The 288,358-nt window shown below is 44.0% G+C and overlaps 1 protein-coding gene across 3 annotated transcripts; it reads right to left on the minus strand.

Annotated features, from left to right (window-relative positions):
• Positions 1-37,599: 37,599 nt before the first annotated feature.
• LOC137375961 (long-chain-fatty-acid--CoA ligase 6-like) lies at positions 37,600-155,751 on the minus strand. 3 transcript variants are annotated; one of them, XM_068043761.1, is made up of 21 exons: positions 155,505-155,751; positions 143,495-143,715; positions 132,660-132,774; positions 123,408-123,472; positions 120,222-120,323; positions 119,986-120,085; positions 117,425-117,603; positions 114,397-114,429; positions 114,149-114,200; positions 102,891-102,964; positions 88,603-88,680; positions 85,732-85,866; positions 83,027-83,161; positions 81,899-81,994; positions 63,571-63,643; positions 56,339-56,427; positions 50,267-50,383; positions 47,524-47,667; positions 46,507-46,608; positions 45,397-45,468; positions 37,602-41,101 (listed from the first exon to the last, which is right to left on the minus strand). In XM_068043761.1, exons 2-21 carry the CDS (start codon positions 143,687-143,689, stop codon positions 40,961-40,963), a joined length of 2,097 nt encoding a protein of 698 aa, XP_067899862.1. In that variant the 5' UTR covers positions 143,690-143,715; positions 155,505-155,751; the 3' UTR covers positions 37,602-40,960. The 3 variants fall into 3 exon arrangements, with proteins under 3 accessions (XP_067899864.1, XP_067899863.1, XP_067899862.1); XM_068043763.1 differs by lacking the exons at positions 88,603-88,680; positions 155,505-155,751 and adding an exon at positions 88,728-88,805 and having other exon boundaries at positions 37,600-41,101; positions 143,495-143,711; XM_068043762.1 differs by lacking the exon at positions 143,495-143,715 and having other exon boundaries at positions 37,601-41,101.
• Between the last annotated feature and the right edge of the window lie 132,607 nt (positions 155,752-288,358).

Raw genomic sequence — 288,358 nt, forward strand, 5'->3', positions numbered from 1 at the left:
GCAGATTACCTGCCTAACCAATCTATTCCTTTAGTGAAACATTGTCCACACACAGCAGTGGTGGATTAATTTTAATCTCCAAATCCTGTCTTGGTCTCTCTACCTACTCCTTCAGCACACTCAACAATTTCAAGAATCTTAACCTCTTCCTTAATTCCCACTACACCTCATCAGGCACTGTCTTCCTGAGGCACATGCCTGTTTCCTCAGCAAGGTCTTGCCCCTTTAGTCTCTGCATTCCTCATCCTCAGGGACTTCTAACTACATCTAAAATCCCCTAGGCCCTGCTCTGTCTTCCTGCTCTCATTCAATCTTCCTTTCACATAAATTCCCCCATCCACATCTATAACATCCCAAAACTTGACTATTCCACATGGCCTCTCACTTCCAAGAACTCATTCATGACAAAGCTATTATGACCACTCCCTCATTTTCCTAATTTTCATCAAACCCACTCCATCCTTACTATCTATTCCCGAAATGCCACCCCTCCCCCAGTTCTATCGCTAATTTACTTTCAAATTCCCAACTCTTTATATTCAGGGCTCCCTCTTCAATTCACCGTATGTTCACCACTCTCACTCCCTTGAGCCAAAACATTGCAAAGCTAAGTACCTGGTCTAGTCATGGGTAAGCCATGTTAAGCATGGTCAGAAAGAGAAGTTGGGTCGTCAGTAGTTTCATGGGTATGGAGTCAAGGAAGTAGGAAGTGGCACTCATGGACAAGCTGAGTACAGAGAGAGCATGAGGGGAGATAACAGAGATACTAGAAAAATATGTGTATTCAGAGCTAGGAGATGGATTGGCTGCTGCCAGACCTGCTAAGTGATTCCAGCATTTCTTGTTTTTGTTTCAGATGGATTGGCTTGATGGGCAAGGGGAAGGTAGAGAAAGTAAGGGGAAGCTGAATGATGGTCTGAATATTAGTGACAAAAATGATGCTGAGCTCCTCACACTTGGAGGTGGGGGTAGAGGGGACAGGAAACAAGGAAGAATTTGGGAGTAGAGAAAAGAAACCAGGAGTTCTTGTTGCTTTCCAGGAATGATCCTGGAGTAATAGGCAGTTTTGGCAGAGGAGAGTGAGGCCCAATTTCTGGGTGGGATGATAAAAGAAAGAGGAGGGTTAGATAGGTAGCAGAGTTTATATGGGGGAGAGGTTTATGGAGAACAGAAGGTTAGTGAAATCAGAGGAAAGGGCAAGGTGAGTTGAAAGGTGATTGAAATCACTGAGAATGAAGAGCTTTTGGCTCAGAGGCTGAGTGAGGCTATCTCGAGGAGATACTCAACCCACGTTTTGAGGTGGGGGAGGTTGCGATCAGTTGAGAGCAGTAATTTTTTTTATTTGTTCATGGGATGTAGGCATCGCTGGCTAGGCCAGCATTTATTGCCTTGCTAGGACATTTCAGAGTCAACCACATTGCTGTGGGTCAGGAGTCACATGTAGGCCAGACTAGGTAAGGATATTAGTGAACCAGATGGGTTCAAAGTCATCATTAGACTAGCTTTTTTAAATTCTAGATTTATTAATTGAATTCAAATTTCACCATCTGCCGTGGTGGGATTTGAGCCCATGTTCCCAGAGCACTAGCTGGGCCTCTGGATTACTAATCCAGTGACATTACTATTACAGCACTGCCTCCCCACTAAATTTAGAGGAGGTAAAAGGGGCAGACCAAAGTACGGTGCTTAAAGGGAGGAGAAGGCAGCAGAGGAAGAGGTGGAGAGACAAGGTCTGCTTTGGTAATCAGGGCCATACCACTACCATGGTGGTTAGAGTGGGGCTGGTGGTGTATTGTCTAGCCAAGTGGGGAGTCTCCCGGGTTTGATTCTGGGTACTGCCTGTGTGGAGTTTGCAAGTTCTCCCTGTGACCGCGTGGGTTTTTGCCGGGTGCTCCGGTTTCCTCCCACAGTCAAAGACTTGCAGGTGATAGGTAAATTGGCCATTGTAAATTGCCCCGAGTGTAAATAGGTGGTAGGGAATATGGGATTACTGTCGGGTTAGTATAAATGGGTGGTTGTTGGTCAGCACAGACTCGGTGGGCCAAAGGGCCTGTTTCAGTGCTGTATTTCTAAATAAAAAATAAAATAAATAAAATTTAAAAAAGTGGCAAGGTGCTGCCACTTGTGGGCCAAGCTTCAGTCAAAATCAGGATATCGATTCAGTCATCTCCAATAAGGTTGTGGATGGCAAGGGCTTTGTTTGAGAGTAAACAGACTTTCTGGAGCAAAATATAGAGGGGGTAGTGTTTGTTGATTCATACGGGATTGAGCGGGGGAGTGGGAATGACTGGAATACTCCGCGGAGAGCTGGCATGGACTCTGTAGACCGAATGGCCTCCTATAAAAGCAAAGTACTGCGGATGCTGGAAATCTGAAATAAAAATTTATTTTTAATTTTTTTAATGTTTATTTTATTTTATCTTAGTTTGTTCAGTTTGCCTACCCACTGTTTTTTTCATGTTTGTACTTGCGGCTGTTCAGTTTTCAGTCCGTTAACACCCTATCTGTACTAATGCTTTGTCTTTCGACACACCATTAACATTTTGTTTTCCTTTGCTCCATGACCTGGTTGGTTATTCTCTGTGACCTTGTCCTATCTACATCTCCTTTGTTATCTCTTGCCCCACCCCCGCTTTACTTGCTTAAAACCTTTCACATTTCTAATATCTGCTAGTTCTGAAAAAGGGTCACTGACCTGAAATGTTAATTCTGCTTCTCTCTCCACAGATGCTGCCAGACCTGCTGAGTATTTCCAGCATTTCTTGTTTTTATTTCTGGCCTCATTCTATGCTGTTTTTGACTCTATGACTAGCAGAATAGAAGGTAGATATTTTGATCAAGGCAAGAAATAGGTTGGTGAGATTACCTCCCAGCTGCCATGCTGGGTGGAATGTTTGGCGAGAGAGGTGGATGGAGAGTTAGAATTAGAATTAGAACATTACAGCGCAGTACAGGCCCTTCGGCCCTCGATGTTGCGCCGACCTGTGAAACCATCTGACCTACACTATTCCATTTTCATCCATATGTCTATCCAATGACCACTTAAATGCCCTTAAAGTTGGCGAGTCTACTACTGTTGCAGGCAGGGCGTTCCACGCCCCTACTACTCTCTGCTTGTAAGGTGCCAGTGATGGGTACCTCAATGGGCACTTCAGAAAATGCCGAGCGATACACAGCAGTAGTTTGGGTTGGTAGCAGGAGAGTAGTGATGATTTACGATAAAGTTTGAAGGTATAAAGGGAAGGTAGCATGACTGGGTGATAGGAATCTAAGAGAAGAAATAGATAAAATGGTGGGCTTAGGTTAAGAGCTAGAGCAAAATTACACATGCGAATGGACACTGAGTGAATTCAGGTTACATAAGCATTGTAAATGTTAGGAGAAATATGTCCTGCATGTAAACAAGAGACAGGAAGAAAGTATAAATCTAAGTTGGACTTCCTGTGGTGCACTGAAGTTGACTTGTAGGCAGTTGGAGTTAACTTGAAGCATCAGCAAACTGATATGCAAGTTTGAAGGCAGTTGTGGAGGACTAAATTCAGTAGCTGTTTGAGGGGTAGAGTACCAGTGGGTGTACTGCTGTAAGTTGCCCAGGGAAGTAGAGGGCCGAAGAGGGGTGGACAATCAAGCAGCAGGGTTTGATCCAGGTGTCCAGCAAAGGTACATAGTGACCTTAGGTGTTAGCAGTGCACTCCAGTGGATTCAGTATACCAGCAGAGGAGTCGAGCCCTGCGAATGAAAGGACCAAATACCTTGGAGGGAAGTTTCCCAAAGACTCGGAGGTGCATTTGGAGGCAGTGGGGGCCAGAAATATCAAGGAGAAAGAGATCATGCCGGTTCGTCGACGTGTTTCCGCCTCCTTTCACTTTTCCCAGAGGCAGCTTTGGTGCGGTGATTGGCAACCTGCCCGGCAGCATCAGGAAGCTAATTTAGGCTCACCAACAAATTAGCAGAAATTTTCCAATGTAAATGAGATTTTACCGATGTTACTTGGGACCTCCATTATGTCTGCAGCCTGTCAGGTAATGGAAGGCACATGCAGACTGGGATGACAAATAAATTGAATCTACCACCTTAAGATGCTTAAGATACAAGCCTGAGGTCCTGCACAGGCAGAGGCTGGCAATTTCCATCCAGTCTCGTGGACACTGCAGTAAGGAATGGTACTGGTGGTGAGGAAGTGAGAAGTAAAAGTTTCCACAAGTGTATTAGAAGGAAAAGAGTAGCTAAAGTAAGCATTGGTCCCTTAGAGGATGAGAGTGGGGAATTAATAATGGGAAACAAGAAAATGGCAGAAACTTTAAACAAGTAATTTGTATCTGTTTTCAAAGTAGAAGACACAAAAAAGCATCCCAAGAATAGTAGAAAATCAGAGGGTATTAGGGAGTGAGGGACTTGAAACAATCATTACCATTAGTGAAAAATACTAGGAAAATTAATGAGGCTAAAGGCTGACAAGTCTTCTGGACCTGATGACCTGCAACCGAGTGTGACAAGAAAACCCCACATGTCAAATGAAAATATTACTTTCATCGGTTGGAAACTTACATTTGACTTTTAATAGAAAAACTCCGACAGTAACTTTTAAAAAAATAGCAGCCAAACTGGCCACTGCAATTTGCATCTGAAATACCTGGAGATTGAACTGCAGACAGAAGTCTGAGATGCCCTGGATCCAGAACAATGGCTTGCTCTAAGTAATTGAATGACCTGGGATTGCTTCATTAGTACAGCAGTCAAGGCCATCCTGACATTAGAACATTACAGCGCAGTACAGGCCCTACGGCCCTCGATGTTGCGCCGACCTGTGAAACCATCTGACCTACACTATTCCATTTTCATCCATATGTCTATCCAATGACCACTTAAATGCCCTTAAAGTTGGCGAGTCTACTACTGTTGCAGGCAGGGCGTTCCACGCCCCTACTACTCTCTGAGTAAAGAAACTACCTCTGACATCTGTCCTATATCTATCACCCCTCAACTTAAGCTATGTCCCCTCGTGTTTGCCATCACCATCCGAGGAAAAAGACTCTCACTATCCACCCTATCCAACCCTCTGATTATCTTATATGTCTCTATTAAGTCACCTCTCCTCCTCCTTCTCTCCAACGAAAACAACCTCAAGTCCCTCAGCCTTTCCTTGTAAGACCTTCCCTCCATACCAGGCAACATCCTAGTAAATCTCCTCTGCACCCTTTCCAAAGCTTCCACATCCTTCCTATAATGCGGTGACCAGAACTGCACGCAATACTCCAGGTGCGGTCTCACCAGAGTTCTGTACAGCTGCAGCATGACCTCGTGGCTCCGAAACCCGATCCCCCTACTAATAAAAGCTAACACACCATATGCCTTCTTAACAGCCCTATTAACCTGGGTAGCAACCTTCAGGGATTTATGCACCTGGACACCAAGATCTCTCTGTTCATCTACATTACCAAGAATCTTCCCATTAGCCCAGTACTCTGCATTCCTGTTACTCCTTCCAAAGTGAATCACCTCGCACTTTTCCGCATTAAACTCCATTTGCCATCTCTCAGCCCAGCTCTGCAGCCTATCTATGTCCCTCTGTACCCTACAACATCCTTCGGCACTATCCACAACTCCACCGACCTTAGTGTCATCTGCAAATTTACTAACCCACCCTTCTACACCCTCTCCCAGGTCATTTATAAAAATGACAAACAGCAGTGGCCCCAAAACAGATCCTTGCGGTACACCACTAGTAACTAAACTCCAGGATGAACATTTGCCATCAACCACCACCCTCTGTCTTTTTTCAGCTAGCCAATTTCTGATCCAAAGCTCTAAATCACCTTCAACCCCATACTTCCGTATTTTCTGCAATAGCCTACCGTGGGGAACCTTATCAAACGCCTTACTGAAATCCATATACACCACATCCACTGCTTTACCCTCATCCACCTGTTTGGTCACCTTCTCGAAAAACTCAATAAGGTTTGTGAGGCACGACCTACCCGTCACAAAACCGTGCTGACTATCTCTAATGAACTTATTCTTTTCAAGATGATTATAAATCCTGTCTCTTATAACCTTTTCCAACATTTTACCCACAACCGAAGTAAGGCTCACAGGTCTATAATTACCAGGGCTGTCTCTACTCCCCTTCTTGAACAAGGGGACAACATTTGCTATCCTCCAGTCTTCCGGCACTATTCCTGTCGACAATGACGACATAAAGATCAAGGACAAAGGCTCTGCAATCTCCTCCCTAGCTTCCCAGAGAATCCTAGGATAAATCCCATCTGGCCCAGGGGACTTATCTATTTTCACACTTTCCAAAATTGATAACACCTCCTCCTTGTGAACCTCAATCCCATCTAGCCTAGTAGCCTGAATCTCAGTATTCTCCTCGACAACATTTTCTTTCTCTACTGTAAATACTGACGAAAAATATTCATTTAACGCTTCCCCTACCTCCTCTGATTCCACACACAACTTCCCACTACTATCATTGATTGGCCCTAACCTATCTCTAGTTATTCTTTTATTCCTGATATACCTATAGAAAGCCTTAAGGTTTTCCCTGATCCTATCCGCCAATGACTTCTCGTGTCCTCTCCTTGCTCTTCTTAGCTCTCCCTTTAGATCCTTCCTGGCTAGCTTGTAACTCTCAAGCGCCCTAACTGAGCCTTCACGTCTCATCCTAACATAAGCCTTCTTCTTTCTCTTGACAAGCGCTTCAACTTCTTTAGTAAACCACGGCTCCCTCGCTCGACAACTTCCTCCCTGCCTGACAGGTACATACTTATCAAGGACACGCAGTAGCTGCTCCTTGAATAAGCTCCACATATTGGCTTTGAAAGAGCAAACCCCTCCGTGTGTAAATATTGGCGTCCTGGAACATGTGGAGCCAATTCTGAACCTTGTAGCTCATTAAAAACAAAGGGGATTGTGACGAAAACCACACCTGTCAAAAATGAAACATATTAATTTTGTTTTTTTATTTATTTCGAGATACCGCACTGAAACAGGCCCTTCAGCCCACTAGGTCTGTGCCAACCAACAACCACCCATTTATACTAATCCTACATTGACCACATATTCTCTACCACATCCCCACCATTCTCCTGCCACCTACCTACACTAGGGGCAATTTACAATGGCAGAAACCGGCAGATGCCCACGCAGACACAGGGAGAACTTGCAAACACCACACAGGCAGTACCCAGAACTGAACCTGGGTCACTGGAGCTGTGAGGCTCTGTGTTATATGGAACATTATTTTGAACTGTTACTGGACTTGAAATAACATGTTTAAAAAGACCACTTTTGGCTGAAAACATGACTGCACATTTGCATTCTAGAAGACCGTTGCATGAAGAAGACAATGGAAGTATTCCCTGATTCAAATAGCTAGATGGATTTTTTGTCAATAGTGTTGATCAAGAGACATTGAGAGTCATTGAGGCAGCATCCCACCCACCACTGAGAGTGTCCGCCAAGCTTGGGGGAAAATCCACAAACCTCGTCAGGCAGGATGTTCCAAATAAGGAGCTAGTCATGACTAACCTGCTGGCCAACTTGGAGTTTTTTGAATTGTGATACACAGTTGGAGAACAGACTGCAACTGAACTTGAAGAAGAGGGCACCTATCTATCTCTCTCTCTCTCATGCGAAGTTCCAGGTACCTACAGAAGTAATTTCAGCCTCAAGAGAGAAGACTCCTGCAGCGTTCTGGTACCAGCTAAATAAATGAAAGTGTGCACTGGGCCCCAACGAAAACTGCAAGACAACTGCAATCAAAGGTTTTACATCGAATCCCAAATGAGTAACTGAACTCCATATTACTTCAAACCTCTCCTCTTTAATTCTTTCTCCTCCTCTGTCTCTGTTTGAACATAAGAACTAGGAGCAGGAGTAGGCAATTCAGCCCCTCGACCCCGCTCTGCCATTCAATACGAACATGGCTGATCTCATCTCGGCCTCAACTCCACTTTCCTGCCCGTTCTCCATAACCCTTCAACTCTTTACTAATTCAAAATCTGTCTATCTCCTCCTTAAACTTACTCACTGTCCCGGCATCCACCGCACTCTGGGGTAATGAATTCCACAGACTCACAACCCTTTGAGAAAAGTAATTTCTCCTCATCTCTGTTTTAAATCTGCTACTCCTTATCCTAAAACTATGACCTCTTGTTCTAGATTGCCCCACCAGAGGAGCATCCTGTCTACGTCTACTTTGTCAATCCCCTTAATCATCTTATATACCTCAGTTAGATCTCCTCTCATTCTTCTAAACCCTCGAGAGTAGAGGCCTAAACTGCTCAATCTCTCTTCATAAGACAAACCCCTCTGGAATCACTCTAGTGAACCTCCTCTGAACTGCCTCCAATGCATCCCTCCTCAAGTAAGGGGACCAAAACTGTACGTAATACCCCAGGTGCGGTCTCACTAATGCCTTGTACAGTTGCAGCCACACTTCCCTACTTTTATATTCTATTCCTTTAGCAATAAATGCCAAAATTCCATTTGCCTTCCTTATTAGCTGCTGCACCTGCATATTAGTTTTCTGCGATTCATGCACGAGGACACCCAGATCCCGCTGCACCGACGCACTCTGAAGTTTCTCTCCATTTAGATAATAATTTGCCTTTCTATTCTTCCGACCAAAATGGATAACCTCACACTTATCCACATTAAACTCCATTTGCCAAATTTTGGCCCATTTGCGTGTGTGTGTTATCATGTATGCATGCCAGTGTGGTGTCGCGTATTTTTAGTAGTTTTAACTGAATTAGAGTTTAAGATTAATAAACTTATACCTGTCTTGTTTAAATCTAAGAAAACCTGTCTGGTTGATTCTTTTGCCATTACAATTAGCACGCAGTGAGCAAGGATTCACTGAGGGGAAGTTAAAAACACGGTGTTTAAAAAATTAAACCCTGTTGAGGCCAAACCAGGAAAAAGCTGAGAGGGGAGCCCTATACCCCGTCCTCACCTGGTTGTAACAGCAATTTGGGGGCTTGTCCGGGATTGGACCCACAGACAAATGAGAAATTAAAAGTGGGAAGTCAAATTGATCCCAATCAAAAAGAGAAAAGATTTCAAAACAGGTTTTCTTGTGATTGTGTGTGCTAGAATACTAACATGCCTGCGACTGAGCCAGTAACTTACAAGCCAGGGTGAAGTAACTTGGGATAAGTTAAAAGCACTCTATGGAGGAGTTGAGAAATATGGCTGAGCAGTGTGGGATCACTTTCCGGGCTAAAGCTAGGAAATTGGAACTCCTAAGACTAGTGACCAACCATATTTCCCTTGAATCTGAAGAAGCAGAGACAGGGGTAGAAATAGACTCCGACAGGGTATTGCTAGCAAAAATACACTTGGAGCATAGAATCATAGAAAGTTTAAGGCACAGAAAGAGGCCACTTGGCCCATTGAGTCTGTGCCTGTCGAAAAATGATCCACCTATTTTAATCCCACCTTCCAGCATTTGGTCCGTAGATAGAATCAGATAGACAGAGGAAATTTGAATTCGAAGACAGGAAAAGAGAGAAAGGGAGAGACAGGGGAAAGAAAAAGAGAGAGAGGAGAGAGATAAAGAAAGAACTTTCCAGAAGGAACGTAAGGAAAGAGAACTGAGGCGGCTTGAGTTAACTAGGGGGCGACAGAGTAACCCCAGTGAAAGCATGGCCAATATGGAGACTAGTAATTCGGGGCTGTGTATTGAATTGTTTAAGTTTTCCCAACTGATTCCAAAATTCAATGAGGGAGATGTGGAAGAATTTTTTGTATCTTTTGAAAAATTTGCAAGGCAGTTCAAATGGCCAGCTGAAGCTTGGACTCTCCTGCTGCAAAGCAAGTTAACAGGAAAAGCTCATGAGGTTTATTTCCTGTTGCCAGATGGGAGTTCATCAAATTATGAACTGAGAAAAAATGCTATCCTTGGGGCATATGAGCTAATACTGGAAGCCTACCACCAGAAGTTCAAACCCTCAAGAAGCAAGCTGATCAAACTTACTTGGAGTTTGAGAGAAGTAGGCAGCTGGCTTTTGACCAGTGGTTGAGGGCTCTTAAAGTGCAGTCCAGCTATGAAAACCTCAGAGGGGTAACTCTGCTGCCCATAAAGACTCGTGTGGAAGAACAAAAAGTTCATTAAGCAGGCAAGCCGCAGTTTTGGCTGATGAGTTTGCTCTAATAAACAAGTCGGTTCCCCAGGGAAAAACCTTTCCTAGTCACCCCCACAAATCCAAAAAGGACAAAGGGTAGGAAGGCGATAGAAACCCAAACAGTCCTGGGAGAGAAAGAAAAGCTGCAGACACAGGGGGCCCTCCTCCAGCTAAAAAGGAAGGTGCTGTAACTCGGAGTGAGGCCCGGAGACCTGTGTTCTTTGTAATAAAGCAGGTCATCTAAGAGCTGACTGCTGGAAACTATGGGGAAAACCTGCAGGGTTAATCAGGGCACACCCACTCAGTGAAGGAGAAACGACCCTGATGGAAAGCACAGCAGAACAAGCTGTGGCTTTAAATGCAGCAGTAGTCAGGCCCAGAAAAATTTATAAGGATTCCTGAAGGTTATCAAGATTTTGTGTCTGCAGGGAGAGTAAATCCATACCCCTCGAGTGAGGCAAGTAAGCCGATAGTAGTCCACAGGGGCCACAAGATCCCTTTTACTGGGTAAAGGCCTGCTCTTTCCCCCAGAAAATGCAGTAAATACCAGAATGTTGGTAAATGGTATTGGAGGGCAGTGTACACCTGTATCTTTACACTGGGTGCACTTGGAGTGCGACCTAGTTTTGGGACTGGTGACCGTGGGGATTGTCTCTAGTTTGCCTGTGGATGGGTTGACCTGTTCCTAGGTAATGATCTGGCGGGGGCGAAGGTGGTAACTTCCTCAGTAGTGATAGACCGTAGGTGGTCAGAGAGACAGGGCAGTGGCAGGAGACGGTCCCCTATAGTTCCCCTGCATGTGTAGTGAATCAGCCCATGATCAAACCAGCTCCCCCAGATGTAAGAGGTTCCGTTCCCGTACCCCCTTACTACAGTTATTGGACTTCAGGAATTACAAGAACAAAATTGCACATGACACAGGGTTTGGCTTAACCATGAATTGTTGTTTTATTGAATCCAATAATATCCCGAATAGAGACACCTCTATGGTTAGTTGAAACAGAACTAAAACAAAACTGTCCTCAGTACAAAGCCCCCTGCAGTAACTTAAAATTGACTTCCCAATTCCCAGCTGAACCCTTTAGCGATTTGACCACTTTTCCCAGTTACCCAAAACTATTCGACTTGGCTCTTCACTTCCCAGTTAACCAAAACAAAGTTACTATGACTTGACTCAAACTTACAAATATCAGGAAAAAACGCTACACTTTTGCTCTAGAACCCTCAGACCAATATCACTACGAATTGGCTAAACCACAAATACGGGCAAAACACTACGCTTTTGTCCCAATCCCTCAGACCAAGATCACTACGCTTTGGCTGAAAATGCTTACAATCACCCACACATCCGGATGGTCCGGGTGTTGATTGTTGGTCCTGAGACAAGGTGACCAACTTTGACCCTTCTTCCGACTGCAGCCCCCACAGTACAAACCCTTTCAAGATTTGACTGAAAAACTTACAATCACCCACATGGCTGGTCATTACCAATGTTGTTTGTAGGTCTGGACCTGAGATTTTTATTTTTATTTCCAAAATATACTTTATTCATAGAAATCTGTAAAAAATACATTACTAAACAGTTTCAAACAGCACCAAGTCAAAAAATACAAACAGTGCAAGGGTGATCAGCTTCCTTCAATACAATCATGAGTTGCCTCACAACCCTTCCATTTCATTTATTATGCCATATACATTTTTACATTTTACAGCACACAAAATTTTCCCAATACAGTTCGAGGGGTTTCCCATGGATCCAGCCCCTCTGTTCAGCTTGGTGGGGGGACCTTACACAGTGGTCTTTCTCCAGTGAGCTTTTGCTGCGGCTGCCCCAAGCTTTAGTGCTTCCCTCAGCACATAGTCCTGGACCTTGGAATGTGCCAGTCTGCAACATTTGGCCGTGGACAACTCTTTGTGCTGGAAGACCAGCAAGTTTCGGGCAGACCAAAGGGCGTCTTTCACCGAATTGATAGTCCTCCAGCAGCAGTTGATGTTTGTCTTGGTGTGCGTCCCTGGGAACAGCCCGTAGAGCACAGACTCCTGTGTTACCGAGCTGCTTGGGATGAACCTCTACAAAAACCACTGCATCTCTTTCCACAGCTGCTTTGCAAAGACACATTCCAGAAGGAGGTGGGCAACGGTCTCTTCCCCCCCCACAGCAACCGCGGGGGCATTGTGTGGAGAGGGTGAGACTTCAGGCGTGCAGGAAGGATCTGACGGGGAGGGCTCTTCTCACCACCAGCCAAGCTACATCTTGGTGCTTGGCCTGGACCTGAGATGACCAATACCTGTCCTTCTTCACATAACTGCAGTGCCAAACTCTTCGATCTTGTCCTTTTTATGATGATCCTTATCGAAATATCATGAACACATCTCCTGAAGCTATCCTGCTGGATGGTCAGCACTTAGCACCTTTTAATCTCTTTCCTCTGTTACCTGCCTGGTCCAGACAGATCCATTTAGTGCTCGTGTTATTTCCATGACTGAGAACAATGAACTCCAACAAGGTGAGGTAGCCCAAGCTCCAGAGCTGATATACACAACAAAGGTTTCTCTCCTGTCTTGACAGGAGTGAATGCTGTGATCTGGGTCCTGTTGTAACAATGTCCTCCCCAATTACTTAACATGATGGCAGTTATCCTGTGTCACTGTTATGATAATGTCCCAAATTCCAGTCCTTTAACAGTATCAGTTCTGTTGTAATGTCGGAATGTTTGAAATTGACCCACCGGGTATGCAGCCTGTTCCTGTGTTCTTTGTGTTGAGGTTTGGCTCTCATTCACAGTACTATTGTCCGTGGGGTTGGGGTTCCTACCCCATACTCCACAAAGTCCCATTTTAAAGTCCAATTTGGGGAGGGGGAAGGAATGCCAATCCTACATCTCCCCCCTTTAGTATCTTTTATACCAGAGATATTACTTCCAATGAATCTTCTGCCGTGATGAGTGTATTGTAGGTTTCAGCCAACTCTTACTCTATTGTAGGTTCCAGCCAAATCTTACATTTCTTTAAAGTCTTTCTTTAAACAGTCTATATATTTGCATCCATCATCCCAAATCCTTTCCTACACAATCTTCCTGATTTTTCTCTTTTTACTTTTTGTTTTAACTTACATGATAAGTTTAACACATACATATTACAATCAATTGTGCAATTACTAGTACATGTGAAGCAGTTCGAATCCAGGAAGGGATTTCAATATTAAACCCAATATCCCACCAAGGTGGGATAGTTATTCTGTTGATCTCATCACTTGTGCCCTGCTTTTCTGTTTGAGAGTATAATAATGTTTTTGGGAGAGCTCCACTTCCTCTACCAGTTTTGCCAAATGCTCGGGTAATGATGGGATATCATACCCAAAATGGGCTATGTATTCGTGAAGGTTTGGTAAAGCATCGTTCACTGTTAGATTTACTGAGGTATGGAAGGACTGAGATAGGGATAATCCTTTCCTGTGAAATTGTATCTCAACAGGGGTTTAGAACAAAAGAGTGAGTCGTAAACTGGGCACCATGTGTCATTGTGTATCCTATACTGGTAGTGGCACAGTAGGTTCCGTTACCCTCATATGTAACCTGGGGAGGGACATGGTTCTGAGCCTTCACCTCCATAGTACAGTTGATGGGCTGTGCACTTTCAGACTCAACCCCACATACTGGTCTGTCGAACTCATTTAGGTGATACGGACACAGCATTTCATGTGCGGCCCTTCCTTGACACCCCTTCAGATCAGTGCCAATCATAGAGTTTCCCCACTTAGCACATAAACCCCTTGCCCTTCCTTCCACCACTTGTTCCATCACAATTTCACACCCCCCTTTACCCCGTAATCCATCTGTGTGTGTTGTTCCCCAATCTTTCCCAATCCCCGAATTCATCACCCTTTGCCTTGTCTGTCTTATGTAACCACCACCACCATCCCACAGGGATGCTTCCCTGACATTCTGGGGCCATGCGCCTTCCCTCTGTCACCTGTACCTTGGTGGCTGTGATATATAATTCTGAGCAGGGCACTGATGCTTCAATGAGTGTGCATCCAGTGTGATTGGAATACTTGGTTGAATTTGACCCCAACCAACCCGGCCACCTTCCCTCATGGAAGTGTGTAGCTATCCCATCAGTGCCCTGTGTCTTACCCCCCCTATGTTACAGTGGGCCTGGCTCCTCCCATACACTCGTAAGTGAAAGACATTTTGATGCGCCTTCGATCCATCTGTCCTGCTCCAATCAGGATTATCATCACACTCAGCCACAGGGTACGTCACATCTTGTGTTCCTGGCTCGTCTTTGCTTCTGCAGAAAAGGAAAAGAAAACAAAATAGCACTGCTCTGTGAGGGGTTTTCCCTCCACAGGTCAGACTTAGGTTATGTACAAATTTACACTACCTGAGAGATCTTCTCTCCACAGGTCAGACTTCCTTTTATGTTACTTTTCACTGTGGGCTGCAATCACCACGTCCCCTTTTTGTTTTACCCAGATTGGGACTTTTTGCAGTTTGGGGTTGGTGTGTTAGGAGGCGTCCAGGACACCCTGGGTCGGGGTGTCCGACTGCTCCTCCTTACTGCCCTGCTCACTGGGTCTTGCCTTTAAACAAAGGAAACTCCCTTTGCCAAAATTAAAACCCTTTTATTTAAAAAACATTTTCCCAAATTGTCTTATTTCACCTTTTAAATTCCTTTTGGCAAACGATCCTTTGTTCTCCCCGCAGTCTGAGCTTAAAACACACAGTTTGAGCGTTTTTTTCCCCCAATCTCAAACACACATGTGTGAATTTCCGTCCGGACTAAAATCCCCACATGTTTAACGAAACAAAATTCCCTACAAATTGAAATTTTGATCAGAAATTCCAACTCGAATTTATGACTTCGAATATATGCTTATTTCCATTACTGTCCCACTTTACCAAGGTCATAATTCCCATAGTGAAATCCCCTTTAACCCAAAAGTAGTAAAATGTAACACTACAAAATCACATTTCCAGAAAACAAACTTAAAACATTCATCCTTCACACAAAACCTTTATTACATGCACACACATTCTCTCGCTGGAAGCTTACCACTTGCATTCTCCATGCACACACCTTAAACTTTATCAAATTAAATCAATTAACAGCACATGTTTTACAAAGAAACAAAAGAAAATAACTTAAGTTCTGGGTTCTAAGGTCTTAATTCTTCAAATCTCCTTTGAAGCAACTGTAAGTAGGAACTCAAGACAAAGGTGAATTTTCAAAGTACAACTTCAGACAAAATTTAAACCTAACAGCGGCCTCACACAGCATGGGAGAGAACCCCCTATATCTCTTGGTTGAGGGAAGGGCAGGATTGGCAGCTAAATGTTCCAGGCTTTAGAAGCTTCAGGCGGGATAGAGGGGGATGTAAAAGGGGTGGGGGAGTTGCATTACTGGTTAAGGAAAATATCACAGCTGTACTGAGGGAGGACACCTCAGAGGGGTCATGCAGCGAGGCAATATGGGTGGAGCTCAGGAATAGGAAGGGTGCAGTCACGATGTTGGGGGTTACGACAGGCCTCCCAACAGCCAGCTGGAGGTAGAGGAACAGATATGTAGACAGATTTTGGAAAGATGTAAAGGTAACAGGGTTGTGGTGGTGGGTGATTTTAACTTCCCCTATATTGACTGGGACTCACTTAGTGCTCGGGGCTTGGATGGGGCAGAATTTGTGAGGAGCATCCAGGAGGGCTTCTTGAAACAGTATGTAGATAGTCCAACTAGGGATGGGGCCATTCTGGACCTGGTATTGGGGAATGAGCCCGGCCAGATGGTCGAAGTTTCAGTGGGGGAGCATTTCGGGAGCAGTGACCATAATTCCATAAGTTATAAGGTACTTGTGGATAAGGATAAGAGTAGTCCTCGGGTGAAGGTGCTAAATTGGGGGAAGGCTAATTATAACAATATTAGGCAGGAGCTAAAGAATTTAGATTGGGGGCGGCTGTTTGAGGGTAAATCAACATCTGACATGTGGGAGTCTTTCAAACGTCAGCTGATTAGAATCCAGGACCAGCATGTTCCTGTGAGGAAGAAAGACAAGTTTGGCAAGTTTTGGGAACCTTGGATAATGCGGGATATTGTGAGCCTAGTCAAAAAGAAAAAGGAAGCATTTGTAAGGGCTGGAAGGCTAGGAACAGACGAAGCACTTGAGGAATATAAAGACAGTAGGAAGGAACTTAAGCAAGGAGTTAGGAGGGCTAAAAGGGGTCATGAAAAGTCATTGGCAAACAGGATTAAGGAAAATCCCAAGGCTTTTTATACGTATATAAAGAGCAAGAGGGTAACCAGGGAAAGGGTTGGCCCACTCAAGGACAGAGATGGGAATCTATGTGTGGAGCCAGAGGAAATGGGCGAGGTACTAAATGAGTACTTTGCATCAGTATTCACCAAAGAGACGGACTTGATGGGTGATGAGCCTAGGGAAGGGAGTGCAGATAGTCTCAGTCATCTCATTATCAAAAAGGAGGAGGTGTTGGGTGTCTTGCAAAGTATTAAGGTAGATAAGTCCCCAGGGCCTGATGGTATCTACCCCAGAATACTGAGGGAGGTAAGGGAGGAAATTGCTGGGGCCTTGACAGAAATCTTTGCATCCACATTGGCTACCGGTGAGGTCCCAGAGGACTGGAGAATAGCCAATGTTGTTCCTTTGTTTAAGAAGGGTGGCAAAGATAATCCAGGAAATTATAGGCCGGTGAGCCTTACGTCAGTGGTAGGGAAACTATTAGAGAGGATTATTCGGGACAGGATTTACTCCCATTTGGAAACAAATGAATTTATTAGCGAGAGACAGCATGGTTTTGTGAAGGGGAGGCCGTGTCTTACTAATTTGATTGAGTTTTTTGAGGAAGTGATGAAGATGATTGATGAAGGAAGGGCAGTGGATGTTATCTATATGGACTTTAGTAAAGCTTTTGACAAGGTCCCGCATGGCAGACTGGTACAAAAGGTGAAGTCACATGGGATCAGAGGTGAGCTGGCAAGATGGATACAGAACTGGCTCAGTCATAGAAGATAGAGGGTATCGGTGGATGGGTGTTTTTCTGAATGGAGGGATGTGACTAGTGGTGTTCCGCAGGGATCAGTGCTGGGACCTTTGCTGTTTGTAGTATATATAAATGATTTGGAGGAAAATGTAGCTGGTCTGATTAGTATGTTTGCGGACGACACAAAGGTTGGTGGAGTTGCGGATAATGATGAGGATTGACAGAGGATACAGCAGGATATAGATCGGTTGGAGACTTGGGCGGAGAAATGGCAGATGGAGTTTAATCTGGACAAATGTGAGGTAATGCATTTTGGAAGGTCTAATGCAGGTGGGAGGTATACAGTAAATGGCAGAACCTTTAGGAGTATTGACAGGCAGAGAGATCTGGGCGTACAGGTCCACAGGTCACTGAAAGTGGCAACGCAGGTGGATAAGGTAGTCAAGAAGGGATACGGCATGCTTGCCTTCATCGGTCGGGGCATAGAGTATAAAAATTGGCAAGTCATGTTGCAGCTGTACAGAACCTTAGTTAGGCCACACTTAGAATATTGCAATTCTGGTCTCCACACTACCAGAAGGACGTGGAGGCTTTGGAGAGGAGGTTTACAAGAATTTTCCATGGTCTGGAGGGCATTAGCTATGAGGAGAGGTTGGAAAAACTCGGATTGTTTTCACTGGAACGACGGAGGTGGAGGGGCGACATGATAGAGGTTTACAAAGTTATGAGCGGCATGGACAGAGTGGATAGTCAGAAGCTTTTTCCCAGGGTGGAAGAGTCAGTTACTAGGGGACATAGGTTTAAGGTGCGAGGGGCAAAGTTTAGAGAGGATGTGCGAGGCAAGTTTTTTACACAGAGGGTGGTGAGTGCCTGGAACTTGCTGCCAGGGGAGGTGGTGGAAGCATATACGATAGCGACGTTTAAGAGACATCTTGACAAATACATGAATAGGAAGGGAATAGAGGGATATGGGCCCCGGAAGTGCAGAAGGTGTTAGTTTAGGCAGGCATCAAGATCGGCGCAGGCTTGGAGGGCCGAATGGCCTGTTCATGTGCTGTACTGTTCTTTGTTCTTTGTTCTATCTCCTAGAACAATGAAACAATCATTTTTTTTTTACAGTTCAATATCCATGTTATCATAACTTCTTTCTCACTTACATCCATTAAAAGAACTTTTGAAACACATTAAACAACCAACTGTTTTAAAATCACATACAGAAACAGACCACAAAGGGTTAAACAACTTTTAAATAACACAGACACTGGCTTGCAAACTCAGAAATTCGAGACACGAGTCACTCTCTCTCATCGCACAAGAGCACAGCACAATTAGATTTTAACACTTCCAACATCCACTTAGTGACAAGACACCGAACACTGGAGTACAGACACACAAAATCAAGCAGGACAGTAATAAAACATACAAACAGAAAACTGAACCAATGTGAATCTTCTGATTAACATCTTCTAACCATTATCTTTCGATCCGAGCACCTTTCCCTGTCCCTTGCCCATAACCTGCTGTAACGCGGCCACCAGAAGTTTCATGGATCTTAGATTAGATTAGATTAGATTAGATTAGAGATACAGCACTGAAACAGGCCCTTCAGCCCACCGAGTCTGTGCCGAACATCAACCACCCATTTATACTAATTCTACACTAATCCCATATTCCTACCAAACATCCCCACCTGTCCCTATATTTCCCTACCACCTACCTATACTAGTGACAATTTATAATGGCCAATTTACCTATCAACCTGCAAGTCTTTTGGCTTGTGGGAGGAAACCGGAGCACCCGGAGAAAACCCACGCAGACACAGGGAGAACTTGCAAACTCCACACAGGCAGTACCCGGAATCGAACCCGGGTCCCTGCAGCTGTGAGGCTGCGGTGCTAACCACTGCGCCACTGTGCCGCCCAAACTCACTCTTCTACTCACTCATTCTCTGTCTCTACTGCCCGTGTTTTCGACTCTGAGGGACTCCCGCTTCCTGGTTTCCCCCTTTTGGAGACTTACACTCCCTACCCCAGTGTCCCATTTTCCCACAATTGAAACATGCCTGTGATCTGTCCACATTACCCTCTTCTTGCTTCCACTCCTTTCTACCACTCATGCTTCCCTTTATTTCACATACCTTTCCCTTTTGTTTATTCTCCTCCCCCCGGTCAGATTTTAAAGCCAGAGTCAGTTTCCGCAACACACCTGCCTCGGTATTTGTCTCATCCTCAGGGTCAAACCATGATTCTGCCCTTGCCCTGATCCTTGGCAAGCTGTTAGCTACCAGGGCCCTCAACCAATGATTCCTGGGAGGCCTTATCAGCTGCGCTCGGGCTAGATTTCCCCCAGTAGCTTTCATATATATGGGCCATAATCTATCCGCAAACACCTCCGGTGCCTCGCCTGCGAGCTGTCTGGTCTGCGCAACCTGCAAGAATGGACTGCCCTGATTGTGCCCCGGTGCCACTAAGATTTCATCCTTCAAACCGTCCGTGCTTCCCCCTCCCAACTTAGTAGCTGTTGACAGACTCTGATACAGCTTCCCATCTGGGGAGAACAGGATCAGTTTCTTCATTTCCTCCTTAACACAGTTATTCAGTCCCCCTATCTGCTGTATGCTAGCAAAATGGACAGAGGCATCCCCTCCACAATTCAGTTTCGGCATACAGGCCAGCATTTCCTGCAACTGAAGGGTCATATTAGGGGAGCACATACTCGCTCTGCAACGGCGCCAGACCACTGCCTGCTGGGACTGGACCGACGTCTTGCTATCACAGGGGACACATCGGTCTCGTATGTCCCGGTGCCTCAGGTGCTGGCTGACACGCTTTATACTGGGTCCCATCATCGGACACCCTTCTCTCCACATCCCAGTCTACCCCAACTTCCCCTGGTGCCATAAGACAAGCCATGCCCCTGGCACCGGATAATGCTAGGGTCAGCTTATAAATTTTCTCGTTACATGGCCCGTCATCAGCCTCTTCATCTATCCGACTCTGAACTACCCTGTATGCCACCTTGATATCCTTCAGTTGCCCCTCAATCTTGTCAGCTTTCTCCAAGTGCCTGGCACTTTCCTCGCACTGAACCTGACACTCCCTTTTACTCTTTGTGACCTGGCACTGAAGGTACTCTATTGTATTCCTGGACATTTCTTCCTGTGTCTTCCTCTCCTGCCTTTCCTTACTTAGATCTTCCATTAGCCGATTCGCTACAGCCTCTCTGTCACTCGCCCTGTTCTCTGATTCCCTTTTCTCCTGTTCAAACTGTTTAACCCTTTCTGTGAGAACCTGAATTTGTTTCTGCATACACAGCAACTAAATTGCTTTTCCTTTTGATTTCTTGTACTTGCTACTACCCATCCCTCTGCTGCCGTCTCCTGTGGACTGCCAGAATGCATCATTTCCAGCACCCATGGCTCAGAAAGGTTTAACATGCCACACACATACTGAGATACCCTATCCTCCATTGAGGGGTTCTTGCCTATGACCCTGTCCATAATTTTAATTTTGTTCTTAACCTAAAGACCTGCCATGGTCGCGAATTCTGTAAGAGGTTCTGTTCTCGTACCCACATACTACAGTTCTTGGACTTTAGGAATTACAAGAACAAAATTGCACATGACACAGGGTTTGACTTAACCATGAATTGTTGTTTTATTGAATCCAATAATATCCCTAATACAGATACCTCTATGATTAGTTGAAACAGAAATAAAACAAAACTGTCCTCAGTACAAAGCCTCCTGAAGTAACTTAAAATTGACTCCCCAATTCCCAGCTGAACCCTTCAGCGATTTGACCACTGTTCCCAGTTACCCAAAACAAAGTCAGTTCGACTTGGCTCTTCACTTCCCAGTTACCCAAAACAAAGTTACTACGACTTGACTCAAGATCACTACAATTTGGCTGAACCACAAATACAGGCAAAACACTACGCTTTGTTCCAAACCCTCAGACCAATATCACTACGAATTGGCTGAACCACAAATACGGGCAAAACACTACGCTTTTGTCCCAATCCCTCAGACCAAGATCACTACAATTAGGCTGAAAACGCTTACAATCACCCACATGGCCGGTCGGCCCCGGTGTTGATTGTAGGTCCTGAGTCAAGATGACCAACTTTGACCCTTCTTCCGACTGCAGCCCCCACAGTACAAACCCTTTCAAGATTTGACTGAAAAACTTACAATCACCCACACGGCTGGTCATTACCAATGTTGATTGTAGGCCTGGATCTGAGATGACCAGTCCCCGTCCTTCTTCACATAACTGCAGTGCTAAACTCTGCGATCTTGTCCTTTTTACGATGATCCTTATCGAAGTATCATGAACACATCTCCTGAAGCCATCCTGCTGGATGGTCAGCACTTAGTACCTTTTTATCTCTTTCCTCTGTTACCTGCCTGGTCCAGACAGATCCATTTAGTTCTGATGTTATTTCCATGACTGAGAACAATGAACTCCAGCAAGGTGAGGTAGCCCAAGCTCCAGAGCTGATATACACAACAAAGGTTTCTCTCCTGTCTTGACAGGAATGAATGCTGTGTTCTGGGGCTTGTTAGTTTAATAATGTGCTCCCCAATTACTTAACACGATGGCAATTATCCTGTGTCACTGTTATGATAATGTCCCAAATTCCAGTCCTTTAACGGTATCAGTTCTGTTGTAATGTCGGAATGTTTGAAATTGACCCATCGGAATGCAGCCTGCTTCTGTGTGCTTTGTGTTGAGGTTTGGCTCCCAGTCACAGTACTATTGTCTATGGGGGTTGGGGTTCCTTCCCCGTATTCCACAAAGTTGACTTTTAAAGTCCAGTTTAGGGGGTGGGGGTAGAGGGGGGAGGATTTCCGATCCTACACAGAGGAGACTGTATTGGCACTGCAGGCGGATGACCATGAGATTTGTCTATCTGAGACTTTCTGTGGAAAGTTAGAAGACCCAGGGAACTAATTAAATGGATCTTCCCTTGCTGAGGCTCAGTGAGCCGAACCAGTACTGAGAGAGTGAGCACAGGCTGCCCAATCTGAAATTGAAGCATGAGGAGTCCCTGACTCCCTGACTCCTGATGAGATACTAATAAGGAAGTGGAGTTCTCCCCACAGACCTGAGGGCAAAGAGTGAACATTGGTTCACCAGTTAGTGGTGCCACAGAGGTACCGGAGAGAAATATTAAGAATGGCCCATGAGATTACAGTGGCTGTACATGTCAGTATACAAAAAACCAAAGCCCACATAAGACAGTAGTTTGACTGGCCAAAACTCCACAAAGATGTGGTGGAGTACTGTAGGAGTTGCCACATGTGCCAGGTTGAGGGGAAACCCCAACCTATAGTGAAATCTTCACCCCTAAGTCCTGTATTGGCATTTGGAGGACCCTCCAGCAGAGGGCTGGTGAATTGTAAGAGACCCCCGCCGAGAACAAAAGGGGACAGACAGGCACAGGGCTGACAAAAAGTTAGGGAGGAAAAGGGAAAAACGGACAAGGAGGATAGGTTAAAGGAAATCCGAGAGGATTCCCAAATGGAAACCCCTACTGCTCAGTCATCCAACCCCGAAATGTTGGAAAAATTAGACCCCACATCCTCCTATGTGAATGCAGACACTAGAAGCACCCCACCAGAGTTGCTAACAGCATTTACAAAAACCTGCAAGGACAAAGAAAGTCTTCAAGAGGGCAGAGAAACTGTGAGGGTGTTGCCTCACCTAGTTGAAGTGCCACAGAGGAGTGCAGTGGAATCTGGACAAATACCTGCAAGCAGTAGTGTCCCAGAGGACAAAGGGAAGATTAGCAAGGAACCCTCCCCCACAGTCAGGAGAAAAGGGAACCAACCATACTCTAAAGTGAAAGCAAAATACTGCGGATGCTGGAAATCTGAAACAAAAACAAAAAATGCTGGAATCACTCAGCAGGTCTGGCAGCATCTGTGGAAAGAGAAGCAGAGTTAACGTTTCGGGTCAATGACCCTTCTTCGGAACTCTAAAGTGAAAAGCCCTTGCATGACTCATCAAAGCACTGAAAGGGAGATCAGAGTAGATCCACCCACTGCTGACTCTCATGTGCAGAACTCCAAACCAGGGCTAAGTAAACCTAACCCTCCCCCTGCAGACCTCAATGGGAACAAAGGCAGTCATGGAAATGTGCAACCTGCAAACCTCCCCAAAAATCACATGTTTTTTGGGATGCCCATTCCCAACATATTGCAGGCTGATAGTGAAGAAACTTCAAACCCCTTTGGGCAACACATAGCTATCTCAGACCCACCTCAAGGGAAAAGGGGAAGTTTAAAGCAGCACTGCTACAAAGGAAAGACAGGCTGTAACAATTTTTAGGATTTCTGAATGAATGAGAGAAATGCATGTGTGTTTTCCTGTACTTTCTCTTCTTTCTATTTTTATAATGAAATGCTCTTCTAATATCGCATTTCATTCTGCCGGATGTGGAGGTGTGACGGAAACCACACCTGCCAAAATGAAACCTATTAATTTCGTTATATGGAACATTATTTTGAACTGTTCCTGGACTTCAAATAACTTGTTTAAAAAGACCACAACAGTGGCTGAAAACATGGCGGCACATTTGCATTCCAAAAGAAAGTTGCATGAAGAAGACAATGGGAGTATTCCCTGATTCAGTTCGCTAGATGGATTTTTGTCAATAGTGATGATCAAGAGTCATTGAGCCAACATCCCATCCCCCCACTGAGAGTGTCTGGTGAGCTTGAAGGAATCCACAAATCTCGTAGGCGAGGCTGCTCTAAACAAGGAGCTAGTCATATGTCTAACCTGCTGGCCAACCTGGGTTTTTTTTAAATTATGCCTGACACTGAACAGTTTTGGAAGAGACTGCAAGTGAACTTCAAGAAGAGAGCACCACACTCTCTGTCTCTCTCTCTCACGCAAAGTTCTAGGGACCCACGGAAGTAACTGAAGCCTTAAGACAGAAGACCTGTGAAACCATCTTCAGCTGCTTCATCAATGACCTTCCTTCAATCATAAGGTCAGAATTAGGGATGTTCGCTGATGATTGCACAATGTTCAGCACCATTCGTGACTCCTAAGATACTGAAGCAGTCCGTGTAGAAATGCAGCAAGACCTGGACAATATCCAGGCTTGGGCTGATAGGTGGCAAGTAACATTCGCGCCACACAAGTGCCAGGCAATGACCATCTCCAACAAGAGAGAATCTAACCATCTCCCCTTGACATTCAACGACATTATCATCGCTGAATCCCCCACTATCAACATCCTAGGGGCTACCATTGACCAGAAACTGAACTGGAGTAGCCAAATAAATACTGTGGCTACAAGAGCAGGTCAGAGGCTAGGAATCCTGCAGCGAATAACTCACCTCCTGACTCCCCAAAGTCTGTGTACCATCTACAAAGCACAAGTCAGGAGTGTGATGGAATACTCTCCACTTGCCTGGAGGGGTGCAGCTCCAACAACACTCAAGAAGCTCGACACCATCCAGGACAAAGCAGCCCACTTGATTGGCACCCCATCTACAAACATTCACTCCCACCACCACCAACGCACAGTGGCAGCAGTGTGTACCATCTACAAGATGCACTGCAGCAATGCACCAAGTCCCCTTAGCACCTTCCAAACCCGCGACTTCTACCAACTAGAAGGACAAGGGCAGCAAATACATGGGAACACCACCACCTGCAAGTTCCCCTCCAAGTCACACACCATTCTCACTTGGAACTATATCGCCATTCCTTCACTGTCGCTGGGTCAAAATCCTGGAACTCCCTAACAGCACTGTGGGTGTACCAACCCCACATGGACTGCAGCGGTTCAAGAAGGCAGCTCACCACCACCTTCTCAAGGGCAATTAGGGATTGGCAATAAATGCTGGCCTAGCCAGTGACGCCCACATCCCATGAATGAATTAAAAAAAACAAGTTTGAAAGTGTGCACTGGATGGCAACGAGAACTGCAAGACTTAACTTCAATCAAAGACTTTACATCCAATCCAAAACCAGTAACTGAACTCCAGCTATTACTTCAAACCTTTCCGCTTCTTTCTCCTCTTCTGTCTCTATTTGCGTGTGTGTTTATCGCGTATGCATGCAAGCTTGGTCATATCGTGTATTTTTAGTAGTTTTAACTGAATTAGAGTTAAGGTTAATAAACTTACGCCTTTGTTGTTTAAATCTGAGAAAACCTGTCTGGTTGTTTTCTTTGCCATTACAATTAGAGAGCAATGAGCAAGGATTCACTGAGGGGAAGCTGAAACATGGTGTTTTAAAAATTAAACCCTGTTATGGCCAAACCAGGAAAAGGCTGACAGCGGAGCCCTAGACCCCTGCCTCACCAGGTCGTAACAGGATTGAGAGAAACATGTGATTATCTATCCATCTCCGAAAAACAGATGTTTTGTTACACTCACAGAAGACAAGCAGTAACTCAGAGTGTGTAGCAGCAGAAAGCTGCATGCTTCCCTTTCTCTCTCTTCCTCTCCCCAGAAAACATCAAGTTTGAAAACCATCTGTGACTGTGGACCCTCTAAGCCTACAAAATGCTACAACCAGCGACCAGGGGAAGAGAGCTAACTACAATACTGCCTTCAAGAAAGCCCTGAGCAAAGCAGGCCAACCACAAAGTGCACTTCGACCAGTGAGGACTTCAAGAATACAGCTTCAGTCGAGGACTACCAGATAATCGACTTCACAGAATGTGTATTCGATTTCCGTTTATCCTGGACTTCAATCCAACCACCAAATCTATTTTTCCCTCTGTAATCTATTTGTCTGTGTGATTGTCATGTGAATATGTGCGTGAATGTGTTGCATATTTTTTAGTATTATTTTAAAACGGAGTTAGAATGTTAAGTATGATAAAATTACCTCTTTCTTGTTTAAACTCAAGAAAACCTGTCCAGTTGGTTCTTTCAAGATCACAGTAAAGGTAAAAGGTAAAACATTCATTGAGGTGGTATGCACAACCACTGTTCAAAAGGAGTAAACCCTGTTGCGGTCAAATAAGAGGAAGGGCAAGAGGGGAGCCTGAGATCCCCTCCTCTGCTGGCTGTAACAGAAATTTGGGGGCTAGAGTCCGGGATCATAACCCAACGACAAACAAGAAATTGGAAGTGAGAAACCAAATTGATCCCTATCAATTTAAAAAAAAAACTTCAATACAGGTTTTCTTGCGTTTCACTGCTCAAATACTAACATGTCTATACTCGAGGCCAGTATCTTCCCAAGACAGAGTGAAGTAACTTGGGATAGGTTAAAGGCCTTATCCATTAAAGACTTGAGGAATATAGCTGGGCAGTTAGGGATTACATTCAGTGCAAAAGCTAAGAAATTCGAAATCCCAAGACTTGTGGCCAGCCATTTCTCCTGAACCTGAAGATTCAGAAACAGGATTAGAGTCAGAAACAGACAGGGTAATGTTATCTAAAATACCAATTAAAACAGAGAGACTGGAGTTATGATTCCAGAGAGACAAAGAGCAGAGAGAGTGTGAAGAAAAGGAAAAAGAGAGAACTTTCCAGAAGGAGAAGGAGGAAAGAGAGCTATGGCTGCTTGAATTAACTAGGAGGCAATCCAGTACGGCCGGTGAAGGCATGGCCAATGAGGAAGCTACCTTTAGCTCAGGGCCATGTGCTCAGCTCTTAAAGTTCTCCCAGTTGATTCCAAAGTTGAATGAGGGGGATGTAGAAGCATTTTTTGTCACTTTTGAAAAGCTTGCAAGACAGCAGAAATGGCCAGCTGAGAGCTGGATGCTATTGTTACAACGCAAGCTAACATGAAAAGCCCATGAGGTTTATTCACTGTTGCTAGATGAAAGTTAATCAGATTATGAGATGACTAAAAATGCTATCCTGGGGGCATATGAGCTAGTACCGGAAGCGTGCCGCCAGAAATTCTGAACACTCCTGAAGCAGCCTGACTAAACTTACCTTGAATTTGAAAGAGTTAAGCAGCTTGCTTTTGACCAATAGATAAGAGCACTTAAGGTACAGCCCACATATGAAAACTTCAGAGAGGTGATCCTTCTTGAGGAATTTAAAAACTCACTTCCCCTTTCTGTTAAAACCCACGTTGAGGAACAAAAGTTTCAAAGAGCCAGGCAAGGGACAATCATGGCTGATGAATTTACCCTTGTACACAAGTCCTTACCACAAGGGAAACCCTTCTCTAGTCACCCCCACAAACCCAAAAAGGATAAAAGGTGGAAGAGTGATAGGAGCCTGAACAGCTATGGGCAAGAATAGAAAGCTGGACAAACAGGGGATCCTCCTCAAACCAAAAAAGATGGTGCTGAGATCAGGAGTGAGCCCTGAAGACCTGTGTGTTTCCACTCTAACAAGGCAGGTCATCTTCGAGCTGACTGTTGGAAATTACAGGGAAAATCTATAGGATTAATCGGGGCATACCAGACCAGTGCAGGAGAAGGGGCCCTGATGGAAAGCATAGCAGAGCAGGCTGTGGCCTCAATTACAGCAGTAGGACCCAGTAAACCTACTGTTGTGAGCATGGGAAAACTTAACAAAAATCTCTGAAAGTTACCAGGATTTTGTATCCCAAGAAAAAGTGACCCCATACTCCTCAAGTGGGGCAAGCAAGCCCATAGTCATACTCAGGGACACATGGCCACCAAATTCCTTCTGCTGGGAAAAGGCATGACATTTCCCCCAGAGTGCAGTGAATGCTAGGGTGTTAGTGAATGTTATCGGAGGGCATTGTATGCCCATACCTTTATATTGGGTGCACCTGGAGTGTGACCTAGTTTCAAGACTGGTAACTGTGGGGATTGTCCCTTGTTTACCTGTGGATGGGTCAACCTGCTCTTGGGTAATGATCTGGCGAGGGCAAAGGTTGTTGCCTCCCTGTGGTTTTGGAGAGACCGAAAGAGGTCAGGGAGACAGAATGGTTACAGGAGACGGTCCCCAGCATTTTCCCTGACTGTGTGATGACTCAGTCCATGGCCAAACAAGCTCCATCAGACGAAACTGAACTGACACTGCAGACAGATGACCCTACTGTCTGGTTGTCTGAAACCTTCTTTGGGAAGTTAGAGGACCCAAAGGATGTGTTAGACAGATCCTCCCTAGTTGAGGCTCAGCAAGCTGACCCAGTATTAAAGAAGTTAGCACAGACTGCCCAAACCAAAACTGAAGCAGTGGGAGTCCCAGAGTGCCACTATTTAAAGAATGAAGTGCTGATGAGAAAGTGGAGACCTCCTCACAAACCTGCGGATGGAGAGTGGACAGTGGTTCACCAGATAGTGGTGCTACAGAGGTACCATAAAGAAATATTAAAAATGGCCCACAAGCGTCCAATGGCTGGCCATGTTGGTGTATGAAAAACCAAAGCCTGCATAAGACAGCATTTTGACTGGCCAAAACTCCACAAAGATGTTGTGGAGCTCGGTAAAATTTGCCACACGTGCCACGTTGTGGGGAAGCTCCAACCTGCAATAAATCCTACACTCCTAATTCCCATACCAGCTTTTGGGGAACCCTTCAGCAGAGTGCTGGTGGATTGTGTGGAGCCCCTGCCGAAAACAAAAGGACAAGCACAGGTCTGTCAGACAGTTAGGGAGGAAGGGGACAAAAAGGACAGTGAGGACAGGTTAGAGGAGGGCCGGGAGGATTCCCAAATAGAACCCCCTACTCTGGTTAGCCAACCTTGAAATGTTAGAAAAATTAGACCCCACACTCTCCTACGTAAATGCAGGCCAAAGAAACACCCTATCAAGGCTGCTAACAGCATTTACAGAAACCTGCAAAGACAAGGAAAGTTCCAAAAATGCAAATCAACACTGAGGGTGATGCCAAAATGCCGCAGGAGAGTGCAGTGAAAGCTGGACAGACAGCTGTGAGCAGGAATGTCCCAGAGAACTGGGGCAGATTAGCAAAGAGACCCTCCACACAGTTAAGGGAAAAGGGAAACAAAAATGCCTAAATGTAAAATCACTTGACTCACCAGAAAATGAAAAGTGAGATCAGAGTGGATCTACCCACTGAAGAACCCAGTAGCCCGGGCCCAAACCCAAAGCTAATCAAACCTAACAATTTCAATTCCGAATTCAGCGAGAACAAGGGCCCAGGGGAAATCTCGGACACCTCACAGGGGCTTAAAACCAATTTATTACCCACTACTACTATAGGGAGAGAAATTATCTAGGTACTGGAACCTGAATGCTTAAAGCCATGGTGTGCAAAAACAGCAATTCAGGGGTTAAATCTTGTACATACAGAAGAACTTGCCTTAAACAATAATGGAAATTCGCAGACCACAAGCCTCACCAACAACCATATGTTTATTGAGATGCACCACCCCAAGGTATTACAAATTGATACTAGAGAAACTTTCACCCCATTTGACAACACGTGACCATCTCAGACAAGACTCCAAAAAAATTATTAAATGAGCATTGCTGTAGCAGAAAAAGCCAGCTGCAGAAATTCTAGGATTAATGAGTGAATTTGGGGAGTGAGTGAGAATGAATATGTGTTTTCCTCTTTTTCTTTTCCAACTCCTTTAATGAAATGTTGTTCTAGTCACATTTCATTCCGCGTGGTACGGTGGTGCCAAGAAAACCCCATATGCCAAATGAGAAATATTAATTTAATGGATTAGAAAGTTACATTTGACTTTTAATGGAAAAAAATCCTACAGTAACTGTAAAAAGCTAGCAGCCAAGATGGCCACTGCAATTTGCATCTGTAATACCAGGAGATTGAACTGTAGACAGAAGTCTGAGAAGCCCTGGACCAAGAACAATGGCATGCTCTAAGTAATTGAATTACCTAGGATTGCTTCATTAGCACAGCAGTCAAGGCCATCCTGACACATTGACTTTGAAAGAGCCAACCCCTCTGAGTGTAAATATTGGCATCCTGGAAGCTGTGGAGCAATTCTGAACCTTTTATCTCATTAAAAACAAAGGGGATTGAAAGAACCATGTGACCGTCTGTCCATCTCCGAAAACAGAAGTTTTGTTATACTCACAGAAGGCAAGCAGTAACTCAGAGTGTGCAGCAGCAGAAAGCTGCATGCTTCCCTTTCTCTCTTTCTCCCAGGAAACATCAAGTTTGAAAACTGTCTGCAACTGTGGACCCTCCAAGCCGACAAACTGCTACAACCAGGGGAAGAGAGCAAACTACAATACTGCCTTCAAGAAAACCCTGAGCAAAGCAGGCCAACCACAAAGTGCACTTTGACCAACGAGGACTTCAAGAATACAGCTTTAGCTGAGGACTACTGGATCATCCACTTCACAGACTGTGTATTTAATTTTCATTTATTCTGGACTTTAATCCAACCACCAAATCTGTTTTTCCCTCTGTAATCGATTTGTGTGTGATTCTCCTGTGAATGCGTGAATGAATGTGCAGTGTTTTTTTAGTATTTTAAATCGGGGTTAGAGTGTTAAGTATAATAAAATTACCTCTTGTTTAAACTCAAGAAAACCTGGCCGATTAGTTCTTTCAAGACCACAGTAAAGGAAAAAGGTAAAACACTCATTGAGGTGGTAAGCATAACCACTGTTCAAAAGAAATAAACCTTATTGCGGTCAAATAAAAGGAAGGGCAAGAGGGGAGCCTGAGATCCCTCCTCCCCTGACCACAACATAGTATCTTAAATGAAGTGGCTGCACAGATAGTGGCTGCATTGGTTGTAATATTCCAAAATACCCTATATTCTGGAAAGGTCCCAGCGGATTGGAAAAGAGCAAATATAACATCTCTATTCAAGAGAGGAGGGAGACAGAAAGCAGGAAACTATAGACCATAGTGGGAGCAGGAAGAGAAGCCATTGTAAGTGATTCACTGGCAATGAGTAGATTGATATGACTGATTGGTGATAGCAGTCCCACCCAGTTGGATGACAGTGGAGAGGCCTTGGAGGATGATGATGCGGTCAACATATTTTCTCATAGGATGTGGGTAATACTGGCTAGGCCAGCATTTATTGCCTATCCCTTATTGCCCTTGAGAAGGTGGTGGTGAACCTCCTTCTTGCACCGCTGCAGCCCTTGGGGTGTAGGTACATCCACAGTGCTGTTAGGAAGGGAGTTCCAGGATTTTGACCCAGTCACAGTGAAGAAATTACGATATAGTTCTAAGTCAGGATGGTATGTGGCTTGGAGGGGAACTTGCACGTGGTGGTGTTCTCATGCATCTGCTGCCCTTGTCCTTCTAGATGGTAGAGGTCGCAGGTTTGGAAGGTGCTGTTGAAGCCTTGGTGAGTTGCTGCAGTGCATTTTGTAGATGGTACCCACTGCTGTCACTGTGTGTCGGTGGTGAAGGGAGTGAATGTTTAAGGTGGTGGATGGGTTGCCAACCAAGCGGGTTGCTTTGTCCTGGATGGTGTTGAGCTTCTTGAGTGTTGTTGGATCTGCACTCACCCAGGCAAGTAGAGAGTATTCTATCACACTCCTGACTTGTGCCTTGTAGATAGTGGACAGGAATTGGGGAGGCAGGAGGTGAGTTACTCGCCACAGAATTCCCAGCTTCTGACCTGCTCTTGTAGCCACAGTATTTATGTGGTTGGTCCAGTTCAGTTTCTGGTCAATGGTAACACCAAAATGTTTATAGTACGTGATTCAGCAATGGTAATGCCATTGAACGTTAAGGGGAGATGGTTAGATTCTCTCTTGTTTGAGATGGTCATTGCCTGGCACTTATGTGGCACGAATGTTACTTGCAAGTTATGACACGGGCAGCAGAGTTTTGGATGACCTCAAGTTCACAGAGAGTAGAATGTGGGGGATAGCCAGGAGTGTGTTGGAATAGAGGTAATGAAGCTATGAATGAGGGTTGCAGCAGCAGATAAGCTGAGACAGGAGAAAAGTCGGGCAATGTTATGGAGTGGAAAAAGGTGGTCATAGTGATGGCAAGAATATGAGGTTGGAAGCTTATCTCAAGGTCAAATGTAACACCAAAGTTATGAACAGACTGGTTTAATCTCAGATGGTTGCCACGGAGAGGAATGGAGTCAGTAGCCAGGGAATGGACTTTGGAACTTATCAGCCTAAGCCTGAATATAGTCCAGGCCTTGCTGCATTTCTACATGGACTGCTTCAGTATCTGAGGAGTCACAAATGGTGCTGAACATTGTGCAATCATTAGCGAACATCCCCACTTCTGACTTTATGATTGAAGGAAGGTCATTCATGAAGCAGCTGAAGATGGTTGCACCTGGGACACTACCCTGAGAAACTCCTGCAGTGATGTCCTGGAACTGAGATAATTGACCTCCAACAACCACAACCATCTTCCTTTCTGCTAGTTATGACTCTAACGAGTGGAGAGTTTTCCCGATTCCCATTGACTCCAGTCTTGCTAGGGTTCCTTGATGCCATACTCGGTCAAATGCTGCCTTGTTGTCAAGGGTAGTCACTCTTACCTCATCTTGAGCTCAGATCTTTTGACCTTGTTTGGACCAAGGCTGTAATGAGGTCAGGAGCTGAGTGGCCCTGGCAGAACCCAAACTTAACGTCAGTGAGTAGGTTATTGCTGAGCAAGTGCTGCTTGATAGCACTGTTGACAACCCCTTCCATCACTTTGCTGATGATCAAGAGTAGACTGATAGGTCGGTAGTTGGCTGGGTTGAATTTGTCCTGTCTTTTGTGTACAGGACATACTTGGGCAATTTCCCATATTGCCGGGTAGTGTAGCTGTACTGGAACAGCTTGGCTAGGGGCGCAGCGAGTATCAAAAGCTGCAGACAGATGAGAAGGATAAAAAGTTTACCTTTGGTGCAGTCATGTCGGATGTAATTTGTGACTTTGATAAGAGCTGTTTCGGTGGCGGGGCGGAAACCCAATTGGAGGAATTCAAACATGGAGTTTCGGGAAAGGTGGGAACTGATTTGGGAGGTGACAACATGTTCAAGGACTTTGGAGAGGAACGAGAGGTTGAAGATGAGACTGTAGTTTGCAAGGATGGTGGGGTCAAAGGTTTTTTTTTTGAGGAGAGGAGTGATTACGGCAGATTTAAAGGAGCGAGGGACAACACGTTGTTGTTGTATGTAACAAGCAGGTGGATAAAGGGGAACCAGCACATGTAGTGTATTTGGATTTCCAAAAGGTAGTCGATAAGGTGCCATGTAAAAGGTTACTACACAAGATAAGAGCTCATGGTGTTGGGGGTAATATATTAGCATGGATAGAGGACTGGCTAACTAACAGACACAGAGAGTTGGGATAAATGGAGCATTTTCAGGTTGGCAAACTACCTAGTGGAGTGCCACAGGGATCAGTGCTGGGGTCTTAACTATTTAGGATCTATATTAATGACTTGGATAAAGGGACCAAGTGTATTGTAGCCAAATTTGTTGATACAAAGTTAGGTATGAAAGCAAGTTGTGAGGAGGATACAAAGATTCTACAAAAGAATACAGATCGGTTACGTTAGTGGGCAAAAATTTGGCAGGTAGAGTGTAATGTGGGAAAGTGTGAGGTTGTCCACTTCAGCAGGAAGAATAGAAAAGCAAATTATTTAATTGGAGAGCGACTGCAGAATTCTGCGGTACAGAGGGATCTGAGTGTCCTTGTACATGAATCACAAAAGGTTAGCATACAGGTACAGCAAGTAATTAGGAAAGGAAATAGAATGTTGGCCTTTATTGCAAGGATGATGGAGTATAAAAGTAAGGAAGTCTTGCTACAACTTTACAGGGCATTGGCGAGATGGGTACTATGTACAGTTTTGGTCTCGATACTTAGGGAGGGATGTACTTGCATTGGAGGCAGATCAGAGAAGGTTCACTAGGCTGATTTCCAGGCTGAAGGTGCTATCTTATGAGGAAAGGTTGTGCAGTTTGGGCCTATATTCATTGGAGTTTAGATGAATGAGAGGTGATCTTATTGAAACATAAGATTCTGAGGGGGCTTGAAAGGTAGATGCAGAAAGGATGGTTCCCTTTGTGGGGGTATCGAGAACTAGGAGGCACAGTTTAAAAATAAGGGGTCTCCCTTTTAAGACGGAGACGAGGATGAATTTCTTCTCTGAGGGTTGTTAATCTTTGGAATTCTCTTCCCTAGACAGCAGCAGAAGCTAGGTCATTGAATATAGTCAAGGCTGAGTTAGACAAATTTTTGTTCTACAAGGGGGTTAAGGATTATGGGGGCCAGCAGGAAATGGAGTTAAGATCAACTATGATCTTATTGAATGGCGGAGCAGGCTCGAGGGACTGAATGGCCTACTCCTGTTCCTATTTCTTATGATAAGTGGCGGCTGAGGCCTCTAGCTGTTTCACTTCTTCATTTTGTCCAGCGATTTCGTGTCGCATGCACACCAGCAGTACTCACTGCATATACAGTGAAGGCTGCCCGCCAACCTTGCAGTTCATGTGCTGACTTGCCCTCCCGCCTCCACAACCTGCTCACTGTCCCTAATTGGGAAGCGATCCTGGCCTCTTAATTGGGCACCTTCTGTACAATTAGCCTGGGAAGCGCGCTGCTGCTGCTGCAAGTGGGGTCGGGACCCGAAAATGGTCCCAATTGCCAAATGTCTTCAAAATCCAGGGTATCAGCTCCTCGTGTAACACATCTCCAGCAATAGTTTCTCTTCCCACTTTGCTTAGTCATCTCTGGAAATTGTCAAGGATATGTCCTTGGTGTCCTCTTCATCCACATGCTGTCCCTCAGTGATGACATGTACAGGCATGGCAATAGCTGATGACATTTCGCTCTGGCTCACCTCCCCCCCTCCCCCACCACTGCGCTATCAGACTATTTGTCTGATATGAAGTCATGGATGAATCAAAACTTCCTCAGACTGAACATTGAGAAGTCTACAGTCAGCATTTTCATTGCCCCACATAAACTTCACCTCTTGTCAGTAACTCCATTCCCTTCCCAACCTATAGAGGTGTTCAAAGTTACTGGGAGAGAAGCCAAGCAGCTGCTATTTAGAGAACTTACCAACAATGATAATTTGCCTGTCACAGACCTTGGATTTTTTCAGACGACTTCCTCATAAAGAGTACTTGAGCAGTAACCTTAAATAGACATGCTAAATTAGCAACAAAATATTACAGAAATCAGACTCCCCCTGAACAATACTATGAGAGATCACCTTATAAAAAACAAAAAAAAAGAGCTGAATATAAATTCAGTCATTACATTAAACTGTAAAACCAGAAGGGACACCTGTGGTATGTCATGAAGATTATTTTCCTCTTTTTCATTGAAATGAACTACAAAATTATATTATTCCATCAAAAAGACCAAAAAAGGCATATTGTTTGGTTGCCAGTTTTACATAACTTTATGAAGGGCATGAAATTTATTCTTAGAGGTAATTGTCCACATTTTCTTTAACCAAATAAGATCAAGAATTTCCATGTTATCTTGCATTCCTGCATTTTTACATTCAAATAATGTAATTCGACATAAAATCACCTCTTTGTAGTTATGATCTTATTTGATTAATGATATTCAGATAATTTTTACACAAATGATCATAGAGTGCATTTACTTAATTTACAAGTCAATTAGTGTGAAATATTACTCGATTGTTTTAAATAGTTAATCAGCTGTGAAGTATGTATTTTTCTTGTAACTATATTTTTCTTTATTTGAATTGGAAATATTCTTTGCAATATAAGACTACATTACAGAAATATACATATGAATATGTTGGTTGACTTGCTATCATGCAAAAATACCTTTTTTCATTCTCTGCAGTCTATAGTAGCATTACAATATCCTGTGCAATATTTTTTGTGCTTTGTCTGATTTCTTTTAAAGCTGCAATATATTTGAGAAATAAAAACAATGCTGCTTTAATATCAGATTTTGACTGAAATGTTTAAGAACTACACACCGCACCACTTATCTAAAGGAATATAACCTTTATCTGAGGTAGGGAGTATAGTCATGTATCTTCTTCATTGTGGTGATATCATGCACAAGTGATACAATGACATTTTCACACCTCAAAAGTTTGTGTTATTACATTGCAAGATCAAAAGGTCTACAAAGTATTCATTAATAAAGACATTTCTCTTTAAAATATACAAAGTACATGGAAATGCTTTGAAATATTTAAACTTTGTATTAGATACATTGCAGATTCTTAAGCTTCAGACCCAATTGAAACTCTTGAGCTCAGTTCTGCTTGGGTTTAGATCACTCAAGCTTAATTGAAATCTTGAAGCAGAATGCAAACCTTTGCTGAATTCAGAATATGTTCCACTAAACTGTATTTATGAAGGATTTATGCATACTATGAATTCTCTTCAAAGCTGACCACTGAACCAGACCCTTGTGAACTAAAATGTAGGCAAAAACAGTTATATTCACTATTGTGACTAACAATTTTCGAAATAAAATTTCAGTGTTCCAAGCTGATTTTACATATGACGCTGAAGGGCATTAGATTGAATCTTACATCCCTTCAATCCATGCTGAGCTCAAGCCTAGGTTCATAGATGAAAAAAGCGTACTGGTCAACTGTGCCACCCAGATCCACCCCAAGGACATGTTTCAATAGCACTTTGATTAGATTAGATTAGAGATACAGCACTGAAACAGGCCCTTCGGCCCACCGAGTCTGTGCCGAACATCAACCACCCATTTATACTAATCCTACACTAATCCCATATTCATATTCCTACCAAACATCCCCACCTGTCCCTATATTTCCCTACCACCTACCTATACTAGTGACAATTTATGATGGCCAATTTACCTATCAACCTGCAAGTCTTTTGGCTTGTGGGAGGAAACCGGAGCACCCGGAGAAAACCCACGCAGACACAGGGAGAACTTGCAAACTCCACACAGGCAGTACCCAGAATCGAACCCGGGTCCCTGGAGCTGTGAGGCTGCGGTGCTAACCACTGCGCCACGTTCTCAAGGTGACAAATCAGTGTTGGTAAATGAAATTCTGTTCCATGCTTGACTCAGTATTTGTTCTATACTAATAAATATATCCCTCTATGCTTTATAAAATATTGATACAAAATTTTAATTCATCCTCACATTTAAAACAGTGGGGCGGCGCAGTAGTTAGCACCGCAGCCTCACAGCTCCAGGGACCCGGGTTCGATTCTGGGTACTGCCTGTGTGGAGTTTGCAAGTTCTCCCTGTGTCTGCGTGGGTTTTCTCCGGGTTCTGCGGTTTCCTCCCACAAGCCAAAAGACTTGCAGGTTGGTAGGTAAATTGGCCATTATAAATTGTCACTAGTATAGGTAGGTGGTAGGGAAATATAGGGACAGGTGGGGATGTTTGGTAGGAATATGGGATTAGTGTAGGATTAGTATAAATGGGTGGTTGATGGTCGGTACAGACTCGGTGGGCCGAAGGGCCTGTTTCAGTGCTGTATCTCTAATCTAATCTTCACATTTAAAACAGTGGGGCGGCACAGCGGTTAGCACCGCAGCCTCACAGCTCCGGGTTCGATTCTGGGTACTGCCTGTGCGGAATTTGCAAGTTCTCCCTGTGACCGCGTGGGTTTTCGCCGGGTGCTCCGGTTTCCTCCCACAGCCAAAGACTTGCAGGTTGATGGGTAAATTGGCCATTGCAAATTGCCCCTAGTGTAGGTAGGTGGTAGGGAATATGGGATTACTGCAGGGTTAGTATAAATGGGTGGTTGTTGGTCGGCACAGACTCGGTGGGCCGAAGGGCCTGTTTCAGTACTGTATCTCTAAATAAAAAAATCAGTGTAAACACTTTCCAATGTAATTCTATCAATGCTGCTGTAAACATGGCTACCATTGTTGAATTTTCATGGATAGTACAGTCATTCAACTTTTCATGATATCTGAACACTATCTATCTCCTCCCTAGGCTCTTCGAAGACTGCTTTAATTGGCAATTATGAGGTTTGTGAGTGCAATCTTCTGTTGACTCTCCACCCAATCTTAGATTGTTGGGGGGAATGCTTGGTATTCACCTTCATTGTTGTGGATAAGATTGGGAACCTAATGGAGGATGAACTTGCAAATGTAAATTCATATACCATCAATTCATGGCACTAGATGTTGATGCTGCAGTGACAATTTCCACTTCAAAGTATTTATATACAAATTATAATTTCACAAGCCAGATTCCTTCAGATGCAAAATTTTGGTCTTCACCACCCGAGTGGTAATCTGGCAGGGTAGATCGTACATCCTTTGCATAAATTGGATAATTGTAATTTAATTGAAGTTAAGAATCTAACCCAATGTGTGTGAAATAACAATGGACAAAGAGCTATAGTGTTGCATAATTGGTTAACCCACTCACTGCATAGACCTGCACTTGCATATGGATAAATTGCTCCAGTTGGCATTTGTAGATTTCTATTTGCACTATGGTAATTAAGAATTAACAGACAGTAAAAGTCAGAAAGAGTTTCATAATGAACTCTGCTCCCCATCTTTCTGAAAGCTTCTGCATGCTGGATGGTTATAAATATTTTGTGAGCTCAGTTAATTACATCTCAGGATCAACAATGCAAATACATATTTAAAAATGTGTAACAGCACTTTAAACTGTGCATTCTACAGCAAATGCAGGATGATTTTCATTACATTAGCTTGTAATAGGGCTAGTCAAGAAAGGAAAAGTTAAGAAAGAGTTACTGCGATTGTTCCTATGTGTACAGGAAAATGTAGCTGTACACAAATACAGGATGGAAAATAAATAAACTGTTAAACTATAAGCTGAGAAAGAGAGAGAGAGAGAGAGAGAGAGAAAAAGGAGAGAGAGAGGTGTATCCAGACATCCCATCAACAGGTTGTGATAATTGTAACAATGCCATAGTATAATATTTGAACTGTACAGATATGAAATGCTTCTTAGGAGTGTAACAGACTATATGATGCAGTGGTACAGGTGCCACTCTGGTGTTTGTTATTTAAATGAATATCAGAACAATTTCATCACTTCCACATTTTTTCTGGGTGTTGTGATTTGTAGGAACAAACAGAAAATATGTGACCTACGTGGAAAGGGGTTCCTGAAAACAACTGGCTCTTCTATTTACTCAGCTAGAGGTAGTATATGCTCCAAAAGGTTTTCCAAATGTTTGGTTGGCCTTCAAAGGCAAATCAAGTCTAATTCTTGAATAACCGTCTAACCTTGATCAGCTGCCTTAATAAGCCTTTTCAAGGTTCCAACAACTTAGAAATATTTGATCACCTCTATCTGTACTTAACTCTCAATCCCATTTCTAACCAGAAATTCATCCATCTGTTCCGAAGAAGGGTCACTGACCCGAAACGTTAACTCTGCTTCTCTCTCCACAGATGCTGCCAGACCTGCTGAGTATCTCCAGCATTTCTTGTTTTTATTTCAGATTTCCAGCATCCGCACTATTTTGCTTTAATTCATCCATCTTGTTTTGATAGAGACAATCCAGAGAGAATTAATTATTTTAGCTTTATCTTGGATTTATTCTTGTAATTCAGATTTCTGTATCAATTATGATGACATTTTTACATTCCAATTCTTAAAAAATAGTTGCAAGGTGACTAGTGACTTAGCATAGTCAAACTCGACTCAAGTATTACAACTTTTTCCACAACCAAGACTGGCAATGAGGCATGCTGCAATATATAGGCATCAATCTTAAATCAGTGATAGCACTCACCTCAGATACAAGATTGTCGCTTCAAGCCCTACTGCAGAGTTTGAGCTAATAGTCAAAGTTGACACCCTATCTTCCAACATTTAAAGTGGATGCAAAAACTCCCACAGCAATTTTCATAGAACATGGAGATTCTCCCAGTGGCCTGGCCAACATTTATCTCAAACCAATACTACCTAGCAGATCAATTAATTATTTATCCATTTGTAAGAAAATTGGCTGCTGTCTGCACCCAAAAATTAACAGTGATGACACTACAAATGTAGTTACTTGGCTGTAAAGCACTTTGGGATAGTCTGAAGCATGAAAGGCACTATATAAATGCAAGTATTTTTTCACACCTCATCTACTTGCTTATTTCAGATTAAGTAGCCTATCATTTTCCCATCCGTCTTCTAAAACATATTGGTATAAAGATTGCGGTCCTGTAGCTGGATGCAATGTAAGCCCAGTTCTTGCTTTCACTTTTTACCTCCTTCAGCATTATAAACAACAAAAAAAGATTCCCATCTTCTCCAGAATGTGGTGTTGATCATGACAAGCGAAGAAGAAAATTGAACCAAGTGCCTGACTAAAGTAACAAACTAATTTCTAACTACACCCCCTCAAGCCAAATGGTGTGAATTTTCCATATGCTGCATTCACTCTACTTGCATTCACTTGCAAATTTTCTGAAAATTTCTAATGCTGAATTCTCATGAATATATGGTATTCACAAAGTTCTCTGAATATAATAATAAATTATTATACTTTTGGTTTTGGTGCAAAATGCTACTGTGGTCCGAAAAAGGCTAATGCTCGTCAATAGGAAAAATAAACATACAATATCTGGTTCATGCACTGATGAATGCATCCAGGTTAAGGTAATTACATGTTTAGATAACAGACAGATTTATGTACACATTTACATGTACAAATATTAAAGGATGACATTTCGAGGTGCTTAACCCTTAACCCAACTTTTATTTTCCATTTTTACAAAATATGTACATTTCAATTTTAAGCTATCAGTCATACCCTCATATAAACAAAGCAAATCTTACTGCTGTAGAACATATAAAATTGTCTCTAGCATACTGCAGCTTTAAAAAAAGGCAAATCTTTATTATACACAGTTCTTAAAGTTAAGCAAGACATTTTCCAGTTGACTGAAGAAAATTAACAGGTTTCTGAATGTAGCCAAAGAATATATTTTATATTTATAGGTCATGATTTCTTGACATAAAATTACCAGCACATGAATAGGAATGTTCTTCATGAGACATTTCCAAATATTTTCATATAGAAGAATTTGCATAAAGTTCTTCAATTTGTTTCCGGAAGTAATTTCTCATCTCTGGCCTCTTAGCCTTTAGAGTTGGGGTCAACAGGCCATTTTGGACAGAGAACATTTCATAGTGGAGATAGATGCCTTTAACCTATAGATCAAGAAATCACAATGTTCAAACAGACCATAACTTCAAAAATGAGTGACTACATGAATTATTCTTTTTCCCCTTTCAGGTCTCCCAACTCTGTACACTTTTCTCCTAGCTTGAGTGGGTTTGAACACCTTCTGTTGGACCTCCATCTAGGTTATTACTACTCCATAGTGCACCACAGTCCATTTTTATTTATTTTTTCTTTTCTTAGCCATCTGATCTCCATATATTTTTTCTCACAAAGGACAAGAAATGCACATGGATATCTCTTCAGCTGACAGAAGGTACATGTCTGGATGGCAGAATGAGTTAAAGGAAATTACAACTTCTGATTCGGGGTCAATGTCATGCCCAATAAGATTACATATATAGCACAGAAAGACCATTTGGCCCAACCAATCCATACAGGTGTTTATGCTACACTCGAGCCTCCTCTCATTCTTCCTCATCTCGCTCTAACAACATAACCCACTATTCCCTTCTCCCTCATATTAATATACCCCTTTAAATGCATTTATACTGTTCACCTCAACAACTCTCTGTGGTAGCAAGTTCCACATTCTCACCACTTTTCAGATAAAGAAGTTTCTTTTGAACACCCAGGGCTGGATTTTTAGGCCCCACCAGGGACGGGCACATAGGTGAGTGGGCGCTAAAAAGAGCACCGGGCTATTTTCCCGGAGATGGGATGGGGAGGGTGGCGGGGAGCGGGGTGGCGGCAAGGCTACCTGTTAATGGCCACTTCAGGTCAATTGTCCAAGGCTGACTGGGATTTTCCAGTCAGACTCCAGGTTCCCGCAGGCGGTGAGGGACACTGCAGCTCCCTGGAAGCGGCCTCCTGGTGGCACTGTGGCGGCTCAGTGCTCCAGGCAGGCTTAGAGGCCCCCCACTGCCTGCCTGGGTTCAGCTGCTGCCGCAAGCCACCTCGTGGAGGGGTTCCCCCCCACCAATAATGATGGCCTGGCTGCTGGATCTATTTTTTAATCTTGCATTCCAAAAAGTTGGAGCGTGGATGCCTCCATTTTGGTGCTCTTTTCCTCACTTCCTACCATGTTATCATACTACTGCCAAGCTGGAGGGCCTCCTTTTGGCATGCTAGCTTCAAGAGCCAGCCTGCCTGCCATCCTTAGTTGGATGGCGAGCCCACCCTCTGGCCAATATTTGACCAATTCGGGGAAAATCACAGGTGAGTGACTGTTTTCCCACATAGTGCAAACTTCTGACCCCCATTTGAGACTGACAGCAGGGTTCTAAAGCCCACAGGGAAACTCCTGCTTCCTATTAGATTTCTTAGTGACTATCTTATATTGATGGCCTCCATTCTTGCCTTCCCTACAAGTGGAAGCATTCCATCCATGTCCTGTCTATCAAAAATCCCATAATTTTAAAGACTCCGATTAGGTCACCGTGCCCCCATTCCGCACTACCCCCCACACCTTTCTCTTTCCAAGAGAAAAGAGACCCAGCCTGTTCATCCTTTCCTGATGGGTATAACTTTGCAGTTCAGGTTTCATCCTTGTAAAATTTTTTTGCACCCGCTTCAGTGCCTCTAAATCCTTTTTATAAAATAGCGGCCAGAACCTACTCAGTACTTCATGTGTAGTCTAACCAAGTTTTACTACAAGCTTAGCATGACTCCTCCACTTTTCAATTCTATCCTGCTAAGAATAAACCCCAGTGCCTGGTTTAATTTTGTCATGGCCTGATTGATCTATGATACAACTTTTAGTGATCATCCCATTTCGTTTTTTATTTTCCAAGTAATGTGTGACCTCCTTATTTTTATTACCAAAGTGTAATACCTCACACTTAATCCACATTGAAATTCATTTGCCTATTATATGCCCATTCTGCAAATTTATTAATATCTTCTTGTAATTTGCTGCAGACCTATCCCTCTCAATTTGAGGTCATCTTGCAAATTCTAATTATTAATTAGTGTATTGGTGGTACCTTATCAAAGTGCATTTGGAAAGCTCAGATTCCTCAATTGGAAGGGCTTCCAGTCTCTCAACACTCAGCTGTTCTGTGACCACATCAAGATCTTCCTCCAGCACTTTCTTCCCTAGCCATGACTCCTTCATTTTCCGGCAGTCTAGACTGCCGCCACTCTTCTCTCGAACCCCCAAAGTCCGTGGATGGATTCTGGACAACGGATATCCCTTGAAGAGGTGGCTACCCACCCATCTACGAGAGCCCCAGAGGCATACAACCAAAGCCATCTGCTCACCAGGACCACGATTGAGCAGGCCATCAGGTTTCTGAAGATGCGGTTCTGATGCCTGGACCTGTGCCACACTGCAGTACACTCCTGCAAGGGTCTACCTCATTGTCATGGTCTGCTGCACTCTCCATAACATGGCCCTCCAGAGAGGTGTTGACCTTGAGGACGGTGAGGCCCTGGAAGGAGACAGCTCATTGGAGGAAGAGGAGGAGGAAGATGTAGAAGAGGAGGAGGAATAGGAGGCAGAGGGGGAGGATGCAGAACACCGAGGTGCTCCAGCTGCACAGGGAGATGGCTGGGTGCGGCTGGGGTGCGAAGTTCTCATCAGGATACTGGAATGTCAGGGATCATCTGATCTAGGAATGTTTCATCTGAGCCCCTCTGACCCAGGATGAATGGCATAGCATGTAACTCACTCCGAGATGCCTATGCTAACATTTCAATTGAGGACACAGCCTGGAACATGTAAACTCTTAATTGCCAATGAAGGATGCGCATCTGCCCAGAGGTTTTGCCATTACTGTAGAGGAACCCTTGATCTCTTTCACAAGCTCATACCTCTTGTCCCGCCATCAATAAAAGGAGTCTCACACGTCTGACTTCAAGTGACATTATTGACATGGTGCTCATAAAGGAAAACAGAGCACAGATACAGATTGATGACAGCCTAATGGCCCACTCAGTCCTCCAAGCAATGCAGTGGCCTCAGCACTCAGCCACTTCTACACGGTGCTCCCCTTATGGCCTCAGATAAGGTGGAGGCAGCCTGCTCACTTGTCTCGGCTTGCAGCTGAGACGAACATGGCGATCATCCTAGTCATGGAGGTGCCTGTGGGGGCATCTCCAGAGGCTACTGCACCTGAATCATTGCAGGGACAGCCTCCATCACTGGGCCCTACTTCACTGACGCTCCCTCTGTCAGAGGGGCCATGGAGGCCAAAGATTATGATGGTGTCCTGTGAAAGGTGGCACCCTCATCCTCCTCAGCTCCTGGCTGGCACTGCGGATGGCTGGAGGGGAGCACTGGCTACAGTGCAAATGGAATCCCCTTCAAACATCTGTGCCGCACCACCGACCAGTCCAGGCTACATGGTGTGGCGTGCATCCTGTGTATGTCCGTGCGCACTTCCTGCATGCACTTCAAGTGCTGCTGCATATGGCTCTCTATGAGGTTGACCACTCACTCAATGGAAGAGCTCATGCACTGAAAGCCCTGAGCCATTGTGGCACACGTGAGCTGGATAGACACCTCCATTCCCTGCCCATGACCTCACATTGCATCAGGGAGCTTCTAAACATGGGAGCATACCTGCTGCTGTTGGTCTAGGCAAAGCCTCCTTTCCAGTGACTCCTGAGGTCCTGCATTTTTTAAAAATTTGTTTTTGGGGGATGTGGGCGTCACTGGCTAGGCTGCATTTATTGCCCATCCCAAATTGCCTTTGAACAGAGAGGCTTGCTAGGCATTTCACAGTGCATTTTAAGAGTCAACCACATTGTTGTGGGTCTGGAGTCACATGTAGGCCAGACCAGGTAAGGATGGCAGATTTCCTTCCCTGACGGACATTAGTGAATCAGATGGGTTTTTACAATAATTGACAATGGTTTCATGGTCATTAGACTAGCTTTTTAATTCCAGATTTATTAATTGAAATTAAAAAGCTAGTCTAATGATGACCATGAAACCATTGTCGATTGCTGTAAAACCCATCTGAAACAGGTGAAAATTTACTTTACTGAGCCTTAATTTTAAGCGATCAAAATGCCTCTACTCTTGCTGCCACTTCTCTTTTTTTTTTGTTTCTTTCATTGTCTTTGTTTCCAGCTATCACTGAGATTTAGAGTTCCGTATGAGAAAATTGTTTGCCTTTACCCAAGGTATACTGTAACTCACAGTAGTTTACAGAAGCTATTTTAAAAAGATACTATCAAAATAAATTCTAACAACTGTGAAGCAAAATTTTAAAGAACAAAATATTCCAAACTCAAAATTATCTTTGCATATAATTTTAGCTAAAATGTTCCCCTGTCATAATCAATAAGGGAAGAATTTCAACCTCTATTGTCTTACCTGTTCAAATGAAGAAAGGCCAGCCTGCTGCCCCAGCTTCACCATGTCCTCCATGATAGCTTTTTTAAAACCCTAAATTTAATCAATGCATTCCATTAAATAATACACAACACAAAACTGAATGATCAATTTACTTGATTGAAGAAATAGTAACTCTGGCATCGAAAATAAATTAACAGCTTTTCCAATTTCTTATTGTAAAAACATCACAAAATATTTTTCTCCGAATATATAAAATATAAAAGATTAACAGTAATTTAGATATTAGTGTAGGATCTATTTTGTTTGGTTCAAACCATTTCAAAAATATAACACAACAAATCAGTTGGTCTAGTTTCTCTGGTTACCAATTTCACTGCAGATTTAGGGCGGGCAGGGATAGGAATCGCTTGGGAAAACACACTGTTGTGTTCTCACCTCCTTACAGCTCCTTGGGGCGGCACAGTGGTTAGCACCGCAGCCTCACAGCTCCAGCGACCCAGGTTCAATTCTGGGTACTGCCTGTGTGGAGTTTGCAAGTTCTCCCTGTGTCTGCGTGGGTTTCCCCCGGGTGCTCCGGTTTCCTCCCACATGCCAAAGACTTGCAGGTTGATAGGTTAATTGGCCATTATAAAAAAATTGCCCCTAGTATAGGTAGGTGGTAGGGAAATATAGGGACAGGTGGGGATGTGGTAGGAATATGGGATTAGTATAGGATTAGTATAAATGGGTGGTTGATGGTCGGCACAGACTCGGTGGGCCGAAGGGCCTGTTTCAGTGCTGTATCTCTAAACTAAACTACTGCTCCCCACCATTTCCCACAGCCTGGATGTCTGCATTTCTGTGCTGTAACAGGCACCCAAGGCAGGCAGAAGCAGAAGCTGAAAAATGCACCACAAATGGGAATGTAAATTGTCTGGGATATTGATTGAGCAAGTTGAAATAGTGTAGTACTTTTTGGCTACCAACAGAGGTCCCTATTAACACAGTGCACCAAGAGTTTCTGTAGAAAATCCCAGTAGAACAGCTTTAATTAGACTCCTGTAAATTTGTGTTGACTGCAAAGTTTTAGCTCTGTCATATCCAAGTCAAATGCAATATATATCGTTCAGATGTATAATTTTAACATACCTCGGATTTACATAGTTTTCTATATGATCCCTGAAATCCCCTTTTCCTTGCCCAGGCTTCTGTGGCTTCTGGATCTGGTACAACAATACCTACCAAGAAGGACTGTACCAAAACAGTGAAAGCACATTTACACATTACACAGAATACAAAAATGCAATTAAGTTCTAAATATTAAAGTTCAAATATTCATCAACTTTCCTGGGGTTAAATGAGAAGAAAAGTTACAATAAAAACGCAAAACTGACATTTGTAGTCATACAATAAAAAAATACAAAATGAGTGCATCAAAAAAATCCCTTTGAACTACAACATACCATGTGATTCATTCTTGATTTTGCTTTATGCAAGTACACTTTTTGCACAAAAGGTGTTTGGGAGAATATTTTAAATAAGAACATAACTTCTTGGGCAGTTTTCTGTTTACAGTCAGCTTGTCTGAAGCAATGGTTAAAATAGGGCAGTCCAGTATACTTTACTGGGTGAAAATGAAAAGAATATTTCATTCTCGAGAATACTAATCTTCACCTCATGAAGCACAAAGATCACCATATATGCTGCATTGTAACCTATTTTTCTCTAATTCTCTATTTCTAAACATAAACATCACTCCAAAAGCTTCAAGGAATCTGCTAAAGTTACTCTAACTTCCAGAAAGTGGGTGAGGTTGTTGTAGGTCACGTTCGTTTCTCATTTTCCCCTTTCTTCCTCTCTGTTGTGAAGGCCATTGTCTCCACTAGGTGTCTCAGAGTACAATGCAGCCTCAACATTGTGACATATTTAATGTCTCCCAACACATTAGTGGTAGTGATAAACCACAGTAAAATACAGTACACCAGAAAAGAAGGAATCAGAGAAAGAAAACAAGAGAAAATTAAAGCAAATAACCAAAGAAAAAAAGTGGTAAAAATATAATTTTAAATGAAGTCACACATTGAACAGATAACGTATCTTACAAATGTTCAGGTACAATTGTTATAGTTCATATTCTTATGGAAAATTTTTAACATCCATATTTACCTGCAGACTATCCCCATGGACATACACTTGGGCCACAGGCTCACTCCGAACGTAGATATTCTCAATTTTTTCTGGTGCGATGTACTCTCCCTGAGCAAGTTTGAATATATGTTTCTTTCTGTCTATGATTTTTAAAGTGCCATTCTGTGCATAATAAAACAAAGCAATGACCCCACATTATAAATCACATTACTCCCAGAAAATAAGGAATAATGGACCAGTATGTATAAAATCAGACTCCAAACTATGTGGCCATGTCTGAGCACACAACCTTCATAAACAACAGAAGTGTATATCTTATAATGCATAATGTATTCTTATACAATATAGTTGGTCTCCCATAGCATTACTCTTGGAATTAAAAGCATCTCTTTTCCTTTGGTGCTGACTTTCTAGTGCAGTACTGAGGGAATGCTGCAATGTTGGAGGTGCTGCTTTTTGGATATGTTGCACCAAGGCCCTCTCTTCTGAGGTGGATGTAAAAGATCCCATGGCATTATTTCAAAGAAAAGCAAGGAGGTTTTCGCTGGTGTTCTGACAGATAATTCTCCCTCAACCAAATCACTAAAACAGCTTAACTAGTCATTACAACGTTGCTTTTGTGGGACCTTGCTTTGTGGAAATTGTCTGCCATGTTTCCTACATTGCAACAGTGATTACATTTCAAAAGTACTTAAATACTTCATTAGCTGTAAAGTGACATCTTGAGGATGTGAAAGGCAAGATATAAAAATACAGTTCTTTTACTCCATTGTGAGAGCTGCCATCCTTTGGGCGAGATTTTAAACCAACATATTATTTGTCTGGTCTACTGATTCAGGTGGATGTTCAAATGCCATGGAACAATTGGAAGAGCATGGAATTCTCTTGATTTCTTGACCAAAGATTTCTCTCTCAATTAAAACCACCAAAAAGTAACAGATTAACTGGCCTATTAACGACAGTTGTTTATTTTTTGTGGGTTTCTTATTTTAAAAATGTTACCAATGAATTCTTAGCTGTGAGGTCCAAGGCAGCAGTCCAACCCAATTTCTTTTTAGAGCAATCAACATTTTATTGGTTGCTTCCACCTACTTACCAATTGTTTGCTTCAAAAAAGATCAGTAATTTGACTGCAGAGTTTTCTCTTGAATACCTGTACCTCTGTGATACTTACCAACTGAATGGACTATTTTTAAAAAAAAAAAAAGAGATACAGCACTAAAACAGGCCCTTCGGCCCAACGAGTCTGTGCCGACCAACAACCACCCATTTATACTAATCCTACATTAATCCCATATTCCCTACCACATCCCCACCGTTCTCCTACCACCTACCTACACTAGGGGCAATTTACAATGGCCAATTTACCTATCAACTTGCAAGTCTTTGGCTGTGGGAGGAAACCGGAGCACCCGGCAGAAACCCACGCGGTCACAGGGAGAACTTGCAAACTCTGCACAGGCAGCGCCCAGAACTGAACCCGGGTCGCTGGAGCTGTGAGGCTGCGGTGCTAACCACTGTGCCGCCCCGTTTCCACATTTAATCAATTGTATATTGAATTGGTAATTTAACATACAAGATTTCACTGTAGCCAACCAATAATTTTTGCCCAAAATGCCCTAAACTGGATGTCCTGAAATTCACAGTTCTCCTCAAATGGCAACTGTGAAGGTTAAGATAGCTCTTCTCAAAAGTGTATTACTTCCCAAAAATAATAAATTCCTTCACTTAAGCTAACTTTGGAACCACTTGAATATCATAACAAATACACTATGGCTTATTCAGTCCAGTTGTGTACTGATCGACTCCAGGGGGCCAAATTTTACCAGCCCCTCGATGCCATAGGTCGCAGTCGGGGTGGGGGGTGGGGGTGGGGAGGCTGGTAAAATTCTGCAGAGAGAGGCCCGCCTCCACCTGCGACATCCATATGGAGTCCCAAGGTGAGAACCTGGTGGGGAGGGGGGAGGAATAAAGTTTTCAGGGCGGGAGGGGAAATCACATTTTATTGGATGTGAGGATGGTGGGAAGGGGTTGAAGGGCAAAAAAGTTAGAAGGCTGGGGGGTGGGGAAGATTCAGATAGGGAAAAAGGGAAGTGTTGATAATTTCAGGCATTGAAATCATTGGGGGGGGGGGGGCGGTTGGGGAAGGGCCTCTACATCTTTATTATTTGTTAATAAAAAATTCAGAATAATGTACCTTTAAAAATTAAAAGTAATTCGAAGGGCTTAAAACCCTTTAAAAATGGCACCTGCATGGTGGTGCCAGATGCTGTTGCTGGGGACGCAGTAGCCGCCCCCTCTATGTCATCGGGGGCGGCCGCTCTGCCCCCTCCATTTAAAATCAGCCCCTGCGCGTAATATCATGGGAGCTCAGGGACGGTGCATCCACGCGGGATGCACACTGCCATCAGAGTGCGCAGCCCCGAACTGCGGCACACTCTTAAAATTCAGCCCAATATGTTCTCATTCATGTTCACTATATGGAATACTAGTGCAATAAACACTATTATCTCTGGATAGAATTCCGATGCCCCAAACAATTTTGTAACTATCTGTTAGCTATCTATCATTCTATAAACAGATATGTATTACACTCATGTTCACATATATTTTAATATGAATTAATAATTATGTTCAGGGTTGCCTACTGTGTTTTATAAAGGCAACTTTTTCAAACATATTACTTCTAAAATATAGAACTTAAAAAAAATCATAATTGCTCAGTGTATTACACAATGATAGTTAAACAGTAAATACATACAGGTAACCATTTTCCAATGTCCCCAGTATGCAGCCAACCGTCCTTGTCTAGCGCTTCAGCTGTTTTCTCAGTGTCTTTGAGGTAGCCTTTGAACACATTTGGTCCTTTCACACAGATCTACAACGTAATGATGGTTTCCAAAGATGAGTCAAAAAATCTCTATTTCAACTGTATTTTTCGCATTGCTTCCACATTCCGTTTCCTCCTTTCAGGTTAGGCCCTCACGCCTTGGCATTTGCTTTCCCTGAAATTGCTGCAAGAGCTGCTCACGGGGACCTGTCTACCTCATCGCAGTGAAGAGGCAGAGTGAGGTCACAACAGCATGGGCAAGATAAATAATTTACTGTATGAGGACTCAAGAGGATAAACTGGAATGACAAGAAGCTGGCCATTCCATTCCTCGGGAGGTGGGAAAAATTGGATCCTGATCTAGTAGGATCCGGGGTCTAGAAATGCAATGGCGCCATGCCCGTTTTTTGAGCAATGAACAGGTGCCGATGTCTCCAATGTGGTGGGCAGGAAAAAAATGTTCATTATGACCTGGAATTGAGCTGCCCACAATATTGGTATAGGCAAACTATAGGCTTCCAGGGCATATGCAAATAAGTGGCTGCTTGAAGCCTCCCCTGCAATACTGGATTGCCCTAATGCTGCCAGTGTGACAGCGTTCAGGAAAACCAGACCCTCTTATGACTTGACAGGCAGTCCTCAAAGATATCACTGCAGGCCAAAAAGATTTTAAAATAGACTTCCCCCATAATGTGGAGCTGGGAAGAACAGCTATCTTCACACTCAGTCAGCATGCGAATGACGATTGCTCTTACCCCCAATTATATACAGATATGGAAAACACGGAAAACCCCATGAAATGTATCAGGAAAATTTTCATTTGCTGTAAAATGTATATGGCATGAGAAATGAAATGGAAGGGTTGTGAGGCAACTCATGATTGTATTGAAGGAAACTGACCTCCTTTGCACGGTTTGTATTTTTTTGACTTGGTGCTGTTTGGAACTGTTTTGTCATGTATTTTTTACAGATTTTTATGAATAAAGTATATTTTGGAAATTAAAAAAAATATGGAAAGCACTAAAACACTAACCGTTATCTGCTAAGAAGTATCTGTTCTTATCAAGACTTACTTGTTAGAGGAGAAACCATGATCCTGGGTAGGCGTGGAGTAAAATGGCTATAACCAACCAATCTTCAAACTTCAGGCCAGGGAGTGCGGAACACCATTCGGATGGTTGTGAAGGACAAGGAAGGAGATGCACCGGTTGATCGCACCTTCTTCATCAAGAAAATCCTCATCGATTGCTGTGGATTCCAAGCTACGGACATCTTCTGCCTGCAGGATTTCCCCAGCAGTGGATATTTCGACGTGACGTTCAAGAATGTGGCGGGATACATCAAGTTCCTGAAGGTGATCCTCACAGTGGAGCCACTCTTCACACTGCCATCACAACGTGACCGGGTGGTGACAATTCACCTCTACAACCCCCATGTTCCTGTCGTGGATGTACTCACCTTTCTCGCCAGGTACGTCGAGGTGGCCGGCAGCAGCACTGATGTCAAGGACCCTTTTGGGATTTGGACCAGCAAGCGGCAGGTCAAGGTGACCTTGAAGGTTGATGCCAACGGAGCCATCATCCACCCTCCCTCCAGCTTCGCTATTGGGCGAAGTCGAGGCTTCTTGGTCTACGCTGGGCAGCCCAGAGTTTGTCGCACCTGTGGCAAATCTGGTCACGTGGCAGCTAACTGCAGCACGTTTGTCTGCAAGAACTGCAAGAAGGAAGACCAAGGACTGTAAGCAGAGTAAGTGTTGCAACTTGTGCGGTGCGGCAGGCCACATCTACAAAACCTGCCCCAAACACTGCCACAGGTATGCTCAGGTGGCAAGGTCCAAGGAAAGGCCGGGAGAAGGAGCGCGAAGGCGTCAGGTGCTGGAAAGGAGATAAGCAACCTTCTCCGCAGTGAGGAAAGTCTACCTGAGAAGGAGAAGAAAGGGGAGGCAGCTGAAACCAGCGACCCAGTGCCTACCCTGTGCCCGGAAACCCCTCCTCCACAGACAGAATCAATGGAGGAGGAGGCAACAGATGGACAAACAGGCCAGTGGCAAGTGGTACAAAGGAAAACCACAAACAAAAAACCTCCAAAAGCGGAACAGGCCGCCACCCAAACAAGTGGCAAGAGGAGGCTACCTACTGAGAAAGACTACAGCAGCTTCTCTTCACTGGACGGGGAAGTGCCAGAACGACGGCACCTTCCAAAGAAGCGGCAGAACTCAAAGGAGCTGTAAGATAAAGCCTCCCAGCCCCCGGGCACGGGAAGCTGTGATGGGCCTGGTGTGCCCCAAACCCAAAGCGCCACACCTAGCGACATCCCAGCTCCGGGACACCGAGAGCAAAGACACGTCTGGCGCACCTCAGCTCCTGGAAGCCGGGAGCAGTGATGCTTTCGAAGAGGAACAGGGGGCAACAGCAGAGGACAGCCCAATCCTTGCTGCCTACAAGACCCCCCCCCGATGTCACTCCAGCGGAACAAACCCTGCATGAAAAACCAGGAGGGGTTTCTGAGCCGAACGAACGTGAAACAGCTTGCGTACACTATGGGTATGCAGGAACATCCTGAAGGACTGGGACTAGCAAGGACAAATGGTATGGGAAGCAACAACTAACTTTAAAAAAAAAAAAATGGGTATAAGGATTTCTTCAATTAATGTGCGTAGCATTAAATCCACTACGCAATGTGTTTCAACCTTGGGTTACCTCACTAAGGTCAAAGCCGACCTACTGTTTCTGCAGGAGTGTAGAATACCACACCTCAGCACCTTCAGGCAGTGGTTGCGATGGTGGTCCCACGGGCCATCGATCTGGTCAGGAGGTAATGATTGCTGTTCCTCCGGCCTGTGTATTCTGCTGCGGGGAGGTAACTTCACCATCTCCGAAGTTAAGGAGGTGGTGGGCGGTCGCCTCCTCGTAGCAGATGTAATGTACAACAACGCTCTGCTCCGGTTGATCAATGTGTACGCCCCAGTTCAATGTAGCGAGCAGCTGACCGTCTTCCAGCAGCTCCCACTGCTGCTGGCGACGTCCAGGCTGGTCATCCTAGGCGGTGACTTCAACTGCATCATTGATGCAGCTGGACGATCCGGCAGATACGACAGCAAACTGGACACTACGTCCAGATTCCTAATAGAAACAGTAAAAGATGCCAAACTGCAAGACATCTTCAGCAAACCTGCAGACAGAGCACAGCGTAGATACACCTGGTCAAGATCGGACGGGTCTGCCTGTTCCAGGATTGACTTCCTTTTTGTGTCCCGTGCTGTCACGGTCAGGTCCACCGACGTCAAGCCGGTGTTCTTCTCCGACCATTGCCTCTTACTAGCCGACTGTCACTTACAGGATGACCAGCGGGTAGGCAGGGGGACATGGAAGCTCAATGCTACACTGCTAATCCCAGAGAACGTTGCGGAACTCAAAAGGGATTACAAAAGATTGGAGAACCGTAAAACCCCTCCGAGTCTCCAGTTCACTGGTGGGAGGTGATCAAGAAGCTCTTTATCTTCAAAGGTGTTCAGAGGGCGACAGAGAGACAGAGGGAAATGCTCAGACTCCAGAAAAGAATGCAAAATCTGGTCCGGCTGCAGTCGATGGGGGTCGAGGTCAAGGAGGACCTCGATGAGGTGAAGAGCCAGCAGGCCTCGCTCTTTGCTATGGAAGCCTCCAAGGTCATCTTCCGGTCCAGAGTCCGCTCCATTGAGCGGGATGAGACGTGCTCACGTTACTTCTTCCAAAAGGTACACACAGAGAGCTCTGTGATCAGCAGCCTGAAGGAAGAGGATGGCTCGGTAACGTCTTTGCAGTCCGACACACTAAGGATCAGCAAATCCTTTTATGCTGGGCTGTACGATGCAAAGCCCACAGGCAGCACAGCCTCCCAACCCTTCCTGTCATCTATCACAGAGGTCTTAGATGACAGCATGAGGGAGACTGGACAAGCCACTAACTCTGGACAAGCTGACAAAGGCCATCAAGTCCTTCGAGAAGAGTAAAACTCCCGGAAGTGATGGCTTACCGGTTGCGTTGTATTTGGCCCTGTGGAACTGGGTCGGCCCAGACCTGCTGGAAGTATACGAGAGTATGCTCCTGGCCAGCAGCATGTCAGAATCCAGGAGGAAAGGCATCAGCACCCTCATCTAGAAGCGGAAAGGGGAGAGGGCAGAAATCAGAAATTGGTAGCCCATCTCACTGCTTAATGCCGACTACAAGATTCTGTCCAAGGTCATCGCCAATCGAGTCAAGTCTGCTCTGGAGTTGGTGATTCACCCTGACCAGACCTGTACTATACCCAGCAGGAAGATCTCAGATAGTCTCGCGCTACTCAAGGATACGCTCGCCTACGTACGGGCTAGGAGGGTGGACACCTGCCTCATCAGTCTGGACCAGGAGAAGGCTTGTGACAGGATATCGCACACCTACATGATGGATGTGCTTTCCAAAATGGGGTTTGGGGAGGGCATCTGCAATTGGATCAAACTGCTCTACACAAACATCAGTAGCGCAGTCTCAATCAATGGGTGGGAATCAGAAAGTTTCCCAATCCAATCTGGAGTCAGACAGGGTTATCCTCTCTCCCCTGTCTTGTTTATTTGCTGTATTGAACCTTTTGCTGAGTCCATTAGGAAGGATGCGGGCACAAGAGGGGTGACAATCGCAGGCAGTGTAGGCACTGAGGTCAAAGCCTCCTTGCACATGGATGACGTCACCATCTTCTACAGACTGACACATTCCAAGGTCCAGGACCTCGTGCTGAGGAACACACTAAAGCTTGGGGCAGTCGCTGCAAAGGCTCAATGGGGTAAGACCACTGTGTAAGGTCCTCCCGCCATAGTGAACTGAGGGGCTGGACACATGGGAAACCCCTCGGCTGTATACACCAAATATGGGTTTGCTGTAAAATGTACATGGTATACAAAATGGAATAGAAAGGTTGTAAGGCAACTCACTCCTGTATTGAAGAAAACGGATTTCCTTTGCACTTTTTGGAATGTCAACTTGGTGCTGTTTTGAACTGTTTTGTAATGTATTTTTTTTTTAAAGAACAGATTCTTATGAATAAAGTATATTTTTGGGAAAAAAAACTAACTCCTTGCCACCCAACACAATTACCACAACCACTGCTTTCCCCAATAGCTGGCACAATCCTCCACATTCGCAACCACCACCTGCCCTGATTGTGGCCACTGCTCCCTGGTTGTCCCCAACTTTCCACTCCCCTTCATGGAATCACCAGAGGGCTGCTCTCAATAATGCACTGCCCCAATCTTCAAGGCCTTATCTTTGAGATTTTAGATTTATTTTTAGATTTAGATTTAGAGATACAGCACTGAAACAGGCCCTTCGGCCCACCGAGTCTGTGCCGACCATTAACCACCCATTTATACTAATCCTACACTAATCCCATATTCCTACCACATCCTCACCTGTCCCTATATTCCCCTACCACCTTCCTATACTAGGGGCAACTTATAATGGCCAATTTACCTATCAACCTGCAAGTCTTTTGGCTGTGGGAGGAAACCGGAGCACCCGGAGGAAACCCACGCAGACACAGGGAGAACTTGCAAACTCCACACAGGCAGTACCCAGAATTGAACCCGGGTCGCTGGAGCTGTGAGGCTGTGGTGCTAACCACTGCGCCACCCTCTCCCTGGATGTCCACCTGGTAATGAGGCCAGAGGCCCAATATTAGGTGCGCCTTGGACCGAGCCATCTAGGTGATGGTATTGCTCCCTGCACACCAGTTTGCTGCACTGTGATGGAAAGTTTGCCCTTCCAAGAATCACAGAGTCTTAACATCACAGAAGGAGGCCATTCTGCTCATCTTGACTGTGCCAGCTTTTTGAAAGAGCTATCCAATTAGTTCTACTCCAGTGCTTGTTCCCCATAGTCCTGAAAAGTTTTCCTTCTCCTTGTAACCTATCTCTCGAATTGAATAATGAATAGTATTGAAGATGGAATACCTAAAAATGGGGATGAATATGAAGAAAAATAACTATTTACCTACCTCTCCTTCTCCTTTTGCAGAAAAATACTTCATTTCATCTACATCAATAAGTTTGAGAAAATTACATGGTAGTGGAGCCCCAACATGACCTACAGAACAAAAATGATGAAGTTTATTAATCAAATAATGTTTGAATCTTATATTTTTGGAAGAAAATGCAATCTGATTGCATGTTTACTTGACGATTAGGTTTATGGACTGTGAGCACAGAACTGAAGGACATATTCAAAACTAATACAATTTTACAAAAAAGCAGCAGGAACTTGGTGTCCAGATACACAGCAACATATAACTGGAGTACTGTGTGCAGTTCTGGTCACCTCATGACAGAAAAGGTTGTAATTGCACTAGAGAGAGGACAGAGGAGATTTACGACGATGAGGATGTTGTCACGACTGGAAAAATGCAGCTGTGAGGAAAGATTGGATAGGCTAGGGTTTTTCTCCATGGAACAGAGAAGACGGAGGGGAGATCTGATTGAAACGTACAAAATTTTGAGGGGCCTGGATAGAGTGGAGGTGAAGGGTCTATTCACCTTAGCCGCGAGGTCAGTGACGAGGGGGCATAGATTTAAAGTGATTGGTAGAAAAATTAGAGGGGAGATGAGGAAAAACTTTTTTCACCCAGAGGGTGGTGAGGTTCTGGAACTCACTGCCTCAAAGGGTAGTTGAGGCAGAAACCCTCAACTCATTCAAAAGGATTCCGGATATGCACCTCAAGAGCCGTAATCTGCAGGACTACGGACCAAATGCTGGAAGATGGGATTAGAATAGGTGGGTCGGTTTTCGGCTGGCACAGACACAATGGAACAAGTGGCCTCTTTCTGTGCCTTACACTTTCTATGATTCCATTCTATTCTATGTAGATAAGACTTTCAAAAGGGCCTCCAGAATGCTTGGTTTTCTATCTATAGTCATTGAATACAAGAACACAAGAAATAGGAGCGGAAGTAGACCATATGGCCCATTGAGCCTGCTCTGCCATTCAATACGATCGTGGCTGAACTTGAGCTTCAATTCCACTTTCCTGCCCGCTCCCCATATCCCTCGATTCTCTGCGAGACCAAAATTCTATCTATTCCAGCCTTAAATGTTTTCAATGATGGAGCATCCACAAGCCTCTGGAGTAGAGCATTACGAAGATCCACAACCCTTTGAGTGCAGTAATTTCTCCTCATCCCAGTCCTGAATGATTGACCGCTTATCCATAGACTGTGTCCCTGTGTTCTGGATTCCCTAACCAGCGCAAACAATCTCTCAGCTTCTACCCTTTCAAGCCCTTTCAGAATCTTGCATGTCTAAATTAGATTGCCTCTCATTCTTCTAAACTCCAGAGAATATAGGCCCAATTTACTCAGCCTCTCATCATAGGACAACCCCCTCATCCCAGGGACCACCTTGGTATATCTTCGCTGCACTGCCTCCAGTGCAAGTCTATCCTTTCTTAAATGTGGAGACCAAAACTGCACACAGTGGGCTGAATTTTATTCAGGCTCCATGCTGCATGGTGGCGCCCTTTAAACTCAGTGGGGTGCCCGCATTCAGCTGCCACCAAGGAGCCCCTGCGATATTTTGCACGGGGGCTCATTTAAATAGTGGGAGCAGAGTGACTGCCCCCGATGACGTGTGGTGGTGGCTGCCGCGTCCCTGGCAATGGTGTTCGGCGCCACTGCGCAGGCGCCATTTTTAAAGGGCTTTAATCTTACAAATAATTATAATTTTTTTTAAAAAGGGAAAATATAATTTATTTTTATTAAATATAAAAATGTGATGGAGGCTCTTCCCCAACCCCCACAATGGTCATTTCATTGCCTGAAATGACCATCAACTGATTTTTCAAATACCCAAACTTTCCCCCGCAACATTCAATCTTTTGCCCTTCTACCCCTTCCCACCATCCCCACGTCCAACAAAAATTGATTTTCCCGCTCCTCCACCCCTCCCACTCTGAAAATTTTATTCCTCCCCCCTCCCCACAGGTTCTCGCCTTGGAACTCTGAAAGGAGGCCGTAAAATCAGTGTGGGACGGCAGGTAAGTTATTTTGCATACATTTATTGGCAATCTGCATATGGAGATGAACAGCGCCACCAGGTGGCTGGGGGGAGGTGGGGTGGGCCGCACCAAAGTCTCCTTGCCGCTGGTATTATGCAGCAGGAACTTCCTGACGTCACAGGTCGAGGCGGGCCTCTCCCCGCAGAACTTTACCAGCCCCCGCGCCACAACTGACGGCGTCGATGGGCCAGTAAAATTCAGCCCAGCATTCCAGGTGCAGTCTCACCAAAGCCCTGTACAATGTTAGTATGACTTCTTGATTCCTGTACGCCAATCCCCTTGCAGTAAAGACTAACATGCCATTTGTCTTCCTAATAGCCTGCTGCACCTGCATGTTAACTTTGTGTGTTCCTTGTACGAGTACCCCCTAGTCTCTCTATCTACACTTACCAGTTTCACACCTTGTAAAAAATATTCTGCTTTTCTATTTTTATGACCAAAGTGAACAACTTCACACTTCCCTACATTATACTCCATTTGCTATCTTGTTGCCCACTCACTTAACCGATCTATATCTCTTTGCAGCCTCTCTACATCCTCACCACAGCTTGCCTTTCCACCAAGCTTTGTATCATCAGCAAACTTATTACTCTCTGTCACTTCATCCAAGTCATTAATAGAGTGTAAATAGTTGAGGCCCCGGCACTGATCCTTGTGGCACCCCACTATTCACTGCATGCCAACATGAAAATGCCCCATTTATATGCCCACCTTTTGCTCCCTGTCTGTTAACCAATCCTCTATCCATGCTAATATATTACCCTATTAATCTTTTATGTGGTACTTTATCGACTGCCTTTTGGAAATCCAAGTATGCTACATCTACTGCTTCCCCTTTATCTACCCTACATCCTCAAAAAATTCAAATAAATTTGTCAAACAGGTTCTTTCTTTAGTAAAGCCACGCTGACTTGTTCTAATCATACTATGCTTTTCCAAGTGCAATGTTAAGACTTCTTTAATAATAGTTTCCAGTATCTTCCCAATGGCTGATGTTAGGCTAACTGGCTTGTAGTTCCCTGTTTTTTTCTCTACCTTATTTCTTGAAAAGCGGTGTAACATTTACCAACTTCCAATCTGATGGGACCATTCCTGAATCTAAGGAATTCTGGAAAATCATAGCCAGCACATCCACTATCTCTGCAGCTATCTATTTTAGAACCCGAGGATGTAGGCCATCTGGTCCCGGGGATTTGTCAGATTTTAGTCACTCAAGTTTCTCCAATACTTTTTCTCGGCTGATACCAATATCCTAAATTTCCTCACTCTTTTTAGCCCCTAGGTTACTGCCTATTTCTGGAATGGAACTTGTGCCTTCTGTGAAGACAGACACAAAATATTTGTTCATTGCCTCCGCCCTTTCCTCATTCCCCAAGACGATTTTTATTTTTATTTTATTTTACAGATACAGCACTGAAACAGGCCCTTCGGCCCACCGAGTCTGTGCCGACCATCAACTACCCATTTATACTAATCCTACACTAATTCCATATTCCTTCCACATCCCCACCTGTCCCCCTATATTTCCCTACCACCTACCTATACGAGGGGCAATTTATAATGGCCAATTTACCTATCAACCTGCAAGTCTTTGGCATGTGGGAGGAAACCGGAGCACCCGGAGGAAACCCACGCAGACACGGAGAACTTGCAAACTCCACACAGGCAGTGCCCAGAATTGAACCCGGGTCGCTGGAGCTGTGAGGCTGTGGTGCTAACCACTGCGCCACTGTGCCGCCCGATTTCTTCTGTCTCTGCCTCGAAGGGACCTATGTCTACTTTAGCTACTCTCTTCCTTTTCATGTACTTATAAAAATACAAAAGCAGGGAAATAATATTGAACTTGTTAGACCACAGTTGGAGTACTATGTATTGGAGATGAGGCGAATAGGGGAGAAAGAGGGGGAAGGGGTTAAGTGGGAGCAAGAAAGGAAGGCGTTTTAAAGAGAAAAAAAAACTGCAAAATGGGATAAACGTAATAGTGACTGACAAAGAGACAGACACCAGTGTGAATTGACAGAGCAGGCAAGTGACTGGCAAATTAAAGTTCAGCTATCAAACTTCAAATTTCCTTCCTGATCTTCCCTTAATTTCCTGTATCACCACTTGCCTCTTTTCTAATCTGCCCTTCTCTCTTCTCCCTCTACCCCCACCCCTCTCCTTGTCCTTTCTTTTCCCCCCTCATGCTTTGCCTCCTCAGCTCATCGTTTCCTGTACCCTCTCTCATCCTTGCTACCTCTCCCCTCTTTTTCTTCCTCCACTCCTTTCTCCTCGCTCTCCACCCTGTCGTTCCCTCTTCTGCTGCTTTTCTTCCCTTCCCATCCCTGTCCTTTCCATCTTCCTTCTACCCTTCAACCTATTCCCTTCTTCCTCAATGCTCCTACTCTCCCCATTTTTCCTCTCCCTTCGGTCTCCCTCCGCTCCCTTTATCCTCATGATCCCTCCTCATTCCGCACTTTTCTCCTCTTCCTCCAACATTCTTCCATTCCTCCTCTCTCCTATAAGCTTTTTACCACTTCACTACTTCCCTTCCAATTTTTTTTAGCTCTTCCCTCATCCCTTCATTTCCCTTCTTATATCCCTCCTTCCCTTTTTCCCCCATGCCTCTGCACTTCCCTCCCCTCTCCATAACCATTATCCACTCCCATCTCTGTACTTCCCCTCTTCATCCCATCCCCAGTCTTCTTACTCCACCCTTCCTCCCTCCTTTCATACTAGTTTCTCGATCCCCTCCCCTTTCCCCTCATCTCTCCCATTTTCCCCCCACCACATTCTCAGTCCACTTCCACTATCCTCATCCTCACTCCACTCCCCCTGATTCTTTCCTTCTCTCCTCTCACCCTCTGTTCGTCCACCTCATACCTCTCCATCCTCTTCCTCCTCTCTTGCCTTCCCCTCCCACCTCCTCCCCCTCACCCATCTTCCTGCCATCTATCCCTGTTTGATCTGAATGTACCCCTAGTCTTGATGCGCTGGGGGTAATTTTGACATTGGGCGATAGTGTAAAATGTGAGATAATGGTTTGGCCAGCCATTAAATACCTCTCCTGATTTTCCTTTCAATTAGGTGACCAAACTGATATTGAGGGCTGGATTTTCTTCTCTCGACATGGGCGAAAAAAATGGCAGCCTGCATATGTGGGTTACATGCTGCCATGCTGGCGCGATCTACTTCGCGGCAGCCCAGGATAATGCGCTGGTGGGGCTGCCCCCCCCCAATCACGAGGAGGGGGCGAGCTCTGCGATGCCAGCAACGGTATTGTGGAAGTGAGCAGAAAGGCATGGCACTATGCTTAATGGGAAATATAGCCAAGTTAGGAATAGTAGCTTTGCTGAGCTTTGATTTTAAGTGGCAGAAACCACAATGAAATAGTTAAAAGTAAAGGCAGAGCGTGTGAGACTGTAAAGGCTAGCCGACACTGGTAATTGCAAGGACATCTGTTCTTTATGGCCTGATTGTATGACTCCCTGTGGTTTGGAACAAATGGACTCCTGTTAATCAAATGATGTCCATCCCTGTGTGAGTGATAAGGAGTGCTAGGCCCCTCTTATCTTCGTGAACTGCCACTACTTGATGTAGCTGCAGACGGCACGAAACACTCAGGAATGTACACCTAATAGAGATAGCAGGATGCTCTGCAATTACTTGTCACAAGGTAGAGACAGACTCATGATCCATGTAGGGAGTGAGACCAGCATGGTTATTGATGATTCCTATGCTCTTGCTAATTAGCTTGCTTGTCCGCTTTGTTTTATCTTGCTGGTACAAAACAATATTTTATTAGTAACAAGTATGTATTGAGAATGGAGTGTATTGTAACCTCAGTAACAGATGTACTGCATGTCACCACGTGGGTGGAGTTGAATTGTACCGCACTGATTGGTTAAACAAGGAGGTGTAGCATGAATCTTAATGTATAAACAGTAGTACCTGTATCAAAAACTTCACTTACTCTGGGGGGGGACCCGACAGACTCTGGTGGAGTCAGTGCCGCAGTTCTCAGAGTAAGTCCGCTGGCGATTGCGCAAATAAAGTAATTGATTTTACCTACACATCCGACTCAGTATATTTACTGAACCAGACTGAATGCAAAAAGAACTCAGATTTACAGTATCAGTTGCCTGTGCACAGGCGCTGGTGCCATTTTTAAAGGGCAGCCAGTCCTGCCAGCTCATTTAAATTTTTAAAGGACTACCCCCCTCAACATACCGCTAAAAAACACTCACCCCTTCCCCTCCCAATAACAATTACATCCAGTATATGCCCTCTCCCCTTTACCCAAAATACTTACCTACAATACCTGACCTTTCACACCCCACCAAATTGATCAAAGTGCAGAGGTCACCCCTTCACACCCTCCCCTACACTATTAATGGCGATCGGAACCCATTCCCCACCCCCCGCACTAATAGTCCTAAATTCCCCCCTTCCCCCACCTTGGTGGCGCCTGCTTTCTCTGGACGGGAAAGCAAAAGCACGTGTGTGTCATCTGCCGCTCGGAAGATCCCAGGAAGAAAGGTAAGATAGCAGCGAATTTTATTTAAATGTATTCATTCATTTCATCTAAATATGTAAAGGCAGGTCCCGTCACCCAGCGGCAGGGGTGCTGCCTTGCGGCCGCCGGAAAGATCGGGCCCAGCACGCCCAGCATCAGGCTCCATGGCAGGCTGCTGCCAGTACGATCTTCCAGCGCCCCCTACCACAGAGTCTAACGTCAGGAGCGTGGTAAAATCCCGGCCTACACCACTGTCAAAATGACCCTCCCAATGTACAACACCATGGGAGATTAACTAATTTTTTAATCTAATATAAATAAAATCCAAAACTATAAGTAATTTTCATGATTTTACCTGTCTTTGGTCTTTCCATGTCACCAAGCATTCCTGACTGAGATAGAGGACAGGTGAGCAAGCAGTTATCGGGCCTATGCTAGTTCTGCTCTGAAGCCAACCAGAGAAGCCCTTCCCCCTTCCTTAAACATCATCTGGTTGATGCTTCTTAAAAGGACAGCAGCTAACATTCAGAACTCAACAGAGATAGGGCATTTTGCTGTGACTCTAGAGCACACCATACTTTACTGCACCAGAAACTGGAGCATATTTTAAGAAGCTTATGTAAATCTCTGAGATATAATAGTGCACTCATATGTTAGAAGTAATAATAGAGGCAACAGATAGTACCTGAAGTCCAGTCTCCAGGTGTGGTAAAGGTACATCCCGCTGTGCACTCAGTCTGTCCATAACCTTCATAGACCTACCACATCACACATTGGTTATAGATATGTGGAAAGTGAAGCATGCCACAAAAATAATATTCTCATTCACATAATTTATTAAGAGTGCTACTCTGTTGAGTTTCATATATAAGCCTAAACACAAAGGGAGATAGCTGTACAACTACTATTATCTCTCAATCTCACTTGTTATTGTTTAAACTTTTAAAATTATTGGTTAAAAACAGCAATGAGGTAGACATATCTATAAAATGTCATGGTTTTTAAACAGAAAAATTGAATAAATATAATAGTGACTGACAAAGGGGCAGGAAAAACTAATTGACAGAGCAGCCGTTTTGTCGAGAATTCACTATAACTGACAAATTAGTGTTTAGGTTTCAAATCTGAGATTTATAAATTGGAGTACCAGCCAGCTCAGTTGGTTGATTGCTGAACTGTGGACTAAAGGGTCTTGATTTGAATCCTGGTAAACAAATACAGCCTTTCATTCTTCTAAGGTGGATAAAACAAGCACCCATACCTTAGAATGCCAGGGGGTGGGGGAAAAGAGAGCTGTAAGCTGCAGGAATGGCCCACAGTGCTTGCTACATTGTCACAATTACTGTCTTCAAATACCTCTAGTTGCTAACAATAGGAGCAGATATCAACACAGTTCTGATGAAAGGTCACAGACCTGAAGTGTTAATGGTTTCTCGCTCCACAGATGCTGCCAGACCTGCTGAGTATTTCCAGCACTTCCTGTTTTTATTTCATATATCAACACATCACTCATTTGCCTGTTGGTCATGAGATAAATGCCATGCTGTACGTATGATTTGATTAGCAAAGGGAATTATAGACCAGTTAGCTTAACACCTGTTGAGAAATTACTAGTCTATAATTAAGGACAGGGTGACTGATCCCCTTGAAAATGTTCAGCTGATCAAAAAGAGGCAGCATGGATTTGTAACGGCTAGGTAATGCGTGACAGACCTGATTGAATGTTTTAAAGAGGTGACCAAAGTATTGGACAAGGGAATGTTTATGGATGTTATTTTTAGGAATTTCCAGAAGGCATTTGATAAAGTCCCTCCTAACGAACAGTTAGCTAAAGGTGAAGCTAATGGAATTGAGGGCAAATTAATTACCTGGTTAGGAAATTGACAGAGTGGCAGGAGACATTGTACGAATAACAGACAAATACTCTAATTGGCATGATGAGACTAGTTGATTCCCACAGGGATGTGTGTTGGGGCCTCAATTATTCACTGCATTTATTATTTTTTTTAAATTCATTTATGGGATGTGGGCGTCACTGGCCAGGCCAGCATTTACTGCCCATCCCTAATTGCCCTTGAGAAGGTGGTGGTGAGCTGCCTTCTTGAACTGCTGAAATCCATGTGAGGTAGGTACACCCACAGTGCTGTTAGGAAGGGAGTTCCAGGATTTTGACCCAGCGACAGTGAAGGAACAGCAATATAGTTCCAAGTCAGGATGGTGTGTGACTTGGACGGGAACTTGCAAGTGGTGATGTTCCCATGCATCTGCTGCTCGTCCTTCGAGGTGGTAGAGGTCGTGGGTTCGGAAGGTGGTGTCTAAGGAGCCTTGGTGCGTTGCTGCAGTGCATCTTGTAGATGGTACACACTGCTGCCACTGTGCGTCGGTGGTGGTGGAGGTGAATGTTTGTAGGTGGGGTGCCAATCAAGCGGGCTGCTTTGTCCTGGATGGTGTCGAGCTTCTTGAGTGTTGTTGGAGCTGCACCCATCCAGGCAAGTGGACAGAGTATTCCATCACACTCCTGACTTGTGCCTTGTAGATGGTGGACAGGCTTTGGGGAGTCAGGAGGTGAGTTACTCACTGCAGGATTCCTACCCTCTGACCTGCTCTTGTAGCCATGGTATTTATATGGCTACTCCAGTTCAGTTTCTAGTCAATGGTAGACCCCAGGATGTTGATAGTGGGGGATTCAGCGATGGTAATGCCATTGAATGTAAAGGGGAGATGGTTAGATTCTCTCTTGTTGGAGATAGTCATTGCCTGGCACTTGTGGGGCACGAATGTTACTTGTCACATTTCAGCCCAAGCCTGGATATTGTCCAGGTCTTGCTGCATTTCTACACGGACTGCTTCAGTATCTGAGGAGTCGAGAATGGTGCTGAAGATTGTGCAATCAGTGAACATCCCCACTTCTAACTTTATGATTGAAGGAAGGTCATTGATGAAGCAGCTGAAGATGGTTGGGCCTAGGACACTACCCTGAGGAACTCCTACAGTGATGTTCTGGAGCTCAGATGACTGACCTCCAACAACCACAGCCGTCTTCCTTTGTACTAGGTATGACTCTAACCAGCAGAGAGTTTTCCTCTGATTCCCATTGACTCCAGTTTTGCTAGGGCTCCTTGATGCCATACACGGTCAAATGCTGCCTTGATGTCAAGGGCAGTCACTCTCACCTCACCTCGAGTTCAGCTCTTTTCTTCATGTTTGAACCAAGGCTTTAATGAGGTCAAGTGCTGAGTGGCCCTGTCGGAACCCAAACTGGGAATCACGGAGAGGTTATTGCTAAGCAAGTGCTGCTTGATGGCACTGTTGATGACACCATCCATCACTTTACTGATGATTGAGAGTAGACTGATGGGGCGGTAATTGGCCGGGTTGGACTTGTCCTGCTTTTTGCGTACAGGACATACATGGGCAATTTTCCACATTGCCCGGTAGATGCCAGTGTTGTAGCTATACTGGAACAGATTGGCTAGGGGTGCGGCAAGTTCTGGAGCACAGGTCTTCACTACTATTGCCGGAATATTGTCAGGACCCATAGCCTTTGCAGTATCCAATGCCTTCAGTCGTTTCTTGATATCATGCGGAATTAATCGAATTAGCTGAAGACCGGCATCTGTGACGCTGGGGACTTCAGGAGGGGGCCGAGATGGATCATCAACTCAGTACTTCTGGCTGAAGATTGTTGCAAATGCTTCTGCCTTATCTTTCGCACTGATGTGTTGGTCTCCCCCATCATTGAGGATGGGGATATTTGTGGAGCCACCTCCTCCAGTTAGTTGTTTAATTGCCCACCACCATTCACGGCTGGATGTGACAGGACTGCAGAGCTTCGATCTGATCCATTGGTTATGGGATCACTTAGCTCTGTCTATTGCATGCTGCTTATGCAGTTTGGCATGCAAGTAGTCCTGGGTTGTAACTTCACCAAGTTGACACCTCATTTTGAGGTATGCCTGGTGCTGCTCCTGGCATGCCCTCCTGCACTCTTCATTGAACCAGGGTTGGTCTCCTGGCTTGATGGTAATGGTTAAGTGGGGGATATGCTGGGCCATGAGGTTACAGATTGTGGTTGAGTACAATTCTGCTGCTGCTGATGGCCCACAGCGCCTCATGGATGCCCAGTTTTGCATTGCTAGATCTGTTCGAAATCTATCCCATTTAGCACAGTGATAGTGCCACACAACACGATGGATGGTATCCTCAATGTGAAGGCGGGACTTCGTCTCCACAAGGACTGTGCGGTGGTCACTCCTACCAATACTATCATGGACAGAAGCATCTGCGGCAGGCAAATTGGTGAGAACAAGGTCAAGTATGTTTTTCCCTCGTGTTGGTTCCCCCACCACCTGCTGCAGACCCAGTCTAGCAGCTATGTCCTTTAGTACTCGGCCAGCTCGGTCAGTAGTGATGCTACCGAGCCACTCTTGGTGATGGACATTGAAGTCCCCCACCCAGAGTACATTTTGTGCCCTTGTCACCCTCAGTGCTTCCTCCATGTGGTGTTCAATATGGAGGAGTACTGACTCATCAGCTGAAGGAGGGCGGTAGGTGGTAATCAGCAGGAGGTTACCTTGCCCATGTTTGACAAGATGCCATGAGACTTCATAGGTCCGGAGTCGATGTTGAGGATTCCCAGGGCAACTCCCTCCCTACTGTAGACCACTATCCCACCACCTCTGCTGGGTCTGTCCTGCCGGTGGGACAGGACATACCCAGGGATAGTGATTGCAGTGTCTGGGACATTGTCTGTAAGGTATGGTTACGTGAGTATGACTATGTCAGGCTGTTGCTTGACCAGTCTGTGGGACAGCTCTCCCAACTTTGGCACAAGCCCCCAGATGTTAGTAAGGAGGAATTTGCAGGGTCGACAGGGCTGGGTTTGCCATTGTTGTTTCCGGTGCCTAGGTCGATGCAGGGTGGTCCGTCCGTTTTCATTCCTTTTTATTGACTTGGTAGCGGTTAGGTACAACTGAGTGGCTTGCTAGGCCATTTCAGAGGGCATGTAAGAGTTAACCACATTGCTGTGGGTCTGGAGTCACATGTAGGCCAGACCAGGTAAGGACAGCAGATTTCCTTCCCTAACGGACATTAGTGAACCAGATGGGTTTGTACAACAATCGACAATGGTTTCATAGCCATCATTAGACCAGCTTTTAATTCCAGATTTATTAATTGAATTCAAATTCCACCTTCTGCTGTGGTGGGATTCGAACCCATGCCCCCAGATCAATACCCTGGGTCTCTGGATTATTAATCAATAATTTAGATGATGGGACAAAGAGTGACTTAGCCAAGTTTGCTGATGACACAAAGATTGGTGGCATTGTAAGTAGTGTAGATGGAAGCCTAACATTACAAAAAGAGATATTAATAGATTAAATGAATGGGCAAAACTGTGGTAAATGCATTTCAAAATAGTTGTGGTAATGTCACTAAGCTAATAATCCAGAGGCTCAGGCTAATGTCCTGGTGACATGTGTTCAAATCCCAACCTCACAGCTGGTGAAATTTAAATTCAATTAATTAATTAAAAAAATCTACACTTGAAAGCGCGTCACAGTAATGGTGCCATGAAACTATCAATGATGGTCATAAAACCCATCTGGTTCACTAATGTCTTTTAAGGGAAGGAAATCAGCCATCCTTAGCTGGTCTGGCCTATATCCTTAGCTGGTCTGACTCCAGACCCACAGCAATCTGGTAAATCTCCTCTGCACCCTCTCCAGGACCTTCACATCCTTCCTAAGTGACCAGAGCTGCATGAAATACTTTATTTGTGGCTTAACCAGAGCTTTATATTTTACTCTATATTCCAATATTCAAGTCATTTTTATATATCAAAAAAGCAGTGGTTTCATCACTGAACCTTGGGGAACACCACTGTCTACCATCTACCAGTGTGAAAAACAATCTCTACCACAACACACAGTTTTCTGTCCTTAAGCCCATTTTTCAATCAAACTGACATTGACCCTCCTATTCCATGAGCCTCAATTTTGGTAACTAGCCTTTCATGTGGTACTTCGTCAACCACGTTCTTAAAATTCATCTAGACAACATGCACTTCATTCCCTTCGTCAACCTTCTGTGTTACTTCATCAAAAAATTCAATTAGATTGGTCCAACACAATCTGCCTTTTACAAATCCATGCTGGCTTTCCTTAATTATCTCAAACTTCTCCAAGCGCCTATTTATTTTTTCTCGGATTGTTTCTGAAACCTTACTACTGATATTAAACTGACCGACCTGTCGTTACGAGGAGTGTCCTTATACCCTTTCTTGAATAAGTGTGTCACATTTGCCACTTTCCAATCCTCTGGCACTTCCCCCATATCTAGGGAAGATTGGAAGTTTATGGCATTTCCATTAGCAATCTGAGTGTAAGCCATCTGGACCAGGTGATTTATCTACTCAAAGCATAGCCAGCCTTTCCAGTGCATCCTTCCTATCAATTTTCACCCTCTCCATTACTTCCATCACCTTCTCTTTTGCTGATATTTTATCAGCATCCTCTTCCTTAGTGAATACCAATACAAAGTACTCATTACGTGTTTTAGCCTTGCCCTGCACCTTGAAGCATACATCAACCTCTTTATCCCCAAGGGGCTGACTTCTCTTCCTCCCCGCTTACTGTTTACATGGCTTTGGTTCCCCTGTCTTTCCCTCTTGTTGCAATGTACCTAGCCTGTACCTGAAACACCTCCTCCTTAAAGATCACTCATTGTTCCATTACTGTTTTTCCGTCAAACTTTGGTTCCATTTTACCCTGGCTAGATCCCCTCTCATCCCATTGAAGTTAGCACAATTCCAAATTAGAAATTCTACTTTAGATTGTTCCTTGCTCCTCTCAATCACTAACCTAAACCTTATGATTCAATGATCACTCTTACTTAAGTGTTCTCCCACAGACACTTAACCCACTTCATTCCCCAGCATCAGATCCAGCAATGCCTCTTTCCTGGTTGGGTCAAGAACATACCGGTCAAGGAAGTTCTCCTGAACACATTTCAGAAATTCCTCCCCCTCCTTTACTTTAACATTATCCCAAATTGATATTTGGGTAATTAAAGTCCTCCAGTACCACCACTCTATAATTCTTACACATCTGATTTCCCTGCAGATTTGCTCCTCCACCTCTCTCTCTCACTTTGGAGGCCTATAAAAGATGCCCAATGGCATGATCAGATCCTTTTTGCTTCTCAACTGTCACCAAATGGGTTGTCCTTGCCTCCTCAAAGACATCCTCTCTTTCATAGAGAGTCATAGAGTCAGAGTTATACAGCACAGAAACAGGCCCTTCGGCCCATCGTGTCTGTGCCAGCATTTTTGAACACTACAATGTCTTCTCTAATCAGTACTGCCGCCCACCTCCCTTTTTTCCTTCCCCATCTTTTCTGAACACTTTGTGAATATTAAGTGCCCAGTCCTCACCACTTTTATGCCATATTTATGTTATTGCCACTATATCATATTGCCACATGACTATTTGCACTTGTAGCTCATCAACCTTATTCACCACACTTTGTGCATTTACATGTATGTATCGTAAACCTGTCTTTGTTTTCTTTGTAGCCCATCGTAGTTAGCTCCTATCTAATATGGTATTGCTTCCTTCTCTAGTACTATCCAACACTTTCACCCCTTTATCCCTTTTTTTCTACTTCTATATGCTGGTACGCACATCCTTGCCAATTGAGATTCAACCTTCCCCAACTACACCAGTGAATCTCCAAGCGAGGACATTGGTCCTAGTCTTGTTGAGGTGCAACCCATCCCTTTTGAATAGGGATAGGATGAATGCTTCAGATAAGCTGCTTGTCATGAAATGGAAGCTACATTAGCCATCAGTTAATTACAAGTACTTGATTATATTCCCCCCTCCAAGAATACTTATTAAATGTCAGTTTTCCCATGACATTGCTCAAAGTAAACTATTTCATAAGAATAGGTGTGATACATCATGTAATGTACTATGTATTATTTTGCAACCTTCAAGGTGGATTATTTTAGCTGCCTTCAAGGTGAATTTCCTGGTTAAGGCTAGAAAATCTAACTATTGTCGGTGAACATAGCCTCGTCACTCAGAATTTAATTTTTGTATTGTCTGGAAGCTTTGCATTTTGGGAAGCACATACCAGTTTAAGGTTGAAGCTCAGAAATACCAAGCACTTTAAGGTAGACTTGCATTGGAATAAAATGTCACATCTGGAATGTGTCATAGGCTCGTGCTAACTTGAGTTTTCAATGTATTCCTAATGGATCACCTGTGACGTTGTTCATGGTAAATCAAATGATACTTCTGACCTTATAAAACAGTGTATTATACAATGTAGTGTCAAACTAATTGTTTCTAACAGAGAGGGAATTGAGGTAATTATAGGATAACAGAGCAATGAGAATGTAGTGTGGGGTTTGTGCACACTGAGGGAAGGATCAAAGAAATTATGAGGTGGGTGTGTGAGCAAGGAGGTCTGAGGAGACATACTCTAAAGTTCACCAGGACAGGAGAGCATTTAGAGTATTGGACTTTGCTGGGATCTGGCAGCATTGAGGGGTTCAGTGTTCAATATTTTTGTGGGGAGGGTGACAAGGAGAATGGGGCTGAAACAACCCAGACCCCTGGTCCCATCTGTTTACTCATGACAGGTACCTCCACCAGAACTCTTATCTCCCAGTTCATATCTTTATGTTCTTGCTTTCAAGCATTTAAAAGTAAGTTTGCTGCTCCATAATAGTAACTGGACAGAAACTCATGGGCCAGGCATATGCAATTTCCTGAAATGCACTCCCAGGGCTGAAATTTAATCTGGCAATGGGGATCCCGGCAGTATGCCGGAAGTTGGGGGGGTGGGGAGACTATCTTGGCCCCCCATTGGACCCCCGCTGCAATTCCACGGCGGGCAGGCAATTAACTGCCTGCTGTCAGGGATGGCGTCCCTTTAAGAGTGGAGTTCCTCTCTTCAAGAGCCACCGGCCAATTGGAAAGCCGGCAGCGCCACTGGGACCAGTGGCCACTGCTGGTACTGCAGAAGGACCTGCAGTACAAAGAGAGGAGGAGAGTGATAAAGAACAAAAGAACAAAGAACAAAGAAAGTTACAGCACAGGAACAGGCCCTTCGGCCCTCCAAGCCTGCGCCGATCCAGATCCTCTATCTAAACATGTCGCCTAAAAGAACAAAGACGACCCTGGGACAGGTGAGCAAAGTCAGGCAGGCCCCGGCGACAGGGTGGAGGGTGGCAGTGTTATTGAGGGTGGGGGAAGGTCTTCTTGGGGGAGGGGGGGGGGGGGTGGGGTGCAGCCATTGCCACTGATGGGATCTTCCAGGGGCTCTGGATTGCCCCCAAAGGAGGGACCCCTGACCTCACTAGCAGGCTGCTAGGTTTTAGAGTCATAGAGCAATACAGCACAGAAACAGGCCCTTTGGCCCATCGTGACCGTGCCGGCCATCAACAGCTAACTATTCTAATCACTTTTTCCAGCACTTGGCCCGTAGCCTTGTATGCCAAGGCTTTTCAAGTGCTCATCTAAATACTTCGTAAATGTTGTGAGGGTTCCTGCCTCTAACACCGCTTCAGGCAGTGCGTTCCAGATTCCAATCATCCTCTGCGTGAAAAAATCTTTCCTCAAATCCTCTCTGAACCTCCTGCCCCTTAGCTTAAATCTATGCCCCGTGGTTATTGAACCCTCCACTAAGGGAAAAGGTTTCTTCCTATTTACCCTATCAATGCCCCTCATAATTTTGTATACCTCAATCAGGTCCCCCCTCAGCCTTCTCTGTTCCAAGGAAAACAACCCTAGCTTTTTCATTCTCTCTTCATAGCTAAAATGCTCCAGCCCAGGCAACATCCTGGTGAATCTCCTCTGTACCTTCTCCAGTGCAATCACATCCTTCCTATAGTGTGGTGCCCAGAACTGCACACAGTACTCCACCTGTGGCCTAACTAGCATTTTATACAGCTCCATCATAACCTCCCTGCTCATATATTCTATGCCTAGGCTAATCCTCCACACAAGATCAGGGGGCAGGTTGTTTAACCTTGCCCGTCTAAGAGCGAAGTCCAAAGTACAGAAAGTCCTCATCAGGGAACTCCTCTTTGCTGACGATGCTGCTTTAACATCTCACACTGAAGAGTGCCTGCAGAGTCTCATCGACAGGTTTGCGGCTGCCTGCAATGAATTTGGCCTAACCATCAGCCTCAAGAAAACGAACATCATGGGGCAGGACGTCAGAAATGCTCCATCCATCAATATTGGCGACCACGCTCTGGAAGTGGTTCAAGAGTTCACCTACCTAGGCTCAACTATCACCAGCAACCTGTCTCTCGATGCAGAAATCAACAAGCCCATGGGAAAGGCTTCCACTGCTATGTCCAGACTGGCCAAGAGAGTGTGGGAAAATGGCGCACTGACACGGAACACAAAAGTCCGAGTGTATCAGGCCTGTGTCCTCAGTACCTTGCTCTATGGCAGCGAGGCCTGGACAACGTATGTCAGCCAAGAGCGACGTCTCAATTCATTCCATCTTCGCTGCCTCCGGAGAAGACTTGGCATCAGGTGGCAGGACTGTATCTCCAACACAGAAGTCCTTGAGGCGGCCAACATCCCCAGCTTATACACACTACTGAGTCAGCGGCGCTTGAGATGGCTTGGCCATGTGAGCCGCATGGAAGATGGCAGGATCCCCAAAGACACATTGTACAGTGAGCTCGCCACTAGTATCAGACCCACCAGCCGTCCATGTCTCCGCTTTAAAGATGTCCGCAAACGCGACATGAAATCCTGTGACATTGATCACAAGTCGTGGGAGTCAGTTGCCAGCGTCCGCCAGAGCTGGCGGGCAGCCATAAAGGCGGGGCTAAAGTGTGGCGAGTCGAAGAGACTTAGTAGTTGGCAGGAAAAAAGACAAAGGCGCAAGGGGAGAGCCAACTGTGTAACAGCCCTGACAAACAAATTTCTCTGCAGCACCTGTGGAAGAGCCCGTCACTCTAGAATTGGCCTTTATAGCCACTCCAGGCGCTGCTTCACAAACCACTGACCACCTCCAGGCGCTTATCCATTGTCTCTCGAGATAAGGAGGCCAAAGAAGATGCCTTCCTAACCAACTCATCTACCTGTGCTGTTGCCTTCAGTGATCTATGGACAAGTACACCAAGGTCCTTCTGATCCTCTGTATTTCCTAGGGCCCTACCATCCTTTGTATATTCCCATGCCTTGTTAGTCATCCCGAAATACATCACCTCACACTTCTCAGGATTAAATTACATTTGCCACAGCTCCGCCCATCTATAAGACTTTCCTCCTCACTATTTACGACACCAATTTTTGTGTCATTTGCAAACTTATTTATCATACCTCCTGTATTCACATCTAAATCATTAATGTACACTACAAACAGCAAAGGTCCCAAAACCGATCCCTGCAGTACACCACTGGTCACAGGCTTCCACTTGCAAAAACAACACTCGACCATCACCCTCTTGCCACTCAGCCAATTTTGGATCCAATTTGCCAAATTGCCCTGGATCCCATGTGCTCTTACCTTCTTAACCAATCTCCCATGCGGGACCTTATCAAAAGCCTTACTGAAGTCCATGTAGACTACATCAACTGTATAACTCTCATCTACACATCTAGTCACTGCCTCGAAAAATTCAATCAAGTTAGACACGATCTCCCCTCGACAAAGCCATGCTGACTATCCCTGATTAATCCCTGCCCTCAGAATTTTTTCCAACAGTTTCCTAACCACTGACGTTAGACTCACCGGCCTGTAATTACCTTGTTTATCCCTGCTATCTTTTTTGAATAATGGTATCACATTCGCTGTCCTCCAGTCCTCTGGTACCTCTCCTGTGGCCAGAGAGGATTTGAAAATTTGTGTCAGAGCCCCTGCTATCTCCTCCCTTGCCTCACATAACAGCCTGTGGTACATCTCATCTGGGCCTGGGGATTTATCCACTTTTAAACCTGCTAAAACAGCTAATACTTCCTCCCTTGCAATGCTAATATGTTCCAGTATATCACAATCCCCCTCCCTGATCTCTCCACCTACATCTTTCTTCTCCATAGTGAACACAGATGAAAAGTAATCATTTAAAACCTCACCTATGTCCTCCGGCTCCACACACAGATTACCACTTTGGTCCCTACTCTTTCCCTGGTTATCCTCTTGCCCTTAATATACTTATAAAATGCCTTAGGATTTTCCTTTATCTGGCCCGCCAGTGTTTTTTCATGTCCCCTCTTTGCTCTCCTAATTAATTTTTTTTAAGTACCCCCCTACACTTTCTATACTCCTCTAGGGCCTCCACTGTTTTCAGCGCTCTGAATCTGCCATAAGCCTCCTTTTTTCCCCCGGATCCAATCCTCAATATCTCTTGACATCCAGGGTTCCCTGGACTTGTTGGTCCTACCCTTCACCTTCACGGGCACATGTTGGCACTGAACTCTCACTATTTCCTCTTTGATTGACTCCCACTAGTCTGATGTCGACTTTCCTACAAGTAGCAGCTCCCAGTCCTGTTTTTATCAGATTAAAATTGGCCTTCCCCCAATTCAGTACCTTTATTTCTGGTCCATCCTTATCCATAACTACTTTAAATGTTAGAATTATGGTCACTATCCCCGAAATGCACCCCCATTGTCACTTCTACAACTTGTCCAGCTTCATTCCCTAGGATTAGATCCAGTACTGCTTCTTCCCTTGTAGGACTTTCTACGTGCTGGCTCAAAAAGCTCTCCTGTACGCATTTTAAGAATTCTGCCCCCTTTAAGCCCTTTGCACGAAGACTATCCCAGTTGATATTGGGGAAGTTGAAATCTCCTACTATTATTATCCTATTATTTTTACACCTCGCTGAGATTTGCTTACATATCAGTTCCTCTATCTTTTCCTGACTGTTTGGATGTCTGTAGTACACTCCCAGCCAAGTGATTGCCCCCTTTTTGTTTTTAAATTCTACCTATATGGTCTCATGTGAGGAACCTTCTATGATGTCTAAGATGGCAGTATCTCCCCATGACTGTGGGCCTCTCCATTTTCTATTATATTGAAGTGGAGGCAGGAGAGGCCCTTATGTGGCCATTCCCCACCCTAGACTAAATTGGAAGGCATCAGGAAGGTGATGGGAACTCTGCTCCCCCACCTTCCCATGCAATTTCATGGGCCTGCCTCCATTCCCGTCCTAGGGGGCCTATAAAATTCAGCCCCCAAAATGCAATAAGATTGAGTTATTAGCGATTTTGATAATTTATTATTTAATAAAGATGAATTTCCATAAACAAACAAAAGCTAGATCATAAAACACAAAACTTATTTATGTAGTTTCCAAATTATCATAAGAAAAGTTAAACTCTAAGTCCAGTGTGAGGAATTAGTCACAGGTTGTCACATGAATGGAAAATTCTTGTTAAAAAGTTACAGCGAGGTGTTATCAGATGTGGAGGGGAGAATAGTGGGAAGGGGAGGGAAAAGAAGGGAGGAGAAATGCAAAGAAAGGGGAAGAGCGGAGAAGGTGAGGAGGTGAAGGAAAGGAGAGAAATGGAGGAGGAGGCAGAGAGGGAGAGAGGAAGGGAAGGGCACTGATGAGGTGGACAGGACAGGGTGGGATAAAGGAAAGTGGAAGTAGAGCTAGAGGAGGAAAGATGAATGGAAAGGACAGAAGGGAGAGGACTGTGATGAAGACAGGAGGAAGGAGTGTGAAAACAGAAGAGGAGGAGAGGAGAGGGAATGTGAATGGGGAGAATGAGGGAAAGGAAGGAAGGTGAAGGGAGCAGGGGAATTGAGGTGCCAATGTTTTTTTGCCTCAACAGCTAGGGAATTGTCTTACAAATTGTGCCTTGATGACAGGGGGCAAATAAAGGCTAGGATTTTTGCCTTAGCGGTGGAAGGAGGGAAAACAGTCCATTTTTTGCCTCAATAGCAACAACAACTTGTACTTATATAATGCCTTTAATGTCAAAACATCCCAAGGTGCTTCACAGGAGCATTATAAAACAAAATTTGATACTGGGTTACATAAGATAATATTAGGGCAGATTTACAAAAGTAGGGAGGTTATGCTTCAGTTATACAGGGCATTGGTGAAACCACATCTGGAGTACTGTGTACAGTACTGGTCTCCTTATTTAAGGAAGGATGTAAATGCATTGGAGGCAGTACAGAGAAGGTTTGCTAGACTAATACTTTGAATGGATGGGCTGTTTTATGAGGAAAGATTGGACAGGCTAAGCATGTATCCGCAGTAATTTAGAAGAGTGACTTCGTTGAGACATACAAGATCCTGAGGGGTCTTGATAGGGTGGATGTGGAAAAAATATTTCCCTTTGTGGGAGAATCTCAAACTAGGGGTCACTGTTTAAAAATAAGGGGTCACCCATTTAAGACAGAGAGGAGGAGAATTTTTTTCTCACAGAAGGTAGTGAGTCTTTGGAATTCTCTTCCTCAAAAGGCAGTGGAAGCAGAGTCTTTGAATATTTTAAGAAATAGAAAGTTATCGGGGGTATGTGAAAATGTGGAGGAATCAGTTCAGCCATGAACTTATTGAATGGCAGAGCAGGCTCGAGGGGTTGAGTAGCCTACTCCTGCTCTTAATTCGCATGTTCATATGTTTGTGTCTCCAAAAGCTTGGCCAAAGAGTGGCTTTTGAAGAGTGGCTTAACAGAGGAAAGAACGGTAGAGAGGTGGAGGGGTTCAGGGAGGAAATTCCAGAGCTTAGGGCCTTGGCAACTGATGCCAGTAATGGAGCAATTAATAGTTAGGATGCTCAAGAGGCCAGAATTGGAGAAGCGAGCAGAGACATCTTGGAGGGTTGCAAGGCGGAAGGAAATCCCAGAGATAGGGAATGGAGAGGTCATGAAGGGATTTGAAAAAAAGGATGAGAATTTTAAGATCGCTGTGTTACTTAACCAGGAATCAGTGTAAGTCAGCGATGATGGTTGAACGGGACTTGGTGCAAGTTAGGCTATAGGCAGCAAAATTTTGGATGACCTCAAGTTAATGGAGGGTAGAATGTGGGAGGCTGGCTAGGATTGCATTGGAATAGTCAACCTAGAGGTAATAAAGGCATGGATGAGGGTTTCAGCAGTAGATGAGCAGAGGCAGAGGCAGAGCTGGGCGATGTTATAGAGGTGGATATAGCCAGTCTTAGTGATGGCACAGATATGTGGTTGGAAGCTCATCTTGGGCTCATATGTGACACCATGGTTGGGAACAGTTTGCTTCAACCTTAGATGATTGCTAGGGGGAGGGATAGAGTTGCTGAATAGGGAAGAAGTTTGTAGCAGTGACCGAAGACAATGGCTTTGGTCTTCCCAATATTTATTTCAAGCAAATTTCTTCTCATCTCAGACAAGCAATCTGACAACTTAGAGACAGTTGGTTGAGAGCGCTGATGAGGTGGTAGATTTGGGAGCTGTCAGTGATAATATGGAAACTGACGCCCTGTTTTCAGATGATGTCGCTGACAGGCAGCATTTAGGCGAGAAATAGGAGGGGGCCAAGGATAGATCCTTGGGGGACATCCCAGAGTTAATGGTGCAGGAATGAGAAGAGATGCCATTGCAGGTGATTCTTTGGCTACGATTGGATGAATAAGAATGCAAACAGGCGAGGCCACCCAGCTGTATGACAATGGAGAGGCACTGGAGGAGGATGGTGTGGTCAACCATGTCAAAAACTGCAGACAGGTCGAGATGGACGAGGAGGGATAGTTTACCTAAGACACCAGTCACATAGAATGGCATTTGTGACTTTGATAAGAGTCATTTTCATAATGTGGCAAAAGTGGAAACCTGATTGGAGAGATTCAAAATGGAGTTTCAGGAAAGATGGGCACAAATTTGAGAGGCATCAACACATTTAAGGACTTTGGAGAGGAAAGGGAGACTGTAGTTTGCAAGGACAGAGAGGTCGGGGTTGTTTTTTTTTTGAGAAGGGTGACTATGGCACATTTGAAGATAAGGAGGACAGTACCTAAGGAGAAGAAACCATTAATACTACTATCAACTAATATAGGAGCTTGGACAGGAATCTGGGTGGTCATTTTAGTGGGAATAGAGGGAGCAGAACGTGGGTCTCATGGACAATATAAACTTCAAGAGGGCATGAGGGGAGATAGGAGAAAAATTAGAAAAAGATATGAATTCAAAGCTGGGTGGGGGAAATTTAGACAAAGTTTGGCCTTCAAAAGAAAAAGACATATCTTGGTGTATGACACAGATATTAGAGGGTGTTACTTTCTTGCATAGAAACAACATAGTCCACTTGATTCAAATCTTTGAAGGTATTTTGAGGGAAGGGAGGGAACCGGCTGAGGTTGCTGGCCAGATGGTCTCAGTCTTAGTGATAAAGAAGTTCCTGTGCTTCTTGCACTTGTCGGAGGTGAGGGTGGAGGAGACAGGGGTGGGGGGGGGGAGAGGGTGGGTGGGGCAATATTGGCAGCTAACTTCTGCCTCTGTGGGTGGTATGGAGGTGTCTGCAACCTATTTCGGTCTCCTCCAGGGGACGGGTATTGGCTGGTTTTCACTTGGGTCTGTGTTTGACTTTCTCCCAAGCAAATAACATTTTTGTTTTGAATACAGTCATTTCCTCCATCCATTGACTGTGCATTCTTGGGTTCTCATTCTGATAAGAAGTTCCTTTTTGTGGGATTACTGGTTTATACTTTTGGTTTGGTATTTACATAATTTCATGGTGGTTTTTCTCAAATTTGTTGAGCTCCTTTTTTAAAAAACTTTTGGGCCTGAGTTTATGGCACCATCTTCTATTATACTACCTTCATCCGTGACTAGCAGAGATTTCAGTTCATTCAAAGAATTATTATATTTTTCCAATTTATTCATCCTTGGGACCTTTCAACTTTGCTCATTTTTTAAATAAACATTTTTTGTGTAGTTCCACAGGTGAATTTCTATGTTTTGTAACAGGCAGTCCTGTCATGTAACATTGGGGGTGATTTTCATATATCATTGAAATGGTCACAAAGTTTTTTTAAAAAAAATAGAGTGACCACTCTGCCTGCTCGTTAATGTTATAGAACATAGAATATAGAACAGTACAGCAGAGTACAGGCCCTTCGGCCCATGATGTTGTGCCGAACCTTTAACCTACTCTAAGATCTAAGTAACTACCTACCCTTCATTCTACTATCATCCATGTACCTATCCAAGAGTCGCTTAAATGCCCCTAATGTATCTGCTTCTACTACCACCGCTGGCAGCGCATTCCACACACCCACCACTCTCTGTGTAAAGAACCTACCTCTGACATCTCCCCGAAACCTTCCTCCAATCACCCTAAAATTATGCCCCCTGGTGATAGCCCTTTCCACCCTGGGAAAAAGTCTCTGACTATCCACTCTATGTTGGTGTGAGGCCCGAGTCATTTTGAGATCTGGGCCTCATTAGCATGCAGCTGTTGAGCTGCAGGAGCCAAGTGGGCACCTGTTGCAGCTAGACATTTCTGGGAAGGTGGGAAATTGTCTGACCAACACACTGGCTCTGATATTTATTGGAGTGGGATTTCCAAGCCAGGGTGGGTGGGACGGGGTGTCTGCAGCCGGAGTTGTGTGGGGGGTGGGGGGTGGGAGATGGTTGGGGGTGAGGTTGGGAAACCGAAAGTCTGGGTTTCCCTGAACATGTGCCGTTTTAACTCCATAACGAGCGTAGATTTTTTCCAACAGTATCCTTGCCTGAAAGCCAGCCTGATTGACAGGCGTGGCTCCCTGTTGGACAGGGCTACAGCCCAGGAGAAGGAAGGTTTCCTGCTGCTAAGGTAGAGATTGCGAGAGGCGGTTGGGGACAGCGTGGTTTGGAGGATTAATGGGTGATTGTAGGGTGGTTGGAGATAGATGGGGGCAAAGATGGAGGGTCAGCAGATTTGGTGATTATGGGATATGGTCAGTGATTGTGGGGGGGGGGGGGGCGTCATTGATCGTAGGGAGCAGTTAATGATCATGGGGAACAGTTGGCAATTGTGGGGACAGTCCAGTCAGGAAGGGGGAGTGGTCTGATCTGATTTTGGTGGGGTCCGATCATGGGGAGGGAAGTAGGTTAACTCCTGCTCCTCTTGGCCCAGCCTGGGTGCCCAGGGTTAAATCTGGGAGAGAGATAAAATCTAAAGCACATAGCCTCATTAAAATATTTAGATTAGGAAACCCCATCCAGGGAATGGGTCAATAGCTCATGCCCCTGTCCCACTTCCATTAAAACTGGAAATGGGCAGGTTCAAGGCAGGTCAGGTTCCGTTTTGAGATTGAAATTTTTTTTTACGTCTCACCTGGTCCAAACCCACCCATTTTCTGGGTGCTAAAATTCCCCTCACCAAGTCAGCCCACGGGTTAGATCCTGCTGGGCTGTGGGAGCAGAGGCAGGTGGAAGTCCTTGAATGCCATGCGTTCCACCCATTTGTACCTGAAAATTGCAATCAGGGTCATACAACCGGATCATAGGATCTTGATACGTATATTTAAGCGGCTGTGCCACGTACCGTCCCTGGCCAAAATGGTGCTCGTTTCAGGTTGACAGGTTACAGACCTACCTACAAATTGCATGAGGCAGACCTTAAGCATTAAAGGGGCAGTGAAGTACTCCCCTCCCTTATGATTTTCAATTGTTGGTCATGCATTTTTATTTCTTTTACAGTCTTTCTCTAGGCACTTCAGGAGCTGAGAAGACAGTCAGTGTGCTGAATCTGTTATGCATCCAAACCTGCTCTTACATTGCCTGAGTCATGTGACAATTAGAATTTCTATTCAGCCTTCCCCATTTCCTACAGCAAACTCCGGTTTATCTTTAGTGCTTCCCCTAAACAGATCAGGTACAATTGGGAACTTACCAGTAAAGAGGATTGAACCCATGACCCATCAGTTTGTGGTATTTATGTGGGGATTTCTTTTTAGAAAGCTGGTGAGAAGTGTTCTTATTCTTTATTTGGATTATTTAAAAATATTTTCTTATTAAAACTGAAACGATTGTAATGAAAGAATTAAAAAGTATTAGTTTAAATACCTGGCAACCCAATGCTGCTCTTAGAAAGCCAAGTACAGCAGGAGAGGCAGGAGCAGCTCCTGTGACAATCATTCTCACCTTTCCCCCGAGACTATCCTGTTGAAACAAACATCGCCAAGTTAACAGGATACATAATAGCCAAATGCAAAGCAAGACATAAATTTCATAACAGCTTTATGCTGCTTAGGGTGTCCACATTATTTAAACCAGTTCCAAAGTGCAATTAAAAATGCTCTTGTACAAGTAATATTTCACTTAAATTTAGATCATGACAGTATTTTCAACATAAATTCTGTTCATGTCTGAAACGGCAGTAAGGTGACTGAGCCAGAAGATCTGGGCGGTGTTATATTTTTAGCTATTGCTAATTTTTCATGACTCAGGTCCCTCCCATGTGGCCCCAACAGCAATTTGTTAGATTCCCTATGGAGCATCATGCTAATGCCCCCATTGTTAATATCAGCAGAATTGCTCCCTGTGCAGTGCTGGAGTTTCAGGAGACCGAAAAAAGAAATAAAAATAAAACTTTTTTTTTAAAAAAGGTGTGAGTTTTTAAAAATAACATTATGCTAAAAGCAGAAACTGGCACTTAATATTGAAAGCATGTCTTAGATAATTTTCTTGGCCTTTCACTGGCATAGTAGGAGGTAATTGGAGATGACTGTAGTGAGGCTTTGTTTTATTAAAATGAGTCTGATGTTAGCTGAATGGCTTTCTTCATCCATTGAATGGCGTTGCTCGTCTCTTTTGATCATGTGTGGGTTTGTGATTGCTAATAGCACAAAAGAAATTGAAAAGATTTTCACTGGTGTGCAGGAGAGTAAGCCATTTCCTAGCCTTAGTTAAAATCAATTTGTTATGGGAGCTAACTGTTTTTTTTTTTGAATCAAAAGATAAACCATAGATGTAGGTGTGAATTTTTTTCAATAATACGCTGACCTATATTTTATACAAAAAACATTTTCAAATCAAGCTGCAATGATTAATTTTTCAATACATCAGTTTAGGAGACAAAATGCCTTTCCAAAGCACTTTGTGGGAGAGAATTCTACAGACAGGAGCACTGATGTGTTAAGCCTTGCCTTTAATGATCTAAAAGGACATTTGTGAAGTGAATACTGTTTTTACCTGTATTTTTTTGAAAAAGAGTTTGTCCCATAGGCTGTCATTCCTTATGATGCCATTTTGCACTTCAATTGCCTTTCTCCTGGCTGCAAATTCCAGGAGCCAGCGCTTTAATGGTGTACCTGCTTGGCTAAATATCTAAAATAAATTGGACAAAATTTGTACTTTAGTGCTACAATATCATGAAAGTATTCACTTTAGAAGCATTTTTAATGCTGCTCAATTGGCAGAAACTGGGTGGGCGTGCAGTTAAAATTGCCCATGGAATGTGCCCACCCGTCCACCCCCTACTCTTATTCAGAAGGTTCCAATTTTAACGTGCGGTTTTCAGAACCAGAAATCATCAGGGTCCAACTACTATCTTAACCAGAAGCTTGTGTGGAGAAACCACTGTAGCTTCCCCGCCAGGCCAATGTAGCAAGAAGAGCGCGGGCCACAAGAGGCCCAGCAAGATATGTGGTTTTACCTCTTTTGATTTCCCTGTTGGTGCAAAAGGAGCAGGAATGGTCACAATGCATATTTCGGCATTGTCTGCCCGTGGCTTCCCCTTGTAAGAATACAGATTACTACTGTACAGTTTGCTGTAACTTGACTTAATTTAAGACCAAGCTTTTCAAAGTAAAATAAAAACTCCTGAATACTGCAAACCTGTTTTTTCACAGATAAGACAGACCTTGGGCAGGAACGAACTGTTAACATCTCCCGACACTTGCATATCAGGCCTTGAGGCCTACGGACCGTTAAGAGGAATTGATAAAACAAGCAACCATACTTCAAAGCTGAGTTAGGTTTTTCAGTTTGCCTTGCTTAATTAAAGATGCTTGATGGAATGTGAAAGTTAATTAATATATAGACCTTAGTGAAACACTTTGGCCGGAATTTTTTGTTGGGCGGGGGGGCCCCGTTCACTGTCGAGCCTGCCTTCACTGGGCTTTGGGAGCAAGGCCGGGATTTTTTGCTCCCCAGGACCTTAATTGGTCTTGGGCAGGACTTCCACCTCCTTGAGGCAGGAAGCCCCACCTAATGGAGCTGCCGGCCAATCAACGGGCCAGCAGCTCTTAGTCCCAGCAGTCCATCGGGAGCGGTGGCCACTGCTGGGACTATACCCAGCCATCGCAAGCAAGGTGAAGGACAGCCCCGGAAGAGAGTTAAGTTTTTAGGCCCTTGCTGGGGATAATCGGCTGGGTCCCAGCAAGGCAAGTGGGGTCAGTTAGAGGGGCAAGGGGAGTGTTGTGCGTTGGGGACAGTTGGGGCTTAGGGGGTGGCCCTCTGTGGGGCACAGAGAGCCCGATCAGGAGGGCCCCCTGCAGTCTGCAAGTAGGTTGCCTGGTTTTACCAGGTGGGGTTCTTGAGGATTTTGCCATCTGGCTGCCATGGGCAAAATACCAGTTAATTGGCCACTTAAGGGCCTTAATTGGCCTGGGGCAGGCAGGCCGTTTCTCGCCACCGCCGCCCCACATAAAATTGCAGCAGGGTTGGGAACGGCCCACCCTGTCTCCCACTCAATTTTACGCCCCCACCCCGATCGTTTGGGGGCCATAAAATTCTGGCCTTTATGTTTCAATAGTCTGACAAGAAATGAGAATTTTTGGACAGGATAACCATTATAAACAGCTCTAAGCATAAACAACTGATAACAGGCAATTATGAACGATGAAGGCCATGAAAACTAGTTTGATGACTGGAGATGGGATGTCTTGAGTTGTGAAACTGTTCGTGGGGAACAGCATAGGATGAGAAAAGGGAAGAAGATGTAAAGACCTGGTTGATCAAAGACAGAAGGCATGTGCGAAGGCTCATGGATGGTGGATAACAAAGATGGGCTTTTACCCCATGGGTTAGACAAAGAACTCAATGTACTATTGGACATTTCGAATTTAGGGGAACCTTTATAGGACAGTTTACCGCCAACCTCAATCCCCACTTATACAACTGCCACTCTGAGTTAAAATCGGAGTTAAAAGTTGAAGAACTTAAGCTAGCAATATAGAGGCCACTGATCATATTGTGTTTCAGCAAGATTGAGGCCTGTTCTTGCCAATCTGTACCCCACTGCAAGCACATTCCCTGAAGACTGAGGAAATCATCCTGGTGTGTGTGTGGGGGTGGTGGGGGGCGAGGGGGGGGGGGGGGGGTGGCGTACGCATGGTCAAAGAATGCAATCTGATTCCACACAAGTGGAAAATTTAGCCTGATTTCTAGAAGATCTTAACTGCCACTCTCACTATTCTCCCTCCATAATTTTCCCTGCACTAAATTCCAATATCCTGTCTTCACAGGCTCACTGCCCCCCAGTGCACTGAATTATCCTCATCTTCAAATTCCTCCATCACCTCTTGCCATTTTGCCTTTGAAATTTCATCTCCCAGATCCTTCAGTCCTCTGATTCTAGTCTTTTGTACAACCTCCCCACCATTGTCATTTAAACAGTTAGTGCCTTAACCCTATCTCTAGAACTCTTCACTAAACCCATCTTTTCAACCATACTTTCATTTAACTCTCCTAATTCTGTCATGGCTTGGCACCCATTCCTTTATACATTTCTTGTTATCTATTTTACTTTTCTCATCCTCTTGTAAAGTGCTTTTAGATATTTCTGTTAAAAGCACTAAATAAATGCAAGTTGATGTCTTACTACCTTGAAACACAAGTTCATGTGTTGTACTACACTTAATAAGTTGTGCTTTAATACACAGAATAGAGCTTACCTTATCATACATTCTATTTAGCAGTCTTGGAACAACAGGAAAAATTGTTGGATGGAGAGCCTTCATATCATCAGACAGGAGCCTAATGTCACCTTGGAAGAAACCTATTCGGCCTCCATGGCATATAACAACAGACTGAAAGAAAATGAAATCATATTTACATAAAACAGACCCAATGGTGCTGTTATACCAATTCTTCAAAGTGTCTCAAGTTAGCCATGAGCAGATACAATATTTGTAGATGGACCAAGTGTCTGTGGGGGCGTCGAGTTTTCACTTGCTGCATAGTAGTTATATCAGCACAATCCAGGCAGAATCGGCTGATCCAATGCAAAACCTCTTACGCTCACGTTTTCAGTGATCTTTTACACTGGTTCAGGATTCAATTCATCCAAATCAGGCCCCACCGACTGCTCTGGTTTGGAAAGGGTGTTCAAACTGCCCATTTTCTTAGGTGCACAGACACTAATAGGCATGTTGTAAAACTTTTATTCATATCAAAAATATTTAATTTACTAAGAAATTGACTAGTCTACACCAATGAAACGATCAACTGGTTTAGTATAGTTTTCAGTGATTTTTTAATCATGTTACTTACAGGTGGAGGACTGGAAAACCTTAGTAAAAATGCTTATTTCTGCTGATAAACTCATGTTCAGTGGTATTCTTAAACTGTAGCAGGTTACCATTTTTAAATACATCAAGGAATACTTATTAATGGAAAGAAGAAAAAAAGTGATTACACTCTATTACCCTGTCTATTGGTTCCTGGAAGATTTTACATTTGTGATTATGCAATGAATTTTAGTGGAAATGTAAAGTGTAGCCTAACCAGCTCAATTTTATGGGCCTTTACAGTGCAATTTTCCAAATAGGATATTTTAAAAAAAATTGGCAGAAATCAAAGTGATTAAAATGTGAGACCTATGTTTGTCACCATTTTTCTACTTTTTAAAAATCTAAATAAGGTTATTCCAATCAATCACACCATCTATACCTTTTCATTCAAAGCCATCTACTTCTGATAATACAATTTTAGCACTAAGTTCCAACTTTTCTGTGTTATTTGTAGTGTTTAATTAAAATTACTGGATAATTCATTTTTAATGACCGAATTCTCAGAAATAAACTGTTTTTCACACATGGAAATACTAGTTAGGTAAGCAAGAGAAGTTAAGTAGGGTGTGCTTTAGAGCCTTAGTAACAAAAGACATAGAAACACCTTATAATTACATTGGGTAAACTTTTTTGTTTGTGATTAATTTGAAATAAAAATCAAAATTATTTTCAGTTATTGACTGCTCAACACACAGAAAATCAATGCTTCGATGTGATTAATGCATTAAAAAAATCCCATAGACAGTTGAACAATTATCCCAGGATGATTAGAGGCAAAGAATGTGGTTGTGAAATATTAAGAGTTATTTTGAGCAAGTCAGTGAACACTAGGGAAGTTTGAACAGATTGCAAACAGCCAAATGTAATCCTCATTTTCTGGAAACCACAGACCAATTAGGAGGATCTCAAATTTGGTAATCTAATGGAATCAGTAATCAGAAGCAAAATGGAAGAGTGCCTACATGAAAACAACTTAACAAGACAGCCAGTGGAAGTGGCAAATCTTGTCTGATCAACCTTGTCAACTTGTTTGAATAGATGGCGTCCATGAGGATGTTGCTGTCTTAAAGACCTTTTGAAATTCTAGTATGCAAGTGCTATGAGAAACTCCTTAAAAAACTGAGGGTTGTGACTATTTGGTATTTGGCAAAAGGCAAGAAGCAGAGGGCTAGTGTAAGGGGAATTACATTATAATGGAGGGAGCTGTTGAGTGACATGCCCCAGAAAGCACTTATTTCTGGTATACATAAGTGATCTAAAACTGTAGTATTAGATTACATCAAGCTATTCAACATCAAGGATGAGTATTCTTAAAGATTCCCTTCAAGAGATATATCAAGTACATAAGAGATCTCAAACTTAAAATATAACATTCGGATCTGCTAGAGCAAAAAAAAGGGCACAAGGTTATGAAGGGTAAATAGAGAACCAATATCAGGAAGTATTTCTTTACACAGAGGATGAGCAATATTTTAAATGGGGTGGGAGAGGCCAGGGCTCAGGACTAGTTTAGGTATCATCTAGATGCTGGTATGGGAAAATTAAAGGGTTGTTATTGTGGATGGATGATTATTCAATGGGCTGAAGGACCTTCTTCATCCAAACTTACTTTATGAGCACATTAAATTGCACTGAATCATGATAATTGAGAAAAAGGATGCATCATGCTCCATAATGTTGCATTGACTTAGAGTCAGTTATACAGCACAGAAACAGGCCCTTCGGCCCATCGTGTCTGTGCTGGCCATCAAGCACCTAACTATTCTAATCCCATTTTCCAGCACTTGGCCCGTAGCCTTGTATGTTATGGCGTTTCAAGTGCTCATCTAAATACTTCTTAAATGTTGCGAGGGTTCCTGCCTCCACCACCTCTTCAGGCAGTGCAGTCCAGATTCCAACCACCCTCTGGGTGAAAAAATTAGAACTTCATGTTACACTGTGTATGATAACATTGATCTAGAACATAACATCACAGAATCACAAGTACTGTACTTAATTGCATTCACTAAGATGATGAAATCAAAGAAGTTTAGAAGATATTAAAAATGTCTGCATAAATATGGTTATCAGTGGCCATAATATGTTATTATAGTCAGTAAATACAGAAATATAGCATTACTTCAAGTCTATACTGCCCTTCACCAGTGTTTTACTGAAACGATAAGCAGGAAAAATAGAGAACAGCAAATAAGTACACCTTTTAGATGCGATGAACAGTTACAGATATTCCTTTGCTGCCTGCATCCTTCTTACCTGTACCATTCTTTCAAACATGTGTGCTAATGGCAAGTAGGAAATATGTACATCATCAGATGTAGGCAACCATTGGCTCTGTAAAACATAATAAGTGGCACAAGCATGGTGAGATAGACTCTTACCTGAATAACTCTCTCAAACATGTGAGCCAGAGGCAAGAAGGAAATAAGGACATCATCCTGTCTTGGAAAGATCACTTTCTGCAGAGGGTATGAGGGAATGTGAGACAGAGAGGAGAATACACTGACAGAGAGACAAAGAGAAAGTTACAAGAGAAAAGAAAATGAAACCAGAAGAAATGGACATGAATTAAAGGGGCTTTGTCATCTCACAGGATATGTGGAGAGGAAGTAAGAAGTTAGTTACATTCAACAAAATCCTGTGCTGTCATCACAACAAAATCTACAGCTGCAAACTTGGTCAACTCAACTCTGATGAAAGGCCATTAACCTGAAAAATTAACTTTGTTTCTCTCTCCACAGATGATCCCTGGCCTGCTGAGTGTTTCCATCATTTTCTGTTTTTATTTTAGATTTCAGTATCTACGGTATTTCGATTTTTGTAAAAAATTTATATATTTTTTAAATTAATATTCTTCATTTTTAAGACCCACTTCCTCATAACCTGTCCTGTTCCCTTGACTCCTAGCCAAAAGGCTGTTCTCAGGCATCTGTCAACGTACTCTGCACAGTGGCAGCAGTGTGTATCATCTACAAGATGCACTGCAGCAACTCACCAAGGCTCCATCGATAGCACCTTCCAAACCTGCGACCTGTACTACCTAGAAGGGCAAGGGCAGCAGATGCATGGGACCACCACCACCTGCAAGTTCCCCTCCAAGCCATGCACCATCCTGACTTGGAACTATATCTCCGTTCCTTCGCTGTCACTGGGTCAAAATCCTGGAACTCCCTTCTTCCTAACAGCACTGTGGGTGTGCCTACACCCCAAGGATTGCAGCAGTTCAAGAAGGCAACTCACCTCGTCTTTCTCGAGATGCAATTAGGGATGCGCAATAAATGCTGGCTGAGCCAGCGATACCCACATCCCACAAACAAATTAAAAAAAAATTGATATGAGGGTAACTGATCGTCAAATTTTTCTTGCCTGAAAAGTGGGAAAGCTCCTCTGTGCCAAATTGGTAACTTGCCACAAAGTGACTTGCTGTCAAAAGCTACATAGTTTCATGAAGGTCTGTTGCCACTAACAGCGATAACTTCCTCCCCTCTCCTAGCTTTCTGCAGTCACCCGCATTATCGTACTTCCAAGCTGGCTATTCTGAGCTATAAATTGGCAGTGAATGATGCCATTGACAACACAACATCTAAATGTTGGGAACACTTTGTGACGTAGCCCCTTTAAACGTAAACATATCAACACCACACTAATGAGATAGCATGTGCAAAGTATTCAGTTAGTAAACAGTACAAGCATATCATCGGCCTTAAGGTTTTTTTTATTCAATTAACAGTGACTGGAGAAAACCTATCCTTCAAATGACATTTGGAAACACAATTATTTTATTTTATTTGCCCTCCCCCTCAGCAGGTTGCACCTGAATCACATTTCAGCATCCTGTAAAATAATGTTAGTAACCTGCTCCGAAGCTCTGCCAATCCCTACTGTTCAGCCAGTGACTAGAAAGTGTGAAAGAACTGCACATCTGCTCTATATTTTTAAAAATATTACTGTACATATTGTATTTCACATATTTGCATTGTAGCAGGATGCAGCTGGAGACAATTATAGTAAACGCAAATGTCTCCCAAATATGATGACTGGTAGGAATACAGAAATTACCTACAGATGATGTACCAATCGCCAATTGCAAAAGATGATGAACAATCTGAATTCACTGGGTCATTGTTAACTATAAACAAAGCACAGATTCTCTGTCTCTTAATGTGGAGAAAATGCCTGGCTTCTGCTTGTTTCCTCTATCAGATTTTTGCTCTGTGGAAAATGTTGCAGCCCATATCTAACCAGTTGGTGATGCAATACATAGTGCTGGATTCAGAACAATTCTACTCGGAATGCCTTTAGCCAAAAGAGTATTTTTTAGTTGTCTAAGTTCTGAGAATAAATTAAATGTGAAATAATTGATTAGTTATATATTTTATTTTCCACAACTACCCTCTCCAACACTTCGGAGTTAAATTGTGAGATGAATTGCTTCAGTTTTCCTCTAGCACAGAAATATTATTGCCGAATTGTTACATTTTGAGGGGCATAATTTCAGCAGAGAGTGGAGGAGCAGAAATTTGTGATAGAATCCATTTCTGCTGGATGTCTGCTCATTTCTAGCACTGGTAAAAAAAATAATTTCTGAGAGGGGAGTGAACACTTTTTCTTTATGTCCCCCCCTGAGTCATGACAGGGGCTAAATTCGATAGCCCCCCAAAACAGGGTTCATGATGCGCGATTAATGCGATCTTTTCATTGTGATGCAGGCAGCATGTCAGCTTTATGCTGCCTGCTGTTTTAAATGATTTCAGTGCCGGGCGAGTGCTAATAGTAGGGGTTAACTGCCTGGACGATTCAGCAGGGAACTAATATTGTGAGTGGCTAGCATCAGTTAAAGCTAAATTGCACTGCTAAAGCCAACCTACACCTTTTCAACAGGGGTGGGGTGGGGGGGTGGGGGCGCGGTGTATTGTGGCTGGAGCAGGGGTCTGCAAGTTGTGCAGGAAAATGAGTCTGATCTTTGAAACATTAAAGAATGGCACAACATGGGAGACAGTGACACTGCACTGGAGGCCTTGATGGAGGATGTGGAAAGAAGGATAGATATCCTATATCCGCAGGGTGACAGGAGGGCCTCCAGATGTACATTCAGAAAGCAGTGGAGGTCAGTGCCTGGAGTCAAGCTCCGTGGACCTAGATGCAGTGCCATAAGAATTTCAGTGACCTCACGAGTGGTCGAGGTCCATGAATAAATCTTCAAATGCCATATCCTACCAACTACACCACTAACCTCAGACACTGCACAATTCATGACACCTGTATCACTCAGCTACCAACAATCGCCATCAATCAGGACTCATACCTGACTTTCATATACTCCACTGCACCCTCACAACTTGTACACACTGTCAGCTATTCAACCATGACAGCCACATCATCCAAATAGATTCCGTCTCTTTGAAGTCTCTTGAAGGACAAGGTAGTGCACAAACAGTGGCAGTAGGAGTTAACCGGTGGCAGATAGGCAAGCCTCCATATCCTGACCCCCATGGAGGATAGGAGGATATGATGCTGGCTATTATAGGGATGGCCATTGCTGAGGACAGGATGAAACCATTGAAAATTATGGTATCTGCATACTTAATCCACCTTCTCAAATCCCACCTCTCTCTCATCCCACACCATCTTCTGATTTACAAACTGCAGATGGTGTAAATATGTAGCTCTTTTTTCTCCTTCCCTGCACCACAAACCTGCTGTTGTGTCTTTCTCTTGTGAAATACCAGAGGTGAAGCCTGGCCAGGCAGCAGAGGAGCAACAAGGCGGCAATGATGAAGAAGACACAGCAACGTCACTTGCTTTCACGTTCAGTTACTGCTTGTAATTTAGAGGATAGCACAGGAGGTGGGATATGGACATGGTGAGACACCAGGCATGAGTGAGCTTCAGGCAGGGCAAGGGCCAAGGATAATGCAGATGCCTGTTCACCAAAGGTCAAATTTGCACTCCAGTTCCACTGCAGAACACTTAAATGGGGCAGCCTTCAGAAGAATGCTGATGGGTATAAACACCAAAATGTCTGATGCATTGGAAAGCCTGTCAGAAGGCCTGGGGTCAATGTCAAGGAGCATGGAAGAGTCCAACACCAATTTGGCACAGGGCTTTGCGCAGAACTTGGAGCCCATCCTTTCCAGCATGGAAGTGGCGGCCAAATCCGTTTGAACACTTGTGACGCCATGATGCATCGTCTCATAGCCAATGTCTCAGCTTCCCTTACAGCACAAGCAACCGCCACCCAACATCTGAGTGCTGCAGTGGAAGCTCAGACTGCTGCCATCATAGCTGTGGATTACAGTGTGCAAAGGGGCTTGCAGAGTGTCACAGCAGTCCAGCAATCTATCCTCTAATGGATCACTAGGACTACAGAGGTGCCACTCGGGGGAATGGCAGTAGCTGCATGGAGCACAAATCTGCTGTCCTCTCTCAAGAAGACAGCAATCGTCCTCCCACCCCTGCCACTCCTCCAGTATCCTGCCAGCCAGACAGCAAAGATTGCTGTCACCCAAGCCACGATGGTCCTATCCGCACCTGGGTCTTCTAGGGTTACAGCTGCTTGAGGCCATCTTCAGTCTCCCCCACTGAAAGTCACTAGCCTTCCACATAGGAGCACTAGGGTGGGCAAAGGCATATAGAAGACAGGCACTAAGGGAATGCACAAGAGTGATTAGTTGACTTTTGTGGCAATATGGAATAATTTCATACAAAAATTTGGCGTGTAATGTTTCTTTTGTGATGATATTTGTTTTTGCATTGTGGTCAAGCAGATGATAGGTCAGTGACAGAGGGAAGGGAAGGTACAGGGTTGTTGGGTTCATAGGGAATTGGGGTTGTCTTTACTGGTATTGTTTTTGGATGAGTTCTTCACAGATAGCCAGGCCAGAAAGGGGCTATGTTTTTCTCCTTGCTTCCTTATCATCCAGTAGCCAGCCTTTGATTTTTCATTTTCCCTGAAATGCAGCTGGCACAACAGACTGCTGCAGAATGAAGGCATCATGATTGCTGCCAAGATACTGGGAACTGACTTTCCTGTGGTAACACACCAGCTGATGTTGAGGGAATGGAATTCCTTTTTGTTCTAGTATAGGACAGGGGCGACATATGGTGCCCACAAAGGGATGTGCACGCAATCTATACATCATGGGGAAACCTGCAATTCTTGCGAAGCCACATGCTCGCTCCACCTGCTTGTCTCTGGCAAAAAATAATGAAATGTAGTTAGCTTTCAATTAATAGAGAGCATCAGTGCATGGCAAGCTTCGAGATGCTGGAAATATCTCCAGTTCCAGCCTGGTGGGAGCTAAATGCATAAAAAATTCACCGTCACAGCCACTGGCAATCTGGTCCTAGTCCTGCTCTGGGGTTGCAGTTGTGGCTCCAGCAGGTGGCAGATTTCAGTGAGGACATCCTTAATGAAGCATAGATATCACATACACTGTTCCTTGGTGAGGTTCAAGTAGAAGAATTGCTCCTTGAACACCTTGGGTGGATATGGCTGAGAGCCCTTTTTCCCCCTCCCCCTCCATCCTTTTAGAGCAACTTGCCCTGCTTTGTGTGGCCTCTGTTCATTCTCCAAGTCATCTTGTATTCCAAGGGAAATGCCCACTACTATTCCTATGTCTGTGAGCAACTGGTTTGTGCAGAAGCCTTGAAGTCAGCAACAACTCCTTCAGTATCTACCACACACTTCTGTATACTTTTACAACTTTAAACAATGATAGAAAGCACTAAATAATTGGAGAATCAACGCAACACCAAGATATTAACCAGCAGCCAACTTGTAAGCAGTTGATAATCCCTTTAAATAGCACTGGTGGTGAGAGTACATGTTCACCTGTCTGAGGTTAAGAGAAGCCATTAGCTGGAGCATTGAGCTCCAAAACAGTATGGCTGACTTCAAATCAGCATTGCATAATGACTGACACCAAGATCTCCCTGCTTTGCATAATTCCACCAGCTGTTTATTCTGCATGCATTAATCCCCTCACCGATAGGACATCTGGCATGACCCACCCCAGAAGTATGCACACATGGCATGGATGCCATTTTGGAAGTCTAAGGGCACTTGTAGGGCCTAGAAATTGGGGTCAAATGATCCTAATTTTGTGCCCAACATCACTTTTTAAAGCAGGACTGGTGGAATGCTGGCTCCTCCATGAACTGTGCTGGTTATGATGATTTGGAATTGTAGTATTGAAAGGGTAGTGAAAACATATCCAATAATAGCTTTCAAAAGAGAATTGAAAAAGTACCAGAAGGGGAAAAAATTTGCAGGGCAACGAGGAAAGAGCAGTGGAGTGGGACTAATTGGATAGCTTTCAACGAGCTGGCACAGGTACAATGGGCTGAATGGCCTCCTTCTTTGCTGTATCATTCTATGATTCTAAAGGTATTCCACTTGATGAATAATTGTATCAAGGGTTGTTTTATATCCCAGTACTTAACAGCAATTTAAGTTTGGGAATCTTGTAGTTAAGACAAATTAGTATTTCAGTAAGGATATTATCAGGTACGACTGACTGAAGCAATTAACTGATGGACATTTGAGGAAATATACTGCCTGAGATAGTACTGAGCTATACAGACCAGGAAGATCCTAGATTTGATCCCTACTAAATTAAACAATATCAAATGAAAGAGAAATATTAAGGGAGGGGAACAATATCCAGGGTTTCCAAACCAATTACTATCTAATAACCTTTCACCTGCTGGAAATGGTGAATATATGGATAAAGATAGATTCTGCATAGCTGTAATGCTGCCCATAGCCAAAGAGTCTGGTGACACTTAACAGTCAATTTTAATCCTGCTCACCTAGGTGGGCATGCGGTTAGATTTACCCATGGTGCTTAACTGCTGAAGTCCTGCTCCCTTCCTGAAGGTTCTGATTTTAAACCAGTGGGAAGAGAAATCAGAGCCAGAAGAGGCCCAAAAATGTAAGTTTGTAAAAAACATGTTTTAGACTTCCCTTCTGGGTCCAACAAGAGCAGGAGTGATCCTTTAGGCTGCACAAGGAATGTTGAGGACTGTCTGGAGCTTCCCAGATGCGCCGTCCCATCCCCCGGCTCACCAACCCCACTCTCTCCCCCTCCACCCCCACTCCCACCAACAGCGGCCCGAATTGTGTGGCCCTCCTGAAGACCCTCCCAGTGACTTAAGTAAGTGCTGGGGAGCATTGTTTCGGTCCTGGCAGTGGTATCCTGCAACTCGACATCCCCCTCCCAGGAGCATGAGTGGGTCAATGCAAATGAGACTTAGGAATTCAAATTTCCCAGGCATAATACTACTGAGCAGCAACAATTTGTCACCCACCTTGGCTCCTGCCTGCATGACTGCCACCCTGAACTAAATAAAGAATGGTCATTCAATGTGCTGGAGGTTGTTGGTAGTTGGTGAATCAGTGGTCAGTACTTTCAAGACAGAAGGGATGGAAATTGGGGAAAACAGATGCCATTTGAGCTATATTAGTTATAGTTCATACTATGAAGAGTAAAACCACAAGCAACTTAGTTATAAAATAACATTACTGGAAGAGTTGTGAAAGATATTACAGGAAAAATAGAAGTTTTTTCTTTGAAATGTTACCCATTGCCCATTATGCTCTATTCAATCTCATTTTACTTTGCACTGGTGCTGAAATGCTATCACAATTCTCGGTGGGTCACAGTGTTACTTTTCTAATAACAGTTTCTTGCTGTGTTATCTATTGCTTCCTTGAACTAGTGATTCCTTCTTATTTTGATTAGGCAGCACAATAACAGAGTTCATCTGGAAATAAACTGGTGGTTATTGTGAAAAGAAAGAAAAATTTGGAAAGTTTGTTCTTAAAATGCTACTGGATGAGTGAGAGTTTTCCAACAGCTATAGTTAACCTTATCTTGGGCTACTGGGATACTTGGGATACAGGGTCAACATTCCATTATTGTCCAGGAGAGAATCTGATAAGAAGGGACAACGTCTAAGGCTTTGCTACTCGCATTCCATGCAGAATGCTGTGACACAGCTACCTCAGAAGTATTTCTAATTTCTCTTCCAGTTATTACATATTTATCTTACATTGATTGTGAATATACTTCCTACAATATTGTGTAGTGACCTTGGCAGCTAATGTTAGTTGTCACTCCATAAGGCACATTGATTATATCACAGCTGTTAATCCTTCACAGAGGATATCATCCATTAAGTGCACAAAATGTGGCAACAGTAAAGGTTTGCTGTTTCACCAACCACTAGCAAAACAATTAATTCGCCAAGTCACAGAAGTGATTTCAAAGGCAGTAATCTTGCCTTGGTGTTCAGACATTCATGATCTGCTTTTGCTTCCATGGTTTGTGATGCCCTCTGAATTATTTGATCAGATTACTATGTTGTGATTGCTCTTTACTATTCATTATCCCCTCTCTGTTTAGAGCTCTTTGGGCTAGCATCACTTCCTGGCTCAAATCTTTTTGGAATAAAGCATTATAAAACCTGGTTCAATGAGGAGTATAGGAGAGCATGCCAGGAACAGTAGCAGACATACCCAAAAATGAGGTGCCAACCTGGTGAAGCTACAAAACAGGGCTAAAATGATTGCTAAACTGTGAAAGTAGCATGCTATAGCCAGAGCTAAGTGATCCCATAACTAACAGATCAGATCAAAGCTCTGCAGTCCTGTCACATCCAGTCCAAAATGATGGTGCACAATTAAGCCACAAACCAGAGGAGGAGGCTCCAAAAACATCCCCATTCTCAATGATGTCAGTGCAAAAAGACAGGGCTGAAGCACTTGCAACCATCTCCAACAAGAGATAATCTAAATAATCTCCCCTTGATGTTCAATGGCATTACCATCGCTGAATCCTCCACCAACCGTATCAGATGGTCACCTTTGACCAGAAACTGAACTGAACCAGCCACATAAATATGGTGGCTACACAAGCAGGTCAGGGGCTAGGAAGTCTGCAGTAACTCACCATCTGACTCCCAAAGCCTGTCCACCATCTACAAAAGCACAAGTCAGGAGTGTGATGGAATACTCTCCATGCCTGGATAAGTGTAGCGCCAAAAACACCAGAAGCTCGACACCATCCAGGACAAAGCAGCCCGCTTGATCAGCACCCCATCCACCACAGTAAACATTCACTCCTTCCACTACTGAAGCACAGTTGCAGCAGTGTGTACCATCTGCAAGATACACTGCAGCAACTCACCAAGGCTCCTTTAACAGCACCTTCCAAACTAGAACATTTAACACCTAGAAGAACAAGGGCAGTTGACGCATGGGAATGCCACCACCTACAAGTTCCCCTTGAACTCACATACTATCCTGCTTTGGAACTATATTGCCATTCCTTCACTCTTGCTGGGTCAAAATCCTGGAACTTTCTCCCTAATAGAACTGTGGGTGTACCTATACCACATGGACTGTAGCAGTTCAAGAAAGCAGATCCTCACCACCTTCTCAAGGGAAACTAAAGATGGATACTAAATGCTGGCCTTGCCAATGACGCTCATATTGTAAGAGCAAATAATAAAAAAAGGTGCCCGAGAATAGCCTTGGGGCGGTATATCTGCCGATTTCCCCTTCTTGTGGTGGGGTAGTTCCTTTAATTTAAATGCCACCTCCATCAATAACATTAGGAAATGAGATTGGAGACCTGATGTGGGGGAAGCTACAGGAGCAAACCTGTGTCATGCTCGTTTCATAGTACAATACATTGGCATGCATCATTACATAATCTACCAAATAGATCTTTAAAACCTATAGAAATATGATTGATCACCCTTATTAAAATGCCTCACATGATTTAAACTAGGATTTTGGAACTTTACAGTATTAATATTCACAACTCAAACATGCCATGAATTCCATACTTAAAGTGACACTGTCCACCATTATTTTTATTTTTGGTCAACAGATCAGTTAAGGGAGATTACCCATGGGGAGAGCTGAAGAAAATTACCTTCACAGCAGATTTTAGTTTCAACAGATTTTTTTTTTTTTTAAATCATATAAATCAAAATTTTGAACTGCTGAGGGGGAGGTAGTGAACATCAGCCATGAAAAGATAGAATTAACACTAAGGAAACACTGATTTGCTCATCTTATCAGTAAATAGCTACTTTTATTGAACATCATTGTATTTGTTAAAAACGTTGACTAAAATAGTTTTATTTTCCAAGAAGGATTGTCCCACTTCAAGTATATGTTTGTGACTCTCAGCAGGAGGCCATATCCACCAGGATGTAAGTGATGCATCTGTACTTCAGTCCTCACTAAAGTTTGCCACCTGCTGCAACTTCAGAAAGCACAGGGATCACATTTCCATGACTGTGAACGTGACTGTGGCGATGAAGTTTTATGCTTCGGACTCCTTCCAGGCATGAACTGGAGATATTTGCAACAACTTGCAGTTTGCTGTCCACTGTTGCATAAGGGAGGTCACGGAGATTCTCCATTCAATGAGAGCTAATTACATTTCATTTTCTTTTTTCCTCCCAGAGACAAGCAGGCAGAGTGACCACATAGCTTTTCTAGATTGCAGGTTTCTCCATGGTTCAGGATGCCATTGACTGCATGCACATTGTTTTGTGAGCGACGCACGTCAACTCTGCCCTATACTGGAACCAAAAGGGATTCCATTATCTCAATGCCCAGCTGGTGTGTAACCATTGGTACTGAATCATGCAGGTTAATGCCTGGTATCCTGGCAGCAATCATGATGCCTTCATTCTGCAGCAGCCTGCTGTGCCAGATGTATTTGAGCCACCACGGCAAACCAAAGTGTGTCTGTGGGTGACAAGGAATATCCACTGATGACATGGCTAATGAAACTGATGTGTAATCCATGCATACATGCACCGCATGCATACAATAAAAGCCATGCTGCCACAAGAAATGTAATGAAGCAGACTATTAGCATGCTGAAACAATGTCTCCGCTGCCTGGACTGTTCTTCAGGAGCCATGCAGTACTCGCCAAAGCACGGGTCAAGATTCATCGCGGTCTGCTGCATACCGCATCATGAGGGGACAGCTTTTGCCACCAGCTGTATGTCGAACAGTTGAGGAGCAGGAGTACAAGGAGGAGTAGGAGCATGAGGAGGAAGAGGAAGGGAGTTGACAACCTACACAGTCCCTTTCTGTCTGGCTGTCTATGTAAAACTTGTCCGAGTGCGATACCAGTAACTGCAACACTAATTCTCCATTCACCAACACACATACATCTTACCTTGCCTCCGTCACTGACCATCACAGTGTCTTCTTGGCCACAATACTGAAATAATCGACACCACAAAATAAACATTTCAAACCAAATTTATAAATGAAATCATTGCATTTTGCATATAAAAGTCAACTGATCACCCTTGTGCATTCCCTTAGTGCCTGTCTTCCATGAGCCTTTGCTTGTCTTAGTGCTTTGATGAAGCACTACCAGAGTGGCTGCAGCAATGCTGTTTGAAGCTGCTGACTTTCAGTGGAGGAGACTGCAGATGGCCTTGAAGTATGACCTCAAGCAGCTCTGGGGCTTCAAGGCCTAGCTTCAGACTGCACCATCCTGGCTGGCTGACAGGCAACAGCAAGGGCATTAGCAGAGTGGCAGGGCTAGGAGGACACATGTTGGTATTATGAGAAAGGACAGATGGTTTGGGCTCAATGGAGCCACTGCCACTTCCCGGGGCGGTGCCTCAGCAATTTTAGTAATCTGGAGGTCAGATTGCTGGACTGTTGTGAAACCCTGCAAGATCTTTTGCAAATTCTATTCCACATACATGACGGTAGTAATCCAAGTTAGCATGTCAGCAAGCTGGGCTTGCATGACAGCAGTCTGAGCATTCACTACAGCACCCAGACGTCGGGCGGCTGTTGCTTGTGCTGCAATGGAAGCGGAGACATTGGGCCTCAGATGCTGCATCATGGTTGTGTTCACAAATGTAGTAATAGAGTTGGCCAGCATTTCCATGCTGGAAAGGGTGGGCTCCAAGCTCTGCACAAAGCCCTGTGCCAAGTTGTGCTGTACTCCATGCTCCTAGACATTAACTGCAGACCCATCAGCCTTTTTCTGTCACTGAAATCCTCATCGGAGTCCTCTGCAGCAGAACCCCTGTGTGACCTTGCCCTCCAGTGAGCTGGCATCTGCACTCACCTTGCCCCCTGCCCTGGCTGCAGCGCATTTGTGCCCAGTGTCTCACCACGTGCAGATCCCGCCTCTAATCCATCCTCTAAGACATGTACTGTGTCAGCATCTGAGCTGGTCACCATGGCTAGGATTTTGCCCTGGCAACAGAGGTCTCGACCACCACCAAAAGCGCCGGCCAGAGCCCAACATCACCTCTTCTGGGGAAGGCCTGCTGGATCAAGTGCCAATTAGACACTTAAGTGGACAGTCACAGGCCTTCCCGGAGATCAAGGACCCCGGCAATGGAAATCCTGTGTGCTGAGAAATGCCAGCCAATCAGGTGGAAAATAAGAGGTGCATTCTTACACCATCTGCAGCTTGCAAATCAGAAGAGAGTGGGGATGAGTGGAAAGTAGGATTGACTATGAGGATATAGTCATCTTTGACGCTTTGAGCCCTGCCACTAGCAAAGCCTTCAACAATGGGCCTCCCAATAGTCCCCAACACCATTTCCTCCCTGGCAGTTAGGACATGCAGATGTGCTGACCCCTCCAATTAGCTCCTGTTTCCTCCATTTGTCTACCACCTTGTCCTGTAAGAGAGAGGGAAATGTCAGTGAGTATTACGCAATCTGCTGGCGTGATGCGGCTGTCACAGTTGACTAGTTGGTGCAGGAAGTGAATCTGAACTGGGAAATATTGAAAATGGGACAATGTGCAAAAGAGCAGGCTCCCAGGTTTTCGATGCTGCACTTGTGGGCCTTTGTGGAGGAGGTGGAAAGGAGGAGAAATGTCCCATATCTGCACAGGGCTAGGAGGCCCTCCAGCCACATGCTTAAAAGGCAGTGGGAACAGATAGCAATGGAGGTCAATGCCAGTCGTCAAACCCAAGAACCTAGATACAGTCCTGCAAGAAGTTCAAAGGCCTCACACAAGTGGTCAAAGATCAGTGAATGCATCTTCAAATGCCATATCCTACCAATTGCACCACTAGCCTCAAACACTGCTCACTTCACCTACCAATGATCTCTATCAATCAGGACTCATACTTTCATATGCTCCACTGCACCGTCACACACTTAGCACTGCTATAAGCCTCATACCCACATCTGAGATCTTGCATATCCTGCCAACCGTATACAGGTTACTGACGCATCGTGATCCCCATGCCCGTTTTTGGGGGCTATCCGATTTAGCCCCATTACTTTAAATTCAATGAAATGCTTAAAGTTAGGCTTGTTTCAAAGTGCACTGAACACATATTGCTCAGAAAGAGTGAGAATCACCAATATTGCAGTTTGTTGCCCACTTCTTAATTCACAAATTACATCGACTTTACTGCTGTTCTAGATCAAATGCACCTAAATAATGTGTCTGATGGCAATGGGAAGAAGGTTAAGACAATCAAATGTTACTCAAAGATCTAAAGGGACATAATTGGTCATAGAAATCACTGCAATAGCAATTATTTCCCACAGGTGATTTATATTTTTTTCCAATTCAGGATTGCACCCACCAACACCAACACCATCCTGATATAACCACACTCTGGATCACATACTTGGTCCAAATCTTCACAACTCTGGAAGTTATAGTAACACAGCAGCACATTGTACTACAAAATGAAAAACTGAAGTTCCACTTCTGGAATCCTCTAAATAAAGATCTGAATTTCAATCATACTGTCAGAGGAGTGCCAAGAAGATGCTTGATGGGTCCCATATGGGTAGCTCAAGAACTGTACTGGAAACATGTCACCACCCCACCAGAATGGCTGAAAAATAATGCATTGTTCGGGGTGGGGAAACCTTTAAAAAAAGTCGACTTTTTTTTTTAAAGAGCAAAAGGAAGATATTAAGTCTTACCATGGGTTTTCCCTCCCATCAAACCAAGGGAATTTCAAGAGTGACATAAATTTTTAGATTTTGGGATAATTTTATTTAAACCCTATGTGTCATGATATTATCAGGGACTGAATTACTGAGGCCAACAACATAGGGAAACTGATTCATCAGCAGAAGCACAATGACTAATGTTAATTCAACTACTTTGCATCACCAGAGCCAGCAACTTTCTCAAGTTGGGTTCCCCAATTATAGCCTATGTCCTTACTATTTAATAATGAAAAATCAACATGTTCACAGCAAAAAATAAAAATCAGTTCAAATCAATCATAGCTCTTTGTAACATTTAATTTTTGAAAGGATACTATGGCTGCACTCATGTGAGCTCGATGTTCACTGATTTAAAAAAAAACAGGTTCTCAAAATCAATTCAAAACATTTGTCAAATTGAAAACTACATAAGAAAATATCAACAAGTTGTATAACTTCATTTGTATACAATGTCAGCAGAGTAATGGGGACTGAAAACAATACTTTCTACATGGCAAGTTTTGTATCATTAATTTACTTGCAGCCAAACAGCTGTGTGTATATATTCACCTCTGTAACTTTCAAAAAGCCTGAAAAATCAGCTACCACATTTCCATGTGTGAGCATGGCGCCCTTAGGATTCCCTGAAAGAAAAATTACATTGTTAAATCAATTATAATAAACCACAAAATAGAAGCCATCATAAAAAAATCAACTAAGGCCATGTAAGAAAGAAAACTGAGAAACGAGATAGACGAATCTCCAGGACCTGATGATTTCCACCCCAGGGCATTAAAAGAGGTAGTTGAGAAAATTGTGGATGTTTTATTCATAATCTTCCAAAGTCGTCTTGATTCAAGAATTATTTCTCAAATTGGAAAATTGCTTATGTCACTCCATTATTTAAGAGTGGGAAAGATAAATCAGGAAATTGTAGGCCTATTAGTCTAATGTCTCTTGTGCAAAAGTTACCAGAGTTTATTAAAGACAGAGTGACTGAGAACTTGGACAAATTTAAATTGGTCAGTGAGGACCAGCATAAATTTGTAAAGGGTAGGTCATATCTAACTAATCTAGTTGATTTTTTTTTTTTGAGGATGTCACAAACGTGCTAGATAAAGCAGTGTCTATGAATGTTATTTATGTCGACCTGTAGAAGGCAGTCAACAAGGTTCCAAGGAAAAATGGAAGTGCAGAAATTGGAGGCAACCTTTTATTATGGGTAGGAAATTGGTTAAGAGGTACAAGACGAAGAATAAGGATAATGGGTATGTACTCCAACTGGCAGTGTGCGACTACTGATGTCCTCCAGGGATTTGTACTGGGGCCTCAGCTTTTCACTAAATTTATGATTGACTTAGGTGAAGGAACAGAGAACCTTAGTATCATCAGAAAACTTGGATACAAAGTTAAGTGGCATAACATAGGTGGGAGCAGAACGTTGCATTGATAGAATAAGTGATTGGGCATACGAAAATATGAATTAGGCGGCCATTCGGCCTCTTTGTGCCTGCTCCGCCATTTAATAAGATCACCTACCCCCAATACCCTTTGCCTCCCTTGTTAGTCAAGAATTTATCTACCTCTGCCTTAAAAATATTCAATGACTCTGCCTCCACCGCTCTGAGGAAGAGAGTTCCAAAGACTCTTAACCCTGAGAAAAAATTTTATCCTCATCTCTGTCTTAAATGGATGACTCATTTTTAAACTGTGCCCCCTAGTTCTGGTCTCTCCCACAAAGGAAAACATCCTTTCAGCATCCACCCTGTCAAGTCCCCTCAGGATCTTATTTGTTTCAATAAGAGAACCTCTCATTCTTCGAAACTCCAATGGATACAGACCTAACCTGTCCAACCTTTCTTCATAAGATAACCCTGCCATCCCAGGTATCAGTTGAGTGAACCTTCTCTGCACTGCCTCCACCGTATTTATATCCTTTCTCAAATAAGGAGACCAAACCTGTACACAGTACTCTAAATGTGGTCTCACCAATACTCTATACAACTGTAGCAAAACATCCCTACTTTTATATTCAATTCCCCTTGCAATAAATGACAACATTCCATTTGCCTTCCTAATCACTTGCTATATCTACATACCAACCTTTTGTGATTTATGTACCAGGATACCCAGATCCCTCTGTAACTCTAACTGAAATCTTTCTTCATTTAAATATGCTGCTCCACTATTCTTCCTGTCAAAATAGATAACTTCACATTTTCCCACATGATAATCCATTTGCCAAATATTTTCCCACTCACTTAACCTATCTATATCCCTTTGCAGACTCCTGATGTCCTCTTCACAACTTACTTTCCTACCTATCTTTGTGTCATCAGCAAATTTAGCAACCATACATTCTGTCCCTTCATCCAAGTCATTGATCTAGATTGTAAATAGTTGAGGTCCTAGCACTGATCCCTGAAGCACTCCACTAGTTACAGCTTACTAACCCAAAAAAGACCCATTTATCCCTACTCTCTGCTTCCTGTTTGACGACGAGTCTTTTATCCATGCTAATATGTCACCCCCTACACATGAGCTCTTATTTTGCTTAGTAACCTTTGATGTGGCACCTTGTCAAATGCCTTCTGGAAATCCAAGTACATCACGTCCACAGGTTTCCCTTTATCCATGTTGTTTGTTACTTCATCAAAGAACTCCAATAAATTAGCCAAACATAATTTCCCTTTCATAAAACCATGTTGACTCTGCCTGATTGCATTGAGATTTTCTAAGGGCCCTGCTACAGCCTCCTTAATAATAGATTCCAGCATTTTCCCCATGACAAACGTTAAGCTAACTGGCCTGTAATTTCCTGCTTACTGTCTCCCTCCTTTCTTGAATAAAGGAGTCACATTTGCCATTTTCCAATCAGATGAGACCTTTCCACAATCTAGGGAATTTTGCAAAATTTAAACCCAATCTGTGACAAATGGAGTTCAACACAGGGAAGTGCGAGACAACAACTTTGGACCCAAGATAGATCAAAGTTTTCTCTAAATGGTAAAACGATGGGAACTGTGGAGGAGAGATTTAGCGGACTAAAGAAATCACCAGAAAATAGTGGGCAGCTACAAAAATAACGTTAGTCTTCATCTCCAGAGGGCTGGAATACAATGAGCTGGAAGCTATGTTAAAGTTGTATCAAGTCCTGGTGAGGCTGTACCTGGAGAGCTGCATTCAGTTCTGGGGACAGCACCTCAGGAAGGATACACTGGCCTTGGAGTGGCTGCAGTGAAGATTCACCACAATTACACTCAGGTTAAAAGGGTTAAATCCTGAGGATTGGCTACTTAGACTAGGTTCACATTCCCTCAAGTACAGTAAGTTAAGGGGTGATATAATGAGATGTTCAAAGATTTAATAGGTTAGATAGAGAGAAACTATCTCCTGTGAGTCCAGAGCAATGGAGCAAAATCTTTAAATTAGAGCTAGGCCATTCAGGAGTGATGTAGAGAAGTGCCTCCTGACACTAAGGATAGTGGAAATCTGGAACACTCTCCCACAAAAAGCTGCTAAGCCAATGGAAAATGTCAAAACTGAAATTAACCGATTTTTTTTTTTTTAGGCCTTCAAGTTCAGTGAGTATTAAACACCTGAAAATGCATACAGGAAATTCTGTTGCAGTGCCTTCAAGCGCAAAACGGAGGGGGGTGGGGGGGGTGGGGGGTGGATGTGGGGGAAGAGGGGGTAGATTCACGCCCAATGGGCTGGATTCTATGAGCTTGCTGCCAATTTCAGCGGTGAGCTGATAAAATGGCGGCCTGCCCGTGCGGGCCACACGCCAAAGAACCGTCATGATCTCAAGTGCGGCGGCTCATTTAAATAGCAATGGAGTCAGCTGCCTGTGCGCAGCCACTGATGCCATTTTTAAAGGGCAGTCAGCCCTGCCGGGATATTAAATTTTTAAAGAAGTATCCCCCCAGAAATACATAAATAAAGTTCCAACGCCCCTTTCCCACCCCCCCCCCACCAATAACAATTACATGAACTATTTGCCCTTCCCCCCACAAAACACTTACCTTTAACATCTGACCTTCCCCCCCACCACCCCCCCTTCCAAATATGCACAAAGTTTAAAGTACAACCCTTCCCACCAGGCCCTACACCCATTATGTTTATTTGAACCCCCTCACCCCTGCACTGAAACTTAGCTTCTCCACCCGCCCCATCAGCGTCATGCCTCGTTTCCCCGGACGGGGATGTGAAGGCGTGGGAGGGATGGCCGCCGTACCGAATATCGCAGCGGGCCCTCAAGCTCGTGGGTGAGTATATTTAAATTAATTACCTTTATTGATTTAAATAGTCAAATTGTGGTCCCCTTATCCGGGGGTGGGGGGGGGGGGGGGGCCGCCACGGAGTCTCGCCACTGCCGGGAGGATTGGGCTGGGCCCTGCGCCGTCGACATCCATGGTGGGCCTCATCCAGAGCCATCTTCAGGAACCGCACCCCCCCACCCCCATCACGGATCACGAATGTCGAGGGTTGCTCAAGATCCAGCCCAATATTCCTGTGCCTTGTTTTCAGGTGCTACTTGAGTATTAAACCTAGGAAAATTACCCGTGCGAATTTAGTGTCAAGTTATGGTCAGTTTGTTCTGTGATCCATGCTCTTTAGGAAATTCATTGAGATTATTTTAAATGCAGTCAAGAGAGAGGAGAATGTCAACTCATCAGTCAAGGCTGGACTGAACCGAACCTAGGCTGCAGAAATGAAAGAATGTTCCAACCACATGGTAGAAGAACATGCAGCATGACCTTGATTATATGGAGGAGTTAACAGAGTCGGGCAAGTCAAGGCTGGAATGGATTCCATTTACTGTTGGCTGTTGTTTTGTAAAAAAAAACACAAGAGTAATGGGATGGTGTTAATATATTAAAGACATTTTAAAATAAATAATCAACAATTACTATAGTATATTTTTAGCTGGGTGTCAAGACCACTACAGTTGTGAAAGAATGAAATTAAGGATTAACAACAATGATTACCCATTTGCGCCCAGTCTGGCCTGATTAAACCCGCTTGTGTTTGCAGGTTCAGGTCATCAGCCAAGGTCCAAGATGGAACAGACACAGAAATAAAAGAACAGCATTTTACCGGCCCCTGCAGCCTATGATGTGGATTGGCTCCCTGCTCTAAGGAGGGAGGCTGCTGATTTGCCTACTTAAAAGGCCCAATTCGGGGCCATTTTATGGAGCAGCCAGCATTTGCCAATGGTGGAGAGCTTCCCCCCTCTCCCGCCACATAGGGAGGCCACCAGCTTAATAGAGGTGGCCTCCCTGCAGCAGCCGGGGAAGCCATTGGAGCCAGAGGCACAAAGAGGGGGCCCCGTGCAGGCAAGGAAGCCTCCTCAGCCCACTTAACCCCAGTGATCTCCCAAGAGAGGTTTCCCCTCCAACCACTGGCCTCCTGAACTTTTCATTTTTTTTTTTTATTACACTTACTTGTCTGCGCTGCTGAGGTCTTCTGCCTGCCTCAGCAGCGACCACCTCTTCCATTGGCGCTGCTGAGGCTTCAGAGCTGCTGGCCCTCTGATAGAGCTGGCAGTATTGGGAGCCTGCATGCCATCCTTAATTGGACGATGGGCCCACAGGTGGACAATTAGGAGGCTGCTTGCAGTAAAATCAATGAGGCAGTCCCACTGCAAGCAAATGCGGACTTGGGACCCGCTTTCCACCACAATTTTTTTGTTTGTCCAAAATGTACTTTATTCAGAAAAATCTGCAAAAAATTCATGACAAAACAGTACCAAATTGACAATACAGAGTGCAAAGGAGATCAGTTTCCTTCAATACAGGAGTGAGTTGCCTCACAACCCTTCCATTTCATTTTACCTGCCATGTACATTTTGCAGCAAATCCATATTTTCTGGATACAGCCCGAGGGGTTTTCCATGGATCCAGCCCCTCAGTTCACCTTGGTGGGGGGACCTTACACAGTCCTCTTTCCCCATTGAGCCGTTGCCACTGCTGCCCCAAGCTTTAGTGCGTCCCTCAATACGTAGTCCTGGACCTTGGATTGTGCCAGTCTGCAACACTCGGTCATGGACAACTCTTTGTGCTGGAAGAAAAGCAAGTTTCGGGCAGGCCAAAGAGCGTCTTTCACCGAATTGACAGTCCTCCAGCAGCAGTTGATGTTTATCTCGGTGTGCGTCTTTGGGAACAGCCCGTAGAGCACAGACTCCCGTGTTACAGGGCTGCTTGGGATGAAGCTCGACAAAAACCACCGCATCTCTTTCCACACCTGCTTTGCAAAGACACATTCTAGAAGGAGGTGGGCAACTGTCTCTTCCCCACCAGACACCTTGAGGGCACTGTGCGGACAGTGTGAGACGCCGGGCATGCAGAAAGGATCTGACGGGGAGGGCTCTTCTCGGCACCAGTCAAGCTACATCTTGGTGCTTGTTTGAAAGTTCTGGTGGTGACGCATTCTATCAAATGACTTGGGCAGCCTGCTCGGGGAACCATCCGACCGGATCCACCTTTTCCTGTAGGGCCTGGAGGACATTCCGTGCAGACCACTGTCTGATGGATTGCTGGTCAAAAGGTGTTTTTCCGCATAAACTTTTCCACGAAGGATAGGTGGTACGGCACGGTCCAACTGGATGGAGCGTTCCGTGGCAATGTGACCAGGCCCATCCTTCGCAACACGGGGACAGATAGAACTTCAGCACGTAGTGACAATTGGTGTTTGCGTACTGGAGGTCTACACACAGCTTGATGCAGCCGCACACGAAGGTGGTCATCAGGATGAGGGCGACGTTGGGTACATCTTTCTGCCCTAATTCAGAGGTTTGAACATCGTGTCCCTCCGGACCGGGTCCATTTTGGATTCCCAGATGAAGCAGAAAATGGCTCGGGTGACCACCACAGAGCAGGAGTGGGGTATGGGCCAGACCTGTGCCACGTACAGCAACAAAGTGAGTGCCTCACACCTGATGACCATGTTCTTATCCACAATGGAGAGAGATCGCTGCTCCCACATGCTCAGCTTATGGTGTACCCTGGCTACTCGCTCCTCCCAGGTTTTGGTGCACGCCCCGGCCCTTCCAAACCATATCCCCAGCACCTTCAGGTAGTCTGACCTGACGGTGAAGGGGACAAAGGATCGGTCAGCCCAGTTCCCAAAGAACGTGGCCTCACTCTTGCCGTGGTTAACTTTGGCTCCCGAAGACAGTTCGAACTGGTCGCAGATACTCATCAGTCTGCAAACGGACAGCGGATCCGAGCAGAATACAGCGACGTAGTCCATGTACAGGGAGGTTTTGACACGAGTGCCTCCACTGCCTGGGATTGTCACCCCTCCTATGCTCGCATCCTTCCTAATAGACTCAGCAAAGGGTTCAATGCAGCAAATAAACAAGACAGGGGAGAGACGACAGCCTGTCTGACTCCAGATTGGATTGGGAAACTGTCTGATTCCCACCCATTGATTGAGACTGCGCTACTGATGTTTGTGTCGAGCAGTTTGATCCAATTGCAGATTCCCTCCCCAAATCCCATTTTGGAAAGCACGTCCATCATGTAGATGTGCAAAATCCTGTCAAAAGCCTTGTCCTGGTCCAGGCTGATGAGGCAGGTGTCCACCCTCCTGTCCCGTACATAGGTGATCGTAGCGCGCGACTATCAGAGATCTTCCTTCTGGGTACAGTGCAGGTCTGGTCAGGGTGAATCACCAACTCCAGAGCAGACTTAACTGACTAGGACTTTGGACAGAATCTTGTAGTCACCATTAAGCAGTGAGATGGGCCGCTAATTTCGGATTTCTGCCCACTCCCCCTTCCACTTGTAGATGAGGGTGCTGATGCCTTTCCTCGTGGATTCTGACATGTTGCCGGCCAGGAGCATACTGTCGTATACTTCCAGCTGGTCTGGGCCGACCCAGTCCCACAGGGCCGAATTCAACTCAACCAATAAGCCATCGCTTCCAGGAGTTTTACTCGTCTCGAAGGACTTGACGGCCTTTGTCAGCTCGTCCAGAGTTAGCGGCTTGTCCAGTCTCTCCCTCATGTTATCATCTAAGACCTCTGTGATAGATGACAGGAAGGATTGGGAGGCTCTGCTGTCTGTGGGCTACGCGTCGTACAGCCCAGCATAAAAGGATTTGTTGATCCTTAGTATGTCGGACTGCGAAGACGTTACCGAGCCATCCTCTTCCTTCAGGCTGCTGATCACAGCTCTGTGTAGCTTTTGGAAGTAGTAACGTGAGCACGTCTCATCCTACTCAATGAAGTGGACTCTGGACCGGAAGATGATCTTGGAGGCCTCCGTGGCAAAGAGCGAGGCCTGCTGGCTCTTCATCTCAAGGAGGTCCTCCTTGACCTCGACCCCCATCGACTCCAGCCGGACCGGATTTTGCATTCTTTTCTGGAGTCGGAACATTTCTCTCTGTCTCTCTCAGTGGGAGCTGTTGGAAGACGGTCAGCCGCTCGCTACATTGAACCAGGGAGTACACATTGATCAACTGGAGCAGAGCATTGCTGTACATTACATCTGTTATGAGGAGGCGACAGCCCACCACCTCCTTAACCTCAGAGATGAAGTTACCTCCCTGCAGCAGAATACCCAGGCCGGAGGAACGGGAATCATTACCCCGACCAGATCGATGGCCCATGGGACCACCATCGCCTGTCGGTGCTGAGTTGTGGTATTCCACACTCCTGCAGAAACAGTAGGTCGGCTTTGACCTTGGCAAGGTAGTCCAAGGTTGAAACACACCGCGTAGTGGATTTAATGCTACACACGTTAATTGAAGCAATCCTTAAACCCATTTTTAAGTTAGTTGTTGCTTCCCACACCACAGTCCCAGTCCTTTGGTATGTTTCTGCACACCCATAGTGTACACAAGCTGTTTCACCTTCGTTGGGCTCAGAAACCCCTCCTGGTTTCTCATGCAGGGTTTGTTCCGCTGGGGTGACATCGGGGGGGCAGGGGAGGGGAGGGGAGGGGGGGGTCTTGTAGGCAGCAAGGATTGGGTTGTCCTCTGCTGCTGGTATCTTTCCCCTCTGTTCCTCCTTGAAAACATCACTGCTCCCAGCTTCCTGGAGCTGGAGTGCACCAGATGTGTCGTTGCTCTCTGTCCCGGAGCTGGGATACGCTGGCCATGTCGCTAGGTTCGGCGCTTTGGGTTTGGGGCGCACTGGGCACAGCTTCCAGTGCCCGGGGGCTGGGGAGGGGGGGGGGGGGCTTTATCTTCCAGCTCCTTTGAGTTCTGCCACTTCTTTTGCAGGTGCCTTCGTTCCAGCACTTCCTCGTCCAGTGAGGAGGAGCTGCTGTAGTCTGTCTCAGATGATAGCCTCCTCTTGCCACTGGTTTGGGTGGTGGCCTGTTCCGCTTTTGGAGGTTTTTTGTTTGTGGTTTTCCTTTGTACCACTTGCCACTGGCCTGTTTGTCCATCTGCTGCCTCCTCCTCCATTGATTCTGTCTGTGGAGGAGGGGTTTCCGGGCACAGGGTAGGTGTTGGGTCACTGGTTTCAGCTGCATCCCCTTTCTTCTCCTTCTCAGGTAGACTTTCCTTGCTACGGAGAAGGTTGCTTGTCTCCTTTCCAGCACCTGACGCATTAGTTGTTCCTTCTCCCGGCCTTTTCTTGGAACTTGTCACCCGAGCATAACTGAGGCAGCGTTTGGGGCAGGTTTATAGAGGAGGCCTGCCTCACCGCACAGGTTGCAGGACTTACTCTGCTTACAGTCCTTGGTCTGATGGCCTTCCTTCTTGCAGGCAACTGTGGTGCAGTTAGCTGCCACGTGACCAGATTTGCCACAGGTGCGACAAACTCTGGGCTGCCCTGCATAGACCAAGAAGCCTCGACTTTCCCCGATAGCGTAGTTGGAGGGAGGGTGAATGATGGCTCCATTGGCATCGACCTTCAAGGTCACCTTGACCTGCCGCTTGCTGGTCCAAATCCCAAAAGGGTCCTTGACATCAGTGCTGCTGCCGGCCACCTCGACGTACCTGGCGAGGAAGGAGAGTACATCCACGACAGGAACATGGGTGTTGTAGAGGTGAATTGTCACCACCCGGTCACGTTGTGATGGCAGCGTGAAGAGTGGCTCCGCTTTGAGGATGGACAGCGGCGCCCGGTCCCCTTTCTCCTTGAATACCTTCAGGAACTTGATGCATCCCATCACATTCTTGAACGTCACGTCGAAATATCCACTGCTGGGGAAGTCCTGCAGGCAGAAGATGTCCGTAGCTTGGAATCCACAGCAATCGATGAGGATTTTCTTGATGAAGAAGGTACAGTCAACGGTGCATCTCCTTCCTTGTCCTTCACCACCACCCAAAACAGTGTTACGCACACCCTGGCCTGAAGCTCTCGAATTGGTTACAGCCATTTTACTCAAAGCCCACTGATCATGGTCTCTTCCCTGCCAGGTAAGTATTCCCCTGCCAGCTTTCCACCCCGATGGAGTCCTGAAGCCCATGGTAAAATTCAGGCCAAAATCTCAGGCCTGCCACAGTTATAGTAACTACCAGTTTGCACCTTTTTGGTTACTTTCCAAAAGCAGTAGCCAGAAGGCCTCCACCTCTGATCCCATAATGCATCACAAATCTCCACCCCTTTTTTCTTTCCTTTGTACTTGAAAGCTAAGTCTTCCCCAGGTAAGCCGAAAATGAAAATCTGCCTTTATTTGCCCAATAATTACAACAGTTAGGAGAACATATGCATTTATAATGTTTTTAAGAGGATTAGTTTTCAAAATCAAGACACAAATGGTATTAATGATAAGCCATACGTTTTATCATACATAAATGTATTTGGAATGGTTAGAACTTGGCATTTTCATCAAATGCAATTTTAGAGGGTTTAAAATGTCAATTATCAACCTTTCAGATCTATGAGAATCTAGAAAATTGGAACTTTAATTGCTGGAAGCTGCATTGATAGAATGGACCAGAGCGCAAAACAGGCAGTATCTCATTGGCCTCTGGTAGATGCCCCGCTTGATTCAATTCTATTGAAGCAGGCAATTCGACACAGTTTGTTTTGTGATACTGCCCAAATGAATTTATTCCCAAAGATTATAAAGAGTTTATCGTGGATATTTGACAATCTGCAGTAAAATAGGTATTGTGGACAAATTAAAAATTCATGATTCTGAACTCCATGAGAGATTTTCTTAACCATGTCAAAGTAATGCTCGAGAGCAGATGTGTCGACAGGATTCTTAGTACAACATTGCAGGCAAGCTGCATTACTGCAGTGGTAGGGGACAGATACTATTTTGCTTAGCAGTTCCTATGGAAGCTAGCAAACGGCAAGGTAAAAAAGATCTCTTATATAATAGCCTTTTGGAAAAAATGCATTCAAAAGGCAAAGAGTGGGAATGATTTGCAATTGTATTTACTTTAACTAATTAGAGAATTTGACAAAGTTCTACACATTTTAAGAAAACTGATATGAGTGGCGAGCCCCGAATTAAAAAGATGTAGGGTCTGTGGGGAATACAGATGGTCTTGGACCACCAAAGTACAAGTGTGAGCTGTACTCCTGATTGAAACAGTGTCATGGATTTAGATGAAGAAAGTGCGCTCCCCAGATGGTTCAATAGGTACCAAGACACACTGACCAAGAAGGAAGCTATCTATCCCCCAACCAACATCACTAAAACATATTATTTTGTCATTTATCTCATTGACATTTGTGAGACTCTGCTGTGCACAAATTGGCTGCTACATTTCTCTACACTACAGGAGTGACCATGCTTTAAAAAGTACTTCATTGGTTGCTTCCCTGGTAAGGCACATATGGGTCTTGAGATAGGGATGCAAAGTTTACTTTAATGTTTAATGCCATTAATTAATGTCACTTCTTATGCACATACCTGTTGTTCCACTAGTAAAACAGACAATCGATAGGTCCTCAGGTCGTGGAGGCTGAGAATAGAAAATAAAAATGAAGAAACGAAGAGCAGTGCAAGCTGTACAAGAAATAAATCTGAGCTGAAAACTAGAGAAGGATACAATGTATTCATTTATGCTGGCTGTTATTGATGTCCATTTTCAAGTTACTCGTCCCTAATATGAATGACATATCCACTGAAAAGAAAGTCAATTAGATTACTTCACTCACCACAGGAGTTTGCCTGTTCATCCGTCCAAGGTTCTGAAAGCAAGAGAAGAAAGTGAACTGGGACACATTTCATCTTTAAATCATGTTTGTTATTCAAACACAGCCCTGCAAAGGATGCTATTCACTCACTGGCTAACTATCAAGTAGCAGAAAAAAAGAAAATGCTGCCATGTGGTTTCATTCTTTATTCTGGGCTTTTCAATGAACACTGCTGATAAAACACTACAGAACATAAACTATTGAAAAGCATCATAGAATGATTAGCAAAGGATTTGCAATTGTATAGTGCTATTTCTATAATCTATTTAAAAACAAAATCAAATCAATCTGGGCTCATGTTAAAATTGGTACATTTTCTAACTTTTGTACCCTGTGTCAGTATTGTGCCCTCAGACCAAATGCAAGTGAACTTCCCTACCCTAATCCTAATGTTAGAAAACCAATTTCCCCCACCAGTCATCCTTGTGGCCTCTCCGAGAGATGGAAAAGTTAGTGTCAAATGCAGCAAAATTATATGCTTTTTTGTGCTGTTGACACATGCCATTGTTGAGGCTGTCCAAACTCTATCTTTTTCTACTGGTTTGTTACACACCTTTTGCAACTGATCAGCACTGCATGTAACTTTGTTTTGATCTCATTTGATATGATCCTTTCAATTTAATTTAATTTGAATTAATTCAAATAATTTTATTGGCAGAGCCTCTTTAAAGGGAGGTACTTGATTCCATCCCTGTGGAGATACATGTCTGCTGGCCTGTTTAAAATGGGAGCTCTTCAGTGTTTATTCAGATGTCATGTCTTGTGTTCCATTGGGGGTAATTTTAACACAGTGAGGTAACTCTACTCCAACCCTCCCACTTCTGGTTTTAATGGAGATGGGTTGAGGGGCAGATAACCAACTCACTGCAGGATGTTTTGGAAACCCCTACCTGAACATTGCTGAAAAGAGAGATATGCTGCCAAAGCTTTTTGTCTTGCACTCATCAGGACAAGTGCAAGAATGCCAAATTTCGAATAATCACAGCAATTTATAGCACAGGAGAAAAGGGTGCTAATTGGTTGCCAAGTCGACTCTGGACGAGGTGTTGCCATTGAGAAAGCAACGGGGAACTTATAGGTTCCCCAAGCTTCCGGGTAATTCAAAAAAAAAGCGAAAGACATGAACATATTCCTTTTGTTTTCAGAAAACAGGCCCCTGCATATGAATGTATGTCGCTTCTAGCAAGCGTAAATGAGCCACATTATGAGCTCAACCGATTGTCTTAAATTGGTTGTTAGTGTAGCTATTAGTGCACTCAGGATTGTTCAGCAAGTGTTTCCCAATTGTGGAATCACATCCATCAGTCGACATTAGAATTTCAGTGCCCGTGCGATGCCAAATACATAGGCCGTACATCCCAACAACTGGCTGATTGAATCAAACATGTTCCTTCAGCTGTTCATAATAGGCAGAGTACTGACTGTACTCAACCAACTCACTCTTGCAAAACCCAAAACAAAAAGTCTTAGATGTGATTCTGCGATTGGGCAGCACTTGAACAATCCTGAGTGCGCTAACAGCTACGCTGACAACCAATTTAAGATAATCAGTCGAGCTCATAATGTGGTTCATTTACGCTTGCTAGAAGCGACATACATTTATATGCAGGGATCCATTCTCTGCCTTTTTTGAATTACCTGGAAGCTTAGTAAGCCATTCCCCGTGGCTTTCTCCATGGCAATGCCTCAGTCAACCAGAGTTGATTTGCCAACCAATCAGCACCCTTTTCTCCTGTAGTATAAATTGTTATGATCATTTGAAATTTGGCATTCTGGTATTTGTCCTGATGAGTGCAAGACGAAAAGCTTTGGCAACATTTCTCTTTTCATTCTGAAAAGAGAAGCTCTGTACTACCAAGCAACTGTTTGTAAACCCCTACTTCTCAGTTTCCTGTCACTCTCACCATGTCTCCCCACACGAAAGGCGCCTTGGAAGTAAGATCATGCCAACATTTCAGACCGATGACCTTTCATCAGAACTCTCCAGAAAAAAAATTGCAAACCTGAACCCAACCTGTCTTGCACTTCTGGTTTTAAGAGAAACGGGACTGTTGCAGGCAGCCAACCTGCTCTCAGGAGAAGGATCCCTCATTTAAATATTTGAATGAGGATGCATTCCTAAGTTTTTAATCTCTGCTCCAGCTTTAAGACTGGCCAGCCTGGTTTCCCAGGCCTTGGGAAATCCAACAGCAGAAGGGAGCTGATGATGTAACAGGTAAGTGCCTTTCCAGCACTTGTAGGGGAGGAACAGGACTGCTTTTCCCTGTTCTCTGAAACTACCCTGTTAACCTCTCCAATGATCAGACTCCTTGCCTTGCAATCAGAGCCCCCAACCCTGTGATGCAATGCCCTCCTGATGTCCTCCATGGCTTGCCATTTCTGCTCCCCCCACCATCTTTGTCTTGGCCCCTGCTCCCTCAATCTTCCCCCTGGCCCATCACAGTGATCTTCTCCTTGCATATGCCCCCGATCTCTCTGGCCTATGATCTCCTAAGCCCTCCAGCCGATGTCGTTCCCCCAAGCCCCAGTCTCTCTCCTTCCCCCTATGCTCCCCAGCTGCGGCCTGGTGTCACAGGCCTACCTCACAGACAAGCTTTTAATCTAACTGGCTGCTACTGAGAAGTGGATTCTAAAAATGGCAATCAGCTCCTTCCATTAAATTCAGTAGAACCTGATGGAAACCTGTTCTTCCAGGTTTCCAGATGGTTAAACCTGCAACCCCTCACCACTGGCTCCAGCTCCCTCCCTGCTTCCCTGTAAAAATTGTGGTGTCAGCTTCCAGTTCTCTACCTCTGCTACTTTTGAGTCAGTTGCCAAGAGTTACACAAGAGTGGTACACGCTGGCTTGCCCTCCAGGTTTTTGTCTTTATTTGGCAATTGGGATGAAATCAGTATTTACGGCCAGCAGTGTGACAATTACATGCCACAGCATATTTGCATAACAACTGCAAGGTACCATTTGAATGTGCTACTGACATAATTCACATACCTCCACCTCTTGGAGTGCCAGTATTTGTACTCCACAGTCATTTCCCATCTCAACCAAGTCCATTGCAAATGGGTCCATTAGGATAATTATCTTCAAGCCTGGAGTCTCCTCCTTCTCCACATTTTTCAAAAGAATTTTTGCTTTTTCTACCTTGTCACAGATAACTGTGGAAATCTCAGCTTAAAAAGAAGTGTATGCATTAGTGGTGCATCGAGAAATGTGAAAAATAAAAAAAATTGGAAGATACAAATAACTCTAGAAACTTGGTAACTCTCTTCTGCATTCCCACCCTGCCCAAGAGGAGTATAAATTGTGTTGGGGAACAGGGGTAACGCTCCATTTACATCTTATCAAGTGTATAAAATGGTATTTTTTTTCACAGCAGAATTTTGGCACTGGATGGGAATAGGAAGAGTCCACTTTGTAATTTTGTGGACAAAGATAACAATTACATCTAAATCTAATCAGAAACTCAGTTTTTACAGTAATTACAGGGTTTTTTTTTTAAGGTAAGGATATTCTGAACAGCAAGATAGAATTTTGCATTGCATTCACTATAAGCAATTAACAAGATGAGGCTTGGCGCAGCAATTCATACTTAGGGCTGAATTTTATGCAGCTGGCAGGAGGGAAAAACCCATCGCGGCCATTTAGAGGACCCCCAACTGCATTTTATGACCCTAGGGCAATTAACTGCCCAGCACCAGGGTTCCTGTCCCTTTAAGGATGGGGATCCGGCTCCAAGAGCTGGCCAATCAGAGGGCTGGCAGCTCAGCAGTCTCAGCAGCAGCACTGGGAGCAGTGGCTACTGCTGGAACTGCATCAGGTCCCAGACCAGGAGCAGCCATGGAACCCTGGACCGCAGGTATGTAGGGCAGACTTGCCGGGGCCAGTCAGGCAGGTACCAGTGAGTGGTGGGGGTGGATGGCGGCACTTGCTGCTGGAGACCCTCCGTGGGCCACAGATTGCTCAAGCAGGAGGCCCCTGCGCACCAGCCGATAGAGGCTTCCTGGAGTTACTGGGTGGCCTCCACACATGGCGCAGGCACCCCCCCCCCCACTGCTGATAAAATGCCAACAGCAGTGAGATGAGGCCCTTAAGTGGCCTCTTGACGTGAAGACCATCTTCGACTTTCCCCATCATTAACTAAATTGAATGTTGTCAGAAAGGCGATGGGCACTCCACTCCCTGCTGTCTTTCTCAATTTTATGGGACTCCCTGCTACTAGAGGGCTGATAGAATTTTGCCCTCAGTTTTCAAGTATAGTCATTAATACATACAGTTTTATTAAATATTTGTAGCCCTTTTAAAATAAACATTATTTGCCGTATGAAAAACTGTTTGGGAAACTTTTTGCAAGGAGACAGAATGCATCATTTTCATCAGTGATATTTTGCTTCATTGTGTTATGTGTAAAGTTTGAGAAATTGTTCCCAAAAATACTTTCATGCAGCCAGTATATTAAAGCAAAAAAAAAAAATGGTGAAATAAAATGATTTTCAGAAAATACACTTATTTGTATTGTGAGGAGGGAGAGGAAATGAAGTTCATTATTTGGAAATAAGTTTTCTGCTAACACATTCAACTATTGGGAAATATATACAGTTGAACTGCAGTCGAACAGAATCCTGTGGACCTGACAGATTGGTATAGGAATATTACACTGGAGGTTGGACTCTGAAAGAATGGCATTTAAGTGGAGATCTATGGAGGATAAAATTCAACTTTGGTATGGGTGCAAAACGTGCAGTAGCAGATCAACTGCTAGTTATTCACCCTGCTGTTTTGCATCCGCACTGAAGTTAAGCTTCATTCCAATAATCTCTGGGCATGGCTTCCCTGCTATACTGCACCCATGCAATTTCTGTATGAGCTTTTGATTCATCAGAAAGAATGGTATTAGTATCAATGTAAAAGTGACAAAGTACATTCTGAAGCAAGAATCTGCTCTGAACCATTGCATTAAAAATACTGATACAAGTGTAGAATCTATGGAACATTTTCAGATCTATTGCCAAAGCAGGGATATCACCATACTGGGGGAGAATTTGAAGCATTTGGTTCTGAAAAACCAAGCCATTTTCAATAAATGACATTATACTAGTGATGTGACAACATTCAGAGGTCCCAAAGATGTGTCTGTGATGTAAATTAATATGTCAAGTAATTTATGTCTCCATGAAGCCATTTTTGTCCCAGTCAGGATAAGAATGCTTTAATTTCTTCTGTCATTTCTTAATTTTCCATTTCCATCCCTGATCAGAAAAACTCAAAGTAAAAATCAAACATTTGATTATTCATTTTTAAAAAAAAAAAGAATATACATTTCTATGTGATGGTTTATGGAGATAAATCAATTATTTTTCTCCCTAGTCTCAAACTATTGGTCCACTGGATTTCAATGGAATATATCCTGCTTGTCCTAATTTAGGAATAGGAGGTTTGGACCTCAGAAAATTGTTAATTTTAACCCCTTGAATTTAAGGATCCTTTGATTTCACCTTTTCGACATTTAAATTTAATAAGTGCCATATAATTGAGAAGTATGATGTTCCTTTTACCTGTGTTAATTATGTGGCGAATGGCTTCAGGTCCGAGTGTGTCATAAAGCGGCACTATCACCATGGAGTAGGTATAGCATGCCAGCTCAGCAATAATCCACTGGTGAGGAGTTGCAATTATAAAAATACAAAAATAAACAAAAAAGAAAAAAAACTTCATGCATACAAATAAACATCACAAAAAGTTTCTTTTTTTGTAAAAGTACTCCCAAGTACTAATTGTAACTAACTCTCACCTCGGGTCTGTTTTGTGCAAAAACGCCAATGAATTGGTCTGGGGATGACCTGCAGTTTTTTTGGAGCAGTCCAGATCCTAAGTCCTCGGCTCGGGTTGCAACCTGTAAGGAAAACCATGTTGGTTGTGTCACATTTGTTTTCAGACCCCAACCAAAGAAATTGAATTAAGCGGAGTTGCTCTGTAGCTACTTATAGAAACATAGAAAAATAGGAGTAGACCATTTGGCTCTTCGAGACTGCTACGCCATTCAATACGATCATGGCTGATCGTCCAAACACAGTACCCTGTTCCCGCTTTCTCCCCGTATCCCTTGATCACTTTAGCCTCAAGAACTATAATCTAACTCTTTCTTGAATATATTTAATGATTTGGCCTCAACTGCTTTCAGTGGTAAAGAATTCCAGAGGTTCACCACTCTCTGGGTGAAGAATTTCCTCCTCATCCAAGTCCTAAATGGCTCACCCCTTATCCTTAGACTGTGACCACTGGTCCTGGACTCCCCTGCCATTGGAACATCCTTCCTGCATCTAGTGCCCCATTAAAGTTATGTTTTTGTATCTGTTACGACAGATCGCTGCAGTCAAAGCCCCCAATCAAAATATATGATTCTGATAGTGGTGGGAGAACGCACTGTTAATTCAATCCTGTCCCTCCACAGATCACCTAACATATCATTTTAAACTTTCCAAATTAAAGACCAAGCCAAATTAACCCCCGAATGAGGCTAACCAAACCAGGGGTCTTTAAAACAACAAATTAACTGTTTAATTAAAAAAAACTAAATTCTTAAACACTAAGAAGACATAAACAACATTTAAAATAGAATTTTTTTTTAGAATCCTTGCAAATTTACAGTCCAATGTTGCTTGAAGTCCTCACAGATGGGGGAAAAAAAAAGGTTCTTTAACAGTATAACAGCCCGTAGTCCAATTCCAGCAGTAAGTGATGCTTTCCTTCTCCAGCGATGGATTTCAACAATTAACAACTTTCAAACACTTTCAATGGAATCAATCTGACTTTAGAGTTTTTGAGGGATAAAAAATTGTCAGTCTAACTTCCCTTCCTTCAGTTTAAATTGTCAGAGATCGCGGTTTTGGCTTGACTTTTTTTTTTTCAAATTTTGAGATATATTAATTAAACAGACTAAATTCTCTTCCTTCCGTTTAAATGGCTGAGATCTCTTCTTTCAGGTACTAACACCAGCTGTCTGTTTGTGTTCTCTTAGAACAGACTGTCTTCAACTAAAAAGCCAGTTCAAAAAATAATTGCAACATTGTATATCCGGTCCTGGATCCCTGAATGGCTGTTGCCGGGTAACCAGGATGCATTCTCTGAAGCCGGTTGGTTCCCTCTCCATATGGTTGTATCCAACGGCAACGAAAATGCATTTTCTCTAACTCCTGAGGCTTGCTGGTTCTTAAAGCAGTATGATGCCTTTTCCAGCCTTAAAGACACACCACATATTCCCTGGAGAAAAAAAAAACTACAGGACCATGACACATCCATTGGCACTTCACAACTTAAGTGATGCAACCTCAATGTGCCTAGAAGCATCAAAACTCTCATAAGTAAGAGGTTTCCCTGGCTGCCACAGGCAAGATAAATAGCAAGAGTTATTGTGTACATTTGTTTCATTGCTACTGAAACTGTGTACATTCATTACCAACGGATTTAAGTCAATAACAAAACTACTTCTACTGGAATCAGTCCTGTAACATTAAAGCAAAAGTATACGTGTATACACTGTGAATTTTACATGCCTACCACCATGACAGTTACTGACCAATTCAAACATGAACATTGCACACACAATGGGGAAAACAATTGGGCCAGTTTGTAAATAGTTACACACTACTAAAATTGACGCTTAGAACTTATTTACATAAGTAAATGAAAGCTGGATTTTTGGTCCAATAGTATCTTTAATGTTATTTTATGATCTTTGGATCCTTGATCCAAAGATGGACAAAAGAGGTGAATTCCAGAGGTTAGATGAGAGTGACAGCCTTTGACGTCAAGGCAGAATTTGACTGAGTGTGGCATCAAGAATCCCTTGTAAAATTGAAGTCAATGGGAAGCAGGTGGAGTCATACTGAACACCAAGGAAGATGACTATGGTTGTTGGAGGCCAATCATTGCAACCCCAGGACATCGCTTCAGGAGTTTGTCAGGCCAGTGACCTTGGCCCAACTATCTTCAGCTGCTTTCATCAATGAATTTCCTTCCATCATAAAGGTCAGAAAGTGGGGATGCTTGCTGATGATTGCACGGTGTTCAGTTCCATTTACAACTCCTCAGACAATGGAGCAAGATGTAGACAACATTCAGGCTTGGGCTGATAAGTGACACGTAACATGTGCACCACACAAGTGCCAGTCAATGGTCATCTCCAAAAAAAGAGAAAATCTAACCACCACCTTCACATTCAACACCATTACCATCGCTGAATCCCGCACCATCAACATCCTAGGGGTCACCATTGACCAGAAACTTAACTGGATCAGCCACATAAATACTGAGGCTCCAAGAGCAGGCCAGAGGCTGGGTATTCCATATTGAGTAACTCTCCTCCTGACTCCCCAAAGTCTTCCACCATCTACAAGGCACAAGACAGGAGTGTATTGGAATACTCTTTACATGCCTGGATGAATGCAGCTCCAACAACACTCAAGAAGCTCAACACAATCCAGGACAAAGTAGCCCACCTGACTGGCACCCTATCCACCACCTTAAATATTCACTTCCTCCACCACTGGCGAACCATAGCTGCAATCTGTGCTATCTACAAGATGCACTGCAGCTACTCACCAAGGCTCTTTCGACAGCACCTTCCAAACCCACAACCTCTATCATCTAGAAGAACAAGGGCAGCAGGTGCAAGTTCTTGCAATTTCCCCTCCAAGCCACATACCATCTTAACTTGGAATTATATCATTCCTTCATTGTTGCTGGGTCAAAATTTTGAAACACCCTTTCTAACAGCACTGTGGATATACCTACACCACATGGACTGCAGTGGGTTAATAAGGCAGCTCACCATCACCTTCTTAAGGGCAATTAGGGATGGACAATAAATGCTGGCCTTGCCAACGATATCCACATTTCAAATGAATAAAAAGAATCAATAAAATAAACAGCATTATTATGAGGTACTAACGAGTGTACGAACAAGATTTATTCTCACCTCTTTATAAGAAAGCCATTGATAGGGGTGTTTGGGTTTTCTGAATCCTAAGCAAGGGCCATCACCTAAACAGAGAAGCAACACTCAAATGATTTCATTCATTTACTACTTTATAATACTAAAGATCTCCTGTAACATTATGGAATAGTGTAGGTCAGATGGTTTCACAGGTCGGCGCAACATCGAGGGCCAAAGGGCCTGTACTGCGCTGTAATGTTCTAATCTAATCTAATTACTCACTAATGTTATTAATGAGATTAAACTGTTGAAAGGAGATTGCTGGATGGTGGAAAGAAAGGTTTTAGAAAGATATTGACTAGTGATCTCCCTAGTGGCAGTAAAGTAAGTGGACTGAATTTTAAGAGCGAACCGCAGTTTACAACAGCGCACTCTGATGGCGGCTGTGTGGATGCGCTGTCCCTGAGCCCCCGCGATATTACGGGCGGGGGCTGACTTAAATAGAGGGGGCGGAGTGGCCACCCCCAATGACGTAGAGGAGGCAGTCACCGCAACCCCGGCAACGGTGTCCGGCACCACCGTGCAGGTGCCGCACCATTTTTAAAGGGTTTGAAGCCCTCAGAAGTCATTTTAATTTTTACTTAACAATTAATAAAGATATGGAGGCCCTTCCCCAAACGGTCATTTGGGGCGGCAGTGGTCAGCACCGCAGCCTCACAGCTCCAGCAACCCAGGTTCAGTTCTGGGTACTGCCTGTGCGGAGTTTGCAAGTTCTCCCAATGACCGTGTGGGTTTCCGCCGGGCGCTCCGGTTTCCTCCCACAGCCTAACACTTGCAGGTTGATAGGTAAATTGGCCATTGTAAATTGCCCCTAGTATAGGTAGGTGGTAGGAGAATTGAGGGAAGGTGGAGATGTGGTAGGGAATATGGGATTAATGTAGGATTAGTATAAATGGGTGGTTGATGGTCGGCACAGACTCGGTGGGCCGAAGGGCCTGTTTCAGTGCTGTATCTCTCTACGACTCTAATGCCGGATATGACCAACACTTGCCATTTTCCCTGAACCTTCTAACTTTTGCACTTAAACCCCTTTCCACCATCCTCACATCCAATAAAAAGTGATTTCCCTGCTCCCCCACCCCACCCGACCTGAGAATTTTATTCCTCCCCTCTCCCCACCAGACTCTCACCTCTGAACTCCTTATGGAGTTCTGAAGGCGCGCGAAGGACAAAGGGCAGCCGTAAAATCGGTGTGGGATGGCCGCCGCTGCAGATAGGTCAACTAACATATCATTACTGTGCATTTACATATTTAGATGAAGGGCCCTGCTGCCAGGCGGCAGAGAGGCCACAATGAGGTCTTGACATCGCAGGTCAAAGTGGGCCTCTCCCCGCAGAATGTTATCGGCCCCCACACGGTGACCCATGGCGTTGAGGGGCTGGTAAAATTCAGCCCAGTGTCTTTTGACTGGTTCCTGAAAAAAAATACTATTTTCTTTACCCATTGTAGGTAGTTAATAAATTTATTTCCTCACATTCTACACATATAAAATACATTTCTGCAAGTAATTTAGGAAAGGAATATCACATTAACAGCCCACCTGTTCAGAATATAGGTTTTCCAAATTAATGGCAAAAAATAAGAAATTAACAAAAGATTACACTAATTTGTATCTTTCCTCCTTTACCAAAAAAAACCTCTTCAATTGAACTTAGTGTTGCCAAAAATGTGTGTTTAAATACAGGACCTTAATTCACAATCGCTCCAAAACTGAATCATAGTAATCTTTTCAAGAGGTTATACATAGGGCTGAATTTTATGGACCCCCCGATGTCAGGTTTGTGGCAGGGATGGGCTGGAAAATGCCTCTGGGAGAGGCCGGTCCATACTGCCGGCAGTAGCGAGGCCTTTTGGTGGGCCCCCCCCACCGCTTGGCGATGGAAGCCCAATTTATGTTAATTAATGTAAATAACTTAATTGATTACCACCGCGCTCCCACCGTCTGTCCCGGAGCAATATTTGTGCTGCTGGCCAGTGCTCCCGCACCTTCGGAACCCCGTCCGGGGATCTGAGGCAGAAAACTGATGGGGAGCGGGGAGCAGGTATGTTTTTCAGTGTGAGTGCAGGGAGCGGTGTCAGAGTCCTTTCACTGGTGTAGGGGATGGTGGGAAGGGATAAAGTTTAAAGTTTATGAACTTTGGGGGAAAAGGGCAGGTGCACAAGGTAAGTATTTTGGGGGGGGGTGGGGAAAAGAGGGCAAGGAATTAAATCTATGGTTGTTGTGGGAGGAGGGAGAGGGGCAAGATCAATTGATTTACTTTTTAAAAATCCATTCTCCTTTAAATATTTAAATGCAACGATAGGCCTCGAAGCCCTTTAAAAATGGCGTCAGCGCCTGCACAAAGGCAGCTGATGCCATCGCCGGGGACAGATCGGCGTCCCCTCCCCATCATTGGGGAGGGCGGTCCGCCCTGGCCATTTAAATGAGCTGCTGCATTTAATATCGCAGCGGCTCCGTGATGTGCGTTCCGTGTGGGCGGACCGCCATCGTTTACGTCCGCCACTGATTTTGGCGACGGGAATATAAAATGCAGTTGGTACAATGGTTGCTTTGAGTATAAACAAAATATAAAAGGAATACAACTAGTACACATATTTAGAATCTATTACAAATATCCTATGTTCTCCTTTCCTACTGTACTGGCCAACTGCTGCTTAAGAAGATAAGGTAGTGTATAAGAGTTAACTTGCTAACTTTGTGTTCCGAGCAGGGAGCCTCACCCTCCAGGAATGCATATTAGAAATTTGGAAGGGTGCTGAATGGAGTCATTGCACACATCTTTTACTATGCTTTGTAAGGAGTACCAGGAAATGTCAAAATGCTTAAAGTAAGGGAGATGCTAATTGTGTAAATTGATTAGTTTGGCATAATCACATCTTTGGGTCAGTTTAGTATACATTTGACCAAAAGAAAATTTGCTTAAAAGCACACTTATATAATGGTATACTCGATATGTTACAAATGATGTGTATGTAGGAGTGATTGGGATGGTACAGTGCTTGTGAGGTTTCAGTTTATACTGTGCTACCGTTTATTCTAATTTATAATGGTGACCTGCAAGAGGTCTTCAAGATTATGAATGGTTATGATAGGAAAGGGTTAATGAGGTAAATAGTAACAGATTGTTTTTGCTGGTCAGTGAGATGGTAGAAGTTTAAGATAACCACAAAAAAATGAAGTTATGGTTAGAAAAAAAAGTGTATTTACACACGGATAGAATGGAATTCTCAGCCATGAAACATTGTTGAGGCAGAGTCCATAAATCCTTTTGAAAGGGAATTTGATGGTCGCTTGAAAAAGAGAGATATTAAAGCAAATCATAACTGAGCAGTAGAATGGGATGAGTAAATTGCTCATTTGAAGAAAAATATTGGTGCAGACTTGATGGGCCAAATGACCTGTTTCAGTGCTAGCACCATATATGATTCGACAATGAGGCCATAAGGTATGGCACTCCTGTTCTGCCCACAGCGCTATATTAATGAGGCCCAGCCCTCAAAATGGACTGGGCCTCCAAAAGGCACTCTGCCAGCCAGCCTCCCAAAAACTGGATGGAGATAAAAGCTACCCCAGTGCATTTAATATATTAACAGATTTTCCATGGTGTTACTCAAGTTAAGTTGTTGGATGCACTGTTTTGTAATGAAAGGGCATTATACATGAAAACATCATTTAAATTAACAGCACATTAGTGCTGGCACACCGCCTCTCAACCTCCCCAAAAGTCAAGGAAGTTTCTAGCTTGTTACAGTAGCAATTGTTTATACAGTTGGCATGTGCTTTTGCAGTTTACCAGTAATTTAGTCTAAACTCTAATTTTATAACTATCAGTGAGCTGGACATTTGCCAACTATCTTCTGGCCAGCTCTTAAAGTAACTGGCTGGAAACCTATTTCAAACAGAATAATGGCAGTAATAAAAACAAGAAATGCTGGAAATACTCAGCAGGTCTAGCAGCATCTGTGGAGAGAGAAGCAGAGTTAACGTTTCGGGTCAGTGACCCTTCTTCGGAACCAGTTCTGAAGAAGGGTCACTGACCCGAAACGTTAACTCTGCTTCTCTCTATCCACAGATGCTGCCAGACCTGCTGAGTATTTCCAGCATTTCTTGTTTTTATTTCAGATTTCCAGCATCTGCAGTATTTTGCTTTTAGAATAATGACAGAATATGCTCATGACTGAAACTGGGTTGGTCACTGACTCCTCTGTCTTTGTGCAAGTTTTTTTTTTAAACCTGTCTCTGCTCTTCCGTATGTCTCTCATAATTTATATCTTCCTCTCTCTTCCTTTCATTATAAAGGTGATATATGCTTAAAGGCACAGGGCAAGGCTAGAATACTTAATGAGTGCTGTATAGGTGTTTACCAAAGAAGCGGATGCTGACAAAATATCGGCAGAAGTGGAGATGATCGAGGTAATGGATGGGGTGAAAATTGAGAGGAAGGATGTACTGGAAAGGCTGGTTATGCTCAAAGTGTTTAAGTCACCCGGTCCAGATGGTTTGCATCCCAGGTTGCTAAAGGACATGGGAGCAGAGATAATGGAAGGGCTTGCCATAACCTTCCAATCTTCCCTATATACGCAGGAGATGCTAGAGGATTGGAGAGTGGCAACTGTGCACTGTTGTTCAAGAAAGGGTGTAAGGCCATTCTATTACCTACAGGTTGGTCAGTTTATCATCAGTGGTGGGTAAGGTTTTAGAAACAATAATCAGGGAATAAAATCAACAGGCACATGGAGAGGTTTGAGTTAAAGATAGCCAGCATGGATCTGTAAAATGGATATTATGCTTGACTAATCTAGTTAAATTTTTTGATGAAATAACAGAGAAGGTTGATGAAGGGAAAGCAATGGTTGTTGTCTATATGGATTTTAAGAAAGTGTTTAATAAAGTACCACATAAAAGGCTGGTTAACAAAATTGAGGCTCATGGAATAGGAGAGTCAATGCCCAATTGGATAAAAAAAAATTGGCTTAAGGACAGAAAACAGCGAGTTGCAGTAATTGGCAGTTTTTCAGATTGTAGGATGATAGACAGTGATGCTCCCCAAGATTCAGTGCAAGGAGCACTGCTTTTTTTGACATATTGGAATACACAGTAAAATTTCAAAATTTGCTGATATCAAACTTGGAGGTGTGGCAAACAGTGGAGATGAAACCAATCGACTGCAACAGGACATAGATAGGCCAGCAGAATGCGTAGACATGTGGCAAGTGGAATTGGAGACAGAGAAATGTGAGGTGATACATTTTGGTAGAAGGGACAGGGAAAGACAATAGAGACCTTATGGCTCAGTTCTAAAAGGTGTGCAGGGATAGAGGGACCTTGAGGATCATGTGCATTGATCTTTGAAGGTGGCAGGACATAATAGAGTAGATGGCAAAACATATGGAATCTTGGGCTTCATAAATAGAAATATTGAATACAAAAGCAGGGAAGTTATGCTGAACCTTTATAAAACCCCAAGAGTATTGCGTCCAATTTTGGTCACCACACTTCAGGAATGGTGTGAGGGTCCTTGAGACGGTGCAGAGGAGATTCATCAGAATGATTCCAGGGAGGATGGATTTTAGTTACAAGGTTAGATAGGAGAAGCTGGGGTTGTTCTCCTTGGAGCAAAGGAGATTGAGGGGAACTTTGATAGAGGTGTTCGTATGTTCAAGATTATGGCAGGTTTAGATAAGGTAAACAAGTTCTTATTAGCTGACATTACAAGGAATATGGGACACAAATTTGAGGTTTTGGGCAAGAGATGCAGGGGGAATTGCGGGGGGCGTGTGAGGAAGAACATTTTTTTAATACAGCGAGTGATAATGACCTGGAGCTCATTGCCTACAAGGGTGGTGGAAGCAGAGACGATCAATGATTTCAAAAGGAAATTGGATGAGCATGTGAGGGAAATAAACTTGCAGGGTGCCAGGGATAGAGTTGGGGAATGGGACTGACTGGATTGCTCTACGGAAAACTGGCATGGACTCGACAGTTTCCATAATGACTAAGTGGCCGGAATTTTAGCAATGAGGTCTTGGCCCCAGGCCTGCAAGTCATGCTGCTAATTTGCATGGCTCAGGACCTTAACTGGCTGCAGTCAGGGCTTCTGCGCCGAAGCAGGAAGTCCCGCCTCCAAGAGCTGGTGGCTAATTAGAGGGCTGATAGCTCTTCAGCTCCAGCGGCGCCACTGGGAGTGGTGACCACTGCAGGGACTGCACCCAGCCAGAAAAGGAACATGGACATTGGTCTCTGAAAAGGTAAGTGGGGTCACTCCATGCCGGGAACAAATGGCTAGGTCCTGTAGATGGAGGAGGCCCCAGTGTGTAGGACAGGGGGGATTGTTTCTGCAGGGTTGGCCTTTGCTGCTGAGAGGGCCCTCTGTGGAACACAAGGTACCCGATCAGCAGGGTGCCCCCAGCTTGCAAGGAGGCTGCCAAGTAGTAATAGATGGCCTCCTCCGATGCCTTGGTACCCATCTGCCATTGGTAAAATATCAGCAACTGTGGGAAGAAGCCCTTAAGTGGCCATTAATTGGACATTTAAGGGCTTCAATTAGCCTCAGGACAGGCAGTCCACCTACCACCTAACCAGCTGCTACTGAAATAGCAGTGGGGGTGGATAGATGATGGACATAGCACCGCCCCCCACCTTCCCACTGGATATTACGTCCTCCCCACCTCTTAGCCCGCTGCAGAGGGTGGGGTGCATAAAATTCCAGCCTGTGACTCTTAAGTGGATGCGAGGGACAAAGGAGGAGACATTTGAGAGTGTATCAGCGCTATGCAGACTTATGTTGATTCCCTACCAACACTGCTGGGTGCTACCTGCAAGGTCTGTGTAGTGTTGACCATTGATATCACTGAAGAAACCATGCGGGCTGCGCAGGTTGTGGCTCGCGGCGATGCCTGTCCCTGGAGAATCAAGGTGGTCTTCGTGGTGCTACATGAACAAATTTCTTCCCCAGACTGTTAACAAGTGTGGTCCTGATTTTACTTCATCAATCCAGAAAACTCCTGCCATAATACTAGTGAGAATTTTACAGGATTGTTTGAAACTTCACCAGGTCTCAGATGTGCTGGGACGCGACCTGACACAGGAGTTTCAATTAATCTTGTTTGAGGACAGCACCTCTGCATAGGTATTCCAGAACTATGTATTCCTTATGTGGACTGACAAATGTTCTATCAGAGCAGAATTATTGTCTTTTAAATATTTATTCCTCAACATCAATAAATAAGTAACACAGATGATCTGGCCATCATCTCATTATTTGCAGGACCTTGCTGTGTGCAATTTGGTTGCTGCATTTCTTACATTGCAACAGTTCCTGCACTTCAAAAGTACTTGATTAGTTGTAAAACACCTTGGGACCTCTTGAGGTCTTAAGGCATGATATGTAAAGAAGTTATTTTTTTCTTTGATCTACCGCCCATTCTTTTTATAGAACGTAACATCACATGAGCTTTGAGAGCAGCCAGGCATTTGGCTTGATCCAGTTCGTGTGACTTCCAGAATCTATTTGTGACAGAAAAGCCTGATAGGAAAGTATTATAGGAAATGTACGCTTCGCATAAGACTTTTATATATATTACAGAAAGATATCCTGTTTAGTATTACTAGAGTTCATGATCTAAGCAAAGTCCGATATTACACTTAAATATCTCATTCTTTAAGATGGCATGTCATGAGAGTAATGTACAATTTAATATAAAACTGGGTAGCATTCAAATAATAAAAGAAAGAAAGCTGACCTAATTAAGGTGTTCAATTGAAGAACAATTCCAATTTTTCTTTATTTTATTTCAGGATGCCCAAATCTTGGCCTACATTTTCACTCTAGCTCCTTTCCAACATTAATTGGCCTGATGAGCAGCTCCTGATAAAAAAAATTAATGCTCTGAAAAACCCACCAGCAGAAACATCTATTCTGTCGTCAGGGAATGAAGCAGGCAATGTAGCTGGCTTTTCCATTGCCAGTGCAGTGGACTGCCACCACCTCTTGCTCCCAGCACTGCTGCTTTCCTCCAGTGCCATGTATTCCTGCTTGGAGCAGAAGAACAGGAGCGCAGTGTCAACCCCATGCACTCCCATTCAGAGAGCCAGTGCTGTGAAATAAATCCCACTCCCTTAAAATGATTTCAGCAACTTTATTTCAAAATAAAAATGCCCTGGGCTAAGATTAGAGTGACGTTATTTGAAACAAGAACTTTATTTTTTTTTTAAAAAAGGAAAAAAAAGTGTTTATTTTAACGGGGAGGCTCTCTGAGGATGGATTCACTAGTAGAAAGGGATTGAATGCGTTTATGGGCAGATATACAACACGATTAGTATTTCTGGTGGCTTCATTCCTGCAAGTAGATCAGCTGTTTTGGTTGGTGGAACTTTTATTTTAATGTTCACCTCATGTAATATGGCTGAGGGCAAGAAGCTGAATGTACTTGGAGCTTAACTGATCACCTGGAGGAACCAAATACCTCCAATGCAAGTATATCCTTTCTTAATATGGAGACCAAAACTGCACACTGTAGTCCAGATGTGGTCTCACCAAAACCCTGCACAATTCTAGCAAGACTTATTTTTTCCTGTACTCCAATTACCCTGCAATAAAGGCCAACATGCCAGGCATAAAAAAGGCTTGCATAGAGTTGTTGAGGGTCAGATTGTCAGTATTGTTGCCCATCACCACCACCCCACCCCCAAACAGACTACAGAAAGCCAGCAAACAGGAGGAGTGTCAGCCCCCACACCCCCAGCTAAGGCAGGAAACCCAACATCCCGTCCCAAGGTACAGGCGCAGAAGACACAGATGTTTAACTTGTCCATCTGAAACCTCCGCCATGACTGCACAGACAAATGGGAGAGAATGTCAAAAGAGTAAGTAAGGTAAAGTGAAAAGAAGGAAAAAAGGAGTAAAAGAATATGGAGAGGAAGGGGAAAGGAGAGGTGTGGGAGGGGGAAGAGAGAAATAAACAGAAATGAAGGAGCTGGTAATGATATGGTCCAATGAATCCAGGAAGTGCAAAGTCCATTAGGAATTGGAAGTAGTGTTTAATCATGATTCTGCTAGTCATGAAAATGATACCTAAATCATGTCACTGCTCCAAAAGGTTGAACACCTTGCTTTGTGCCAATTGAACTTTATTTCATAGATTATTGCTTTTAATCCAGTAACAGCCTTCCAGTGCCTATAAACAATTCTTCCAAATTAGAAATGAAAATAGTTTGGGATGCAGAAACTTGCCTGATATGTGCAATCCTCGTTGGTAAACTTCATACATGGTCTTTGCATCATCGTGGTAATGCGTCATAAGCTTAAGGCTGTCACCTAATACAGACCCATGAGCTTGATCAGCACCCTAATGAAACAAAACAATATATTGCATCAGTATAAACCTATCTAAAATGAACTTTGTACAGTTGAATCATGATAAACACATCTAGTTTTTCAGCACAAACAAGAAATGCTGGAAATACTCAGCAGGTCTGGCAGCATCTGTGGAGAGAGAAGCAGAGTTAAGGTTTCAGGTCAGTGACCCTTCATCAGAACTGGCAGATATTAGAAATGTAAAAGGTTTTAAGTAAGTAAACAAGTAACAAAAGAGAAGGTGTTGATAGGACAAGGTCAGAGAGAGAGAATAACTGACCAGAAGGTTATGGAGTAAAGGCAAACAGTATGTTAATGGTGTGCTGAAAGAAAAAGTGTTAGTACAGAGAGGGTATTAATGGACAAAAAAAAAAAAACTGAGCAGCCTGGTCGAAGGCATCGACATGAAAAAAAGAGCGGGTAGGCACAGTAGAAACAAAATAAACAAACTAAAATAAAACAAAAAAAGAGAGAAAAAAATAACTTGCGTTGATGTTCACTGGAACACTGCAGCTATCCCAGGACAGAGACGTGAGCACGAGAGCAGGGGGCCGGGAGGCAGTGGGGTGCGGGGAGTGGTGTTGAAATGGCAAGCAACCGGAAGCTCAGGGTCATGCTTTCAGATTAAGCGGAGGTGTTCTGCAAAGCAGTCATCCAGTCTGCGTTTGGTCTCCCCAATGTAGAGGAGACCACATTGTGAGCAGCGAATATGTATACTCAATTGAAAGAAGTACAAGTAAATTGCTGCTTCACCTGAAAGGTGTGTTTGGGGGCCTGGGATAGTGAGGAGAGAGGAGGTAAATGGACAGGTATTACACCTCCTGCGATTGCAGGGGAAGGTGCTATGGGAAGGGGACGAGATGGTGGGGGTAATGGAGAAGTGGATCAGGGTGTCTCAGAGGGAACGATCCCTTTGGAATGCTGACAGGGGAAGGGAGGAGAAGATGCATTTGGTAGTGGCATCACACTGGAGGTGGCGGAAATGGTGGAGGATGATCCTTTGGACATGGAGGCTTGTGGGGTGAAAAGTGAGGATAAGAGGATCCCTGTTGCAGTTCTGGGAGGGAGGGGAAGGAGTGAGGGTAGAGGTGTGGGAAATGGGCCAGACACAGTTGAGGGCCCTGTCAACCACAGTGTGTGGGAGGGAATCGTCGATTGAGGAAAAAGGAAGACATATCAGAAGCACTGTCATGGAAGGTAGCATCATCAGAGCAGGTGAGTCAGAGACAGAGAAACTGGGAGAATGGAATGGAGCCCTTACAGGAGGCAGGGTGTGAAGGAGTGTAGTCAAGGTAGCTGTGGGAGTCAATTAACTCGTAATGAATATTAATAGACAACCTATCCCCAGAGATGGAGACAGAGAAGTCGAGGAAGGGAAGGGAAGTGTCGGAGATGGACCATGTAAAGGTGAGAGAAGGGTGGAAATTAGAAGCAAAGTTGATAAAGTTTTCCAGTTCCAGACAGGAGCAGGAAACGGCACCGATACAGTCATCAACGTACCGGATAAAAGAGTTGGGGGAGGGGGCCTGAATAGGACTGGAACAAGGAATGTTCGAGATATCCCACAAAAAGACAGGCATAACTAGGATCCATGTGGGTACCCACAGCAACACCTTTTACTTGAAGGAAGTGAGTGGAGTTGAAGGAGAAGTTGTTCAATGCGAGAACAAGTTCAGCCAGGTGGAGGAGGGCGGTGGTGGATGGGGACTGGTTGGGCCTCTGTTCAAGGAAGAAGCGGAGAGCCCTCAAACCATCCTGGTGGGGGATGGAGTTATAGAGAGATTGGACGTCCATAGTGAAGAAGAGGCAGTTGGTGCCAGGAAACTGGAAATTGTACAAATGATGTAGGGTGTCAGAAGAGTCACGGATGTAGGTGGGAACAGACTCGACCAGGGGAGAAAAGATAGATTCAAGTTAGGAAGAAATAAGTTCAGTGGGGCAAGAACAGGCTGAAACAACGGGTCTGCCAGGACAGTCCTGCTTGTGGATTTTGGGAAGGAGGGAGAAGTGTGCTGTTCGGGGTTGCGGGACTATGAGGTTGGAAGCTGTAGAGGGAAGATCTCCAGAGGAGATGAAGTCAGTGACAGCCCTGTGGACAGTCACTTGATGTTCGGTGGTGGGGTCATGGTCCAGGGGGAAGTAGGAAGAAGTGTCTGACAGTTGGCGCTGAGCCTCTGCAAGGTAGAGGTCGGTACGCTGGACAACACCACCACCCTTGCCTGCAGGTTTTGATGACAATATCGGGGTTAGACTTGAGAACACGGAGTGCGGCAAGTTTAGAGGGCAACAGGTTAGAGTGAGTGAGGGGGGCAGAGAAATTGAGACGGCCAATGTCTCATTTTTCAATGAAAAAATCAAGAGCGGCTAAGAGGCCAGAGGGAGGGGTTCAGGTAGAGGGAGAATACTGGAGGCGGGTGAATGGGTCCGCTGGTCAGGGGGAAGACTTTTGGTCAAAGAAGTAGTTTTACAGCACCTTTTATTGTTGAATTAGGATTATGTTTAGATAAGGTTTCTATAAAATCCAGAGAAACAGAGAGACTTGTTCATTTTTGCACCCAAGACTGTAGGAACTAGGTAGGAAATACCAAAAGGACAGGAGAAAAGCGGGAATGGAGGCTAGCTATGAATAGTGGAGTGGAACAAGCGTGAGACAGAAGCCCAGTGTTACTGAAAGAGAATGTGTGAAGGAACTGGAGAATATCACTAAGGTAGGTTGGTGCAATGTCATGAAGGGATCCAAAAGTGAGGATTAAAATTCAGAAATCAAATCACTTGTGCATATAGAGCCAGGTGGCGATGGGACAACACAAGAACACAAGAAATAGGAGCAAGAGTAGACCATATGGCCCATAGAGCCTGCTCCACCATTCAATATGATCATGGCTGATCTTCGGCTTCAACTCCACTTTCCTGCTCACTCACCATATCCTTCGATTCCCCGAGAGACCAAAAATCTGTCTATCCCAGCCTTAAATGTATTCAACGATGGGGGGCACCCATAATCTTCTGGGGTAGAGAATTCCAAAGATTCACAACACTTTGAGTGAAATAATTTCTCCTCATCTGTGTCCTGAAAGATCAGCCCCTTATCCTGAGACTGTGTCCCCGTGTTTTAGATTCCCTGACTAGTGGAAACAACCTCTGTGTCTACCCTATCCAGCTCCTTCAGAATCTTGCATGTTTCAATGAGATTGCCTCTCATTCTTCTAAACTCCAGAGAGTATAGGCCCAATTTACTCAGCCTCTTATCATAAGACAACCCCCTCATCCCGGGGACCAATTTAATGAACCTTCACGGTACAGCCTCCAATATAGCTTTTCTTAAATGTGGAGATCAAAACTGCACACAATACTCCGGATGTGGTCTCACCAAAACCCTGTATAATTGTAGAAGACTTCTTTATTCCTGTACTCCAATCCCCTCTTAATAAAAGGCCAACATGCCATTTGTCTTCCTAATTGTTTGCTGTACCTGCATATTCACTTTCTGCATTCCTTGTACAAGCACATTCAGGTCTCTTTGAACATCAACACTTACAAGTTTCACACCTTTAAAAAAATACTCTGCTTTTCTATTCTTACGACCAAAGTGAATAACTTCACATTTCCCTACATTATACTCCATCTGCCATCTTGTTGCCCACTCAGTTAACCTGTCTCTATCACGTTGTAGTCTCTCTGTATTCTCGCTACTCCTTACCTTTCCACCTACCTTTGTATCATCAGCAAACTTAGAGACATTATTCTCTGACTCTTCATCAAAGTCATTAATATAGATTGTAAATAGCGGACACCCCAGCGCTGTTTCTTGCAGCACTCCACTATTCACAGCCTACCGAGTTGAAAATGCCCCTTTTATGCCTACTCTTTGTTTCCTGTCCATTAACCAATCCTCCATCCATGCTAATCGAGTCATAGAGCACAGAAACAGGCCCTTCGGCCCATCGTGTCTGTGCCAGCCATCAAGCACCTAACTATTCTAGTCCCATTTTCCAGCACTCGGCCCGTAGCCTTGTATACTATGGCGTTTCAAGTGCTCATTTAAATATTTCTTAAATGTTATGAGTGTTCCTGCCTCTACCACCTCTTCAGGCAGTGTATTCCAGATTCCAACCACACTCTTGGTGAAATTTTTTTTCCTCAAATCCCCTCTAAACCTCCTGCCCCTTACCTTAAATCTATGCCCCCTGGTTATTGACCCCTCCGCTAAGGGAAAAAGTCTCTTCCTATCTAACCTATCAAGCCCCTCATAATTTTGTATACCTCAATCAGTTCCCCCTTCATCCTAAAATTCCCCCTAACTCCATGAGCCCTTATCTTGACTATTAACCTTTTGTGTGGCACCTTATCGAATGCCTTTTGGAAATCCTGGTATACACTACCGGTTCTCCTTTATCTACCCTACTAGTTACATCCTCAAAAAAAAAAATCTAATAAATTTGTTAAACAGGATTTCCCTTTAGCAAAACCATATTGCCTTGTTCTAATCGTACTGTGCTTTTCTAAGTGCATTGTTAAGACTTCCTTAATAGATTCTAGCATTTTCCCAATGACTGATGTTCGGAGCACAGATGTGTGGGTGAAGACAGAGCCTGTGGTATTTTGAAGAGTTGTGACAGAGGGTTGAAGGGAGAAGGTGGTTATTTAACCACACATTAGAGAGTGTTACGCCTCATGGTGATAAAATTTCAAAACCAAGATTTTTGTTAGACAAGGACTTTAAGGGTTCTGGAACCAAGTCAGGTGAATGGAGTTAAAATACAGATCAGTCATGATCTAAATGAATGATGGAACATGCTCAAGGAACTGAATGCCCTACTCCTGTTACCATGTACTCAACTCAAGTTGTCAAATAAAGCCAGTTACTGCATTCACATCAAGGAACATCCACCTTATCTCAAAAAATTGCTAACAGGCTTCATTATAAAAGACGACAGTAAGGCATATTCCAAAAAATTCCGCAGAGGGATTTATATAAATTCTTTCGGGAGAAAATCTAAGTAAATACAACTAGAACTGTGACATGCAGAAACCAACAGCTCATTTGGGAATGTTCTGCCTCATGTTTTAGTGAAACAAATAATGAGAGAAAGTAATGGCTGGTTAATTGCAATCCTGCCTTTGAACCAATCTGATTCTGGTATGGTCCATTCCCAAGTTTAAAATGAATGAATGATACTGACAACCTCTGGATAAAACTGATTTTTCTTACAAAATACCAACAAGCAACTCATGGGTTGAAAAACTGATGCCAGTCTAAAATGCTGATGACTGGAACACATGCAACACACTGCTCCAAAAGACATTTTCTATGTTCTTATCTGAAACCATTTCCTACTTATACAAGTGGATGTTCTTCATTGACTTATCTGGAAAGATTTTTTTTGGAATGTGAAGCCACTAGTTGAAAATGCTGTCTGAACATGAACTCATTTAATCTCTTCAAAAGAAGATAAATTTAAATCTATTATAATGAATTTAGAATCATACAGTAATTCATTTATGTCACCTTCATTAGTATGTCTATTTTTAAACAGTTTTGATGAACAGTTTTGTTCCCTCCATTGGAAGGTTCAGTCCCACAAATCTTAGAAGCAGTTGACTTAGCATCAGTCTATAAAATCTGCATTTCAGATACAGAGTTCGTGTTATGTTGATATATGAAAGAAGTGAAAGACTTTCCTTTTCTCTGAACCTATTTATTCTTTTTTTCTTTGCAATAAATCCTGTTCTTCCCTAAATGCAAAGATATTTTTATTTGCCTTTCTTCTGCTCTCTATTTATTTTCACTGCCATTTCTTTCTTTCTCTTCATTGGTCTTCTTCAGGGATGTAGACAACAAACATAACTTTGTACACACTCCTTTAAGATGTTATTTCTTTCCTTTGGAGGCTGTAGCATATATATTCCTGGGATATTCATGGGCCATATTCCCCTGAAAAATTTCGGGACTTTACATTAAAAATTGTACATTCTGCTTCATTTTACAACAATTTTATTACACAGTTGATTGATCCTGAGAGAATACTCCAAGTCAATTTATGTAAGGTTGACCATCACAGTCAACTGAATCATTCTTAATTTCCTATTTTAATCCTCTTGTTTTGTCTCTCACCCCGCCACCCACCCCCCCCGCACTTTGTCTATCTTTCATTCCATCTTTCCCTTTACTTCTCCCTACCTCATTTCCCACTTTCCCTTTGTTTTTTTTTTATCCTCTCACACTTCTCCTCCAAGCCCTTCATGGCAGTTGAGGCTGTATGCTTTATTGTTGCTGAATGTGTATTTTGTTCTATTTTGGATATTTTCATTGAGATTGAGGATAGATGCAAACCATACTTCAGATATAAAAAGGCTGTGATTTAGGATATGCGGGGGGGTGGGGGGGGTGGATATTATCTTGATGATGAGGGCCCCCAGCTAAAGTGCCGGTGAGAGCCCCGCATTGCCTACTCTGGGGAAGGCCTGCTGGATTACATGCCAATCAGGCATGTAGGGCCTTCCCTGGGATTGAGGACCCTGGTGACGGAAGTTCTGCCTGCTGAGAGCTGCTGGCCAAACAAAGGCTGGCAGCTCTTTAACTGAGCAGCACCACCAGCTGCTGCCGGTAGAGCACTCACTGGAAGCAGGCCACGGGTAAGTCAGGTCAGAAGGGGTTTTGCAGGATGGGGATCCTGGGGGAGGGGATGTAGGTGAGTCAGCAGCATGAGCCTCCTTCATCCTGATGCTGGGTCTCTCATTCAAGCACAAAGTATCTTTTAACGAGGCACCCACCCACCCTCCCCAGAGCCAGCAAGCAACCCGCACTGGTTTGCTTGGCGTGCTCACCATGTCACGACAGTTCCCTCCCCACTGCTGGGCTGGGCTGGGCTAATACTGGTGGTGGCGGAATGAGGCCGTTAATTGGGCATTAATTGCGCACTTAATGGCCTCAACCGGTGGTGGGGTAGGAAGTCTGTTCACTGGTCTTCCCACCCTGGACTTAATTTGGGTGGAGGTGGGAAGGTGGCAGGGTACCCCCTCCCGTGCTCTCCGCAACCAAACCCAATGTGGGTGAAGAGCATAAATTCCTCCCTGCAAGTGGGTTACTCCTACAAATGCTAAATTCATAGTATTGACTGGAATTATAGAAAAAATTGACTGGGGACCACCAGGAACCCAGTAATACAAGAATGAAAATTCAAACCATTCAATAATTTGCAACTTCCACACAACACAGAGCACATCTGCACAGTTACAGCATTTCCAATCTCAAAAGAGCTTGATGTTAATGAAGTTATTTGAAGCAGAGTAAAAGACCATTTACTATGAATCTGGCCTGTGAGTGATCTGGGAGCATCAGTACTGGGTATAAAAATGGAAAGATATTTCACTTCTCCAATACAGATATCCCTTATCATAATGAGGGAAAAATTCATGGAAAAGTATAAATACAGCAGCCCATGCTGCTGACCCACCTACATCCCCTCCCCCAAGATCCCCATCCCGCAAAACCCCTTCCGCCTTGACTTACCCGTGGCCTGCTTCCAGGGCTTCCAGTGAGTGCTCTACCGGCAGCAGCTGGTGGTGCTGCTCAGTTAAAGAGCTGCCAGCCTTATTTTGGCCAGCAGCTCTCAGCAGGCAGAACTTCCGTCACCAGGGTCCTCAATCCCAGGGAAGGCCCTACATGCCTGATTGGCATGTATTTTTTTCTAAAATGGCATTATGCTTGCATCTTTCCTGTTTAATGTTAAGTGTATCACGTGCCAATATTACACAGTTACAAATGCAAAACAATCTTTGGATGTTGAGGGATTCTGAATTACAGCCTGAAACTGACAAGCACTTTATAAGATACAAAGATCCCTGCCCAGCAACAATTAAACACTAGTTGACCAGAGGAGTGTTTTCACTTTACAAAAATTAAAGGGCCTTGAAGGAGTACAGTCCCACCTTAGCAGATGAATAATATACTATGTATTGTATGCTGTAACATTCAAATCACTTGATTTACCATGACACTTGTGAATTATCATTTAACCTACTCACAGGATACAAATTGATAATATTTTTGGAACTATTGGATACCGGTTATCCATTAAAATAGGACAAGGCGTGGTTATGTTAACATCACAGTCTATATTGATTCTACGATTACATCAAAATGCTTATTTATTAAATAATTACTCAGACATTTGAATAAGACAAGATGAGCACATACTGCAATAAGAAGTTTTAAAATAAAACTAAGTAATTTTAATCAATTTGTTAAAAACATACTACAGCTCAAACCCTCTACTAGCTGGTTTCATTGACTTGCGTGCTATCTTGAGAAAGATAAAACGAGTAATGAATGAAATAACCTTCCAAACATTTGTTTTTGTGTGGCACATATAGCCTAGATAATCTCAGGCTATCTTGACTGACACTTTTGACCCTAATGCAATTCCAAAAGCATTTGTGCACCTTCAAGCGAGTTAAATTCAAAATGGTATAAAACTAAAGCAATGTAGTGTAGAACTCTGATGGGATCATTAACACAGGATAGCACAGAATGGTTAGATGTAGGTTTGAGCAGATCCATGATCCTCCACATGCTGAAATCCTCATCTTAGTTTTCTCATTGTATGGGAAAGGCTGAGCAGAATCTAAGTGCTTTCCCATCAAGAAGAAGAAAAAAAATGCAGAGTAAAGTCATTCACAAGACATCACACATTTTGCAACCATAATCACCCACTTGTCCTTTGGAGTGTAATTAATATATGTCAAGACGACTCAGGGAAGGGAAGGCAAACAGAAAATAGCTCTAAGATCAAAAAGAAAGAAAGAAAATGGTAATGACTTATTTTAGCTGGAAGAATGGATGCCAGACAATTGTCTGATAATACATAAGCAGTGAAAAGATTGAGAAAAGAATTAGAGTGGTGGAGCATAGTGCTATCACTGTACATATGGATGCTGGCTCCGCGTGACACTTAGAGACAGCATGGAGATGAAGAAGAGGAAGGGCCTAGACTCAATCATTGGAGGACTTCCAATATAAAAGTGCAGGGGTGGGGAGATAACATATTTCTGTAGAAGAAAGCAAAATACTGCAGATGCTGGAAATCTGAAATAAAAACAGAAAGTGCTGGAAATACTCAGCAGGTCAGGTAGCAGCTGTGGAGAGAGAAGCAGAGTTAAAGTTTCAGGTCTGTGACCTTTCATCAGAACTGGCATCTGTTCTGATGATACAACCTTCCACAACAGTGCTTCTAACATGTCTTCCTTTTTCCTCAACTGAGGATTCCCCCCCCCCACTGTGGTTGACAGGACCCTCAACCGTGTCTGACCTATTTCCCGCACTTTTGCCCTCACCCCTTCCTCCCAGAACCGCGACAGGGTTCCCCTTGTCCTCACTTTCCACCCACCAGCCTCCACATCCAACGGATCATCCTCCGCCATTTCCAGTGTGGTACCACTACCAGACACATTTTCCCTTCCCTTCCCCTATCAGCATTCCGTAGGGATCTTTCCCTCTGTGACACCCTGGTCCACTTCTCCATCACCCCCGACACCTCGTCTCCTTCCTGTGCAATCGCGGGAGGTGTAATACCTTCCCTTATACCTCCTGTCTCCTCATCATCCAAGTCCCCAAACACTTCTTCCAGGTGAAGCAGCGGTTTATTTGTACTTCCTTCAATTTAGTATACTGTATTCGCTGCTGCTGACAATGTGGTTGCCTCTACATTGAGCAGACCAAATGCAGACTGGTGACCACATTGCGGAACACCTCCATTCAGTCCGAAAGCATGAGCCCGAGCTTCTTGTTGCTTGCCATTTCACCACACCCCCCTGCTCTCATGTCCACATTTCTGTTCTTGGCCTGCTGCAGTGTTCCCGTGAACATCAACGCAAGCTTGAGGAGCAGCACCTGATCTTTCGATTAGGTACTCTACAGTCTTGCGGACTCAACAGAGTTCAACAATTTCAGAGCATGACTGAAATTTGTTTTATATTTTTCTTTTTTTTTTGTATTATTTTGTTTTTTTTTTAAACCATGTACCTGGTTTTCATGCAGACAGAGCTGCTCATTATTCGGCCCATTAACACTCCCTCTGGACTAATGCTTTGTCTTTCACCACAAGCATCAACACACTCTTTTGCCTTGGTTCCATGACAGCTTTATTATTTAATCTCTCCTGCCCTCTGACACTCCTTCCCTTTTGTTCTCTTACCCATCAAACTGCACCCCCCTTCACTTGCTTAAAACTTAATTCTTTTCTAACCTTGCCAGTTCTGATGAAAGGTTGCAGACCCAAAACACTAACTCTGCTTCTCTCTCCACAGATGCTGCCTGACCAGCACTTTGTTTCTATTTCTACAGATGCGCTGGATACAATTGGATATGTAAGCAAGTTGGACAACAGAGAATAAAGGTTGGAGAATGATGGTGTGATTAACCATGTTTTTGGCTGCAAAGCATTTGAAGAGAATGAGGAGGGATTATTCACCATGGTCACAATCATAGGGGCTATTGTTTGTGATTTTGTTTAAGATCATTACAATGCTGTGAGAGGAGTGGAGGCATAATAAGACAGAGTCAAAAGTGTGCATTAACCAAACTTCAGTTTTCTTCTCACCCACATAGTGCTGCAAGTATAAAGCTACTACTTTAGGTGACAATCTAATCAAGCCAAGTTAGTGTCATATTATCAGTTCTTTTGTGCCATAATGACTTGGACAGGACTTACCTCAATTTCCACTGACTGTAGTGAAAGGTCGCAGGGTGGTTTCAGGGCTTTGGGTCTGGTAGTTAACCAGTATGCTACAATAGCTGCTAATGAAGCAATTCCCACCAGTGTTGGTGGAGGAAGATTACGAAAAAACTGGCTGAATTCATCTAATTCCAGTAGCCACAGATTCCTTAAGATTTCCTTTGCTTGCATCTTCTCAATGAGTGAACTAAAAAATTCTGTCACAAAAGGGAAAAACAAAAATCAGTGAGATTACCTTTCAAAATTTGATTACAGTGAGGAGGATGTTGAAGTCTGCATTGGGAGAATGTGTACACTATCCAGCAAAACCAGTCATTGTTCAGGACAAAAATGTAATATTCTATTTCAGCTGTGTACTAAAAGAATGGTTGTTCTATTAGTGTGTCACTGTGCAGCAATAGTTATTGTCATTAAAGTCAAAGGGAAAAAAACATTGGCATTAGAAAATGGATAAACATTGAACTAAACATTTGAAGTTTACTTTAAAATAACTTTGTATCTTGAATTATTGCTTCACCCATTTCATAATACAATCAACAGGATAAAAGCAGCGTCATAATGAATGGCACTGACCCACCAATACTCAGTTCTATTATACTCTAGTTTAGCACCTGGGCAACTAGTTGAGAAGCTGCTTTCTAGTTTGTAAGTCTTGCCCTTTCCAGTAGAAAATTACTGAAAATGAAAACTCAGGGAAACCATTTTTGGAACAGTGAAAATAACTAATATTTCCATATTCAACATTTTATAAGTTATTGTTAAGTAACCAGATCCAACATTTTCTGACATAATTTTGAAAGCAAAACTGAGTATACTGTATTCTAGCTGGACTTCACAATTACAGTTGTCATGCAGAGTTACAGAGCTCAATAAATTAAGGGAATACCAGCAAGTGAGGAGGACATGGGTTGGAATGTGATGTCCTTTTCTACAGCCACATTATGTCTATTAGAAATCTACTTTAAACAGATTTGATTTCCCTATTATTACCAACATCTAAATTTTTAGGATCTTTAGGAATGATACATCATACAGGTTGATGGAACTCTTGCTATTGGCTGCAAATTGAGCTTCCAGTCTTAGCTGTGCCACCATTAGAAGCATGAAAGAGGCTCGAAGAAAAATCAGGTAGAATCACCCCTTGTTGGTCCTCAGGCACTCCCCAAGATTCAATTACAGAGTGGAATCAGCAAAAATCAGAGCTGGTCATTTGCCTCCAGAATGCATGGGTGCAGTGAAACCATTAGAAAAGACAGGAAGTATATATCTTTTTTACAAAAATGCTCAATTCTTCATTTACCATGCAATGTCTTTCAGCATTAGAATACTGTGTTTCATTCTGTTTTAGTGAGCCAAGGTTCACTTATCTTAGTGATTATGTCTTAATGGTTCACCAACAAGCATCCTATTGTATTTGAAACACAATACATAACTTCACTGCAGCATACTAGAAACATTGAATTATTTCAAGTACCTGTTACTATGTGTCTTCATATAGGCAAGTTGTGCACTGACTGCAGGTTCTACACAAAACTTAGAAAAATTCATAGCTAATCTTTCCGCTCCCTTTCCTTTGATAAAATGAATATCTCGTTAGACTGAACTCAACGCTATGAGGACGTCAAAGAAATAAATTAGCTCTGTCAAAGAGAGACGTCCTTACTCAACACAGCCAAAGCATTAACATTAAGAATGGGGAGAATTAAAGTATATTAAAAAGTGATTTCACGAGTGATGTAACCTGTGCCTGAGGTGCACGATAACCCTGGCAGTGCTGCTATAGAATGTAATTTCAAATACTACAGACCTGAATTTAACAGCTCAGTTGTATCATCCAATTGCTGGAAAAAGCAGCAAGTCTGAGGATTGGGAGCAGTTTAGAATTCAGCAAAGGAGGACAAAGAGATTGATTAAGCAGGGGAAAAAAAGTATTACAGTAAACTTGCGGGGAACATAAAAACTGACTGTAAAAGCTTCTATAAATACGTGAAGAGAAAAAGATTAGTGAAGACAAATGTAGGTCCCTTACAGTCAGAAACAGGGGAAATTATAATGGGGAACAAAGAAATGGCAGAACAATTAAACACATACTTTGGTTCTGTCTTCACAAAGGAGGACACAAATAACCTCCCAGAAATGTTAAGGGAACCAACAGTCTAATGAAAGGGAGGAACTGAAGGAAATCAGTATTAGTAAAAAAAAATAGAGCGAGGGAAATTAATGGAGTTAGAGGCTGACAAATTCCCAGGGCCTGATAATCTACACCCCAGAGCACTAAAAGGAAGTGACCCTGGAAATAGTAGATGCATTGGTCGTCATCTTCCAAAATTCTATAGACTCTGGAGCAGTTTCTACAGATTGGAGGGTGGCAAATGTAACCCCACTATTTAAAAAAAGGAGAGAGAAAAAAAAAACAGGGAATTACAGACCAATTAACCTTACATCAGTAGTGGGGAAAATGCTAGAGTCTATTATAAAGCACGTGATAGCAGAACACCTGGAAAGCATAAACAGGATTGGACAAAGTCAGCATGGGTTTACGAAAGGGAAATGATGCTTAAAAAAAAATCTACTGGAGTTTTTTGAGCGTGTAACTAGTAGAATAGATAAGGGAGAACCAGTGGATATGGTGAATTTGGATTTTCAGAAGGCTTGTGATAAGGTCCCACATAAAAAGGTAAGTGTGCAAAATTAAAGCACATGGGATTGATGGTAATATACTGGCACGGATTGAGAATTGTTTGACAGACAGGAAACAGAACAGGAATAAACAGGTCTTTTTCCGGGTAGCAGGCAGTGACTAGTGAAGCACTGCAGGGACCAGTGCTTGGGCCCCAGCTATTCACAATATATATTAATGACTTTGGTGAGGGAACTAAATGTAACATCTCCAATTTTGCAGATGACACAAAGCTAGGGGGGAATGTGAGCTGTGAGGAGGATGCAAAGAGGCTCCAATGTGATTTGGACAAGTTGGCCGAGTGAGCAAATGCATGGCAGATACTGTAAATGTGGATAAATGAGGTTATCCACTTTGGTTGTAAAAACAGAAAGGCAGATTATCTGAATAGTGATAGATCGGGAAAGGGGGAGCTGCAACGAGACTTGGGTGTCCTTGTACACCAGTCGCTGAAAGCAAGCATTCAGGCACAGCAAGCAGTTAGGAAGGAAAATGGTATGTTGGCCTTCATTGCAAGAGGATTTGAGTACAGGAGCAAGGATGTCTTACTGCAGTTATACAGGGTCTTGGTGAGACTACATCTGGAGTATTGTGTGCAGTTTTGGTCTCCTTATCTGAGGAAAGATGTTCTTGCCATGGAGGGAATGCAAAGATGATTTACTAGGCTGATTTCTGGGATGGCAGGATTGACGTTTGAGGAGAGATTGGGTCGACTAGGCCTATATTCACTAGAGTTTAGAAGAATGAGAGGGGATCTCAGAAACCCATAAAATTCTAAAATGAATAGACAGGCTAGATGCAGGGAGGATGTTCCCGATGGCTGGGGAGTCCAGAACTAGGGGTCACAGTGAGGAGAAATCTTTTCATTCAGAGGGTGGTGGATCTGTGGAATTCTTTACCGCAGAAGGCAGTGGAAGCCAAGTCATTAAGTATGTTCAAGAAGGAGATAGACATATTTCTTAATGCCAAAGGGATCAAGGGATCTGGAGAGAAAGCAGGAACAGGGTACTGAATTAGACGATCAGCCATGATCTTTTCTGAATGGCAGCGCAGGCCCGAAGAGCCGAATGGCCTACTCCTGCTTTCTATGTTTAACAATATGAAGTGCATCTCAAAATGTTGGGTCTCCAAGGGAGGGAAAAATAAGAAATTAAAACAAAAGAATCTCACTTTTTTTAATACTGATGGGGGGTACTTTGTTCTGAAAGTACTTCTCTAGGCTTGCCTTTTATTTTAAGGATGCAATACAAGTGCAGGAATTATAAATTAATGGCATACACAAGGCTCAATTTCCTTGCAATTAACTACAAATTATTAATAATTACCTGGTTTAATTATAACAAGATTAATGCATTTTATCAAATCTTAGTCAAAATTAGTTACTTCTGCAGTATTTTCACAGAGTCCTGTACATTTACCTTATTACTCCTAAAGCACCATTCTGAACTGAGTGGAATACAGCAACATGTTGGAGCTTCAGAACCTGCATCAAACAGTAGTAGAAAGTAGATTCTTGCCAGCTATTCCCCAAAACATGAACTTCTATTATCGGCCATATAATTGTACAGACGCACAGAGCCTATGCTAAGCACTTCCTGGCAAGGACAGAGAGAGGATGTGTCAACTTAGACCACACTTCTGCATCTCGAAGCAACTGGCCATATAGCATCACAGACAGAACTGGGTGTAAATCATCTGCCTGACTATATAAATGCCAAGTGTCAATCTTGGCTCAGTGGTGGCACTTGTGCCTCAGAATCAGAAGATTGTTTGTTCAAGCCCCACTTCAGAGACGTGAGCACATTATCCATCCTGACATGTCATTGCAGTACTGAAGAAGTGCTTAAATGTTGAAGATGCTGTCTTTTCAATGAGATGTTAAACCATTATGTTAAAATGTTAAATAACTTTGGTGGATATTAAATGGTATTATGCAAGAAGAACAGTGGAATTCTCCCAGTGCCCATGACTGCCATTTAACCCTCAACCAACACTGCCAAAAGAGATAACCCGGTTATTGATTTCATTGCTGTTTGTGGGGCCTTGCAATGCACAAATTGGTTGCCTTGTTTGCCTGTAATACTTTAAGTCCCCGGTGTACTTAGCAAAATGTGACGCACTTTGGGATGCCCCGAGGATGTGAAAGGCAATCATAAATGCAATTTCTTTCTTTTCTATTGGGTGGTACAAGGGGGGAATGCAAAATAAGTAAAATAATAAATATCTTATCAAATAATCCTAATCAAAGGGCTGTTACAATTTTTGAATTTTTTAGGATATTTAAAAAACCTGCAACAAGTGAATGGTAGCCTGATCACAAATCTCCACTTAAATATTATCAGGTCATAACTATAGCAGCAAAAGTTATTGTGCCATTTTATTTCTTGTTTCTGTTCACTTTTATTTAAACATTAAATATTATAGCAGTAGCCGATTTTACATTATATGAAAGCTGATTATGCCATCACATGGTACTGTCTTCAAATGTAAAATTTATTTGATCAGCTGGGGCTTTCCTGGTTGCTCAATTAATAAGTACATTATGTGAAATGGAACTAACCTCAAAGTAATTAGGAAAATGCTAAGTTTTGCCCCTGGGCTGTATAGAGTTAGTGAATCTAAGCCAGTTGTTGCATTATAATTAGTCCTGGGCTAAGATGGCTAAAATCAGTTGCTGTTCCTGTTCACTGTCAACTGATCCTTGATGAAAAGTGAGTATGTATAGCTATTCGAAGACGGTAAGATCAAAATTAACTGTGATGCATGAAGAGTGGCTCTTTGAATGACATTTTAGTGAGCTGCCAGAATCTGTGAAACCATACCCCAGCACGAGATGTTTGAGATTTATATTTGGAACAAAAGGATCACAATAAAGTATCATGCCAACACTTACTCAAAGCAGACATTCAATTTTTTCCTGCCTTTATTCCTGGAGCCAATATTGTAAAAGAGACACTTCTTCAATAGGAGAAAGTATACAAAGGTTCCCCTCTCACTTCCCATGACAACAATATCAGCAAAATATTAAATTTATAATATTTTTCTCTTACTTCATTTCTACTAGATACATTTGTTCAAATTGACACCCTCACTATTGCATCTTAAAAGATGGAAGGGAACTTTAGCCACTGATATTATACACTAAGCTGAAATGTAATGTTCACAAGCTATGTATAATAGGTGTTGGAGAAAAGTAATAGTTTGGAAATCTGGGTATGAACTGCTCACTGCGTTGAGTCCAAGCAGCTTTTGCATGTTGATAAACTGCCGCCAATACAAAATAATCCTTAATCAACATCGGGTGGAGAGAAAGGCTAGAGCACATCCACTAGTTGACGCCAATTGCTTTGTCAGATTTATATTCATGACCAGTTGGAAGCTGACTTTGACTTTAACTGGAATCCTTGACTAGTTTTGCTGTGAACATTCAAAAACTTCTTTTCACTGCATCTAATATATGATGAGCTGTTTATAGATTTTACCTCAAGGGTCAATTAATACAAGTCTAACTGTCATGCTAGGCCCCTACCTGCCAAGAATGAGGCATATTAATTTTATCATGAACATTGATTTTTAACTGTTGTTGGAGCGAGGAAATGACTTGTTAAACAGATCAACCGTGGCTGGAAAAAAAACATTTACATATTAACAGACACTGAAGGTGAGGAAGCACATTCCAGGGCCTGCAAAGGAGGATACAATCCACAAGGGCAAGGACGGGTTAGACCAGCTGGTCACATGACTGTGTTCCAGGGTTTTCTGTTGAACTGGCCAGAGTTTGAACTCAGAAAGACTGATTGCTCCTGGACTGAGAAGATTTCTCCTGTCTGCTCCCATCTCTTTCTCACAAGACTCTGAATCCATTGAAGACACATGAACCCCAAGAGAGATAAGTCTCCTACAGCGAACAAGATTTAAGAAGAATACTGGGCCTCAACGAAAAGCAAGATCTACCTACAATCAAGGACTCTACAGTGAGCTCAAAGAGCCGTAACAACAACTCTTCAGATATTGCCTCAAACTTTTCCACTTTATTTTTCTTCTGCGCTTTTCTGTCTCTATTTGCATGTGTGTATCGCGAACGCATGCTAGCGTGGGCGAGTCATGTATCCGTAGGCGTCAACCGAATGAGAGTTTAAGTTTAATAAATTTCAACCTTCTTTTCTTTAAACCTGAGTAAACCTGTTTGTGTTGGTTTCTTTGCCTTACAATTGGAATGCGGTGAACAAGGATTCACCAAGGGGGAGCTAAAAACACTTAAAAATTAAACCCTGTTATGGTGAGACCAGATGAAGGCTGAGAGGGAGCCCTAGACACTTGTCTCACCTGGCTGTAACACTAACATAAGGGTCAATTTTAATCCCTCCACCATCCACTCTGTTAGGTAGGAATGGTGTGCACGAGGGACTAAAAATCAGGCAAGTCGATTTACCAGCCCCAGGTCCCTCAGTTCCTGCCTGCAGCCATTTTATCTTGTTGACTTTCAAGTCGACAAAGGATCCCAAAGGATGATGGTATGTTATCCTAGGGTCCCATGATGTAATTAGCACCTCAATGCTATTTCAACTGAAATAAAAGGAGGTCCCACCTTTCAGCCAGTCATTAGAGGAAACCTGGCCTGAAGATTGAGTAGGTTGCAGGATGCAAAGTGGCCGCCCGACTGCAGGAACTCAGATCAGTTGCATCTTAGTGTAATTGGGGTTGTTTGATTCGGAGTGTTCTGGCACTTTACAGATTGTTGATTCCTGATACTTTGGCCTCCATTTTAACAGGCAAATGGTTACTCACCCTCAAGAAACTGCAAAACCTTAGGATGGGTGATGCTCAAGAGGGGCAAGAAGAGCAACAGTGACAGTTGCAACAGCACAGCCTTCAACATGCAGGGAGAGCAGTAGCTGGACATGCAGAAGGCTATAGGTGAGGGGGCCTGCTCATAGATGGCCTTACCCCCCCCAAAAGGATCTACATGCCAAGCATCACTTTTGTCTGAGAAGCAGCATTATAGGAGGCTATGCTTGTCCCAAGCAGGTATTTACTGAGCTCTGCAGCAAGTTGTCTTCTGCCCCAGGGGTTCACGTTATGTCAGTGGCTGGGAAGACTACCATTGCCCTGAACCTCCACCTCTCAGGAACCTTCCAGGTTGCTACTGGGAAGGTCTTAAGGACTTTGCAGTCATCTACCCACAAGTACATCAAATAAGTGATCAACGCACCATTTCCCAGAGGGTGTCAATGCGTATCCTGTTGAGAACAGTCAAAATAAGAGAGCTTTGGAGTTCACAGAAATGACTCATTCCCAACTGCAGGATATCATTGACTACACTCACATTGCCATCAGTGCACCTCAGGACCAGCTGGGGCTTTCATGAGCTGCAAGGGGTTTCATCCCATCAACATGCAGCTTGTATGCGACCGCGTCAATTGCGTTATGTGGGTAGGTTCCAGGTTACCAGGCAGCAACCATGATTTATTCATCTTGCAGCATCCATCCTCTCTAACACCCCACTTTTCCAACCTGGTAAGGATGTTCAATAATGCCTGCTCAGGAATAATGGCCAACCCCTTCAACCATGTCTCATGAGACCCCTTTGCTATACTTGAGCAGATCAGATATAATGGAAGCCATGCTAGCACAAGGAGGTCATCAAGCTCACCATGAGGCTCTTTATAGTTTAGGTACTTTGATTGGTTCTGGTAAGGAGATGGCATAAAGGAGGCAGAGTACTCACCTTTCCTGATCTAGTGATGTCATTGAATCTGTTGTGACACTGCATCCAGGTCCTTGGGGTGATGCCTCTGCTACTAAATTCCTCTGCCAACTCCAACCAGGCTTTCTTTGTCATGCTGTTCTGCATCCTCTTGCCACTTTTCGGAACAGCACTTCCCTCCTGGACCTAACTGCTGCCACTGAAGTGTCTGAAAACTAGAGGTTAACCTTATGCCTCCTTCAGTCATGAAATTTATTTAAGGCTGAGTTAGATAGATTTTTGATAGACAAGGGGGTCAAGGGTCATGGGGGGCAGACAGGAAAGTGGAATTGAAACCACAACCAGATCAGCCATGATCTTATGCAATGATGGAGCAGGCTCGAAGGGCTGAATGGCTTACTCATGCTCCTAAGTCCCATGTTCTTCCAGCCATCTCTTAACTGCACCATAATAGTAAAGCAAGTTGAAAGCAGTCCTAAAATTGAATGAAAGCAATCCTCTCCTTTAACAGGTATGTTCAGACTTTAATCTGGGAGACAGGATTACCATTGGAAGTTGCACGGTCTAGGTGGGCCTGTTTTCGACATGATTCACCAACCTGCCCATCAATCTTATTACAATAAGATGTGTCGTTAAAGTATGAGGAAACATGAAGGAGAAATGATTGCAACACAACAATCAACAGTCAGATTACCAGGATCTGATAGAGTTAAGTACCTACTGCGTTACATTAACACGTTCACATAATGCACAGATTATGCATTGTACTGGTGGTGCTAGCTGTAGCTGGGTATATAATGGAGCATATATTTGTAAGTTTATCTCCAGGCAGCAATAAAATTCTTTTCCTAGAAATATGTGGAAACTTAGAATGCTGGTCCAGTTAAAGCATATTGCACTGACTTCAATGTACCTAAAAATATTCACTGTTCTGAGTACATAAAAAAAAAACACTATATAAAGCTATCTTTAATTCAGCATAGGATCGGCCTTCAGCCTTGAGGAAGTCATATACCGGTATTATTGGTGTGGGAAATGGAAAGGTTACATTGGTACAATAAGGGTGGTTCATTGAGGTTGGTAATAAGGCAGATCATTGAGACACAGTAGCCAAAGGTTTTCTCTGTTTAGTCTTGTGCAATGGATGACATGGGATTGTTTGATACTGATACCAGGTAATGGTACCAGGTACCAAATGTGAAAAGGTTCAACAATAACAACTTGCATTTATATAGCACCTTAATATAGTAAAGCATTCCAAGGTGCTTCCTAGGAGCATAATCAGACAAAAATTGACAGCATCCAGGTCACCGCAGTCTGCTTGATTGGCACTCCATCCACCACCTTAAACAATCACTCCTTCCACTATCGGTGCACAGTGGCAGCAGTGTGTATTATCTACAAGATGCACTGTGGCAACTTCGACAGAATCTTCCAACCTCTACCACCTAGAAGAACATGGGCATTGGAAAACAACTACCTGCAAGTTCCCCTCCAAGTCACACCATCTTGACTTGGAAATATATTGCCGTTCCTTCACTGTCGCTGGGTTAAAAACCTGGAACTCCCTGAGTGTAACCTGAAATCAGCAGAATGGGTATGGAATTGAACACATTTTCAGGTCTAACTTCTAGACCTTACCTTGGAGGAATTTCCTGGCCAAACATTTTTGCAGCATCATTTTGTAATATTCATATAAACTTAAAAACAAATCAATTTTTCAGACAGGATATATTCTCAATAATCTGAATGACATTTTTTTTTTTTAATAGAAACCAGATATTTTCTAGATAGAATTTATAATTCAGCTACATGGTCATAAAGTGTAAATCTCTTACTGATTTTAGTAGGTGATTTATCTCACTTTTTCAAAAAATACCACTGTGTGTCATACTGAAATATGTACGAGAAATACCAGCTAGCTTTATTTAAGACTGTAGTATCAGGCAGTGTGGCACCACAACTTGTGGTACTCCAAAGTACTGTACTTCAGCCTCACACATGCGCCAAGATACTGTGTAACCCACATATGGGATTAAAAGCCTCACAAAATTACCACTATGTGGAATAACTGGTTTCTGAGACACTGCACCATGAAATTTCAGTGTTCCGAAACAAATATTGTTACACCAAAACTTAGTCAACAACAATTTGCAGTGCCTTTCATATCAAAACATTCCAATGTGCTTTAAATAGCGAGAGTAGTGGGGGAGGGGCAGCAAGAGAGAAAATGAACAAAAGAGCAGGACCTGAAAATAATTGAAAAGGAAAAATGAGAGTAGGGGCTCAGGTCTAAACAGACAATCAATATTCACATTCATGTGGATACAGAAAGAGATCCAAAGACAGAACCATCAAGATAAAGGGTGAAAAGTCACATCCATTCACTTCTGTCTGGTTTTCAGAAAAAGAAAGCTGTTATTCTCTACAACAACTTCGACCGTCATGATACAATAAATCCCCCAGGAGAAAGAAATGAAGGATCCAATTAGAATTCACTTGTAGTAATCTGAACAACCACTTTAACTGTTGAAGGTGACCCATTTGACTTAGGTAAATTACTTTTTCCCTTCCTCTAACCATGAATATTTCATGTTTTGTATATATGGAAAATATATTGCACTATGCATCAAAAGCTGGCAAAAGCAACTACTAGTTTCACTAAAGGTGCAACAATATGTTTAAGCCTCTTTCACACCAAAGTATTCTTATGAATGAGCTAAACCCCTTCCTGCAGTGTCCTGGAGAGTAACATTATGAATGATGTTGCAAAGCCTGCCATCTCTATTCAGTATTCTGCCCATTAATAGTGCCTTAGCATTTTTAGTTTACTCATGCACGCTGATCAGATTTTAAACCTAAACTGTGAAGATATTTCATAATGATCTTAGGCCTGTTTTTAATTTTGGGTATAATGTATAAGAAAACAATCTTACTAGTGAGCAGGGTAGTGATACAGCTTGCTAAAGATCCAATGTACTGTGCCACAGGATAGTGGATCAGGGCTTAATCCACAATTCCTCACACGTTACATTGCTGCACCCAGTACTACTTGTGAGGCAGTCACTGTGAAAAAGAAATGGGTACTTTCTCACACAGAAGAAGGGAGAATCTAAATGACAGCCATCCCAGACTGCTCTTGGGCATCTATAATGGTTGGTTTCACAGCAACACTGGCAAGGACCTGAGAATAGGCTGTCCATCCTTCCTCACAGCCAGAATGCTTCATAATTGCATAGGGCTCAGAGAAAGACAAAGAGAAGAAAAATACCTTAAGAAAGGGTCTTAACCACAATAAAATAAATTACTCCTTCCCCTTCTAAATGTATGCATTTTGATACATGTAAATATTGCACAGTATACAATGTAATAAGCACATCAGATTTCTTAATCTGTTCTATAACTACTTCCAAATATTTAAACCTTTTTTCACAGATTCCATTACTACAAGATTCCAATAAAAGGAATACATACAAAAATATTCTGCCAAAGAAACCAGAACAAAACCTACAAGGAAATAAGATCTATAAAATGGTATTAATCCAAATTTCTTTATTAGCAAGAGATGAAACTGCTGAACTGCTTTAAGAAGATCTTACCTCAAACATTCAGCATCCTTGGTGCAGCAGCAGCTTTGGGCACTTTCCATTCGAAACAAGCAGCTGTGGATGTGAAAATCTTTTTTATACTTGTGGGAGGGACAAAAGTTACAGCACTTGAATCATCTGCGTGCTGCTTTAAAAAAAAAGGTGGCTTGATGCCAAGCCCACACTTTGTAAACCCCAAGAATACAGTCCAGTACCTCACACTACTGAATTCATCCAGTAACGAAGCAGCAGAGCCTCCCACTCTGAGATAGCCAGGCTTATGCCCGAGAATAAACTCTGCATCTGATTGGCAGTAGGCTGACGAGTGGAGCAGCTGACTAAGTCGGCCCTGCCTTCCTGGATTTGTTAAAATGTCAAAAAGGCTCAGTTCCTCTAATAACATCTAATGTTTCAACACTAGAAACTAGTGAGGAAACTTAATATTTCATTAGAAAAAATGTCATCTTTGTTGTTAGTTTAGAACACACAGTGACCTCTTTAAATAGGTCTTTGATAGACACTAATTAGCATATTGTGGTTTTTGTTTTAACCCATTTTTACAAGTCACTCCTCAGGTATATAAATTAGATTAAGTGTTCTCCCTCCAGTAAAATTTCCACTTTAACCTTCACAACAAGACCTGTGAGATCTGATTTGTAGTTAATGATTAGGCTAATCAGATAAGTAAAGAGTAATGAAGTAAAAAGAATTAAAAACAAAAAATGCTGGTGATATAAAGCAGGTCGATCACTAGATCAGCTGGTTAACATTTTAGATCCAGACCCTCTGTCAGAATTGCTGAATTTAAAAATAAATATATTCTCATTATGCATTCTGTTTCTGCTATTTATATTTAAAAATACTGAGGTAAACAATTTGGAGTTAAATGTAATTGATTTAAATTAGTGTTATCACCAGGCATTTTTAAAATGTATCAGGCCCAATAATCACCAACTATGCAGGTGTTGGATTTCTTGGCCTAGAAATTCGATACCATGGGAGAATGTGCTGAGAAAATGATTATGGTGAGAAAGTAACCATGTCACTTAATAGTGTTGCAAGCAACACACAAAATCCATGCTTCCTGCTTATTAAAATGATTTCTGCTTGTAGCTAGTGCTAGTTCTTTGCTTGCATGCATGAATGGGGGTTGTGGAGGGTGCTGCATTTTGGAAGGCCACAATGCAAATGAGAGGCAGCCTTAAAGGGAAAGTGCATTGTGGCTGCAGGAAGTGGTTCAATTGCTTCTATAGCAAGATGGCTGAAGCTGTGAGGGAATGTGCACCAAGATTCTCTGTTGTTGCACTGGAAGCCTTGGTGCAAGAAGTGTTGGGGAAGAGGGACATCCTCTACCCATCAGGGAGCAGGAAGTCATCCAGGCATCAGATATGCAGGCAGCTGGAAGAGGTTATGAGCGAGGTGAATTCCAGCAGCAATGTTCCATGGCCATGGATGCAGTGCTGGAAGAAGTTTAATGAGTTGATAAGAGTCATCAAGCTAACAGTGTTGTTCAATTGGCTTCTTATCACAGCTGCACCACTCATAGCTTCATTTATTGTGACACTCACGGCATTCTCCTTCCCCACTGCCCTGCGCTCTGCTGTAAATAGGACAGCATACTTTACTTAATATTATTCACCTCACCTTCACACACTCAGCACTATTACAAACGTTCACCCACAACTCACATACGCATTGGCAGCTATTCAACCATGACAGCCATATTACCCACACATCTCATAAGACTGTCATTGATGCTTGTATCTCTTTCTTACAGAAGAAGGTGGCATTTAACATGAGGCAACAGGCCAGTATCCTTACATGTGCTTTACCCAACTGAGGAGACGGTGCGTGAAGTAATGGGAAGCAGCAGAGTGGAGGCTGTGACTAATGATGATACTGGAGGATATGACGAGCACGATTTCTTTGTATCTAATTCTCCTTCTTTCTTCTGTCTTCTTCCTCATCCCACACACTTTGCAAGACAAGCTGTAGATGCTTTCAACACACACTTCTTCCTCTCTGCTCTCCCTCACACCACAACCTAACCTTTGTCCCACTTTCATTTCAGCTCAACGGAATGTGGAAGTCTGTGAGCTTGAGGAACAAAAGAAGCAGAGTGAGCATGATGATGTACCGTCACTTGATCAAACTCTCACATCCACTAGCTCAGATACTGACATAGTGCTAACCCTGAATCATTTGGTAGTACTCTGGTGCCAGAAGGTTTTGCGTTCAATTCCCACCCCAGAGACTTGAACACAGAAACCTAGGCTAGCACTCCAGTGCAGTTCTGAGGGAGTGTTACATTTTCGGAGGCATCATCTTTTGGATGAGATGTTAAACTGAGGCCCATCTGCACTCTCACATGGACATAAATGATCCCATGATACTCTTTCAAAGAAGAAGGGCTAATAGCCATCACTCAATCAACAACACTTAAAGAAAAACAGATTTTATCGTGATTAGCATAGTTTGTGGGATCTTGCTGTGCTCAAATTGGCTGCCATGTTTCCTACACACGGTGACTACACTTCAAAACTACTTCATTGACTTAAAGTGTTTTGGGATGTCCTGTCACGAGAGGCGCTATATAAATGCAAGTTTTTCCATTTTTTTAAGAGATTAGGTTAGTGGAGGGATCTGCATGTGGCAGCCTCACCAGGTACCAGTGCACAGAATTAAGGACAAAGGGATAGGAGACTACAGATACCAGCTTGCCAGAAGGAGAGGTCGCATACTAATTCTTGTCTTTATCAAGGAAGATGCAATCCAGGTAATGGAAAAAGAGGAAGGTAATTCAGACACTAGCAGGGTTTGAAATTGATAAAGAGGACGTATTAGATAGACTATCTATACTTAAAGTGGATAAAGCCACCAGGACCAGATGAGATGCATCCAAGGATACTGAGGGAAGTGAGAGTGGAAATCGCGGAGGCACTGGCCATAATTTTTCAGGCTTCCTTAGACTCGAGGGTGGTGCCAGAGGACTGGGACTCGGAAAACGTTATACCCTTGTTCAAAAAAAGCTGTAAAGATAAGCCCAGAAACTACAGGCCGGTCGGTTTAACTTCAGTGGTGGGGAAACTTCTAGAAAAAATAATTCAAGACAAAATTAATAGTCGCATGGACAAATGCAGGCTAATTAAAGAAAGCCAGCATGGATTTCTTCAGGGAAAATCATGTTTAACTAACTTGCTGGAGTTTTTTGAGGAGATAACAGGGAGGGTTGATGAGGGCAATGCAGTTGATGTGTGCATGACTTTCAAAAGGCGTTTGATACAGTGCCACACAACAGACTTGTGAGCAAGGTTATAGCTCATGGAATAAAAAAGACAGTAGCAACATGGATACAGAATTGGCTGAGTGACAGGAAACAAAGAGCAGTGGTTAATGGATGTTTTTCGGGCTGGAGGAAAGTTTGTAGTGGAGTTCCCCAGGGGTGAGTGTTGGGACTCTTGCTTTTCCTGATATATATTACTGACCTAGACCTTGGTGTACATGGCACAATTTCAAAGTTTGCAGATTATACGAAACTTGGAAGCATTGTGAACTATGAGGAGGATAGTGTGGAACTCCAAAAGGACATAGACAAGTTGGTAGAATGGGCAGACAGGTAGCAGATGAAGTTCAATGCAAAGAAATGTGAAGTGATTCATTTTGGTAGGAAAAAAATGGAGAGACAATATACAATAAAGGGTACAATCCTAAAGTACAGTTCTGGGTGCCGCACTTCAGGAAAGATGTGAGGGCATTGGAGAGAGTACAGAAAAGATTCATGAGAATGGTTCCAGGGATGAGGAACTTCAGTTATGAAGATAAATTGGAGAAGTTTGGACTGTTTTCCTTGGAGAAGAGAAGGCTGAGAGGTGATTTGATAGAGGTGTTCAAAATCATGAGGGGTCTGGACAGAGTAGATAGGGAGAAACTGTTCTCACTTGTGAAAGGATTGAGAACGAGAGGGCACAGATTTAAAGTATTTGCTAAGAGAAGCAAAAGTGACATGAGGAAAAACCTTTTCACACAGTGAGTGGTTAAGGTCTGGAATGCACTGCCTGAGATTGTGGTGGAGGCAGGTTCAATTGAAGCATTCAAAAGGGAATTAGACAGCTATATGAAAAGGAAGAATATGCAGGGTTATGAGGAGAAGGCGGGGGAATGGAACTGAGTGAATGCTCTTTCGGAGAGCTGGTGCAGACATGATGGGCTGATTGGCCTCCTTCTGCATTGTGACAATTTTGTGATTCTGTTGCAGACTTTGATGGGCCAAGGCTACCAAAGATGAGCAGACACCAGGAAATGCTGGGTAGCCTGCGAGAGAACTTGTGCACAATTTCATAGAGCAGTTAGGAGTCCACCTTTTACAATTTCCAGTTTCCTGGTCCCAACCGCCTCCTCTTCACTATGGACGTCCAATCGCTCTACACCTCCATCCCCCACCAGGATGGTTTGAAGGCTCTCCGCTTCTTCCTGGAACAGAGGCCCAACCAGTCCCCATCCACCACCACCCTCCTCCGCCTGGCTGAACTTGTTCTCACATTGAACAACTTCTCCTTCAACTCCATGCACTTCCTTCAAGTAAAAAGTGTCGCTATGGGTACCCGCATGGGTCCTAGTTATGCCTGTCTTTTTGTGGGATATATCGAGCATTCTTTGTTCCAGTCCTACTCAGGCCCCCTCCCCCAACTCTTTTTCCGGTACATTGATGACTGTATCGGTGCCGTTTCCTGCTCCCGTCCCGAACTAGAAAACGTTATCAACTTTGCTTCCAATTTCCACCCTTCTCTCACCTTTACATGGTCCATCTCTGACACTTCCCTTCCCTTCCTCGACTTCTCTGTCTCCATCTCTGGGGATAGGTTGTCTACCAATATCCATTATAAGCCCACTGACTCCCACAGCTACCTCGACTACACTTCTTCACACCCTACCTCCTGTAAGGACTCCATTCCATTCTCCCAGTTTCTCCGTCTCCGACGCATCTGCTCTGATGATGCTACCTTCCATGACGGTGCTTCTGATATGACCTCCTTTTTCCTCAACCGAGGATTTCCCCCCACTGTGGTTGACAGGGCCCTCAACCGTGTCCGACCCATTCCCCGCACCTCTACCCTCACCCCTTCCCCTCCCTCCCAGAACCGTGACAGGGTTCCCCTTGTCCTCACTTTTCATCCCACCAGCCTCCATATCCAAAGGATCATCCTCCGCCATTTTCGCCACCTCCAGCGTGATGCCACTACCAGTCGCATCTTCCCCTCCCTTCCCCTGTCAGCATTCCGAAGGGATCGTTCCCTCCGCGACACCCTGGTCCACTCCTCCATTACCCCCACCACCTCGTCCCCGTCCCAGGGCACCTTCCTCTGCAATCGCAGGAGGTGTAATACCTGCCTATTTACCTCCTCGCTCCTCACTATCCCAGGCCCCAAACACTCCTTTCAGGTGAAGCAGCGATTTACTTGTACTTCTTTCAATGTAGTATACTGTATTCGCTGCTCACAGTGTGGTCTCCTCTACATTGGGGAGACCAAGCGCAGACTGGGTGACTGCTTTGCGGAACATCTCCACTCAGTCCGCAAGCAGGACCCTGAGCTTCCAGTTGCTTGCCATTTCAACACTCCCCCCTGCTCTCATGCTCACATCTCTGTCCTGGGATTGCTGCAGTGTTCCAGTGAACATCAACGCAAGCTCGAGGAACAGCATCTCATCTACCGATTAGGCACACTACAGCCTGCCGGACTGAACATTGAGTTCAATAATTTCAGAGCATGACAGCCCCCCATTTTACTTTCATTTTTAGTTATTTTTTCTTCCTTTTTTTTACATTCCTTTTTACATTTTTTACAATCTTTTTTTGCATTTATTTCATTTCATCTTAGTTTGTTCAGTTTGCTTACCCACTGTGTTTTTCAGGTTGTTTTTCTTCAGGTTTGCACTTGCTGCTGTTCAATATTCAGTGTATTCATACCTAATCTGTACTAATGCTTTGTCTTTCAACACACCATCAACATATTGTTTGCCTTTGCTCCGTGACCTTTTGGTCAGCTATGTGGCCTGGTCCAATCTGCACCTTCTCCTTTGTTATCTCTTGCCCCACTCCCACCTCACTTGTTTATAACCTGTGACTTTTCTAATATTTGTCAGTTCCGAAGAAGGGTCACTGACCTGAAACGTTAATTCTGCTTCTCTTTCCACAGATGCTGCCAGACCTGCTGAGTGATTCCAGCATTTCTTGTTTTTGTTTCAGATTTCCAGCATCCGCAGTATTTTGCTTTTATTATAGGAGTCCACCTTGTTGGCCAGCTTTGCAATAGGGTGGTCTTGACACACTTCATTCAAATTCATACTCTATAGTTAATTTGATTTGGCTTCTTTTTACGAATCTGTTTAAAGTGAGACTTCTTGTATGGGTTGACTCCTTGCAAAGTATTTTCAGTTTTGAAAAAGACACATGGGGCTGAATTTAATGAGCCCGCCACCGGGATTGAAGGCGGGCCTGGTAAATGGCACCATTTCAGTCTGTCATGTGGGTGCCCATCCACCACAATTACGCGGCAGGTGCCCATTTTGCATAGCGGAAGCGCGGGTCCCCCCACTCATGTGGTGGAGCCGGAGATTATTAATTGATTACAGCCTCAGATGACTCTGGAGCAAGCAGGTGCTCACACCATATTTAAATGTCTGCCAGCCCTGCATTCACTCCTATTCTGAACACATTGTTGGCTTGGTGCAGCCTACAACCCTGTCTGACTGGTTCCTGTACCCCCCCCAACCTGCCGAGGTGGGCCGAAGACGATGGCCGAGCAAAGATATAGGGTTGCCCCATGGTTCAGTGATGCCTCCCTGCAGATTCTCCTCCAGGCTGCAAGGGAAAGGCAGAAGGTTCTTCTCCTCCATGATGGCAAGAAGAGGTCCTCCCACCTGACCAAGCAAGCCTGGGTGGAGATTGCAGAGGAGGTCAGCAGCCATGGGGTCACCTGACTGGGTCCAGTGCAGGAAGGAGGGTCAACGACCTCCTGCATTCTGCCAAGGTGAGTGTTCCATACCAATCGCCTTCTAGAGTATGCGGGAGGTTGCACGACATGGGGAGGGTAGCAGAGATGTGGCGTTGGCTGAATGGCTAGGATTCTGTCTCTTTCTGACAGATACATGGATGTCTCTCGGCCACAGATCACCTTCCCTCATAGCTCACCCCCTCCTTAACTCCCATAACAACAAGTGTCGGCACGACAGACATCAGATTCCCCAGTAGGAGCTGAGGGGCTGAAGAGAGCAGAACTGTCATGTTGATCTCTGTGCCATTCTCAACCATCTTCATCCTTCCTCTTGCAGGACAAGAGGACCCATAATAGAAGGGAGATTTCCTGGACAAGCAGAAGAATCCCAGATGTACGTCCACTTACCTCCACCGAGGAAGAGGCCTTGGAGCTGGTGGGCACTAATGGCGGTTACTCAATAGGCGACGGTGATATTGGACTCCCTGTGCAAGAGAGTGAGGTTTGTCTCCCATTGGCATGCGCATCAATGTTGGAGACCCACATAACTCTCGGCATCAGGAGAACTGCACAGCCTAACCCACATATGTTTGTGTTCTGTCATGCAGGTAGCTATTCACAGGGGTCTGCAACCACTGGAGGACAGCCATCTACCTCTGAGGTGGAGGACCACTCAGAAGATGCACCTCCCAGGATTCTCTTGGACCCTCCACCAGCAAAGATAATTTCACCTTGGTGGGTACCCACTCAGCTTTAGAATCAGGGTCACAAGTTGGTGAGAGCATCGCACACACACCCCACAGCTGGCGGAGGTTGAGACAGCCGAGGCCTCGGACAGTCGGAGGACTGTGGGTGGCCAGGTCCATTCTGAGCCGCAGGCTGATAACGAGTCTCTGGTGTTGACAGCATGGGAAAAGCTGGAGTTATAGAGAGGGATTGGTAAAATCTGGAGTAGATGCCAGAGGCTATGCATCACCATAAGTGGACGATGGAGGAATCCATCAATGCCATGACTGCTTCCATGTCTCAGGCCAATGAGCACATGGCTTCTTTCCTCGAGAGGTTGGTGACCCTTATGGAGAGCCAGATCCCATAGATCCGCACTGACCTGCACACCATTGCCTTGGCCAGGAGCTTGACTCAGAAATGGCAAGGTGAGAGAAGGAACAGGAGCCCAGATGATTCTGCAGCTCCTGGTACTTCTCTGGTGAGCAGGCCCAAATGTGCCTTGAAAGGGAAAAGAGGATGACAGCCACATATGGGGGCTCCCATCAGGGTGCTCCGAGTGTGGCCCCTGGCTCCTCAGCCCCTCTGCCAGTGAGCTCAGCTGCAGCAGCTGTGACACCTGAGGAGAGTCGTGCACCAGTCCAGGACACCCCAGGCAGTTAGGGCCTTCCAGGCCTCAGGCAGCGAGAGGACACCCACCAAAGTCATCACAGACCAAGGGACAGCCTGATCAGCAGCCTGCCTCCAGTGCAGCTGCTGCTGCCGCCAGGATTACACCGCGTAGGTGCACCCGCAAATGGATTTATAAGAGGACATAGCAACACTTTAGGTTTCACAGGTGTAGAGTATACATTTTGTGCTAAATCATTAAAAAATCCTTTCTTCAAACCTTTAGGTTTTATTGTCTGAAAGTCATGTGCCATTATGTCTTAATTGTGATATCAGACCTCAACAGTTACAGCTATGCCAATGTGACCACAGCCCTCATTAACATGCCAGTGTGATGACAGCCTTTGTTAGCGTATGCTCTCCCATGGGCACTAGCGTACATTGCATCCGCTCACATGACAGGGACCACAAGAAAGAGCTCAGGCAGTGAGGTGAGCCTTTATTTTACTCTCTGTGAATGGAGACCAGGATGGCTGCAAACATGTCATTGTGACTCCTTCGCTCATTGCTCTACTCATCTGGCCTCCTGCCTTGGTACATGAGGATGTGACAATTCTGTAGGCGTAGTCGCTCAAGGACCTCAGATCCCAACCTAGATGATGGTCCAACCTCTGTTCCACTGTGTGATCAAACAGACCCATCACACAACAGTTTGCCTACCCCATACTGAACACCCCACTCCCTCCCAGCCTCACCGCCCCAAACGCATCTTACATCCCCTTGCAGATACCCCGCTACCTCCGGTCTGCTTGGCAGAGCTCCTGCTACCCCCAACCCCTTTGCAGATTCCCTGCTACCTCAACCTCCTTTGCAGAGTTCCCATTACCCCTGACCCCTTTGCAAAATTCCCACTACCCTGGACCCCTTTGCACAGCCTGCAGCAACCTGCTCCTACAATGGCCTCCAAACCCCCCTCTTCCCCTAGGCAGCAGTGCTCAAGGCTGCCTACCTGTCATGCCATCGTGCCGTCTCGCCTTTGTGCCGCCAGATTTCACTGATCGTGAAACCAGAGGCACATCAGAGCCGCCTGCTGTTCACAGAATCAGTTATCGATCATTAAGTCGCCTATAGTGATATTTAAATACATTTACATCAGCACCTCAGCAATTTAAAATAGGTTCCTGTCACGTTGCGGCGGGAGTGCCGCCATTGTGCTTTCCTGCCACTGACAAAATCCAGAACCGACATCAGGACTCCGGAGTTCTGGGCGGACAGCTGCGTTGCAATTCTCTGGCACTCCCCCCCCCCCCCGCCACAACCCCCGCACGGACCCCTCCCCTCACTACCATCATTCCCACCCTCGATGGCTGCACAAAATCCAGCCTATGAAATGCCAGGTGATGTGCACCATCACCCTTTACCAAAATCCTGAGTAAACTGGTTTAATGTGCGGTATGTTCCTTTCTTCACTGTTTCCAATTCAGTTGGAGCCAATGCTGGTGCCACTGAAGCTATAATGTAAAGTGGACTTGGTATAGTTATACTTAAGAGCATTTTCTTCAAACAAAAAATAATTTCTTCAATTAGACTGTAAAGTTCCACCTCTGAAATAAAGAAACTTTGCACTGGTATGTCATACATCATTTAACTCTACTACATTCTGAATACTTAATTATTTTATTATACACTTCTGACTAATGTTAAAATACTATTTTTTTTGTAAATTGATCATCAAATTTCTGCAGAAAGTTAAACTTTAGGACAGTCATTTGCCTAAACCAATAGCAAATTGTGGCTTAATTTCTGTCATTTGCTTGCTGGATTTCAATAACTACCTGGCATTTTTTCTTTAAATTTGTTATGACCTAGCCTTAGTATTATTTCACTAAGCGTGCAAGCTTTCTTGCCAGGTTAAAATTCTTCCTCCGTTTTGGGCAATACATTCCCTAGATTGTATAATCAAAATGGGAAACTCTGCAGCGCTAAGCTTACTTCCACTTTCTACACGCCACTTCACTTTGCTTTATGTGCGGGATGATGATGCTTAGCAAAATGGACACAGGCAATTATAATGCAGTAGAACAACACAAAGCAGCTTTTCATTCACCTTGAAGAATAAATTATCTTCAAGAACAAATGTTCAGCGAAGCTGTGTACACTTATTTGCAACTTCACAAATGCCACAATGTAAACCTTGCTGAAATCAAAGGCCACAATTGCCTTGCTAAAATATATCATTGTGACAATTTAATGTGTCATTATTCTGGCAAAATGATTTGCTGAGCCTTTTTTCCATGAGGACAATGCACCTTTAAAAAAAACCCTGAATTTTACTAATATTTAAGAAAGAGCAGAAACGCATGCTGGGGAAAATAAATGCCTATTTGTCGACGGATCACCAAGGCTTAGGTTTCCCACACTCCGCCACAGCTAAACTGGCAGGAATTTAATTTTTTCACACTAGAATAATAACTGGCAGGTATTTAATTTTTTCGCACTAGAATAATTTTTAAAAGATATCTTTGATGCTGTGGTTAATGCAGTAAAATGGTGGAAAATAACAGAGTGATTTGTGTAATGGTGGCATCCACATTCATGTCCAAGTGTTATACAAATTGCGCCAAAGTTAGCAATCTGTGAATTGACCCAAAACAGTCCAGTTGGAAACTCTCTGAGCTTTGAATGCAGTTTACACATCCTAACAAGACATTTTATACCTCAAATCACATTAATAACTACAAAGTAATATCCTAGTATGATTTACGAACGACTGTCACTTCAGTTACACTATCATTATACAGCAGTCAACTCTCAACTTCAGGGTGTTGCTAAGTGTCACTGTCTCCACTTTACCTTTCAGTTTAAAATCCTAAACCAGTGAAAAAATACATACACGCAGAAAACTTTTACAGGTAAATCTATAATACTTCCTTCAAGTATATAACATAATTCCAGGAGTCAGATAGTTATTCACAAGAACAAAAGAAATAGGAGGAGGAGTAGACCATATGACCCATCGAGCCTGCTCCACCATTCAAAATGATCATGGCTGATCTTAGGATTCAACCCCACTTTCCCGCCCACTCGCCATACCCCAAGTCAGAGAAAGACTTCGCCATTACAGGAGCTGCTTGAGTTTCACTTTTGCAGTTTATGCTATCTGAACCATTTCTGTTGTATGTGGAATAACAAGATTGTGCTGCAGCAGTGCAGTTTGAAACATCTGATGTTGTTGGATATACCCTTGGCCCCCTCCTCTTCATCATCTACATGCTGCTCCATGGATCCTGCAGACATGTGGTCAGCCTCCACCCAGCTCCACTTCATTTCTCTACCTGTCCACCACCTCTGTGCTAACAGACTGCCTGTATAACATTCATACTTGGATGAGCTTTAATTACTTCAAGGTAAACATTTGCAAGAGCAAAACCATCGTCTTCAGCTTCCAAAATAAACTATGTATCCTTGCCATTGATTCCAGCTCATTCCAAACTCTGCTGCCCATAGCCTATTCCTTACAAAGCTCCCCGGTCCATCATCCCTGTCCTTGATGATCAACATTAGTTCTTAGTCCCCCCAGAGCCTGAAATTTAAAATTCTCATCTTTGCGTTTAAAACTCTCCATGATCTTACCCTAACTATCTGTTTAACTGGCTAAAGCATTACAATTTCCTCCCATCATCCAAACTCTTTCTCTGACTCTCATCTCTTGTGTAAACTTCTCTCCTTCACCCCGTCTTTGGAAGTCTTATCTTCTGCCACTTCAGCTCCACGCTCTGAAATTCTTCTCCTAAAGGCATTTGTCCATCCATCTCCCACTCCTCTTTTAACAGCCTCCTTAAAATCTACCTCATTGACCAAGCTTTAGGGTCATCCTTTCTAATATCACCATTTTTGGCTTGATGTCCATATCTTTTGTTTCAAATCTTTCACATCACATTGCTTCATAGTGGTGATGATAGCATAGTGGTAATGTTACTAGACTAGTAATCCAGAAACCTGGCCTAATATGCCAGAGACTATGAGTTGATATCTCACCACAGCAGCTGGGGACATTTAAATTCTATTAATTATTAAATCTGGAATAAAATGCTAGTCTCAGTAATTATGATTGTGAAATTACTAGATTGTTGTAAAAACCCATCTGGCTTACTCATGTCTTTTTGGCAGGAAATCTACTATCCGTACCTGGTCTAGCCTACAGATCCACAGCAATGGCAATGCTCTCTGAAGTGGTGTAGCAAGCCACTCATTTGTATCAGAAGCACTGTGGATGTGCCTACACCACATGCACTACAGTGGTTCAAGAAGGTGGCTCACTACCACCTTCTCAAGGGCAATGGACAATAAATGCTGGCATTGCCTGCGAAGCCCACACCCCAAGAACGAATGTTAAAAAATCTGTAAAGCAGCTTGGGATATTTTTCTACATTAAAGGCACTATATGAATACAAGTTGTTGTTGTCATGGAGGCAGCTTACTATTCAATTTTGGTACCAATTTTCATTGAATGGTCAGCACTGCTACATTTATATTATAAAGGGTATCTCACTATAGGAAAACAGACAGAAAATGCTGGAAACACTCAGGAGCTCAGGCAGTATCTGTGGAGAGAGAAACAGAGTTAATGTTTCAGGCCAATGACGTTTGTCAGAACTGGAACAAGTTAGAGATGTAACAGTTTTTAAAGCAAGGACAGAGCCGGGGAAGGTGGGGAGGAGGGTAGGGGAGGAAAGACCAAAAAGGAAGGTCTGTGATAGTGTGGAAGAGTGATTAAATGACAAAAGGGATGATGGTGCAAGGCAAAAGGTTGAAAAAAGGGGCTGCTGTTTGAAAAAATGGGAGCAGTGTTCATCATCTCAAGGACTCTATTCCATTCTGTCAGTTTCTCTGCCACCCTCACATCTGTTCTTACATTGCCACCTTCCACACCATTCCTTCCGATATGTCTTTCTCCTCAAACCAAGGATTCCCATCATCATGATTGCCAGGACCCTCAAATGTGTCCATCCCATTTCCTGCAGTTCTGCTCTCACCCACTTTCCCTCTGTTCCAGAACCATGATAGGTTTCCCCTTGTCCTCACCTTCCACTCCACTAGCCTCCAATACAGTGGATCATCTGTCGCCATTTCAGCCACCTCCAGCATGATACCACGACCAAACATATCACCCTATCCCCTTTCAGCATTCTGAAGGGACTGTTCCCTCTGCGACACTCTGATTCAATTTTCGGTCACCACGCACCACCCACCCACCCGACAACATACCCTTCCCTCCCCACAGCACCTTCCCATGCAAGTGCAGGAGAGGCAACACCTTTCCACTGTCCAGGACCCGAAATGGTCCTTCCAAGTGAAAGAGTGATTTACTTGTACTTCTTCCAATTTCGTATACAGTATTCACTGCTCCCAATATGGTTTTCTCTACATTAGGAGGAACAAATGCAGATTGGGTAATCGCGTTACCGAACACCTCTGTTCAGTTTGCAAGTGTGACTCACAGCTTCCAGTTGCTTGCCATTTTAATTCTCTGTCCCACTCCCACTCAGACCTTTATGTTATCGGCCTCCTACACTGTTCTAATGAAGCTCAACATAAGCTCAAGAAACAGCATCTCATCTTTCAATTAGTTATTTACAACCTTCTGGACTCAACATTGAGTTCAACAATTTTGGATGGTAACCACTGCTCCAATGCTAATGGTTCTGTTGTTGCCATTTGCACCTCCAGACCCATCTTTTGTTTCTTTATTTGTCCTTTTTGTCATTTAATCACTCCTCCCTCCCAATCTGTTCCAGACCCTCCCTTTTGTTTTTCCCTCACCACATTCCACCCACCCCTCCTCTGGCTCTGTCCTTGCTTAAAAACTGTTTCTTCTCTAACTTCTTCCAGTTCTAATGACAGGTCATCGACCTGAAACGTTAACTTTGTTTCTCTCGCCACAGGTGCTGCCAGACCTGCTGAGTATTTCCAGCATTTTGTGTTTTTATTTCATATTTCCAGCATCCACAGTATTTTGCTTGTGTCTCATTATAAGAGAATGGGTGGAATTCTATGCTCTCCCCCGTGGCGGGTTTGGAGGTGGAGAGAGCATAAAATCGAGTGGGATAGTGGCGGGTTGGGAGGGGGCCCCCACCACCAACCCGCCTCGGCCGAAATTTAGACTGGGGCGGGAAGGCATGTGAGGCCAATTGAGGCCTTTATCTGGCTAATTAGTCTCTAATTAAGGGCCTCTTCCTGCCGCAACCACATGGGAAACACGCACAAAAAAACCATGTGGGCTGCTTCCTGGCTGCGGGGTGTATATGGGGGGGGGGAGCATGCGGGGGTGGTATCCCTCACTCAAAAGCACTTTGTGCCTGAATGATGGACCCGGCATTGGGAAAGTGGGGGGCCTGCTGAGGGCCAACCCTCTGTCCTTGCTGCCGAACCCCTCCCCACTCCCCTGCGACCCCCCCCACCCCGCGAGACCCCTCCCTCCCTGACCTACCTTAAACCTGGTTCCAGAGCTGCCCCTTGGTTTCTGGTCACTGCAGCTACAGCAGCAGCTACCACCTCCACCTGGCGCTGCAGCTGCCGTCCTCTGATTGGCCGGCAGCTCTGCAAGGCGGGACTTCTGGAGACAGGTCCTAAATCCTACAGAAGGCCCGCCACTGTCAAGTTAAGAGCTTGATTGGCACTAAATTTGGTGGGCCTTCCATACAAGAGGTGGCGCTGGGATCTTGGCATCGGTTTCCCCTGACGTCAAGGCCCCCACCCCCAGCATAAAATTCCACCTGTGCTTCTGGATATTTACATATCTCAGGATTCAGATGGCACTGATAAACCATTCATGCTTGAGGAATCAACAATCTAGATATTTTTCTGTAACATAGTTGAGGCTCTATCCTTCATGATACACATTCAAAGCCACCCCATCATTCTGTACATGCAGTCTAATCCCTTTCAGAAAGTGTTTTAAGTATTTTCCAATTGCATTATTCTTTGCACAGCATGAAGCGGATCACAATTGTATAATGGAAGCATAGAGGTATCCTGGCTATATGCTTGCAAATGATTATCCTTTCAGTGTTGGCAACTGAAGGACACTCGCTTTTCAGAACTTTTGTTAGTATCACTCATTGCATTATGCAAAGCAATAGTCAGAACTTTCAAGGACTCCAAAGAATATCAGGCTGATTTGTTCTTGGCAGTCCTCTGCATCACGCCACTTTCAGGAAAGTCTGTCAATGGAGACATTTTATTTCAAATGCTGGCTGAATTCTCTTGCCAGCTAAGAATGCTTGACAGTCAATGATCTGGCAACCATATTAACAAAATCCATTTAAAAAGTAAATTGGATACTTCCTGCATAAGGCTTAAGATAAATGAGATAAGGCAGTGAACTAGTAGTCATAATAATCCTTTATTAGGTGTTGTGATTGCCCATTTTCAGCAAAAGGTTTCCCATATCACACATAACATTACCTTGAGTGATATGTTGAAAACTAGGATTTAAGATTAGGCTTTTGTTCTTTCCCCCATCAAATCATCCCCTAACTGGCCTTTCAATTCTTCAAGTCATGTATTGCCTGCATTGGAAAGCACAGGGTTGCTAGTCTGGTCTCAAACAATCACCAATAATTCTTTTGCTAGCTGACAGGAAGCAAGTGAGCTAAGTCTGGTAATGCCTTGATTTTAAAATTCTTGCTCTAGTTTTCAAGTTCTTCCATGGCCTCACCCCTTCCTATCTTCTTCAGCTCGACAATCCTCCCAGATATCTGCACTTCTCCAGGTCTGGCCTCTTGCACTTCGCAATTTTAAACACTCCACCATTGGTGGCTATGCCTTCAGCTTCCTAGGTCCCAGGTTCTGGAATTCCTGCCCTAAACCTCTCAGCCTCTCTACCTTTCTCTTCTCCTTTAAGTCGCTCCTTTAAACCTACCTCTTTGACCAAGCTTTTGGTCTCCTATCTTAATATCGCCTTATCTGTCAAATGTTATTTGATATTACTCCTGTGACATTTTACTAGGTTAAAGGTGCTATATAAATGCAAGTTGTTGTAGTAAATGCTCTTCATCTGATTTTCTGTCTGTAGAAAAACACTTGGCCTCTCCTTACAGCAATAATGCCACATTTGGAAGATTGCTACAGCAGAAAAGAAAACCTGCATCTATTTCCACTCCATTCAACCAGAATATTGAAATGTCAAAATACATTGTCTCAGTTCAAGCATAAATCTCAAAACAATCATCCCAGTGAAAATGTGAGGCAAAGAATTGTTCCGATTCACTTCACGTGATATCATGAGTCACTGAAAGCACTGGATATTGCAAAGACTACGTACCCTGACAACATTCCGGCAACAGTACTGAAGACCTGCGCTCCAGCACTAGCAGCGCCCCTAACCAAGCTGTTCCAGTATAGCTACAACACTGACATCTACCCGACAATGTGGAAAATTGCTCAGGTATGTTCTGTACACAAAAAGCAGGACAAATGCAACCCGACCAGTTATCTCCCTATCAGTCTACTCTCGATCATCAGCAAAGTGATGGAAGGGGTCATCGACAGTGTTATCAAGTGGGACTTGCTCAGCAATAACGTGCTCACTGACGCTCAGTTTGGGTTCCACCAGGGCCACTCAGCTCCTGACCTCATTACAACCTTGGTCCAAATATGGACAAAAGAGCTGAACTCTAGAGGTGAGGTGAGAGTGACTGGCCTTGACATCGAGGCAGAATTTGACCAAGTATAGCATCAAGGAGTGCTAGCAAAACTGGAGTCAATGGGAATCGGGGAAAACACTCTGCTGGTTGGAGACATACCTAGCACAAAGGATGATGGCTGTGGTTGGAGGTAAATCATCACAGTTCCAGGACATCACTGCAGGAGTTTCTCAGGGTAGTGCCCTTCTTCAGCTGCTTCATCAATGACCTTCCCTCCATCATAAGGTCAGAACTGGGGATGTTCGCTGATGATTGCACAATGTTCAGCACCATTCGTGACTCCTCAGATATTGAAGTAGCCTGTTTCCATTTGCAGAAAGCCTTGGACAACATCCAGGCTTGAGCTGATAAGTTGGAAGTAACATTCGTGCCACACAAGTGCCAGGCAATTCTTGATAAGCAAGGGGGTGAAAGGTTACCAGAGGTGGGTGGGAATGTGGAATAATCAGTTCAGCCATGAACTTATTGAATGGCGGAGCAGGCTCAAGGGGCTTAGTGGCCTACTCCTACTCCTAATTTGTATGTTCATATGTTCGTATCTCAAACAAGCGGGAATCTAACCATCGTCCCTTGATGGTCAAAGTCATTACCAATGCTGAATCCCCCACTACCAACATCCTGGGGGTTACCTTTGTCCAGAAACTGAACTGGACCAGCCACATAAATACAGTGGCTACAAGAGCAGGCCAAAGGCTGGTAATTCTGTGGTGAGTAACTCACCTCCTGACTCCCCAGTGCTTGTCCATCATCTACAAGGCACAAGTCAGGAGTGTGATGGAATACTCTCCACTTGCCTGGATGGCTGCAGCTCCAGCAACACTCAAGAAGCTTGACACCATCCAGGACAAAGCAGCCTGCTTGATTGGCACCCCATCTACAAACATTCACTCCCTGCACCACCGACGCACAGCAGCAGTATGTACTATCTACAAGATGCACTGCAGCAACTCACCAAGACTCCTTCGACAGCACCTTCCAAGCTCACGACCTCTACCACCTAGGAGGGACAAGGGCAGCAGATGCATGGGAACAGCACCACCTGCAAGTTCCCCTCCAAGTCACATACCATCCTGACTTGAAACTATATCGCCGTTCCTTCACTGTCGCTGGGTCAAAATCCTGGAACTTCCTTCCTAACAGCATTGCGGGTGTACCTACACCCCAAGGACTGCAGCAGTTCAAGGTGGCAGCTCACCACCACCTTCTCAAGTACAATTAGGGATGGGCAATAAATGATGGCCTAGCCAGCGACGCCCACATCCCACGTCCCACAAACGAATAATAAAAAAAATGAATGTCATTATTTGTTCCATTTAATCTCCTACCTGTGCCATAAACTATTACCCAGTTGAGAGGAAAGTTGAATTTCACTTGCAACGACCCATCCAAGATCAGGAATTAACATGCTAGAGGGGGATAATCGAATACTTATCTGGTCGACTGTTCTCCATACTTTGAACAATATGTAGCCTCCCTGCAGCACTGATATATGGCCCATCTTAACAGGCTCAGACATGTTCGGAGCGCAAGCATAAAATGGTATCATAACATTGCAGATTGGCATCATTGTTTATGATCTTCTATTCCAAAGTTTTATAAAGCATCAGGATTTGTATCATTGCGCTAATTTTTTTTTGGCTACATATCCTTGCAGGATCTGAGGGATATAGGTGCGTGAGTGCTGTGTACAAATCATTCAAAGAATGAAGAAGACCTTACCAGAAAGGTAATCTACCTATTTCTCTTCATTCTGCATCCACACACTACACAAAGTAATAGAAATTTAAGATTGGGTGACCCTCACTTAGGAACCATAGCAGCAACTACAAGGACTGAACTGTCAGTGGGATTGATATGTGCCACAGAAAGGTGATCAGGCTCATCAATGCTCACTCTACCCATTAGACAATTTAACCTAATGCACCGCTCTCTCCAGGCACCACCCGCCCATAGTGCCATAGTGCTGTATTATTCAAGTAACCAGCCATCAATTCCCTTGCAGGTGGAAAACACATCCTGCATAAATGTGCCAGTTATCATTTTCAATTGTTGTGTCACTGGAGATTGTTGTATATTCCATTGTCCTTTTCTGATCACTATCTAAGATTAGGAAAGGATGGCTCTGCAGGGGGTTCATGAGGTACAGCTGAAGTCGTTGCATGAAATGTTGCGAAAACTACAATGATGATTAGAACTACAAGTCCCGTTACTTTTACCAAGGATGAAGAATCCTGATATACACTGCAAGCATGAACAGGTACTTTGCCTCTTGAAGGTGAATGCTAAAATACATTCAGTGGTGTTCTCTTATGGAGGTATGCAAGTTTGCATCTTTTATTCTATGGCAACTAACCATTTTGGAGTGTACTTCTAAGATAATCTCTCCATAGTTTGACCATCTTGAATTGTTCCTATTTCAGAAATTAGTTTAAGAATCTTGAGATATAGAATGGACCATAATCCTGCTATCCTGTTGTGAATTACAAACTATCTGGAGTAGGAAGCTGTTTTGTTTTGATAAGGGTGAACTCTTTCTATTGTTCATATGCCAGCAGCTTGTTAATGCAGTTTTCAATATAGATTGTGGAAGCTGATCTGATCTGATGTTTACAGAATCTTGGAATACACTAAAAGCCATTAATCTCAATGCAAAGTCCAGGACTGCTTTTTGCTGTAGCATGGTACCCTCTATTTGATCTTAAATCAGGGGCAATAGCTGACTTTAAAAAACTCCTAATGACTGTCTGGAGCTGCAGGGTCCTTTGGTGAACAAATGCTGTCCAATGGTTTGGTGGCATGCCATCCTACCCAATTAGATCCTTGTCGATATAGTTAATCAGCAGAATACAGCCATCTGATTGGACCCTTGATTCAGACAAAGGCCTGGACTTGGTTTTCCCGATTGGTGCATTTCTTATGCTGAACTATAACTGCTAAGTTTGCAACTAGTGAACGATACAACTGTCACGTTTGTAATTACTTCAGGATATAAGTGTCCTGCTGAGTCTCAATGGATTCTGCACACTCGGTCTGTTGTAGAAATAGGTGTTGATAACTTGTTTATGAAGACCCAGGTCTGTGTCACTGCGTTCCACAGCAATACAACCCCCCTGAGAAGCTTGCAAAAACTGACATATGATTTAGGGGAGATCTAGCCAAATGTTCCATTTTTCAGTTGAGGACTCTGGATCCAGCCTAGTGAGCATTTAGGCAACTCTGGCATTAAACGTACATTTAAGGGGACATTTCAGAATACTCAGAATAAGTATATTCCTACTATAAAGAAAAATTCTAAGGGGAGGACCCACCATCCCTGGTTAATTAAAGAAGTTAAGGAAAGCATCAAACTTAAGGAAAAAGCATATAATTGCGCAAAGGTGAGTGGCAGGTCAGATGATTGGTCAGAATATAAAGAACAGCAGAGAATAACTAAAAGGTTAATCAGGAGAAAGAAATTAGAGTATGAGAGGAAGCTAGCTAGAAATGTAAAAACAGATAGCAAGAGTTTCTACCAGTATTTAAAAAGGAAAAGAATAAGTAAAGTGAGTGTTGGTCCTCTAGAGAATGAGAATGGGGAGTTAATAGTAGATAATAAGGAAATGGCAGAAGAAATGAACAAATAGTTTGCTTCTGTCTTCACCATCAAGGACACAGAAAACATTCCAGTAATAGCTATAAATCAGGAGGTGGAAGGAAGAGAGAAACTTGGTGAAATTACAATCACCAGGGAAGCGGTACTGACCAAGCTGATGGAGCTACGGGCTGACGGGTCCTGATGGGCTTCATCCTAGGGTCTTAAAAGAGGTGGCTAATGAGGTAGTTGATGCATTGGTGTTAATTTTTCAAAATTCCCTAGATTCTGGAAAAGTTCCATCAGACTGGAAAGTAGAAAATATAACCCCTCTATTCAGGAAAGGAGTGGGGTGGAGGCAGAAAATGGTTAACTAACAGCCAGTTAGTCTGTTGTGGGGAAGGTGTTTGAATCGATCATTAAGGAGGCTATAGCTCGGCACTTAGAAAAACTCAAGGTAATCAGGGATAGTCAGCATGGTTTTGTGAAAGGGAAATCATGTTTAACCAATTTATTGGAGTTCTTTGAAGGATTAACATGCGCTGTGGATAAAGGAGAGCCTGTTGACATACTGTACTTGGATTTCCAGAAGGCATTTGACAAGGTGCCACATAAAAGATTATTGCGCAAAGTAGTAGCTCATGGTGGAGGGAAGAACATATTAGCATGGATAGAAGATTGGCTGGCCGGCAGAACAGAGAGTATGCATAAGCGGGTCCTTTTCTGATTGGTAGGTTGTGATGAGTGGAGTCCCGCAGGGGTCTGTGCTGGGACCTCAACTTTTTACAATTTATATCAATGACTTAGATGAGGGGAGCGATGGCATGGTAGCTGATTTTGCAGATACTGAAGGGTCTTGACAAAGTGGATGTGGAAAGGATGTTTCCTCTTGTGGGGGAGTCCAGAACTAGGGGGCACTGTTTTAAAATTAGGTGTCACCCTTTTCGGACAGAGATGACGAACATTTTTTTCTCTCAGAGGCTTGTGCGACTTTGGAACTCTCTGCCTTAGTAGGTGCTGGAGGCAGGGCCATTGAATATTATGAAGGTGGAGGGAGATAGATTCTTGTTAGGCAAGGGAGTCAAAGATTATCAGGAGTAGATGGGAGTGTGGAATTCGAAACCCAAACAGCCATGATCTTATTGAATGGCGGAGCAGGCTCGATGGGCTGAATGGCCTACTTCTGCTCCTAATTCATATGTTCGTATTAAACATAATTGTGCATTTGGAGTTTTTAGTCTATCAGTGTGTTCAATTTGTTTCCATCTTCCTCCTCCTTCCCTACAGAAGAGTCCTGATGTAATCATCTATTGGTAGATGAGAATATTCTAAAAGTGGGCATTTGGGCCTCTGCAGGTTGTGGATGGTAGCCCACTCCTTTCATGTAGAAATCATGGCTCTTATTGATTTTGCCATGTGGCTGACGATCTTGTTCAAGAAGCCAAATCCATTATTCAGTGTGCTTGCTCTGTCGTTTCCCAGCTACTGTCGGGGAAAGGGTGCAAGATTATTTTCTGCTTTTTTTTCAAATTATTCTTCCCAGGGGGAGTGCATAGATGTTTGATAGGATATATACCAGATAGGGGGCCATACCCTACCAAATACAAGTGGGTCACCTATCATGTACAGTACAAAGCCAAGCTAATTTCAAGACAATTTCTTGGGTTATGGTTTGGGAGGCCTTTGAATGTCCTTTAGAGGAATATTTATTCTTTGCTTTGATGATGCCAAAGTGAAAATAACCTGAACGGTACTTCCTGCCACTTGAGATACCTTTGCTTCACCAGTACTGCTCTGAGACCACTGATTGCAGAATTCAATGTTGGCCATGGCCATTGATGTTGCAGTACTAATCAGTACCCATAGAAACTTTGTTCTTGCCTTTGTTGTTAGTGTTTCACATTATCCTCAATACAGGGAGGCCCTCAATTCAGTTTAGGCCCAGTTACATAAGCAGATTAATTGCAGTTACATGGAGAATATATATATAGTATCCGATCCCCAGCCAGCTTTTATTCTGCTCCCAGATAGCATTTATTTTCTTGTTACACACTCTTAGCCAGGATTTACTTTCTATGAGGCACACTTCCAGTTAAATTTTACTAGATGTATTTCAGGACTTTTTTAATGTTTGTATTTTAAATGCGATTAAGTAACAGTGATGGAGAGAGCCTTTTGCTTTCCCAATAAATATTTAAGTTAGATACTACTTTTACTGGCATAGAGGGATTATATAATCAAGATGAATCCATACATAAAAGTGCTTAGTTTGAGCTATGTGCACTCCCAGAGAATAAATAACTTCCCAGTAATACAGGTGAAACAGTCAATCGAGCAATAACAGAGTGATCTAAGCCATTCCATGCACTTGATTTAAAATTCTGTGGCTAGTACCCTGATCATCTCCAACTACTGCTACAAATTCTGGTGTGCCATTGATACTTTCTTTGGTGCAGTGGTGTCAATTGCTCCCGTCAGCAGTCTGAGGTCTTCACTTTTATGGGAGGGGGAGTTGACTCTTACTGTCCTATATCCACATTATTTTATTTGTTCTTGGGATTTGAGCTTTGCTGGCAAGGTCAGCATTTATTGTCCATCCCTAATTGCCCCCAAGAAGGTGGTGGTGAGCCACTTTCTTGAACCATGCTTTTCCCACTGGTGTAGGTACACCAACAGTGCTGGTAAGGAGGGAGTTCCAGGATTGTGAACCAATGACAGTGAAGGAATGGCGATATAGTTCCAAGTCAGGACCGTGTGTGGCTTGGAGGGGAACCTGCAGGTCGTGGTGTTCACATTGCATCTGCTGCCATTGTCCTTCTAGGCGGTAGTGGTCATGGATTTGGAAGATGCTATTGAAGGAGCCTTGGCGATTGCTGCAGTGCATCTTTTATATGGTACGCACTGCTGCCACTGTGACCCCGTAGTGGAGGGGGTGCTGATTAAGTAGGCTGCTTTGTCTTGGATGGTGTCAAGCTTCTTGAGTGTTGTTGGAGCTGTACTCATCCAGGCAAGTGAGGAGTATTCCATTACACTCCTGACTTATGCCTTATGATGGTGGACAGACTTTGGGGAATCAGGAGGTGAGCTACTCACTGAATTCCTGGCCTCTGACCTGCCCTTGTAGCCACAGTATTTATCTAGGTGCCTTGAGTGGCATGCTAGAGAAATCTCCAAATCCGTTTATGAAAAAGACTGGGACAAGGATGCTTTGGTGGAGATTGTTTATTGCTTGCCACAGAGCGTACTTCTGCTCTCCAAAGAACACCACCATGCCGGTGCTGTCTGGCTCTTCTTTAATAGAAACACACTTGAATACAATTAACTAATTAACACCTGTTCACCCTATTATCTTGAACTACCAGATATTTATCATCCAGTAACAGAACTTCACCCCACTGCCTTGTGGGCGTCTCGGGAGAGACCAAGGCTAAGGGAGTAAACCCTAACAGAAAATCCGGAGCGGAACCCCGTAGGCGGTCATGTGTCACCTTTGGCATGTTTCCGGCAGTTCCTGCAGCCATACTGGTGCCAAACGTCGTGTCCTGCACTCCTTTGGACCCCACCAGAAAGGCCGAGAGGGGGGTTTTGACGACTGGGCAACTCTCAACCTCCATAAATTTGCCCAGGCATGCGCCATGGAGAGGTCACTCCATAGTTGCCTCACAGCGACTGAAACAACACGGAAGGCAGCAGTTACGGGTTATAAGTCCAGATAAATTGGCGTAGAAATTGGCCTTTATAGCCACTCCAGGCGCTGCTTCACAAACCACTGACCACCTCCAGGCGCGTATCCATTGTCTCTCGAGATAAGGAGGCCCAAAAGATTTATGTGGGTAGTCCAGTTAAGTTGGTCAATGGTAACTTCCAGGATGTTGACTTGTGTAATAGAATCCCTTGTGGTCGGACCTGGATATTTGTGTCTTGCATATGAGTGTTTTTCAGTTTATTTGAAGCTGAACTAAGAAAATACTTGGTGAGACTAAATCAGCCTGTCCTAGGGAACATACAAAATGTCCTTTTTTGTATTCATTATTCCTGTTAAGAATACGAAATGTTCTTTTTGTATTCATTATTCCTGTGAAGAAAATGCTCGTAAGGATTGTAAATAAATACAATTGGATTTGGAAAACCTGACACAATTTCAACACACAACAGCCATTGGGCACATTCCATTCACATTTGGTCTCAGGCAGCATTGTCCAATACATTAGCTACTGGCAAATGTGGCTCATTGGAAATCTAGATGTGGCTAATTGTATTTCTGATTAATATATACAAAGTGAGTAATAGACAGCACCTTTAGGCACGTGATCTCAATACAGATATTTGCACAGTATATGCATGTGTACTTTAACACTTTTGTGCATTTGTTAGTAAAATGTTAAGATGAAAAACAGAGCGTGCGAGTGTTTTGCCACTATCATGAGTGCTTTACTTCCTTGGTTATTGAATGGTGGTACATGGTTATAAGAAAAATATATACATAAAGTACATTCACATTTATTGTGAGCGTGCATGGAAGATGTTTTCCACTAAAGGGGCAGAATTTTATGTTGCTGCCGACATAATCGCGGCACACATGGGCTTTACCCCGCTGAGCTGCTGCAATATTAAAGGTGGCAACTTATTTACGTGCCCCCCCCTCGATGACGTGGAGGGGGCGGGCTGTCTGTCCTCGGCAACGCCATCCAGCACCATTGTGCAGCTGGCAACACCATTTTTAAAGGGCTTTGAGCCCTACAGTAGAATTTAAATTTTAAAGGGGCATTTTTTGAAAAAAATAAAATTTACTGATAAAGACCCGCTCCCAACCCATCCCCCCAACAACCATACATTTGATTCCTTGCCCTCTCCCCCACCAAAATACTTACCTTGTGTACCTGACCTTCCCCCTTATATTTATAAATTTTTCACTTCAACCCCTTACCACTATCCCCTAGACCAATCAGGTTAATTTGACCTGACTCCCCCCTCTCCTGCACTGAAATACTTACCTGCTGCCCCTCCCCACCAGTGTCCCACATCAGATCTCCGAAAGGAGATCCGAAGGCGTGGCAGTGCTGGCCACCGCCACTAATATGGCACCAGAACAGACAGTGGGAGTGGTTAAGTATTTCATTCATTAATTTACCTAAATTAGCAGATTTAAATGTTGGTTCCACAAGGCCTCGCCACTGCCGCCAATATCAGGCCAGGCCTTCCCGGAGTCGAGGCCTGTGGCGGGCCTCTCCTGGAGGCATTTTTCAGCCCCCACTGCCACGGCCCCCGACGTAGGGGGCCCAATGAGTGTGGTTATATCACTGTTGGCATTGCCACACATGTAGCTAGTCGACAATTTATTTTGGATAATACTTGTCTAAAGCACCTTTAACTTAATTGAATTTTTTGATCAATAGCAAGCAGTCTCTGTCCTGAGTGTAATCCTGATGGTATGATACTAAATAGTCTTGTGCACTATCCAGTAACAGCTTTATAATTGAGACAACAAGGCAGCAAAATACCTTTTCTCCTTCAAAGAGGTACTCTGAGATTACAATAACAACAACAACTTATATTTATATAGCACCTTTAACATAGCAAAAAAACCCAAGCGTTTTACAAGGGCATTATAAAACAAAATATGACACCAAGTCACAAAAGGAGATATTAGGTCAAATGACCAAAAGCTTGGCCAAAAAGGTAGGCTTTAAGGAGTGTCTTAAAATGAGGAAAACGAGAAAGAGAGGTGGAGAGGTATAGGGAGGGTATTCCAGAGCTTGGGGCCTAGGCAACTGAAGGCACAGCCACAAAAAATCGGGGAAGCACAGAGGCAAGATTTAAAGGAGCACAGATATCTTTGCAGGTTGTGGGGCTGGAGGAGATTACAGAGATAGGGTGGGGTGAGATCATGCAGGGATTTGAAAACAGGGATGAGAATTTTAAAATCAAGACATTGCTTGACTGGGACCCAATGTAGGTCAATGAACACAGGGGTGATAGGGGAACGGGACTTGGTGCAAGTTAAGCCATGGACAGCAGAGTTTTGGATGACCTCAAGTTTATGGAGAGTAGAATGTGGGAAACCAGCCTGGAGTGTGTTGGAATAGTCAAGTCTAGAGGTAATGAAGGCATGAATAGGGGTTTCAGCAGCAGATGAGCTGAGAGAGGGGCAAAGTTGGGTGATGTTACGGAGGTGGAAATAGGCGGTCTTTGTGATAGCACGAGTATGAGGTGGAAGCTCATCTCAGGGTCAAATGTGACACCAAATATTGGAGGAATTATGTTTAAATCATGCATGAACCTGACTGACCAAAGGACAGAGCTCAATTCACGTCAATCAGAGGTCATGAATACAATAATTTCCAAGGTTGGTCTCTGTAAAAAAAAAAGAACTTGCATTTGTGTAGCACTTTTCATGTCCTAATCCCAAAGCATTTCACGTCTAATGAACTACTTTTGAGGTGTAGCCACTGTTGTAATGTGGGTAAACTCAGCAGTCAGTTTGTGCCCAGCAAGACCAAACAACCAGCAAGGAAATTAATGACCACATAATCTGTTCTCAGCAGTCTTGGTTGAGGACAAAGTATTAGCCAGAAAATCAGGGGATTCCCCCACCTGCTCCTCTGCAAGAGGGCAAATAGGATCTCAGTTTAACACAAAAGCAAAATACTGTGAATGCTAGAAACCTGAAATAAAAGCAGGAATGCTGGAAATACTCAGAGGTTTTGGCAGCACTGTGGAGAGAGAAACAGAGTTAATGCTTTAGGTCGATGACCTTTCATCAGAATCGGATAAAGTCAGAAATGTAATAGGTTTTGAGCAAGTGAAAGGGGAGGATGGGAAAAAGAACAAAAGGGAAGGTCTGTAATAGGGTGGAGGGCAGGAGGGATAAAATGACAAAAGGGTTCATGGTGCAAGGTTAAAGGGAGTGGCAATTGGACAAGTAAAGAAACAAAAAATGTGTCTCGAGGAGGTGAGAATGACAGGATCCTGAATAGCTGCCATCTGAAAATAAAGAAGCTGAGAGAAAAACAAGAGAGGAAAATACCCAAAGCAGCAAAGAAAGATGAATCAAAATGGGGGCAGAGGTTACAATCTAAAATTCTTGAACTCAATGTTGAGTCCAGAAGGCTGTAAAGCTCCCAGTCAAAAGAAGATGTGCTGTTCCTTGAGCTTGCATTGAGCTTTATTGCAACACTGCAGGAGGCAGAAGACAGAAAGGTCAAGGTGGAAAATTAAAATGACAGGCGACTGGAAGCTTAGGGTCATGCTTGAGAACTGAATGGAGGTGTTCAGCAAAGCAGTCACCCAGTCTGTGTTTAGTCTTCCCAATGTAAATAAGAGCACATCATGAGCAACAAATGCAGTTTACTAAATTGAAAGAAGTACAAATAAATCACTCCTTCACCTGGAATGTGGGGATGTAGGTCCTCCATAAATTTGCCCAGGCATGCGCCGGCGCGTATCCATTGTCTCTCGAGATAAGGAGGCCCAAAGAAGAAGAAGAAGAAGGTATTCTCTGTAGGTTTGTCCCTGTGCCCGTCTACACACCTTGGATACGTCTATCTGTCAATTGTGTTAATATTTGGCAGCAGAGCCTGGTCTCCAAATGTCTTGGACTTCCTTACCATTGGATCAAGATCTTGCTCTGTCAAAACTGTGTGGTAACTGGTGTGCAATGGCCACCCACTGTTAAAAGAATTCACATACAGGTTTCCTCCACTTCTTAAATGTAGTTCAGGACCTGGAACATCAGGACCCTCATGGACAACCATAACAACAGAACGGAGCGTCGCACTGCTATTGCAGGTCGGCTACCCAGGTGTTAGGACATCGATATCGCTGCCCTGAGTGAGACATGGCAGGCAAGAGAAAGTCAGCTCAAGGAACAAGGCAGTGGTTATACCTTTTCCTGGAAGGGCAATCTGGAAGAGGAACATGCCTTCATGGGGTGTGCTTCACCATCAAGAACGAACTTGTCTGGCATCTTAGTGACTCCCCCTATGGGATAAGTGAGTGGAGACAAACCGAGCGAGTGAGAGGAACGTGGCGGGAGCAGAGGTTTAATAAAGCACGCCAAAAGCCCAGGGTCAGAGACTGGAGACAGAGTGAGTGAGAGGAGCATCGCGGGAGCAGAGGTTTATAAAACGCGCCAAAGCCCAGAGTCGGATACCGGAGACAGAGCAAGAGGGAGGAGCACGGCGGGAGCGGAGAAAGAGAGAGGAGCACAGCGGGAGTGGCGACAGAGAGAGGAGCACGGAGGGAGCAGACAGAGAGAGAGAGGAGCACAGAGGGAGTGGCGACAGAGAGAGGAGCACGGAGGGAGCAGACAGAGAGAGAGAGGAGCACAGTGGGAGCAGCAGGAGCAGAGCAGGGGAAAAAAAAATCAAGAGAGCCGCTGGGGTGAGTATACAGGTAAGCTTTTAATTTAATTTAATTTAAATCAAACATAGCATCAAACATCACAAGTAAGCAGGTAGGTGATTGGTCTGGGAAGAAGTTTGGTATCTGGTAAGTGATTAAAGTCCATTCTAATCCTAATGTTTAAAATAGTAGGAGTAAATAGTGGTAAGCTTAATAAAATATATTAAAAAAGGAAAATAAGATAAATAAATAAATAAAATAATTAAGTAGTTAATTAAAACACATTCAGGATGGCAGAACAGGTGATGTGTCATGGCTGCAGCATGTGGGAGCTCCTGGATGTGATCCAAGGCAAACATGTCTGCAGTAAGTGTTTGTGGCTCGAAGAGCTTTGGCTCAGAGTCATTGAACTGAAGTCCATGCTGCAGACACTGCGACGCATCAGGGAGGGGGAATGTTACCTGGACATTTTGTACCAGGAGGTGGTCACACCCCTTAGGATAGGGTCTTCTGATTTGGTCAGTGGTCATGGACAGGAGAGTGTGGCTGCAGCTGAGGCAGGTAAGGGGTCCCAGAGGGCAGGAGCCTCAGTCTTTGCGATTTCCAACAGGTTTAAGGTTCTTTCAGGTTTAAGGTTCTGGTCAGCTATTCTGTTACCTTGTCCTATCTACACCTTTTCCTTTGTTATCTCTTGCCCCACCCCCACTTTACTTGCTTATAATCTTTCACATTTCTAATATTTGCCAGTTCTGAAGAAGGGTCACTGACCTGAAACGTTAACTCTGCTTCTCTCTCCACAGATGCTGCCAGACCCGCTGAGTATTTCCAGCATTTCTTGTTTTTATTTCAGATTTCCAGCATCCGCAGTATTTTGCTTTAATTTTAAGGTTCTTTCAGCTTGTTTGGATGAGAGTGGGGGCTGCAGGGTGGATGAGCAACCTGACCATGGCACCATGGTACAGGAAGCCATTCAAGTGGAGGGAGAAAAAAGGAATGTAGCGGTAGTAGGGGACAGTAGGGGAATGACACTGTTCTCTGCAGCTAAGAGTGAGAGTTCAGGTGGCTGTGTTGCCGACCTGGTGCCAGCATTCAGGACATTTGCTCAGGGCTGGAGAAGAACTTACGGTGGGAGGGGGAGGATCCAGTCGTCGTGGTCCATGTTGGTACCAATGACATAGGCAGGACAAGGAAAGAGGTTCTGCACAGTCAGTATAAGGAACTAGGTGCAAAATTAAGAAGCAGAACCTCAAAGGTAATAATCTCTGGATTATTACCTGAGCCCCGGTGCAAATTGACATTGGGAAAATAAGATTAGAGAAATTAATGTGTGGCTCAAAGACTGGTGTGGTAGAAGTGGGTTCCAGTTCGAGGGACACTGGCACCAGTACTGGGGAAAGTGGTGGCTGTACCATTGGGATGGTCTACACCTGAACTGTGCTGGGGCCGGTGTTCTAGTGAGCTGCATAACTAGGGAAGTAGGAAGGGTTTTAAACTGAATATTGGGGGCAAGGGATCAAAAATCGGAAGATCTGGTAAATCAAGGAGTAGAGATGAGGCAAGAGAGAAAGGTATTAATATGGGAAATGATAAACAGATTGTAACAGGAAGGGACAGAGCATACAAATCTAAGAATAAATCAACAGATAAGGCTAGAGGTTACAAAAATAATAGAAGGACAAAACTAAAAGCTCTGTATCTGAATGCGCATTCGAAACAAAACAGATGAACTGAGAGTGCAAATAGAAATCAATAAGTACAATCTGATAGCCATTACAGAGACATGGCTGCAGGATGACATAGATTGGGACCTGAATATTGAAGGGTGCATGGCATTTAGGAAGGACAAGGAAGCTAGGAAAATGTGAAGGGGTAGCTCTGTTAATTAATGATGGTATTAGCGCAATAGAGAGGGATGACCTAAGTTCAGGAGACCAGGATGTAGAAGCAGTTAGGGTCGAGATGAGAAATCATAAAGGCAAGAGTCACTTGTGGAAGTGGTGTACAGGTCACCCAACATTAAACACACTGTAAGACTGGGTATAAAAGGAAGCAACAATGGCAGCTTGTCAGAAAGGTACAGCGATAATTATGGGGGATTTTAACCTACATATGGACTGGAAAAATCAGATGGGCAGAGGTAGCCTAGATGAGGAAGACATAGAATGATTTTGGGATAATTTCTTGGAACAATACGATCTGGAGCAAACCAGAGAGCAGGCTATACTAGACCTGGTATTGTGCAACGAGATAGGATTAATTAATTACCTCATAGTGAAGGTGCCCCTAGGTAGCAGCGATCATAATATGATTGAACTTTACATTCAGTTTGAGGGAGAGAAGAGTGGGCCCAAGACTAGTATTTTAAACTTACATAAGGGCAATTATAAAGGCATGAAGGCAGAGCTAGCTAAAGTGAACTGGCAAATCAGGTTAAGGGATAGGTCAATAGAGATGCAATGGCAGACATTTAAGGGGATATTTCAGAATACACAGAATAGATACATTTCAACAAGAAAGAGAAATTCCAAGGGTGGGACCCACCATCCGTGGTTAACTAAAACAGTTAAAGATAGTATCAACCTTAAAGAAAAAGCCTCTAATAGTGCAAAGATAGGTGGCAGGTCAGAAGATTGGACAGAATATAAAATAGAATATATAAAACAGCAAAGAATGGCGAAAACATTGATAAGGAAGGTAAAATTAGAGTACGAAAGAAAGCTTGCTAGAAATATAAAGACTGATAGTATGAGTCTCTATAGATATTTAAAAAAGAAAAGTTAACAAAGTGAGCGTTGGTCCTATAGAAAATGAATCTGGGGAATTAATAATGGATAATAAGGAGATGGCAGATGAATTGAAGAAATAATTTGCATCGGTCTTCACTACTGAGGATATAAGTAACATCCCAATATTAGCTGTAAGTCAGGAAATGGAAGGGAGGGAGGAACTCAAGAAAATTACAATAATCAGGGAAGTGGTACTGAACAAATTGGTGGAGCTGCAGGTTGACAAGTCCTCGGGTCCTGATGGACTTCATCCTAGGGTGTTAAAAGAAGTGGCTAGTGAGATAGTTGATGCGTTAGTTTTAATTTTCCAAAATACCCTAGATTCGGGGAAGGTTCCACTAGATTGGAAAATAGCGAATGTAACTCCTTTATTCAAAAAGGGAGGGAGACAGAAAGCAGGAAACTACAGGACAGTTAGCTGAACATCTGTCTTAGGGAAAATGTTCAAAGCTATTATTAAAGATGTTACAGCAGGGGATTTAGAAAAATTCAAGATAATCAGGCAGAGTCGACATAGTTTTGTGAAAGGGAAATCATGTTTAACCAATTTATTGGAGTTCTTTGAGGGAGTTACATGTGCTATGGATAAAGTGGAACCAGTGGATGTATTGTACTTAGATTTTCAGAAGGCATTTGATAAGACATCACATCACAGGTTATTGCAGAAAATAAAAGCTCATGGTGTAGGGGTAACATATTGGCATGGATAGAAGATTGGCTAGCTAATAGGAAACAGAGAGTAGGCATAAATGGGTTATTTTCTGGTTGGCACGATGTAACGAGTGGTGTGCCATAGGGATCAGTGCTGGGGCCTTAACTTTAACAATTTATATAAAAGATTTAGATGAAGGGACCAAAGGTATGGTTGCTAAATTTGCTGATGACACAAAGATAGGTAGAAAAGTAACTTGTGAAGAGGACATAAAGGGGCTACAAAGGAATATAGTTAGGTTAAGTGAGTGGGCAAATACCTGGCAAATGGAGTATTATGTGGGAAAGTGGGAAATTGTCCACTTTGGCAGGAAGAATACAAAAGAAGCATATTATCTAAATGGTGAGAGACTGCAAAGCTCTGAGATGCAGAGGGATCTGGGTGTCCTAGTGCATGAATCGTAAAAGGTTAGTATGCAGGTACAGCACATAATTAGGAAAGCTAATAGAATGTTAACGTTTATCGTGAGGGGAATTGAATACAAAAGTATGGAGGTTATGCTTCAGCTATACAGGGCATTGGTGAGACCACATCTGGAGTACTATGTACAGTACTGGTCTCCTTATTTAAGAAAGGATGTAAATGTGTTGGAAGCAGTACAGAGAAGGTTTACTAGACTAATACCTGGAATGGGCGGGCTGTCTTATGAGGAAAGACTGGACAGGCTAAGCTTGTATCTGCTGCAATTTAGCAGAGGAAGAGGTGGCTTGATTGAAACATATAAGATCCTGAGGAGTCTTGACAGGGTGGATGTGGAAAGGATGTATGTTCTTATGTTTAGCACCTCTATGGCCCAAATTCTTAAGAGCTTACACCGCTGACAACCAAGAATGCAGGAGAGATCATCGAGGACAGAGAGGCAACCAACGTCCCCTGGAGGGAACATTTTGAAGAGCTCCTCAAGCGAGACTCCGTCTTTTACCCAAGTGTCCTTGATTCCACCCCCCAGTACACTACCTGCCTTCGTCTTGGTGCTGCCTTGAAATTGAAAAAGCCAATCATCTGTTGAAAAACAACAAGGCCTCTGGAGCAGATGGAATCCCTGCCAATATCCTAAAACATGGCGGACATACATGCCTGATGCAATTCCAAAACCTCATATTCCTTATCTGGGAAGAGGAGCACACGCCAGGGATCAGGGATGCTGTCATCATGACCATCTGGAAAGGAGCTAAGTTCAATTACGGTAATTACAGGGGAGTCTCCCTGCTGTCTGCAACAGGGAAGATCATTGCAAGGATCCTCCTCAACTTCCTCCTCTCTGTGGTTGGAGAGCTCCTCCTAGAATCACAATGCGAATTTCACCCGCTGATCTTCATGATCTTCACTGTGTGGCATATCCAAGAAAAATGCAAGGAGCAGCACCAACTGATGTACATGGCCTTTATTTTTACCTCACGAAAGCCTTTGACTCTATCAATTGTGAGGGTTTATGGAATATCCTCCTCCAATTTGGCTGCCCTCAGAAATTCAGGGCATTTGTGAGACCACATCTGGAGTATTGTGCACAGTTTTGGTCTCCTTACTTAAGAAAGGTTTTAATTGCATTGGAAGCAGTTCAGAGAAGGTTCACACGACTGATTCCTGGGATGAGAGGGTTATCTTATGCGGAAAGGTTGGACAGGTTGGATCCGTATTCATTGTAATTTAGAAGTGGTGATTTTATTGAAACAGTGGGGCGGCACAGTGGCGCAGTGGTTAGCGCCGCAGCCTCACAGCTCTAGCGACCTGGGTTCGGTTCTGGGTACTGCCTCTGCAGAGTTTGTAAGTTCTCCCTGTGACCACGTGGGTTTCCGCCAGGTGCTCCGGTTTCCTCCCACAGCCAAAGACTTGCAGGTTGATAGGTAAATTAGCCATTATAAATTGCCCCTAGTGTAGGTAGGCGGTAGGAGAGTTGTGGGGATGTGGTAGGGAATATGGGATTAATGTAGGACTAGCATAAATGGGTGGTTAATGGTCAGCACGGACTCGAAAGGCCTGTTTCAGTGCTGGATCTCTCCATGACTCTATATAAAATCCTGAGCAGACTTAACAGGGTAAATGTTGAAACGATGTTTCTTCTTGTGGGAGAGACTAAAACTAGGGGCCACAGATTAAAAATAAGGAGTCTCCCATTCAAGACAGAGATGAGGAGACATTTTTTCCCTCAGAGGGTTGTGAGTCTGCGGAATTCTCTTCTCCAGAGACTGGTTGAGGCAGGGTCATTGAATATTTTTAAGGCAGAGGTAGACAGATTCTTGACAAACAAGACAGTCAAAGGATATTGGGGGTAGGCAGGGAAGTGGAATTGAGTCCACATACACTCCAGCCATGATCTTGTAGAATGGTGGAGCAGACTCGAGGGGCCAAATGGCCTACTCCTGTTCCTAGTTTGTATGTTTGCATGCATGTTTTTGTCACCATCCTTTGCCTACTACATAATGACATGCAAGTCATGATCCTTAGTAATGGGACCACTACAGACTCTATCTCAGTGAAGACTGAAGTGAAACAAAGCTTTGTCATCACACCAATCCTCTCCTCCATCTTCCTCACCACAATTCTGCAGCTTACCTCCAACAAGCTTCCCACAAGAGTGGAGATAACCTACAGGACAGAAGGGAAATTATTCAACCTTTGTTCCCTCCACTCCAAAACTAAGGTCACTCCAATCTCAGTCAGAGCTTCTGTTTGCAGATGACACTTGTGTATGTTCTCACTTGAAGACTGAGCTCCAAGTCATCGTTGACTTCTTCACCAAAGCATATGAGGGGATGGGGGTCTTACTTTAAACACCTGGAAAACTAAGGTCCTCTTCCAACCTGTTCCCGCAGAAAAACATCACCCCCATAAATCAAGGTCCACAGCAAGCCTCTGGAAAATGTGGATCACTTTCCATATCTCGAGAGTCTCCTCTCAACACCACCATCTCCAATGTGCCAGTTCTGCCTGTGGCCAACTGAGGAAGAGAGTATTTGAGGACCAGGATCTCAAACCTGGGACTATGGTCATGGTTTACCAGGCAACAGTGATCCCCGTGCTTCGATACACTTCAGAGACTTGCACATTCTATAGCAGACATCTCAAGGCACTGGAGAAATATCACCAATGCTGTGTCCGCAAAATCCTTCAAACTCATTGGCGAGATAGGCGGTTTGATGTCAGCATCCTCTCCCAAGCCAACATTCCCAGCATCGAGGTGCTGATCACCCAAAACTAGCTTTGCTGGGCAAGTCACGTTGTTCGCATGCCTGATAGCTTGGTCCGGAAAAAACTGCTCTATTCTGAACTTTGTTGCGGCAAGAGACTCCCAGGAGGGAAGAGGAAATGCTTTAGGCACATTCTCAAAGCATCCCTGAGGAGATCCAACATATCCACGGACTCATGGGAGTCCCTGGCCTTGACTGTCCAAAATGGAGAAGGAGCATTCGAGAAGGCTCAAGAGACTTCGATGGAAGCATGCAGAAGCCAAGTCCAGGCAACAGAAGGAGTACACAGCCCCACAAGTAACTCATCTACTCGATGTTTCAAATACCATCTGTCCCACATGTGATCGAGTCTGCAGATCATGCATTGAACTCATCAGCCATCTTAGAATGCACTGAACTAGAATGGAAGCAAGTCATCCTCGATCCCAAGGGACTTCCTAAGAAGCAGGAGGAAAAAGAGGAGGATGTCCACTAGATGTGTGATCCTGTGATGAAACATAGGTATAATAGGCAGAATTTAGATACAATTAATGCATTATACCTTTTAGAAATGTCATGCAGCCCCCACTTGCCAAGAATTGGCATATTAATTTTGTCATATGAACATTGATTTTAAACTGTTGCTGGAGTGAAGAAAGGACTTGTTAAAAAAAATCACCAGACACTTAGCTGGAAAAAACACTGGCGTATTAACAGTGCTTGGAGAGACAAAGGACTATTCCCTGGTCCACTTCACCCAAAATGGGCTGTGATCACCAGACATTGAAGGTGAGGTAGCTCACATTCCAGGATGACTGCTAAGATGGCAGAATCCACAAACAGAAATGGTTAAACCAACTAGTCACATGACTAATCTACAGAGCTACCTGGGTTGTTTTTTTGGATTGTTCCAGAGGCAGAGGCAGAGGCAGTTGAAACTGAAGCTGGAGCAAGGTTGCCTCTCTGTCTCTCTCTTTCACTTTCTCCCAAGCCACCGGACCCACGGAAGACAAGTAAACCTCAAAAGAGAAAAGACTCCGACCTCAAAACAAATTGAAGCGTGCACTGGGCCCCAATGAATTGCAAGTATGACCGGCAACCAAAGACTTTACAGCAAACTCAAAAGACAGTAAAATAGAAACCTATCTATTGCCTCAAACTTTTCCCCTTTATTCTTTTCTCCTTTTCTGTCTCTATCTGCGTGTGTGTTTATTGCCTATGAATGCTAGCGTGGTCGCGTCGCACATTCGTAGTCGGTAACCGGATTAGCATTTAAGATTAATAAACTTCTACCTTTCTTGTTTAAAATCTAAGAAAACCTGTCTGAATTGATTTCTTCGCCTTACAATTGGAAAGCAGTAAACAAGGATTCACTAAGGGGAGTTAAAACATGGTGTTTTTCTAAAAATTAAACCCTGTTATGGTTAAACCAAGCAACAGCTGAGAGGGACCCCCTAGACTCCTTCTCACCTGGCTGTAACAGAATTAAAGATTGAATAAATTGTCAGTTTTCAAGACACAGTGAAATTCCCCTTTAAGGGTAGAGTCAAATCCATTTCAAGGTCTTCCAAGATCTCAGCTACAATGGAATTAGAACATGACACACATTGAAACATCCTATGTTAAGTCAGTACTGGATGGCTGTAAACTTAATTAGTTGATAGTGTTAGTGATATAGACAGACTGACTCACCAGGATGGTACAAGGTACCTTAAAAAACAATTACAGATAATAGATTAGAAAATGAAATGGTACTTACAAAAACAGATGACAAGTAAACCCAATTATAAACATTTTGACCAGATAGGGTGGCACAGTGGTTAGCACTGCAGCCTCACAGCTCCAGCGACCTGGGTTTGATTCTGGGTACTGTCTGTGTGGAGTTTGCAAGTTCTCCCTGTGACAGCGTGGGTTTCCGCTGGGTGCTCTGGTTTCCTCCCACAGCCAAAGACTTGCAGGTTGATAGGTAAATTGGCCATTGTAAATTGCCCCTAGTATAGGTAGGTGGAATTGAGGGAAGGTGGGGATGTGGTAGGAATATGGGATTAATGAAAGATTAGTATAAATGGGTGGTTGATGGTCGGCACAGACTCGGTGGGCCGAAGGGCCTGTTCCAGTGCTGTATCTCTAAATAAATAATAAAAGCTCACAACTTCAAGAGCAGGGGATTTCCAGCAAATACATTAGGTGGGGATGGTAGCTAATGATATAACCATATATGGATCTCAAAAGCAGGAACAACACACACAGAAAAGTAACACCTATGTTCTAAAAGATGAGATAATAGATTAGAAACAGTATAAACATGAGAGTTTTTAAATCAAGAAACCAGAAGTATTGAATTCCTCATCAATGCTTCTCAACCTATGGCTCACTTGGGAAATTTAAGGTAAACGTTTACTTTAAATTTTGATGGATATGCTAAGATACTTTGATGTAACATTGTCAAGGTTGAATTTTTGGATTCTATTTTAGAAATAAGATTTTGTTTTATATCTCTTAGTAATCTTTGATATTGTAGTATACTTAGCTACTTAAAGTGTATTGCATGTTCAACTCTTTAATAAACATATAAAAGTTAATAAATTGTCTCATGTAGCATTCTGTACACAACTACAAGAACCCCCTCTCTGTGTCTCTTTAAGTGGGAAGATATGTCTTGAAGACGGTTTCCCAGACGCTTATAATATCTGGGATATTTATGACTTAGCTATAACTATTAAAAAATAGGCTATCCGAAAGATAGTAATATTCACTGTTGGTTTTCTTTCTTTGAGGGAAGATTAGTTCAGTTCTTCCGACCCAAATAAGCGTCTATAAGAATTTGTCTGGTCTGAACTTAATTAAAGGGGACTTATAGGGATGTACGCTTGAATTGGTTTAGATCCTATAAGGGGTTAAAGTCATAAATCACTTCAATCAAACAAGCCATCAGCATACTGAAGATACACTTCAGATACCAAGACAAATCTGGAGACACCCTTCAATATGCACCAGTCAGGGTGTCCAGAATGGTTGTGGTGTGCTGCATTCTGCACAATATTGCGCAGCAGTAATGTTTGGACCTGTGGAAGGAACAGGGCAAGCAGTGCACAGCATCTGCGGACAATTCCAAGGAGGAGCAGCAGGGTGATGTGGAAAACGAGGAGGTGGAAGATGATATAGAAACAAAGAAATTTTACAACACAGAAGGAGACCATTTGGCTCATTGTCTCTGTGTCGGCTGAAAAGGAGCTATCCCACCTAATCCCACTTTCCAACTGTTGGTCCGAAGCCCTGTAGACTCCGGTACTTCAAATGCATATCCAAGTATTTTTGTAATGTGATGAAGGTTTCTGCCTCTAACACCCTTTCGGGCAGTGAGTTCCAGACCCCCACTACCCTCTGGGTGAAAACATTTCTCCTCAACTCCCCTCTAATCGTTCTACCAATTACTTTAAAGGTCTGCCTCCTACTCATTGACCTTTCTGCTAAGAGAAATAGGTTCCTCATCTTCACGCTATCTAGGCCCTTCATAATTTTTTTACACCTCAATGAAATCTTTCCTTAGACTCCTCTTTTTCAAAGAAAACAACCCCAGCTTATCCAATCTTTCCTCATAGCTAAAATTCTCCATTCCTGGCAACATCCTTGTAAATCTCCTCTGTACCCTCTCTGATGTGATCACATCCTTCCTGTAATGTGGTGACCAGAACAGTACACAGATGAGGGCAATGCAGCACTAGCTGCTCACATTGCTGCCTGGCCTGCCTTTATTAATGTAACATTCACTTAGTGGACTGATATCAGACCCACATGCAACATCCACTCTTACTGCCTCTCCCCCGCCCCCGTGACCCACCATGTGACTGACACAAAGCAGTCCTGCAAACAACCAAGCACCTCTTGCACATCCCCCCCATTGGTCCCTGTCAATTCATGTCTTGCCACTCATCGTCAAGGAAGTTAAAAGACGACTTGCCACCCAGCAACCAAGAACAGGCAAAACAGGAAAGGGGTGCAAAATAAGAACATCTGTCTGATTCTACTAAAGAACAGAAACTTCACAACTTAACATTTTCTCAGACACCCATGTGCACACCCTTGTGTAACTACAAATCTTTATTCTGAGTTGCAGAGAGATCTGGGTGTCCTAGTGCATGAATCGTAAAAGGTTAGTATGCAGGTACAGCACATAATTAGGAAAGCTAATAGAATGTTATCATTTATCGTGAGGGGAATTGATTACAAAAGTAAGGAGGTTATGCTTCAGCCAAGCCCAGAAGTAAAATGCTAATGAGGTTTCTGTGTTAAAATGCCGCTGACAGACGTTCTGAACTTACTTCTTGGCTTCCCATGTGATATTGGAATGCCTGCCCCAAACCTCACCCCTCCCAATCCGTCTCCATGTTATTATTGGGGCTAATATGACTTGGGGCCCCTATTAATAATTGTGGAAAATCCCAGCAGATTGGCTCAACTCCAAATCAGTGTCTATTCCACTTGTTCTATTGCAGTACTATTTTTGCCCAAATCAGAAAAAAAAACCTCGCATCCTGCGTTATCGACTCGCTCCACCTACCCCCATCCTCCAAATTAAAATTAATTCCAATATATAAAGGCAGGCTTATTATATTTAAATGGTCAAGATGTATCAGCTGGCATATCATTGGGCAGTGAAAGGACAGCCAAAATAAGGGCTTAATAAACAGTTATGTGCATATTGGGCTGGGGCAAGCACTGCCAAGACCTGGAACTCCGCAAGTAAAGGATTACAGGCATGGATCCAGGTCTTCTGACTCTTTGACATGGAGGATGTGCATCCAGTACATCTTTATTTCAAAAGAAAAATTCTACCATATTATAAAAGCTAGAAAAACATGTTGCAAAGGTTTGCACTGCAGCAAATTATAGCCACATCTGCAGGTCGAACGTGCCAAGGGCATCAAGCTGGCAAGCTTTGGTGCAATCGCTAGGACAGGCTGATCTCAGCTCTTTCAAGAATCAATTCTGCTCAGAGCCCTCCGAATGAGTCAGCACTATCCCAAGAATTGGATTACAGAGTATATTTTTAGTTCGAGGAGAGTATTATACAAAACCCAGGTGACTTTATCATGTCAGAGAAGCTCATTTTCCGCCCCTTCAGTTAAGAAATACAGGAGGGGCCTGAATTTTCTTGTTCCCAAATAGGCGGGATCAGGAGCAAAGTTATAAAATAGCATGTTGGATCAGCCACCTGATGCGTTCCTGCATCAGAGTCATCTTGCCAGAGGAGGGGTCAATGTGGTAGAGGCTACCCAACCAACAGTGGCAGATAGCCAATTAGTCCCATTAATGGGCCAAATGGGGGAAAGTCGATGGCACTACCGGGATCATCCTGACCATGGATGGGCCCCTGCTGAGGATGAAGCCTGGCATTTATCTGGAAGTGACATCCCAGTGGCATGCTGGTGGGGGGGCCAATGACGCCTCCTCTCACTCACCTCAGCACGGACCCGCTGAGATGAAAAAGGCACAGCAATGACAAGTCATCCTGTGAAAGGGGTTTCCCCTTCATAATGATAGCCTGACAGCTCTGGCCATGCGTGATTTTTAATGTTTCCCAATGCTGGAGAAAGCTTCTCCATTTTAAGGCACCTTCACCTGCCTGCCTGAGCAGTGGCCACCTCTCCTGGCGAGGCTGCCGGCCGGATATTGTTGTAGGTCCTCCAATTGGGCCTCCCATTTCCTTGGTCTGTATGTTGTCCTTAATTGGACAGCGCGCCTCTGGGAAGATTGCGACCGACGTCCCGACACAGCCACCTCCGGGTTCCCAACCAGAATTGAGGCTGATGTCAGGATTGTGATTGATCGGGAAAATCCAGCCCTGGATGTCCTGGATATATGTACACAAAGAAAGCGTAAGGATCACTAGGAAAAGGAAAGAGAAGTATTGAATTAAAAACGCTCTTTGCGTTGTAGTGGTGATAGTTTGACCTTTTTATGAATGCGATGAAATCATTAGCACTGAGAATGCAGCAACAATTTATTATTACACATATTTTTACATTTCTTCCCTGTGCAGTTCACTGTCCAGTCTTCTTCCAGTTATCCAGTCATAGAGTAGAACCAGATATGCATATTCATGACGCTTCCTTCTCCCATGTGCACCTGTGTACAGGCTTATTTACAGACATTCCATAGCTGATTTAAGACTCTACCTTTCTCTCATAAATGTCAATTGAATGGACTACCCTGGTCTTACCAACAAAACCCTTCACCAGAACAAGTCAAGCTTAATTTCCTTTGTTCTTAAAAAAATTTGCTTTACACCCCCAATTTTATGAGACTGGAAAGATTATGGCTGCCTGCACCTATGGTCCAGGTGTACCCCATGCCAAAAATGCAGAAGTCTGACTCTTGTCAAATTTCGTGAGGCAAGTATCTCCCCCTTAATTAGAATAAGCTTCCTGCTCATGAAAAATGAGAGTCAGGCCAGAAGTGCTACTGGCTGCTCGTCACATAATTTGACCAATCTTAAATAACCGGCTTCCTACACAAAAATATGGCTGCAAGGAGCAATGTGAATCAAATTCCTTCCTTCACTGAAAACCCTTTAGTGGTCCTGTTGTAGTAGGTGTGGCAATGGAAGGTTTTTTTTGGAGCAGGAGGCCACCCTCCTGTGAAGATGGCGGTACAATAGTATGATGTTATTGCCATTACTGAGACTTGGTTAAGGGAAGGGCATGATTGGCAACTAAATATCCCAGGATACCGATGCTTCAGGCGGGATAGAGAGGGAGGTAAAAGGGGTGGAGGAGTTGCATTACTGGTCAAAGAGGATATCACAGCTGTGCTGAAGGAAGGCACTATGGAGGACTCGAGCTGTGAGGCAATATGGGCAGAACTCAGAAATAGGAAGGGTGCGGTAACAATGTTGGGGCTGTACTACAGGCCTCCCAACAGTGAGCGTGAGATAGAGGTACAAATATGTAAACAGATTATGGAAAGCTGTAGGAGCAACAGGGTGGTGGTGATAGGAGATTTTAATTTTCCCAACATTGACTGGGATTCACTTAATGTTAGAGGTCTAGATGGAGCAGAATTTGTAAGGAGCATCCAGGAGGGTTTTCTAGAGCAGTATGTAAATAGTCCAACTCGGGAAGGGGCCATACTGGACCTGGTGTTGGGAAATGAGCCGGGCCAGGTGGTTGACGTTTCAGTAGGGGACTACTTTGGGAAAAGTGATTACAATTCCGTAAGTTTTAGAATACTCATGGACAAAGACGAGAGTGGTCCTAAAGGAAGAGTGCTAAATTGGGGGAAGGCCAACTATACCAAAATTCGGCAGGAGCTGGGAAATGTAGATTGGGAGCAGCTGTTTGAAGGTAAATCCACATTTGATATGTGGGAGGCTTTTAAAGAGAGGTTGATTAGCGTGCAGGAGAGACATGTTCCTGTGAAAATGAGGGGTAGAAGTGGCAAGATTAGGGAACCATGGATGACAGGTGAAATTGTGAGACTAGCTAAGAGGAAAAAGGAAGCATACATAAGGTCGAGGCGGCTGAAGAAAGACGAAGCTTTGAAAGAATATCGGGATTGTAGGCACAATCTGAAACAAGGAATTAAGAGGGCTAAAAGGGGTCATGAAATATCTTTAGCAAACAGGGTTAAGGAAAATCCCAAAGCCTTTTATTCATATATAAGGAGCAAGAGAGGGTAACTAGAGAAAGGATTGGCCCACTCAAGGACAAAGGAGGAAAGTTATGCGTGGAGTCAGAGAAAATGGGTGAGATTCTAAATGAGTACTTTGCATCGGTATTCACCGAGGAGAGGGACATGACGGATGTTGAGGTTAGGGACAGATGTTTGATTACTCTAGGTCAAGTCGGCATAAGGAGGGAGGAAGTGTTGGGTATTCTAAAAGGCATTAAGGTGGACAAGTCCCCAGGTCTGGATGGAATCTATCCCAGGTTACTGTGGGAAGTGAGAGAGGAATTAGTTGGGGCCTTAACAGATATCTTTGCAACATCCTTAAACACGGGTGAGGTCCCGGAGGACTGGAGAATTGCTAATGTTGTCCCCTTGTTTAAGAAGGGTAGCAGGGATAATCCAGGTAATTATAGACTGGTGAGCCTGACGTCAGTGGTAAGGAAGCTGCTGGAGAAGATACTGAGGGATAGGATCTATTCCCATTTGGAAGAAAATGGGCTTATCAGTGATAGGCAACATGGTTTTGTGCAGGGAAGGTCATGTCTTACCAACTTAATAGAATTCTTTGAGGAAGTGACAAAGTTGATTGATGAGGGAAGGGCTGTAGATGTCATATACATGGACTTCAGTAAGGCGTTTGATAAGGTTCCCCATGGTAGGCTGATGGAGAAAGTGAAGGCGCATGGGGTCCAAGGTGTACTAGCTAGATGGATAAACGAACTGGCTGGGCAACAGGAGACAGAGAGTAGCAGTGGAAGGGAGTTTCTCAAAATGGAGAGGTGTGACCAGTGGTGTTCCACAGGGATCCGTGCTGGGACCACTGTTGTTTGTGATATACATGAATGATTTGGAGGAAAGTATAGGTGGTCTGATTAGCAAGTTTGCAGACGATACTAAGATTGGTGGAGTAGCAGATACTGAAGGGGACTGTCAGAGAATACAGCAGAATATAGATAGATTGGAGAGTTGGGCAGAGAAATGGCAGATGGAGTTCAATCAGGGCAAATGCGAGGTGATGCATTTTGGAAGATCCAATTCAAGAGTGAACTATGCAGTAAATGGAAAAGTCCTGGGGAAAATTGATGTACAGAGAGATTTGGGTGTTCAGGTCCATTGTTCCCTGACGGTGGCAACGCAGGTCAATAGAGTGGTCAAGAAGGCATACGGCATGCTTTCCTTCATCGGACGGGGTATTGAGTACAAGAGTTGGCAGGTCATGTTACAGTTGTATAGGACTTTGGTTCGGCCACATTTGGAATACTGCGTGCAGTTCTGGTCACCACATTACCAAAAGGATGTGGATGCTTTGGAGAGGGTGCAGAGGAGATTCACCAGGATGTTGCCTGGTATGGAGGGCGCTAGCTATGAAGAGAGGTTGAGTAGATTAGGATTATTTTCATTAGAAAGACGGAGGTTGAGGGGGGACCTGATTGAGGTGTACAAAATCATGAGAGGTATAGACAGAGTGGATAGCAAGAAGCTTTTTCCCAGAGTGGGGGATTCAATTACAAGGGGACACGAGTTCAAAGTGAAAGGGGAAAAGTTTAGGGGGCATATGCGTGGAAATTTCTTTACGCAGAGGGTGGTGGGTGCATGGAACGCATTGCCAGCGGAGGTGGTAGACGCGGGCACGATAGCGTCTTTTAAGATGTATCTAGACAGATACATGAATGGGCAGGAAGTAAAGAGATACAGACCCTTAGAAAATAGGCGACATGTTTAGATAGAGGATTTGGATTGGCGTAGGCTTGGAGGGCCGAAGGGCCTGTTCCTGTGCTGTAATTTTCTTTGTTCTTTGTACATGGAGAAAGGAGGCAGATAGAGGGCATGTAGCATCCCAAGGCAATCGTAAACAGAAGAAAATGAGGGAGAGGTTTTTTAATATCCAGAGAAATGCCAAGATGAGTTTAGTCTTCTTTCGAATACACGCTTGTTTTATGTCCATTTGGCTCCAATGGAAATGTTTCCTTCTGTGACCTCAGGGAGAAAGGTCTATTTTCACTTAATTCTTGCGTACAGCAGATGCCAGAAGCAACAGCTGTCCTGGCCTCAGTAATATCTTAAATATAGTTTCTCTATGTTCTGTTTGTGTAGAACACTGCCTGCAGAAATTCTATGCTAGCCCATTTGAAAAGTACTGACCCCAAGAAGGAGATGGCCTGGCTATAGGGGTGCTGTTAGAGATGCTTGGAGCATTTCTATCCATTTGTTTACTGTACAAGGCAGTGCACAACCAAAGGGAGAGGGTCAGAGCAGGAAGTAGGAAGATGTCATGAAGAAAGTGATGCTATATGATGAAATAGCACTTATTTGGAAGATAAGCACTAGCGGGCATTGGTGAAGGTGAACATAGAAGCGTGTGTTGTGGTATTGCTTTAAGTGCTGCAGTATTGCTTTACGGAGCACACCTGAATGGCTGTCCATCACTAGACAGGATGCGATACACTGAACCATGTGACCTCCAAGCAATTGCAACAAGCAGCCATAGTAACAACAATATAAAGCACCTTCCCAGTAATGCTGTACAAGTTATTATCTTCAATAAAAAAAACCTACCTTTGGGATTCACTGATCTTTTTTATTTTTATTTATTCTTTCACGGGATGTGGGCATCGCTGGCTCGGCCAGCATTTATTTCCCATCCCTAATTGTCCTTGAGAAGGTGGTGGTTAGTCACCTTCTTGAAACCCTGCAGTCCACGTGGGGTAGGTACAGCCACAGTGCTATAAGGAAGCGAGCTCCAGGATTCTGACCCAGTGACAGTGAAGGAATGGTGAGATAGTTCCAAGTCAGGAAAGTGTGTGGCTTGGAGGGGAACTTGCAAATGGTGGTGTCCCTGTGCATCTGCTGCCCTTGTTCTTCGAGGTGGCTGTGTATTTGGTGTGTCCGCATTATAAACACAAAGCACAATATGGTGGCAGCTGGTGGTTGTTGAAGATACTTCAAGCTTCTGCAGAGACTGGAATGCTGAACCCATCCGCTGGAAGTCTGTGTAAGTGACATTGTGATATTGTCAGCGTCAAACACACAGCAGGCCTGCATCATCGGGACATTATACATCATGCCGAGATTCGATAGCTTTACTTTAAGGGAATGCATGTCTGAATCAAGACATGATTATGGTTTGTGCCGGAAGTAATCGGATAAAAGGACTCCAAGAGGTGTGCACTGGGTGGGCTGGAATACCATTTTCACTGATTGACCACCAGATTGGGAGTTCGGGGGAGGGTAGGGGGGATGTAGGAATTGATCTATTGTGACATGGCCAGCAGCCCCCAGGCATTAGAGCAGACCTTCATAGCCATTTTCCTTCTTCTCCTGAAAAGTCTTAAGCAAACCATAAAAAAAAATGTCAGCTCCATTACTGACCTTTCCATCAATCAGGAGAGTGAAAAAGAAGTAAAAACAATCAATAACTCTGTCCCCCCACCGCAATTAAAGAGCTCTTTCATGCCAAAATCACTCTTCAGGGGTGGGGCTTAAGGGTAGCATGCGGTCCAGGGGGTAGTTGAGCTTTTCTTTATTGCGCTGAAATCACCCTTCATGGACGGAGCCTAAAGTCAGCACGTGGACCAGGAGATAGCTCCTTTTTTCTCTAACTCAGAAATTGCCCTTTGTGGGTGCAGCCTCAAGACAGCGCATAATTACCCTTTGTGAGCGGGACCTCAGGAGAGCATGTGAGCCCAGAGCTGGCGCCATGCTCACACTGCCTTTCTCCCTCTATCGCTCCTCTAGGCTGTGGCAGCCAGCGGTATTGCAGGCAGGGATTTTTTTTTAAATGGCAGGAAGCTTTTTTTAAAAACAGCTGAAGTGATTTTTTGTCGTTGCAGAGCAGCAAGGCATTATTTTTGGCTACAGAGAAAGCCTGTACTGCCAATTGAAGGGCCAGTCATCACAGAACTTTACCCCTTAAGGACTGTCCAAGACAGACCAAAAGGTTGGAAGGTGAGCATGACCAAGGCACTGACACACAAACTGAGCAGGCGTTTCATACTGTTAACCTCACAGAGAGTATCGACACAGGGGGACCTTCAGAAGCCTTTGCTACGATCCAGATTACTTGCCCACAAAAGTTTGGCAAACACACACTCTGGACCAAGATTGACACAGGTGCGAGCGCCAATATAATACCACTCCCTATCCTGAAGGACATGTATCCACGGCAATGGCAAACTATGGCTCAACCGACAACCGCCAAGCTCAGGGCGTACAATGGTTCAGCGATTCTGTCCTTGGGATCCATTATGCTCAAGTGCGGATATAGCAACTGACCCTGGTCACCCCAAATTTTTTACATTGTGGACACCACAGGTCCATCAATTGCAGGTCTACCGGCATGTAGAGCCATCACACTGGTGACAAGCCATAGCATTGACACGAATGCTAAGCCTACTGACCAAAAGGACAAGCCAATCACCGCTGTGGCTGACCTAACCTCATTCTATCCAGCCAGGTTCGACAGGATTGGCATTTTTATGGGCGATGCAGTTTTGCACATACGTGCTGCACTACTCCTTCGATCGATCCTCCACCCAAGTGCAGCATACATATCCAAGCCAAACTAAAGGTTGAACTGGATGAGACGGAGAAAGACGGCATCATTTGAAAGGTACAGCACCACACTGATTGGTGTAGTTCCATTATATGTGTGGTGAAGAAAGATGGATCCATTCAAGTCTACTTTGACCCAAGATGTCTCAATGTGGCACTGAGGCGATGCTCACATAAGACCCCAACCTGAGAGGAATTAAATCCTAAGTCATGAACTCCAAATATTTTTCCAAACTGGATGCCAGAAATGGGTACTAGTCAGTTCATTGGCGAAGACATCCCAAGAACTCACTATGTTTTGCACTCCATTCGGAAAGTATTGTTTCCAAAGGCTACCGTTCACGCTGTCCATTAGCCAGGACCTCTTCCAGCAACATATGGACTGCATCACATGTGAGATTCCAGGATGCGTCTGCACAACAGATGACATTGCTGTTGTTGGTAGAATGAAGCAGGAACACGACTGTAACCTACATCTCTTCATGGACGAGGCGTGCTGAGAGAGGCTTATTTTTAACAGCCTGAAGTGCAACATCGACTTTAAGCAGATTAATTTCTTTGGGTCCATCTATTCAGATGCAGGTGTCTGTCCCGACCCTGCCAAGCTGGAGGACATCACTGCAATGCCAAACCCGAAAGACAAGCTAGATCTGCAACATTGCCGAGGCTTATTCAACTTCTTATCGCCATATATCCTTAGTTTCACTCACAAGTCTTCATCACTTTGACATCTCCTGAAAAAAGAAATTCCACTTGTGTGACATAAAGATCATCAACAAAAATTTGATGACCTCAAGAAATCACTGACAGAGAGACCATTCTTCAGAAACAAAAGCCAATTACATTCATGTCCAACAGCCTTTCGAATGCCCAAGCTTCTTCTTCTTTGGCCTCCTTGTCTCGAGAGACAATGGGTAAGCGCCTGGAGGTGGTCAGTGGTTTGTGATGCAGCGCCTGGTAAAGTCCAATTCTAGAGTGACAGACTCTTCCACAGGTGCTGCAGATAAAATTGGTTGTCGGGGCTGTTACACAGTTGGCTCTCGCCTTGCGCTTCTGTCTTTTTTCCTGCGAACTGCTAAGTCGCTTCGACTCGCCACACTTTAGCCCTGCCTTTATGGCTGCCCGCCAGCTCTGGCGATCACTGGCAACTGACTCCCACGACTTGTGATCAATGTCACCGGACTTCATGTCGCGTTTGCAGTCTTCAAAGCGGAGACATGAACGGCCGGTGGGTCTGATACCAGTGACGAGCCCGCTGTACAAAGTGTCCTTGGGGATCTGCTATCTTCCATGCGGCTCACATGGCCAAGCCATCTCAAACGTCACTGGCTCAGTAGGGTGTATATGCTGCCTCGAGGACTTCTGCGTTGGAGATACGGTCCTGCCACCTGATGCAAAGGATTCTCCGGAGGCAGCGAAGATGGAATGAATTGAGACGTCTCTTGGCTGACATATGTTTATTTATTTAGAGATACAGCACTGAAACAGGCCCTTCGGCCCACCGAGTCTGTGCCGACCAACAACCACCCATTTATACTAACCCTACAGTAATCCCATATTCCCTACCACCTACCTACACTAGGGGTAATTTACAACGGCCAATTTACCTATCACCTGCAAGTCTTTGGCTGTGGGAGGAAACCGGAGCACCCGGCGAAAACCCACGCGGTCACAGGGAGAACTTGCAAACTCCGCACAGTCAGTACCCAGAATCTAACCCGGGTCCCTGGAGCTGTGAGGCTGTGGTGCTAACCACTGCGCCACTGTGCCGCCACTGTTGTCCAGGCCTCGCTGCCGTAGAGCAAGGTACTGAGGACACAGGCTTGATACACTCGGACTTTTGTGTTCCGTGTCAGTGCGCCATTTTCCCACACACTTTTGGCCAATCTGGACATAGCAGTGGAAGCCTTTCCCATGCACTTGTTGATTTCTGCATCGAGAGACAGGTTACTGGTGATAGTTGAGCCTAGGTAGGTGAACTCTTGAACCACTTCCAGAGCATGGTCGCCGATATTGATGAATGGAGCATTTCTGACGTCTTGTCCCATGATGTTCATTTTCTTGAGGCTGATGGTTAGGCCAAATTCATTGCAGGCAGCCGCAATCCTGCCGATGAGTCTCTGCAGACACTCTTCAGTGTGAGATGTCAATGCAGCATTGTCAGCAAAGAGGAGTTCCCTGTTGAGGACTTTCCGTACTTTGGTCTTCGCTCTTAGATGGGCAAGGTTGAACAACCTGTCCCCTGATCTTGTGTGGAGGAAAATTCCTTCTTCTGAAGACTTGAATGCATGTGAGAACAGCAGGGAGAAGAAGATCCCAAACAGCGTAGGTGCGAGAACACAGCCCTGATTCATGCCACTCAGGATAGTAAAGGAGTCTGATGAGGCGCTGCTATGCTGAATTGTGCCTTTCATATTGTCATGGAATGAGGTGATGATACTTAGTAGCTTTGGTGGGCATCCGATCTTTTCTAGTAGTCTGAAGAGACCACGTCTGCTGACGAGGTCAAAGGCTTTGGTGAGATCAATGAAAGCAACATAGATGGGCATTTGTTGTTCGCAGCATTTCTCCTGTAGCTGGCAAAGGGAGAACAGCATGTCAATGGTGGATCTCTCTGCTCGAAAGCCACACTGTGCCTCAGGGTAGACACGCTCAGCCAGCTTCTGGAGCCTGTTTAAAGTGACTCGAGCGAAGACTTTCCCCACTATGCTGAGCAGGGAGATTCCACAGTAGTCATTGCAGTCACGGCAGTCACCCTTGTTCTTATAGAAGGTGATGATATTGGCATCGCACATGTCCTGTGGTACTGCTTCCTCGTCCCAGCACAGGCAAAGCAGTTCGTACAGTGCTGAAAGTATAGCAGGCTTGGCGCTCTTGATTATTTCAGGGGTAATGGCGTCCTTCCCAGGGGCTTTTCCGCTGGCTAGAGAATCAATGGCATCAGAGTTCCGATTTTGTTGGCTGTACGTCCAGCTCATCCATGACTGGCAGAGACTGGGCTGTATTGAGGGCGGTCTCAATGACAACATTTTCCCTGGAGTACAGTTCTAGGTAGTGCTCCACCCAGCGGTCCATTTGCTTGCGTTGGTCAGTGATTGTATCCCCTGATTTAGATTTGAGGGGAGCGATCTTCTTGATGGTTGGCCCAAAAGCTCTCTTAATGTCATGATACATTCCTCTGAAGTTTTCGGTGTTGGAGGCCAGCTGAATATGACTGCATAGGTGTTGCCAGTAGTCATTTGCGCAGCGCCTGGCTGTTCTTTGTGCAGCGCTTCTGGCTGCTTTAAGTGCTACGGATGTTAACTCGCTGGGGGCTTTCTTGTAGTTCAACAGTGCAATGCGCTTAGCGGCTATGACAGGTTCCAGCTCTTCAAAGTGAGATTGAAACCAGTCTGCATTCTGCTTCACACGTTTGCCATAGGTGGTCATTGCTGAGTCATAGATGGCGTCTCTGATGTGGGCCCACTTGGTCTCTGCATCCCCTGTAGGAGTGTTTTGACGGGCTTTTTCAAGTGAATTTAGAAACTTATGTAACAGCTGTGGATAAGAAATTCTGCTCGTGTTGATGCGTGGGTGGCCCTTCTGCTTGGAGTGATGCAGCTTCTTTGGTTTGAATCTAACCTTGCTGCACACCAGGAGTGGTCGGTGTCGCAGTCTGCACTGTGGAAGCTGTGTGTGATTTGAACGCTGTTTAAAGAGGCTCGCCTTGTGACGATGAGGTCCAGCTTGTGCCAACAACGTGATCTTGGGTGCCTCCATGAAATCTGGTGACAGGGCTTAGTATGAAAGAACGAGTTAGTGATGCAGAGGTTGTGATAGGTACACAACTCAAGCAGCCTCTGTCCATTCTCATTCATCCTTCCAATGCCATAGCGCCCAAGGCAGGAGGGCCATGAATCATGGTCGGCCCCAACCCTGGCATTAAAGTCCCCCAGCAGCTACAGATGTTCGGTATTGAAGATGCTACTAATGATATTATGGTGTTGCTCGTAGAACTGGTCTTTAGCTTCAAGTGGAGAGCAGAGTGTTGGAGCATAGATGCTGAGTAGGTGTACTGGAATAGAGGTGGTGAGCAGTTGGATGGACAGTATGCGTTCCGAGCCATTTGAAGGTGGCTCTATCATGCTGAGCAAAGAGTTTCTGATGGCGAAGCCCACTCCATGCTATCTTGGTTCTTCAGGATCCCTACCCTGCCAGAAGAAAGTAGTCTTGATCTCTTAGAGATCCGCTCGCAGGGAGGCGTGTCTCCTGAAGTGCTGCAATGTCCACATTGAGTCTACTGAGCTTGTTGTTAATGATGGTGGTCTTCCGAGAATCGTTGATTTGTGTAAGGTCTTCCGACAGGCCGGGACACATAGTTCTGACGTTCCAGCTTGCAAAACAAAGGGCTGGTACCTTCTTTCCTTTTTTTGTCGTGCTGTTTGGTGCGGTGTTGCAGTCCACTTTTCAGGCAATGACCCTGAGCTCCAAGCACCCATTGAAGCAGGTGGACTGTGGCGGGACAGAACCTTACTGACTGGGGGCTGCCCGGTTTGAGGCGGGCGGTAGCTGTCCAGTGAGATGCAATGGTCTCTCCCACTGACAAAGGCAACCCGTGGCGCCCAATCTCTATGCCAATTGAGCTAGACTTATAACCCGTAACTGCTGCCTTCCGTGTTGTTTTGGTCACTGTGAGGCGACTACGGAGTGACCTCTCCATGGCGCATGCCTGAGCGGATGTATGGAGGTTGTGAGTTGCCCAAGTGTCAAAACCCCCCTCTTGGCCTTCCTGGTGGGGTCCATAGGAGTGCAGAGCACGACGTTTGGCACCGGTATGGCTGCAGGAACTGCTGGAAATATGCCAAAGGTGACACATAACTGCCTTTGGGGTTCCGCTCTGGATTTTCTGTTAGGGTTTACTCCCTTAGCCTTGGTCTCTCCCGGGATGCCCACAAGGCAGTGGGGTTGTTAGGGCCCCTGCTCAGGGATAGGTGGATGCCGGTGGGAGGAGGTCGGGGGGAAGGGTTGGAGGGAAGGGGGTGCGAGGGGGAGCTGGGAAGGGGGCTGCAGTGGTGTAGGGGAGGGAGTGCAGGGGAAGGGTGTGCGAGAGGAAGATAGTGCGAGGGGGGAGCTGGGAAGGGGTTTCGAGGGGGGGAGGGGGTGGAGGAAGGGGGTGCAGGTAATAAAACATTTCATCAGCTCCCACTGGAGCACATCACTACAATGCCAAACCCAAAAGACAAGCTAGATCTGCAACATTGCCTGCACTCATTCAACTTCTTATCGCCATATATCCTTAGTTTCACTCACAAATCTTCATCTCTTCGAGATCTCCTGAAGAAAGAAATTCCACTTGTGTGACACAAAGATCATCAGCAAAAATTTGATGACCTCAAGAAATCACTGACAGAGAGACCATTCTTCAGAAACAAAAGCCAATTACATTCATGTCCAAGAGCCTTTCGAATGCCCAAGCTAATTACTCAAATATTGAGTGGGAAACCTTAACCCCAGTCTTCGGGATTCAGTGTTTCCATATGTATCTCTTTCGGAAAAGATTCATCAAGATGGATCACTAACCCTTGAGATGATTTGGTGGAAACTACTAACAAGCTCGCCACCGCGACTACAATATCTACGACGTTAAAATTCAAGGTTATGACTGTGAAATGCGCTACAAGCCAGGTAGCACTATGATCACATCTGATACATTGAGTCGGCTACCCAAACTGTCCAAAACCAGTGACCTTTCACCTTCAGGTCAACCTCATTGAAGCAGAAATCGAAGATGTACTACATGTTGACCTCATGAGTTTTGGCACGTACAAATGTCAGCAACTTTGACAGGAAACATCTGATGACACCACTCTGCAACAGCTCTGGTAGACCCTGATTGATGGCTGGCCAGAGTCTCTTCAGGACGTCCCAGAGGCTATTCGACCGTTTTGGCCATTCTGAGATGAATATCTCAGGGTGTCATCTTCAAAGGCAAACAAGTACAAATACTTGTTCGGAAATCTCTCAGGCAGGACATCTTGCAACAGGTGCATCAATAGCACATGGGTATAGACGTACAAGACGGCTGGCCAGAGAAGCAATTTGTTGGCAGTGAACACACCATGACATTAAAACGGCCATGAAGAACTGTGAGGCATGCCCATATGCCCAGCCTTCAGAGGGAACCTCTGTTACCCCATCAGGTTCCTGCACATCCATGGACCAGAATTGCAACTGATCTCTTCACTGTCCATGGAGAGGATTTCATAGTCACAACAGATTATTTCTCCAAATGCACTATCGTTAATCGGCTGCATGACACATCAAGCGCAACCACTGTGGACACTTTAAGTTCGATTTTCAGTCTTTTTGGAGCACCACAGGAATTAGTCTATGACAACAGACCCCAGTACACAGGGAAACCATTCAAAACCATATGTGACAAATGGGGAGTCCACCATACCACATCGTCACTACATTATCCTCGCTCTAATGGCATGGCTGAGCGTATGGTTCACACTGTGAAGTCGTTAAAAACAAAATGCCGACAGATCAAACACGATCTACATGTTGCTATGCTACATATCCGAACAACACCGCTTAATATAACAATCCCCATCTCCAGCTGAGTTGTTGTTTGCTGGGTCCATGCCTATGAACCTATCTGGCCACCAGCTGTCGACACTTTCAGAGAACAAAGAACAAAGAACAGTACAGCACAGGAACAGGCCATTCGGCCCTCCAAGCCTGCGCCGATCTTGATGCCTGCCTAAACTAAAACCTTCTGCACTTCCGGGGACCGTATCCCTCTATTCCCATCCTATTCATGTATTTGTCAAGATGCCTCTTAAACATCGCTATCGTACCTGCTTCCACCATCTCCCCCGGCAGCAATTTCCAGGCACTCACCACCTTCTGTGTAAACAACGTGCCTTGCACATCCCCTCTAAACTTTGCCCCTCGCACCTTAAACCTATGCCCCCCTAGTAACGGACTCTTCCACCCTGGGAAAAAGCTTCTGACTATCCACTGTGTCCATGCCGCTCATAACTTTGTAAACCTCTATCATGTCGCCCCTCCACCTCCGTCGTTCCAGTGAAAACAATCTGAGTTTATCCAACCCCTCCTCATAGCTAGAGGTGAGGGAAGAATTGCTCGACAGGCACGAAAAAATGAAAACCTCGCATGACTGTCATGCAGGCAAAGAATTGCCAAGTCTCAGTATTGGACAAAAGTTGATGTTCAACGCCCAACTGACGGAACATGGAATCCAGCGAACGTTATCAGCACCTGTCCAGAACCACGGTACCAGGTCTGAACGTCCAACAGCACGATGTTGCGTCGGAACCGCTGTCACATTTGAGAAGGCCCACACCAAGCTGTGCTGAGCGATCCCATTGCCAAAGGACACGTTCGAAGACATCACCCAAACCCAACACTCCCACCGACAGTCAAGACTGACACTGTAGTGTGACCACAAACTAAACCTACAGTGTCCAGGTCAGGGCGCATCATTAGACCTCCAATGTGTGCTAGAGACTTGTAAATTTGTTGCTGTATATGTTAAACATTTAATACATTTTTCAATACTGTATTGTAAATAGCTCCAATTATTTCATGACACATTTTAAGGTGCATACCTGAAACGGCTGCCCATGACCAGGCAGGATCTGATACACTGACCTATGTGACCTCCAAGCACTTGCTGCAAGCAGCCACAGGAACAACAATGTAAAGCACCTTCCCAGTATTGCTGTACAAGTATCTTCAATAAAAGAACTTACCTTTGGGATTCGCTGATCTTGTCCATGTGATTGGTGTGTCCGCGTTATAACACAAAATGTCACAGTGTGGTGCAATCACCCAGCAAGTGTCCTCTGTACATATGATCTTTCATACCCTGACTCTCCTTCTTAGCTCTCACAGCAGGAGCTGCATAGTTCATAAAGTGTCGAATTATGTTACATTTCTTTTCAGGCATTGACTTGGAGATGCATTGTAAATCAGTTTTGCTTTTTCTTCCTATAGGTTCCCACAGGATGAGATGAGTCAAGGTGACTGCAATGATTCTGCCGCAATACAACATCTTGCACTGAGCAGTCCCCTACCCAGAGCAGCGGAACAGATCCGAGTACACCAGAGAATGCTATTAGTGAGTTTTAGAAAGCAATACAGTTCACAAGTGAGGAAGAACTAATGGAAGTGGTGGGATAGGAAGAATCAAGGTCCGGGACAGATGGCAAGCCGAGGTTGCATGTCCACTGGGCAAGGGTTGACATCCTTCTGATTCTGCCTTCAGATGAGAGTTGATGCACGAGCAAAAACCATTTGCTATATCCAAGAGGAACCTACGAAAACAGCCAGCAAAGCAACTGCTGCATTACACATTGGACCTCATTGCAATGCTGCAAATGTCTTAATCAATATACAGATTAAAATAGAGTGAGAGGCAGATTCATAACCTAAAGCAGTGTGGGATCAAGAGTGAATAACATTCTCTCACAAATGCACTGATATTCTTCCATTCTCTTGGGAATAATGTACGCACTGCGGACTGCTGCATAATGGACATTAAAGGTGTAAATTGAGTTTTATGGTCAAAATGGCTTGTACATTTTATAGTTTGCTACCTCTTCCTGTATGCGTCTGGATTAATATAGAATCCTGATCAGTTCCAGTGATAATGCTTCAGATACTTGGGAAACTGACCAGATGGCAAAAGATTTGTAACCTTTCTGGATGTATCTTTTTTCCATTGGCAAAATTATGAAAGTGTTTTCCCTTGTGTACATGATCTCCTCCTGTGCTGTAAAATTCTATGGATAATTTCCATCTTCACTGCCTGGATGGCAATCAAATGGAGCATATCACTCACTCATTTTGAACCTGCCCAATTTTAATCGTATTGAAGTAAATGGTATGAAAATCACCCAGGTTCTATAATGGGGGAGCTGATCTGCTCTGCCAGATTACCAGCCAAGCCATGAAAGTGAAAATTACCTCCTATGATTCTGTGACATTCCCAGGTAGGAGTGCCATGGTCTGCAAACACAAATCCTTGAGTAATGACAGTCGAGATCATACTCTTAAAGTAGCATTGTGTTATGACCGAGGCGGGAGGAGTGCACTCTCATCTCTAGTTCCATGACTCCGCAGGTCACAAAATATGTTTAAATGTTTACCCAGTTATCAATGTGGTCAATCATAGGGCTGGATTTTACCAGCCCCTTGATGTCGTGGATTGTGGAGGGAAGGCCTGTAAAACGCTTGCGGGAGAGGCCCGCCTCAACCCATGACGCTGAGATGACTCCGCCGCACATTACCGGCGGTGGCGGGACTTCAGTGCGGTCCCCCCGCCGCTTGGCAGTTCACCCCAATTATAATATGTAAAGGACTACTTATCTCTCCTGATTATGCATTCTGCTGCCTCTCGATCTATATGTGCCATCCCATTCACAAACCTGAGAAGCCGACGGGACATCAGAAGCAGGAGTACACGCTCACAGTGGAGAAAAGTCCAGGTATACAGGGGTCTGAACTCTGCATACTAGAAGGGAGGTGGGAGGGGGGTGGGACTACTGGAGGCAAAGCTCTGTAGGCATGAAGGGAGGTATTGCGTACCCTCCCTCCGTTAATGGTGTCCGCTCTGCGCCATTGTACGTTTGTGTGTGTGAAGGAGCACACTAGTCACCATGTGTGTGGGGACGTGCCAGAACCAGCAAGAGTGTAACAGTTATCTGGCTGGTGGTAGAATCTTCATATAGTCATGCTGTGCCACTCATAATAAGAGCAAAGATGGAAGATGCCATGCCATGCCACATAGCTGATCCATGAAAGCACCTAATGTACCCATCAACAACAATGCCTGACCTGTTAGGAGCCTTTGACTAAGTGAAGGATACAACTTTATTTATCACATTGAAATGGGTTTGTCTCAACCTAGATTATATGATCTGCTTCTCCTGAGGATCCATATGCGCTGGAGGCAAAATCAACTAGCAGGCGAGGTCCACAGAGGCCCCCAGTCATCAGCAGCAGCCCCCAAGGGGGGCTCGCCATTACAGGTTGCTGCAGGCCCCACATGACATGCCAACGGATGTCAGAGCACCAGTGTCAGAGGCGACTGCGCATGTAGAGAGGGTGGTGACACGTCTCACTGCCCTGTTCGATGATGACCTGCAGCCCATGGGCTTCGGTGGACATCCTATGCCTGTGGTCCTCGTAGTGGCAGTGGCTTTTAAGCTTGACGTCTATGCAGCTTTTCAGGGGCCCACCGGAGACCTTTGTGTGGTCACACAGTCAGCAGTACACAGCTGCATCAGGGAGATCACCGATGCCCTGCACCGGAGGGCCAGTGAGTATGTCCGCTTCAGGACGGACCTTAACTGCCAGGCCCAGAGGGTCATCGGTTTTGGCACCATTGCCAGAGAACCATAGGTTGTAATGTTCATAGACTCTATCCATGTGGCCATCAGGCCTCTTGCCAGGCTACCACCTGCAGACGTTACCATTAAAGAAATCCTCTCAATCTAGGTGCAGCTGGTATGTGATCACCGGAGATGCTTCATGTAAATCTGAACTGCTTCTTAGGAAGCTGCCATGACACCTGGGTCCTGCGCCAGTCCTAGCTGCCACCGCTGTTCATTGAACTGGCTCAGATGGAGGGGTGGCTTCTTGGAGACAAGTGCTATCTGTTGCAGACATGGCTCCCAACACCAGTGAGAGACCCCACTATTGCAGCAGAGGAGAGATACAATGCCATCCACTGAGCTACAAGAGCTGCCATTGAACAGGCGATCGGCATGCTGAAAGAGCACCTCCAATGCCTGGATAGATAGGGTGGTGACCTGTACTACGGGCTGAAAAGGCCAGCTCCTTTCTTTGCTGCTCGCAGTGTTGTGCACAACTATGCACCCAATAGGGGGCAGGCCTGGCATGATGAGGAGAGACATCAACAGGATTCCTCCTTGGACTATGAGGATGCTGAGGACCTACAACAGGAAAGACGCATGGGAGGGCAGATGGCACCCAGGCTCTGCATGTAGGGCTAGCAGCAAGCTAGGGATGTATGGCAATGGCTTATCAGACAAAGGCTCTCTGCTCCATCGGCACCAACATGAGCTCTGCAAGTCACACATCACCCTTGCTCACCTGCTGTGCACCAGTCCTCATCTGCAGCATCTCTGTGTAAATTATTAGAGGCAGCAACTGACTGAGCCAAGGTCCATGTCACTACATCCGTGGAGGCACTCATGAGTAATGGTGGCATGGCAATGATGTTATTGCATACATTGGCTTTCTTGAAGGGCCAACGGTGCAAAGGGATGTGACATTGGCACTACATACTGGCACACATCATTCACACAGAGAAAAGGACACACATGTTGGTGAGGAACATTTAGTGAAAGGCGTATTTACATTACTGTGACACCCGTGCATTCCCATTTGTGTCAGTGTGTTCTCTTTAAAAGCTTGCGAGTGCCCCTTCTCAGTGCAACTCCTGTGCTAGCAGCCTGATTGGAGGAAGGCTGCTGATCTGATTGCCCTTTGGCTGTGGATGACTTTGGCAGTCGTCCTCTGCGCGCACGAGGCCTGAAGGGCCCAAGGTTGCTGGCTGGGGGAATGATTCTTCATCCTCTTCCAGCATTGGACTCTTTGATGCCAGATGACCCCACGGCTACTCAACTCCCCTGCCACCTCCAGCCAGGCTGCCTTGGGCAGGCAGGAGGGCCTCTTCTTACCATCGCTGGGAAAAAGGACCTCTCGCCTTGCCAGCACAGCCTGGAGGAGAGTGAGCAGGGAGGCATCGCTGAGCAGTGGGGCCACTCTAGAGCACCCCTCTGCCATCCTCGGCTTTTGGTCTGGTCCTTTAAATGCAAAGGTGATTCCATTGCTCTAACTTCTGGCTGTAAGGTTTTTCATGTACATGTTTGAAAACCAATGCAGGACTAGTGAGGAAATCTGTGCTGTTGTCATGGTTTTTCATCGAGGACAGATCGACACATGTTCACGTACACTTTGCTTCTGCAACAGCTGATCATAATTATTGATGTAATATTTCTGGTTGGCAAAGCAGCTAGAATATGAACATATTTTCCTGGTTCTTTACAAAGATCTTTTAATTGCAGTTACATGTCTTTTCACATAACAGTTAGCAGAGAAATTAATACAGAGAGAGAGGAGCACAGCCCGAAGAGCAGAGGGTTCAAAAAGTGCATCAAACCAGAGTCGGAGACAAAGAGAGAGGAGCACAGCCCAAGTAGCGGAGGTTCAAAAGGCACACCAAACCAGAGTGGGAGAGAGGGAGAGGAGCACAGTCCGAGGAGCGTTGAGTTGGGGAGACAGAGGGAGAGGAGCGCAGCCCGAGGAGCGGAGAGTCGGAGAGACAGAGGGAGAGGAGCACAGCCCGAGGAGCGGAGAGTCGGAGAGACAGAGGGAGAGGAGCACAGCCCGAGGAGCGGAGAGTCAGAGAGACAGAGGGAGAGGAGCACAGCCCGAGGAGAGGGAGCGGAGCCGGGAAAAAAAAAAATCGAAAAGTGACATCAGAGTGATGTCACAATCAATAGTGAGAGCAGGGAAACAGAAAGCAGCTGGGGTGAGTCCTCAGGTAAGCTTTTAATTTAGATTGAAATCAAATGTAGAGTAAGACTTGATCTATTTATTAGTATATAAATTAAAAACTAAAGCGGATTAAAGAACTAAAGACCAGTGGGAGCTTTAAAAAGCAAATTAAAATCTAATTAAATAAAATAGAGATGCAGGGCCAGGCGATGTGTTGTACCTGCATGATGTGGGAGCTGGTGGACCCCATTGTGGTTCCTAGTGACCACATCTGTAGCAAGTGTTGGCTGCTCGAGGAACTCCGGCTCAGAGTTGATGAACTGGAGTCTGAGCTTTGGACACTGCGACACATCAAGGAGGGGGAGAGTTAACTGGATGCTGTGTTTCAGGAGACGGTCACACCCCTTAGATTAACTACCTTTAACTCAGCCAGTGGCCAGGGACAGGAGGGTGTGACTATGAGTGAGGCAGGTAGAGGGATCCAAGAGGGAGTGTTGTAAGAGCCTCAGCCCTTGTCCTTGTCCAACAGGTTCGAGATTCTTGCTCCCTGTGTGGACGAGAGCAGGGACTGTAGGGAGGATGAGTGAACTGACATAGCACCGTGGTAGAGGGAGCCATTCAAGTGGGGGGAGAAAAGAGAAATGTAGTCGTAATTGGGGATAGTATAGTTAGGGGCATAGACACTGTTCTCTGTGGCCAGGATCAAGAGTCCCGAAGGCTGTGTTACCTACCTGGTGCCAGGATTCAGGATATCTCATCTGGGCTGCAGAGGCATTTGGAGTGGGAGGGGAAAGAATTAGAATTAGAACATTACAGCGCAGTACAGGCCCTTCGGCCCTCGATGTTGCGCCGACCTGTGAAACCATCTGACCTACACTATTCCATTTTCATCCATATGTCTGTCCAATGACCATTTAAATGCCCTTAAAGTTGGCGAGTCTACTACTGTTGCAGGCAGGGCGTTCCACGCCCTTACTACTCTCTGAGTAAAGAAACTACCTCTAACATCTGTCCTATATCTATCACCCCTCAACTTAAAGCTATGTCCCCTCGTGTTTGCCATCACCATCCGAGGAAAAAGACTCTCACTATCCACCCTATATAACCCTCTGATTATCTTATATGTCTCTATTAAGTCACCTCTCCTCCTCCTTCTCTCCAACGAAAACAGCCTCAAGTCCCTCAGCCTTTCCTCGTAAGACCTTCCCTCCATACCAGGCAACATCCTAGTAAATCTCCTCTGCATCCTTTCCAAAGCTTCCACATCCTTCCTATAATGCGGTGACCAGAACTGCACGCAATACTCCAGGTGCGGTCTCACCAGAGTTTTGTACAGCTGCAGCATGACCTCGTGACTCCGAAACTCGATCCCCCTACAAATAAAAGCTAACACACCATATGCCTTCTTAACAGCCCTATTAACCTGGGTAGCAACCTTCAGGGATTTATGTACCTGGACACCAAGATCTCTCTGTTCATCTACACTACCAAGAATCTTCCCATTAGCCCAGTACTCTGCATTCCTGTTACTCCTTCCAAAGTGAATCACCTCGCACTTTTCCGCATTAAACTCCATTTGCCATCTCTCAGCCCAACTCTGCAGCCTATCTATGTCCCTCTGTACCCTGCAACATCCTTCGGCACTATCCACAACTCCACCGACCTTCGTGTCATCCGCAAATTTACTAACCCACCCTTCTACACCCTCTTCCAGGTCATTTATAAAAATGACAAACAGCAGTGGCCCCAAAACAGATCCTTGCGGTACACCACTAGTAACTAAACTCCAGGATGAACATTTGCCATCAACCACCACCCTCTGTCTTCTTTCAGCTAGCCAATTTCTGATCCAAAGCTCTAAATCACCTTCAAACCCATACTTCTGTATTTTCTGCAATAGCCTACCGTGGGGAACCTTATCAAACGCCTTACTGAAATCCATATACACCACATCCACTGCTTTACCCTCATCCACCTGTTTGGTCACCTTCTCGAAAAACTCAATAAGGTTTGTGAGGCAAGACCTACCCGTCACAAAACCGTGCTGACTATCGCTAATGAACTTATTCTTTTCAGGATGATTATAAATCCTGTCTCTTATAACCTTTTCCAACATTTTACCCACAACCGAAGTAAGGCTCACAGGTCTATAATTACCAGGGCTGTCTCTACTCCCCTTCTTGAACAAGGGGACAACATTTGCTATCCTCCAGTCTTCCGGCACTATTCCTGTCGACAATGATGACATAAAGATCAAGGACAAAGGCTCTGCAATCTCCTCCCTGGCTTCCCAGAGAATCCGAGGATAAATCCCATCTGGCCCAGGGGACTTATCTATTTTCACACTTTCCAAAATTGATAATACCTCCTCCTTGTGAACCTCAATCCCATCTAGCCTAGTAGTCTGAATCTCAGTATTCTCCTCGACAACATTTTCTTTCTCTACTGTAAATACTGACGAAAAATATTCATTTAACGCTTCCCCTATCTCCTCTGATTCCACACACAACTTCCCACTAGATCCAGTTGTCGTGGTCCACGTAGGTTCCAACGAAATAGGTAGAATGAGGATAGAGGTTCTGCTGAGGGAATATGAGCAGCTAGGGGATAAATTAAAAAGCAGAACAAAAAAGTAATAATCTCCGGATTACTACCTGAGCCACAAGCTAATTGGCATAGGGTCAATAAGATTAAAGAGGTAAATGCGTGGCTCAAAGATTGGTGTGGGAGAAATGGGTTCGAATTCATGGGACATTGGCACCAGTACTGCGGAAAGAGGGAGCGGTTCTGAAGGGACGGGCTCCACCTAAATCATGCTGGGATCAGAGTCCTGGCAAATTGCATAACTAAAACTGTAGATAGGGCTTTAAACTAAATAGTTGGGGTGCGGGGGGGTGGTGGGTGGTTCAGTTGCATGGGAAATTACGAGGTCAAAGTTAAAGCAGAAGGTCGGAGTGCAGGTTAGTGATGAGGCTGATTGTTACTTGAAAATAAAAGGAAGGGACAGAACGTGTGAACGTCATATTGCACCAAGAAATCATACAAGAGTTGGGAAATTTGATAATAGAACAAACTTTAAGGCTTTGTATCTGAATGCATGAAACCTTCGGAATAAAATAAATGAGTTAACAGCGCAAATAGAGAGGAATGGGTATAATTTAGTGGCGATTACTGAGACGTGGTTGCAGGGAAACCAGGTTTGGGAATTGAATATCCAAGGGTACTCAGTATTTCGGAAGGATAGGCAGGAAGAAGGAGGTGGTGTAGCTTTGTTAGTAAAGGAAGAGATCAGTGCTTTAGTGAGAAATGATATAGGTACTGTAGATCAAGACGTAGAATCAGTCTGGGTAGAAATAAGAAATAGCAAGGGAAAGAAGTCCCTGGTGGGAGTAATCTATAGGTCCCCAAACAGTAGTTCCGCAATGGGGCACAGTATAAACCAGGAAATACTGAGGGCTTGTAAGAAAGGTACGGCAATAATCATGGGTGATTTTAATATGCATATAGACTGGATTAATCAAATTGGCAAGATTGTTTTTTGGAGCAATATGTTGAGGAAGAAAGATTCGAAGAGGGAGAAAAAACATCCATGGCTAAGCAAAGAAGTTAAGGAAAACATAAAGACAAAAACTACGGCATACCACATTGCAAAGGCCAGTGGCAGGCTGGAAGATTGGGAAACTTTTAAAGATCAACAAAGGGTTACTAAAAAAGTAATAAAAAGAGCAAAGGTAAATTATGAAAGAAAACTAGCGCAAAATATAAAAACAATAGCAAAAGCTTCTATAAGTATATAAAAGGTAAGAGAGTAGCTAAGTTGAATGTTGGTCCTTTGGAGGATGAGACAGGGGAATTAATAGAGGGGAACACAGAGATGACGGAGACACTAAATCAATATTTTGCCTCAGTTTTCACAGTGGAGGACACTAGTACCATCCCACGAGAGGTGGTGGCACAGTGGTATACAGTAGGGAGGGAGTTGCCCTGGGAGTCCTCAACATCAACTCCGGACCCCATGAAGTCTCATGGCATCAGGTCAAACATGGGCAAGGTAACCTCCTACTGATTACCACCTACCGCCCTCCCTCAGCTGATGACTCAGTACTCCTCCATGTTGAACACCACTTGGAGGAAGCACTGAGGGTGGCAAGGGCACAAAATGTACTCTGGGTGGGGGACTTCAATGTCCATCACCAAGAGTGGCTTGGTAGCACCACTACTGACCGAGCTGGCCGAGTCCTAAAGGACATATCTGCCAGACTGGGTCTGCGGCAGGTGGTGGGGGAACCAACATGAGGGAAAAACATACCTGACCTCGTCCTCACCAATCTGCCTGCCGCAGATGCTTCTGTCCATAACAGTATTGGTAAGAGTGACCGCCGCACAGTCCTTGTGGAGACGAAGTCCCGCCTTCTCATTGAGGAGACCGTCCATCGTGTTGTGTGGCACTATCACCGTGCTAAATGGGATAGATTTCGAACAGATCTAGCAATGAAGAACTGGGCATCCATGAGGCGCTGTGGGCCATCAGCAGCAGCAGAATTGTACTCAATCACAATCTGTAACCTCATGGCCCGGCATATCCCCCACTCTACCATTACCATCAAGCCAGGAGACCAACCCTGGTTCAATGAAGAGTGCAGGAGGGCATGCCAGGAGCGGCACCAGGCATACCTCAAAATGAGGTGTCAACCTGGTGAAGCTACAACCCAGGACTACTTGCATGCCAAACTGCATAAGGAGCATGCGATAGACAGAGCTAAGCAATCCCATAACCAACGGATCAGATCTAAGCTCTGCAGTCCTGCCACATCCAGCCGTGAATGGTGGTGGACAATTAAACAACTAAGGCTAGAAATAGGAAGATAGTGCAGCTAAACATGTGGCTGAACAGCTGGTGTAGAAGGGAGGGTTTCAGATATCTGGACCATTGGGATGTCTTCAGGGACAGATGGGACCTGTACAAGAAGGACGGGTTGCATCTAAACTGGAGGGGCACAAATATCCTGGCTGCGAGGTTTGCTAGCGTCACTTGGGAGGGTTTAAACTAGTGTGGCAGGGGGGTGGTAACCAGAGCAGTAGGACAGCAAGTGAAATAAATGAAGGGGAACTAGTAAATAAGGCCAGTAAGACGAAGATGAAGAGCAGGCAGAGAGATGTTGCGGAGCACAGTAGAACTGGTGGTCTGAAGTGCATTTTTTTCAATGCGAGAAGTATAACAGGTGAGGCAGATGAACTTAGAGCTTGGATTAGTACTTGGAACTATGATGTTGTTGCTATTACAGACTTGGTTGAGGGAAGGACAGGATTGGCAGCTAAATGTTCCAGGATTTAGAAGCTACAGGCGGGATAGAGGGGGATGTAAAAGGGGTGGGGGAGTTGCATTACTTGTTAAGGAGAATATCACAGCTATAATGCGGGAGGACACCTCAGAGGGGTCATGCAGTGAGGCAATATGGGTGGAGCTCAGGAATAGGAAAGGTGCAGTCACGATGTTGGGGATTTACTACAGGCCTCCCAACAGCCAGCGGGAGGTAGAGGAGCAGATATGTAGACAGATTTTGGAAAGATGTAAAGGCAACAGGGTTGTAGTGGTGGGTGATTTAACTTCCCCTATATTGACTGGGACTCACTTAGTGCTAGGGGCTTCGATGGGGCAGAATTTGTAAGGAGCATCCAGGAGGGCTTCTTGGAATAATACGTAGATAGCCCAACTAGGGATGGGGCTGTACTGGACCTGGTATTGGGGAATGAGCCCGGCCAGGTGGTCAAAGTTTCAGTAGGGGAGAATTTCGGGAACAGTGACCATAATTCCATAAGTTTTAAGGTACTTGTGGATAAGGATAAGAGTAGTCCTCGGGTGAAGGTGCTAAATTGGGGGAAGGCTAATTATAACAATATTAGGCAGGAACTGAAGAATTTAGATTGGGGGCGGCTATTTGAGGGTAAATCAACATCTGACATGTGGGAGTCGTTCAAACGTCAGTTGATTAGAATCCAGGACCAGCATGTTCCTGTGAGGAAGAAGGATAAGTTTGGCACATTTTGGGAACCTTGGATAACGCGGGATATTGTGAGCCTCGTCAAAAAGAAAAAGGAAGCATTCGTAAGGGCTGGAAGGCGAGGAACAGACGAATCCCTTGAGGAATATAAAGACAGTAGGAAGGAACTTAAGCAAGAAGTCAGGAGGGCTAAAAGGGGTGATGAGATGTCATTGGATAACAGGATTAAGGATAATCCCAAGGCTTTTTATATATATATATATCTAAAGAGCAAGAGGGTAACCAGGGAAAGGGTTGGCCCACTCAAGGACAGAGAAGGGAATCTATGTGTGGAGCCAGAGGAAATGGGTGAGGTACTAAATGAGTACTTTGCATCAGTATTCATCAAGGAGAAGGACTTGGTGGATGATGAGCCTAGGGAAGGGAGTGTACATAGTCTCAGTCATCTCATTATCAAAAAGGAGGAGGTGTTGGGTGTCTTGCAAAGCATTAAGGTAGATAGGTCCCCAGGGCTTGATGGGATCTACCCCAGAATACTGAGGGAGGCAAGGGAAGAAATTGCTGGGGCCTTGACAGAAATCTTTGCATCGTCATTGGCTACAGGTGAGGTCCCAGAGGACTGGAGAATAGCCAATGTTGTTCCTTTGTTTAAGAAGGGTAGCAAGGATAATCCAGGAAATTATAGGCCGGCGAGCCTTACGTCAGTGGTAGGGAAATTATTAGAGAGGATTCTTCGGGACAGGATTTACTCCCATTTGGAAACAAATGGACTTATTAGCAAGAGGCAGCATGGTTTTGTGAAGGGGAGGTCGTGTCTCACTAATTTGATTGAGTTTTTTGAGGAAGTGACGAAGATGATTGATGAAGGAAGGGCAGTGGATGTTATCTATATGGACTTCAGTAAAGCTTTTGACAAGGTCCCTCATGGCAGACTGATACAAAAAGGTGAAGTCACACGGTGTCAGAGGGGAGCTGGCAAGATGGATACAGAGCTGGCTCGGTCACAGAAGACAGAGGGTAGCAGTGTAAGGGTGCTTTTCTGAGTGGAGGGATGTGACTAGTGATGTTCCGCAGGGATCAGTGCTGGGACCTTTGCTGTTTGTAGTATATATAAATGATTTGGAGGAAAATGTAGCTGGTCTGATTAGTAAGTTTGCGGACGACACAAAGGTTGGTGGAGTTGCGGACAGTGATGAGGATTGTCAGAGGATACAGCAGGATATAGATCGGTTGGAGACTTGGGCGGAGAAATGGCAGATGGAGTTTAATGCGGACAAATGTGAGGTAATGCATTTTGGAAGGTCTAATGCAGGTGGGAAGTGTACAGTAAATGGCTGAACCCTTAGGAGTATTGACAGGCAGAAAGATCTGGGAGTACAGGTCCACAGGTCACTGAAAGTGGCAACGCAGGTGGATAAGGTAGTCAAGAAGGCATACGGCATGCTTGCCTTCATCGGTCGGGGCATAGAGTATAAAAATTGGCAAGTCATGCTGCAGCTGTACAGAACTTTAGTTAGGCCACACTTAGAATATTGCGTGCAATTCTGGTCGCCACACTACCAGAAGGACGTGGAGGCTTTGGAGAAGGTACAGAAGATGTTTACCAGGATGTTGGGCATTGGAGTCTGGAGGACATTAGCTATGAGGAGAGGTTGGATAAACTCGGATTGTTTTCACTGGAACGACGGAGGTGGAGGGGCGACATGAAAGAGGTTTACAAAGTTATAAGCGGCATGGACAGAGTGGATAGTCAGAAGCTTTTTCCCAGGGTGGAAGAGTCAGTTACTAGGGGACATAGGTTTAAGGTGAGAGGGGCAAAGTTTAGAGGGGATGTGCGAGGCAAGTTCTTAACACAGAGGGTGGTGAGTGCCTGGAACTTGTTGCCGGGGGAGGTGGTGGAAGCAGATACCATAGAGACGTTCAAGAGGCATCTTGACAAATACATGAATAGGATGGGAATAGAGGGATACGGACCCCGGAAGTGCAGAAGGTTTTAGTTTAGGCAGGCATCAAGATCGGTGCAGGCTTGGAGGGCCGAATGGCCTGTTCCTGTGCTGTACTGTTCTTTGTTCTAACTGGAGGAGGTGGCTCCACAAATATCTCCATCCTCAATGATGGGGGACCCCAGCACATCAGTGCGAAAGATAAGGCTGAAGCATTTGCAACAATCTTCAGCCAGAAGTGCCGAGTTGATGATCCATCTCGGCCTCCTCCTGAAGTCCCCAGCATTACAGATGCCAGACTTCAGCCAATTCGATTCACTCCGCGTGATATCAAGTAATGACTGAAGGCACTGGATACTGCAAAAGCTATGGGCCCTGACAATATTCCGGCAATAGTACTGAAGACCTGTGCTCCAGAACTTGTTGCACCCCTAGCCAAGCTGTTCCAGTACAGCTACAACACTGGCATCTACCCTGCAATGTGGAAAATTGCCCAGGTATGTCCTGTAGACAAAAAGCAGGACAAGTCCAACCCGGCCAATTACCGCCCCATCAGTCTACTCTCAATCATCAGTAAAGTGATGGAAGGTCTCATCAACAGTGCCATCAAGCGGCACTTGCTTAGCAATAACCTGTTCAGTGACGCTCAGTTTGGGTTCCGCCAGGGCCACTCAGCTCCTGACCTCATTACAGCCTTGGTTCAAACATGGACAAAAGAGCTGAACTCAAAAGGTGAGGTGAGAGTGACTGCCCTTGTCATCAAGGCAGCATTTGACAGAGTATGGCATCAAGCAGCCCTAGCAAAACTGAGGTCAATGGGAATCAGGGGGCAAACCCTCCGCTGGCTGGAGTCATACCGAGCGCAAAGGAAGATGGTTGTAGTTGTTGGAGGTCAATCATCTGAGCTCCAGGACGTCACTGCAGGAGTTCCTCAGGGTAGTGTCCTCGGCCCAACCATCTTCAGCTGCTTCATCAATGACCTTCCTTCAATCATAAGGTTAGAAGTGGGGATGTTTGCTGATGATTGCACAATGTTCAGCACCATTTGTGACTCCTCAGATACTGAAGCAGTCCGTGTAGAAATGCAGCAAAACCTGGACAATGTCCAGGCTTGGGCTGATAAGTGGCAAGTAACATTCGTGCGACCTCTACCAACTAGAAGGACAAGGGCAGCAAATACATGGGAACACCACCACGTGCAAGTTCCCGTCCAAGTCACACACCATCCTGACTTGGAACTATATCGCCGTTCCTTCACTGTCGCTGGGTCAAAATCCTGTAACTCCCTTCCTAACAGCACTGTGGGTTTACCTACCCCAAATGGACTGCAGCGGTTCAAGAAGGCAACTCAGCACGACCTTCTCAAGGGCAATTAGGGATGGGCAATAAATGCTGGCCTGGCCATGATGCCTACATCCCATGAATGAATGCATAAATAAAAAAATAGTAACAGGAAATGCAGAGGTTATAGAAAGTGAAGAACTTAGAACAATCATCATCAGTAGGGAAAAAGTACTGAGCAAACTATTGGGATTGAAGGCAGACAAGTCCCCAGGGCCTGATGGTCTACATCCTAGGGTCTTCAAGGAAGTGGCAGGAGAGAAAGTGGATCCATTGGTTATAATATTCCAAAATTCCCTGGATGTGGGAAAGGTTCCTATGGATTGGATAAAAGCTAATATAATGCCCTTGTTCAAAAAGGGAGGGAGGCAGAAAGTAGGAAACTACAGACTAGTTATTTTAACATCTGTTGTTGGGAAATTGTTAGAATCCATTATTAAGGAAGTAATTACAGAACATTTAGAAAGTCAAAACGCAATCCATCAGGGTCAGCATGGTTTTATGAAGGGTAAGTCGTGTTTGACTAATTTGCTAGAGTTCTTCGAAGCTGTAACGAGCAAAGTGGATAATGGGGATCCTGTAGATGTCGTACATCTGGACTTCCAGAAGGCATTTGATAAGGTGCCACACAAAAGGTTAATACACAAGGTAAGATCGCATGCGGTTAGGGGCAATTTATTAGCTTGCATAGAGGATTGGCGAACCAACAGAAAACAGAGAGTCAGGATAAAAGGGTCTTTTTCTGGTTGGCAAGATGTAACTAGTGGGGTGCCACAGGGTTCGGTCCTCGGGCGCCAACTATTTACAATCTATATTAATGACTTGGAAGCAGGGATAGAAGGTACTATAGCCAAATTTGCAGATGACACTAAAATAGGTTGGATAGTAAGTTACAATAAAGAAATAAGAAATTTACAAATGGATATGGATAGGTTAGGTGAATGGGCCAAAATTTGGCAGATGGAGTTTAACGTGGATAAGTGTAAGGTATATAAGTGAAAGGCAAATTATTATCGAAATGGAGAGAAATTTCAGAGTGCTTCGGTGCAGAGGGATCGGGGTGTCCTCGTGCATGATTCGTTGAAAACTATATGCAGGTACAGCAGGTAATGAGGATGGCAAATGTAATTTTGGCATTTATTGCTAAAGGAATAGAGTATAAAAGTAGGGAAGTGTTGTTGCAACTGTACAAGGCATTAGTGAGACCGCACCTGGAGTACTGCGTACAGTTTTGGTCCCCTTACTTGAAGAGGGATGTGGTTGCACTGGAGGGAGTTCAGAGGAGGTTCACTAGATTGATTCCAGAGATGAGGGGTTTGTTTCATGAAGAGAGATTGAGCAGTTTAGGCCTTTACTGTCTAGAGTTTAGAAGAATGAGAGGAGATCTAATTGAGGTATATAAGATGATTAAAGGGATTGACAAAGTAGACGCAGACAGGATGTTTCCTCTTGTGGGGCAATCTAGAATGAGAGGTCATAGTTTTAGGATAAGGGGTAGCAGATTTAAAACAGAGATGAGGAGAAATTACTTCTCTCAAAGGGTCGTGAGTCTGTGGAATTCACTACCCCAGAGTGCGGTGGATACTGGGACATTGAGTAAATTTAAGGAGAAGATTTTTAATTAGTAATGGGTTGAAGGGTTATGGAGAACGGGCAGGAAAGTGGTGTCGAGGCCGAGATGAGATCAGCCATGATCGTATTGAATGGCAGAGCAGGCTTGCGGAGCTGAATTGCCTACTCCAGTTCCTGGTGCTTATGTTCTTAGATTCCAAATGCATATTAGTCTGCGGCTTTTCCCAGTCAGATGATTAGAAGCCCATAGTGTGTAGATATTCTTCAATTATGGTTTTATTTCTGTTGTATATTTGTTTTTTATGGTACACTTCAGTCTCATGTTCTGGTATGTGCAAAATTAAGATTATTCACTGAGGTGCAATACGCCTGCAAGAAGGAATGTTACACTTGAGTGGAAGAAGAGGATCGCAACTTCACAGGATACTAGGACATAGCAGAGTAAGTATGTGGCAGCAAAGCAGAAAGTGCTGGGGAAACTCAGCAGGTCTGGCAGCATCTGTGGAGAGAGAAGCAGAGTTAACTTTCAGGTCCGTAAACTTGGTCACAGTCCTGAAAGTTAACTCTGCTTCTCTCTCCACAGATACTGCCAGACCTGCTGAGTTTCCCACACTTTCTGCTTTGCTGCCAGATTGACAGCAGCCACAATCTTCAATAGTGAGGCAAGTATTTCTTTGGCAGCTGTCAGGAAGCAGGTATTGGGGTGTTTTAAATAGGGCCCCAGCACCTGCTACACAGCTGACAAAAGAACCCTCATTGCGCCAGATGTCCTGCCTCTCCCACGTAATAAGGGGGGAGGGCGGTGCATTGCAGTGATGCTAATGAGCCCCCATGCGTAATATCGCGGGGACTCTGTGGCAGCCGTTCAGTGTGAGCAGGCAGCTGATGTGTGGTACGCTCATAAAATTCAGCCCATACACTTTACTCTTTATCCCAGAATAAAATACACCAACCAGGCTTCGTTAATAAACAACAAAATTATCAGTTTATTATAAAATGAGTCTTAACCAGTAATGAAGCATTAACACACAGATAGAAATATGAAAGTTCCCTTTTTACCTTAGCCACAAACACACACACAAACATACTGGTTAACCATAAAATAAAGAGATTTTCTCTTTAGAGCTCTGTTACAGAAAAAAACACAAAAAGAATACTTTGGCCAAATACCTCCTAATTCTTGAAGAAAAAAGAGAAGATATGGAAAGATGTCAAATGTCCTTTTTTTTGACTGGCTTCCAGGTATACGGTGACGGGTCACTGGGATCCTTTTCTGGAGCAATTCATTCAGGCAGCATTGAGGATTTATCTGGCAGGTTTTTCCAGTGTCTCAGGAGAAATGTGGCAATCGGGGTTTCAAGCAGGCCTTTCAGGAGCAATGCAGCATCAATTTCTCTATTTCCTATACTCGCTTCTAAGAGCTTCTCAAAGAGATGGAAAAGCGGACAGGTTTTTCAAAGAGCTGGAAAAAACTGAGCTGGGGGTTTGTCCTTAGCAGGTTGATTTTTTAACTGTTTTTCAAAATGCAGTCCATACTCCAACTGACTGTCCAAAGTAAAACCAAAACAATATCTCAAGAGTCAAGCTTCCTGAACCCTATAAATCTTGACCTGTCACTTTTTAGTAAACATCTTTCCCAGGTCAAAAAGTCCCTGCTGGCTACTTATCTGAAGACAGGTGACTTCCAGCAAGGGTTGTTTGCAAACCAAGTCCAAAAGACCTTCTGATGACCTCTTTGTTTTAAAAAAACACAAAGTCCAACATCTATGGAATCCTTTTTTCAGTTTTAAAACACAAGTCCTCAAAATTTAACAAAAACAAATTGAAGCACTCGTAACAATTGAACCTAAAGATATTGTGACATCATGAATTTGTCCCCATTCAATTCATGCAGTGTTATGGGAACAACTAAAGGAATCCCATCTTTATAACTTTGTACTACAGCAAAAATACCCAAACACCTGAAAGATCTGCCTACTCCAAAAGTAAACTTGAAGTTAAAAATGCAACAAGGTAGAGGGGAAAATATGCAAGAAGTTCAATGCACCAGCAGAGAAATGCTCACTGCCATAAAGCTATAATTAATGCCCTTAATGAAACATCAGCAAACCTGTATTAAGGAAAATTCCAATACAGGCCAAGTGCATTTAGCGGTCATGCACTGAGAGTGGAGTAGCTGGACTCCAGCAGGGAATATCTAAAGGCAGAGTTAACCTAGTCCATTCTCAAGAACCTCCTACCATCCAACGATAAAAAGTTGCATTGATGGAAGCCAACAAGTGGGCATCCAACCTATCTTTTTTCCTGGATAAAGTGAATGGTTCAAAATGTGAAAAGACATCTAAGCTTTGTATATAAAAGCCTAATATCTAATGCATACCCGTTGGCTAACACATCTCAAAGATGATGCACCTCAAAAGTGTCAGCACCCATAGGTATTAAATGATCACTAAGGCCACATGATGGGTTAAAATATCTCATTGACTAAATGTGAAGCAATCTAAAAACTTGTTCATCAACTCGAAAAATATCACTTGCAATTAGCAACAAGCAAACTAACAAAACCAACCAAATTACTCAAACATTTTCCAAACACAGCAATCAGCACAAAACAAGCAAATCAAATTACTCAAACAGTTTCATCACTACTTTTGACAACTTAGGGCATTGTGTACTCTTAAAATTAAGATTATTAATATTAACATTTAACTTAGCACATGAGGAAAAAAAATCATTATTCCTGAAAAAGAAAATTCTAAGCTCAGCCATAATATTGAGCATTTAATGTCAGAAATCCCTGCAAAAGTTTCTCCCACATGGATCTACCCTTTTGTCTGGGCCTGGGGTTTGAGCTGGAAATTTCATCCAACACCTGGCCTTCCTTTGCAGACAAATCCTGTGTGTTTGAAAGAGATGTACATCATGCTCACAATGTATACCCATGATCCTATGAAGGCAGTACAGCACTGTCAGTGTAGATCTGTAGAACTGATGATGCCGGGATAACAGTGCTAGTGTATACTCACAGAAGGTACAAATGTTGACATAATAATGATAGTTCTATATTGCCAACATGTACACTCTCAACCCTGGATGCAAATGATGCTCAAAAGGAAAGACGAATGCTTCTGGAATGGTTATAATTTAATTACACATGATGAAAACTGTGAATTAGAGAATACACAACATGGGACAAAAGACTGGAGGAGGGATCAAAAGGAATGCGGCTGTGCTCTTCAATAATCTGTAATGAAAGTGAAATGCAAAGTGAAGAAAGCATGTAGGAAGTACAGAGGAGATCTAAAAAGGGGAAGAGAGAGTATGAGAATAGATTAGTGGGAAACATAAAAAGGAATCCAAAATGGAAAAAGTTTAGAAACTCATAAATAGTAAAAGGGTCGTCAAAAGAAGGGGAGGTTGGATTTGAGATTAAAAAGATCTTCTTATAGATACAGAGCGCATAGCTAAGGTATTAAATGAGTAATTTGCACCTGTCTTCAGTAGAGAAGTGAATGCTCCTAATGTAGTAATAAAGGAGGAGGCAGTAGCAACACTCGATAGGATAAAAAAAGAAGATAAGGCGGATGTCCTTAAAAGGTTGGCAGCCCTCAAAGTAGAAAAGTCACCCACTCCAGGTGGATGCATCCTAGGTTATTGAGGTTTTTGAGGACGTAACTAGTTGGGTAGATAAAGGGAAATGGTAGATGTAGTAGACCTGAATTTCCAAAAGACATTCGATAAGGTGCCACACAAAAGGTTAATAGGCAAGATAAGGGCTCATGGAGTTGAGGGTAATATATTAGCACGGATAGAAGATTGATTAATGGACAGGAAGCAAAAAGTGGGCATAAATGGGGCATTTTCAAGTTGGCAGGCTGTGACTAGTGGAGTGCTGCAAGGATCAGTGCTGGGGACTCAGCCATTTATAACTTATATTAATGACTTTGATGAAGAGACAGAAAGTAATGTCTCTAAGCTTGCTGATGATACAAAGCTAGGTGGAAACGTAAGCTGTGGGAGGACACAGAGAGGCTGCAAAGAGATATAGACAGGTTAAGTGCATGGGCAACAAGATAGCAGATTGAGTATAATGTGTGAAGTATTCACCTGGGTCGTATGAATAGAAGAGCAGAATATTTTTTAAAGGGTGTGAAACTTGTAAATGTTGATATCTATGTCCATATGCAGCGGGACCTGGACAACATTCAGGCTTGGGCTGATAAGAGGCAAATATCATGCGCACCACACAAGTGCCAGGCAATGGCTATCTCCAACAAGAGAGAATCCAACAATCTCCCCCTGACATTACCATCACTGAATTCCCTACTATCAACATCCTGGGAGTTACCATTGACCAGAAACTGAACTGGAGTAGCCACATAAATACTGTGGCTACAAGAGCTGGTCAGAGACTGGGAACTCTGAGGCAAGTAACTCACCTCCTGACTCTCCAAAGCCTGTCCACCATCTACAAGGCACAAGTCAGGAGTGTGATGGAATACTCTCCACTTGCCTAGATGAGTGTGGCTCCAACAACATTCAAGAAGCTTGACACCATCCAGGACAAAGCAGTATGCTTGATCGGCATCCCATCCACCATCTTAAACATTCACTCCCTCCTCCACCGTGCACAGTGGCGGCAGTGTGTACCTTACACAAGGTGCAATGCAGCAACTCACCAAGGCTCCTTCGATATCACCTTCCAAACCCACGACCTCTACCACCTAGAAGCAAACATCACAACCTGCAGGTTCCCCTCCAAGCCACACACCATCCTGACTTGGAACTACATCGCCGTTCCTTCACTGTCACTGGGTCAAAATCCTGGACCTCCCTTCCTAACAGCACTTTGGGAGTATCCGCACCAGATGGACAGCAGGGGTTCAAGAAGGCAGCTAATAACAACCTTCTCAAGGGAAATTAGAGATGGGCAACAAATGCTGGCCTTGCATCAATGAACAAATGCTGGCCTTGCCCACATCCCATGAAAAGAATAATAAAAAAAATGTTCAGGGAGAACATCTGACATGTGGAAGTCTTTCAAATGTCAGTTGATTAGAATCCAGGACCGGCATGTTCCTGTGAGGAAGAAGGATAAGTTTGGCAAGTTTCGGGAACCTTGGATAACGCGGGACATTGTGAGCCGAGTCAAAAAGGAAAAGGAAGCATTCGTAAGGGCTGGAAGGCGAGGAACAGACGAATCCCTTGAGGAATATAAAGACAGTAGGAAGGAACTTAAGCAAGGAGTCAGGAGGGCTAAAAGGGGTCATGAAAAGTCATTGGCAAACAGGATTAAGGATAATCCCAAGGCTTTTTATACGTATATAAAGAGCAAGAGGGTAACCAGGGAAAGGGTTGGCCCACTCAAGGACAGAGAAGGGAATCTATGTGTGGAGCCAGAGGAAATGGGTGAGGTACTAAATGAGTACTTTGCATCAGTATTCACCAAAGAGAAGGACTTGGTGGATGATGAGTCTAGGGAAGGGAGTGTAGATAGTCTCAGTCATCTCATTATCAAAAAGGAGGAAGTGTTGGGTGTCTTGCAAAGCATTAAGGTAGATAAGTCCCCAGGGCCTGATGGGATCTCCCGTAGAATACTGAGGGAGGCAAGGGAAGAAATTGCTGGGGCCTTGACAGAAATCGTTGCATCCTCATTGGCTACAGGTGAGGTCCCAGAGGACTGGAGAATAGCCAATGTTGTTCCTTTGTTTAAGAAGGGTAGCAAGGATAATCCAGGAAATTATAGGCCGGTGAGCCTTACGTCAGTGGTAGGGAAATTATTAGAGAGGATTCTTCGGGACAGGATTTACTCCCATTTGGAAACAAACAAACTTATTAGCAAGAGGCAGCATGGTTTTGTGAAGGGGACGTTGTGTCTCACTAATTTGATTGAGTTTTTTGAGGAAGTGACAAAGATGATTGATGAAGGAAGGGCAGTGGATGTTACCTATTTGGACTTCAGTAAAGCCTTTGACAAGGTCCCTCATGGCAGACTGGTACAAAAGGTGAAGTCACACGGGATCAGAGGTGAGCTGGCAAGATGGATACAGAACTGGCTCAGTCAAAGAAGACAGAGGGTAGCAGTGGAAGGGTGCTTTTCTGAATGGAGGGATGTGACTAGTGGTGTTCCGCAGGGATCAGTGCTGGGACCTTTGCTCTTTGTAGTATATATAAATGATTTGGAGGAAAATGTAGCTGGTCTGATTAGTAAGTTTGCGGACGACACAAAGGTTGGTGGAGTTGCGGACAGTGATGAGGATTGTCAGAGGATACAGCAGGATATAGATCGGTTGGAGACTTGGGCGGAGAAATGGCAGATGGAGTTTAATGCGGACAAATGTGAGGTAATGCATTTTGGAAGGTCTAATGCAGGTGGGAAGTATACAGTAAATGGCTGAACCCTTAGGAGTATTGATAGGCAGAGAGATCTGGGCGTACAGGTCCACAGGTCACTGAAAGTGGCAACGCAGGTGGATAAGGTAGTCAAAAAGGCATACGGCATGCTTGCCTTCATCGGTCAGGGCACAGAGTATAAAAATTGGCAAGTCATGCTGCAGCTGTACACAACTTTAGTTAGGCCACACTTAGAATATTGCGTGCAATTCTGGTCGCCACACTACCAGAAGGACGTGGAGGCTTTGGAGAAAGTACAGAAGAGGTTTACCAGGATGTTGGGCATTGGAGTCTGGAGGGCATTAGCTATGAGGAGAGGTTGGATAAACTCGGATTGTTTTCACTGGAACGACTGAGGTGGAGGGGCGACATGATAGAGGTTTACAAAGTTATGAGTGGCATGGACAGAGTGGATAGTCAGAAGCTTTTTCCCAGGGTGGAAGAGTCAGTTACTAGGGGACATAGGTTTAAGGTGAGAAGGGCAAGGTTTAGAGGGGATGTGCGAGGCAAGTTCTTTACACAGAGGGTGGTGAGTGCCTGGAACTTGCTGCCGGGGGAGGTGGTGGAAGCAGGTACGATAGCGACGTTTAAGAGGCGTCTTGACAAATACATGAATAAGATAGGAATAGAGGGATACGGTCCCGGGAAGTGCAGAAGGTTTTAGTTTAGGCAAGCATCAAGATCAGCGCAGACTTGGAGGGCCGAATGGCCTGTTCCTGTGCTGTACTGTTCTTTGTTGTTCTTTGTTCTTTGAGACTTGACAAGGAAAGCAGAAAGTTAGCATGTAGGTACAGCAAGCAATTCAGAAGGCAAATGGCATGTTGGCCTTTATTGCAAGGGGACTGGAGTACAGGAATAAAGATGTCTTGCCACAATTGTACAGGGTTTTGGTGAGACCACATCTGGAATACTGTGTGCAGTTTTGGTCTCTATATTTAAGGAAGAATATACTTGCATTGGAGGCGGTACAGTGAAGCTTCACTAGATTGGTCCCTGGGATAAGCGGATTGTCCGATGATGAGAGGCTGAGTAAATTGGGCCTATATTCTCCAGAGTTTAGAAGAATGAGAGGCGATTTTATTGAAACCTACAAAAGATTCTGAAGGGGCTTGATAGGGTAGACACTGCGAAATTATTTCCGCTGGTTGGGAAACTAAAACATGGGGTTAATAGTATGGGCTAATAAATGAAAGTCAGCATGGATTTGTTTAAGGCAAATTCTGCTTGACTAACTTAATTGAGTTCTTTGATGAAGTAACAGAAAGTGTTGATGAGGGTAGTGTGGTTGATGTGTAAATAGATTTTCATATGGTGTTTGACAAATCACCGTATAATAGACTTGTTCGCAAAATTGAAGCTCATGAGATAAGGGGCAGTGGCAGCTTGGATACAAATTTGGCTAAGGGACAGAAAGCGGAGAATCATGGTGGATGGTTATTTTTCAGACTAGAGGGAAGTATATCATGCTGTTCCCCAGGGGTCAGTATTATAGGATCACTGCTCTTTTTTGATAGATATTTATGTCCTGGATTTGGATACAAAGGGCATAATTTCAAAGTTTGCAGATGATACAAAACTTAAAAGTGTAGTAAGCAATGAGGAGGATAGTAACAGACTTCAGACATAGACAGATAGGTGAAATGGGCAGACACTTGGCAAGTGAAATTTAATGCAGCGAAGTGTGAAGTGAAGAATGAGGAGAAGCAATATAAATGAAAATTTATATTTTTAATTTTTAAGGGAGTGGGGAACAGAGAGACAAAAGCAAAATACTTCAGATTCTGGAAATCTGAAATATAAACAGATTTGCTGGAAATACGCTGCTGGTCAGGTAGCATCTGCAGAGAGAAAAAGAGAATTTGTCACAACAGGAATAAGTTTGAGATATAACAGATTTTAAGCACTTACACAGGCAGGAAAAGCAGGACAGGAGGAAGAACAAAAAGATATGTCTGTGATATAGAGTGGAAGGCAGAAGAGATTAAATGGCAAAGGGGATGATTGTGAAAGGGAAAAGGAAATGGTAATGGGACAGTTAAGAAATAAAAGATGGGTCTAAAGGAGGTTTCAATGGGAATAGCAGAATCATCACCAACAGCTGTCATCTGAAAAAATGGGAACAAAGGTTATAATCTGAAATTGTTGAACTCAATATTGAGTCTGGAAGGCTGTAAAGTGCCTAACTGAAAAGCGAGGTGCTATCCCTCGAGTTTATGTTGAGCTTCGTTGAACAGTATAGGAAGCCGAGGACAGAGAATTTAGAATGGAAGAAGGGTGGAGAATTGAAATGACAGCTGACCAGAAGCTCAGGGTCTTGCTTGCGGGCTGAATGGAGGTATTCCGCAAAGTGATCACCCAATTTGTGTTTGGTCTCCCCAACATAGAGGACACTGCAAAGTGAGCAACAAATAAAGGGTACTAAATTGAGAGAAGAACAAGTAAATCACTGTTTCACCTGGAAGGAATTTTTGGGGCCCTGTATAATGGGAAGGGAGGAGGTAAAAAGGCAGGCATTGTATCTCCTGCGCTTGCACAGGAAGGTGCTGTGGGAAGGGAGGGGAGTGTGTTGGCAGTGACTGAGCAGTGGACCAGGGTATCATGAGGGAACAGTTCCTTTGAATGCTGAATGGGGAGGGGAGAGGAAGATTTGTTTGTTCATGACATCATGCTGGAGGTGGTGGAAATGGCAGAGGATAATCTGTTGAATGTGGAGGCTGATGAGAGTGGAAGGTAAGGGCAAGGGGAATCTTATTGTGATTCTGGGATGGAGGGAAAGGGGGGAGAGAAGTGTAGGAATGAATATTGTTGATGTTCCTGTTAACCACGGTGGAGGAGAATCGTCAGTTGAGGAAATAGAAAGACATATTGGAAGCACTGGTATGGAATGTGGCATTGTCAGACCATAATTGACAGAGACGGATGAACAGGGAGAATGAAATAGAGTCCTTAAAGGAAGCGGGGTGGGACGGAGTGTAATCAAGGTAGCTATGGAGTCAGTGGGCTTCTAATGGATATTGGTCAATTGCTTATCCCCAGAAATAGAGGCACAGAGGTCGAGGTGAGGGAGCGAAGAGTCAGAGATAGACCATGTGAAGGCAAGGGAAGGGTGGAAATTTAAAGCAAAGTTGATGAAATTTTCCAGTTAAGGGTAAATGCAGGAAATGGCACTGATATAGTCATCAATGCACCAGCAAAAGAGGTGAGGGATAGAACCTGAGTAGGACTGGAACAAAGAATGTTCCACATATCCTACAAAAAAGGCAGGCATAGCTAAGACACGTGTGGGTTCCCATAGCAACATTTTTTATTTGGAGGAAGTGAGAGGAGTCAAAGGAGAAGTTGTTCAAGGTAAAAGCAAGTTCAGCCAGGCAGAGGAGGGTGGTTGATGGGGACTGATTGGGCCCTTGTTCAAGAAAGAAGCAGCCAGCCCTCAGCATATCCTCGTCAGGTATGGAGGTCGAGTGGGATTGGATGTTCATGGTGAACAGGCGATGGTTAGGGCCAGGAAATTGGAAACTGTTAAAATGGCAGGTTCTATGATTCTATGAATGAGAAGGGATAATTAAGAGGTGATTTCACAATCACCGCTTCTGGTGGGAAATGACACTTGCAGGCTTGGGAAATCATGTGATTTAAAGATCATGTAAATTAAAGAATCAACCCTTTAACACAATTTTACCTTCCCACGTGGAGAGACCTGAATGGCTCTGCTCTATGTCTCACTCTTATCTGCATGCATGAGAATGAAAGCTCATTATTTAGAGAATTATAGCTTCAAACTTGTGCAATGTGTTGCAGCATCCAGATGCAACATCGCAAGGTGATGGGATGTGAATTTGCAACTGACCTTCCTGCCATCTGTTGATATCTGGATCTCCGCTGTGCTGTGGTGAACAGTTGCCTAACAGAGGCCAGGAGACAGGCAAAATCAAGAAGGTGTCAAAACACAACTTTTAAAAAGCAGGCACTGTACTGCTGGTTAAAAATGGTTTCTAAAATTTGGTTGTAGTAGTAAAAACGCAGCTAGGTAGCAACTCTACCTGAAGTAAGTACCAGCAGAAATACACAAGCTGTAGAGGTGTAGATATTAATAGAAATGAGGAAGTGCAGGGTAAGCCACTCCACACCCTTGAAGAATATGTAGCAGTGGCCGTGGGTGAGGAGCGATCAGCAGGCATGGGATTAATCATGCCATGTACCTGCCATTTCTTCCCAATTTCCTCCCCTGTTCTGCAGAATGTGACTCATGCTGGGAAAAAGTGTCATTGCTCCTCACAATCCTCCAACAGCTTACTCATATAGTCACTTTTGATGCGTGAAACTAGACCCTGAGGCTGATATTTAACGAGGAGTCGGGGCACACCCGCCGTGGCCGGCCCTGGAAGCCAAAATGCTATTTTACTATTAATTGCCTGAGGTCATGCCTTCCATCCCTCTGAGGCAGGATGTTCTGCCTCCAAGAGCTGCCAGTCAATCACAGGGTCAGCAGCTCTTCAGTCTGAGTATCGCTAGCAGCAGCAGTGGCAACTGCAAGGACTGCAGCAATCCCCAGATCCAACCAGCGATGGAGGCAGAGAATAAGGTAAGTGGGGTTGGGGCTCACTGGGGGCAATTAGCCAGGCCCCAGCGAGGGGGAGAGGAGTTAATCGCGAGGGCGGGCAGAGGGGCCTTCCAGTGGAGGTGACCCATGCCGCTGTGGGGGGCCGTACGTGGGGCACAGGATGACCGATCCAGAGGGAATCGCCCCCACCCCTAGTCTGCAAGGAGGCCACCAGATTTAACTGGGCGGCCCCCTCAGATGTCGAAGTGCCCATCCACCGCTGGTAAAATATCAGTGGTGGTGGAAAGAGGCTCTTAAGTGGCCATAAATTGATGACTTAAGGTCCTCAATCCACCATTGGTAAAACATCAGAGGGGGCAGGTAGGTGACGGGCATGGCGCCACCCTGCTATCCCACCCAGTTTTACGCTCCACCTGCCTCCCAGCCCAATCCCGTGGGCCGGGGTGGGTGTAAAAATCTGGCCGGAGTGTTTGCAGGCTATAAATCATGGAAAGCATCACAGGCATAACCAAACTTACCCTTCCTACATCCAGTTGCATGTAGTTTCCAACAAGGCAATTGGACTACAGTCAAAAGAGAGAACCCTCACTATTTGTGCCCTCTGAGGCAAATTGTATAGACCCATTGAAATTGCCTAAATCAGCACAAGCAAGAGATTTCACCTGGGGCCTTGTACGTCTGGCTCGGCTGTTCCTCACACATTGCATTTACGCATTAAACCATCAGGGGTCCAGAACATTGTACATATATGGGGTTGTTGGTGGGAGGTGGTGGTAAAATTGGTGTCCTCCAGTAGATGTCTTCCATTGAAGTCAATAGAAAATAAATTTAGATGCACTGTAAAATGGGCTGCCAATTTGATATCGCCTTTTCACATTACTGACAATGATTAACTATACCCTCATGATCATTTTTTCTTATTTCCAGAATAAAAATGTAAAACACTTATACAATCATGGTTCTGTTAATTTAACTTCCTTACTGTATTTGTGTTTGGTGAAAATTATCCAATTGCACTACCTTGTTTGTCAAAGGGCAACAACATGATGAAAATTTATCACAATACCTTGATTTGTCTGCAAAGGGAGATCACAGTGAACAGATATTCTTAATTATGACAATATGGCACATGTATGAGGAGAAATAAACTATGAATTTTTTACATGAGCATAGATGTATCCTTGGACTCTGCTTCAATATCAGTGTGCCTAATGTAAAATCAGGTCTACTCCTGTTTGCCCAGGACAGGCACAACTAGTTGATAAAGAAGATTGAAACATATTACATTATTTAAAAACAAAATGTAACTTACTTTAATTTTTTTACATGCCCGTTTAAAATAAACAGGTAACAACTGTGTTAAAATAGCATTCTAGGGAATTTTACATAAATGTGATTACTAGCACACAAAATTGGGTGCACAAAGGTATCAAACCCTCTTATTGAAAATCATTTTTGTTAATATTTTATCGGTTTACTTCAAATAAATTTATTGGAATGATGTAGTGTGTGGGAGTATCAATAATGAACTGGTGTATCAGTAATAATGTGAAGGTAGTAATTAATTTAAGTTATGTACTAATATTGATAAAAGCCATAATAAAGATAAAGATAAAATCTAACAGCACGGTGGGTGTACCCACACCACAAGGGCTGCAGCAGTTCAAAAGGCAGCTCACCACCGCCTTCTCAAGAGCAATTAGGGATGGACAATAAATGCTGGCCTTGCCAGCGATGCTCATATCCCAAGAACGAATTTTTAAAAATGAGTCTTGTCAGAATCTCATGAAAATAATGGGAAGTTAGCTAATTTGATTGAAAATTAGCTGAGGAATGGAATGGAGACTTGATGATAAAGGAAAAAGGCTCTAAATAGGGCGGGGGAGTGACAATTCGAGTTCTTGAGTTATCTGTTTTGGACTTCTTATTGTTTGTGCTATTTACATAGAGAGGAGCATCTCTTGTAATGTAAAATTTTCTAATAATACCATGTAATGTGGCCCTTTGGTTTGTACATGATTTGTGGAAGAAATGGGTTTTAAAGGGATGATTGACCTTTTCCCATTCCATGGAATATCACATTCCTGTGAAATGACCTGAATGTGACTTTGAACTATTATTTCAAAAGGTTTTCAACAAAGTCCCACATAAGAGATTAGTGTGCAAAATTATAGCGCATGGGATTGGGGGTAGTGTATTGCGCTGGATAGAAAATTGGTTGGCAGACAGGAAGAGTAGGAATAATTGGGTCTTTTTCCGAATGGCAGGCAGTGACTAGTGGGGTACCGCAGGGATCAGTGCTAGGACCCCAGCTATTCACAATATATATTAATGATTTAGATGAGGGAACTAAATGTAATATCTCCAAATTTGCAGATGACACAAAACTGGGTGGGAGGGTGAGTTGTGAGGAGAATGCAAAGAGGCTTCAGGGTGATTTGGACAAGTTGAGTGAGTGGGCAAATACATGGCAGATGCAGTATAATGTGGATAAATGTGAGGTTATCCACTTTGGTAGCAAAAACAGGAAGGCAGATTATTATCTGAACGGCTATAAACTGAGAGAGGGGATTAAGCAACAAGACCTGGGTGTTCTCGTACACCAGTCACTGCAGGTAAGCATGCAGGTGCAACAGGTGGTAAAAAAAGGCAAATGGTATGTTGGCCTTCATAGCGAGAGGATTCGAGTACAGGAGCAGGGATGTCTTGCTGCAATTATACAGGGCCTTGGTGATGCCACACCTGGAATATTGTGTGCAGTTTTGGTCTCCTTATCTGAGGAAGGATGTTCTTGCTATAGAGGGAGTGCAGTGAAGGTTTACCAGACTGATTCCTGGGATGGCAGGACTGACGTATGAGGAGAGATTGAATCGGTTAGGATTATATTTGCTGGAGTTCAGAAGAGTGAGGGGGGATCGCATAGAAACCTATAAAATTCTAACAGAACTTGACAGGGTAGATGCAAGAAGGATGTTCCCAATGGTGGGGGAGTCCAGAACCAGGGGTCATAGTCTAAGGATACTTTCAGGACTGAGATGAGGAGAAATTACTTCACCCAGAGAGTAGTGAGCCTGTGGAATTCGCTACCACAGAAAGAAGTTGAGGCCAAAACATTGAATGTTTTCAAGAAGGAGTTAGATATAGCTCTTGGGGCGAAAGGGATCAAAGGATATGGGGAGAAAGTGGGAACAGGTTCCTGAGTTGGATGATCAGCCATGATCATAATGAATGGCGGAGCAGGCTTGACGGGCCGAATGGCCTACTCCTGCTCCTATTTTCTATGTTTCTATGTAACATCCATTTTAACTACACTAGTGAGTATTACCTGGGACTTACCACTTGGGCAGAAAGCCATCTTGAAGTCAGTGGGATAGGTTTTGTGCCCGCTCATTTGTCCTTCTGATGACGCTGGTGTATTTTCTGCAGTCAATGTCACTTGAATAATTTTGGCAAGTTCCTGGGTAGATTCCCATCTGCATCAGGAGCCCACCTCAGGAGAGGGAGGGGAATTGCTACTGCAGGCCTTGGGCGCCTGCAGCACTAGAACGTGGCTATCTATCTATCTCCAGAACAAGTGAAGGATGATTTTTTATTTAATTAAAAACATTTTCCCAGCAGCATATGTATAATCGATTATCTTGTAATCAATTACAGTCCCTTGGGGATGGAAATTGAAATCACCTCCTGCCTGACACAGCAAAGCTGTATGCCAGGAGTGCTTCAGTGTGCATGACATCAAGCATTGGCGTGTAGGTGGGGCACAGTTGCTGGTGGAACCAGTCTCTGCCCAATTTCCAATGGAGGTCCCAGTGCAACTCTGGAGAAAAGTCTACTGTACCCACAAAGGAGACCACCATAAACTTTAAAGGAGGCACAAGACAGAACAGGCAAGGGGGAAGAGGAAAGTACAATACCTGCAGTCTATCAGAAAGTTTTCACCTGCTACTTATTTTAATGTGTAACGATCTGAAATAATGCAAGTGCTCCATACAAGAATCTTATATTAGTATTGGAGCTTATTAGGTGCTCTTTCACAAGTATGAACAATCCATATGTGATAATTGCACAAGTCATGGCTGGTAATAATCTTTCTGATGAGCGAGTGTATCTTTGTAATGCATTACGAATTACATGGTGTTCAATTTATTAAAAGGAGGCTGTGAGGTAGACAGCTATTACTGGATAGCACTTTCACTTACAATTAGTAACCACCCTCCTGGACAATGACAATATTAACAAAGTTGTGTACATTTTAATATTACAGATCCCCATGTACCGCTCCCCCCCCTCCCCCATCCATTCAATAGAGGTGTTGGGGGAAAGGAGAAAATAATGAGCCCTCATACAGTGCTGGGTCAATTCATCTTTCGATCAAACTATTTTAGTTGGTTTTCCGTGTATTCCTGTACCCCCATTTTACTGCACTGAATTGTGCAGTATTCATTGCACTCTTCAAAGCAATGAGGGCAAAGTCCCTCAGTTACAATGAATATTCACACTGCTACTTAATTAGCAGTTCATAACCTCATGCATGTACCTCTGTTCATTGGTCTCCCACTGTAACTGAAATTCCTGATGCCCAAAAAGTACTGATGGGGTAGTCAGTTTTATTACACCATTGGAATATTATAAACATTTTAAAGGCACACCTGGGCATTCTTTTGTTCCCCAACTTACAGACATTTTTTCATCTCTCTGACAGGCCTTGATTTCTTCTTGGTGTCTGGTGTATACCCTCTGGTATATTGCCCAGCTAGGCTAATAATCTGGTTTCTTTACAAAGCAAGGGGCTCAGAGGTCAATTTTAGAGAGCACCTAACCTCTCTGCCTGAGATTAGTGAACTCAGCACAAACCAGTGATCAAACCTGAAAATGTCCTGGTCTCTATAGCTCAATTATTTTTTTTTTTAAACCAGATGAGTCATTTAGGTTCTTTTTAAACTTTAAGGTTACCTTTTAACAAGTCAGCTCTGTCACTGCAGCACATATACTGAGCTGGCAGCGCAAGAACACCAAATAGTAGATTTTTCTTTAAATGGCCATGTTAAGCTGTACAGTTAAGATTATAATGCCCCAACACCAAATATGCAGTATTTGAGTATAGCACCATTTTAATAAAATTCTGCATTTGCACAGCATTGAAAAATCATTAGCCTGCAATCTAATACAACAACATACATAGTATTCTTTCAGTCTAAACGAATTCCCAAACATAACACTGCTGAAGGCAGAGGCAGTATTATAAAACATTGGACCATTTTCCCTCAGAGCATTTTTAAGGATCTATGGAAAAATATCTTTATCAATTAAAGTAAAAGCAAACAAAATAGAGTATTGATTAGTTATGCCCAACTAATTACTCTTTTACAGATGTACAGCAAATCAGAAGTAACTTTAGTGTTTTAAATTTTACACGAATTGCAATCATAAGCCAGAAAAAAGTAATTATACCCAGAGCAAAATGACTGTGCTGCTTTAAGGAGGATCAGCATTAGAGTTGTAACTGCTGTTTAATTACAAACACTAAATAAAGATATATAAAATAGTTGAACTGTATGTGATTTTGCTTATTTAAATGCCTACCAAGTTAATTAAAGAAACAAAAAATAAGTCTTCATCTCAATACTTGGATCTCATTTGATAAAATGTGCTCAATGTGAGAATGATGCTCACACACAATGTACCAGCAGTTTCCAGCTCATAATCTCTAGTTACTAACAAACCTAATGCATAAATGAATGTCAGGGACATAAAATGAGAGAAACATACTCACTGAGCAGCAGCCAAATACAACCACAGACAAAGAGAACAGTATCCATCTTTCAGAGAGTTGTGTGCTGCATGCAACCTAATGCATAGTACTGCAGCACACACTGCAGCATGCTGGTGGATTTATGGGATGAGTCATCATCATCGTCCTGTTGAGTTAATGAACTCCCCATGGTTAAAGCAGGCATGTCTCATTTTCAAAGGCATGCTCAACATTATGGCAAAAGAATATCCTCTTGTCATCCTCAAACTATTATTTAGCCTCATTCCAAATATACAGTTCTTAAATAAAGCGATCAGCTTCAGTAAACCTGACATTAAGGTCTCAATTTTAACTCCCCTGCCTGGCGGAAACCTGGCACGTGAGTGGGGTGTAGTTAAAATAGAGTAGGTGACTTAACCAATCCTTTCTTGCCCTGGTCTGGCCAACTCCCATTTTAAATTGCAGGCAGCAAAGACACCCACACCAAGCCGGTGGGGTTCTCTTTAAATAGGCAGGTCAGGCTCCTATGGAGTTAGCGAGATCTGGTCTGGCATTTTAACCTGAGGGCTGAAAGAGGGAGGTGACTTTGTTGTCAGGCAGAACTTGGTGGAAACAGCAGGCAGGGCCAAAAGAGGTCCAGCAAGTTCAGTTTTAATTTTTTTTTAAGTTTTCTTGTGGGCCAGGAAAAGCAGGAGTACTCCATTGGGTGCAAACTGTCAAAATAAAAGTGAGGCTGGTGGCACTCATTGTTATTTATGTGCAAATTGCACAGCAATTTCAAATGAAGGCAAAGACGTGGTTAAAAACGAAAATCTGGAAGTTGCTGCCTGAGATGCACTGTTCCACTGTCAGCTTCACGAAAATGGCATCTCACTGTCTGACTCACTATTCAAATGCATTAAATGGTGTGAAGTTCCTTTAAGTACATGATAGACAATGAACTAAAATGGCCACAGAAAGTTAATCTTATCCATTTCAGTCTGAGTATCCGTTTTAACGGTGTGATAAGCAAATGCCAAACAATGTGTATGGCACTGAAAATTTACTTTTACATATGTGAAGTCTCATTGCTACAGCTTTTAATTGTTGTTGGAGATTTAAAAAACAAATTACATTTATTTTTACTTTCTCTTTCTGTCACTTTTTTCCTCTCTCTCAATTCATTCTTTTCTTTCCTCTTTCTGTTTTGCTTTCCATACCTGATTTGACATTGAACTCACTATTCCAACTGACACTTGGTTCAGATGCACTGTTCAATTCATAATTCTTCAATATGATTAAGGAGATGCACAGTTGCTTGTCCTGCTCACAGAGTTCCCTGCTGCCCTGCAGAGAGCATGCACTGTTTTGATCTCCCATTTACAGCAAATTCCAGTACAAAGGAAATTAAATGGGTAATGGCAAGTCCAATGAATGCCAGGTGCTGTTTATTCATTGGCTACAGTAAATTTTGGCTCATTATAAGATTGCAGCATGTGCGTGTTTTCATTTGTTCCTGGAACTTGGGCATTGCTGGCTAGGCCAGCATCTATTGCCCACCCTGAATTACCCTTGAGAAGGTGGTGGTGAGCAACTTTCTTGAATTGCTACAGTTCATGTAGTGTAGGTACACCCACAGTACCGTTAGGGAGGGAGTTCCAAGATTTTGAGCCAGCAATGATGAAAGAACAGCGATATATTTCCAAGTAAGGATAGTGAGTGACTTGGAGGGGAATTTGCAGGCAGTGGTATTCCCATGTGCCTGCTGCCCTTGTTCGTCTAGGTGGTAGAGGTCGTGGGTTTACAAGGTGGATTTACAAGGTTTAAGGTGGTGGCTGTATTGTACTGGATGGTGTTGTTGGAGCTGCACACATCCAGGCAAGTGGCGAGTATTCCATCACACTCCTGACTTGTGCCTTGTAGATGGTGGAAAAGCTTTGGGGAGTCAGGAGGTGAGTTACTCGCCGCAGAATACCCAGCTTCTGACCTGCTCTTGTAGCCGTAACATTTACGTGGCTGGTTGAGTTAAGTTTCTAGTCAATGGTAACCCCTAGGATGTTGACAGTGGGTGATTCAGCGACGGTGATGATGTTGAATGTCAAGGGGAGATGGTTAGATTCTCTTTTGTTGGAGATGGTCATTGCCTGGCACTTGTGTGGTGAGTGTTACTTGCCACTTATCAGCTGGAGCTTGAAAGTTGCTCAGTCTTGCTGTGTGCAGGCATGCACGACTGCGCAATCATCAGTGAACATCCCCACTTCTGACCTTATGATGGAGGGAAGGTTATTGGTGAAGCAGCTGAAGATGGCTGGGCCTAGGACAATGCCCTGAGGAACTCCTACAGCAACGTCCTGGAGCTGAAATGATTGGCCTCCATCTACCACAATCATCTTCCTTTGTGCTTGGTATGACTTCAGCCAGTGAAGCGTTATCCCCACGATTACCATTGATCTCAATTTTGCTAGGGTTCCTTGTTGCCACACTCAGTCAAATGCTGCCTTAACATCGAGAGCAGTTACTCTCACCTCATCTCTGTAATTTAGCTCTTTTGACCAGGTTTGGACCAAGGCTGTAATGAGGTCTCAAGTTGAGTGGTCTTGGCGAAACCCAAACTGAGTACCAGTGAGCAGGTTATTGGTGAGTAAGTGCTGCTTGATAGAGCTGTCAATGACACCTTCCATCACTTTGCTGATGATTGAGAATGGATTGATAGGGCAATAATTGGCTGCATTGTATTCATCCTGCTCTTTTGTGGTCAGGACATACCTGAGCAATTTTCTACTTTGTTGGGTAGATGCCAGTGCTGTAGTTGTACTGGAACAGCTTAGCAGAGGTGGGATTAGTTCTGGAGCACATCTTCAGCACTACAGCCGTGATGCTTATGGTACCCATAGCCTTTGCTGTATTCAAAGTGCTCTGCTGTTTCTTGATGTGAATCAAATTGGCTGAAGACTGGCTTCTATGATAGTGGGGCCTCAGGAGAAAGAATGTATCATGGACTTGAACAGATTGTATAAATGAATGACACAATTTAATTTGGATATCTCTGGATTGGTCCTAGTGTTTAAATTGATGCATTACACGTACGGACAGGCAACTGGATCATCCACTGTGCACTTCTGACTGAAAATGGTTGTAAACACTTCAGCCTTGTCTTTTGCACTCACAGGCTGCATCATTGAGGATGTTCATGGATCCTTCTCATCTTTTTTGTTATTTGTCCACCCCCACCATTCATGGCTGGATATGGCAGTATTAATTGTACATTAATTGTATGTAGGTGGTGGGCATTAACTGGGGATTGACTTGTGCTCTATAAATGGGAACAGACCTAAACTGTGGTTGTCGGGTTAGGAGATGTGCATCTCTGTACATGCTTATAAGTGCTTATAAAAGTGTGTAAAGATTGGCTCCATATTCACCACCTGGCTTTCTGGAATATAACCTTGTAGCAGAGAATAGTTCCCTAAATGTGAAGGTTGGAAACTCAGAAAAGTTTTTCATAGACAAAACTAAAATCCTACTGGCCATGTGGAAAATGGCATAAAGTGAGTGTAAATTTTTGGGGTATGATTACACTCCAATGTTCTCAGAGCCTGAACCATATTACCCGTGGAAGAATGAAGTGGATATGTGGACACAGGTTATGTCCCGACTAAACAGAAAATAAGGTATGGCCTTGGCATTGTCACTTCCTACAAGAAGTAAAATCAGAAGTAAAGTATTTTGTAAGGTGGATGCCCAACAGTTGAATAGTAATGAATGTTTGGACCTTCTATTAGAGTTCTTGGATGAAATCTACAAAAAAAAAGATCTGTTAAATGCTTATGAGGTATGGTTATATTTAATAGATTTCGAAAAATGGATGGTTATTCCATGAAAGAATGTATCATGGACTTGAACAGATTGTATAAATGATGGACACAATTTAATTTGGCGATCTCTGGATTGGTCCTAGTGTTTAAATTGATGCATTACACATCCGGACAGGCAACTGGTTCTAACTCGTGTTCAGCTCTCAGAAAAAGAGACCCTATTGGATCAGATGCCTGCTGCCTTTGGCCTTGATGGAAAAAAAATGAAATGTTCTTTGGTAAAACAAAGAAAAGATTGCCAAATTTCAAAATAGTCTAGATACTGGACACAAGTGTTAATACAACAGAAGGATTAAAGAAAGCAGAATGAAGATGAAAGCACCTTTAGCAGATCTGGCCAACACAGCAGAAGACAAATTTGGAACAAAAATAATGGGAGAATGAATCCCAGGAAAGCCCAAGGAACAGTTAATACGTGCTTCAGGTGCGATTCAAAGTATCATTACGTGCTGAACTGCCCAAAGTGAAGAGGCAGTGTCCTGGAAATGCCACACGTTGAAGAAAATTCGAAGGAAGAGGATGAAAATAATGATGACTCTGAACACATTATATTGGTCACAAGCAGTTTAAGTCTTGTGATGAATGTGTTCATTGTGGACTCCTTTAACTGTTGCAGTACTAGAGAGTGCTTGTCACTTCAACAGTATGTGGAACATATTAGTTAAAATGTTATCTAAATTCACTCAGTAGTGAGGATCAGCACAAGTTTAATAGGCTTGATTAAGTAGAATTTGGAAATAGTTAGTGTATTATGCCTTTAGAATTAAAGATTGAATAAATGGTTAGTTTTTAGAACTCACTGACATTCCCGTTTTAAGAGTTAAATATTTCAAGGTCCCTGTTAGAATAGAATTGCTGTTACCAGGGGCTTGGGAGATAAACATACACATTGAAATATCCTGTGTGACCTCAGTAAGAGGTAGTAATAAAGCTTAATTGGTTTATGGGGTTGTTGTTCAGACAGATCGGCTCTGGAGGTTGCTGTGGGTACCATGGAAAGGGCAATTAACAATAAATGGAATGTACTCACAGGACCAAGAGAGGTCAAGTAAACACAATTATAAACATTTTGACCAGATAAAAGCTCACAACTTCAAATTCCAGTCAAACATTAAATTAAAGATATGGATTTTAAAAGGAACACAGAAAAGTCACATCTAATGCAAAAGTCATATGGCACCTCAGAAATAGTATAAAAATACAAGGTTCTGACGCAAACACTTAGAGGTGTTGAATCCTCAACAACACTTCTCATCCCATGCCTTATTCGGGGATGTAAGGTACAAGTTTACTTTAAATTTTGATGCATATTCTAAGATAATTTTGCTGTAACATTAGCAAAGTTAAACTTTTAGATTCTATGTTAAAAATAAGAATATGTGTTACATCTCTCAGTAATATTTGATAGTGATGTACTTATCCACTTAAGTTTATTGCATGTTAAACTCTTTAATATATAAAATCATCTCATATAGTATTCTGTATACAACTACAAGAACCCTCCTCTCTGTCTCTTTAAATGGAAAGATACGTATTGAAGAAAGTTTCCCAGACCCTTATAATATCTGGGAAATTTGTGACTTAGCCATAAAAATATTAGAAATAGGCTATCTGAAAGATGGTAAAATTCTCTGTTGGTTTTCTTTCTTTGAGTGAAAGCTAGTGCAATTCTTTGGACCCAAATAAGTGTCTGAGAATTTGTCTGGTTTGAACTTGATTAAAGGAGATTTGTGGGGATATGCTCCTGATTTGATGTAGTTCCTACAAGGGGTTAAAGTCATAAATCACTTCAGTATGATTTGCTTTAGGCTTGGAGATGACAACTCTTTGAAACCACTAAAGAGAGTTTTAATTCCATGTAAAATAGCTGGAGTAAGCCACTTTATCAGTACTGATGTAGTCTCTAGTGAGATACCTTTACTGCTGAGTAAACCTTCTATGAAAAAGGCACAATGAAACCTAACATTGAGCATGATGAGGCAACTATTTTTGGAAAGTCAGTTGATCTGCAGTTTACCCACTCAGGACATTATTGTATCTTCTTTATAAAACCTGATGTTTCTCAACAGCATGTTAAACAAGTATTAATGGCATCAGGTAATAAGAATCAGAGAAAAAAAAATTGTCCTATATTAAATAGATAATATGCTCACCCTACTTGTCAACAGTTAAAAATCCTGCTAAAAGATGCAGGTGTGGTTGATAAAGAGCACATGAGGCGAATAGAAGAGATTAATGAGAAGTGCAAAAACCTACAAACTCTCATCCTTCTGAGGAAAAAGCCTTGCAAATCTTGGACAGGGAATTTATGGGAGATTGTTAAGTAAAAGGCTTCATTCGGGCATTCGACTTCTCTTCCTATTGTACCTGCCTTGTCAGTGTGTCAGATTATGAAACCCTCATGTGTCCCCTATTGAAAATAAAATTTGAGCTCTGTTGCTGAATAAATTATTCTTATGCCTTCTGTTTTTCTTCTGTGTCTGGAGAAGATGAGCGCATTTCCAATGTATTCCACCATATTATTACTTCAGAGCACGTGGCCTCAGTCAATCACTCACCTTGCGAACACTTGTTCAGAGATTTTCATGTGGGACCAATTAGAAAGTGAGTCAGAAGGAAGTATACTGGGCAGCGTAAAGAGCACAAGTGATCAGGCTCAGGTGGAGGAATGCATTTCTGACCCGGAGTAGGAATCTACCTCTTAGCTTAAGATCCCAGGGATCCAGATCTCACAAATCCTGTTTTTAAAGGAAGGATGCATGCAGAGTATGCCATATGTTGGGCAAAGGCGTGGTGCCAGATATTGTTCAGCAATATGGAAGATCAATTGATGCATATCTTCACAGCACTGCACATCACCATGAAGTTCTGCAGGCATCAATAAGTGAGATCCCTACAACAGAGACCCTAACTGCAATCTGTGCTTTTGCTGTGGATGTTAAGACTGCTGCCTTGGAGGTCTGAGATGCTGGATTAGGGAGGATTTTCCCTTCTAGCCTACAAATGATTGAGGCTGGATTGCAGACAAACATTTCACAGGGCTTTGTTGATACTATTGGTACTATTAGGTCTGCAACCCCACAATGACCGTGCAGAGGCAGTCGTCTAAGGCAGTCCCCTAGGATTGCTCCAGTTCAAAGGGTTCTGAGATGACTGCTAGGTCCAATGCATGATCTGCAGACTCTGCCACATGAAGGTCTACTGGTGCTTGAAGGGTCAGGTAGTTGAGCAGTTTGGAGGTTTGTGCTTTCCCTCCGATGTTTCGACTTTACCACGGCATGTTTCCGACAAAATCCCTCAAGGTATACAATGCCTTCCTCCATCTAGGATGGTCACGAGCCAGGGACTCCCAGAGTTGAAGGGGATGTTTGATCTCTTCAGGGATGATTTGAGGACATCTCTAAAGTGTTTCTGCCATCCTCCTGGGAGTCTCCTGTCATGACTAAGTTCTGAGTAGAACAGCTGCTTCGGGAGTCTGGTGTCAGGCATGTGGACGACATGTCCCATCCAGCGAAGTTGGTTTTGGATAATTAGCATGCCGATGCTGGGCAGGTTGGTTTGGGAGAGGATGCTGCTGTTGGACTGCCTTTCTTGCCATGGGATTTGGAGAATCTTGCAGAGGCACCTCTGGTGGAACTTCTCTAGCGCTTTTGAGGTGCCTGCTGTCGGTTGTCCAAGCCCCCGAAGCATACAGGAACACTGAGATCACTGCTGCCTAGCAAATCATGATCTCAGTCTCTGGTTTGAGATCCTGATCCTCAAATACTCTGTCCCTCAGTCGGCCAAAGGCTGAGCAGGCACATTGAACACAATGATCAACATCGTCGTCAGGGATGGGCAATAAATGCTGGCCTAGCCAGCAACGCTCACATCCCATGAACTATTAAAAAAAAATTCCGCCTTTGGCGTGAGGAGGCTCCCAATATAGTCAAAATGGTTTGCATTTTCCAGGATCTCGCCAATGATTTTGATTGACGTGTGGCAGGAATGTGCTTGCATGGTGCTGCTGGTCAGAGACTTTCATTTTAAAGGGACTTAATATTTTGAACCCATTCTGAATATGTCCAGAACACAGCAGAAAATTGTCAATAGTTCATCACTAACTGCCATTACATTGGACAAGGACGGTAGGTCTGCAAAATAAAAATGTCACACTGGTGCAAAATTCCCGCTCCCATGCTGTCTTTAACCAGCATTTTAAAAGTGGAAAACAGTATAACAAGAGAGAACTGAGAGGCACTACATATAGATATCTCTTTCTTAATATTGTAGAATATGGAGCAATTCAGTAAAATTATAAACTTGCTATCTCAATGCATATGCAGTTTTTGCATTGTCTTATCTAGACAGCAAGAAGGTTAAGATTGATTTCATATTGGCTTGATAAAATTTATTCCTAAACTCTTATTTCTTCCAGCTGTCAACCTAAGTGCAGATCGATTATAGAATTACCACACAGTGTCCTAGTGATGATCAAAGAATTATGACATAGTATTGAATATAAAAATTAAGGCTCCGCACACGAGGTAAACTAGAATTTTATAGCAGTAAACCAAGAAATACGTACACTGCCAAAATTTGCATCTCCTTCATATGTTAACAGAAGTTAAAAATAAGAAAATGTAAAATTTCATCCAAAAATAGAATGTTTGGCATTTGAGTTAAAGTGTAGTTTCAGGGATGTGAGTATTTCTGTAAGGTGGACAACAACCAAATTGTTACTACTTTATCACGACCGTTAAAAAAACCTATTGAAAAAGTACATCAACTCAGATGGCAGCAAGGTGATGCAATTCATTAATGATCCACTGTGTGATGCCATTGAAAGGGTAAAATGCGAGGTTGTTAGTGATTTACTACACAGTAAATTCTCAGTGGTGTATTCTGCAACTGTGGTCTTGGGCTTGGCAAAAGTCCAGGAGCTTCTCCATAGGACAGAGAGGCAAAATAAAGAGGTCAAAATAATTCAGGCGCATCATTGTGTGAAGAGCTGCATAGCCGCAGGCCGGGTAACAGATTGCCAGGCAGCACTTTCAGCTGAACAATTGTGTGTGGCACGGAGGGAGTTAAGATATAGGAGAAATGAAAAGTTACATTGCAGGAGAAATATCAAATGGCTTTAAGTATTAAAACTGATTCTCAGCAAAAGCTATTGCTACCATGTTGATTAACTTCTCAGAGAACATGTATCGCTGTCTGGAAAAGGAATGAATGTTGTTGGGATTAAAACTTAATGCCTGTAGATCGAAGGTCACAACTGGAAAAAGGACAGAAAGTATATATGAATGGCATTGTTAATGGCTCCCTCTGTTCTGACATTACCCCTCTTTTCTTCAAAACCACCGTTAATAACACTCAACTCTAAAATTCCACCCCCGATCCTTCTGTCCCTGAAACAACCACCAAATCTCCCCTCCTTGTCCAAGGTCCTTGAATGCTGTGTGCCTACCAGCTGTGTGCTTACTTTTCCCACAATCCACCCTGTTCAGAGCACCAAGACCATGGTGTCAGACGCTACTGATCACACATCTTTCTTACCAGCACTTCTCAGTGGGTCTGCCCTGGCAGGGTTCCATTCTTACTTATCCCAAAACCGCTAACCAACTTGATATTATGCGTGGGGGCTCATTTAAATAGAGGGGGCAGCTGCTGCGTCCCCAGCAACGGTGTCCGGCGCCACTGCGCAGGTGCCGCCGCCATTTTTAAAGGCTTCATACGAACATACAAATTAGGAGCAGGGGTAGGACACTTGGTCCCTCGAGCCTGCTCCGCCATTCAATAAGTTCATGGCTGAACTGATTACTCCACATTTCCACCTACCCCCAATAACCTTCCACCCCCTTGCTTATCAAGAATCTATCTACCTCTGCCTTAAGAATATTCAAAGCCTCTGCTTCCACTGCCTTTTGAGGAAGAGAATTCCAAAGACTCACAACCCTCAGAGAAAGATTTTTTCCTCATTTCTGTCTTAAGTGGGTGACCCCTTATTTTTAAACTGTGACCCCTAGTTTGAGATTCTCCCACAAGAAGAAACATCCTTTCCACATGCACCCTGCCAAGACCCCTCAGAATTTTATATATTTCAATCAAGTTGCCTCTTACTCTTCCAAATTCCAGCAGATACAAGCCTAGCCTGTCCAATCTTTCCTCGTAAGATAGCCCACCCATTCCAGGTATTAGTTGAGTAAACCTTCTCTGTACTGCCTCCAATGCATTTACATCCTTCCTGAAATAAGGAGACCAGTACTGTACATAATACTCCAGATGTGGTCTCACCAATGCCCTGTATAGCTGAAGCATAACCTCCCTACTTTTGTATTCAATTCCCCTCGTGATAAACAATAACATTCTATTAGCTTTCCTAATTATGTGCTGTACCTGCATACTAATGTTTTGTGATTCATGCACTAGGACACCCAGATCCCTCTGCATCTCAGAGCTCTGCAATATCTCACCATTTGGATAATATGCTTTTTTTTTATTCTTCCTGCCAAAGTGAACAATTTCATACTTTCCCACATTATACTCCATTTTCCAGGTCTTTGCCCACTCACTTAACCTACCTATATCCCTTTGTAGCCTTCTTATGTCCTCTTCACAGCTTGCTTTCCTACCTATCTTTGTGTCATCAGCAAATTTAGCAATCATACCTTCGGTCCCTTCATCTATGTCATTTCTAAAAATTATAAAAAAATTGAGGCCCCAGCACAGATCCCTGTGACACGCCACTCGTTACATCTTGCTAACCAGAAAATGACCCATCTGGTTCCTGTTAGCTAACCAATCTTCTAGCCATACCAATATGTTACCCCCTACACAATGAGCTTTTATTTTCTGCAATAACCTGTGATGTGGCACCTTATCAAATGCCTTCTGGAAATCTAAGTACAATACATCCACCAGTTCCCCTTTATTCACAGCACATGTAACTCCTTCAAAGAACTCCAATAAATTAATTAAACATGATTTCCCTTTCACAAAACCATGTTGACTCTTCCAGATTACCTTGAATTTTTCTAAATGCCCTGCTATAACATCTTTAATAATAGCTTTGAACATTTTCCCTAAGCCAGATGCTAAGCTAACTGGCCTGTAGTTTCCTGCTTTCTGTGTCCCTTCCTTTTTGAATAAAGGAGTTACATTTGCTATTTTCCAATCTAATGGAACCTTCCCCGAATCTAGGGAATTTTGGAAAATTAAAAGTAATGCATCAACTGTCTCACTAGCCACTTCTTTTAACACCCTAGGATGAAGTCCATCAGGACCCAGGGACTTGTCAGCCCACAGCTCCAACAATTTGTTCAGTACCACTTTCCTGGTGACTGTAATTTTCTTGAGTTCCTCCCTCCCTTCCATTTCCTGACTTACAGCTAATATTGGGATGTTACTTGTATCCTCAATAGTGAAGACCGATGCAAAATATCTGTTCAATTCATCTGCCATCACCTTATTATCCATTATTAATTCCCCAGACTCACTTTTTGTAGGACCAATGCTCACTTTGTTAACTCTTTTTTTTTTCTTTTTTAAGTATCTATAGAAACTCTTACTATCTGTCTTTATATTTCTAGCTAGCTTTCTCTCGTACTCTAATTTTACCTTCGTTATCAATCTTCAAGCCCTTCACTTACGTTTCAATGATTAATGTGGCAGGTTTTGAAAAATTTTTGAATGATATATTATGCACACTTCAAATCCCCTCTCCCACCGCCTCAGTGAATAATCAGAGTAATATTTGTCCAACCCCCACCAAAACACTGAAGTTGCCATAACAACCTTTCCCTACCCCACCACCACCCCCCCCCCCGGAACTTTCTTTCCTTTTAACCTTCAACCCCCTCGCACCATCTCCTCACCCAATTGCGTTCGTTTTTGCCGCTTTCCCCCCTTCCCACCCTGAAAATTTTATTCCTCCCACCCGCCCCCCGCCCCCCCACCTCCACCAGGTTCTTGCCTCGGAACTCCATACAGAGCTCTGAAGGCGCGAGAGCAGCGTTGGGTGGTCATAAATTCAGCATGGGACGGCTGCTGCCTGCAGGCAAGTTCATTTGCATATCATTTAGGTTCATTTTAATATGCAGGTATTAGCGGCGCTTGAGATGGCTTGGTCATGTGAGCCGCATGGAAGATGGCAGGATCCCCAAAGACACATTGTACAGCGAGCTTGCCACTGGTATCAGACCCACTGGCCGTCCATGTCTCCGCTTTAAAGACGTCTGCAAACGCGACATGAAGTCCTGTGACATTGATCACAAGTCGTGGGAGTCAGTTGCCAGCATTCGCCAGAGCTGGCGGGCAGCCATAAAGACGGGGCTAAAGTGTGGCGAGTCGAAGAGACTTAGTAGTTGGCAGGAAAAAAGACAGAGGCTGAAGGGGAGAGCCAACTGTGTAACAGCCCCGACAAACAAATTTTTCTGCAGCACCTGTGGAAGAGCCTGTCACTCTAGAATTGGCCTTTATAGCCACTCCAGGCACTGCTCCACACACCACTGACCACCTCCAGGCGCTTACCCATTGTCTCTCGAGATAAGGAGGCCAAAGAGAATATGCAGATACACTGAGGTTCCCCCCAATAATATGCAGCGAGCACTTCTCAATGTCGCAGGTCGAGGCGGGCCTCTCCATGCAGAATTTTACTGCCCCCACAAAATTCAGCCCAGGGTCAGCTTCGACAGGTATGCTGATAATACCCAGCTGTAATTCTCTTCTTCTACCCAAGACTATCTCTGCGCTGTCAGACTGTCTCACACTAAGTAGAGGTCAAAACATCCTACAATTGAATCTCAGTTTTGGCATGTGCCAAAAAAAATCTGCACTCTCACCACTGTAGAGGTGTATTGATCTGGCATTAAAAATGTTAAAGTTTAAAGTTAAGTGCAATATTTTTGCTTACTGGCATTACTGCAAAGGATTTTAGAATTATGCATCTCCAAATAATGTGACTGTAGTACATAATCATCCGAAAAGCTTGAAAAGCTAAACTGCTTTATGCATCTAGGATCGTAAGACTTAATAATGTCTTAAAAAACAATTGACAAATCTTAGCAGAACAGTTGTGAAACCCAGCAAAATGCTTCTCAAACCCTGAACAATGGATCTATTCATATGGATAAGAATATATCCATATTCTTTGATGCAGTCTGTGAAAGGGGGAGGGAGAGAGAGAGAGAGAGAGAGATGAAAAGGAAGAGAAATGTAGTCATGGAAAAAGTAATTTCTACTAAACCGGCAAGAATTGGACCTTAACCCAATTTGACCTTACCGCAGTGGCCAAAAACCCAAAGTGTACAGAATGGATGAGATTACATTCCTTTGCTTTTGGTGCAATGAACTTGGGTTGGAAGGAGGACTCCTCATGTTGAAATAATATTTTGAGTATTATTGAACAAAGAAAAAGTGCTAAATATTTTCATCTAAAGTTGAAAACACATTTTCTTGGTTGTATTGGATCAGGACATATTCTGGCCATCAGTCACTTCCAACAAAAATACAAAACTTCATTTTTCTTAAACACTGCCCTCCTCCCGATACTTGCCATAGGCCACAGCTGGTGAGGCAGATGCTGCGAAAGGGAGAGCCCCTGTGGAGGGGCCAGAAGATTGTCCAAATTGTTTAGATGAGGCCCAAGGTCCAAAATCAGGCTGGCTCTAGGTCTCCCAGTCTGGGTGTATGTTGCAGCTGCATCACTACATCCACACACAACCTGGAAACCAACAAATTTCCACCCCATTATTTTTAGCTATTTCAAAATATTCTCTCATTCTAGGGTCGCCATCTTGCATCATTTTCCACAAATCTGGTACAGTAGTCATCTACCCTTTCTGTCCACTCGTGTTTGCTTTCTTGGACTACCTCTAGAGCTTCACTGTTTCTTCAAAACAATATATTAGTGGATTTCCTGTGGTATTGCCTTGTGTTAAATTGGAGAATAAGCTAATGCTTTTGCAAAGCTCTGAAACCAGCTCTCCCTCCAAATCTTAGCAAAGGTGCCCCACCCTGCAACAGAATATATCCCCATTCTTACAGTCTAAAGAATGTGTGTCTCTCTCTCCCTCTCTCTGCACCTCTTCAACAAAGGCTTCCCTCCTCAACAAGTTCTTCACTCCCTACAATGAAGTCTCTTCTCACATTACTGCACACCATGGTTTCTCCCTTTTTGTACCTGTCGGCCTATTCCAACAGGTTCTCTTTCTCACTCTCCGCTGGTGCAGTCTCTTCCCACCTACATCCGTGACTCTTCTGACGCCCTACGTCATTTTGACAATTTCCAGTTTCCTGGTCCCAACCGCCTCCTCTTCACTATGGACGTCCAATCGCTCTACACCTCCATCCCCCACCAGGATGGTTTGAGGGCTCTCCGCTTCTTCCTGGAACAGAGGCCCAACCAGTCCCCATCCACCACCACCCTCCTCCGCCTGGCTGAACTTGTTCTCACATTGAACAACTTTTCCTTCAACTCCACGCACTTCCTTCAAGTAAAAGGTGTCGCTATGGGTACCCGCATGGGTCCTAGTTATGCCTGTCTTTTTGTGGGATATGTCGAGCATTCTTTGTTCCAGTCCTACTCAGGCCCCCTCCCCCAACTCTTTTTCCGGTACATTGATGACTGTATCGGTGCCGTTTCCTGCTCCCGCCCCGAACTAGAAAACTTTATCAACTTTGCTTCCAATTTCCACCCTTCTCTCACCTTTACATGGTCCATCTCTGACACTTCCCTTCCCTTCCTCGACTTCTCTGTCTCCATCTCTGGGGATAGGTTGTCTACCAATATCCATTATAAGCCCACTGACTCCCACAGCTACCTCGACTACACTTCTTCACACCCTACCTCCTGTAAGGACTCCATTCCATTCTCCCAGTTTCTCCGTCTCCGACGCATCTGCTCTGATGATGCTACCTTCCATGACGGTGCTTCTGATATGACCTCCTTTTTCCTCAACCGAGGATTTCCCCCCACTGTGGTTGACAGGGCCCTCAACCGTGTCCGACCTATTCCCCGCACCTCTACCCTCACCCCTTCCCCTCCCTCCCAGAACCGTGACAGGGTTCCCCTTGTCCTCACTTTTCATCCCACCAGCCTCCATATCCAAAGGCCCCAAACACTCCTTTCAGGTGAAGCAGCGATTTACTTGTACTTCTTTCAATGTAGTATACTGTATTCGCTGCTCACAGTGTGGTCTCCTCTACATTGGGGAGACCAAGCGCAGACTGGGTGACCGCTTTGCGGAACATCTCCGCTCAGTCCGCAAGCAGGACCCTGAGCTTCCGGTTGCTTGCCATTTCAACACTCCCCCCTGCTCTCATGCTCACATCTCTGTCCTGGGATTGCTGCAGTGTTCCAGTGAACATCAACGCAAGCTCGAGGAACAGCATCTCATCTACCGATTAGGCACACTACAGCCTGCCGGACTGAACATTGAGTTCAATCATTTCAGAGCATGACAGCGCCCCACTTTACTTTCATTTTTAGTTATTTTTTCTTCCTTTTTTTTTTTTTTTTTTGCATTCCTTTTTACATTTTTTGCATTTATTTCATTTCATCTTAGTTTGTTCAGTTTGCTTACCCACTGTTTTTTTCAGGTTGTTTTTCTTCAGGTTTGCACTTGCTGATGTTCTATATTCAGTATATTCACACCTAATCTGTACTAATGCTTTGTCTTTCAACACACCATTAACATATTGTTTGCCTTTGCTCTGTGACCTTTTGGTCAGCTATGTGGCCTGGTCCAATCTGCACCTTCTCCTTTGTTATCTCTTGCCCAACCCCCACCTCACTTGTTTATAATCTGTGACTTTTCTAATATTTGTCAGTTCCGAAGAAGGGTCACTGACCCGAAACGTTAACTCTGCTTCTCTTTCCACAGATGCTGCCAGACCTGCTGAGTGAATCCAGCATTTCTTGTTTTTGTCTCTTTCTCACTCTCTCTGGTTCCATTAATCAGATCTAATGACAGTCTCTCAATATCTCCTTTTCCTCTTCAGAAATTCTCTTCCCCTCTCCCCCAAGATGAACACTTTAACTTTTCATACCTCCCACATGAAGGTCTGCCTCGCTCTCCCTTTCATCCTTTCAATGATCTGCATCTCTCACCGGCATGTCTGGCTTTCTGTTCTCTCACTTCCAAGGCCACAGTGCTCCAGCAATTAGTATTGACAGATTTGTAGGATGGAGGCCAGCGTGCAATAAAATCCAGTCCAAAAGAAGGCAATATTTTCTCAAATCAATCAGCTCAAAATTAGTCAAAAATACTTATTTTATTAAACAAGAAAAAATACAAAATAAATGTTCTCTTAATGCAAAATGATGCATATGTTGTACATCTGAAATAATAACAGGAATGCTGGAAACACTCAATGGGAAAGCCAGCATCTGTGGAGATAAAATAAATGGACTTTTGGAGAAATCCCTACAGAGTATTTAAGAGTGTCATGAGATAATGGAATGAGAACAGAAAGTGCAGGAAATACTCAGCAGTTCTGGCAGCATCTGTGTAAAGAGAGTTAACGTTTCAGGTCTGTGACCCTTCATCAGAACTGGCAAAAATTAGAAATGTAAACAATCTTTGAGCAAGTGAAAGGGGGGTGGGGGTGGGTGGAAGAAGAACCAGAAGGAAGGGTGATAGGAAGGGCGGGTGGGGGGGTAGGGGGGAAGATTAAATGACAGATGTCATGGAACAGAATGAAAATGGAGTGCTAAACAGTTGTAGCAAAAGACAAAGCATGAGTCCAGAGAGAGTGCTAATGGCAGAATAATGAACAGGTCTGGACGAAGACAAAAAGATGAAAATTAAGTTTAAGACTAGCAAAAGGTTAAAAAAGAAATAATTAAAAAGGAATAAAATATATATAAAATAAATTAATCACTATAATAAAATAATAATGAAAAAATAATGGGGCTCATGGTCCAAAATTATTGAACTCAGTATTGAGTCCAGAAGGCAGTAGAGTGCCTAATCAGAAGATGAGGTACTGTTCCTCGAGCTTGCATTAATGTTTACGAGAACACTGAAGCAGGCCAAGAGCAGAAATATGGGCATGAGAACAAGATGGTAAATTAAAATGGCAAGCAACTGGAAGCTCGGGATCTTGCTGGCAGACAGAGCGCAGGTGTTCTGCAAAGCAGTCACCCTATCTGCGTTTGGTCTCCAAATATAGAGGAGATTGCACTGTGAGTAGCGAATACAGTATACTAAATTGAAAGAAGTACAAGTAAATTGTTCCTTCACCTGGATGGAGTGATTGGGGCCTTGAATGGTGAGGAGAGAGGATGTAAAAAGGCAGGTATTACACGGCCTGCAATTGCACGGGAAGGTGCCGTGGGAAAGGGATGAGGTGTCGGGGGTGATGGAGGACTGGACCAGGGTGTCGCAGAGGGAACGGTCTCTTTGGAATGCTGATAGGGGAGAAGATGTGTTTGTGGTGGCATCACGCCTGGAGGTGGCAGAAATGGTGGAAGATGATCCTTTGGATGTGCAGGCAGGTGGGGTGGAAAGTGAGGACAAGGAAACCCTGTCGCAGTTCTGGGAGGGAGGGGAAAGGGTGAGGGCAGAAATGTAGGAAATGGGTTGGACACAGTCGAGGGCCCTGTCAATGGCAGTGTGGAATCCTCAGTTGAGGAAAAAGAAAGACATATCAGAGGCGCTGTTGTGGAAGGTTGCATCATCAGAACAGAAGCATAGAGACGGAGAAACTGGGAGAATGGAATGGAGTTCTTATAATGGGCAGGGCATGAGGAAATGTAGTTGAGGTAGCTGTGGGAGTCGATGGGCTTATAATACTAGTGGACAGCCTATCCCCAGAGATGGAGACAGAGAAGTCAAGGAAGGAAAGGGAAGTGTCGGAGATGGACCATGTAAAGATGAGAGATAGGTGGAAATTGGGAGCAAAGTTGATGAAATTTTCCAGTTCGGGGCGAGAGCAGGATGCGGCACTGATACAATCAATGCACCAGATAAAGAGTTGAGGAAGAGGGCCTGAGTAGGACCGGAACAAGGAATGTTCGACATACCCCACAAAAAGACAGGCATAACTAAGACCCATGCAGGTACCCATAGCAACACCTTTTATTTGGAGGAAGTGAGTGGGGTTGAAGGAGAAGTTGTTCAATGTGAGAACAAGTTCAGCCAGGTGGAGGAGAGTGGTGGTGGATGGGTGACTGGTTGGGGCTCTGTTCAAGGAAGAAGCAGACAGCCCTCAGGCCGTCCTTGTGGGGGATGGAGGTGTAGAGAGATTGAATGTCCATAGTCTAGAGGAGGGCCAGGAAACTGGAAACTGTCGAAATGACACAGGGTATCAGAAGAGTCAAGGATGTAGGTGGGAAGAGACTGGACAAGAGGAAAAAAAATAGAATCAAGATAGGAGGAAATCAGTTCAGCATGGCAGGAGCAGGTGAAACAGTGAGCTGGATTTTCTTCCTCCTCAAGCGTCGGCTTCCATGGCAGTGGGGGGGGGGGGGGGGGGGCCAGTGCTGAAGATGCTTCCAGGAGAGGGCCACCACGCACCCTTACACCGGGAGAGCCTGGCCCGATATCATCGATGGTGGTGAGGCCTCGTGGTGGCCCTCCACCACTGCTGAGTGATGGGACCCCAATTTAAATAAATTAAAATTAATGATACTTAGGTCACCGCCTGATGTCCCACTGCGATCTGCAGCTTGGTGGCCGGCACTCTGGCATCTTCGGATCCCGGTCTGGGGAAACAAGGTGTCACACTGGTGGGGAGGAGGGTGGAGATAAGTTTGAGCGAGGAGGGGTGGGGAACGGGTTCAAATTAATTTCATGGGTGCAGGGAATGGTGGGAAGTTTGGAGTTTACAGTTTTTACAGTTTGGGGGTCAAGGCCAGATGGACAAAGTAAGTGTTTGGTGGGTGGGGGGGGGGGGGGAGGGAGGGAAAATAATAAATTAAACTGTTATTGGGGGGTGGGAGAGGGCTGGAAGAAATATCTTTATTTATTTTCATTTACTTTTAAATAATTAAATTTCCCATTAGGGCTGACAGCCCTTTAAAGATGGCGTCAGCTCCTATGCACAAGCAGCTGATGTCATTGCGGGGGACAGACAGCCCACCCCCACCACTTGATCAGTGGGGAGGCCGCCCGCCCCATTTATTTAAATGAGCCACTGAACAGAAGATTGCGGCAGCTTTGCGACATGCCGCCTGTGTGGGAGGGCCACCGTTTCATTTGCCTGCCGCCGAAATCGGTGGAGGGCATGGAAAATTCAGCCCAATCGGACTACTGGACAGTCCTGTTTGTGGATTTGGGGAAGAAGATAGAAGCAGGCTGTCCGGGGTTGCGAGACTATGTGATTGGAAGCTGTAGAGGGAAGATCTCCAGAGGAGATCAGGTCAGTGAAAGTCCTGGAGACAGAGGCTTGATGTTCGGTGGTGGGTCATGGTCCAGGGGGAGGTAGGGAGAAGTGTCCAAGAGTTGGCGCTCACCCTCTGCAAGGTAGAGTTCAGTACACCAGACAACAACAGCATGACCCTTGTCAGTAGCTTTGATCACAATGTCGGTGTTAGATCTGAGAGAATGGAGTGCAGCAAGTTCAGAGGGAGAGAGCATAGAGTGAGTGAGGGGGGCAGAGAAATTAAGACAGCCGATGTCTCGCAGACCGTTTTCAATGAAAAGGTCAAGAGTGGGTAAGAGGCCAGAGGGCGGGGTCCAGGAGAGTACTGGAGGTGGTGAATGGGTCCGCTGGTCAGGGGGAGGACTCCTGGCCAAAGAAGTGAACTTGGAGGCGAAGGCAACAGAAGAAAAGCTCAACATCATGTTGAGTGCGAAATTCATTGAGGTGGGGGCGTAAGGGTATAAAACTGAGTCCTTTGCTAAGTACAGATGGTTCAGCATAAGAGAGGGGAAGGTCAGAGGGTATTGTGAATGCATGGCAAGGGGTGAGATTAGGAGAAAGGATGGGGTCAGAGGGAAGGAAAGGGGAAAAAAGACCTGGAGGGTTGTTGGTACCCATGAGTTACTGGAGTTTGCGTTCCTTAACACCTGAATGGAGATAGCGGACACTGTCAAGAAAACATGCTTTGCTCAATGAGGATTTTTTAATTCATCGGTTGGAAATCTACATTAAACTTTTAAACAGGAAAGCTGGAATCCTACATTTAACTTGTAAAAAGCTGGCAGCCAACATGGCCACCACAATTTGCATTGAATTGCCTCATATTCCAGGACATCAAAGTGAAGACTCATGTCTGAAAAGCTCCCATCCAGGACAATAGCTTGAACAGTTGAGTAAATGACCTAGTATCACCCTCGTTAGCAGGACATTCAAAGCCATCTTTGAGCATTCACTAGTGGAGATATACTTCCAGGGCATAAACATTGAGACAATACAACCTGAGAGAGATTTGGGATTCTTAGACTTTGGACCTCACTAAAGAAAAAAAAAGGAATGAGAGAACCATGTGACAGTCTACCCAGGCTGTGTGAACTTGGAGTTTTTTTTCTTACACACAGCAGACAAGCTTTGAGAGCTAACCTGTGCAAGACCCCAATGAGGCTCTCTTTCTCTCTCTCCAGGTAATATCGCAAGTACATGTACGCACTAAACCTCTCTCTCCAGCAGCACTGCCTCACCTTATCTCAAAGCTGTTCTCCACAGTTTCATTTCATCCTTCGTCTCATCCGACGCATTAGCAAAAACCTTTTTCTTCCTTTCTTAAAACTGTTCTCTCAGAAGTCACACCCATATGTTCTCTCATCACAGTGTTGGAATTTGATGTGTGTCCTTAACGAGGAGAAAGCAGTGCAGGTCATATCGCAGAGCGGGCACTTAAACTGGTTCACATGATTTCGCACATGGTCCCTTAGTAGCCTCTCATTGTCAAGGAACGCAAGCTCCAGCAGCTGATGGGGACTAATGCCCCTCCAGATCCTTCTTCCCCTTCACTTCCCTCTGACCCCACCCCTTCTGATCTGACCCCTTGCCGTGTATTCCTTATACCTCTGACCTCCCCCTCTCTGACGCTGAACGTTCTGTACTCAGCAAATGTCTCAGTTTTATCCCCTTACGCCCGCACCTCAATGAATTTCGCGCTCAGCATGACGTTGAGTTCTTCTTCTGTCGCCGCCGCCTGCGGGCTCACTTCTTTGATCAGGAGTCCTTCCCCCGATCAGTAGACCCACTCATCCGCCTCCAGCATTCTCCCTCTACCTGGACCCCTCCCCCTGGCCTCTTACCCGCTCTTGATCTTTTCATTGAAAACTGTCGGCGAGACATTGGCCATCTCAATTTCTCTGCCCCTCTCACTCACTCTAACCTGTCCCCCTCTGAACTAGACGTACTCCGTTCTCTCAGGTCTAACCCCGACATGGTCATCAAACCTGCAGACAAGGGTGGTGCTGTTGTTGTATGGCATACCAACCTCTACCTTGCAGAAGCTCAGCACCAACTCTCAGACTCTTCTTCTTACCTCCCTCTGGACCATGACCCCACCAACGAACATCAAGCTACTGTCCACAGGACTGTCACTGACCTCATCTCCTCTGGAGATCTTCCCTCTACAGCTTCCAACCTCATAGTCCCGCAACCCCAGACAGCCCGCTTCTACCTCCTTCCAAAAATCCACAAATAGGACTGTCCCGGCAGACCCATTGTGTCAGCCTGCTCCTGCCCCACTGAACTTATTTCTTCCTATCTTGACTCTCTATCTCTTCTCCGCTGGTCCAGTCTCTTCCCACCTACATCCGTGACTCTTCTGACGCCCTACGTCATTTTGCCAGTTTCCAGTTTCCTGGCCCCAACCGCCTCCTCTTCACTATGGACGTCCAATCTCTCTACACCTCCACCCCCCACCAGGACGGTTTGAGCGCTCTCCGCTTCTTCCTTGAACAGAGGCCCAACCAGTTGGCTGAACTTGTTCTCACATTGAACAACTTCTCCTTCAACTCCAGTCACTTCCTTCAAGGAAAAGATGTTGCGATGGGTACCCGCATGGGTCCTAGTTATGCCTGTCTTTTTGTGGGATATGTGGAACATTCCTTGTTCCAGTCCTACTCAGGCCCCCTCCCCCAATTCTTTTTTTCCTGGTACACTGATGACTGTATCGGTGCCGTTTCCTGCTCCCGCCCCAAACTGGAAAACTTTATCAACTTTGCTTCTAATTTCCACCCTTCTCTCACCTTTACATGGTCCATCTCCGACACTTCCCTTCGCTTCCTCGACTTCTCTGTCTCCATCTCTGGGGATAGGCTGTCTACTAATATCCATTATAAACCCACCGACTCCCACAGCTACCTCGACTACACTTCTTCACACCCTGCCTCCTGTAAGGACTCCATTCCATTCTCCCAGTTTCTCTGTCTCCGACGCATCTGCTCTGATGATGCTACCTTCCATGACAGCACTTCTGATATGTCTTCCTTCTTCCTCAACTGAGGATTCCCCCCACTGTGGTTGACAGGGCCCTCAACCGTGTCCGGCCCATTTCCCGCACATCTACCCTCACCCCTTCCCCTTCCTCCCAGAACCGTGACAGGGTTCCCCTTGTCCTCACTTTCCACCCCATCAGCCTCCATATCCAAAGGATCATCCTCCGCCATTTCCACCACCTCCAGCGTGATGGCACGACCAAACGCATCTTCCACTCCCTTCCCCTGTCAGCATTCCAAAGGGATTGTTCCCTCTGTGACACCCTGGTCCACTCCTCCATTACCCCCACCACCTCATCCCCTTCCCACAGCACCTTCCCCTGCAATCACAGGAGGTTTAATACCTGCCCATTTACCTCCTCTCTCCTCACTATCCCAGGCCCCAAACACTCCTTTCAGGTGAAGCAGCAATTTACTTGTACTTCTTTCAATGCAGTATACTGTATTCACTGCTCACAATGTGGCCTCCTCTACACTGGGGAGACCAAACGCAGACTGGGTGACTGCTTTGCGGAACACCTCCGCTCAGTCTGCAAGCAGGACCCCGAGCTTCTGGTTGCTTGCCATTTCAACACTCCCCCCTGCTTATATCTCAGTCCTGGGATTGCTGCAGTGTTCCAGTGAACATCAACGCAAGTCATAGAGAGATACAGCACTGAAACAGGCCCTTCGGCCCACTGAGTCTGTGCCGACCAACAACTACCCACTTATAATAATCCTACATTAATCCCATATTCCCTACCACATCCCCACCATTCTCCTACCACTTACTTACACTAGGGGCAATTTATAATGGCCAATTTACCTATCAACCTGCAAGTCTTTGGCTGTGGGAGGAAACCGGAGCACCCGGCGGAAACACAGTCACAGGGAGAACTTGCAAACTCTGCACAGGCAGTACCCAGAACTGAACCCGGGTCGCTGGAGCTGTGAGGCTGTGGTGCTAACCATTGCGCCAATGTGCCACCCCAAGCTCAAGGAACAGCATCTCATTTACCGATTAGGCACACTACAACCTGCCGGACTGAACATTGAGCTCAATAATTTCAGAGCATGACGGGCCCCCCATTTTACTTTTATTTTTTTCTTTTATATATATTTTTTGTTTATTTTATTTCATCTTAGTTTATTCAGTTTGCTTACCCATTTTTTTTTCATGTTTGTACTTGCGGCTGTTCAATTTTCAGTCCGTTAACGCCCTATCTGTACTAATGCTTTGTCTTTCAACACACCATTAACATATCTTTGCTCCATGACCTTCTGGTCAGCTATTCTGTGAACTTGTCCTATCTACACCTTCTCCTTTGTTATCTCTTGCCCCACTCCCACTTTACTTGCTTTATAACCTTTTACATTTCTAATATTTGTCATTTCTGAAGAAAGGTCACTGACCTGAAAGCTTAACTCTGCTTCTCTCTCCACAGATGCCGCCAGACCTGCTGAGTATTTCCAGCATTTCATGTTTTTATTATCGCAAGTTTCGAAATCTGTCTGCGTCTGTGGAACAACCAAGTCTACCATTGCTGCAGACAGAGACCCTGGGGGAGAAAGTCACCTACATCACTGTCTCCAAAAAAACCTGAACCAGGTGGACCAGCTGCAGGTGAACCTCTATCAGCCAGAGACTTCAGAACTACAAATTCATCTGGAAGACAACAGAATTACCAGACCCCACAGACTGTATATTATTTTTATTTGTTCTGGACTCTCCAACCAAACTTCTTCACTCTGTAACCTATTTGTGTGTGTGTGTGTGAAAGTTGGAGCGTAGTTTTATTATTTTACTTAGATAAGGTTCAGATTATTCAGTACAATAAAACTAACCTCTTTTTTTATTTAACCTCAAGAAAACCTGTCCGATTGGTTCTTTTGTGGTCCTACCATATAAAGGGTTAAACACTCACTGAATTGGTAAACACATCCACTGTTTAAAAAGGAATAAACCCTGTTGCTGTCATACAAGCAGAGGGACAAGAGGGGAGCCTTTTGACCCCTCCTCACCTGATTGTAACAACACATTGTGTAAGAGTCTCCTGGTTTACCCTAATACTCCAGTGTAGAGAGAGATATCACCAGTGCAACTTCTCAGGCAGACTAAGATGGGCTTGGAATGCATGTGCATAAATACATGGAGCATGATAAATAAGGTTGGTGAACTGCAGGCATAAGCAACTACATGGGATTATGCTATAGTGACAATAACGGAGAGCAAACTTGAACAAGGGGAGGAATGGACACTTAATATTCTTGGCTACAATGTATTCAGGAAAGATAGGGAAGGAAAAAGAAGTGTATATGTTGTCGTATTGATCAAAGATACTGTTATAGCACTAGAAAGGAATGATGTACTTGAGCGTTCAAAGACAGAATTTATTTGGTTATATTTATTGTTTACCAAGGAAAAGGACTTTGCCAAAGCTATGGTAAACAGGAAGGCTACCAGAAGAGTAGATGAGATTGTCTTGTCTTTGGCCTCCTTGTCTCGAGAGACAATGGGTAAGCGCCTAGAGGTGGTCAGTGATTTGTGGAGCAGCGCCTGGAGTGGCTATAAAGGCCAATTCTAGAGTGACAGACTCTTCCACAGGTGCTGCAGATAAAATTGGCTGTCAGGGCTGTTACACAGTTGGCTCTCTCCTTGCACTTCTGTCTTTTTTCCTGCTAACTGCTAAGTCTCTTCGACTGTTTAGCCCCGCCTTTATGGCTGTCCGCCAGCTCTGGCAATCGCTGGCAACTGACTCCCACGACTTGTGGTCAATGTCACAGGACTTCATGTCATGTTTGCAGACGTCTTTAAAGCGGAGACATGGATGGCCGGTGGGTCTGATACCAGTGCCGAGCTCGCTGTACAATTCGTCCTTGGGGATCCTGCCATCTTCCATGCGGCTCACATAACCAAGCCATCTCAAGCGCCGCTGGCTCAGTAGGGTGTATATGCTGGGGATGTTGGCCGCCTCGTGCACTTCTGCATTGGAGATACGGTCCTGCCACCTGATGCCAAGGATTCTTCAGAGGCTGCGAAGATGGAATGAGTTGAGACGTCACTCTTGGCTGACATACGTTGTCCAGGCCTCGCTGCTGTAGAGATGCGATAAAAAGGTACTCGGAAAGCTGACAATAATTAATGTAGATAAGTCACCCGGTCTGGATCGGATGCATCCTAGGTTATTGAGGGATGTAAGGGTAGGAATTGTGGAGGTGTTAGCTCCAATCTTCCAAACTTCCTTAGGTACGGAAGCTGTGCCAAAGGACTGGAGGATTACAAGTATCCACCCTTGTTCAAAAAATGGAGAAGGATAAATCTGACAAGTCAGTTTATTGTCGATAGAAACAATAATCCGGGAAAATATTAACAGTCACTTAGTTAAGCTTTAACTAGTAAAGGAGAACCGGCAAGGACAAATCAGGTTTGAGTAATTTGATTGAGTTTTTTGTTGAGGGAACAGATAGGGTGGATGAGGGCAGTGCAGTTCATGTTGTGTATATGGACTTTCAATAGGCTTTTGATAAAGTACCAAAATTGAAGCCTATGGGATAAAAGGGGCAGTACCAGCATGGATACAAAATTGGCTAAGGGATAGGAGACAGATAGTTTTAAAGAAGGCTGTTTATCAGACTCGAGGGAGGTGTACAATGGAGTTTCCTAAAGTTCAGTACCAGGACCACTGCTGTTTTTGATATATATTAATGACATGGACAATTTCAAATTTGCAGATGACACGAAATTTGGAAGTGTAGTAAACACTGAGGGAGATAGTAATAGGTGTCAAGAGCAAATAGACAGGCTCACAGAACAGGCAGACACATGGCAGATGAAATTCAACAGAGAAAAGTGTGAGGTGATAAATTTTGGTAGGAAAATTGAGGAGAGATAATAATACAAGCTAAATGGTACAATTTTAAAGTGTGCAAGAAAAGGGCAACCTGGGGGTCTTGTGCACAAATCTTTGAAGGTGTCAGGACAAGTTAACAAAGCAGTTAATAAAGCATATAGGATCCTGGCCTTTATAAATAGAGACATAGAGTACAAAAGCCAGGATGTTATGCTCAACCTACATACAACATCAGTTTGGCCCTAGCTGGAGTGTTGTGGCCAATTCTGGGAACCACCGTTTAGGAATTATGTGAAGATTTTGGAGAGGGCACTGAAGAGATTTACTAGAATGGTTCCAGGGATGTGGATGTACAGTTAAGTTAATAGACTGGAGGAGCTGGGGTTGTTCTCCTTACAGCAGAGAAGGCTCAGTAGATTTTGATAGAGGTTTTTGAAATCATAAAGGGTTTACATAGAGTAAATAAAGAGAAACTGTTTCCAATGACTGAAGGATTGATAGCCAGAAGGCACAGATTTAAGGTGATTGGCAAAAGAACCAGAGATGACATGAAGACATTGTTTTTTTACGCAGCAAGTGGTTAGGATTTGGAATGCAATGCCTGATCGGGTGGCTCAACACTGATTTAATAGTAGCCTTCAAAAGGGATTGGATGAATACTTGAAGGAGAAAAAATTGCAGGGATATGGGGAAAGTGCTGAAAGCGTGGATTAACTGGATTGCTCTTCAACAGAGCTGGCACAGACACAGTGGGCAGAATGGCCTCCTTCTGTGGTCTACTGTTCTATGATTTAAGGAACAACAGAGGAGCTATTATGCTGCTGGGTGTATACAATAGGCCACCAAAGAATGGGAAGGAGCTAGATGAGCAAATTTGCAGGAAATTGCAGAAAGATGCAAAAACTTTGGAACAGTCATAATGCGGGACTTCAATTATCCTGAAATAAACTGGGAAAATGCCAGTGCAAAGGGAGGCAGGAATTCCTGATATATTAGCAATAGCACTCGAGGGTGGAACCAGTGATGGATCTAGTTTTGTGGAATGAAGTGAAGCAAGTGGAGAATGTTCCAGTGGGAGAGCAGTTGGGAAACAGACTAGAATTTTACCGGCCCCTGGGTGGCGGGCTTGGAGGCAGTGGGGCCGGTAAAATGTTGGGGAGACGCATCTGATACGCTGCATTTTCCCAGCGGCAGGACAGGAGGCTGCCTGCTCCAAGGAGTTGAGCAGTTGATTATCATAATTAAAGACCCAATTTAGGGCCATTTTACAGAGCTGCTGCCATTTTGCCAATGGTGGGATGATCCCCACCACCACACCCCTCCTGCTACATGGGGAGGCTTCCAACTAAATGGAGGAGACCTCCCTGGAGCAGCTCAGGGCCCAGGCTTGATGGGGGCTGCTGGCAGGGGAGGCAGCCCCCATGGACCCAAAAATCTCTCTGAAGGGGTTTCCCCTCTGACACTCAGTCTAGTGATTTTTTTTTTTTAATTAACTGGCCCAGCTCCTGAGGTCTCCTGCTTACCTCAGCATTGAGCACCTCTCCCTGTGGTGCTGCTGAGGCTTCAGAGTTACCAGCCTTCTGATTGGCCCCGTAGAATCAGGAGAGTACCCACTGTCCTTAATTGGATGGTGGGCCTGCAGGCGGCCAATTAGGAAGCCGCCTGTGGTAAAATTGCTGAGCAGTTCCCACTACCGGCAAATGCAGGCTCAGGACCAGCTTTTTACCGCTATGCAGGGTCCCGGCGCCTGCAGTAAAATTCAGACCAGTGATCACAGTATTATTAGGCTAAGAGCAGTTATGGAAATGCACAAAAAGAACAAGGTAAAAATAATCAACTGAACGTGGAAACGTTTGCTGGCTATGGGAAAGAGCAGTGGAATGGGATTAACTGGATAGCTTTTCCAAAGAGCCAGCGCAGACACGATGGCCTGAATGACCTTCTTCTGTGCTGTACCGTTTTATGATTCCACCTTCTCTATGTCTACCCTATCAAACCTTTTCATAATCTTAAAGATATCTTTCAGAAGAAGTGCAGCAGACACATGGGAACACCACCACCTGCAAGTTCCCTTACAAGTCACACACCATCCTGATTTGGAATTATATCACCTAGAGCATGGCTTCCCGACCTGAACCCGGTGACATGTGTTGGGTTTGGGTTGGGTCGCTCTTCCGAATCCGGCAATCGGGCTCTGGCCGAATCGGGCCGGGTCAGACACAGTGACAGCCAGGACGTCAAGGCGGGAAACGTGCATTTGGACTCCGCACTAGTCTGCAGTGAGTGATTCCATCCAAGGTAGAGCACAACTTCTTCAATAAAGTTGATTTATATTCCGGTGGTCGGGTTGGGTCGGGAGCGAGAAAAAGTCAAAGGACTCAGGCCGGGTCTGGCTTGAGTCGGATGTGGTTCTGTCTGGCTCCGGTCGGGTTTCATTTGCAGACCCAAGCAGGCCTTTAATATCACCCTTCCTTCACTGTCTCTTGGTCAAAAACCTGGAATTCCCTCCGAAACAGAACTGTAGGTGTATCTACACCACATGAACTGCAGTGGTTCAAGAAGGCAACTCACCATCACATTCTCAAGGCCAATTAGGGATGAGCAATAAATGATGGCCTTGTCACATTCTATAAAAGATTACAACAAAAGGTCAGTTCTCAGCCTTCTATTTTCCAGAGAAAAGAGCCCCAGGCAATCTTTCCTGATAGATATAATGGGCTGAATTTTACTGGGTCCGGAAAATGCCTCTGGGAGAGGCCCACCATGGGCCTTGACGCCAGGAAGGCCCCGCCCCATATTACTGCAGCAGCGAGGCCTCATGGTGGCTCCTCGCCACTCGGCAACGGGAGCCACATTTAAAATATGTTAATATATGTAAATAAAGGAATTAATTACTTACCTCATTGAGCTGGCCATCCTGTTCCAATACTATGGTCGGTGGCCGGCACTCCTGCACCGTCCGATCTCCGACCAGTGAAGTACGGCGGTACACTGGTAGGGAGAAGGGAGGAGGTAAATATATCAGTGCGGGAGGTGGGGAGCAGGGTCAAACTTAACTGATTGGTCTAGGGGATGATGGGAAGGGGTAAAGTTAAAAATTTGTAAACTTTTGTGGGGGAAGGTCAGGTACACAAGGTAAGTATTTTGGGCCAGGGGAGAGGGCAAGGAATGAATGTATTGTTATGGGGGAGGGTGGGTAGGAGAGGGGCTGGAAACATGAATGTAATGTTATTAAATAAATTTTATTGAATTTTGCCTTTAAAACTTTAATTTGTAATGATGGGGCTTGAAGCCCTTTAAAAATGGCGCCAGATGCCGTTGCCTGAGACAGAGTGTCTGCCACCTCCACGTCATTGGTGGGGGGGGGGGTTGGTCCGCCCTGGCCAAATATGAGACGCTGCATTTAATATTGCGGCGGCTCCGCGGTGCAAATCCTGTGTGTGTGTTCCGCCATCTTTGATGCTTGGCACCAAGATTGGTGGCAAAATTCAGTCCAATCTCTCAGTTCCAATAGCATCCATGAACATGGTATTTGCATCTTCTCCAGTGCCTTTATATCCTTTTTATAAAATGGAGACCAGAACTGGTTTACAGTACTCCAAAAGAGGTCCAACCAAAGTTCTATACATGTTTAACATAACTGTCTGATTTTCAATTCTATACCTGTAGAAGTGAATTCCAGTACTTTGTTTTTTCAATGGCCTCATTTACATGCAGTGATCTGTGGATCAGCACATCTAGACTGTTTGTCCCCTACCCTGTTTACACTTATTTTTCAAGGAGTATACACTAGCCCTTATCGATATTGAAATTTATTTGCCAATAAACACCTGTTCTGCAAGTTTATTAATGTCTTGTTATATTTTGTCACAATCCTCCTCAGTATTAACTATACTTCTCAATTTGGTGTTGTCCTCAAATTTTGAAATTGCCCTTCTGATTCCCGAGTCCAAATTGTTTATGTAAATGGTGAACAGTGGTTCCAGCACCAATCCTTGTGGAATACCACTGCCCACCTCTTAACCCCTAAACTCTATTTTCTATTTTGCAACCAGCTTGCTATCCATTCTGCTGCTTGTCCACTGACTCCACATGCTCTGACCTTAGTTATGCGTTTACTCTACGGTACCTTAAATTTCCAAATATACTACACCCACCCGCCTGTATATCACTGTACTGATATGACTGTACTGCCTGGTTCCAACTATTCAATCAGTGAGGTACTGCCAGATTGAAGTTAAGTATCAGTATTGTAGCTACTGGTCTTGGACAGAATATGAATAAATTAAATAATTAAAGTTAATGAATAAAAAATTAAAGTCAATATGAATAACAAAATTCCCTTGATGTCTCTGACACACATCAATCAAAACAACAACAACTTGCATTTATATAGCACCATTAACACCTCTAACATTGTAAAATGTCTCAAGGCCCTTCATAGGAGCGTTATTAAACAAAATTTGAGACTGAGCCACAAGAGAAGACTTCAGGACAGGTGGCCAAAAACTTGGTCAAAGAGGTAGGTTTTCAGGAGCGTCTTAAAGGTGGGGGGGGGGGGGGGGTGTGGAGAGATAGAAAGGCAGAGAGATTCAGGGAGGGAATTCCAGAACTTAGGGCTTTGACAGTTGAAGGCACGGCCACCAATGGTGACGTGATGAAAATCCAGATTGTGCAAGAGGCCAGAATTTGAGGAACACATTGATCTCAGATGGTTGTAGGGCTGCAGATGTTACAAACATAGGAAGGGGTGAAGTCATGCAGTGATATGAATGCAAGGATGAGAATTTTAAAATTGAGGCATTGCTGGACCAGGTACCAATGTAGATTATCGAGTACAGGGGGATGGGTGAACAGGACTTGATGTGAGTTTGATTACAGGCAGCAGAGTTTTGGTTGAACTCCAGTTTATGAAGGGCGCAAGGGGGGAGGCCAGCCTGGACAGCATTGGCAGAGTTGAGTCTAGTGTTAACAAATGCATGAATAATTAACCATGTTTTATCTTCCTTATCCCTGTCTCTGTCTGAAATAAAGTAGGGTGATTGTTCATTGGAAATGGACCTTAGTGCATGTGTATTTTGAGGTCTTTGTACCTTTGGGGCAGACCCCAGTTTTTCAATTTTGTTTCATGTCAAAAAATTCTTGTAACTTTCACATCCCTCCAATTAAGGGCATGGATGCCAATAAGTCTGGAAACAGTCTGTCTTTCTTTTCCTTGATCTCTACTGCATTCCATAAATGCTCTATTTTTTCCAAAAGCAAAATACAGTGGATGCTGGAAATCTGAAATAAAAACACAAAATGCTGGAAATACTCAGCAGGTCAGGTAGCATCTGTGGCGAGAGGAACATGGGTCAGTGACTTTCATCAGAACACTTGGTGCCCTGTAATGAATAAAGGGCAAGCTCATATTAGTCATAGAGTCATTTACAGCACAGAAGGAGGCCATTCAGCCCATCCAGTCCATGCCAGCCCTTCACTGAGCAATCCAGTCAGTCCTACTCCCCCGCTTGATCCCTGTACCCCTGCAAGCTTATTTCCTTCAAATGGCCATCCAATTTCCTTTTGAAGTCATTGATTGTCTCCATTTCCATCAGCCTTGTGGACAGCGAGTTCCAGGTCATTACCACCCGCTGCGTAAAAAAAGTTCTTCCTCATCTTCCCCTGCATCTCTTGCTCAAAACATTCAATTTGCGTCCCCTAGTCCTTGTACCATTAGTTAATGGGAACAGTTTTTCCTTGTCTAACATATCTAAGCTTGTCATAATTTTGTACACCTCTATTATATCTCCCTTCAATTTCTTTTGCTCTCAGGAGAGCAACAACAGCTTTTCCAACCTAATCTTGGAACCCCATCCCTGGAACCATTCTGGTAAATCTCCTCTGCACCCTCTCAAGGAGCCTCACAGCCTTCCTAAAGTGTGGTTACCAGAACTGGATGCAATACTCCAGTTGATCTGACATGGGTTTGAATTATCTAACGATGCTCAATTCAGGTTTCATATGACACTCACTGGTCGGTTCAGGCAATTGCAGCTGCTGTTGGGTTTTATAAATAGGGACCGTGAAATCTCAGATCCTCCGTGAAATTGGTCATTTTGTGAACTTGGCGCATTTTTGTGATAGACACAAGGCTCACCTCACTGTTTGGTAGATGAAGGAGAGATTCCGTTGCAGTTTTGAGAGAGCAGTCTGAGGTATTAGCAGACAAGTGAAAATGCCAGAATGAATAAATCAAAAACTGCCACAACCATTACTGCAGCACATGGAGTGAAAGAATTTGGAAGCCGAATTCTGCATGCCGATGGTGGAATACTGTTTTGTACAAGCTGCAATGTTTCATTGGATCACATGGCAGGCAATAGTTCAGTACCACTTAGAATCTGCACTGCTGGTAAACGAACATGCAAAAAAACAAGCAACAATTTAATCTCTTTTTAAGAAGTCGACAGAGAGCTCAGAAAATCATCAGTTGGTCACAATGGAACCTGTGGATGCTTTTGTAAGTGCCAACATACCATTGGAAAAACATGATCACCCACAGCAAAATGGTGGGTGCTTGTCAAGTGCAAATAAACTATGTCAGGACTACCTAATGAAGGTTTTTACTACACATTGTGAGAAGATGAAGGGCTGGAATTTATGGGCCCCCCTGAGGCGGGTTTGGAGGCAGGGGACACAGATAATCGCGACAGGTGGCGGAGGGTGGCGGGCCCGTAGCCAAACGATTGTACCAGGGCAGGATAGGCTGATGACGGTCTTCCCACCCAGAGACCAATTGAGGCCCTTAAGTGGCCTATTAATGGCCAATTAAGGGCCTCTTCCTGCCACTGCACCAGCAGAGGTGCTTCTGCCTTGTGGGGAGGGTGCATTGTAACACGGGGCCCTCCCTGTGGGCTTGTGGGGGAGGGGGAGGGTTCCCCCTCCGTGGGCTGCTGTATTGGAACTCTGTGGAATGCAAGGTGGGGGATTCTCTCTGTGCATACGGAGAGCTGTGTCTACATTTGGACAGGTGTGCACAGCGCAGAGACAAAATAAAGAAAGAGACAGTTGCAGGTTGCTCTATGCGAACATTCAATCACTGACTATAAACAGATCACATTCTTTACACTGAAGTCAGTGGTTGAATGTGCTGTGAACACCTGTCCAAATTTAGACATATTCCTGAGTTTCAAAACTGCAGCACAAAGTACAATCTGACAATTTGCTTCTTTTGCAATGCTTTTATAAGCAGGAATCTCCAGCCTACAGTTCTGGTCAAAGCTAGGAATCGCATCAAATGAGTTTAAATCCACCATCAACATGTGCATTTGTGCAGGGTCAAAGATACACACAGCTTTCAGGAATGCCACAGAAGGTCATTGAAACCTCTGAACCGCTTTTTCTTCACTATTTGACTCTTCCTGGCCCACAAGCAGTGCTGAAAAGGCATTTAGCCCTTCCATGAAGCAGTCCTCAACTCCCTTTAGTTGCTGGATTTCTCCAGGCCCAAGAAACCCAGCCAGCTAGGAATAAATCTGGAAGATAGTTTAAATGTGAGACATGCAGGATCGAGTTGAAGAGACTCAGCAGTTGGCAGGAAAAGAGACAGCAATGTAAGGAGAGAGCCAACTGTGTAACAGCCCCGACAACCAACTTTAGCTGCAGCACCTGTGGAAGAGTCTGTCACTCCAGAATTGGCCTTTATAGCCACTCCAGGCGCTGCTCCACAAACCACTGACCACCTCTAGGCGGAAGGATAAGAGGAGATTTAAAAGGGGTTTCATTTAATTATTGGACTCGATAGCGAGTAAGATGAAGCAGAAAAAAGGGTGTCAGGTTGATAACACAAGTAAGAACCAGAGAGAATGTAGACAGTTCAGAGGGGAAGTGAAAAAGGAAATAAGTGAAGTAAAGAGAGAGTATGAGAATTGATTAGCAGTTAATACAAAAGGGAATCCAAAAGTTCTATAGGCATATAAATAGTAGACAGGGGTAGCAAGAGGATGGATGGGGCCTACACATGGAGGCCGAGGGCATAGCTGAGCTATTAAATGAATACTTTTCATCTGTCTTTACCAAGGGAGGAGATACTGCCATAGTCACAGTGAAAGATGAGACAGTTGAGATACTGGTTAGGCTTAAAATTGATAAAGAGGTTGTACTGGCTGTATTTAAAGTTGATAAGTCACCAGTTCCAGATGGAACGCACCCCAGATTGCTGAGGGACGTAACAGTGGAAATTGTGAAAGCACTAGCCATAATCTTCCAATTTTCTTTAGATACAGGGGTGGTGTCAGAGGACTGAAGAATCGGAAATGGTAGCGCCTGTTCAAAAAAGGGTGTAGGGATAAACCCAGCAACTACAGGACAGTCAATTTAAATTGGGTGGTGGAGATGCTTATAGAAATGTTAATCCAAGACAAAATTAAGAGTCACCTGGGCAAGTGTGGATTAATTAAGAAACATCTGCACCAATTTGTTAAAGGCAAATTGTGTTTAACTAACTTGATTGCGTTTTTTGATGAGGCAATAGAGAGTATTGATGAGGGTAATGTGATTGATGTGGTGTATGGGAAAATGTTGTCATTGAGACCGCCCTCAATGCAACCCTGTCTCTGCCAGCCATAGATGAGCTGGACGTACAGCCAACAAAATCAGAACTCAGTGATGCCATTGATTCTCTAGTCAGCGGAAAAGCCCCTGGGAAGGACAACATTACCCCTGAAATCATCAAGAGTGCCAAGCCTGCTATACTTTCAGCTCTGCACGAACTTGTGTTGGGATGAGGGAGCAGTACCACAGGACATGTGTGATGCCAACATCATCACCCTCTATAAGAACAAGGGCGACCGCGGTGACTGCAACAATTACCGTGGAATCTCCCTGCTCAGCATAGTGGGGAAAGTCTTCGCTCGTGTCGCTTTAAACAGGCTCCAGAAGCTGGCTGAGCGGGTCTATCCTGAGGCGCTTACCCATTGTCTCTCGAGACAAGGAGGCCAAAGAAAGAAAGAGAAAGAGAGTATTGATGAGGGTAATGTGATTGATGTGGTGTATATGGACTTCCAAAAAGTGTTTGATATAGTGTCACAAAATAAGCTTGTCAGCAAAGTTGAAGCCCATGGAATAAAAGGGATAGTGGCAGCATGGATACAAATTTGACTAAAAGGCAGGAAACAGACAGTAGTGGTGAACTGTTGTTGCTTGGACTGGAGGAAGGTATACAGTGGGGTTCCACAGAGATTGGTACCAGGACCGCTGCTTTTTGTGATATATATTAATGACTTAGACTTGGGTGTACAGGGAACAATATCAAAATTTGCAAATGACACAAAACTTGGAAGCGAACAGCGAGTAGATGATGGTGATGGACTTCAAGAAGACATAGACAGGCTGATGGAATGTGAGGACATGTGGGAGATGCAATTTAATGCGGAGAAATGCGCAGTGATACATTTTTGCTGGAAGGGGAGAGGCAATGTAAGCTAAAGGGGGTGCAGGAACAGAGAGACCTGGGGCTATATGTGCACAAATCTTTGAAGATGGTAGGACAGGTTGAGAAAGCCGTTAAAGTGATGGGATCCTGGGCTTTATAAGTGGAGGCATAGAGTACAAAAGCAAGGAAGTTATGATCAACCTTTATAAAAGACTGGTTCAGCTTCAACTGGAGTATTGTATCCAATTCTGGGCACCACACTTTAGGAAGGCTGTGAAACCCTTAGAGAGGGTGCAGAAAAGATTTAATAAAATGGTTCCAGGGATGAGGAGTTCAGTTACATAGATAGATTGGAGAAGCTGGGACTGTTCCCCAGAGAAGAGAAGAGAAGTTGAAAGGAGATTCTATAGAGGTGCTCAAAATTGTGAGGGGTCTAGACAGAATAAATAGATAGCGAGAAACTGTTCCCATTGGCGGAAGGGTCTAGAACAGAGGACACAGATTTAAGGTGATTGGCAAAAGATGCAAAGGTGACAAAAGAAGAAAATTTTTTGATGCAGCGAGTGGTAATGCACTGCCTGAGAGTGTGGTGGAGGCACAGTGTGGTTTTCCAAAGGGAATTAAATAAGTACTTGAAAGGAAAGGTATTGGCGGCTACAGGGAAAAGACAGGGGAGTGAGATTAGCTGGATTGCTCTTGCAGAGCTGGCATGAACTTGATGGGCTGAATGGCCTCCTTCTGTGCAGTAACCCTTCTATGATTCTATGAATTATGAAGGGTCTTCATTGTTTGAATAGACAAAAACTATTTTCTCTGGTTGGGGAGCCAGGCAAAGTGTCACTGAAATATATCCAGACTATAGAGGCAGAAATGTCTGCCATTGTGGATGTGCTATAGGCGGATCCAAGGTCCATATATTGTAGAAAACAGTGCCAGAACACACAGTTTTACTTCACTGTGGACACTGCCCACATCACCTCATGGCTTTAAGATGACTTTGCTGAAATTTTGGGGATAAAACCAGTGAAAGAGAAGGCTTCGACTGGAACTGTCAGCATAGAAATTCCTGATCATTTTAGAACATTGTTAGCATCGATTTTTGATATTATGAAAAGTGCAGTCTTCAATCCTGCAAGGGTGTTGATTTTGCATCTGTGTACACTAGGGAGCCAGTGGCAAGGAATCATCATTTAAAGTTCTCTCTGAGACTGAAATACGAAGATAAATGGCAATTAATTTATTTTGGTAGTGTTGATTGAGAAATAATTGTTGGCCAGAAAACTCAGCACTCCTCTTCTTCAGATAGTGCTAGCAGACATAACCTGATTTCTGAAGAAAAGCACCTTTGACAAAGCAGGACGTACTGTTGCTTCACTTTTGGGACTGATCATATAAAGGATTTCTCTGTCTCTTATCTGTAAAATGAATTTGGGAGTCTCAGCAATGCTCCTCCTGAGGTCCACAGCAAAGAACTGCCTGTAACTTGGCAATCTCACTCAGAATCTTAAAAAAATTACATTTTAATAATTTCTGATGATACCATGGGCTAAAACCTTAATTTATGATTTTTGAAAGGATGTAATGTCCCACCGTACACATTCTGCTATTTTTGTGTTCAATATTTATTTAGTTTTACGTTTTACAGCTGAGACCACAAAAATGGCTAGTATTGAAAATAAACCAGTAGAGGGCATGTTATTGGAACAGAGCTGAGAAAGCTACAACCTCTACTTAAGCGGTGCTAAATCTAATCCAGAAGCACTTTTGTACCCAGGTGCTTATTCCTCAGTATAAAATATAAAATAAAAGTGAAGCTGGAGCACCTGTTAAGAACTGCGAACTTAAATTGAATAGCACAGTAAAAAAGGGGTGCATTACTAGAAAACTGTCATTGTTATAGAGTGTATAATTAAACTCTACAGAGTAAGGCCTTTTCTGATCCTTGTTTTTGTCTTGTTAAATAAATGTTACAAGTAATAGTATAAGCATGTGCAAGATTCTGCCTGACATTCTTTCATTCAGCTTTTTTACACACTTGTACATAATGTTGACTTCCCATTTTGCTCAGCTTCAGCTCTTAAAACTGTCTGAAACTAGAGAAATCAAAAAGGCGACTCTCCGACTGGTGGTTTTAGAGCATTTATCAACGCTTCAGGCCTATGAAGTTTAAATAAATGAGGCTGCCGCTTTCAACTGTTTAAACATCATGCTGGTCACAGAGCTAACAGTGGCAATGGACATGGAGGACGGAGGTGACAATGGCAGCAGCAGCATGACATCAGAAGCAAGTGAGCACCCGGGAGTAAGTGATGGTCAGGATAGCAGTGAACCGAACAATGCCAAGAAATGAAGAGCAAAAGGGGAAGTGAGGTACAGGCAGCAAGCCAATTTCTGCAGTGGTGGTTTGAGGTCTTTACGCATTGGTGAGATGGGGGCTCTTGTATTTTCGACCATGGCAGTTTTGTATTTTGTTATATGGTGGTCCTAAATTTTTGTATGAGAGCCCTACATTTTGCCTGACTCCAAAGCATTTAATCACAAATGGTCCTTCACTGATCATGGCACAAAAATCTAATCCTCTGCTGCAAAAGATTGGACACTGTTGCAATAGGATATTGCATCAATTAAAACAAATCAGACAAATCTCAAGGATGCAAGCATGATATTGTTATAACTTATTTGAATAGTTTGTTCTAAGTTGTCCAATCATGCCATATGCTCTTAAGGGGCAATTGATTAGTTCACCCAAGTAGGTTTCAATGCGTAAACATTATATAATGCTACTTTCAACTTACATGTAATGTGTCTTTTATTTATATCATTCTATTTACAAAGCAAACACTGCAAAATTCAATATTACCACCTCAAGTATTTAGAAAATCATTATAGTCACATGGGCATGGACTACTGTGAGCTTAATGTTGCATTTTGATGACGGCATCTGAGATAACAATTGAGGGCAATTTCCATCCCGCTTTCAGCCAGGACAGTAGTCACGCTCTGAAAATTTCAGGGCTGAACTTGCCACCCATTTCCTCCTGATCCATTCTCTGGCATTTTTCATTATGTGCTTGACATGAGTGGCCCATGTCCCTGCCTGTTTCAGGTGGGAGCCTACTTATCATATGCAAATCGGGGTCCTCCTTTGATTGTAGGACATGCATGCAATTTTCAGGTACCAACAAGCAAAGGGTGCTCCACCTGTTGGTTCTAGGCACTCAGAAGCCTAACCAATGGTTTGTAAAGGAACCGCTGAAGGCTACTCCAGAAACAGCTAAGTCATTGTCTATTCCCCAAATTACTGGGGAGCCAGTAGCTGCATGAATACTTCTCATGGCCCCTTACAGCATGTCTGCCTTCCCCTCTCCCCACTTTTAATGCTGAGTTTACAGTTTGGTTTCTCAGTGGAGCCGCTGCATTTCCTTCCCCTCTTTCCGGCTAGTGAGTTGCCTGTGAGTGCTAATTCAGTACTCCTAACTTGCCGACAAATGAGTCCAGGCCATCAAAATGGTTCAGGCCTCTCTCCCAGGAAAATTGGGTGGGTGGCACAGTAAAGAAGTGCATTATTGGCCTAATAGATTCCTGAAATGCCACTTACATAAGGTAACACAAGATGAATTTGTCTTGTTCTATTGTGTAAGACGCAGTTTCAGTATACTTACCTGTCATATTCTTTCCGATATATGACATCTTCATACTCAGTGTAGTTGAAATGTGAATGACCACTAGGTGGCCACAAATGTCAACCAGGGGCAGCAAAGAGAAACATTAGCCTCGAAATTTCTGTGACTTAATACACTTGTTTCAAACCCCTCTCAACGCTCTTTTAATGGAGAGATTGATCTTTTATGTTAATTCCTCCATTAAAATACACAACTGAAGAATATAATATAAATTAATACACATCCGATAATAATTTCTAGTCATTCTATCCATCTTAAAAGTTATGATTGTAAGTTTAAAGTTTTTGTTTCAGACCTTCTTAGATGCTTGGGAGAGCTTGTGGGTTAGGTTTCTGTGCAGGTCAACAGTGCAAAAAAAAAGATTACTGATATGCATGGGTGGATTGTGTGGCAAGCCTGTGTGTGACTATAAAAATACGTATTGTGATACAATGCACTGCCAGATGCAGCTGTTTGATTCCTGGTGATAATGTGACTCCATCATCATAGATATCCAAATTTGCTGATAACACAAAGATAGGCAGCATTGTAAGCTGCAGAGATGGATGCATAACTTTACAAAGAGATTAAGTGAATGGGCAAAACAATGGCAGATGGATTTCAATGTAGGCAAATGTGAAGTTATCCACTTTGGACCTAAAAAGAATAGAACAGGGTACTTTCTAAATGGAGAAAAGCTCGAAACAGAGGAGGTCCAAAGAGATAGGGGGTCCAGGTACACAGATCATTAAAATGTCATGAACAAGTAGAGAAAATAATCACATAGGCTAATGGAATGCTGGACTTTATATCTAGAGGACTAGAATACAAGGGGGTAGAAGTCATACTTCAGCTATACAAAGTCTTGGTTAGACCAGACCTCGAGTATTGTGAGTTGTTCTGGGCACCACACCTTAGGAAGGATATATTGGACTTGGAGTGAGCGCAGGGTAGGTTTACCAGCATAATAGCTGGACTCCAAGGGTTAAATTAAGAGGAGAAATTACACAAACTAGTGTTGTATTCATTGGAATTTAGATGGCTAAGGGGTGCTTTGATTGAAGTTTTCAAGATATTAAAGGGAACGGATCGGGTAGATACAGAGTAACTATTTCAGCTGGTTGGGAAGTCTAGGACAAGCAGACACGGTCTAAAAATCAGAGTCAGACCTTTCAGGAGTGAAATTAGGAAAAATCTCCAAACACAAAGGGTGGTTTAAGTTTGGAACTCTCGCAAATGACAATTGACGCTAAATCAATTGTTACATTTAAAACTGAGATGAATAGATTTTTGCTAACCAAAGGTATTAAAGTATGCGCAGCAAAGGTGGGTATATGGTGTTAGGTTGCAGATTAGCTGAATGACCTACTCCTGCTCCTATTTCTTATGATCTCACTGAATGACCGAACAGGTTCAAGGGGCTAAATGACCCACTCTTGCTCCGATAGAACCATTACCTATAAAGGAAGTACTCTGTGTTGCTGAAACAAAGAACCAGCATTTGTACAGAACCTTATATTTTTGGGATGTCTCAAAGTGTTTTACAACCAATTAATTACTTTTTCAAAAGCAACTATATAAGCAAGCATTGCAGCCAGTTTGCACACAGCAAAAATACGAGTCCAGTTAATCTGCTTTTGTAGTGTAGACAGAGGGGGGAATGTTACCCAGGAAAACTCCCAATTCAACAAATAATGTCACAAAATCTTTTATATACAATTTAACAAGCAGTTTAACACCTCCTCTGAAAGATTGCACTCTAGCACTCCTTCAATACTGCCACCACTATAGCAATTTTTCATTATTGCACGGATGCATCAGCCTAGATCATGTGATTAAATCTCTGACTGGAAGCTACAACCTTCTGACTCAGAGGCAAGGTGCTACCAACTGAGCCAAGCTGATATGAGGCATCAGGGCCGCTTCATTTATATTATAATGTTGCTACTAAAGTCCAAAATTGCTCGTGGTACTAGAACAGTTATGCAGATGTCACAATAAAGTCAGCAGTGTGGAATATGACCAATCATACAACAACAAAAATGTCTGACAGGAAAAGACCAACTGGTCCATACAACTTGTCCCATAAAGATGTGATGCCTTATGCATCACACCACGAGACTCCTAACCCCAAAAGTGACATGTAGTCTTGAGAGGGCAAAAAAAAGATCAAAAACCCAAAGCCAATTAGGAGAAAAAAAATCTTGAAAATTCTTCTTTGTTCCCTCTAGGCAATCGAAGCTAGTCCAAAAGACCACATTGATCATTATTTGGTACCTACCTTGGGTATGATGTGATCTTGGCCCCACACAGAAACCAGTCCAGGTCTCTCTTGAAGGCATACAGCAAATCAACATTCAACCTACAAGCTAGCAACTTATTCCGTAGGTTAACTATTTGCTGGGAAAAGATGAACTGCCTAACAGCTAACCTATTTCTTCCCCTGTGTAATATATATGCATTACCCTTGGTCCTTCCTCCCCAACCTTTCTAACTGAAATAATTTGTCATTTTATGGACCTCAATCAAGCTGAATGAGCCTATACGTTTCTAAAGTATATCGACCCAGCTCTTCAAACCAATTGGGTAATTAAAATGTTTTAACCTGAGAATCATTCTCGTGGATCACACACAGCAAACCTTGAACCTTTTCCAAAGCCTCAATATCCCCCACCATATGACCAAAACTGGACACGGTATTATAAATGAGGCCTAACCAAGCTCTTGTGCAAAGACAAAAGTGGTATGTTTTGTTTTGTAATGGATAGTCCTGTGAATGCGGCCCAGTGCCCTATTCACTTTCGCTATAGTTTCACATGATTGGTCACTGGTAATGATTTCTGCAAAGCATAAATGAAGCTATCAGCGAGTTGACATTTACTTGGAAAACTTTTTTTTCCTGACTAGATAAAAGAATAAAAATGAATCAATACTGGGAACATGTGATTGGAGGAATATTGTGCCTGTTAAATAACAATTATTTGCAATCAGGAAGCATTGTTATTCCTGACTTTCCATTGTATTTGTTCCTGTGTTTGTTAAGATCCTGTACATGTTTCCTTCCCTTAATATATCAAGAAAAAGGTGAAAAAAAAAAAGTTAGGATAGTTTGATCTAAGATTATCATATAAAATTTAAGAACTTGCTGCTCCGTTTTCTTCGACATTCCATACTCCTGCCTTCCATGCTTTCTCTTTCAGCTGACTCAGTCTACATTTCTGCATGTCAATTGATAAATTGAGCTTTAAAGCAATGTGAAAGTTTGTGGAAACTTGATTGAAAATGGTTATCGGGGAAACTCATTTGCATTTTAAATTTTACTATATTTTGTGTTATTTCAGTCGCTTCCATCTAGATTGCAGTGATATCTAGGCAAAACTCTAGGCTCCCATGCCTTCCTGAGTTTATCCATGAGCAAGCATGACCCTGCTGGAGTATCGTGTCCAATTTTGGGCATCACACATTAGCAATGATGTGTAGGCTTTGCAGAAGGTACAGAAGAGATTTACTAAAATGGTTCCAGGGATAAGGGATTACAGTCATGGGGATAAACCGAAGAAGCTGTGGTTGTCCTTTTTGGAACAGAGAAGGCTAAGAGGAGATTTGATAGAGATGTTTAAAATCATGAAGGGTTTAAATAGAGTAAATAAAGAGAAACTGTTTCCAATGGCTGAAGGGTGCATAACCAGAGGGAACAGATTTAAGGTGATTGGCAAAAGAACCAGAGGTAACATGAGGAAAACTTGGTTAGGATTTGGAATGGACTGCCTGTTAGGGTGGTTGATATAGATTCAACAGCACCTTCAAAAGGGAATTGGATAAATACCTGAAGGAGAAAAAAAAATTGCATGGATTTCGGGAAAGAACAAAGGATTGGGATAAACTGGATTGCTCTTTGAAAGAGCCAGTGCGGACTCGATGGGTCAAATGTCCTCCTCCGGTGCAAACTATTCCATGATTCTATGACTCAGATTTTGTGGGGGATTTGCATGGCGCCTGAATTTGGCAGGTGTGGATTTCGATGGGCGATGAAGATTTGTGATCTAAAGCCCCAGTATTTGAGTTTTTTTCTCAGTAAGGAGCACAGAATTGTGCCAAACAATAAAGTGGCACCATGGATTGTTTCACTGGTGTTCTGTCGCAACACACCTACACTTATGGAATCAAATTTTTGCCCTTGAAAATTAGAATTTTGTTAAATTTTGGAGTCAGAAACTTAACTGCACCATACTTTTACTGAGTTAGGCATCTCTCTCAAGTATGTTCAATAAATGTCAATCTTTTCAAAGTGAAAATGATACCTTCAGACTGTCAATAGTTAGATATAGTCAGTGACTGGTATGAAGCTCAGCAAGTTTAGGAAACAACCAGATCAAACTATGTCTACTCCATGCATATGTGTCAACATGACATAGACATCAGAGTTTTGGACTTAATGCCCCCGTTTACAGGTTTAAAAAAGTCAGGATTGACACCACTGTGTCAGCCAATGTGTTGAAGGTGGGGCGAGACTCTGACCCTGCACTGTTACCCCTGACATCCCCCCAGTGATCTATTTTGGCGCCTTCCTCTTCCTCTATGTGTAACCCCTTGGCAACATCATCTGCAGACATGACATCAGCTTCTGTATGTAGGCTGACACCACCAAACTCTACCTCTCCAGCACCTTTTTGACTTCTGCACTACCCATGTGTATCGGGAGCTTGTCCAGATGCATCTTGGATTAGCCACAACTTCCTCCTGTTGGGAAAACCATAACAATCATCTTTGGCCCTTGCCCACAAATTTTGTATTTTCCCCTCCCCAGCCATTGACTACTGCTGAACCAAACTGGCTGCAACCCCAACATGAACTTCTCACCCCATATCCTCTACATCACAAAGATGCATACTTTTGTGCTGGAACATTGCCCACCTCCCACCCTTTTTCAGGTCACCTGCCTTTGTCACTTCCAGATTTGACTGTTTCAGTCAATATACCCTTTAATTTCTTTTTGGAGTGGGCAGACGATTTATTTAAGAGTGTGGCCCTTTAAATTTATTTGCGCAACTGCACACATGTGGTAACTTAGAGGACCAACTTGTGCATGGGCTGCGTGGGGACTTTCAGGTTGCCGTGCAGCTTACAGGAAACATTTGTTCCTATGCTTTCTTATGCTCCATTATCCAAACTTGAGCTCATCCAGAACTCTGCTGCATATATCTCATTCCACACCTTTCACCATTAACCCTGTCCTGGCTGACCTGCATTGGCTCTCAGGCAAACGCCTCCAATTTAAAATTCTCATCCTTGTATTTAAATTGTTCATAGCCTTGCTCCTCCTTTTATCTTCAATTTCCTCAGTCCTACACCCTCTCAAGTATCTGTCTATTGAGTCTGGTTTCTTGTGCATTACTCCTGCCCTTTGCTCCACTAATGGCAGGAATGCTTTCAGCTGCCTAGACACCATGGTATAAGACATGTTCCTGGTTTTACAAATTACTAGTCAGATGATGGCTTTTTATTGGTCCAGTGAAAGAGATCATTGTATTATGTTGCTTCCAGGTTATGAGGGAGCTGCACATGATAGGAGACATGCCCACTACCAGGATTGTCTGTGGCCATAAGTATACAATAGTGTAGTGATTATATAACTGGAGTAGTAATCCAGAGAAGGTGAGTTCAAGTCGTAACATGGCAGTTTGAAAATTTAAATTCTGTTTAAAAAATCTGGAATAAAAAGCTGGCATCAATAATAATGAAACCTGCCATCCTTACCCAATCTAGCCTATCTGTTACTGCAGTCTTA

Source organism: Heterodontus francisci, chromosome 12 (genome assembly GCF_036365525.1).
Source record: "Heterodontus francisci isolate sHetFra1 chromosome 12, sHetFra1.hap1, whole genome shotgun sequence".
Lineage (NCBI taxonomy): Eukaryota > Metazoa > Chordata > Chondrichthyes > Heterodontiformes > Heterodontidae > Heterodontus > Heterodontus francisci.

Excerpts from the sequence above, each read along its gene's own strand:
- LOC137375961 (XM_068043763.1), bottom strand. The coding sequence starts at position 143,689 with ATGCAAGCAAAGGAAATCTTAAGGAATCTGTGGCTACTGGAATTAGAT. Across the intron at positions 117,604-119,985 it reads TCGCCACATAATTAACACAG|CTGAGATTTCCACAGTTATC; the intron begins GTAAAAGGAACA and ends CTTCTTTTTAAG. Across the intron at positions 85,867-88,727 it reads TGTTTGAGAGAGTTATTCAG|TCTGTTGTTATATGCCATGG; the intron begins GTAAGAGTCTAT and ends ATTTTCTTTCAG.